This window comes from Agelaius tricolor, unplaced genomic scaffold (assembly GCF_023055355.1).
Source record: "Agelaius tricolor isolate 1412-34295 unplaced genomic scaffold, bAgeTri1.0.p SCAF_3, whole genome shotgun sequence".
NCBI lineage: Eukaryota > Metazoa > Chordata > Aves > Passeriformes > Icteridae > Agelaius > Agelaius tricolor.
In genome coordinates, this window is record NW_027269263.1 from 50903041 (window position 1) to 51191398 (window position 288358).

General features: G+C 36.0%; 1 long non-coding RNA gene across 1 annotated transcript; it reads left to right on the forward strand.

Moving 5' to 3' along the window:
- The first annotated feature begins 93989 nt into the window (after nt 1-93989).
- LOC139588445 (uncharacterized) lies at nt 93990-203271 on the forward strand. Its single transcript, XR_011678675.1, has 3 exons — nt 93990-94422; nt 198110-198461; nt 201148-203271. It is a non-coding gene; the product is annotated as an uncharacterized lncRNA (long non-coding RNA).
- The last annotated feature ends 85087 nt before the right edge of the window (nt 203272-288358 follow it).

Consider the following 288358-nt stretch of genomic DNA (forward strand, 5'->3'; position numbering starts at 1 on the left):
TGGTTTTTGAGTTGATAGGAAAACAATGCAAAAGTGACAGACACATAATAGAAGTATTAGAATGAATGTGATGGGAAAATCTATCACTGAAAGTCAAACAAACAAGAGTTTAAATTTCAATAAGTCTATCTATAAATGAGTTATAAATTAAATTTATATTTTTTGTCTTGTATGGATTAATAAACCACGCTCAGCTATTGCCTTTATGTACAAGAATTAAATATATAGAAATAAATAGCAAACATTTAATAAAAAAGACACTAAAAATTTCTATCAGTAAAACTTACAGTATTCTTTAAAGGTTTAACAGTACTTTAGTGATATAGTAATAGTTAACCAAATACAGCTAGAACCACTAAAAGTAATAATATAAAAGAAAATACACACCTTCAATAATTTTAAAGAAATTATCTAACAATATGCTCTGAAGATATTAAGATCATCTGACTTCCTCTTTCTCCTTTTATAAGGCACTTCAATATCTTCAAGGAGATCCCTTTAACTTCCTGAGGCTCAGCCCATCTCTTTAAAACATATTGTCTCACTTCTGCCACTGACTTACTAAGCCAGACTCCACCTCTGTTTTCCTGCCTGACTCATTTTCCTATCTAATGTGATAAATTCTCTGGGGTGGAGATTTTCCTTCACTGGGTATACATATAGCAGTTATGCCACTGCTAAGCAGTGACACAAATAGCAATGAATATATTATCCTAATATTGGTGTCATGGTTTTAGTTTGTGACTGTTGCCCTCAATGCATGTTATATAAGTTTAATATTCCCACTTTTCAGGAAAAAGAGAAAACAAGTTAGAGGCAAGAAAGATTATTGATCTGGCAAACACTACATAAGGAGCTTATAGTAGTGCAGAGAGCTGTATAAAATTGTGTGTTGGCTACTCAAACTGAAATGTCTGAACTACCCCTTCCTTGCCTCTCCAGGGACTAAAACATGAGTACAAAATACCTGAAGCAGGTCCATTAGTTTGACCTAGGAACTAGACAAATTACTTAATAAATAAAGTTGTGAAAAATGATCCATTTTCATTCCTCTTCTGTCCAGGAGTGTAGAGAATCATCTCTTACCCAACAAGAAATCTGTCTCTTAGGTTGTTTGAGTGAACATGAGCACAAAGGAGCCCAGTGGAACAATGACAGCTGGGGAGCACCAAGAAGGTTCTCAGGAGCCTCTGACCTGGATCCTCCCAGGGCTCCCCTGGAAGGATGATCAGCCCCATGGTCCTGGGGGGTGTGGCACAAATGGAGAAGCTTTTCCTGGAGGAAGGCTGAAGGGGAGGTTTTCCCTGAGGGAAGTCTTTTAGACTGGAGATGGGGATAGGGGCTACTGCTACAGGGTTATGGGCCTTATTATGGGATGCTGTGGAAGAGCATTTTGGTCAAGACTTGGCATATTTGGGGAAAAGAGCCAACAGTTAACAAAGGAAGGAATCAAGGTAGTTTGAAGAGGAGCAAGCATGGGAAAACAGGGTAAAAGAAGCCAGCTGAATGCTAGCAGAGGGACTGGTCAGTGTGTTTGCATGGCCATGCCCTATGCCTGATCTTTAAAATCTTCCCTAACTATCCTGGGGAGACTCCATTCATGTCTGTGCATGGAGGTCTAGGTACCAGCCACTGGGTAGGACAGCAAGTCTAGAGAGCCATGCATCTGTGGTTCCATCACCAAGAGGAACTGGAGAGTGTAGTGTGGGTGTGCATGCCTGTGCAGTTTCCAGAAACATCTAGCTGGTCTAGCAAGCCAGCAGGATAAGAGATTTGAGAGTCAAGTTTTGGAGTAGCCAAACGGCTGGGTCAGATCTTGGAGAGTGGGTCTGAAACTGGTACTGGAGGGACCTGGATGTCCAGGCCAACTCCTGTAGAGACCATGAGATCTGAAGTTTGGCTAAGGCCAGAAGTGGGAAGCATCTATGGAGAAGCCTGTTTATATGCATTTGTGCATGAAGTCAGAGTGAAACCCAGGGACTGGGTAGACTGAATGCCACTTGGGCAAGTTACTGGAGAGATGGATTATGTGTCTGTCTGCCAGTGTCTGTGCTTTACCAAAGGTGCTCTGAGTATCAGCAGCTGGACTAGGCTGTGGCCTTGCAGGCTCACATGTCCAGCTGCCAGTGAGGGGGAGACCTGTGACCCAGGGGGAGCTGCTGCAGAGTCTGAGCCTAGCTGCTGGAGGGACCCACACAGAGTATGTGTTTCACTAATTGACCTTCATTCTCATTAGTCAGAGATGGGAACAGGGAAAGGATATTGATGCTGATGTATGAGTGCATTCTCTGTCCATGCTATGGTCTGTGTGACCAGCTGTGTGCATACATATATATATATATATATATATACAAATATATACACAAACTTGGTGTGTATGTGTGCACATGTGTGACTATTGGAGACTCAGGCTCAGCCTCACTGCTGGTTGCACCTGTGAATGTGAAGCTATGGCAGTCTTCTCTCCATTTCCCCACTGGATTAACTCCTATCACTTTTTCCTATAGGTAATTAGCTACTTTTCTTTCAGTATTACTCATTTTCCAAATAACAGTTTTCATACTATTCATAATCAGTGTGAAAATAAAATATTTTAAGTAGAAAAAGAAACAGCCAACCATTCTGCTTTTATATGCCTTTACGATTTTTACTCTAGACATACATAATCTAATTCAGGATAATGATGAAAAGGTCTACAAAGATTATATGCTGAAGTAAAAACTTATTGAAAAAAGCACAGAACATGAGAATTTTTGTCATGCTGTTCTCCCATTTCTAATCATGAATACTACTTCAGACAGCAGTGCTATGTCATTGTGTTTTGATAAAATTGAAATCAAATCTTGGTTTCTCTAGTGGTATGAAAATACTCACCTGCATCTCAATACTAACATTACACTATCACAATCCTGTCAAGATATTTTAAGAAAAATAATTTTTCATCTGAGATTAGCTACATTTTTTAGATCATCCACTCTTACATATGGCTAAATAAAAATGCACCTGCAAAAAACTACTATTTCTAGGATAAAGATAAAAGTGTTCCTAAAAATGCATCAGTCACTAACTCTCACCCTCAAGGGTTCAAAATATATTCTTAGGGTATTTTCTTTTTAAGGAAATTTCCATTACTTTGAATAGCAATTTTGCTTAAGGAATATAGTGAGAATACTTAAAAAACAGTGAGGCTGTCATGCTCAACAATTGTTTTGTCCTGCAGAGCCAAGGGTTAGAGTGTTGGTTGTCTTTTGATGCCAGCAGCTTCTTTTAATCTCTTCTTTAATGTCTTGTTTTCTCTTGTCAAAACCCAAACTATTCCAGAGCCTCTTCTCCTTCTGATCTCATAGGGCGAGTGAAACAAGACAAATGAGTGAGAGGAGGTCAAGTGATCAGCACAGATAAGTAAAACATTTCAAAGCTAGCAGGTCAAGGTAAATGCCTGAATAAAAGAATATCATTAAGTCTTATTAAAGCAAATGTGACTACCTGGGTGCTTAAATACAGATAACTAGGGATGTGTATTATGGTCATTTGCTGAGTTCACAGGATCAAATGATTAATAGTTCTTTCATTAATGCAGTTCTCTTGATATTTGAAATGTTTCCCAAACACTGTCTAATTAGAGAAACTTAATGTCAATTTAATTAGTCAATGATCACACCCTGGGTGATTAATAAGTGTTTTATAAATAATTTTTGTGCCTAACAAAGGCACAAGGACATCAATATGGGGACTAGAAATCAAGATAATACTCATCAGCCTCCTCCTCTGTCTTGCCTTCCTTCTGGCATTGTACTAGGAAGTTACATGGCACCCACTTAGAAATGAAACTCAGCTGCTTATGAGCCTGGAAGAGTCCAATGTAACTATCAGGCCCTTCATGGCAACTTCACCTCTTTTTTCCACCAAGCATTTAACCTACAACAATTATTTATTAACATATGGGACTCAAAGCGTAGCCTGGAGTCACATTGTGTCAGGCATTCCATACATTTGTGCTAAACTACTCTCTGCAATATACAAAATAGGAGAAATAATAATTTCTTTGTCAGCACATATACAGACACTAATGGAGTGATCCCTAGTTCCATTTGGAATGTTATTACCACATTGTAAAATGTTCATAGCAAGAAAAAAAAGATATGTCTGTTAAGTAAAAGAAAAAAAAAACAACCCAAAACACTAATTCAAAAAACTCTGCCCAAACCTCAAAGCAAATAGGCATAAAGAAAAAAATCTCTATATATTATTATCGATATTAATGAGAAACATTGCAAGAATGCAATGGTATCTATTTCAACATGTAGAGTCAAAAAAGAAGAGGAACAAACAATTTTTTAATATCATGAAACTGCACCAATTTGATTTAATCCAGAAAGTACTGACTGCTTGCAAGGACAGAGAACCCAGTGGGGCAACAGATAGTGTACTAGAGGTAATCTCTCCTCACTTTACAAAGGACATTGAGGTGCTGGAGTGTGTCCAGCAAAGGGCAACAAAGCTCATGATAGTCTAGAAACGTGGCTTAAGAGGAGCAGCTAAGGGAGCTGGGATTGTTTGGTCTCAGGGAGGAGCTCATTGCTCTCTACACCTCTCTGAAAGGAGGCTGTGGTGAGGTGGGGACCAGTCTCTTCTACCGGGCCTTCAGTGAGAGGGCCGGAGGAAACGGCTTTAAGCTGAGCCAGGGGAGATTCAGAATGGATAACAGAAAAATGTTTCACTGTTAGGGTGGTCATGGATTGGAACAGGTTGCTTGGGGAGGTGGTGGAGCCACCATCCCTGACAGTGTTCCTCTGGATCTGGCACTGCATGATGGTTTAGTGGTTTAGGGGTTACAGTGGTAGTGCTGGGGGGATGGTTGGTCTGGATGCTTTTAAAGGTCTGTTCTAACCTTGACAATTCTACAATTCTATGATTCTTAGTTTTTGGCCATGTATTCATGAAAATCCCTGTAAAGCAAAATTTTCTGGTAGTTTGTGTAACATGGGTTAAGGTTCAGGTCAGCTTCCCATTTGGACTCCAGGAGAAGCTGTGAAATAGATTTTGAGACATGGCTATATCTTTCAAAGCTCAGTTGACACTGCAAGATGGAGCATGTAAACCTTGAAGGCAAAGTGAACAAAAATGTTGGTAGTTAGGCCATACTTTAAAATTTGCAAGTGTTACCAGGAAGTCTTATACAAGGAGATATTTGTAGAAATTAATCTGCAAACTTACTCTCTCAGAAGGATAAGTGGATGTAGGGTGGCAAAGGTGTGCTGGAAATGGCAAATTGTTCACTATTTTGTGGCCTGCAAAGAGAAGATGTGGAAAAAGCTTCTTTGGTGTCAACTTCATAGAAAAGAAATGGTTCCTAATTGATGAGCATTATGCAGGTTCAGACCCTATATCAGAGGCATAAGATGGTCTTAATGAGAGGTGACATTAAATATTATGTAAGTTATTCTTCATGTCAAAAAAATGTATGGTACTTTAACCATGGTTCAGGCAGTTTTCACGTTCTTTTGCTACATTTCCAGAATACAGCTGTCCAGACTAGTTATATTTATTATCATGGAATGAAACAGCTCAATGTAGATGATCCAGCACAGACCACAGGAAGAAGCACGGCAGCAGCCCTGTGACACTCTGGACCAGCAGCTTGATTTGAGAAATAGTCTGCTATTTCTTCAGTGAGCTCAAGTTTGTGCAGTCGAGTTATCAAAGCAGACCAACAGCTGACCTGAACTGGGATGTCAGCATATACTAACTAAAACTGTGTGGGTTTTTGTTTTCTTTTGGTTTGTTTTGGTTTTGTTGGCTTTTTTTTTTTAATTTAAAAAGTAAGGAGTGGACAGGGTACAGGTGGTCTCATAAGAGTCCTCTAAATAACCAGCTATTGTTAAGAACCTTTGAGTTTATTTTAATTTGTCCAGGCTTGAACTATGAATTGGGAAATCTTGTGCATTCACTGGAAGCAAAATCCTGACTTTCTATGAGTTTCCCTCTAAAGCACTCAGTTAATTGGGTTATTTGTGATGGGTAAAAGCATGTCTTTCTTGGAAACACTTTGTCTTGTTTCCAAATGCATTATGACATTCTGGATTCAATGAAGCTTTCAGTTTATCTGGGGCCCATTAGCACATGTTTTTCATCACCCAGGACCAAAATAGAAAATGGCCTTATTTCTTATTCCTAAGAATTGTTAATGTTAGGTGTGAGAGTCATTAAGTCTCCTGATGTAGAGGAAATAACGACAATGATGTTTTTGTTGGGGGATGGGGAGTGGCAGGAATCATGAGGCTGTACAAAAACTGTAATCTCTTACTGGAATGTGGCTTTGGACTATGCTAGGAATTGCTTACTCATGCTGAACTGCCCCTGGGAGTCATATGAGACTTTTGTTGTGGTCACATGCTTGTAATCACCATGGTGTAGGATGTTTATCAAAATCACTGAGGGAATAAAAGCACTGTGCTTTTTAAAGCAGGGCTTGTGGTATGAAATACGGTTGCTTCATTTTCTGTAGAATAATGAGCTCACAGAATATTTTACCAAGGTTCCTTTGAATATAGTCATCCCCTTCCCTACACAGTCTTATTTGGTACTTTAAAAGGTGCAGTTACAATGTGCTTGTTCTTACTAAAGTGTTAAAAGCACCATTAAATTATAAAAGATAGCTTATATAGTTAGTTTTAATTTTAATCTTATTTGGATGTTAGAAATCAGTACAATAGATTAAAAACTACTCAGATTATGTAAGTATACAATGAAGACTGGGACTATTGCATTAGGAAAATAAAATTCACTCTATATTTTAGATTAATCCATTTATTGTTTTATGAATTTCAGCCAATGGGCAAAAAGCTCACAACAAGATATTTATATGCATCTAAAAGTAAAGAATCCTAGAGATAAATTTCCAGTGACTGCATCTGCTTTCCAGAATACTTGTGGAGGTGAAGACAAACCTTTCTGTGATAGATACAAATTGCCTATATAAATATATTCACAATGACACCTCATGCTAAGTTCAGAGACCTGAATGAAAATCCCACATGCAAATATTCCTGGAGCCCTGTGTTAGATGAAAAAAGGAAAAAAAGGAGATTGGCTCATGTTAGAATTAACACAACAAAAATAGATAGATTCCAGAGCAGCAAAATTTGAACTGTTATTCTGTCACCTCATGTAAAGGGTTTTAAATAGTGGTTTGCATCCTCCAAAATATTTTCTCACATGAATATTTCATTAATTTTACAATTTAGTTCTTAACCCTAAGCAGGCATTTGAAAGAAAGTCCCTTCTGAGGACTGGTGAATAGGCCAGTGTAGGGCTGGCAGGTGTTATCCCAGTTGGATTGTTCCTAATATTCAACACCTTTAATATTTCTATAGGTAATGTCCTAATTAGAGATATACTCTGCAACAAAAATAGTATTATGAGATGACTCCACCAAATATCAATGTAGAAGCTTTTCTCATGTGAATAACTCTTCTGATAAATGCTCACAGAGGTCTCTGCAATATTTCTGCAACACAGAAGAAGAAGTGAGTGCTTTCAGAACCTTACATAAATCGAAAGATAAGAAGAAAAGAATATATTAACAAACTAGAGCCCCTCTGTTACAGGGCCTGTAACTAGGGAATCACAGGCCATCTTTCTGGCTTGAACTATCTGCAACTATTAATTAGCAGACATGTTCCTTTAGCAAAAATTAACAAGCAAGAGATTTAAAGCAGTCATTTGTATAAGTATAGAAAAGGACATGTAGGATAAGAAAATTTAAATAGATCTCATCCTACTTTTGCTTACCTCCTTTTAATCTTTAGAAAAGAGAGATTTTAAAGCATAATTTTAAACCTGGCTCAGGATAAATCTTAGTATTAAAATATATACAACAACTTCATAGTTTTTAATCACATATTACTCACTGAACAGAAATGTACTCTCTAGTAAAGGAATGATGATTAATCTAAAACCATACCTTTTTTATTGATTAAAGATTACTCTCAGTGTTAGAATCATAGGATAAGTTAGCACTGCAACATGATAAATTTAGAGATTGCCAAATACAAGTGAGTGTACTTCTAGTGCCATCTCTGATAGCCATACCTGTCTGAGGGCTATCAAATAAACCTATAATTAAAAACCACCTGTTCCTGATTGAGCTGAATTTTTTTGTTAAAGAATAAAAATATGGAATGAGTGAAGTGCTTTGATCTAAGAAACAAGTTTCTGCCCAAAATATACTTTATTTTTTATGAACTGATTTTGAACAGCTGTTTAAAACAGTCTGAGTTCTTTTCCATCTAAACTCATGTGTATCTGGATTAAGTACTCTTTGGTGCAGGACATGTGATTAATATGATAAAAGAAAGTTGTCAGTGGGTATCCTGATTGGATGCTAGAAATTTCAAACCATAGCATGTCCCTGGCATAAGATCAAGTGTCACATATTGGATGCTCATCACATGTGAAATACCAGGATGCCAACTGCTTCTCATTTAGCCAAGCAACTCTTTGGCCTTCTCCCAGCAGCTGGCTGGTACCCATTCAAAATTCACATGTTGGTGGGACTGTGATCCCAGCAATCTTTTATTCCTCAATTTTGCTTCATTTTTTGCTCATGGCTTTTCCTCTCTCTCTTCTTGTTTCACTGATGATTGCTAGTTTTCTTCCTTTTTGTCATTTGTGCATGTGTTTGTGCCTTCTACTCCTCTGTACTCCATAATCTGTGCCTTTTCCCCTTTTTCTTTCCTTTTCTTTTTTTTCTCTCTTTTCTTCCTTTTTTTTTCTTCCATGTGACTTTCCCTTCTCTGCAATTTTGTCTAAAATTTTGGTGTGTCATTCCTTCAATTTTGCCTTCCTTTGTAAATCAATTCAAGCAAAGCACACAAATGTATTACATTATCATATATTGTCAATATGTGTACAATACACATTTCATCTGGATAGAGGGCCGTGATGTACTGTGATTTAAAACCAACTACATTAAACATTCTTCGTTTTGGTGGTTTAATCTTTCTTGCCTTCAGTGTTTTTATTTTCTGGTAAGAGTGAACTGCCAAATTGCAGAGTACAACCACAGAGGAGTTCTCCCTATTCTCTAGGGTTACGTGATAATTTTCTTAAATTCCATCTTAAAGAAAAGCCTTATAATATGTTTTTAGTCATCACAGCATTGATGATTTTAAGATCATTTCACATAAGATGAGTTTCCTGCCTTCAATAGCCTTAGGAGGCTATTGTTGTAATATTAAATTGTTGTAATATCCTTATTTTACATTTTCACACACCATGTTTAACAATGTTTTGAGATATCCATCACATTACTCACAGCAGTTACTTTTAGACCATGATAAGTTTTCTCAGTAAGCTTTCTGTGCATCATTCAATAAATGTTGACCTCTTGAAGCTATGTGATTAATGAGTGAAACAGTGTTATATTAGGAATCAAGTTGAACCCTGAGCTGCTGTATCTCATAATTTTGTGCCTGAAGTTGAACAATTCATTTGGTTGTTACTAAAATATTATTCATGTGAGCTCTATAGAACTGATCTTGTGAGCACTTGATTTTCTTAGAGTTATTATTGCCTATTCCTACAGTCATAAGAAACCATAATTAGACAGTCTAGAAATATCATCCTTAAGTTCTCAACAGTAATCAAACAATCTGGAAGCCTGAGAAGCAGCAAGCTGCAAGTAAGATTATGTTCACTTCTGATAAAGGATGAGATCTCAGAGAATGTTTTTATAGATGCACATTTCCAGAATTCTCCTGAATTTTCATATTTTCATAAAGCACAATCTAGGTGAAGGAGTCTGGGTCAACAGGTCATCCTTGCAATCATATACAACACTTTTTATTATTTTTTGCAAAGTCTGTCATCTATTTCTATGAGTGCCCTCTTGCACTGTAGTTTAACATGATGTAATTTATATCCTTCATCCTCAGTGTATGAAGTGGCAGGATGTTTTACCAGCTGATACACTCTGAACAGCTAAGTACACTGCACTCTGCCTATATATTGTATTCTGAGGAGAAATAGCAAACTGGATGTTCAGAGTCCATTTCACTTCCTAAAGCCTGAATACATATGGAAATGTCTCAGTTAATGAGTTTTTAAAATCGTAACATTAATAGTCTTTAAACTGAAATCTTTGAGAAAGAGGGATAAAAATTACAACTGATTAAATTTCCTATATTACAGCTTTCTTTCTTGTGGCACTATCCTTTGGTCAGAAATAGTATGGTAACAAATTAGTGCTAATAAACGACAACAATTACCCCACACCTCTAGAAAACATCTCATCTAGTGTTACCATCAAAGGCTTAAGGAAGGCCAATTGAGATGAGCATTTTGTTCAGAAGTAATATGTAAATCTACTGTTGCCTCCTGCTTTTGCCTCTTACCTGATCATTGGCTTTCCACCATAGTAAATTAATCGGGTATTAAATGTTAAACAAAATTTCTTGTGGTATCTTTTGTCCTACTTCATCAGCAAGTGGAGTATGTGTTCAAAATTGCACTGATAATGTAAAATGCCTTCTAAGCTTTCTTGATATAATCTCAGTGACTGAAGCAAATAACTCCTACTTACATCATGAAAGCTTTAAAAAAAGAGATGGTATCTGGGAAAGAATTGGCTCAACTATTCCTTTCCTGTCTGAAAAGAGAAAGAAAGAAGAGGGAAAAAAAGAAAGTAGCATATGTCATTAAGAATTATCTTAAAATTCTTCATATATGAATGAGCAAAAGCAGTACAAAATCAGTAGTAAATAAAATATGTACATTAGCTATTTGATTTGAACATCTACAAAGCAGAGGGCTGTATTTGAATTAGTCATCCTTGCCTCCCTTTTTAGTCACTCACTGGAGAAAAATAGGAACTTCTAAATTGTAATTTATGCGATTTATTTTTAGGTTTTACATAAGCATGAGGATGAGATATGACAGAAATGCCCTATTTTTACCTTTCAACTATAAATGGAGTTTCTGACAACCACATTTCAGATTATTATGTCTATAATGTAAATGTCTTAGATCATGTGGTATCAGTGCATAATAGTGGAAGAGGTGGACCAGTACATAAATGGCAGCTTCCTTGAAATAGGAGGGTAATTACGGTAATAGGGAGGGGAAAAAAAGTTTCCTGCAGACACAGACACACAAAAGCACTTGAGCAGATGGTGGTGGAAGATCAGCCAGAACTCCATGTACCTACATAGCCAAGCAATTCTGCAGATTAAACCTCCTTCTTTTTCTGAAACCCAAGTATTGAATCAGAGCAGAACCATCATTCTACTAATGAATTAATGGGTTTACTGTTAAAAAACAAAACAATACCAACCGCAAAAATCTATTGTAGAATTTGTCATCATTTCACAGATCAGAGGTTACAAAAAATACTGATTCCTTCAGACTGAGGACTGGAAGTTAAGATGTGGAAACAGGTGAATGCAGTGTCTTGTAAGGAATCACACTAATCAAATTCAAGACTGTAGTACTCCCAGTACACTGAACTTGGAGTTTTCTTAGTTTAAGAATGCTTGCCAGGAAGCAATTACACATCTCATACTGAAATAGTCACAGAAATAAAGAATACAAATGCAACAATTACAGGAATAGGAAAGGAATCAAACAATTTCCTGTTCTAAGTAATGTTTTGGTATTTAATATGGCGGTCCTATGTAGACATCTTTCCTTGTTAGATTCAAAAAACTACTCATAAATTCCAAAACTGCAAGCCACCAAACATTTGCACAATGTACCAACATTTTCTTGCCTTTTTCACAGCAAAATTTTATTTGTAAACCAGCAGACTCCTTTCTGCTGAAGTTAAACCTTTGTCCATCTGTGTGAATAAGTCTTCACTAGAATTTTTAAATCTGTATGTTTTCCTATGAATTATGTTACTCAGGTTAGGTGAGGTTGTTTCCTCAGCACCCATAATTATTTCCTTAAAACAGCAAGAAAATGCCCAAAGCAAGTGTAATGGGGATACATCTAAAGAGAAATATACTGAAAAGTGAGCTGGGTGAAAGAGGAAAGGGTGGTGCAAGACAAAGGAGGGCAAATATTTTTTTAATTCTTAAATGCAAGACAGAATTTTAAGACATTAAAAAGTTATTATACTTCAATTATATCTCTAGTTTGCAGGATAACACCTTGTCTGGTAATGCACCCAAATCCCATTGCTTTGCAGAGCTTTGCTAATGCTGCTCTGTCCTTGCAGATAAGAAAATGTCATCCAATCTGTCCAATCAACTTACCAGAACAGTTTAACATATGAAATCTTTTGTTTAAGTCCATTCTCAGTTTGTTGCTGGCTTTTAGGTAGCATGTTCTTTCATTTACCCAAAAGAGTTGTGGCACTTCCATAAGTAGCGACAAAAATGACAAAGGCGATATCAAAATGTCATTGAAAAAGAAGTACAAAAGTGCTGATTTGGACTATAAATCATGGATGGACTTACACTGAGCTCATCTTCCAGTTATCTAATATCCTATTAAAGCATTTTATTTCAAAATAGAGCACCATATGAGCTAGAGGTAAGATTTGCTCTCTTCCTGTCTTGAAGGTCAGTTATTGCCAACTATTCTTGTCCCAAGCGTCTCCTTTTAAAGAAAGACCCACTATATAAAATACAAGCTCATTCTGTTTTAGCAAAGGATATATAATTTATATTCTCAGTGTACCATAAGCAATTGTTGACTGTGCTATATGGATGAAGAAACATGTGAATAACTCTTATGTGTTGCATAAAAAGGTAGTGCCTAATATATAATGCAATGACAGATCATCTATTTCAGAAAAGAAGCAGACAGAAATTGTACAAAAACTAATAAACTCCCAAAAGCCTTAAGTGTATGCTTTTGGGGCTACACATGACATTTTTAGATAGTATCCCCTGGAAAATATCAGCTTTTATATTTAGGGCCCCAGATTTACATATAAATTCACATCAGAGGAAAGATAAGACTTAAGGATGGTTATAGATCTTTGTCCAGTTACTTCTAGACAGGGATATGTATTTCACCATAAATATTCTAAATTCCTTCAGAATCTCTTTTTTAAAATTTATTTGCTTCCTTTTTTCTCTTATTTAAAGCAAGTCAACTGTTGTATTACTTTTCCTTAAAAAGGTAGCTCTTAATGGTCTGGATCTACTGATCTGTCTTTTCTACACTATTTTCTTGACACTGTTTACAGTAATGGCTTCTGAGGAAGTTTCTGGCGTACAGTATATAATAATAACTTCCTTGGAAACTTAAATGTACTTTCTACTGGCACTAATTGTCTCTGTCAAATGAACTGATGGTTTCTAATTGGAATGCATTCACAGAATATCACTGTGTTTGGCACTAATTGGCACTTCTGCTCAGAAGCTGAGAGGCTAAAACAGAGTGAAGACTGAAATGATCTTTTAATTCCTGGAAGATGTTTTTGTATGTGTCAGAGTTCAAGTGCATGAGCAATGTAAGACAGGGATATAGCTGATAGAGAAAGACCTTAAGACTGTTAGTTTTTCAAGCTTTTTTGCCACAATTATTTTGTAACCTCTTCCCCAAATGCTCAGCTAGAAAACCATTCTATCTGCCCACAAACCCTTAAATGTTACCATTTTCTACTGGAGATAAAGATCTGTCATGGAAAATTAAATTATGTAAAATTTACTTCTACTAAATTGTTGCTCAGATATATATATATGAAAATACACCAAGTGATAGCTGGTTTTAAGGTGTTTGAAAATGACTGTATGACCTGAGGATCATACAGTTAGTGGCCAAAATGCTTTATTCTGGCCAAAAACAAAAAAAAACTTTCAAGGTAAAGTATGACATATATACAGAAGCTAAAATAAAGAAGCCTTTTTGATTTTAAAAATATCTTCTTCCATTCATGGATACCTTATTTTTAATAATTGAGCTGTTATAAGATATTATGAAAGGCATGAACTTGCAAATTAACAATGCAGATTAAATCAATTTGAGTGCTCTGGGTTTTCATCTGACAATTGACATTCATGAGCCTTTTTTTTCAGTAAATCTTCTTGATATATCAGTTCATAAGCTTTTTAAAAGTGTTTGTGGAAACACCCAAACAAATGGTAAAGAATGTGATTATCCTGAAGGATTCAAATATCCCTATTTATGCTGTTGCTCTGTGCATTTCTCATTACATTTTTGTAGTTCAATGGTCTATTAGATCCAGCACTGTACTTCGTTGGCTGGTTATTTTTCAAGGAAGGATAAAAATATTTCCATTACATAGACAATTACTACAGTAATTGTAATTAGCATATAATTATATGTAACAATGTAAAACTATGTGATATTATAGCAGGTGATACAACAGGCATGGAATGTTTAGCCCAAGCAGGAGAAAATGCAGATTCCATATTCAAAATCATAGACACCCAAAAGAAGGCCGTATATCTCCCAGGCAAAGGAGAAGCAGAAGGCAGAAACAAACACCAGAAAGATGGTGTTGAGTTTGTCACCAGTGATGTTAGGTTTTGTAATGGAGACAAAGAAAGAGTCAGGAACAAATTAATCATAAAATATGTTCTACAAGGGAACTGCCAGGCCTATAAAAAAAAGAATAACTCTTCAGAAAGAAAAAATGGCCACATATTATGAAAGGGAAAGGGATTTGATAACAACAATCATTGATAAATTTCATAAGAAGAAAAACTAATCTGATTTGTTATGAAGGTTCAAACTACCTGGTTTTGTTTCTAGTTTACTAGTCTCTGCAATTTTTGTGCTACTTTGTGGCTGCTTTACATTTTTCTTATGTTTTATTTGCATTAACATTTTTTTTTAAAGAAGGTGCCAGTTTAGGTTTCATTGATCTTTTTGTTAATGGTAGGAATAAATTCATATCTTGCTATCAGTTGTGCACACACTGGCAAATTAGCTGACCCAGGTTTATTTGTTATCTGCCCTGATGTAAGAGCAGAAAGTTTAGCTTTACTGTGCAGTAATAGATTGCAGTTCTTTTATTATAGCTCTCCCAAGATATACTCCAGAATGCTGCTTCTCTGTTTCAAAAAAAAAGATTGTTGGAAAAGCCAGATATTAGATCTGTTTTTAGTTGCTGGCTGTAGCAATAATTTCATGATGGGTACCCATACTTGCTAATTGCATCTTTTATGTTGCACTGTCTCCCTTAACATCCTAATTGACAAACAGATAAATAAATAGAGAGGTGGATTGAAAATTGCCTAAATTGCTGGTCCCAAATTGTTGTGATAGAAGGCTTAAAGTCCAGTGGGAAACCCATCAATAATGGCATACCACAGGAGTAATCAGTGGCACTGATTAGCATCTTCATTAATGACTTTGATAATAAGGCAGAAAGCATCCTCAGGAAGTTTGCAGAGGGTACATAATCAGTTTCTCTGGGTCTGCATTGAAGGCACTTGAGATGGTATTTCATGTTTGGACTCAGGTGTTTATTATTTCTTATCAGTGAAAGTCTCACAACTGTGAGTTCAGCAGCTCATTCAGCTCAACTTTTCATTAGCAAGGCACAACATGGCTAACAATCTCTTGTTACAAGGTCTTTTAAGACTAAACTATCCAATTAAGAACTGACACCTAGATTGTTTTCCCTTTTAACTCAATAACTGATCCCACAGACCCTGCAATGTGGACTTTTCTGTCCAATTACAAAACATCACCCAAACCCAAGAAGAAGAAGCATGAAGAAAAAACCCAGGATGACACCCTGTGCCCTCCATCTTGCTTCTATCCACAACATACTGAAAATCCCAAACCTAAATTTCTCACCCAAGTGATACACCTACACTACTCTCTATAATCTATTTCACACTTTTGTGGATTCCAGTCTATCTTGAAGTCTAGGAAACTTTCTCCATGACTGAGGGTCAGAGTCAGTGCTCCCCTGGGGGTCAGGACACCCCAGAACAGACAGAGAAACATTCTGTGTCCTGGGTTTCCACAATACAGAATTGTAAGGAAATATTAGTACACCATAGGGCTGTGCTGCCATTTGAAGGGTACTCAAAAGACCAGAAAAATGGACCAACAGGAGTCCCAGGAAATTCAGTGAAGGGAAATGTCAAGTCCTGCACCTGAGGAGGATCAGCCTCATGAACTGTTCAGTACAGGGGCTGACTGGGTTGACAGGAAAGGGCTGGAGGTTCTGGTGTACAGCAGGTAGAAAGTGAGCCATCACTGTGTCCTTGCAATAAGGAAGGCTAGTGGTACCCTGAGCTGCTTTAGGAGTGTTGCCAGCAGGTCAAAGGATCTTGCCCCTCTATTCAGCATTGGTGAGACTTATTTGGTTTATTGTGTCCATTTCTGGGCTTCCTGGTACAAGAGATATATGAAGACGTAAGCCCCGTAGAGGGACACTGAGAATAGAGTGAGAACAAACTCTAACAAGGATTTGCCTTCTCCTGCAATGAGGTGAGGTGGTGTAGAGTAATCTCTTAGCCATGCCCACAAAGCTCCAGGCTCTGCACCCTCATGAGTGCCATAAAAATTTAACTCTGTCCTGGCAGGTACCAGGACACTTTATTATCACATATCCTCTTTAAAGTGACTTATCTCTCTTGTTAAGCGATGAATAAACATGCATAACTTTAGGTGAAAGAATGATCAAATTCCCTAAATAGGACTATTCATATTTTAAAACAAGCACATATGCTTGACTCAGGGTCCACATGCTTCAGCTATTCCTCCTAAGGTTGTTTTTGGATTGGATCAAGTCATGTTGTCATGAGCCTCATGAGTAATCATATAATCGTGAATCATGCATTCAAAAAAACAGGACAAATCATCGGGTTTTTTTGTTATGCAGATAGATCATCTGACTAGCTCTAGATGTTTCTGAATGAATAATTGATTGTTGCCCACTATCCAGTGCTGTAGTCTGAGGTTTTTTGCCTCTATAGTCCTCTTTTAACTGGGCAATAAAGGCCATTTTACATGATCAGGTTTTATGGATGAAACAATGCCTTTTAAAATAATAAGAAACTAGAAACTCCTTACATTTAAACCACTGGAAAAAATGTGGAAAACAGCAATGACACATGAGGTTTGGTAGATGGGGATATTATAGAAAGATGGCTCTTTTTTTGAGATACCACAGAATTTCTCTTTCACTTTTTATAGTGTCAAAGCTCTGCTTCTCTGGGAAAAACTGTTGCACATAGAATTCTGACTTAAAAATGCCACATATGTCAGCAAAAAAAAAAATCAATACTTCTTTGTGAAGATTTTTCTCTAGCTCTGCATTTGCACGAACCCTCTGTACACTCCTCAAAGACCTGGTAAACCCCAGACTCAGTTTGGCTTATGATCTTTTGAGTGCAGCAGTAGTACATTTTACTTCTACAAACACTTTTTCCTCAAATCTGTTCTCCTTGGGTTTCTTGTCAGTTTTCAGGTCACTGCTTTATGTTTTGAGCTAAAGAGGCATCCTTTGACCCAAGTGTTGTTTTTTACATCCTCAGATGTACCATCCTCAATAGATCAGGTTTTGTTTGTAAACTGCATTACTTTATCTAATATTTTCAGAGTTCACTTAAAATAATATTTTATTTATAGATGCACCTTTATGCTAGATTTTATCTGTCTTCAAAAGCTGTGGTAAACCACTTCACACAAAAGAATAACTAAAAGAGGCCATGCTGTATGCATAGCAGCCTTTTTTTTTCTGTTCAGTGCCATGTGAACAGCTAAACTAGTGTGGAACACTACTGCAAGTGCACTGCAAAACAAGTCAGTGCTTCTGTTATCCTTGGTGCTTCTTTTTTTTCCCTTTGATGTCCCATTTACCTTTGACCAGCAGTGTCTGACAGTTTGGATTTATCAGAGGCACTCAGAGTTGAGCAGCTCTGTGTCACTGTGTCTTCCTGCTATCAAAGGAGCTGGGCGTAGAAGAAAACGGTTTCCAGGGCATTCTGACCATATTCAAGGCTGGCAGAGCACCAGCAGAGATCAAAACTAACAGGTCTTTTATTAAAAATGCTGTATAACTGTGAAAAGCTATCTATTCTTCTTTATGAAGTAGCGACTCTGCTGTTTCTCTATTGTGACACTGCTGCATAAATACTTTAAAATTATACAAAGTAAATATGAAATCATTCCAACAAATCTTTTCTTTTTGTGTGTCTGTATTAATTAATGATTGCTGCTTGCCCTAATTTGTTAAAGAAATAAATCATCTGACCCATTTGCAGGTGTTTCACCTTCAGCCTCAGTAGAAAACACTTGTCTCTCCGCAATAATTTGTGTGTGTCAGCTCCTCCTACCCCCTCCATGACAGAGGCTGTTCTTGTGGTAAATGTCTCTTCGGCGTGACTGGCTGCACTTTGTTAATTTACAGTGAATCAGTTTGTTACTCCTTCAATTGTGTAAGCTCTGAGGCACAGTCAGAGCACAGCAGGCAGTGGGCTATGCAGAAAGGTGGTTCTGAGCACGCAGTGGGAGCACTTAGGCTTAAAATGCTAATTTCTGCGAAATGTGAGCTGCTGACTCAGAGGCTAACAGCATCTAAACAGTTTTATCTTTCACAGCTTTACAATTCTCTCTGACACACACATATTTTTTGAAATAGCAAAATTATTTTTTCAGCAAGTGTGTTGCTTACAAAAATATGCTTATGCTTCACTGCCACTTCTTAAGAGATTAATTTTTTATTACACTGTTAATCAGAATATTAACACATGGAAAATGTATGTGATTCAGTGACTCAGAAGGGTGCTATTGTGGATTATGAAATAATAAATGTGTGGGTGAAAATAGAGAAAAATGAAAAATACAATATTTAACTTTGGTGTATCCACTCTATTGGGGATTGAAAATAATTCATAGGTTATCAAAGCATTTAATATACCTGGATTATTATTTTTCATGCATGGTGCACTTAAATTCAAACAGTACTGTGACAGTCAGCTTAAACCAGATATGTCAAGGGGGAGAGCACCCCTGAGAGTGACTGTCTCCATTTTGTCACTGAAAGGGAAGGAACAGAGCTGGGGCACAGTGTGACCAGTGCTTATGAGGCAGAGGAGCATCATATCATCCAGAGAACTGTGGCAATGTGGAATGATTTGGGTTATAATGGACAGCCAACCTGGCTCATCCTGAAGTTCAAGTCCAGGGCCAGAACAGACCAAGTTACACAGGAAATTGCCCAGATGAATATTAAACCTCTCCAAGAACAGAGATTTAGAGATTTCACAACCTTTCTTATTTGACTGCACTCATAGGGAAACCTTTTTTTTTCTAATAACTAATGGGAATTTCCTGTGTTACAACTTGTGACTCTTGACTTCCATCCCAAGACTGTGCACTTCTCAGAAGACTCTTACTCCATCTTCTCTACAGCATTCCAATAGATGACACCATGCTAACCTTCACTTCTTAAGATTCCCTTTGCCTCCTCCTTTAAGAACAAAACCAGTTTCTCAATATCTTGTTTGTGCTGTATGCTACAGCCCTATCTTGGTTGTCCTGCATTGGACTCACTCTGAGGTTCCCATGTGTTTCTTGTACTGGGGATCACAAAATGGACACAGTACTCCTGGATTCTAGAGTTAAGTAAAAAAACTGGTGTTGGTTTTAACTCAACATATACAGCCAGAGACAGTAGCTACAGTATCATGTTATCAAGCCTGCAGAAAACAAATTTAGTAGACACCAATATTCACTGTCCTTTGTTAACTCTCATATTGTACACTAAAGCCAGTTATCTGACTGTGCTAATAATTCTGTAGACAAAGATGATCACCATTGGATATTATTCTCACCTATAAGATCCCAAATAGTCCTAAAGAATCTTAAAGATGCAGATAATGTGTATTTACACTTACAGTAACTTCATTTAGCTCATCACATCTCAAGTCAGACCATATTTACAAGAGTGGAAACTACGGGAATCAAATCAGATTAGAGCAAATAATGTTTTCTTATCTCAGAACACCTAATGGATGAAAGAGAGGAAACTTAAAAATATCAATCATTAGAGCTGAAAAAGAGTGATTTATGACTGTAAAACCAGAAATTGTGGCATTAAATAGCCAAATATGATTTTATTAATGCAATAGCAGCTAAAACCCCAGTATAATAAAACAATTCCTGAAAAGGATTTGTGCAGGACAGGCAAGTTCAGCTGGAAAAGGGCCAATAGTAGAAACTGCATTTCAACCGAGTCAAGTACAAGTGACTTTGGAAATTGCTAGGAAGTATTTCTGTATGCAGTTACTTGCTTCCATTGATTTTCAAATATTGCATTGTGAGACATTATCTCAACAGGAAGGAAGGAAGGAAGGAACTGTAGTACCATTCAAAAAGGACTAAGGCCTAGGAAACTATGGTCACTGACTGCTAGCAGTATAAAGTTTGTTTGGTGGCAAGAGTCCTTTGTGGTCATTTACAAAAAAAAAAAGGATTTTCTAGGAGCCTTCCACATCTCTTCATAACAGAACCATAGCAACCCCCACGCAAAGTATGTGAATGAACGTGTTGCTGAATGCCTGTTTTGTGGGGAAGGGCTGGCAGTTTTGGAGCTGTGGCCCTGGCAACAATGATGCCTGAGTGTTTTCCTATAAGTACTGGAGTTGTCTCAGACTCTTGGAATGAAGGAGCAGAAAGGACTGTTCTGATAATTTACTTTGACTGCCAGCATATTCCAGGCCACAGAACCTCCCTCAAGCCTTGCCTGCTTTAGACCCTTAAACTGTGCTTAAGCAAAGATGCTGATTTTCAACATTTATGGCACTACTTGTAGTGCAAACATGCAAGTAGTAAGAAATAGCCATCTTGACAATTCCATATCAGTTAGAAAAATCTGTGACCAGGCTATTAAGACATTCCACAGCCTTTTGTTAAAAAGCAACCAAATAGCAAATAAAACAAATAAACAAAACTAAAATAGAGCTAGGTAAATTCTGTAGGAAATAATGGCACATGCCATTTATTAGAAATCCATCCACACTTAGTGAATACTAAAAGGAGTACAGTTGTAAAATATTAATGCTTGCCTTTGACATAGATTAAAGAACTGAACACAATGTTTTGGCTGAGAATCCTTAAACAAGAAAAAAGCCAGAGCTCATTAGTATCTAAAAAGAATTATAAAATTTAAAAATTTTCCTTTTTTATTTTCTCCATTTATCTGGAGCAGTAATTAAACTGCTGAATGGAATTGACTGAAATAGGTGAAAAATCTTTAAATAATTTGTAAAACAAGTAGATATGATTTTGTAAGGTATACCTGTGTGACTCTACACCTGCAGCTAAAGGTGACTGATTAATGATCAACATGGTAATTTCTCACTCTCTGGCTAGTTTGTTGGGGGATTTATAAGACATAAGGGACTAGTTTTATAAATAATGGCAGACTCAATAACTAAGTACTATTTAAAAAAAAACCACAAACAAACAAATAAATGTCTTGGGTGTCTCAAATCTTCATGCAAAAGATTTGGAAGGAATTGTTCCAGGAGACAAAGGACTGCAGTGCAAGCCTGAAAGGAGGAGTTAATTTTCAACCTCAGCTTCTTCTTAAAGTTGAACTAGAGAATGTTTTGCACTAGCAAGATGTGACATTCAGAGGTCAAATGCTTACAGTGACCACCATCTTAATTTATCTGGTCTGTGAAATAATGTTTTGCAAGTTTCAGATGTCAATTCTTGCATTTTTTCAAAGTCAACTCTCTTTAGGGAATAGAAGTTGTAGCATGAATTCTATATGCTTTTTGAGGATTTATCTTTAAGGAAGTATGAAGATAGTCTTTTCTAGATCATCTTTGATTTTGGGGGCACCTCTAAGCAGTTCTCCCCTTCATTACATGACTATGGTTATGATTTTCTTCCAATTTTTGACAATACAAGGATGAGTTTTTTTCACTTGGATTAGGACAAACACAAATTCTGTAAATCAGTTTATTTTCTCCACCACCTTGTTCTGATGCCACAGTCTCCTCTGTCTATGCTTCATTTGTGGTGACATGCTGTTTTTCTTATTTTTTCCTCTATATTATTGGATCCTAAGGTACTATAAATTTAATTAAAAATTTAAAAAATTTAAAAAAGCAATAAAAATATTACTGAGATGTTGCACCTAAAATTTGAGGGTTTGGTAAATACAGAGAGCTCTTTTGCCTTTACTGCCTATGGCTTTCATGTTCATCAGCTGCAGAGAGCCATTTATTGCCTTGTAAACTTGCAGGCAATTACCTTTCTGCTCTTATACTGTCACATAAAATGGTTCTTCTTTATTCTTTCTCTCTGTGTCTCTTCTCAGTGTCATTATCACTTGACAGAAACGTCTCTCACTCTTGGGATGCCTATATTTCCAGTGTTCCTATAGAGAATAACTTCTTTAAGAAAGAAATTAGAATTACAAGCAGAAAACAAAATCAGAATTACTGGACAAAGAGAAGCATTAGCTATTTCCGAGTTTTATTAGTGGGACAATAAAAATAATGTTTATTTTAAAGTTGTTAAGTTAGCCTCATAAAATTAATCACAGTGACATCCATTCCCTGCATATAATCAGTCAAGCTCTCATGTAGCAAATGTAGGTTATTTTTAATAAAACTAAAGAGTATCCACACAGGAAAATAGATTAAATATGTAGATTACGTGCTGAGATCAAGTAGGACAAATCTGTTGGCATCTAGTGATTTAGCTCCACAAAAAATCCTGGTATTACTCTTTCTGAGCCTGTCTTGACAGGTCTTTTTGGGTTGCAATGACATGAAAAAGGGGACAATTCAGTCCACTTAAGAGTACTATAACGTATAGTCAGTGGGCATTTTTTTCAAATTTCTCCTTTGGAGTACACTTAAGGGTTTATAAAAGAACAAAGTAGTGACAAATGTGTTCTCTTGTCACTTGCTTGGAAAATTAAGCTCTGTTCAGTGTTGTGAACAGAACAGAAAGAACACAGTGTGAGCAAGAACACCAAGACCTGAAAATCTCACTTTGATCTCTTTCTTAAGAACTAACCAGGAGCACTGTGACATTCTGTAAGGAGGCTAGATATTTCAAAAGTTGCAGTTGTATATGATGATGGCTTTTACAAACAATGGGCAAATAGTCTCATTTAAAGTTCACAGCACTTTTTTCCTCTGATACTATGCAGTGTGAATCCTCTTTTCTTTGCCAAAATGCTACTGGGGCCTCATAAACCAGGTCTACTGATAAGATCCTTTTATTTCTCCTTTTTTTCAAACCACATAATTACATGAATTAAGCTCTGTATATATCTCTAGCTATCTACAGGTTGTGGGTCAGGCCCTCTTTAACCCCAAATTTTATTTCTATTATCTAATCCCTTCATGCTGTCCTGTTCGATGCTGGACATTCTACAGTCTTCAGGAAAGAGAATGAAAAAGATCATGAAAAAACACTGGAAGCTCTCATGTATGAGAGCTGGTAGGCAATACATATTTTGACAATATCAGGAATGGGGCATGGTAAATAAAATAGGCACATAAGCAGGTCTGTCTGCAAAGAGAAACAAAGGCAGTAGACTGTAAATTATTCCAGCTGAATGATAGAATACAGTATATTTCTAAATGCTTGAGCCCAGAAAAGGAAAGAAAATGTGAACTGGAGTAATTTTTAAGAACCCTTAATTTGTGGTCTTTCTTAGAGTCTTGGGAAATATTTTGAAGTGGTTTTTTTCCTTCAGTCATTTTTTCTCCATATCTATTTTAAATGTCCTTTTTGATCTTTCAATTGTTCTTCATATGAAATTTGTGTTGCAGATTATTTTCATACTCAGTTTCTGCATAAATGTTTTGTAAGTTATGTTTTTTAAGAATTTGCACTTAAACCAAAGATAAAAGTGAGCTATACTGACAAAGAAATTACATCAAACAAAGCAAGCTGGCCTAATCTTAGGAAAAAATCTGTCTTTATGGGCAGATTTAATTTGAATTATTGAAGTAGAATTGTTAGATATTAAAAAGACTCAAAGTGAAAGAGTCATACTCATTATCCTTTAACTGGAGTCTCCAGATGTTACTATATTTTCAAATGACTTAAAGGTCTAGTTCCAATCTTTTATTGCTCACTTGGATTTACCCACCCTGAAAGAAATTACTTTTCAGATTAGCTTGAACTTTATTATGCATTTTATCATATTTTTTCCAAATGTGTAACACAAAGTGAATGCCTAGGATTGTTTAGTGGAAGGGTTTTAGATAGACTTCATTGAAAATTCCTATATAACTAAAGTCCATTAAACATTTTGCTTTATGTAGGATATGAAATACTGTATAGAACTTCACTACAGCGTGTAGAATTCCATGAATAATTAGATAAATCTTTACCAAAAGTATTGTCTGCTGTGTTCCTTGAGTCTTAGCCCTTACAATCTGTCAATGCAGAATGGAAGTCTGAAAGACAGTTCTGATCGCAGGAGAATTCACACTGCTTATGTAGACAACTTGATATGAACCAAGTAGATGGGTAGTCCATGCCATCTTCCAAAATTCTCTCTGAGTAGAGTGTGACAAAATTATCATGCCATCCAGGGACAATCAAGATGAGTGCATCTGGAGTAATGCCACACTAAGCAGATATTCTAAGAATACTGCCAGTGGGCTATTCATAATTTGAAAAGACATCAGGTTTAGTATTTTAAAGAAATAATTACCATGGCTTCCAGGCAACTGATGCTGATCTTTGGGCTGCCATACACAATCAAACTGGTGGTGACTCCATCACTTCCTCACTGTGCCCTTAGCAGTGAATTCCACAACAATGTTCCACACCTTAAGTGTAATTGTGACAGAACCTCTGAAAATTACCTCTTTAGGTGTTTTCTATAGTACACATAAAAAATGTAATATTCAGTAGCTTTAATTATGATCTATTTCTATTTTTAAAATATCTGTATTGCGAATAGCACACATTGCTCAAAGAAGAGTTAAAATAATTGAAAAGCAAAAATTGTAGAGTTTATATCAAGGTTCTGCAGACAGAATTATTAAAAAATATTCAAAACAATCACATCTCCTCACTCACAAACATCTTCTGGTACTTTGGCTACCCAAGAAACCCTAATAGATTAATTTTTTTTTAATGATATCTCAAATTTTAATTATTTGTGGTTTTGTGTCTGTAAAATTGGGTTATTAAATTGCATTGTTCATAACATGATTCTTAAAAAATATTTTGTTCTCTGCAAAAGTCCTGAATGTGCCTGCCAAACTAATGAACAGAGTTTCCTAAAGGAACATATTATTTCTGCAGCCTGTGTTCTGTGTTTGAAGCCAAAAGATTTTCAGAAGTTGAAGGTTTGCTTTTGTCTAATAAAGCATTAAATAATTTTGATACCAGAAAAACATCTCTCCTCTTCATCTCCTGCCATGATACTACAGCTTCTATTACTTGTGGGGCTTGTGGTAACAGCATTTGGGAGAAGACATCCTTCCTGAAGTTTTTTGAAGAGGGTAATTGTGTGAGCAGATTACTAACATGTATGACCAAAAAATGAGGCACAAAGCAGTAATTCTGCCTCAACAAGGGGGTTGAACTATGTGATCCCTGTGAAATGCAGATTATTTATTACTTAAACTTCAGTGGTCTATGAAGAAATTACCATTATGTGAATCCATGGCATTTAATGAAGTAACAAAAATATTCAAAACTGTTGCATTCCAAATTGTCAAGACATTTCTTGGCACACTAATATTGGGAATTATTGACTAACAGTAAACTATTTTTCAATCATGAATAGTTGTTTAAAAAGCTGTTAACTCATGCACAAGTAATCTATAAATCTCTTACTCCCAGAATTTTCAGCACTGCTTTCCTGTGCCCATTATATAAATGGGCGTGACTAGTCGTGACTAGTTTTTGGCTGCTTTGCTTATATTTGTAGTGTGTAAAACATTAATTTTGAGTCAGTTGACATTTCTTATTTCAGTTTATCTATAAGTAACTTGTCTTTCCCCAACAGATCCAAAAAACTTCATGGTTGTTCTTAGCAACTGACTAAAATGCATGAGAATTTGTGAAAGAGTGCCAAGGAATGTTAGACACTAATTGTCAGTCTTGAGAAATGGTTCAGCAAAAAGATTAGGTGATATACCTAATCTTTCTTTTATACCTAATTAGGTGATATACCTAAAAGATGGGAAAAGTGTGAATTTTCCACTTAATCCTAATCTTAGAACACTGAAAATGTTCAGATGCATTAGAATGAGCAAACAGACTGTGGAGGCACAATACACACTAACATCTTCTGCAAGATATAATATTTCAGTGCATTGTTAGGAGTACATGGGCAAAGAAATTTAAAAGCAAAATTATTGTTGAAAATATTACCAGCAATTGATAGACATTTTTTTAAAAGACAATAAAAATTTTAAGTATCAAGTAACATGATCTCCTTTCCTATACTAAAAAAAATCTCTTTGTAGTCCTAGAGCGATTTGTGATGTGCAGCCATCTGCACTGTAATGCTGCAAGAAGTATGAAACTTCTCTGAGGTCATAAAGCATTAAATAACTGCTCCTAGTAGTGAAACTGACTTGCAGCACTGATGAGATATGCTTCAAATAGAAAATTTATTTTTGAAAGAAAAGTGGTTTTCCATTTTGAAATTTTCTAGCAAACCAGTAAATAGTATAAAATTCTCAATACCATGTCCTCAAATTTTGAAGACGTATGTTACAGATATGGAGCAGGATATACAACAGATATTTTCACGCCACACACAGCATAATGAGTAGTAAAAATAAATCATGTTCCCACTATTACTGGCATTTGTATAATCATTATCAGCAGAACTAGTAATGAGACCTAAACTGCAAACATGATCCACATGAAAAGATACCATCTAGCTGATCTTATGAATGTATAGGCTTTTAAGACTTAGATAGATAGATTTTAATCAAATCATATGCCTGTTTCAGTGATCTGAGGACTTAGAAACGTCTGTGTTACATCTACAATTGAAAATAAATTGGGGTATTGTATCTGTAATTCTAGACACCATGGTTATAACTCAGTCTTATTCTAATGGTGCTGCTTAAACAGACACATTAGTGGCATGTGGCATACAAGTCACCAGAGATACCACAACTGAAGATTGCTGTGTGCACACATGCTTGGACAAAAATTATCTGAGATAACAAGACAAATGCTGAATTATAAGTCTATTTGCTATTTGAATGTTTCAAATTATTGACATTACTTTTTCTGGGTATTGTATGTAGAAGGGAACAAAGGGTTTTCAAAAGTTTTTTTCAGACACATTAGTTATAACTAATTTTCCACCTTAAGGAGGTTCCAGATAACCTAATACAGTCACTGTGGTTTCCCTGAATTTTCAGTGATCAAAAGATCTTTGATCAAGGCAGGTTGTTCAACTGCAATTTGTAACCCAGAACACTGGTTGGTTCTTTGCAGATTCATGTTTCTTACAAGCATTAGAAAACACATCAAAAATTTTTAACTTAACTATCACTGTCCCCTAAGTCTAAAGACTTCCTATAGAATAGATTGAAGATGCAAGAATGCAAAGATTTTTGGGAGCAATACTTTCAATTTAAAAAAAAAAAAATCAGAAGTTCCTGAGATATCATGATTAAATATTATCAATTTTCTGAGATCTGGAATGTCAGACTTGCCATCCTCAAAGTATCTGAAGAATTCTAAAATGCAAAGTCCAGGGTTTTTAAATTACAGAAACATGTTTTGACAACTATTTCAGAACTTGTTTTTAGCTTCTGTTTTGGTTTTCGTGTTTGGTTTTTCTTGGTTTGAAGTTTTTTTCCATTGATCACAGTCATTTGATGATGCTACAATAGTGGGCTTCTAATGGAAAATAAATGTATTTTCCAAACTGGGAAATACTAATCCAGTGCAAAAAAATGAGGATAATTTAACCCTCTTTCACCATATTTTTTTATTGTCCCAATAAAAATTCTTTTCTATCTGTTCCTCAGCATGGACACTTTTCCTTGATGTGTGACAATCTTCATTGCAATGTAGCAAATGTGCATGAGTCTCTCACATAGTTTTGAAATTTATTGTGGGTAATTTGCTTTATCTTCTAGGTGAGTGCCTGACACCATATTAGTGCTTCAAATTATGAGATGACTGACTATGGTTTTACATTTTAATTAAACAATTTTTTTAATTTCGTAATTATTGTTTATTAAATTATGAAGTGTAACTCTTTTAAACTGTTGGACGAAGGTCTATTGATTCAATTGAGCTGTGTGATTCAAGAGCCTAAGGGGCAGATTCTGGTATATTTTCTCACCATTTCAGCCTATAAGCTAGTTATTTTAATTAGCACTTCTAACAAATATGATCAATCTTCTTATTGGTACAATAAGAAGTCAGATTTTCACATTCAACCTTCAATTATAAAAATTGTGAAAGAATCTTTCCTTTCATAAAGTCATATTGAATCAATAATCTTCATGTGCTTTCCATTATGAAAAAAGTACACAAACAAACAAACAAAACCCCATGAAAAACAGATTAAAGAAACCAAAACCCGAGTTAAGGTTTTGCAAATCATTAAAGCATAAATATGATTCCTGATTCTCATTTCCATAGACATGAAATAACACCCCAATTGTTCAGAAATAGGTATTCTAACTTACACATTTCAAGTGTTGAACCATGCTTTGATGTTTTAATACTGATATACATGATGCAAAAAGAAACAATAAAAATCCTGCTTTTGTGCACCAGTTCTTAAATAAGCAGAGCATGATGAGTATGCTAAATATTTTGTCTGCTCCGACTTGCAGAGAGGGAAGGCATAACCAGACAAGATAAGGTGTTATGGGCTCCATGTTTGTCACAGGAGAAGTAGAATGACAAAAAGAAATGCAAAATTGTAATATTGAGTTAAAGAATATTTTTTTAAAGCAAATGCATTTAATTCTTACATTGCTCGGGCAGTTTCTGAAAACACTAAGAATCAAACAAATTTGATGTTACATAAATATTCAAACTTACCTAGCAGAAAAAGTTCATCCACAAGTAATGAAAATACTGTCCTATGTTCCTCATTCAGTCATTATTTTCTCATATGTATGACATGGGGGGAATTTCTCCTCAGTATGAACAAGCAGCCTGGACTCAAATGAAAAATTTAATCTATGAATTTCACAAGAATAAAATAGATTGAACAAAAAATGTTTTGTGTGTTCAGGTTCAAACACCTAATTAGCCATCTCAAATGACATAAATTTAATATAGGCACAAGCATCTACATTCTTGGATTTTTTCAAGGGCAGGTTGAATAAACCTTTGAGCCACCTGGACTAGTGAAAAGTGTGTGCTCATGTGTTGGGGCACAAGACATGGGCACATGTCTTGTTGGGGCTGGAACAAGATAACCTTTAAGGTCCTTTTCAATGCAGGCACTCTGTGATGGTCCTGTGAATGACTGGCTTTGATTGTCCCACTATTCAAAGCCTTGATAAGTGCCTAGTATTATGTTTGAATGCATCTGTGAATTTCAGTAATAAATAGAAATCATAGTTGCTCTACCTTGAGATACTGTTCCACATTTACCAGTCCTGACATCAATTGCCTTTCCAGGATATGCTTTGAAGACTAGGAAATTCTCCTTTTTCTGTAAAAAATGGAAAGCAGAGAAAGCTGGATTTAATGGGCCTGTGAATGTTGAAAATTGAATGCCAGTACTGAGTTAATAAATTCATACACACACAAACTAAAAAACAGCTGAGACTAAACAACATATACCTAGGAAAAGTCTGGTATACAACATACATCATAACCTAGAAGAGAGAAATAGGGTGGGCAAAATAATTATTATTAGATTCTTAATACTAAAATCCCATGATTGCTTGGTGTGTCCTGCAACTTGTGGAGCTTCTACACAAATGTGACTGTTTAACAGACTAACAAATGGAAAATCTCCAAAAGATAAACATCAGAAGATGAGGAAATAAGAATTTATTCTACTTCTGAAAATCCAGTCTTCTTCTGGCGAAATCATCACAGACTTCTCTGGGAACCATGCCTATGGGACTGGCCAATGGTTGCAGAATGTGGTCAGAGAACAAAACCTGAATGTTATCAGCCAAGGTATTTAGACATTGGCAATCAAGAGCAGCTGCCTAGAAGCAATAGGATAGCCACACTCCTCCAATTCTATTTCATATTCCACACAACATACATTGGTTGTGTTTTCTCTTATTCCTTTGGCAGAAGAGCAAATTATAGCTTTGGAGTGATTCTGGTTTTCTGTTGATCAGCTGTCATATGGAGCTTAGAGGTGGGCCTATCAACCTGTAAGTGCATGGTATTATTTTCCTTCTGTCTGGAAGCAGGAAAAAGAATCTGTAGATAGTGTTTTTGTCAGTGAATATCTGTGGGGCTGAGTGGGGAATTAAAAATTTGTCTGTGATTATGTTGACAGAATATTTCATTTTCAGCTCTCCATCCCTGTTATGCAATGGTTGCTCTTCATAAGAGAGACACAGAGAAAAAGAAGATGTAAATCTAGTTGAAAAAGGTGCATTTTATCTTTTGGAAGACAAAATAGCTTTACAAGAATTCTCAAGAAAACTGCAACATGCATAAGTCACTTTAAATATAAGTGGTAATTAAAGTAAGTAACAAAAAAATATTAATAAAATTATCTTTAAAAGAGAGGAAAAGGAAATTATTTAATCCCTTCTGTTGCCCTGTGATGTCTCAGTGCCCAGCTGCATGAAGTGTGAGGGGCAGGTAAACATTAGCGTAGGAGAAAAATAAGGTCATCCTACACAAGCTTGGAGAAAGGGCAGGTCACCCAGGGCAGCCACCCTGGATGCTGCAGATAGTCTTCTTCAACAATAGGAAAAAGAATGAAGTAGCCAAAAGAACTCTCTAGGGCCAAGTGTGCATTGTAAAGACTAATTACCCAGCAGTGGCAAAACAGATAACGGCTGGAACACCCAAAGAGAATCCTCTTTGTTAAATATAGCCTCAATACTGATGTTTTGTCATATCTGTTCATGACCCCTATCTCAAATCATAGTTTAGGTAAACACCATTCTACTCTTAAACTTTGCTTTGAGATAAGATTACTCCTGGGCAGTCTAACAGATGAAGAGGCATTGTATCGTGGTGGGTGTGCCAGTCATTTAAAGCTGGGTGCAGTGTAAGAACTCCTCACTCTGTGCTGACCATCTTGGTATATTTAGCCAGAATATCTGAAGAACTGGAAGACTTTTGTTGCCTTACATTTGTAAGGCCTCACAATAATTTAGACTTTCTGAAGAAGAAGAAGTCTGTGATCAATTTCTGACATTTTCTGGGATCTTCTAACAGAGATTTTGGAACATCTCCAGATACTAGAGAAAAATATATGAACAGAAAGGAGGTTCAATCAGATCCCAACATGAGTTAATGGAAATCACTAATAAGTCTAACAGTACCTGCTGTCATTTTCTAAAGCTCCATCCAGTGTGAAATCACCTATAATGAAGTACTGACTTAGTTCTTTTCAAATACATAATGTCTTTCTTGCCATATAAAATGGTTTTGCTTTGCATATTTGTTTTTGTGGGTAGAAGAGTTGTGTATTAAAAATATGTGATCTCAAAATCTTTGTGAGGGAAAAGACTGAACCAATAGAGAGCACAAAAGGATAAATTATTTAAGGGATAGAGCAAAATTCAGCAGAGATTTTTATAGAGTTTAGTGCTAATATCAGGAAAAATGTTTCTAGCTGGGGTGAGTGGGTAGGTAATGCAGATATGAACTGCATGTAACCTATACTGAAAGTCTGAACTTTTCAGAAGGGTGACAAAAAAAAATAGATAGGAAAAAAGGCAACCAAGATCCATTTGGTCTGAATCTTTGAGACTGAGAGTCAAGCATAAACGTAAGAAACTAAAACTTCTTAGTAAACATTCCTGTGCATTAATGATGCATTCATTCAAATTATATATGCTTTAAACACATATAAGAATTTAAAATTAAGTTTTTATGTCTAGTTACTACTAGAGGCACATTTATAAACCATTCAATTAATTATTAAAAAAAAACCAAACTGGGAGAATTTATTTCATTAAATTACCTAGCCCTATGTCTTAAATTCTATGGTAGTCTTTCATTTCACAAGATGTTTTCTTGTCCAGTACTATTAAAGAGAAAGTGCTGTACAAAGGCAGAGTTCTGTTTCCAAAGAACAGAACCCTCTTGTGTTAATTTAGATAAGGCAGGCTGTGAGTGAGCACATAGCCATATTACAACAAATGCAAGATCCTAAGATTAGATAGCACATTAAAAAGTTTCCATTGTTTATTCAAAACTGATGTAGTTTACAGGGTGCAAGTGCTAGGCTGTTGCTTGATATGCTGTTAAAAATAGAATTAAGTAAACATAAACCTAGCTAAGAAATGTTCAATCTGGTTGCAAAATACTGGAAGAGAATGATGGAGTGAAAGATTCAGGTTCTGAGAAAAATAAGTTTGGTTTTTTTCCAGTTCTACTGTGACTGACACGTTGTATGGGGTGCAGATTTTGCAGGTTTTTCCTATACTGAAGGGGATGGTCTGTTTGTTGGGGGTCTTTGAGCATAGGCATTTGTGAAAATGAGGCATGTGTTGAAAGCAAAGGTAAACTTCCTGTTATTTTTTGGATAGAGCAAAGAAACAGAAAGAGGAATCGCTTTGAGGGCAGGCCATGTAAACAAAAAGATAAATAATTATGTGGTTTTTACTGTGCAGTCACTTACCCTGTAATTGGACAAATAGGTCTGGGGTAAACTATTTGGGAAGTAAAATTTACATGCTTTGCAGTTACACAGTAGTAGATCCTCCATGGTTTGCTGCAGCAAACCCCCTAAGGACAGTCTTGCTTATAAAATTGACTCAATTTCTATCTCAAGTAGCCAGAAACTGAAAAACAGGAAAACAGATTGAAATTTTCTCACTGTCCATCCTATGAAATGCCAGACTATGCATAAAAAGTGTTGAAGACATACTGACTATTTGGGGTTACAAAAGAGAAATTCTGATTTGTTGGAAGTGACAAGGTTATATACTTTGATTTGAACTATTCCAAACCTCTTAATAATGTTAGAAGCCCACTATTATGTCAAGCAGTGTTTGGGACTCCTTGAGCACCTGGCTTTCGGGCAACAACCAGGATGGGGGAAGGCAATCTGCAGTTCCCAGTCTGTGCAGCCTCAAGGCAGCCTTTCTGGAGTTCAGGCCTTAGATTTGATGAAAGTTAATCAAATCTGAGATGTTTCAGACAAAACATTTGGAGTTTATAAATCAGTGCTTTTCAATGAAGCTACATTTCATAATAATGTATCAGATAAACTGTATTGCCAAGAGCAGTTCTTTCTCTTTGTTCCTTTGCTTCCCTTTTGCTTTTATTCTCCTTGAACTCCCTTTATTTTATTGCTCCTCTTCTAGCCTTCCTTTATTCCTCTGCTTTTAAAATCTGCTTAAAGCATTCTTTTATCTCCCCAATCTCAAAACAGATCTTCTGTGTCATTTTGCCCTCAAACCCTCTATCTCTTCAGTGAGACCAAGCAGTCTCATGGTTGTCAAGCAATCTCTTGTTTTTCTTACACAGAGGGAAAACATTGGTCAATGCCACGAAATAGCTCCATATGACTGTTGATTCTACTGAAATAGCAGCATTTTCCACCCTAAAAATGTCTACATTATTCATTTTGTAATCAAGTTTTTGACTGATGCACCATTTCAAATGAACTTGCCTCAAGAGAAAATAACTTCAAGTTAAAGTCCAAATATGCAGTAAGTATTTAAGGAGAATGTCAAGTTTTGAGAGCACTTCCCTGATAGTAAGAAGCTTAATGGTAGAAGGCCAGCTGGGTAGGAATAGGAGCAGTAATAAATTCAGGTGTTTAGAAACAAAGACTTATCAGAATGATGATTTTTTTCCCCCTCAGCATCAAAGATATCTTCACATAATGTGTAATTGATAAGTGATAATACATGACCTCAAAGATTCATTGTTTCAGAAAGAATTTTGTCACTGAAGTACCTCGGAGATCTGGAACATTTACTAAATAAACTTTTATATTTTATTGCTCTCCATGAATGGAGAAAAATCAAACTGAAATTTGCATCAGGAAACTAGTGCCTTTCTGTGAGAAAGGTTTCCCAAAAACCTTTTTAGATTCTTGGCATGCTTTTTGACTTGAAAAATACTCCATACTCCACACTGTAAAATGTTGACTAACTTTCGGCATCTCCTCTTTTAATTTTAGGACATGATTCTGTTACAGCTGTGGTTAACTAACTGCAGTGAGCCACACTGGTGGTGTGTGATATACAATTACTCCCAGGTACCACATTTTTTACTGACACTTGAAGGATCTGGGGCGTGCAGTCAGCTCTAGCTGAAGTATATTGAAAGTGAGTGAGATAAAAAGAGATTTTGCTAATGGACAATATGCCTTGGCATTGTATGCACAATAACAGAAAGCAATGTATGACTAGTGTGCTCACAGAGCTGAATTAGAAGAGTAGGCAGACTCATTTGCAGTACATTGTGATGTCTTTCTTATGTAGAGCTTTTCATGATAATGTGTATAATAGCTTTCCAATAGCTCAATATACCTGATTGAATATGGTAGGTTGTTCAGGTGAAAACTGGGTACAGTTTCATTTCATGTTTTATTAAATAAATGTCCACTTAACTGTAGTGAAAATGTTTTCAAAATTCTAAATGTTGTCGTCCAGGTCTATAAAAATATCTAGACAGAAGTTTCCATGCTCAGAGAAGAATTCAGGAATTTCCAGCAGTTTTATGAAGATATCAGAAAATTCTAGTTGAGAATACTAACACATGCACCTCTGAAGTAATAGCAAAAATTAGTTGTATGCTGCAGCTTTTAGAAATGCATTGGCCAAGCCATTCAGCTGCTGTCAGAAAAAGTAATTGAAGTTATACCAAATTGCATTGAAAGCCTGTATTTTTATTGGTTTCCCATAATTTATTTTCTGTGTTATTGATTGTTGATATAAATGTGATTTTTTGAGAGTTGTTTTGACATCTCTCAATACATTGTTTAACATAATGTGCTGGCACAGCTTGGCTGGGCAGCCTCCCAACAATACGTCACTCTCAGAAGATGACAGAGAAAATGTTAATAGTATTGGAAGACAGGGTTTTTAAAAAGTACACTTATTGAAAGTAATGTCATTGGAAAATAGTGAGTAGTTGTCAAACAGAGATTAAAAATCCTTTACAACAAGAAAAAAATTTTGAATCTCACAAAATAATGAAGGAAAGAAGTAGCACCTAAAGACAGAGGCTGGGGGAGTTGGAAAGAGAGAGGTCTGTACAGGGGCTATTACTGCAGCCACACTCTTAGAGAAATAAGCTGTAGCATGTACAAGGGGAATGATGAAAATGTTACATATTGTGTTAGCTTGCAGAAGCTTCTCTATTGCCCCGTTTACTTCTATATCTGCATTAAACATAGGAGTATCTTGACAGATACTGTAGGTTAGAATTTCCTAAAAGTACATCTGAAGCCCTAAAGGGGATGTCTGACAGCTTTTGGCATGGATAAAAACAACTGAGATTTTAAGTCCTGATGCATTTTGTGCTGTGAAAGCATGCTTACCATTGGCTGGTAGTGCAGACAGCTACTTAAACCTGTCATGACTGCCTTGATGAATTTACTGAAGTAGTAAAAACCCAGATCTGGCCTTTACTAAGCTCCTGCCATGCAATCAGTCCACCAACTACTGTTATATTGCCAATAAATATAGCCCTTTTGAGGTCCTAAAGAGAAAGGCATATTTCTTTCCAGATATCTGGACTTTATTAACCTAAATTAATACTTTCACAAGAGCCAACATAAGATAAAATCAAACTATTTTACTCTCAGTATTAGTTTTACTCATAATTCAGTTTCATACATATACAACATATATAAAAAGCTAGAAGTACCTAAAATTAATGAAAACGCCCTTTCTTAATCTGAAAATCCACTGTGTCTCTGAAAACTACCCTAATCTGAGCACCTGTTTTCCACTCCTTTACATTTTCAAGAGAAAGCAGTCTTCTGACATGTTTACTCCTTTGATTTGTTTGATTGGTTGATTTTTTTTTTTTTTAACAAAAGCACATTGCACCTGTAAAAGACTTCTCAAGATCAATGAATATTAGAAGTTTATTTTGTATTGTGTGGTAGTTGTGACTGATATAGGACTGATAACAGGCAAAAAATTAGAACAGTGCTGACAAAATCAACATGAAGAATTTCCCGTTCTCTTTTTGAATGTAACATTCTTCCAAAAAAAAAAGGCTTATGATAGGAGTTCTTCTACTTATTAAATCAGCATGTAAATATATTGGATTATATATTGGATTATTCATTGTGCAGGAATTGGGAATTGTTATGGCATTTGTTTCATTGGGTTTTTATTGATAACAAAATTGTGTCCAGATTAAATATATTTCAACAAATAAAGTTGACTATATTGAATACCCTGTTTGTAACTTTGCAAAAAATACAAGGTTACACCTTTTTAAGATGCTTAATGATAATCCAAATGTAAATATACGTACAAATCTAAATAGCTGTATTAGGAGCAATTAACTAATTCTATTTTCATATAAAATACTATATATCAAAATATACACTGTTGCATTATTGTATGTAAAAATGTGGGTAAATACTTTGTGGTGTTTTAAGTTTTTATTTTTTATTAAGATGTATTTCCATAAAATGCAATTTTTTATGCTAATGGTCATTTATACAATAATTATACCTCAGTTAGCAACGGAAGTGTTCAACTACACCAGTGCTATTGTCACGAGGGAAAGATATTGCTCCCTCCATGAAACCAAATAACATACTTCATCCTATCAAATGAAAACATAATGCAGTCTGAATCATTGGTCTGTTTAGAGATCAGAATATTAATTTCTATTCCATCATATTTATTGCAGTAGCAGCAAGAAATATTTATGCAGGCAGCACATACAGTGATTAAAATCTGGGAGAAGATGACCACCATTAATTACAACTGAAGTGTTGTACTCCTGCACCCTAACATTGCACACTTCTGCTCTCCTTTCTTGCTTTATTATTGCCATGTTCACTGCTTTCTTTTATCTCTCAATCAAAGAATGACATTCAAAAGCATGACTGTGCTATAACAGATTGAAAGCCTATCTAGCCTGTACCTTGGCTCCAACAGTACCCAGCAGTAAACACTGTATTTATTTCTGCTTCCAAGAATTTATGCCTCCCCCATATTTGGAGCCAGAGGTGGTTTGTGTTTAGTACCCCCAGTGGATTTTCTCTCTGATTAAGCTATCTAATCACCTTCTGGATCCATGTAAACTTTTCCCATCTATTATTTCCCCAAACAAGGAATTTCACAACTGAATTCTTTCTCAGAAAAAAAAAAAAATAAAAAAAAAAATCTCTTTTTTTGGCCCTGACATAATTTTTTCCCTTGATGTCTCCTGTATGAAATACAAGGCAAGTAGTATGCTTTGTGACCTCTAGACTGTTCCTTATCACATGAGAACAAAACAAACTTCAATGAAACAAATGTGAACACAAGACAGAAGGAACTTTCTACAGCCCTCTGATGGGAAAATAACAACCAGGTGTCTTCCATCACTTGGGTTATTGACAAAACACAATTTACCAAAAAGCTAGTATTTAATACTCACTACAGCTAAATGTTTACTAAATTAACATGTTCTGCTTTTTTTTTTTTTGCCTAAAAATTTTCATATTTTGCACTTCATTTTGATAGAGCAATACCTGCTATTCAGACAGGTATATTTTTTTCTTTGAAAAGAAAAAAATCACAGAATATCTATGAAAATAAGCAAGAATGCTCAAAGTTTTCCTAATTTAGGAACAAGTAAATATCATTTGAAAATATGCAGATGAACTGATTTATTTGTCATTCATTATTTCTTATTCCAAACATTTTAGTGAGTCAGAAAACAACAGGACAAAGAACAGCTGAGGTTCTCAGCTAAGTAATAGGAATAACAAAAGCCTAAAAGCAAAAAATAAAAAATTTAATAAACAAAAACTTTCACCATGAAACAAAGCAGAGGGCATGAATGAATGCTCAAAGATCTGACTTATTATTCAGATCAATCAAATTACTTTGTGAACAAAAAAATCACATAATAAATTACTATCTGATTGAAGGGCTTTTCTGTTTGTTTTTCTGTTGTGTTTTGTTTGTTTGTTATAGCTTTTAGTTTGTTTCCTTTTCAAAATTAACTGTTGAGCTTTTCTCTTTTGCTTATTATTTTCTTTTGATTTGCGTTTGCTTAAAAATGTTCTTGACACTTATAATTTCTTCTAACACATCTAAACGGCATTTTTTTCTTCAAGGGCCTGTGTATGTTATTGTACTTCTGAACCACCAAAGTATTTTTCCTTTCTGGCAAATAGATAGGAGGTTTGGTGGGTTTTTTTACCTAAATGTAAAGCCCTATTTTTTAGAAAATACAGAAGAACGTAACTTACAAGTTGAACATGGGAAATCACCTGTCATAACTTCATCACCACTAGACCCCAGGGAATCAATGTCTTTAAGTCAATAACAGTGTTCTAATTAAAAGCATAAAGCACCATCATGAGAGTGTGTGGGGGAACCTTTATAAAGAAGCCTCAAGTTCACTGGTGTGATCCTGATATGGCTAATTGCACTGTGACTTGCCTTTATGTGCTTATGTAAATAGCCCTGGCTTCTGCAGAGAGCTCCCAGGCTGCCTCTGCCAGGAGAGATCCCTTTCCCCAAGGGCTTTCTCTTTGTGAAACACCAGCTGCTCTGAGCTTGGCATTGTTGGTCCTTATCTCCGGTGGCAAAGAGGGGGAAAAATTAATGAGGAAAAACTGCCTGATTTTATCTTTTTTGTTTTAATAGAACCTTGTTCCTTGTGCCCCTCTTTCTCTAAACTGAAGATTTAGGGGCCTACAGCACACCTTATTTATCTATTATTAGTACACATAAAGATAAGGTTCTAGCTCTGAGTATTTCTGCAGTGTGTAGTGCTCTATTCACAGGCACTCTGCAAATGTGTTCAAACATTGCTATTTGCACTTTTACTTCTTCTGAAATCCCAGCACTTAATCCAATTGCTTTCTGTTTTCTGCTACTTAAAATGCAAAGGAAAAACTGATAAAGAGAAAACATTTACATGCAGGAACTTCCTCCACTTCAGAAGCACGCAAGCAAATGTTAAGATGGCATGAAATGTACACTTGTGAAATGTTAAGTTTACTGTTAATAAGCTTGTGAAGAAAATGTAATTACATCTGATGATGCCCTGGTTATTGTGAAATAATTAAAAAAAAAAAACCCAACCCTCAACTTGATCCTATGCAAAAATACAGCTCTTTTTTACCATCTCTGTATTAGCCAGTTATAGGGGTGGGGGGGAAATGCTGCAAAGAAAGGGATTAAGTATATATTTATTTTCTTCAAAATCTTATTCATTATATTTCTGCTATAGTGTTCTTCATGCACTTCAGGTGCAAATAGGCAAAACCATGTTGTGCAGCTGGCAATGTGGAATTCCTCTTTTTAGAGCTTTCAGTTGTGTTACAGCAAGATCTGGGTTATTTAATTCATAGTATGAAAGAGAACTAGCTCAAATGATCAAGCCTATGATTTTTAAAAGTTAATGGATATAATGCTATTTTATTAAATCTAATGATGGAAATAAGAATTTTTAATAAGAAAGCACGATTACGCATTAAAGCTCTGCTGTTCTTGATCTTGTAAGAATAGCAATACCAGTACTTTGCAGAAATAATAAATAAGAAAGTGACATGTGAAAAATTGTTTCTTTTTCTACTATATCTTTTTTATTTTTTTTCTGTCCAGATGTCTTCTGCATTCTGTGTTATGCACAGGGATTTACATGATCACATTCTGTAGAACTCTTTATTGAAGCAGGGAAGAATCTGGCTGTTCACATGTCATTATTTTCACAATTTTCCCTGGTCTCTGTAAACCTTCTTTAGAACTAACCTCTAAAAAGTCATTTTGCTAGGAAAAGAGAAAGCGTAGCAAAATTAATTCCTGGTGAAAAGAGCCAAGTATTTGCATGAGGTAAACTGGTAACACTTCATCAAAATGGCATTATACACCATTTCAGTGGTTGAACTAGAAATAGTGGTTCCACAATATCAACCTGCACATATTTGCTACAGAAATATTTGCATTTGCTACTCTAATTATTCAGTGACAGGTTTTAAATAGTTTGTCAAAAAGGGGACTGTGTATGCAGTTTGTTCTTAATTTGACTGAGAAGCCTTGGAAAGATTTGTGAAGATAATGGTATGCATGATCCAAATGGTAACAATGATTGCACTATGCTTTTTCTTTTTCAGTGATTTTGTCTTCAGCTTTGCTGTATTTATAACTGGGATCTACAACCTTTGACATTGAGATGTACATGTCACCTTCTTTTGCTATGACCAAGCAGAGAACTGCAACAAGAAGTCTCAGTGTAACCCTGACATTGTACTTCTAACTAAAATATTTCCTTTTGCAGTTCAGCTGGACTTTTTCAACTTTCCACAATGTTCATGCTTAAGTAATAAAATGAAATATATAAACCAGCACTTTTTTTTCCTCTATAAGGAACAGTTTCCCTAGTAAGGTATTTTTTTCAGGAGTATTACATGTAAAAAACAATAAATCAGAATAAAACCTTTGATTTGCTATTGCTTTGTTTAATAGATAAATAACTCTGTAATAGCCTCTCCAAAAGAACTGCAAAACCTGTAAGCACTTTTATTTCTTTCTTTAGCAATTCAGTAGCAGATGACCAGAAAAACACATTGGTTAATTGTGCCTTATCCTGTAGTTGGAAAAAGAAAATATGATATTTTTAATGGTTTTCAAAAGAGGGTGTATTTATTTCTTCAAACACTTGAGCATTCTTAGTGACACTTTCTTAAAATATATCACAGAACTGGAGACAAATAAAAACAAATATTATGTCAGTCTTATTTGCTTTTAGGTTTTCACTCTTTAAAATTAGTGTTTTCTACCTTTCCTTCACAACCCCAAGATTTACTTTATAAATAAATACTCCAGTGCTTAAATAATATACACTGACCCTTTGATCAATGCCAGCTAATAAAGGATTTAAACTTTTCAGAATTGCTGGCATCTATTTTATTCAGAAAAGGCATAAGCACACAAAGACTATTTTTCTACCAGTTCAAGTAGAGAATGGAATATGGTAATGGTGGGGTTTTTTGGTGATTGTACACTGACTTCAAGGAAACTCTAGAAGATTAAATGGTTATAAAGTCTGCCAGGAAAAATCACTGTCCAGGTTTTTGGTGGATTTTTTTTTTAATAATTATACTTAAGGGTATGTTTCTGCAAATTGGTAGTCTTCATTGTGTAACAATAGCAGGTAATAAAGTTTTTTTGTATATGTAGTGAAAAATTGCACATTGCACCACATGAAACCATGTTTTAATGTGTGATACAAACTTTTAACCATCAGTCATTAAAAATCAAAATGCTTGCTCTCCAGAAAAAGAATTACTAATTTAATAGTAATTAATTTTGAAAGCCTGGGAATGTCTTCTGGAAAGAATTTTCTTTACTTAAAAGTTCCTTCTACTTCATACAATAAATTGAGCCGAGGTAACCACTGTTACTGATATCAGTTCTTTTGTTATAGATATGTAGGGATAATGCACTCAGTCCTTTGTGCAGTCAAAACTGGAACTACTTGTTTTCCTTGTATGTTTTTAAGGGCATATCAGGTGATAGTATTGAAGGGGAAATGAGCAGGAAGGAGGCTGCAGCCCTACATTAGGGCTAAAATTAGCTCTCTCTTGAGTGATAGCATAGGATAGAACTCAATATTTGTTGTCCCATACAGTTTTTTCACAAAAAAAATCTTACTGAATGTACCCACCAGGCATACCTATGATTTTAGCTTAAAAGCTTTTTTTACTTTCCAAAAACCACATTTTCACAGTACCCACTTACAAATCTACTGAGTTGCACCATGAGTGTAGCATCTGAGTTGCCAACACTGAAGTATTTCTCTTCCCAAATCTGTGAAACACGAGGTCTAAATGCACAAAAATACTTTAATTTTTCAAAGCAAAAGCCAAACCCTTTGGGAGATTTAGAACCCAAATTCAGAGATTATGACCCTCAAAAACATAATTCTTGGCCTTCTATGATGGAATAATTACACCAGTGAACAAGAGAAAAGCTATGAATATCATCTATCTGGGCTTCTGTAAGATCTTTCTCACAGCCCCCTGCAACATCCTTTTCTGTAAATTGCAGAGAAATGTGTTTGAATGTGGGTAGTTTGGAGGATAAGGAAATGGTTGGACAGTTTTGTCCAAAGGGTAGTGGCGGGCAAGAATTGTTAGTAACATTCCTGTTTATGGTACTCATATATTCACCTCAGACGGTGCTTCTCATTTATATTTGCCACTGGCCAAATATCAATATAGCTCCCTGTGCAGCAAGCTGGCTTTCTGGATCTGGTATGTAAGCATCTGTCTCTCCCTGTGGGACCAGCTGTATGGATTCCACCATGTGTCAGGATTCTTGTAAATTATGGATTGCAACAATATATCTAGAACCCATTTGTAGATATAGCCCTAAGTCACTTGTTCAAAGTCATGTCAAATTTGTGAGCAAGAAATCTGGTCCATATTGCAATACTCAAAATACTCTATTCATGAAGACTCCATCCTCTTGTCCTCTTACTAAACTTCTTCCCCAAACAAGCAGTAAAATGAAACAAAATTATACAATGCTCTCGGGCACATGGTTTGATTCTTGGGATGTCCTGCACAGGGCCAGGAGTTGGATTCAGTGATCCTGATAGGTCCCTTCCATCCCAGCATATTTTATGGTTCTAGAATAAAATCCTTAGGCTATTTTTCTCACAACTTTAAAAAAGAAGGGGGTTTTGCTGAGGATGCATGGATTGTTGAATTATCAAATAAAAAAATCCAGGCAACTGAAATATCACAAAAGCAAATATTTGGGCTGTTGATTTGCATCCATTTTTATTGGTTTTCTTTAAGTATTTTTATTCCTGTCAGGAAAATTATTTTACTAACTGTAATTCAAAGAATCATTGCAGTGTGGAGGCACTACAACAGAGATGCTGGACAAGTCCAGTGCTGTTCAATGCTCATTTCAGCTTTTTGGCAAAATATCAGCTATATTAATATTAATGAAGGTCTTGCCTACTGATTTACTTGAGGGTTTTGCCTTGCAAACCGTGGCTGTTTATGTGAAGAACTCCAAGACATATTTCCATTGATTTTTCTCAGAACAGGTGAGAATCACAGGAGTGATTCACAGGAGTGAATCTTGCCTACATCTGTAACTTCCCAAGGAGGGACTTAGTCCACTTTGCATAGATCAATGATACAGCCTTGATACCTTCAGGCTCCTCTTCTCTTCAGGCCAAACAGACCAAGTGACCTCAGGCACCCCTTGCATGGCTTCCACTCAAGGCTCTTTACTATATCTGCAGCCCTCTGGACAATCACTAACATATCTTATGTTGTGATCCAAGACTGCATTGACTTTGGTGCAGAGTAGAGTGGGACAGACACCTCCTTTGACAAGCTGGCAATTCTGTGCTTAATCCAGCATGGTGAAAAACACAGTCTTTTCTCTCACAATTTTTTAAGTGTCTTGTTTGCAAAAGCCTATGTGCAATATTTGTTTTGATTTCTTCCATCAGGCAGACTTATGAATATCCATACAAACATATTCATATGAAAATCTCAACTACTGTTTTAAATTTCCTTCAGGTTGTCCTGCTGTGGTTTGTTGTAGTTGACTGTTTGTTTTTCTCTTTTTATTGTCTTTGAATCCAAGAAAAAATATGCTACAGTGAACATAGAGTTTCCTTATCTCTCACATTTCTTAAACAGCACTATGAGGGCAACTTGCTAATTTTTTTCTTCATAAATGAATGATTAAATAAGGGTGAAAATTTAAAACAATGCAAAATGAAAGCCCTGTGACAACTCCAGAGCACCCAAAGTTGGCACATCATTATTCAGGCCATTGTTAAACACTGCATCTGTACCAGTGTGCTGTAGCTTGCCAATCTGAGAAAAAGCAGTGGTAATACTGAAAAACATCAAGGGCTCATTGTCTTAGTCCCCTTATTTCCTCACGTTCCTTTAATAACTGAACTGTTCAAAGATCACAGGCCACTGCAAAACAAACACACATTAGCAGAAAGGGACATAACCTATGCCAATATAACTCCAATTCAAACAATTTAATATCTGTCCCTGGGAGTTCAATTGTAATGCTCAGTCACAGAAAGAAGAGCATCACAGTTAACTCAGAGCCATATGAAAACAGGTGGATTGATTGGTCCTGCTGTCCTGTCTGTGTTAGCAATCATGCTTCTCTGGCCCCACTTCCCATGCATGTGAAATATAAATAGATTAGAGGGACACTTTATAGAGAAAATCTGGGGCTTTCAGTAAATACAGCTAGGGTGAACGGACCACTTCTGCATTTCCTCTGGTAAGGTATTAGGTTTGGTATGTGTCAATTGAGAATATAGCTGCAATTATCACTTCAGAACATTGGTTGAAAGAGAATAACTTTTGTGTGCTGTAATATGAGGGTATCAGTTGTACAGAAATAGCTAAATAGTTAACACTAGTGAAATATAACATTGCACATTAAAGAGAACATAAAGTCGTATATGACAAATAAATTACTTCCCCCAGGAAGTATATTCGATTTTTTTTCTGTGAACTGAAGTGTTACAGATGGTAAAAGTGCAAAAAAGAAGGGGTTTGGATTGATAAGACCATATCTTAAGCGTTAACTGAAGTATTTATATTGGACTTCACTATGGAAATGGCACTTTCTAAAATTGAACTTAACTTTATTGTCCTAAGGGTATCTTTTAAAGTTTGAAGTCTTAAATGTAGAGCAATTTGTTAAATGAAGTATACAATGTTACTATGACTACGTAGTATTCATTCAAAAGTTTCAAGAAACTCAGATATGATAGTATGGACTTAATGTATGAAGCATTACTTAATGTTGTCTCAGTGTAAAAAAGGACAGAAGAAACAAGATACTTTGAATTATTTTTTTTTAAATTTCCTTTTAGAAGAATATAGAAAACTGCAGACTTTGATCTCCATAATGTGACAATTAACAAGACAAGAAAAAATGTTAGGAGGCTCAGGTGAAGCATATATTAGGGAAGAGTGAGCTTACCTTTTTTAGAAATAATAGTGATTGCTATTACACAAGTAGTTTATTCATTCTCTTTAATTCAGTATAAAAGAGACATACAGCACGTGTCATTTTTGGATACAATGGGGTATTCTGCTCAGGTTTTGGTTGCTACTCCCAGGCTTTTCACAAATCCTGTCTCATGACTGCTAGCTCTATACACTTGCCTGGGATCCCCCTGCCTGTCTAGGGGATCTCTAATGGCCTTGGCTGCATTTATATGAGTGCATCCAGCCTTTACTGCTCAGGAGAAATTCAAGTAAAATGAGACAGACATTCAATATAAGGTGGAGAAGGCAGAGCAGGACAATCCATTCCCTTAAAAACATTTTTTTGACTTATTGACACAATACACCACCCACCTAATTTTTAAACTGAGCAATATGGTGCAATTTAAGAGATATTTTTGAGAATGGATTAATGTCATTGTACCTCCCTGTACCTCCAGAATTGGTATGGTGACACAAAGTGAAGCAAGGATGATTTAGAAGAAAAGGAGCATGAAACCTTAGTCACAAATCCTGTGCATGTTATTTGATCTACAGGATGGCTAAGAAAATAAGTCTATGAACATTATTTTTGAAGATATGGAGGCTGATAATCAAATAGTTGATTGCAAATCATCCTCTCTTGAAACCTGTATTCATTCTATCTTTAAAAATAGGGATATTAAAAGTATTGTTTACACCATATTTTAGAAACAAAATTCAAACCATATATTCATGTGACAAAAAAGAGGAGGATATTTATGGAATCATAGCCCTTTAAATATTACACTATGTCACATCTCAGAAGTGTAAGGCACACCATTAAATCATTTCACAACAGCAGTGCTCCAATGAGCTTTCAGACAGATTTCCATATCTTAACACAACTCTATTTCCTTTATCTAAATTGGTGAACTGAACTAGCTGCTCCTAAATAACATTAAAATCCAGCTATTTTTCTCAGAGAAACATTTAGGAGTTACTAATTGTTCTTTCTAGAAATAGTCAGGCTTTGAGCATATATACATGCCCATGTGTTAGTGACAACCATTAATTATACTTGTCCTTTTTACTTGGTCAGAAAAGAGAAAATTAACCCCAAGGGTGACCAAGGACTTTATTCTCCAGTTGTATATGTCACATATTCATTTTCAACTCTGCAAGGTTAAAGGGGTTTCTGATAGTGTTTTAAACTAATTTTGCATTATATTATATTGCTTTATATGAATATAAAAGAGAGACAGCCCTTAGCACCTTCCTTAGCATCCTTGTGGTTTTCCTCTGCTGTTCTTTTTTTTTTTTTTTTTTTTGTTATGTGTGGAACTTAAGAGGAGCTTGTGAAGCTTTTACTTTTTTCTTATCATGGCAAATCTGATGGAATGAAAACACCCTATGCAAAGTAATGAAAAAATTTGGGGGATAATTTCTTCAGGTGTGGACTGTGTGACCTCAGGAACCTGACAGATATGGCTGCAGAATTATTAACAGTCACTCAGGCCTCCAGGTGGAATTAAGGAGGCAGGAATGGCCATGCATTTCAATCTGTGCAGTTAACCTACTTAGATTAGAATCTATTATTTATGGTGATTATCAGCCACTGCAGCTCTTGTAAATGGCAGTAGGTCAGTGCTTTGATAATAATTAAGGTATTCATTATAGGATAAAAGCGGAGGTCAGCCTCACTTCTGTCTTTTGAAACAGAATTGAACATAAGGAATTACAAGACTGAAGAAATTATTGCCAGAAAGAACCAACATAATATTTTTTTTTCATCTTCTTTATTCTGAAGCTGTGTTTTCAGAGCTTTCTATATTCATGGTAGCAGTAAAACTAAAAGGTCCCTAATGCCTTCTTTTAAGGAGTTCATTAGAAAGCTGTTAGTGAAGTTTTGTGTATTTTTATTACTACTGCACTCTGGAATGAGACACAGAATACCTACAGGAGTCTGAAAAATGGGAGGAAATCATTCATGCAAAGCATATAAACTTTGCACTGTTTTCTGTCTTTTTTTATTGCACTGCATGATAAAACCCCTTGTTTTTTGAGCATATACACTACTTTATTCTTTAATAATGCAACTTAAATGTCATAGATACCTTACAAAGCTTATGTTTATAAAATTTATTAGACAGTGATATGGTAAATGACTCTTAGGGGATTTGGATATTGCTGAACATTGGAAAAACCATAGGTAGGACTAGCAGATTTTCTGCTATTTACCTACTGAACTAAATCAACCTGAAGAAATACCATATTTAGCAATTAAAAAGAAGAGGGGAAAATGTTTGCTTTTTACTGCATAAAATGTCTGTTAGGAGTCATAAGTCTTTTTAATGTTGTTTAAAAACCATCAAATTTTAATGGAATTAATTTTAGCCAGTGACAGTGTCCATTTTTCATAAGATCTAGACATCAAAAGATACTCCTGCATATACATCAGAGAAGTATAAAGACCTGCCAGTCCAGTAAAAGTACATGCTGTCTATAAATATTAATGTTAAGAAGGAATAAGAAAAGTAAGAATAACTTGTATCATGTACATCTGTTTAATTCTTTCTTTATTCTTGGATATAAGAATTGTACTGGTTTGCGAGCCAAATTTTTTAATTTGGACAAAATTGTGAGTATGAGAGTCACAGGTCAGTTTATCCCATTTGTAAAAATGTATTTAGCTCTCTCCCCACCTGAGCACCAACATCCTTCTCAGATTTCTAGTGGTATGGAACTCTGGAAAATAAGAGCTAACTACTTGGTTTTCTTCACAAACCCAGAGGAATGAACTGAAGATTGAGTGGAGAATAATGGAGAATGGACAAAATCTCCACAGAATTACCTTGCACATATCTCTGGGAAGATGAAACTCATTTTGATCAAGTTCCTCTGCCAGAATAAAATTATTAACATTTTGAAAAACTGGTCCTTTCATGAGATGTAAAATGGCCTCCTCCATCTGTGTTTTGTTTCAATGTCCTCTAAAGATTGGAAGTAAGCCTTTTGTTGCTATCTGGGCACACATATTCCATGTAAAGACAAGAACTTACTGATTGTATAGCCACCCATTAAAAAAAATTCAGGAAATATCTTCAAAAAGAATCCAAATATATCTTATTTTTATTTGTTTTTCAAAATTTCAATAATTATTTTGGATAAAATTCTTGCCTGCCTTTCCTAAGAAAACTCAACATATTTTGTACCAGATGGCTTTAGGACTGCACTGCAATTTAAAGGAAGGGAAAAGGAAAAGAGATAAACTGTTAGATTTTTTAATTTGAAAATGTAGATAGAAAACATATAGGGAAGATGAAAATAGCTTCCCCAAAATGTTTGAATAAGCATTAAAATCTTTTTGTACAGACCAGAGTTTCCAATACATTTGTAATATTTTTCAAGTTGATGTGGTTGTGTTTTCCAGTAATGCTATGCAACTTCCAAATGAATTCTTTTACAGATTCTGATTTGCCATTAACAGAAAATGCTGATTCACTCTCCATGAAGTATCAGATTCTGAAAATTACTAAAATAAATAGGTTGGCATGGTGAATGAAGATAGACAAGCATTAACGATATCCTTAAATTTAAATGCTGTTCCCAGGAATTTTCGTGTAGTCTTAAGTCACCTTTCATTTTAAATGGAGTTGTTATAATTATTTTTCCAAAGAAATAGTATTGGAGAAAGGCAAGCTCAAAAAGCAGCTCATCACTAGCCCTCCTAATTATCATAGGATGGTTTCCTTATACTTTCTCATTACAGATCTTAAAAGTATTCTTATTTAAGTAATTAATCAGACAAAATTTGATTTCAATCTTCCACTTGTTCATAGTTAGATTAAAAAATTGGTTATTTGGTACTAAAATTATTTTATAAGGCATCTAATACCTTATATGTAATAAACAGAAAGGATGGGAATGGTCTACTGTTTTTCTTTCCCAAAACTTTCTATTGCATTACATTCTTTTCATTTTACTTCCCAAGCCTTCTCTTTGCCAGTCTGTAGAGTCAACAATCTCCCAGCTTCTCCATGTAGCTCGGATCTTCCAGTCCCTTAATCATCTTCACAGCCCTTCTGAACTTGTTCCAGTCTGTCCATGTCTCTCTTGTACGTGTGAGTCCATCACTGGACACAGTGTCTCAGACATGTCTCACAAGCACTGAGTCAAGGAGAAGAATCATCTCCCCTGACGTTAGCAATGCTCTGCCTGGCAGAGCTCAGGAGCATGGGGGACTCTTTTGTAATTGTCTTTGACCTATTTGATCTCTTTCCCTAATGTCTTCAGTTTCACCCAGGCACCTTCCCATTCTGTTGCTTCTCTTCCCTGTATCCCTTTTTTCTTCTGTTACCTTTCTACTTCAGCACTTCTCTTGCTTTTGTATTTCTACAGAACCCCCAGTGCAAAGAAAAATGGACAAAGTATATTCTTCTGTTGATTTTGGCTCAAGCACTGTATTTAGGAACCACAGACTGTTAGTCAGTTTTCTCTTCCCCCTGCTCTGCCTGGTCTGGAACCTGGAAAGAGGCCCACGTGGAGCTGTATGTGACCCAACTCAGTGCCTACAGAAGAGGAGTTCTATGCCAAGCTTGGTCTCCCTCGTATCCAAGTTTAAGGACATTGGAGTCATTACACTTTTACATTTTTGCCAAAATGAATCAGCCAATTAGTCACATTTTGTTTAGAGTGAAATTCAAATTAGTCTTCACTGAAGTCACCAGAATAATGTTGTGCTGCAACTGCCAGTATGCAGTGTTCATGAGTCATGTTACAAATGTTATGAAATAAGCTAAAAATTACACTATTTAAAATAGTACATGTAGAGATTTATTTAGTTTTGTTTTTTTTTGTTTGCTCCACGACTCCTAAACCTTCATTTTCATGTTTTCTTAAATTTATCTCTGAGGACTAAACCCAGACTATTTTTACTTTAAAATTATAGACTCTGTTATATTCAAGTAGCTGCAGTGTCCAGTTTTTCAAAGGGCATCTGATTATCATGAGGTTTGGTAATTTTGCCACAAGAATTTATTCCTATGAGTACTCTGACAGTCTAAAAGCAAAGCATAAAACCAGTACTTATTAAATCTCTAGTAGCCCATTTTCTTCTTCTGTATTGTTTTACTGAACATGTATTTTGCTGTCCTTAACTTTGGCCATGTTACTATAAGAGTAGAATACTGGCATGCATTTTTATGTCAAACCCAAAACAGACCCAGCATGAAATATAAGGAATGAAAATCAATTATTTTTGTTAACCATCCAGGCTAGCAGCAGTGAAACACTAGAAATGTTCAGAAATGCCAGTTGCTTCATTTGATCCTCCTTCTGACAGGAACTCCATGTGAAAATATGAATCTTTACTGGATATGACTAATTTTGTAAAATAAGTGATTTATTGGTTTCCTGACTACATCAAAGTTCCACAAAGTAATTTGCTACCTAAAGGTTATCTTCTTCATTGGGAAGTAGATGCCCAAACATTTTTTAATTGTGGTTCTGCATTTTCTTTCACTATGTTTGTTCCTTCACTGGTGAAGTAAAAACCATTACTTACTTTGACAATTTCTAATAAAAATCTGCTGAAAATATGTTGAAATCTTCATAGTCCTGTCTTGTAACTAGTAAGAATGACCCTAATGGTTTCAAGGTATTTAACCTTGGATGCCTGGAAAACATTAAGATTTAATGCATGAAATCATTATTCTGTTTAGTTTTTTAACCAATACAGTCTCTGATCATGTTATCCTGATTCCTAAGATTTACATTGAGCACAGAAAAGGGAAAAAGGTGAATAAAGCAACACTCCTACACAAATGAAATAGAAGGAGAAGGATCTTTTGTCACTTAGCAAATTGAGCACTGAAGTGTGGTCACTGGGTCAAAGTCAGCTCTTGAGAAAAATCAATACCATTTACTTCCCAGGGTTTTCTCTTCTTTATCAGTCCCTAGTCTCCAATGGCAGCCAAAATCCAAGTCTATGCTGGCTCTTCACTATGAGGAATACCCAGATACAAAAGAAAATGTTGACATTTCTTCTGTTTAACCTGACAAATCATCATTCAAACTGTGTAGCCAAATAATGAAAATCAGAGAATGACAAGTGAAAGCTCTAGACAGTGTATGATCTCACCTATACAATTAGAGGGAAAACAGTCTCCTGTCCCTTTTTCACTCTAAAGCAGATTTTCTAAGAGACTATCTTGTAGCAGCTTTATTTGAACTTTGGTGTTTGTAATGACTTATATTGTCTTGCCAATCAAGAACTACTGGGAAAAACCTAAATCAGCAAATTCGGGAAAACGTGAAGTTCAAGATGAAATAAAAAATATTCAATGTCCTCATTTGAAAGTGTTCTGAGGAATATATATACCCTTAGATTCTCCTTGTAGTAAATTATATCTTATTCATGCAAGGTTTTCAAAATTATTCTAACGATACCTGGAGCTAGACAATGTGAATGGCTACGTTGCTATGCAGAAAGATAAAGGAAATACCTTCTAAGTAGGTTGCTTGAATAATGAAGCTATGCACACATACTAAAGAGGACTCTAATATATATATTTATTGTCTCAACCCACCCCACACTGATGAGGAAACAGAAAGAGAAGGGGAGAAGATCAACAGAACCAACAAACCTGTCTATAACACATTAGTCATTGACTCTGAGATGGTACTTGAGAACTGATAATTTAAAGATGCTTGAAGCACCCAGAGCATATGACAAGACATGGCATGAGCCAGATTCTTTTTCCTGACCAAAACTGATTTGTCATTTGGTCTGTGAGAATAATAGCAATAATATACTCACAACAGAATGTATTTTTGACTCAGTCAGGTTCTATGTCCTTTCTTTCCCAAAGCTATACTACTGTAGCTACCATATTAGAATTCCATAATTATTAAATTTCTTCAGGATTAGTTTAAGAATCTAAGTTACCAGAAAAAATATAATACATAACTAGTCATAACTAAAGGACATGTTACTCTACATGGTTTTTAATTTTCAAAGTCTCCAGCCTAACTGCAGGCTGCTGTGATGTCACAGAACATCTCTATTGCCCACTGGATGTAGCTTGTGCACTTCCATAAAAACAGGGCAATTCTTCAATATCCTATGTGGGTAGAGAATGCAACAATACGTACAATATGCTTATAAAAAAATATGAGAAATCTAAAAAAGACAGTATGTTTTCAAAGCTTACTAATTGATTAAGTAGGATCTTCACAGACATTATAAAATGTAAAACCAGGAAAGAAATCTATGTACTTGTGCTTGGAATTGCAACTGCTTTTATTTTTTTATTACTACTTTGGTGACACATTAAAAGAATTTGGTTCTATTTCTTTCTTTTACATTCACAACTGTCTTTATTCACAGAATGTAAAGCAAGAATACTGGAGGTGTAGTGCTTGTTTGAACACACCAAAAGCTGTGTTCAAACTGATTGCCTGTATTGTTAACTATGCAGATCACTTTTGTTTGGGAAACTGAAGAGGCTGAGTGAGGACCAGGGTTGTGCAGACACATTCCAGGCAGTGTCACTAAGAGAGTAATTTCTTCTTGGACTCATCTACAGCAAGGAATAAGCCTCAGAGCTGCTGGTGGAAAAGCAAAAGCAGAGTCTTCAGTCTTGGAATTTCATTTCTATTAGAAGGAAAAATATAAAAAAAAAAAAAAAAAAAGAAAGAGAAAAGAAAAAAGAATATAAAGAAATTTCAAACTGATGCTAAGTAATTCTAATATAAATGCAATTGATGTGAATTGCAAAGAAGACCTCACAAACTTGTGATTATAATTTCGGGAAGGAAGTGAGAAAGGCATGACATTAATGCCTATTTTTTTAGTTATTTGATTTACAGTACTGAATACTGGGATAAAAGGCCAAAATGTACGTCAGAAAAGTATCATGCAGTGAGAATGAATGAAGGAGAAGCAAGAATACTTCTGCTTTGGAAAGGGCATAAAGAAATAATATATTTTTGTGTAAAATGATGAAATTTAACAGTAGGAATCTGGTTAAATTGGTGCAGGTTTTCCACATACACAGACAAGTTACAGGAGGGGAGTCTTCTCTGGATTTAAAACGCTCTGTTGATAAAAGAATAAATTCTTGAATATGGAAGTCCCTTACTTGATATGCTAACAGTATCATTATAGTTAAATGTTGGCTAAAAATCAACTACAGCAACAATTGAAAGGAAACTTAATCAAAAAATTTTGTCCAAGAGTAAAACCATAAATCAGAAGGTCAAGAATAGATGCAAAGAGTTTAGTTGACACGTGAAAGAATAGATTTATCTCTTGCTGAGCATCTGCAAGTGCTTGTATCTTTATACAATGGCTATTTTGATCATATAAGCAGTTTTTGCTCTCAGAGACTCTCTCTTCAGCTGCTAAGATGAAAATGTCATTTTCAAAATGTGGCAGATCTTACTTATGTCTGTGCAAAGGCAGTTTCATTTTGATTTTCTTATTTAAAAAAATTAAATAAAAAAGAAAATTTTGCTAAAATCCCTTCAGGATTTCATTAAATTTTCACCAATCCCTCCAGATGTTTCTGCTATGTCATCTTAGGTTACAAGACAAGACTTATTTTCTCATCAATAGGAATCATTTGAGTAAGATATTCATTTAATTAATTTTAAGTGTCTCTGGTGTAGAAATACGTGAGGAATTATACACTTTAGTTCTCTTCAATAGTCAGAGAAAATTACATAAATGCTGTCAATGGAATCTTTTCCACAAAGGATTTTTTAAAATATTGGAATAAATGCCACAATTAAGCACAAAGTTATTTCTGTCCAACCTCTAGAAAGAGACTTGAGGTCTACTTTTTCAGTTTTAGAAAACAGTTGCCATTTAAAGTCTCATAATGTATTTTTATTAATAATGCTTGAAACTATCCCAAGTAATTGAAAAACTAATTAAAATACTAATTTTTATGTTCTCATAATATCTGCTTTTATTGTGATATATACTTTCTTCTTCAACTAATTAAGTTTTACCTTAGTTTGCTCAAGAGATTTTTAAAATAATCATATCCAGGTTTCATTCACAGCTTTCTGTAGTATGTTTTATATGTGCCAGCATTATCTAAGGATAATACAAAAGTAAGAAGGAAGTCATGTTTTGTATTTCTGTTTTTGCAACAAGACTGCACTACAACAAATTAGATGTGTGGGAACTGAGACCAATAGAAGAACGGTTTATGATACTACCTGGGAAGAACTCTTTGTCAAACAAGGAAAAGTCTGAAAGAAGGAGCTATATGAAGGGAAGTGGAAGAGTAATAATTATAGAAATTATATTCCAGAAAGCAGAGGGCTGAGTGACAAGAGCAAGGTCAAAGGTGGTAAATGATATTTGTGAAGAGACTTGGAGACAGACCAGAAGAATTTGGATGTGAATTGCACCTGAATCAACAGGCAGGAGGCAATTTGAGTATCATAAGTGTTCTACGACAAAAGATTCAATTTACACTCAGAAAAGTATGTATCTCAATTCATATGTAGTTTTAGGTTGCTTTTTTTGAGGTCGTGTAAAGTGTTATTGTCAGACAGATGGTTTCATATTTTCATGAAAGACATTATTTCAGGACTACTCTGAGGGTAACACATTGCTCCTCATTAAAAGAGACATATCACCATAATGAGAAACATGCTTTTCTTATAAGGCCTCTGTGGGAAGTTATGGCAAGCATTTGCTAATGCTCAATAAAACCAGGGATTGTAAAAGGAAATTCTTAAGATAGACATGTACCTTGTAGCTCAGCAAATGTGGAGTTGCTACTGCTGTTGCTTGTAACAGGTCACAGACTGTGTGCTAAGCTAACAGAACAAGCATCAAGTCCCGTCAGGCTTTGTCAGGACTTCTTTTGGCCTGTCTAGAAATTTGTTTCAGCTTGAAAAAGCATTATCTAGTACCCAGAGAACTGCTGTATGTGTTGTTTTGGCTTTTCCTTTGCTTTGCACAATGGTGCAGTGTAACACTTTTTGTTATATATATGTAGACTTCTAACTAATAGAAGCTAATATCAAGTGACCTTTCTGTGTAGAATGAACTGTCTTTGACCCCAGAATAAAATGCAGCTGTGGGTGAGTTGAAAGGGGAGAGCAGGCACAGGGTGATGTCAAAGGCTTTGAGGCACAGGCACAGATTGATACTGCAGGCCCATGATTGTAAACACTTCACCAGTGGTCAATTCCAGGTCATCAAAAGAATAAACCCACATATATACCTTTAGAGATAACAAAGACAATAAAGTACAAATATACAATATATTTAAAGCATATCTTTGAAAGTAAAGTTGCATATAAAACTAATTTGCAGACCAAAAAAAAAGAAAAAGGGGTAGAACAAGTCAATTGACAGAAGAAACTGACTCCATACAGATTGTAAAGAGAAAGAAACAACCAACAACAACAACAACAACCAGCAATCGTACTGCTCCAAGCAAAGATACAGACAGAAACCTGCAGTTTTTCCCCTGCAGGAAGCCATTGGCCTCACAAGAGTGTAGCATTTGAGACACACATAGAGACTGGAAAGTGTGTGTGTGTGCATCATTTTAATGATATACAATTGGAACCATCTTATCATCATCATAGCTGGTCTGATAACCATGTTTTATTAGACAGTTAATACTTGGAGTATGTGATTGGCTTTGTACATATATGGTGCTCTTATTTTGGCCATAACACTTTTGAATACCACAAATTGATAGGAATAGAATCAGTTCTTTCTGTAAACTGGATACAACAAACTGGTAGCATATATTAATTGTAATTCTTGCCAATAGTTCAACTTTGTAAAACTGTAAGTGCCATACAACAAAGCCCACAGTTATGTATTTGCTAAAAGAATCTAATCTTTTCTGGTTTTATGTAAACCTCAAATTTTGATTTGTTTTATAACCGTGAATCATTTACTTAATCATTATCTTAAAGCATTGGATCTGTCCAGGGAAAGCTAAATACAGTCATATATTTTCTATTTAATTTGTTTTTACCAATAAAACTTGGAATATTTCTACAGTAGTTAGAAAAATTTCACTCCTATGACACTCACCAAGGAAAACTTTACACTGGATGAACAAATTAGTTTAATGGCAAGAGATGGACAAGGCTTTTTGCACTTTCTATGCTCTCGTATTACACTGTCCATTTGCAAAAGGTGTGTGATGGAGTATGATATGGAGGTTTATAAATTAAGAAGTGCCAGAGAAAAGGTAGTTTGGAAGTGATTATTTGTTATTTCTTACAATACAGAATCTTGGGACTCTTTTCAAATTTCATGTTTCACTGTCAAATTGTACTACTCATTTGAACACTGAATGAAAAATAAAACAATTTACATCAGTTCTAAAAGTAATTTGATTAATTAATTGGGAAAAATATCTGTCAAGATCTGTCAAATTCTAAAATATCATTTTTGACTCATTAATACACTTGTAATACACAACAACTGCAGAAGTACATTTTCAAAAAAGAGTGAGAAAACCATTGTATATTTGTTCCATTCTTCTTGAGCTTGGCCTGAGATATGGTGATATCAGACGTAGCTATTTAAAAAACTGCTCTTCCATTTAACTTTCCCTATAGCATATTGTAAGACAAAGTTTTCTTTGAAAATATCAAGGGTTGTTCTTAGATTCCTCAATACATTGTGTCTTCCACACATAGATTTGAAATAGCTTTGTTATTCATAATTTATTTATCATTCTAATTATTGCACACCATTACTAGTAAAATCTATTATTGTAAAGGACCATCAACAAAATAATCTCAGAAATTATTACTTTATTTAATTTTTTTTGGTGGGTCTGAGATTTGCATTATTGATTTTAAATTTTAATTATTTTCAGTAAAAAAAAAAAATCCATTAATCATTACAGTTGTGTTGCCTGTGTTCTCTAGTTTTTGAACATGCTCACTGATTATAAATTTTGAGAGATTGGAAGAGGTCTGACAAATGTTAAGTTTTTAAAAATTTGATAATGTTAGGTAGCTCTGTTACTAACTCCAATGAAGAAGTGCTTTGAGAACTTACTCTTTATTAGACACAAGAATTTACAAGGCAGCCAGAGGTACTCAATTTTTTTAATGCTGGAAAAGCTTTGATCAGAGTTTCTGGCTTATTTAACAGACAATACAGCCAACCAGCTAAAAAGCCAGACTTTTTCACCTTCCACTATTTTCCTTGCTTCAGATGAGTGTCTCAACCCTTTATTGGCTCTCTAACCTTTATTGTCTCTCTACTACTTCCTGCTCTCCAGTCATTCAGGATACTGATTCAAATTTTCATGGGAATTTTGGTGAGATTTTTTGCCCTCCCTTTAAAAACTTCAGCATTTCAAGACTTGTAAAGATCCCTTTTCAGTAATTGAAGAAGAAAGAAAAGGAATAATTATCAAGATCAATATTTTCATCTTCTTTTCTCTAAAGAAAAGCAAAACAACATACTGTAGCAGCAATCTACATAGTTTTGTTGGTATGTTGGTATTTTGTTGTTATCCCAAATATTTTATAATGCTGTGGGGATTTTTAGTCATCATTTTGCAAAGATGTTTTCTTTATTCTGTTTTTAATTAAATGGTTTTACCAGTGTAGGGCAAGCATAACTCACACCAACCCAGAAGTTCATTCAAATTGTTCATTCACCTGCTTATATTGGATTGTTTTTTGAACAGTAGTCTAGGAGAAACATTTCATACTTGCATGCTATATTTTTGTTTATTTTTGAAAGAAAATATTTTTCTTCCCAGGTTAGGCAGTGGAACATCTGATGAGGCAAAATATTGTTGTTTAGACCTTGAACAGTCAGTTCCTCTAAAGTGATGGGAAAGTCTCAGAACAATCTGTGTGACTTCCAGGGCTGTGAGTCCCTTGAGCCTAAACATCTTCCTCCAACTTGGGATGGAAATCTTTCAATTTAATTAGTTATCCTATGGCTATTTCTCTATAAACTCTCCTCTGCTAAATCCCTCCTGACATCTACAAAAAAAAACCTCACTGCCTTGGAATGAACCAAAACTGATTCCCTGTGACTGATCTCACCAATAAGCTTGTTGTTAACAAAGGCCTTTAGATCTGACAGCGGGTCTGTGCCATGGGGCCTGAGGGTAAGTGCCGTTCCCAGGTCAGGGTCCTCTGCAGTCTGCAGATGCTTCAGCTAGCACTGTCTGTTTAATTAATTTCAGTCTGCTTCACCTATTTAAGCTTTTCACTTGCCTGCTGTTTCCCCTATCAATAAATATAAGTAACAGATTATTAAAAGATAAATTCTGTATAGAACAGGATGAATCATTTATGCTAACATGATTATCCCTTTCCATCATTAAACTTGAAGTTTTGTATGCAGCATATAAAACAAATTATTTGAGTGTATTGTATTCCTGATATAGTTGAGGTGTTCATATATAAGCAATACATATGTTTGTAAAAATATGTTACGGTATCTCCTTCTTTATACACATGGCCATGAAAATATATTAGGATATACCCATTTATATAGACACAGCTCCTATGACTAGATGGTTAAATTTTTTCCTAAATTCATTTAAGCATGATACAAAATTCAGCTTATCAGAATTTGTTAAAATCTATTTGTAGTAGAACTATTTCCTGTGTCAGGTAGACCTGCAATTCTGTTTTGTTAAAATGCTACATAAGCAGGTATGCCTATTAATTTTAGTGTTGTTGTATTGGTGGAGCTATACTGACCTACTGTGCCAGCAAAGCATTTGAGTGCAAATCCCAATCTTACACAAAGTGTGTTTTTTTAGGATACTTGAGCTACCATTTCCAAATCCATAGTAGTATTAGAATTTTAGCCTTCAGCATCAATATTCCTGCCTATATAACAGTCCTATAAGTAAAGCCATGGTTTTATAAGATGGGATGAACAGGAATATGGCAGTCTGTCACCACTGGAAATAAAGATCTTGAGCCAAACAACTCTCTGTCGTGGGGTGAACTTATCTGTCATCTGGGAAAAGAGTCTGGTCTTAGTTGACTCAAAGAGCTGATTTAACTCAGAAACTGGTTCATTTTCTGCCTGGTCAGTTTAACAGCCCAGGGAGACTGGGAAGTGTGCTACAGATGGCACAAGGGAGGAAGGGAATCTGTAGGATCACAAGAAGAGGCAGAGGACGAGAGGCCAAGGCAAAGAGGGACACGAGAGTAGAACTGTCCTTTCTCAATGTAGTGGATGATGAGACCAACACAGCTGAATATAGAAGGACAACTCAGGTATTTTGAATGATCATAGTGGATACAGGAGATACAGAAGGGTATTGAAGAGTGACAGTGACCAGAAGACCTGAGGACCATAATTAAGTGAAGCAATATTGGCTGATTTTGAATAAGCCCTTTTTGTATTACCTCTTGTTCGACTTCAAAAATGCAAACACATTAATAGTAGTTATGATAGCCCATTAGCCTTTTTGAGAGAATAATGCTGCTTCCTTTGTTGTGGAACTTATAGTCACTAAATTCTCATCAACAGTCTTCTGAATATAATGAAACAGTGTAGAAAATAACAGGAAAAGTGATGGTGCTACTAAAATACCAAAGCATGGGAAGTTATAAAATTACTTTTCATTACTTCCTTACAGTGTTGCAAGATGTGGGGAAAATATGCAGCTTTCTGTGAATATCTACTTTCTTAGTGTTAAAATTGTGATGTTCATTGAGTATGAGGTAGGACACAGCTCTTGAAAATGACACCCAAGGCTAAAGACAGGAAGAAATTCTGAGTAAATGGGTCTGTGACTAAGGGAGTCTGACAGCTTTTTTTTTTTCTACTCAAGGCGTAAAAACTTTCCAGACAGGGACATGTTTTCTAACTCTGAGTTTACTAGAATAAGATTTTTAGTGAAAAAAAAAAATCAAGTTAAAACATTTCTCTAGTAACTGCGATAAATTTGGTCATATAAGTGAAGATAAACCACATATGAGTAACCTCATGTCCCTCCTTTGTCTCTTTTGTCATCTATTTCAACATTAACTTCTTTCAGTTTTTACCTGCAAAAAGGAGAAAATTGACCTTAACATCCAGAATAAAAAGCCATTGTTTCTAAATGTTGATAACACCTTTTAGTTAGAAATTGTGCTACATCAAGAGTGTGACACGTCTTAGGAATCTCAGTAAACAAAAAAGTATAGCTTTAAAATAAGTGCTGAAACTTAGCTCTAAACCAGTTTTCCTCAAATGATAGGCAGTTCAAATTATCAATTTTAATTTTCATTTCATAACTTTTATTTAATAGCATTTTGGCAGAAAAAGAATATTAACTTTCTTGTTAATACTAACCAATATTTCCAGCATGCATGGATCTTCCTGTTCTCATAACTTTTCACTGTTTCTAAGCCCAAAGCAGGTGACAAGCACTGCAGAAATAGCTACTCATAGAAAGCAAGCTGCTCTCCAGCAGTCTTACTTTTTTCAGCTGTTGGCTATATAAGCACCATTTTACTCTAATTTGTCAGAGCAACAGAAGAATCCCAATTATCCAAGTGATTGAAAGAATGTGCAATAGACTGCATTGTTATTTGCATATTCTAAGTAAACCTACTGTCATATCTCTACAAAAAGTTCTTTCAAATTAATAAAACGTCATAGTATGACAGGTACATTCATCTACATTTGATGGGTAGTGATGAGATGACAAGCAGCAGTGAAATAGTTAAAAACGTTTTCATTTAAATTAATCTTCAAAGTTAAGTCCTCCAATTAAGATGAGTGGAAGATGTCTAGAAATATTTTAGTGCTATTTTTTCAATCTTTACTAATTGCCATAAAGACAAAAGTACAGGCATTTACATTATTAAGGCTTTCTTTTCACCTAAATGTAATTAAAATGAATAACCAAGCTTTGAATCTTGGAATACAGCATGAGGAAAAGTTAAGGACACCTTTTTTTCCAGTAATAGCTTCCTGCGGTCCAGTAAAATATTTTGCCATGAAAATGTTCCAAGCTCTCCACCACTTATGTGTGACTCTTGTAAGTCTTATATTTGAATAAACACCCACAACATTTCAACTAGGGAAAAATAAGCACATAGTACAAGAGATAAAGAATGTTGTTCCAGTTCCTCCATATGGGGCCTCTGCAGTGCAGTCTGTATGTGACTCTCACAAGATGTCTCAGAAATTCACACAGCTGGTGCGGAATTTGGCAGCTTGCTAGCTGCGTGGTACATATTTCTGGGAGTGTCTGGCATTTCTCACTGCCTCCTGAACTGATACAGGAGGCTGCATGAGGTCCTGACTTTCAAAGCCTGTTGTGCCCTGACACTGGCTGGCATGGGAGGCAGCCGTTCCGCAGGAGCGCTGGGGAGGTTCCTCAGCTGTGTCCAGCTTGCACATTTGGAAGCTAAACCTTTGCTTACAGCAGAAGTTAAGAAGCTGGTAGTTTGTATTTGGTCTGGTTTTGCTTTTTCTGAGGTGCATGTTAGACTGGTAGGGAGCCAAAAGAATGAAATATAATTTGAATTCTGAATTCTGTATTCATGAGCACTCTAAAGGCAAGCCCTTACTGAATGCAGAGACAGAGAACCAGCATGCACTTCTCTGCTCTCACCAGAGACAGATTTAGCTCACTCTGGAGAGGAATCTAGATCCAAATTAACATTTACACAGTCATATGACTCTAACAAGTGTTATTAATAATGTGGCAGTACAGACAAATTGCAAGAGCTTTAGCTTTCCTACAGATCTGAGTTGCTCCAGAGGCCTGAATGAAATACAGTTCAAGAGAGAAATGATGCAAATTTGTATAGCTATGCCTGGATGAAAGTGTGAGATGAAGGCCACATAGACGCACTAAAAAGAGAAGCAGCAGTAATTGCACCTACAGCAAGGAATATTTTCTTTAATAAATGTCTATGCAAAGTAAGGAAAAAAACTCTGAAAACAAAAGACTTGTATCTGAAATACAGTCTCAAAATGAACACCTGTCATTAAGCCTATTCAGTAAAAGATTCACTTTGTATCTTAGGAATATCTGCATTTTATCTCGCTTTGGCCACCCAAGTGGGATTTGCTGTATGGTAGCCATCAAAGTTGTTTAAACCATCAATGGAGAAAGATAGCCCCCTTAACCTGGGCAGGGTCTCCTCAGAGGAGATAAAGCCTCCTTTGGAGGTATTATCATTCTCCATGTACAGAAAAGAGCCTGACTGGCCATCTTACATCACAAGCTGAGCACCTAGGTAGCTGGATCTGGCTGAGCTGAATCCCATACTCAGCTCATGCAGTTCCACTCCCTCAGTCTTCTACATGGTTAAGGAGAAGCTACAGCTGTGGATTTATTTATCTATTCAGCATTGGTGGGATCTTGACTAAATATGATTTTCCAGCAGGTTTATTGACTAAAGATGAGTCAAGTGGGAGGAGATTTTAATTTTTACTGTTATTCTACCAAAGAAAATCTGCTGTCTTCTCTTTCCACAACACCAAACTTGGAGGTGTATATCTGATTCACATCAACTTTCTGAATGACTCAGGACTCCTCCTAAAATCACAAGACATTCCTTATGCAGAACCCTTTTCTAAAAATAATGTTGCACTTTTCTCTTTTCCTCCTCCGCTATCAGTAGTGAAAGATCTTTTTATCTTAATCCTTCTTTGTCTGCACTTTATTTAAGAGGTAGTCTGTAAAGCTTTCAGCGTTTCTCCATGCTGAAACTGGAACAAATTTTTCATGTTGGCTGTACTCATTGTTCTCTTTCTCCTACTAAGTAAAAGTACTGGCTCACAAAAGTAAACTGTTGTATTGTCATCTAGCGTTTTCATCTATTTCTCTCTTTCTCTTATTAAAACAAGGCTTTATTTATGCTATATTTTATTGTGTTCTCTGTATGACTCTTCAGAGTTATACAAGGCTTAGAGGATTACAAATTTTATTGTATTTTTGTTTATTTATTTCTATATTTTTTATCTGCTGCTCCATTTAGCAGCTGCACCATTTAGCATTTAGGTCCAGTTAGCATGCTCAAGTTTAAAACAGAATATTATATTTACTTAAATTGCTATTAGAGGATCTTTTAGACATCATTTTCAAATTGTTCTGTCAGGTTCTGTCAATGACTTAGATATCTTCATTGCAGAAACAGTATTTCCTCATCATAATTTTTCTGTTAGATTTTCTTCCATTGTATTTGGAAATTTTTTCTCTGCCAACAATTATTAGTTTTAGCAAAAGACTTTGCTCTTTCCTGCAACTTGACATTACAACAACTTGTTTTCCCACTATTCTATTTTTCTCTTTAATTTTGTGTGTTGAAGATTAAAAAAATAGAGTTAGTATTTTATTCTTTTCCTTTAAGAATGTAATGCCAGAGTGAAGTGGTATGATAATTTATTGCCTTTTTCTTCATCCTTTTAAACCTGTTAAGAGAAGGAGCTATGTCCAGTGGTTAAGCAGCAGCAATTACAGGTGAGAAATTGGCAATTCAGTGCCTCCCTCTGGCATGGAGTTTCCAAGTAGACACAAGCAGGCTGCATCAGCATTACAGGAATGATGGACTAATAGAGTCATACATGAAAGGTAGATACAGAACCAAAAATAGGCCAATTTTATTCAAGTGGAGAAACCCATTGCATTTATATTTGCATATAACATCATAAAAAGTGTCTGTCCATGACTCAGCAAGATAAAATGGCATGGAGTTATTTGAAAAAATTTCATTTGCTCTTTCTTTGAAATTTACATGTTCCCTAAGAGACACTTTTTTCACAAGGAATATATGAAATAAAGAGATAGGCATATTTTTTACACTGCTAGTTGCTATTCATGGAAGTGGACTTTTTCATCTGCTTCCCTTAATTCCTGGAGAATAAAAAAAGATTTACTCCTGTTATCAGTCTGAAGTGGTTGCCACCATGTAAAGTTAATTTCATAAGTGCTTCTATTGAGGACATTTTCTGCTCTTAACCAGAAAAAAATGAAAGCATTTTAGTATAAGTGCATTATCTTATTTCATTCTTCTTCTCCTTGTTCTTCTCACAGAGATTAAGACTATGAGGTTCATAGAGATAGTTCATATCATCTGTCTCCTATACGTGCCCATCAACCCCTGATTCCTCCCAGCAGCATTATTGACTGAAGCACACCTTGCTTCATTTAGGCCATGCCTCATTCTAAGTCACCTCTTTGTGCCTCATCATAATACAAATTCCTGGACAGACAAGTTCTTAAACTCTCAATTTTTTCAGCCATTCACCCAATTTTGCGACATTCTTTTAAAATGTGGATGCTATATCTCTGCCTTGTGCCATATATTTATCACACTGACAAAGGAAGTTCTGCAGAAAGGATTCATTGCACTTAATTCAGATATCCACTCCACGGACACCTACAACTGAGGTTATCAGGATCCCTTTTCAGACAAGTCAAAGAAACAGGCACTTTCAAGGCATGCAGCTTTTAGCCTGTTTTAAATGCCTATGTTAGACAAGATGAATCATACTTCACTAACAGGCTGCAGAACTTTTTCTGACTTTGGATGTTTTCTACTCATTACCACTCAGTTTATGCACTGCAAGTGTATTACCTTTTTTATCCACTACTACTAATGAGGGCTCTTATTGAGTTTCTTAACTAATGTGTCTCCTAAATTCTTACATCATGCATTTCTGATTTTTTTTTTCCATTTCTATAGTAATTGCTAAGTTGCTTGTACCAAAATGCATTCAGTTATATTTTTTTGTGCGACAATGGAGGCTGGAAAGCTTAAACTTGTCTTTGGCCAGGTCAAAGCAGCAGGAAAATTATTTTAGTAGAGAACTGCTGCTTTTCTCCCATGAAGTACCTAGTTTCTCACAAACAAGTTGAGCCATCTTGTTTAGATTTTGTTTGTTTATTCTTTTTTTAATAAAACAATCTTTGCATAGAACAACCTAAAATACATACCAGATAAATTTTGGAAACTTCAGAACTAAGAAATCACTAGAATGACTGAGACATAAGTATAAATTAAACAAACTTCTATTGTCTCTTCCAACCCTATAAATTTGCAATTTTATTCATTGAAATATTTTTTTATAACTCAAGCTTTTTAGATTTTCAGCAGAAAAATTTTAGAGGCATTCTTGAAGAATGCAGAGCATTGATGAAGAGCAATGGGGTTGCACTGATGAAGAGCAATGGGGTTGCTGAATGCTTGCACACCTTCAAGAATATGCTGGACAAGCCCATGAAAGCAAAATAAGTCATGTTGTTTACAATGATTCTGTCTTATGTAATCAAGAGATTATTGAACCACTAATAACCAGAAACAGGAAAATTAGTCAGAAAAATGCTACTATGTATTGTGCCTGCTCTGATATTTTTTCTAGGCCTCTACATACAGGCACAATCAAGTGTTGAGTTTGATGAAACTTGCAGTCTTCAGAAAACCAACATAAAACTTGAGAATTCTATACACAATATGCTTTAAAACGGAATACAGAATTTCATAACATGATTGTGACATTGCATTTTTAATGAATGGTTTTAAGAAATTGGGAAATATTAGGTAGAAAATCTACCATAAGTAGCTTGATATCTTTATTGTGTCTTATTGTGACTGAGGTGATTTTCTAAATGTTTATGGTAAGGATTGTGTTGTAATCTGCAGCTGTAGTTCCATAAGTCCATTACACTGATAAATGCATTAGTTAAAGTAATGTGCAACAGAAATAAATCAATAGAAAAATCAAAGATATAGTAGAAAGCTCTGCAGAAACATTTGATATAGAATTTAAATGACTGCTGAAGCTGTTAACATTCAAATTGGAAAAGGATAGAAAGCCAATGTCTATTTATGAAATAGGACAACAATGAACTTTAACGTTGTATATACATATATTGAAATCCCCTACATAGATAAACTATTTTGAATGTGTTTGTTATAACTCCAAGTATTTTGTGAAAAGAATGATATATGGAAAAAAAAAGGTACAATGTTTGGTACTGAGACCCTGTGTTGCATCTGCATGCATAATATGACAGTAAAAATGTCCATAGTAGATGACGAGGGTGGGTGAATCAGTCTATGGAAATGGAGCAGCACACTTGTATATAAATGCAGATTCAGGACAAAAATAGTTTAAGGACAAGAACAGATAATTAATGTAGCATTCTTCTCCTGTGTGAATCTCTTATGGGTCATGATTATTTTGCTAAAACTGTGTAATCAGGAGCTCTGACTGTGTAATCTGACATCTACAAATTCTAAAATTGCTGCCCAAAGACTGTTTGATGTGCCATAATCAGTAAGTGTTGTCTTTCTGTTCCAAGCATTATGAAAGGAAACCATTGCTTCATCCTCTACTATAAGCTCTTCATACCTGCTACTTTGCTGTCTAATGGATATTTTTTACAGTTACTTATATGTGGAAACTCTAAATATTCTAGATATAATTAATCAGCTTGAGAATGTCTTTGTTCAGAGAGAAAGCCTTATTATTATTGCAAATCTTATTAAAATATACACAAATAAATATATCACTATGATTATAAGTATAAAAGAGGTTAAAGGCATATGTGGTATGTGGAAATCAGATAATTGTCTTTCACTAACATTCAGTGAGAACTGCATGCTTAACTCTGGTTCATGTCACTGCACCAAGCTGATATTAAGGGTAGTCATGAGGAAAAACTTTCTGATGATACAGACAGTGAAACACTGCAAAAGACTGCAGGAATGCTGGAGCAGACTGTTGGCCTTCATTGTTGGAAGTTGCACAAACATCTGTCTCCACTGACCTGGGATGATCCTGAATTGAGACATAAGGATAAAATAAACAAACTTCCATTGTGTCTTCCAACCCTATAAATCTGCAATTTTATTCCTTGAAATATTTTTTTATAACTCAAGCTTTTTAGGTTGAGAGTTGAAGAAGAAACTTATATTGACGTAAAGATAACATGTGGCAAAACTTATAAACAAAAATATTATACAGAACAAGGTATAGAAGAAAAGAATACTAATACTGAAATTTGTATAAATAGTTCGGTATGTCAATGACCAGTAGAATTATTTTAGAATTTGATAAAATAGTAGAGTATTACTTAGCTTATGGCTATATCACCTTATACCAAATATGGGGCAATACTTCTTCAGATATTCAATTCTCCCAAATGAATGAAAGAGTGTTTAAGTTAAATGAATCCAAATGAATCATCAGAAAGTGTTTTAACTGAAATTGAACACATTGAGAGAAATACTTGTAATACAACTATACTGTAAAAGTAAAAATCTGTATATAGACTTTCTTTTGTTGTGAATAAAAACTCCAGTGAATTAAAATGACATTATTGTACTGAATTTAATGGTGTTTTTTGTTACAGGTTTCTACTGAGAATATTGAATATTCTGTTGAATATTTCCTGCTGTATTATCTTTGGTGAAAGCTGTGATAATCAAAGATATTTGTATCACATCTTCCTTCACTAGAGAAGATGGATGGTTACCAAAACATTTTTGCAGCTATCTTTCATTTCTGAAATATGTAAGAGCAGCCATATTTATATGAGTTCCAATTTAATAACCTGGACAACAGCAACAATAGTAATTGTTTTATTACACTGTTACTGTCATGGCAGCTATATGACCATCACCACACTGGGTGCCATGTAAACTTCATATTAACCACGTGGGATCTGGGAAACTGAATTTGATTCCCTTATGATCATCACATTAATGAAGCAAGAAATTTGATGAAAACAGATGAGCACATCAGTGATGGAATCAGAATTGGCTTGAACATTCAGAAATATAACACCACACACCATTTTTGCTGTCTGTTATGATGGAGTCAAATTTATGAACTAAATGTCCTCAACTATCCTATGGGATAGTCCATAGACTATGGAAATGATATTTGTGTGTATCAAAAGACAGGAAAGGTGGTGAGCATTGGGAAGTGTGGAACCTGACATGACATAAATGATACGGAATAAGGGATGGGTACTATCCTGGTTTAATCTGGGACGTCGTTTTCTTCACAGTAGCTGGCAAAGTGCTGTGTTTTGAATTCAGTATGATAATAATGTTGATAACAGATGGATGTTTTGTCTGTTGCTGAGTAGTGGTGACTCTAAGTCAACAGGGCCTATCAGTGCTTCATGTTCTGTCAGTGAGCAGGCACACAAGAGCCTGGGAGAGAGCATGGACAGGAAAGCTGACCCAAACTAGCCAAAGGAATATTCCACACCACAGGCTACCATGCCCAGGGTATAAACTGGGTGTGGAGTTTGCTGTGAGGGACTGATCATTGCTGGGGGGAATGGGATGGGGATCAGTCAGCAGATGATGAGCAAATGTATCGTGCATCACTTGTTTCTTGGGTTTTATTACTCTCTCCCTTTCCTTTTCTATTAATATTAGTAGTTGTATTTTTATATTTTTTTTTTCAATTATTAAACTCTTCATACCTTAACCCAAGCTTTTAAACTTCTTTTCCTTATTCTTCTCCCCAGTCCACCAGGGATAGGGTTGGAAGAGTGAGTAAGTGGCTGAGTGATACTTAGTTGCTGGCTGGGGTTAAACCATGACACCTGGATGACTCATAATTGATGTCCTTTTAAATTTAAAAAGGATTAGTAAAGAGAGATTCAACAAAGCAGATGCATCAAAAAGGCAAAAAAACCCTACAAAAGTAAACGACCAATGTAAAAAGTCCATCTGTGTGATTCATGGTATGAAAATCATTATAAAACACTTTATGACAGTGTTTCAATGATTCCCACTTCAAAAAACATTTTCAAAAATGCTGCAGAATGTTTACTAAGGTTGAAAAGGTTTTTTTGCATCTCCTTAGATCTGTCTTGACTTGTAAAATATGAATACATGAAAATTGATAGAGTATATCTTTTTAGGGGTAATAATGGAATCCACTAGTAGTAAATTTCTGTGACATATTCTTTCAAAATAAAGGACACACATCCATCATAAGCAGGCAAGAAATAAAGAAATTAGAAAGAGAAAAGAAAGAAGGGAAGAAAATAGGGGGAAAGAAAGAAAACAGATGAGAAAAAAATAAAAACTTTTAAAATTACATACATTTGTGAAGTACACACCAGAATCTGTGACCACTAGTTTCTGAAAAATACTTCAGAATTTTACTTTTTTTACAAAATATTTTTCAGAATAATTCAGAATTCAGATGCCCTTCACTTCAGGACATGTCTCTTTGAGAATCACATAGTTAATTTAGAACAAAGTATTGTGATTTTTGTGTGCAGAACTGTTCTGACTCTTGCATTCTCTTGATCCTGCTTCTGAGGTGAAAATGGCTTCGCAGGAATTGTGACCAGAACACCTTCAGACTGCCTGAAGCCTTGCTAGCATCATCATCTAAAACAATAGTTTCTTCTGGTTCAAAACTGGAATTTCTCTGAAGCACTTTGTTAAAAATTATTTTGAATTTGAAGGGTGACTGACCAAGCTACCTTGCCAGGGAGATATTAGACTCATAATATCTACATTATTAATTTTATATTAGAATAAGATACATAAAATATTAAACAGAAAGTATTTTACTTCTGTGTGTGTGTGTGTGTGTGTGTGTGTATTTACAAATGCATTTATAGACATTACACTAAAAGATTTAATATATGGTCATTAAATATAAAAAACAACTTTGAAATTTAGCTAAGATAACTAAATACCACTGACTAACTCAATCCCCTGGTTGCTTCAGGCAATTTTACTCAAACTATGTGCCAAATTGAAAGCATTATCTGACTTACAGTTTAAAATATAATAGTTTAAAAAGTCACTAATAGACTAAGAAAAAAACCTGACATAAACAAGGTTTTGAAAATTTGAAATTATGCGACAATTTAAATACCTTTCAACACTTAGAAACTCTTGGAACTTTGCTTTCAATACCTTGAAAAAATTCAGCAATGATAAAAGTTTCTATTGTTTTTATTCCTTTAATACTGAAACTGCAATTACATTTCATATTAAATTTCATCAACCACATTAAAAAAAAATATATTGGAGTATAGTAGTGATAGGATATATGTTTTGTAGAGTTTCATTATTTCAGCATTTACTGTTACTTTGAAACAAATTTGGAATTGCAAAGCGTCTGTTCTTTGCAGAATTCTAAATTTGACTCTATTTCCTCTATTCCTAAAGGCCATCTCAGTAAAGACTATTTTAAATCTTTTAATTCCCAGAGTTTCTTGATAGATCATAGACTATTTTGTTTTTAAGCCATTTATACATTCCAAACACCTTTCCAAGCACTTCTCCAACACCTTTGTGAGAAGTGCTCCTGTTGGTGACTCCTTGCAGTTGTCTAGACCCCTGAGGGACAGACACATCTCCAGTAATTATATGTGATTTTAAAAAAGTGACTGACTTTTTGATTTCCTGTATTCTTTTCTTTTATGCAATGTAAATAACATAAGTCACGTAAAGCATGTATAACAACTGAAAAAGAGCAATTCAGAGGTAATGTGACAATTTCTTAATTAATTATCTTAATTAATTATCTGCAACAGACTAATTAGAAGGTCCTGATAAGAGGTATTGTTTTTCCCATCTATTCTGAGTAGTGTTAATAGTCTAGCTAGAAACACCAGGTAATTCTTGTATTAGTGTGTCCAGCAACAGCAGAATTAGTGTCCTGAGCTCTGCAAGTCTATCAAGCTGCAGACATCTCCAGAAGAATCAAAACCAATATAAATCACTTCTGAAACTTTTAAGAAAGCCAAGGACGAGATGCTCTGATGACTCTTTTAAAGCTTGGAACTGAGAAATTCTTGGCTCAAAATGTTCAAAATGCTGACTTTTAGCCAAGTCCTGCACCGTAAGTTTACTTTCTGGCATGCTATAATCAACTCAGAAAAAGTACAAGGTGAACATAAAGAAAAGGTTGAGGTAAAACAAGGGCAGGAAAAATAAACAGTTAGGACAGAGAAAAAAAATCTGTAGAGTTCAAGATGTGGTGGACATTTTATTCTTAGATGAAGAGACCTCATGTTAGAAAAGCCTTTATCAAATTTACAGATTGCACTTTGTGAAATACCTGATTTTTATGGTTTGCAGCTGTGTGAATAGCCATAGTCTCCAGGACTTGAATTAACATGATGTTGATATGCAGTGCTATATTTCAATATGTTTCAATTGCTTCATACCACAGTGTCAGTGGACATCAGAAGTGCTAATGTGCTTCGTCTAAAAACAAGCACATAAGAGATACCCGATCCCTGACAAGGCAGAAAAGCTCAAGCAACAAAGTCTGGAACAGAGCTGGGACAGTAAGTTAATTTTGATTAAAGTAGGTGAATGGAAAGTATCCTATATTCTGAATGAAATGGACCTATTAGTAAAAGTTTGAAATTTAATGATAATTGTACTACTCAAAGAAATAGGAACAAAATTGTGTCAGATTGCAAAAATGTGGAGTGTATGACTTAAATATCTTAAAATATGATCCAAACATAATTTAATTAACAATGACTCCCTTGCTTGAAATTACAACAGGAGTGGAATCCTAGCAGCTAGTGTTTGAATTAAATTTGAATTAAAATTTGATGTGTTGTCATTATTGTTATTGATATGGTTATTATTATTATTTTCATTTATTTATTTTGAGTAAAGCATGATTAGACAGCAAAAACCTCAAACCCTAGTATTATTTTATTGGTTTTTAGAAGACCTATCTGATGTATCTTGTGTTAAAAATTCATCACAATATGAATATAACTCTCAGTTATAGTGCTATCAAATTTTTATTTTGGGAATACACATAAAGGATGCATGTACTTCATGAATATTTTTCCATTTTATGTAAATGGAAAGCCATGTTCCAAACACTAGTAACATGGTTTATTCTTTGGTTATAAGGATTCCTAAGGATTGGTCTGTGAACTTGATTTCAGAAATATGTATGGTCTTAGAGTTAAGAGTATTATCAGTTAAATTTTAAGTCTTCCATCATATCTTACAAGCAAGAACTTTAAGGCATTTGGATAGCCACATCCAGAGGGTGGTTATGGGAACAAACTCATCTTAGGTCCTCTTTTTAGCAGGGCCTATTGTAAGGAGAAGGGGTAATGGCTTTACACAGAGAGAGGGTATATTAAGATAAGATATAAAGATTAAATTTTTATTATAAGAGTGGTGAAACATTGGAGCTGGTTGCCTAGGATGTTGTTTCCATCCCTGGAAACATTCAAGGTCATGTCAAATGGGGCACTGAGCAACCTGGTCTAGTTGAATACATCTCTGCTCACTGCACAGGGGCACACTGGACTTGGTGGTCCTTAAAAATTCCTTCCAACCCAAGCTAGCCTATGATTTTATGATTCAATGTTTCTATGACTAACACATAAAATATTAAAAATATATGGCAAGATATAGAGATGTGACCATGATTTCATTGTTCTTATTATTCAGTGAGTTTCCATTTGACACAGTTGGTGTTGATAAAGGATAGCATAGCACCAATACTCTCAAAGTGGAAATATAGTCTTCTTTAAAACTGGCTTTAATTAAAATACCTAGTTTGAATAAAAACCTGGCCTAAGTATGGATGCTTATAAAAGACAGGATGATTATTGGCATGACTCATTCAGTCTTGCATCTACATATAAGCTCACATGAGTTCTCAGCTTTCACAGAGTGCCTGATGTACACACAAATGCAGAGATGGCTAAAATCAGAGAAGGAGGAGCCACTCCTGCTGTCTGGAGGAAGCTGCATTTCAGCAGGTGTTTATAAAAGAAATGGTACTACATTCTTCACTCATCATTGCAAAAGCATTGTCAAACATAACTTTTTATGCAATTATGTTTGACAATGCAGATGCAATTAAATTCAAATTTAGTGTTATACCTCTTCCAGGCAATATGAGAAGAGAGAAGTAACCGAGCTTCTTTGATACATCACAGTTCACACTTCTTGCCTCCTTGCAAGTCAAGAAGACTTGGGTTGTATGTTTTTTTTCCAGTATTTGCCTAATGTTAATGTGTAACTTCACTGTGATGACTGTGAGGCCATTATGCCTCAAAGACTAGTGAAAGTAAAGAAAATTAATATCTGTTCCCAAGTCTTGAGCTGGATGCTGAAATGAGCCAAATCTGTACAAGGAAATAAGAAAAAACATTTAATATGCATAAGAATGAACAAATATACAAGTTCAGCATTGGATGACTGTCTTGTACAATGTTTGCCTTATCCCAGGATTTTTCAGTCTGTATGTCATGTTAGGACATGATAGGAAGATACACCTAATAAGTACAGATTGTGTCAGTGAAAAAACTTTTAAATGGCCTAGATTTAAATTATTATTTATGCATCCATCTATTTCATGTCTAACTTAATAAGTATTGGTTTTGGGTACTGAAATCAAAGACTTTTGGGAAGATATTAATGTCTTTTTTCTGAAATATACAAACTGGTACAACTGATATCTAGACTTTAGCTTTCTTATCAGCAGGTACTGAAGAGATTTTCATTGTTATTTATCTCTTCCATTATGTACAAATTTCTCACTGAAATCAAAATAAGTACTTACTACACATGTCAGAAAGAGTGACAAAATTTAGCCCCATGTTTGTAAATATAGGTGATTTTTTAGAGGCAGGACTTAAATTTACCATTTTAATGAGTCATTTGACAATATAGGGCTCGGTAAAGCAATTAACAACATATGAAGCATAGAAAAAATGCACACAATTAGGAAGACAAACAATAGAATAAAGACTATCTCCTCTGGAGAAAAGTAAGCTGCAATTTCCCCGCTACCTGAGTTTGGTTCATTACTGAAGGGAGTACTGAAGATCTCCCTAATGAAGGAAAATCATCAGACCATAAGGAAAATATATAATACTACACCTGCTCCATTAAGGATGGCAGCTATAATTCTTTTAAACATAAAGGTTAGCTTGAACTAAATAACTTACTTTCACTCTATCTAGAAAACATAATCCTACCCCTTCTTAAAAGCCTGGTTGAAATTTAGCAGACCAAGCACACTTTAGCTTGATAATGCTTTAGAAAGACCAAATCCAAATCAAGAAATAGAAATCAAAATCACAGGATGAACACAATACCATAAGACTCCGTTTGCTGTAATTTATTCCACGACAAACTGGAGTCCAATCCACATTGTTCTGTAGAGAGTTCCTACTTCAATAAAATTTAGATCAGATCCTTCTGACATAACAGTCTTGCAACCACAATATATTTAGGTGTGCACCTCTACTTATCATGTCCTCATATTATACCAATTCTGTATTTTATAATTTAGTAAAATAATTTTTTATAGTATGCATCCCAGACCTATGCTCAATGGACTGTCTTTAAGATTTGTAGGTTCAGTGATGGATTCTGGTGCTCTCTCTCTTTTTAAGCATTTCCTGTGAGAGGCAACACCTCTGATAGTACAGTATACTAATAGACCACCAAGTATTGACTAAATTCATATTTCTGACCAATTAATTTAGTATCAAAATGTTACTCTTCTGCTAACTTTCTGGGCCACCTTATACCATGAACTGGGTTGTTGGTGTTAGCAAGATTGTATACACAATATAGAAAAATATATTTTTGTAGTTGTGACCTGATCCTATAAGATTTTTTTTTAATAAGAAAGTTCTGATTGAATTAGGTATGAATACTTCCTTGAATTACTGTGCAGGACAAATTCATACCAACACTAGAATTGTCTTCCATAAAAATGAAATTTTAAACTTCTTGAACTATGAATATGCTGTAGAAATAGAATGACACATTTTTATCACTTTTAAAATATTTTCTTCATTATTAAATGCTTATAGAAGATGATTGTTTTATTTTTCTTGTTCTTTTTAATTTTTTCCCCCTAAAGAACAGATTCATCATGGAAATTAATCTAAAATGTTGAATTTTATTCTTTTTAATTAAAGGACATAAACAATTGCCTCTTTCGTCTTTGCAGTTCTTTGAACTGCCTTTGAATCAAGATCAGAGACTACAATAAAAGAACTTCCTACTGTACAGTTTTATATCATTCCATGTGAGATACTTAACATGTTGAAAAACTTAATATTATTCAATATTTGTTGCACTAAAAAGAGACAAATGTAGAAGTTTGCTGTCACTTCTTTTCATGTACTTTGATGGAGGAAAAATAAATTTTCAGGAACAGACATAATTTACAAAAATAATGTTTTGAAGAAGAGAAAACATTATTATTTTATTATTTCTTCTCATTGTTCAAAGAAAATAATATGTGCATAGCAAAAAAATTTGAATAGGGAAAATGTGTATCTGAAGGAAAATTGTAGTCCTGTTACTGTAAGCTCAGTGCGGGACCCTTTTCCTCTTCCAGATACTCATTTTACTTGTCAGCAGCTTAAATATTTTGAGCTCTTGAAGCTGTTCATGCCTTGCATATTTCTTCCTTGTGGTTTTAATTTGCAGGGATCTGGGCTGCTGATGCAACTGCAGGCGAGCCCGGGCTGGCGCGGGCGGGAGATGAAAGTGGCGGCCTTGCCTCCCGTGGGGCGCGCGCCGTGACCTACTTGAGGGCCGCCAGACAGAGCACGGGCACCGCGCGCGCCCATCCGCCGTCAAACCATTAAACCCAGCAGCTTAGGGCTGATTGAGGACCCTCTGGTCTGTGAGTGGTGTCTGACTTTTTTGATCTGCTAACTGATCATAGGTGGATGAAAGGGGATCGCTGAGACAATTAACCATGAATTCGACAGGTTCGCTGCCACAAAGGAGAACGGTTAGTGTTTCGCCTTGGAGGGTGCTGAAAAAGCAGCATTCAATGATTGTCATGACAAAGACAAAAAAGAAAAGCAGAGGATGAAAACATGGTCAGTTAATATCCACGCAAAAAATTTCTGCCCGAAGTGTCACATCCTCCTGATTAAATTCTTGGGTCTACCCTTGGTAATGTTGTGTTTCAACAGCGTCAGATATTCTACGACAAATAAATGCACAGCTAAAAACAGCTGGGAAAAACATTGTGCAGAGAAAATCCCTAGTGGTGCCTGAGAAAGTCATCATTTTTCAATAAACTACTGATATCATCCTCAACAAAGTTAGCATTTTTAAAAAAAGGATTCCAAACAGACCAGGTTAATAATTAAGGTAATTTCTTCTTTGTTGCCCTCCGTGTGATCTGAGAATTATGCTTGGCAGAAGTTGAATAAAGCCACTGAGGCAGGGCACCCATGGTAACATTTTCAAAGATTCTTAGCTGAATTTTTTTTACAATGGAATTACAAAATAATTATTATTTATTAAACAATTGTTATTATTATTATTATTATTATTATTATTATTATTATTATTTAATTTTTTATTATTATTTTATTATTCATCTTATGTTATTGGTAATTTCGAATAGCATCAAGAGTACATAATTGCATCCCAACAGCCACTGAGACAGACAAATTACATATTCCACATGAAAAAGGTGTATTGCTCTTGTCCTTTTTTTTTTTTGTCAGTGACCATGGACTTTTTCTTTTTTGAAATGGAAAGCTGGTACATGAAGCCAGCAGACCATAGAAATCTATCCTACTGAATGCTTAAGTACTAAAATGTGCCTTACTAGAACCTCTTTATATGAGAATCAGTAGGTTTGGAAGAATAGATGGCTGCTGCTACCGGTGGTGGGCAGTAATTTATTGGCAATTCATGAGAAAGTTGTAAAATACTCCGTTTCATGCACTTTTTTCTTATTTATAGCTAAAGTAGCTGTAAAAAATGCTATTCTCTGGTTTTAAGAATTGAGAATGCATGGCATGACATTAGAAGTAAAAATGCATCAGCTAACAAAACCCCTCATCTTTTTCATAAAAAACAGAAAATGCCTCCCTCTCCTTCATTGAAAAAATCCATTCCTTAGAGATATAATTACGTGTAGCATTGGGGGCCACATCTCAGCTGATATTCTACAATTGCTGGCATATTTGCCTGAGTTCTCTGACACAACTAAATGTCTGCTATTTTGACTCATTTTAGGAGGAGTGATTCTCAGACAAGGTAGAAAGAGATGGATAGCTGGCAACTGAACCTGCTCACAAACAGAGGCAGGTCCACCAGGGGTCATCTGGCTTGGCAGAAATGCAGCTTAGTGATCAGAGGAGCCCATCACTCCGGTGCAGTTGGCCCTAGAATGTCCAATCTCACACTGGGTTGCTTCTTATTGTGAGTCTGGGTTCTTTTAGTCTCTCCAACATGCCATGGACTCTAGACCTCCATGATGCAATGTTGTGCCTTTGGGCACAGTAAGTTCTCAGAATAAAAAACGAACTGAAGTAGGGTGCCTTTTATTTTCTGAATCTCTGTTTTTATAGTAATTTTGCTTCCTAGGACATGCCGCAGACATAGCCTGAGCACATCTGGAAACTCCTACTCCCATGCTAAATGAGGCAGGGACAGCCTAACAGCTGATCTAGAATCTTTGTCTTGGACAGGACTCATCTTTTCCATATTAGATCCCTAGAACTTAGACTTTTAGTCTAACTCCTATATCTCTAAAAAATTAAGCTTTTATACAAATTCCTACTGCCAGCAGAGAGAGAGACTTTCAAAAAGAAGGTATTACTGTCTAAGACACCACTTATTTGCAAACTTTTCTCCACTGTCAAAAAGAAAAAAAAAAAGGAAAAAAACCCCGACTGAAACCAAACTACAACCCACCAATCCTACAAGAAAAACAAATAATGTCTTGCTTCTTCTCAGAATTCTTGCCAAGGAACTCAAAATACTTTTAGGAGTATAAAAGACTTTGTGATGAGTTTGGGCATTGTTATTTTAAGAATCCCCTTAAAATTTTAAAATCTTGATATAACATACATATTTTGTAAGAACATGGTGTGACTCTTGGGGACAGTGCTGTGCTGGGCCAGGAATTGGACTTGATGATCCTTGTGAATCCCTTCCAACTCAGCACATTCTGTGATTCTATGATTCTTTTTACTAAAGAGATGATTGTACTGAGATAAAAGACTTTGAAATGTTGTCAATTTTACCAAAAGTATCTTACAGCATGTCATTGTAATTTCTTAGTGGTCTTTTTGGTATTTAACAAAAAAGGGGACCTTTTTTTCATTGTTTAATAATGCATAATTCTTTTTCTGTTATTTATCTAATGTAATAGATGCTACAAAAAATTTCAGTAGCATTCATTACAGAGAAAGCCTTGGGTGCTTTTTTATTCTATGCTTATTTTGGGAAATGAATACCTATTTATTAGAGTTATTTAGACAGTTAGGCTGTTAACATGTAAATTTTCTACAAGAATGTTCTCTTGGTGATGCATGTACAATAACAGAAAGAAAAAAAATCCTATAAAATGAGATTAAGTGAAAGTAATGAAAATCACTCCATTGTTCTTACATACTGATCTCTTTAAGTTTTTTTCACTTCTTGCAAACATCTCTTGGACTACTCTTTTTACTTCTGGGACTCTTTTCAAGTCCCAATGTTAAGTCCAAGGAAAATAAGTAAAGAAGTCTGTTTAGTTTTCATCATACTTGGCAAGTGAAAATTCTGGAGAACTGAAGGTCTGAAACAGAATAACAGCTGTATCACTCAGTTTTCTCTTTTCCTTAGAATACAATTTATATTTCATGGACATAAACAAAAAACCTAAAAAAAATTAAACGCAGTAGCTTTTTTCTTTGATTTCAGTTTTTTTAATATTTTAAAGAAATGGCCTCATAAAATTGTTTAGTTTGGAAAAGGTTTTTCAGACCATTGAGTCCAACTGTAAACTCAGCTCTGCCAAGTCCACCACTAAACCATGTCCTTAAGTGCCACATCTACACATCTATAAAATACCTCCAGGGATGCTGACCACGTACCTGGGCAGCCTGTTCCAATGCTTGACCACCATTTCTGTGAAAAAAAATTTCCTTATATCCAATCTAAACCTTCCTTGGCACAACTTGAAGTAGTTTTCTCTTGTAGATGAGATATTAGTCAATATTTCCACGAGACATAAATAATTCTCAAAAAAAAAAAAAAAAAAGAAAAAGAAAAAAAAAGAAAAAAAAAGAAAAAAAAAGAGAAGAGTAACACAATAAGATCATAGACCAATAAAACTATGGCACTAACTATAGAACCTCAAAGTCTTTAAACAAGTGGTAGCCCTGGTAGCCCTGCACCAACTTAACTACAGTGTTTCATGGAACTGCTAAGGAATACAATGTTAATAACAGAAATAGATTTTGTTGCTGTTTGTATAACGAGAATAATTCTAAATGGGAGATACAGATTAATTTTGCTGTGCTGGTCACTGTGAAGATTAATTTTCAAAATATTTATATTTCTTGCATTTTGACTAAATCAAAACATGATTTCTGGATAAGCTGAGAGGAAGAGTAATTAAACAATCTAAATATGTTTTGAATGAACAAAATAATTGTGTTGTAATTGCTGTTAAGTGTGTGTTACTAAATTGTTTAGACTGCATCTCATTTTGTATGAAGTATTCAAACACCATGAACACAACAAGAAAAACTAAACAGCCCTCAAGTGTATATATCACATGTGCAAGTCCTTAGAGTAAGAGGTATTTTATCTTTTATTGTCATGCAGCAGAGTCCTAATTGCTTTATGTCTTGACTGTGCCAACCACTCTGCCTCTCATCTGATTTTCTTCATGTTATTATGACGGAATGTGAACCAAGACTTCCTTGTTTTACTGCTTTTAAGTACTAGTCTCAGACACTAATATCTGCTTCTGTTGTTCGAGCCTTTAATTTAGTCTACTGTACAGGAAGTGGCCTATTTAATGTCCTCTCCTTTTTAGTTGACTAAACCTAGCTTGAAATTTCTAAAAGAAAACAGCTGCCCTTTGGTAAAACACAGAAATCACTGGATTTCACATTCCCCTATCCTTCCTGGGACTGAGGACAAGGATGGGTTGCTAAACCAGAAGCAGGCATTTGTTGTGCTAGCAGGTGTCACAACCTTTTGGCCACACAAGATCCACATGTCATCTTTGTCTAAGACTTGGTTTCATTCATGAAAGACAAAATCTTGGCACAACTGACTACACAAGTTGAAATACTCAAAGTTTCTGGGGGGAAAAAATTAAAATCTAAGTGAAAGGTCATAAAATGTAGTCCAGATTTTGATTCTCGAATAGTCTTCTCCCTGGCTTGCTCAGACTACATGGTATAATTTTCAGAAAAAAATTATTCTTGTCTTCCTTATGAGCCAGGGTGCATAACAGAAAACTGCAGCAGTGTTAAAGTGAGCTGAGAGGCCCAGAATCTCTAATGCTTGTGGAGAGCATCCAGCAGTAACAACAGACCTCTCCCATATTATTTCTAAACTTTGCTATTGGGAATGACAGCTGCAGTCAGATCAGGTATTCTTAGACATTTTGTTGCTTGTTTTACTCACTGTTATCACCACTCTCCAATGTAATTATCAGAATAATGAGAAGTTCTTGACATGGGGATTGAGATGAAGGTGAAAGTTCCCTTTGGGCTACAGTAACATGAGCCAATGTAGAAAGTGTTTTTGAGAGAGCATGTTATGGGGAGGAAAAAGCTTCCAATGATGCCCCCTCACCTGTGGTTTGTACCTTCATTGGGTGGCACATAACCAAAATAGTCTTTCTTTGAGTTGAGCTGTGCATTCATTATGATTTCTTTTAAAGACCGGACTCATCATATTGCACCAAAATTTATAAATTTAGTTTATTAAAATAGTTCTAATTCTGTATCCAGAATATCCTTCTGAGGCCTTTTCAGAATGTGTCTGTGTTTCTGTCAAACAAGGTTTCCTGAAATAAAAGGAAATATATTTTTTACGAAATATGTCGGCCTCTTGCCTACTCATTCTCAGCAACAAAGCATGTCACTGTTTGTGTCCTGGCTATCTGAGACCTTCTCTCTCCCAGCAAGTGTTGCTAGCCTGAGCTTAGTCAGTATTTTAGTGCCTGGGCACAATATCTGAGAGCACTTGCAAAGTGCTTCTCTTTAACAGAATTGTGTATCTACTCTATTTTCATCTTTAACCACATTTTGACAAATGGGAATAATATCCTCATACACAGGATGACTTCCTTTTTATTTCTAACCTAATATCAGTGTCAGATTTCATACAACCAGAATCCAAGGAAGCAAGTTCTCTCTACTTATATCTATAATTCTCAGTCAGCTGCTGATAATTCAGTAAGGATATTCAGAGCAGTTTCTAATGCAAATTCAGAGGTATATGTTGAATGTTCATATCTGAGTGTATTTTAATATTGGATTGGATGTTAACACTTGCCTCCCTGCTTTACCTATTTATTGATAGTGTGGTCTGATGGGCTGTGGGCAGGGAGGACACCATATCTCACCATTGCACAGCTTTCTCTAGCACTTCTGACACTGCCCTGAAGAGTTGAAGAGATGCTGAGATGTAATGGAAAGGCAGGAGTTCCCTGCACTTCTTTTTAGCATGTGGGCGCAATGAGATACTGGTGAGGCCAATTGCCTTGGACCCCAGAGTAATCTCAGTCTCTGGATGAATAAATGCCAGATTTTTTCTGTGACTGTCTTTTCCCCTTAACAACTTCTTTTCCCCTTAACAATTCTCTAAGAAACATTTAGTTCTAGTCTTTTTCTCGATTAACAGAAAAAATGGAAGCTAACCTTCTCAGCAGAGGCTGGTGAAAATGCATGACTCTTTTTTAAACCTTAACAGGTTTAAGAGTTTTTGTTTTGTTTTGGTTTGGTTTTTTTTTGTTAATGTTAAAATTAGATCATCAATGAAACTGCAACAGATGGGTATTTAGAGGAACACCTGTAATAAAATAATTTTGGGGAACAGAAGTTATAAATGTCAACTGTATCAGGAGATACATAAATTTTAGAGAATATCTCCAGGTCCTTCCTAACTGTTTGGCTACTGAGGTTTTGCATGCTTTTTTCACCAACAGAGTAACTTTTCTCAAGGTAGGTTTTCCTTGGTATAGGTCTTTGTGCATAACCAGAGTGCATTGAATACTACCAAAATGTTGTGCTGGATTGCTACCAAGTATATTTTTCCAATGGTGACATTTTTTTACTGGACTTTTGGACCTTTCTATGTTGAATTATTAATACAGATGAATATCTATCCACTATTCATAGCACATCTATCTTGTCTGGATGTTTTGGACAGTTTAGAAATGTTGATAACTGGAAGCAATTTCTCACCGAAGACAAAGCAGAGTACTTAATAATTAAATATTTCAAAAGAATAACAGAAATATATGGGGAGCATTCATAATTCTGAAGTTCAGACACCTTATTCTGTTACTTGAACTAGCCAAATGGCTGCATCTAGTGCAGGAAAAAAAAAACAAAACTGGGACAAAACAAAGACTCAAGGCACATTATGCTGGGTGATAGAGATGATATTTCTTTTAATGCCTCTGTAGATGTCTGGGGCTCTCCAGAGTGTGAGATGTAGATGTTTGGGTCTGTCACTCTCAACAGAGATTTCATAGAATCATAGAATGGTTTTGGTTGGAAAGGACCTTAAAGTTCCAACCCTGCTGCCATGGGGGATTGTTTCTGGGTGGTGAGAAAACTTACCAAGGAAGATATTTCAGTAAATAAGCAGATTTATGCGGGGAGGTTTCACCATTCACTATGGATATGCAATCTTGTATGCAAACTAGGCAAGGTTTTGACAAGTAAAACAGCAGGAAGTTCTGGCTTAATTTTTGGGTCTGTTTACTTTTTTTCTTACTTTAAAAGAATGAAAGTGAAATCAGAATGTCTCACAATTTTATCTCTGAGATACACTTTTTTAAAAATCAAGTTAATTTGTCCCTTGTGGCTTCATTGTAACTGTGGACTGGAAAGGCAGTGTGGATAATCAGATAAATGAAAATGAAAACTGTTTTTGTGTAAGTTCTTTTCCTTTCTAGCTGGGAAAGTTCAATAGACAAATTTAGTATATGCAGAGCATACATAAAAAATATTTACAAGGATTTTAGGGGTAGCCACATATTTTTATGTTTATGTAAAACAGAAATAAGTTCTTATAAAAGCTCAAGTCAACAGTCAAAAATTTAAAAGTGGAATTGTGAATAAGCATAATTATAAAACAGTTAAAACCAGGGACATTTTCTCATCTCGCCTCCAAAGCAGAGTTTAAGTGTTCACTGAACATTTTATGAAAATATCAAAATGTAGCATTGACATTCTATCCTAAAGGAATAATTTAATTAACTGCATTTACAATCAACAGTTTGGAGGCATTGAAACAGTTACTAAGATATCCCTCAGTTCAGCATGATAGTGTGTAAACTATGTAGGCAGCCTTAAAGGAACTGAAGTTCACATTAAGGTTTTTATGCTATTACTCAGAGCTATTATGGAAAGTATCCTTCCTCCATATGTAAATAACCTGCATTGCATCCAGTGGTTCTCAAGGCTGGGCAAGGAATCCATCTCTGCTAGCACAATAGCCAAAACACAATTGTCTCTCTTCAGGGTGGGCAGAAAGTTGGGAGCAGCAGCTGGAGCATTAGAGGAACTGACAAGTTATGTTTTTATGACCTGCTTGAAACAATCTGTTTCGACATTTCAGGAATTACCACAGCTTCTGGGAAAAGCCAAACATGTAGTCTGATCCCAACAAGCCAGTGGTCTGTGTTGAAGTTTAATTAAGCCACCTACTGAGAAAGCTACCGTAGGGGAAGCTCTTCTCTGAGCATCGGATTTGCAAACCAGTGGAGAGCATCCAGGGAAGACAGCAGTTTCAACACCCAATATATTTGCCCTAGTTCCTATGAATTACATGCCCTACTTCTTATGAATTATGCATACTGAAAGCTCAGTAAGGAATAATCTTCACAAATTTAGTCATTACAATGCTGAACTAGTAAGTTTATCAATCCATAAATAAAGTATATATTTTACCCACCCTACTAGTTTAGTTTTGTAATTGAGCAGTATAGCTAGGCCTTAATTAGTTTACAGATTGTCATTACCATGATCTATTTACTTTTTAAGCTTCTTCTGGTTTAGTTTTAATCCATCACTATCAGTGAATTTTCAGAAAGCTTCATGATGTGATGCAGTATGTCACTTGTGTCCTTAAATAGCATGATATAAGAATGAAAACAGGCACCATGCCAGAGAACAAAGATCATTAGATGGAATTAAAGAATTTGCATGTAATAGGTGTTAGTTTATATTACATTAAAAAATGAGCTCTTAAGTATAGCTTATTTTAAAACAATTCAGTTACATTTTTACAGAATTGTTCTTTAAATTTTTGGTACAATACATTGTGAAGAGGTTATGAATGATTTTTAAATAAACACTGTGATGATGTCAGTGGGACAGTTCCTGCAAGTAAAAATTCCCAAGGCTGGGGCCAGATTTAAAAAGTTTATGTGAGGTTTTTTAAGTGTAAGTACAGCTTGGTACTCATCAGAGCTTGCTAAGATTAGTTTGTAGACCATAAAAGGAAGTGATACATGACTACACTCCTCTTTCTTCTTGCCTCTTTGTCCTCTCACTTGCTGCTGTTTTTAGAATCAGTCCCATGTTCTACCTGGTGCAAGAAAAGTGTTTTGTAATTTTGAATGAAAATCCACATTGTAGTTTTGAGGCACTTCTTTAAAAATATCTTTCCCAACATATTTCTGCTTTATTGCTTCATCTTTATTGCTTTGTCCTATCTACCACTTCAAAAGGTGCCTGTTTGTTACAGATGGTGCCTTATTTTAGCTTGCAAGGAATTATTTTATTCAGGAAAGCATGATAACTTGTGGATATTTGGATTATTGTCAAATGTCAGCATTTTTTGTTTGTTTGTAGCAATCAACCATTTTCTAAAAGTGGGGAAAATAGGGGATTTCTATATCTATCTCAGGTTTAATCTTATCCTAACAAAAATCCTGAGGATGTTAGAGGGTGCTATTTTCCTATATGGGCTACATAAATACTTAAAATTCATCTTTCACTGGTGTTTGCATCTCACTCTGGGAAAGCCCTGTTTGTCAGGAAGGTTGGAATTTTTAAAATCTTAAATCTCATAGAAGTTATGAAATAGATAATGCTTTCCATAGATGAATTATGTTGCTTGCCAGTCAAAGGTAGTGATACATTCCTCTATGAAAATTTTGTAATTCAGTAATTTAGTAACTTGTGCAGAATACATGAAGAGGGGCAATGAGGTTCCTCAATTTACTGGGAAAACACTCACAGGATTTTTTGAAGTATGAAGAAATTCAATGGCCTGGGAGATGTTTTCTGTAACAGTTTCACTTCTTTGAAGATTGCAATGATATTTCTCTGTTTTTCAGTTTAAAAAATTAGAGTCAATCTCCACTAAAATCCCAGGAAAAAAAAATACACTGGCTTCCTTGAAAACTAGAATGACAATCTCCTTGTTTATCTACTACTGAAATGTTTCAATATTCTTTAATTCTTTCAAATCGTAACTTCAAGGAAAATTTATTTAAACCATTTCCTGCTACCCACCCATGGCAACATTAAAAAAAATGCAGCAAATACAGCAGAATTGAAAAACTTTAAAATTACTCTTGATTTGAAAATATGGTATAGAAACTCTTGTTCTTCATAGTAAAATTTTAAACACATTTACTAAAGAAAAGACATGAAATAACTGCATAAATGATACGCACCTACATGCAATAGTTAGACTGTAAAATTGCATGATTTTTCTTGCTGTAATTTAGAGATGTTAGCAGATAATTAAGATGAGATATCAGCTTTACAACTGTAAGTAACAATCACTTTTATCATTGAAGGGCTTTTTACATTCAAAATTCAATGGCTTCATTAAAAAAAGGATATACAAGATGTTCACACTGTACACATATGTATATGTGATGAAATAGTTAAATAAATAACTAGAGCTAATAAGATTAAGATCCTGAAGAATGGACTATACAGGCAAAAGATCCCCAGATTAGTTTGGTCAGACACACACAGGTTCTTAAAAGAAGCTGCCTATAAGCTTAGAAGCTTGAGCAACTGACAGCCAGAACAGGAAAAACAACATAAGACATGAGCTAGCTGGGCTGTAAGACACATTGAAACAGCCAGTAAATGGATCTTTGCAGAGCTGAACCTTTAGCATCTGCAGGTTCTATCAGATGTGCCAGCTGCGTAGGACATGAGTACGAGCCTGGCTGCAGGGATCAGAGCAGGATGCAGGGAGCAGCTTTCACACAGTTGATGTTCAGGGGTCATATGTTCTTCCTGGTTTTCAGTGTTTTGTGGATTTTATCCAGAAAAATGAAACCTAGGTGAGGGGTGACTATAGCAGCTCCTCCATAGAGCACAAGGTTCAGGCTGGCAATGCCTCAGAGTCCTAGGAGGAAGAGTTTATCTATATATTATATCTATATATTATCTATATATTATCTGAATAATAGGAAGTGAATCAGTGACCCAATTTTACTTGTTTTGATTTCGTGTATGGGTCCCTCTTTACAGGGTTGCTAGAACAAGATGAGTTTCAGTCACCTGACTAAGATCATCTGTTTGAGAACATTGATTGGATTAGTTACTTACTTCAAGGTTTCTTACACATGACCCTGGTACACTTTAAGAAATACTCTTTATCCAGTTACAGATTTTACAACAGCAATACTTATTACAAGGAATAGTGTCTTCAAAATTACAAATTTATGCTGAAGGTGCTATAAATGTAATTTATGATCATGTTTAAAATTAAAATAGCTACTTACACTTCAGTTGAATTAGAGGAGAAAGCATGCTTGGGCCTTTTGGTTTTGTTTTTGCCATGTACATGATTAGGGTAGAATCTTAAGTAAGTTGGATTAGTGCCCTTGAGTAGTCTGCAAATAAGATATCTATAAATAACCTTAAGTCTTAGTTTAGTTTTTATTTTAACATGTTCCAGGATTGTGAGAACAGTACCAGAGTGAGAGTATGAGGTGACCCTGAGGTAAACTTTTATATGATGCAAGAAAAATGACCTGGGGCTGTTTCTCATGAAACTAACTTCATTTCAAGGCCATTCCATAGTTTTTCTCAGAAAGAGGAGAATAGATTATATCATTTTTATTCCAGTTGCCCAGTAGCTTATTCTTGGAGAACATTCTGTCTTAATTTAGAAAATGGAAATAAAGATAAATTCACATACCAAAGAACAGAAGGTATAATAACAACAGAAAGGTATATCAGATTATTCATTTGTCAAAACATCAAAAAGAGCTTCAGCTGAAAGTACAGAACAGTGGGAAGGTTAAGGTTCATGCACTATTGGAACTGTTTTGGGATGACAGCATGAATATTTGTTTGCTTGTTCAATGAGTAATGACCTTCAAAATGCTACAGGAATGAATACATGCAAATGTTGAGAGAAAGTCTCTCCTCAGGAGACTGTGAGTCTTACAAATGGTTTTTGCTGATTGTCTGAGTTTCAGTGGAGAAAGGAAAAAGAGAAGTGTCACCAGATCCTTTGACTTTCTTGCTTTAATTGAAATATTTTTTTTTTTAATCAGAATTTGATACTTTAAAAATATTTGCTTCATGCAGGAAGAATTGCTTTGATAACCTGTTAATATGATTTTGGATTCCAGACCTCTTTTGCCACCCCAAAAAAGAACAAGAAGAGGGAAACCCCACAAAAATCTAACTATGCAAGTTAGCTACAGCACTTCAGCTGTAGTTCAGACAAACACACAAATTAATTTATCAGTAGTAAAGGTGGCAAGAATGCAGCCCTCTGTAGGCTGTATTTTTCAAAAAGTCTATATGAGTAGTAACAAATATATACCTAAAAGTGACAATTCAGCCTTATCTCATAGGGCATTTTTCTGGGCACTCTTTCCTCTGAGTTAGTTTCTGCTACGAAAAATTCTAGAGCGATTTACCAAAATCAGAAAAAATGCTCTATTAATTTGAGAATACAGGGATGCAAGTATTCACTTGATCACAGCATTCTTTAAATGCAAGGTGTGAATGGGAGAACTAACTACAATTAAATCATGGAAGGACTGACATAAGATTTAGCCAAAAAGAAATTTCACTTTATGATAAAAATGTTTTGAGCTTTATTTTTTGTTTCTGTTGTCCTTTAATTTTAAAATTGTAATTGAAGCAGAGAACCTGTTTTACAAATTATAGTGTGTGATTCCTAGAAATGGCATATTTCTGTTCATTTAGAGATCACAAGAAGATAATAGAACTGCTTTAGTGATGCTAGACTTTAATGTATACTTCCTTCCTGGCCCTGCTAATAAGTTTTGCCTCTTACCCTTCTTTGGGTACTTAAGTTCAGTGACAGCGGTTTGTTGTAGTGGTTGTTGTTGTTGTTGTTGTTACAGTTACTCAAGGCTATTTCAAGTCTCATGTTGCAAGCAGTTTCACAAAGCTTCAAGGTCTGAATAAAGAGGTCACTTAAATTCAGGGTCAGTATTTGTTCATTTGTACACTCCTGAGTCACTAAATGGTGAGCTCATAGTTATTTAAAAAGGAAAAAAAAAATTCTGTTACCTGTCTCTGGCTTAGTGAGTTAGCAAACAGGATTGAGTAAAAATAGGAGAGTTAATCATCTGTAGTACAGACAGCAAAGCTGTTTCTGACTGGGAATAGGTCACTTGTGCTCTATCACATCTCAGTCACTGTTGGATGTGCCCATGTTAGAGCAGCAATGGAGTTATTGCCCCACAGGTAAAGTCAAACAGGCTCACAGAACCCTCCACTCTACCATCCCCACCCAATCACAAACTGCTTCCCTCTTGGAGCAACAGATCACATGCAAAACTGGTGTGTGTGTGTGTGTGTGTGTGTGTGTGTGTGTGTGTCCAAAATCAAAATATAGCAAATCAGGAATGCTGTTTAAATGAAACATCTGTAAAGTACAAACAGACTTTCATGGACTAAGACAGTCGCTTTGTTGCCTCCCTACCTGCAAGAAAGGTGAAGAGAGAGAAAGATGAAGTAATGACAACATTTGTGGATTCTTTTCATTTGAAAGAAAATTATCAGAGTCATAAATGACTGCAAAGTAGAAAAGATGCCCAGTGTTTTAGATGCTGTGGGCTATCTTCTTGAACTAGTTTCTTTGCAGATATTCACTTAGTGCCTGATTCTGCCTCACTTGGAGCACACTAAGCAGCATTTTAGGGAAAATGCTGCACTCAGGATGGACATTGTCAATTTATTTTGAGATGAACACTTCACTGTGGACACAGCCTGTGCTAAAGGCTCAGTGCAACTAATGAGACTCAGGGACATGAAGTATTTTTCTCTCTCCAGAAAATGGGGCACCTCTATTGTATGAGAGACAGCTGCCTTTCAACTCTGCAGCAGCACGTTGCACAGATTTGTGTACATAGGTAAATGCAGGCAGGGGCTGGCTGCTCCTCCCTCAGCATACAGGAAGTGCACCTTATTATTAGGATGATGGATAAATTAACTGCCCAATTAACTCTCTTCCACCATCATCTTCCATGGAGTACTCAGTGTTTTCTTCTATCTCCCATAACAATCAAAAATTGTGAGTCTTTGCCTTGTAGTTTTAGAATATGACCACAAATACTGTTCAGATCCTTCCAGAACTAAAGTCCCAGGTACATTTGAAATAAAAGATGATTGTCAGCTTTGTCATAACCTTTTGGGATGACTGCCTTTCAGATCTTCAAGAAGTCAATAAACTGAAGTTGAATGAATAGCTTGTCAGTGTAGAAATAATCTGTATCAAGAAAGTATAGTAGAATAATGATCTAAAAAAATATTAGTTTTAATTCATGCATGAAAGTGACCTGATGGCTCCTAAAAGATGAGCTATGATTAGACTAATTCTCTTCCAAGTAGATTAAAAATGAGACCTTATAAATATCTAGGTAATAAATTCATGCTAAAATTATTGACCTGATTAATTGCTTAAATGGGATAGATTATTCCAATTAAGTCTTCAAATATGTTACAGGAAAAAATAATATCACACCTCATAAAAACAATATTCTTTTATTGAGTTTTTTAACATTCAAGAGTTCATGAAAACACAGTAATTATATTTTTTATTTTCAAATAATTTATGCAGATAAAAGGCTACACCTTGTTTCATTTATATGATCATGTGTAAAACTAACAAACAGTGAGATTGAGGAATTTCCTAATCAAGATCTGAGACTGATTCTTCTTGCTATTAAAGGAAAAATCACATATTTTCAGCTTCTCCACTTTTTTATAATTTATGTTTACTCTTCAAGAAATTCAATTTTTTTAAGCTAAAAGACGGTTGTTGATATGAGATCACTCTTCAAGGAAAGAGTAACTTCACACTTTTGGCAGCTAGTGTTACTCTCTGTGCACACCCTATGAAGACCAATTGCTAAAAATTCTTTAATTAGGTATGATATGATAGGTGCTCACTCCCTGGTTCTTTCTCATGACAAGGTCAATACTGAAGGATAAATTTCATTTATTTTATTAATTATATACTGAGAACATAATAAACACAAACTGAACTGTACTTACAATATCATCTGGGAAAATATTATTATCATTGTATTGGTAAAAATGTTATGATAGATTGATCAAATTATTGAAGGAAATTCCCTGGAAAACAACTTACAAGAAAACTCATGTTATTTCAAAGACAGTCAATTGACTAAACATATATATACTTCCTTTCTATAATTTACAAAATCCTTCTGCTGAAATGACTGGAATTCTGAAAAATGAGGAAAGGCTGAGAGAACTGGGTTTGTTCATTCTTGTGAAGAGAAGGCTTAGGGAAGATTTTATCACCATGTTCCAGTATTTAAAGTGTATCTACAAAGAAGATGGAGGCTCCCTTTTTAGAAGGAGTCACACAGCAAAGGCCAGGCCTGAAGGAATATAAATTATTCCTGGGGAGATTTCATTTAGGCACAAAAGGAAAATTTTTCACAATAAGAGCAGTCAGCAATTTGATCAATCTCTCCAGAGAAGTGGTAGATTCCCCAACACAGAACAAGGCACTTGACCATCTTCTTTAGACCACACTTTTGCCAAGAATGGTTGGACCAGATGATACTTGAGATTTCTTCCAACCTGCTTTTCTTTGATTCTGATTGAAAGTCAGTGTGGAAAAAAAAAATGTTTGTAGACCTTAGTTACAATACAAATATTGACATGCTGGTGTCTTTTGGCCATTCTACCATCTTGGTTACTAGTCTATCTGCAAATTGGTCATGCTAATAATGTTCTTGTTCTTGCAGTTTGTATGCCTGGTTTTTTTTTAAATTGGTAGAAATCCAGCGTTGCCAGATAATTATGAAAGAGGTCTGAATATCACAGAAGACTGTTTCTTTTTTTTTCCCTGATACAGCCCCTTAATAAAGTTTCTGATTGCATTTCTTGCATTCAAAGTAGGTAATGCTTCTTTCCTAAGGCTAGATAATGCTTTCATCATGATGGGTTTATGAGTAAGATGCTGTTCAACATAATGATATCACTGTCTACCTTATGTGTGCTGTTCATTTGCAATTCTTAAACTGTACAGACAATCCGTCTTAATCTGTTGTAAGTCTAACTTAAAAGAGTTAGAAGTCATGCAAAATCAAGAGTAAAAAAGAACTGTCATGATCCTGTTGTTAACAACTTTACACCAGTAAATGGAGTAAGTCCTTACATGAGTGGGTCTATTTTGAATATAAAAAAGTTGTTCTCAGTGTTGGAAAAGGTAACTGCTCTTTTGCTCCTATTTTCCTCTCAAGATTTTTATTCAAATAAATTGTAAAAAAAATTTTAAAAATCAAATAGATTTTTATTCACATAATTGCCAGAATCATAAAAGAAAGAAACAGAATATCAGACATGTAACTATCTAGAGCAGTCAAGGCAGTCATTTTTGTGACTTATTCAAGCCATTGATGGTGTACCACAATGCCTGTTGCTACTGAACAGGAAACAAAACCAATTGTGTACAATATGTACATTAATATGTACAGTGTGAAGAGAAAACAGATGGCAGGGATGCATAAAACTTTAATGTCCTCCAATCTGTTTACTTATTTTAATCAGCTATTATAATCATCACCCACTGTGTGCTTTGTTTATGTGGGGATGTGCTGGTGTGATCAAGCAGAAGAAAATCCAGAGAAATATGCCAGATCCCAAATCTGGTAATTATAATCAGAAAGCTACTGTGTGCTACAAAGGATTAGGACAGACCAGAAGACACCATGAAGAGTTAGCATTCACTCAGGACTGCATTCACTCACAACACAACTGAGGTGAAATCTGCCAGCACAGATTTAGCAGGTGACACATATGGAGAGATGCTCCATTAGCGCTGGCCTGTATGGCTCACATTTCTACACCCCTTGAAATGCTAACTCAAGCTTCTTTTCTAGATGCAGCATGTTTTTATCTCAGTTCTTATTCCCTTCATAAAGTACTTAGATGTTTCTAGCAAAAACTGCAAGATGTAATCTTCAGTATGGTTTCTATGGTTAAAAAGTGACTTGGATGGAGAAAGTGGGTTTTTGGGGGTTGTTTTTGATGTACTCAAAATCAAATAGGCAATTCATAATTCAGTTGAAAGCATCTCTCTTCTAGTGATGAAGGTGAAAGAAAATGCTAAAAATCATGGCCTTCTGAGATTTAAAATATTCATTTTTGTACAAACTTTTAAAAGCCCAGTATGGACTTTAGAAGAGAATTTGACAAATGTCTTACTCTGGACATGGTCACAATGAATAGGGTAGAGGAATCTTCAAGAAGATGATAGGACATAACAAGTGTATGTGATATTGTAAATAGCACATTTATTTTAAATTTGCGTGCTCTGCTCTGATTGTCAGTTGTTTCCTGATGACATAAGGATTTTGTTTGTCTCAGGCTTGCTGTAGAAGATGTTGTCCAAAAAACCAAAATTTTACTGGTTGTAGGAAAGACAAGTGCTGGTCTCCAAAAAATAACCTTTTCATGACAGATGCCATTTTGTATTCAGTTAAAAAAAAAAGAGGAGGAAAAATGATGGGGATGAGTTGCTAATATTTTTAAATGCAGCACAGAATTTGGTTTTTATACTAAACATAATTTAGAAACTGATTATATGATATTTAATAATATAAATGTTTAGCAAAAAATTTCTCTGAAAGGAAGGAAGTGGCGTAAAGGAAAAAAAACTTGGTGTTAATCAAGTTGTTCAGGGCCCCACAAATTCACTTCCTTGTCCAAAGTCAATAGAAGAAGCTCCTTCTTCCTCTTCAGTAAGTGGAAGGAAATGTACCTGCTAGGGACTTTGACCCAGATTTTGTCATTCTTGAGTTAGGGAAATCCTAGCCTGTAATTAAGAGTGAAGTAGCTAATAAATTATGAAGGAAATAATCTTGCTATAGAAACAACCACCTGAGAGGTGACTGCTGATCTGCAATCCACTGTGCTGTGGGCTGCAAAATTATCTGATGGGAATGAGGAAATGCATCCGGGGAAGGACCAATGACAAAACTAATCTTCGAAAGTCATTCTGGGAGGGATATTCCAATTTTCCTCCTACAGGATTCTTTCAGGAACATTGTCTGTGTCATTATTTCCTCCTCTCTAAAGTAGGTAAAATAGCAATTACCTTTGAGAAGCAATTCTAGTTAGTAATAATGTTGACAATAGGTTCAAGATGGCTGTCTAGTACAGGTATTTATTTAAGAAATTAATATTAATCCTTGAACTCTAACAAAGGACTAAAAGTCTGTGGAATAACAAACAAGCCAGTGACTGTGGCTGGATCCATTCTCTTGATGTGCAGTTGTCCAAGCTGAGACACAGTTCTTCACAGCAGAAACTCCCAGCAGCAAAACAGGAGTGAATAGAAGACTGAATTAATTTCCTCTGTCAGCCTATATGCATTTTCTAGAATGTGTTCGCTCATCTAAAAGGCATCAAAGAGTTCCTCTTCCCTAAAATTGTAGGGTTTAGAAATGGAATGATGACAAAGGTTCACTAGGCCGTTTCTGTTATCTAATGGTCCTGTACCTGCTTTTATTTGACTATGTTTTGTTTTTTTTTTTAATTGGATAAAGGATAGTATTTTATCTTTTTTGTTTTACTTTTATACCAGATTCCATGGAGGGAAGAGATTAGCACCTCCAGTATATGAAGGCGTCTTATCCTCAGATGACAAAGGCTGAAGATCCAGGTAGAAATGCCTGTTGGAAAGCAGAAGAGTTTTAAAACATCATTTCAAGAAGTGGATTGATACTACCAATCAGATACAAGTCCTGTAAATAAGCTATTTCACTTTTCTGTAATTGCCAGGTATCTGCATGTTCTTTTATGTTTCAATTATAGCTCATTGCATTAACACCTACATTTATAGCAAATTATATTTGAAAGGCTTCTTGTTTATTATTACATTTAAAGTTCATTGTGGATTCAGCAGTGTGTACCCAAGTGGCAAGTCAGCTGAGGTAACTCTTGTGCCTCCTATCTTAGCAAATGTAGTTGAAGAATGACCCAGAGAAGTTGAAAGCCAAACACAAACCTGAGCACTTAGCTCAGCTCATGCATGCCATGAGATGCACACAAACAGATGGGCAGAACCTTCTCAGATGAACTTCAGCAAATATGATGGAGTAGCAGAAATACCAAACCTGCCCAGTGTCAGCTGAATGATGGCAGGTTTGATACAGTCCCCTAGAAATCATGCATAAGGCGTACAATACCCTCAGTCAAACAGAAAGAAGAAAATCCTAATATTTGGGTTATACCATTTGACCTTTCCTGACACTAAACAAGCCAAAAAAGCCTTGGGAAGTGACTGAAGAACATCAGTTTGTTTACATGAAGATTCCTTGATTAAAAAAAAAAAAATTCTATCCTTGCTTGACTTCTTACTTAAGTATCAGGCTGCATGTCTTTGCTTCTGTCAAGTTTATATGCTCAGAAATTTTTGAAAGGTTGAATCACAAAGCTTTTTAATCACATACACTTAAATAAAAAGCTAACGCTGACCTGCCATGACAATCAGGCACAGTTTAAAATCAACTCACAGGAAGACAAAGTTATGTTTAGTTTGGAGAGTTTTTACATCTACTTTATATAAACTAACGAAGCTGTTAAGAGCAAATGGAAATGACATGAGAGAAAGAGGTTATACCAGGCAAAGCAGATTTCTTGGTTTTCCTTTCTATTTTAGTCAAAACAAATGCATTTAACCATTTAAATACAAGTCTGTTGACATAGATGTAATTGTATTAATCTCAGTTGCACAGAAGGTTTGAATTATGACAGAAAGAAGTATCTTCTGTTTGCTTTCATTGTATTCTATTAGTTTGACCTGGATGTCTGCCTTTGTGCTAACCATATGACAAAAATAAGATATTTAAAATTTTTAATGCTATATCTTGGCATACAACTTCAGAAATAGAAATGTTAGAACTATAAGCTGATATAAGTCTCACATAGAATACAACATTATTATATTGCAAAGAGGAAAAATCTAAGATGCAAAACAATGACGTGGAAAGACCTATAAAGGACTCAAGAGCTTGTTTTATAATGACAACCAGTACCATGTGTCATGGTCTGCTTGGAAAAAAAAAGGCTTTTGAAACTGAAGCAAATAGTTTTTTATACACTCATTTAATAAGAAATCTAATCAGCACTGACCCACAAATGAAGTACATAATGCATAACCTGAAGTGTAAGAAACAAGTGCATAAAACAATATGCTTTTACAGTATTCAGCAGGTATATGGTGGATTTACACAGAGCTGCAGCAGACACTCTTTGATTCATTCAGCTCTGTGATGTCAATTTTATGGTAGAGATGGAAGAGAGATAACAAATAAACTTATCCCCACATTCCAGCCTTCATTTTCTATTTTTCACTGAATTGAAGTTCAAACGCTACAAAGTATAGAACAAGCAAGGTGAAGTGAGCTCAGCTTTTGTGGAAAATGAGACAGGAGGAAAAGACAGGGACTGGAACTTCACCAGATGGGTATTTCTTTGTATTTAATACCCTATTCATCTATCAACTTTTGTTTACACACAATACACAAATATATAGAAACTCATTATCAACACATTAAAACCCCAGGGCTACATTGCTTTATTAAAACTGCAAAATCATGCATCTGAAGGCAAGGAAATGCTGGAAGAGGGTTACCTGGGAAATATCCATTCAGCACATTTTTGTTAAGGTTTCTGATTTGTACAAATTGTGATGTAATTTTAATTAAATGATTTTTTTTTTTCAGGGGACCTCTGTTTCATTCACAGTACAGAGTGGATGATGCTTGCTTAATGAGCAGCTGCTCAATACTGGTTTTGTTTCATTGTTCAGCATGTGTGGTCCCATTTGTTATTTACTAGACACTAACAATCCAGATCCCTACTGAGGACTATTAATTTCCTCACAGACTTTTCTTTTCTGATTTCACTATCATGTAGGAATACAGCACATAAGCCTTCTCAGCACCCTGTGATACCCAGGATGATGTCATTGCCATCAGAGATGGAGATTTGATATGTAAAGGGATTCAAGTCCAGAATTTCTATTGCATGGCCAGCTTAACACAAGAGTGGATTCTTTATTCATAGGCTAAAGCTTTGTATGTTAGCTCTATCTATTCAAATACATGTCACCCCAACTTTTACTATAACTGAGGACACCAAATGGTTAATCTAAGTTTGGATTAAGTGACTTGAAAATCATCGAACATCTTTTTGATTATGATATTTCTCTGAGACAGTATTCAGCTCCCATAAATATGAGACAGCTTTCTTTTCCTAACAATCCCTAACAATCTGCCCTTTGCCTAGCAGCTGTAGGACCTTCATGGTGTCCAGCTTCCATTGCCTCTGTGGTGTGTGATGATTGAAATACTGAGCTGTGTCCTGGACAGTTAACATAATGTATATTCGCAATGGGGAAGGTAAATTCAGATTGCATCAGTGATCTTAGTTCTGATGTGTTGACATCTGTCTACTCAGTTTTATAATCCTTGTAATATTCCTTTACCACACCTTTCACATATGGCTAAAAAGAAAGAAATCTTAAAGCACAATCCTCCTGACTCCTTATCACTGTTGTTTCTATGTGTTTCAGTAAATCAGTGCTGCTTTAGGATAACAGATAACAACAATTGTCCTTTTTCTACTCTCTCTTTTAGTTCCCAGTTTAAACCACCTTGCCTGGCTATCAGAGTGAGACAGAGTAAGCAACAACCCATAGTGGAGCTTGGTACTGGGTATTATCAGAGAACTATCAAGATTAGTGCTTCTATCCTGTTTGTTTACTGCACTTCCTTGCTCCACTGCTGTGCTATGCTCACAGCTGGGAGGTCTCTGCTGGGCCTGGAAGGTTGGTCAGAAAGCTGTGCCCATTCATGCTATGCAGCTGCTCATAGCTACCAGTCCCTCATGCTACCTGCCAGGGTCCCTGGGCATTTCCCAGCAGATATCACAATTCCAGAATCCTCTTAACTTGCAAGATGTTTTATCCTGTCAGGTTCCTCACTTTTCCTTTTTTAGACCCTCTTTTATTTTCCGTGGCTGCTTCTCAGAAATCCTCCTTTTTGGCATTCAAAACCTTCTCTCAGGAGTTCATTTTTCCCTCTTAAATACTGTATGCACTGAAGCACAGTATGTGGTCTTCTCTCCAACTGGTGAATGCATCTTATATCTTTAATCAATATCAGAATTCAGGAGGTATTTCTCTTGTTTAGTCTAGGTGTTACCAAAATTTATGACCAGCTGGTAGTAGTGGCATCCAGGAGGTAGCAGATTTATACTTTAGATTTCAGAAATTTGGTCAGGCATTCATCTCCATACAGTCATGTACTCAATTTTGTGCCACCTGTTGGTATTCAAAATTTAAGGTACTAACAAGCTCCTTGTTTTCAGGCTTCATGCTCAAACAAGCTTACTTTCTGTTTCTCATTCTCCAAAGCCAAAGGACAACTATGAGAAAAAGACAAACCTGTCTAGAAAGTCTGAGGTCAGACCATGGGGAAGGTCAGCCCTAAAATGAATTATCCCGATTACATTTATATTTGAAACAAGTACATTCTGAAAACTGTGAGAAACATGCCCATTACTCAGCAATGCTAAATTTAGAGACATGATTTTCCTAAAACCTAAAAGTTTCTTCAAGGCACTTATGGACCACAGTTTTTCGCATGATTTTAATTTACCTTTTGTAAGTGATGTCAAGTCACATTTCCAAAATAAAACACATTTCTTTCATTTGCTGTGGCCCTTATTCTTCCTCTTTACAGCAATGACCATTTGTTAGTTTGGGGGTTGTTGGATTAACCCTCCCACCACCCACTGACCAATATAAATATTTTCCTCCACTTCATTTCCTTAAGCACCTAAATCAAACTGTGTGGTGATGAGAATGATAATGAAAATTAAATTTCCCTTTGGTATATGTCTTCAGCTCCAATTTAAATTTCAAGATGTCAGACACAAACTTCATGCTGAAAAAATATGAATATCATCTATGCAGCAGTCTAGCATGTTCCCATTATTATTTTAATGCATAGGGTATAGATTGTATGTGCTATTCTAGGGATGGAACATTTTGCCTGAAGAAGTGGAACTCAGTCACAGATTTTAAGAGTTTTCTAGGAGAAATAAGACTTGGCTAAGTCATTGTTTCAGTTCAGTTCAGTTCTGTCACTCGATAATAGTGTAAAATATTTCTTTTCTAAATTACACCATGGCACCATTTTTGGAATGAGAGCGGCCCAGCATGCATACTATTGAGCCTATATACAATTAACAGAATGCCTTTTGTACTGCATTCTTCAGTAATTCTAAATAGCTTATTTGAATGTCCAGCCACTATCTGGCTGCAGAATACCCTACTAGAAGTAAAATATACTAAAAGTATATTACTTTTCTGGAGTTGGGAGAGATGTTTGTACCATGGACTGTGATATTTTCTTGTTCAATTGCATGCTGAGAGTTTTTGTAGTCGTGGTCAAGCACTATTTTATATCACTACAGAGTCTCTATACCCACCACAGTTTAAACACAAATTTGGACCTGATTACAAGGATTACATATTGATCACTAGCATGGCAATATTGAATTCTGATATGATAACATATCAGTGGTTTGACCCACAAAAGCCTCTTGCTCACTCCTCTTCTGCAGCTGGACCTCTGAGACAAAATCTAACTAAGGGATTCTTGAGTTGAAATAAGAACTGGGAGAGAGATTGCCTACTAAATACCCTCAAGGGGAGAAGAGGCTCATCTCAGAAACAGAAAAAAATTTTTGTTAACAAAATCAGAGCAGGGTAATGAGAAGCAAAATAAGACCCTAAGTATATCAGGGAGCAGTACCATGTGTTGAGCATGAACTGTACACTAATAACAGTCCAAAAGCTTACAACACAATTTTAGATTAATTATTTCTAGGCCTGTTTCCATAAAAAGATTGAAAGTGCTTTGCTTTTGTGGAATCCAAGTCTGAATTAACCATTTTGTGACTCCTCTCCCAGTTCTTAGTCCAGTTGCTGCTGAACTGTTTTTGTATATGCCTTCTTTCTTTTCCCAAGGGTACATCCTTTGCTACAAAAGAATCGTTGGTAGGTTGTTTTGGGGGGTCTTTTGCTTTATTTTGAACCTGGTAGTTCACTTTCAATTACTGAAATCCAAAATCACATATTCAGAACCCTGACTCCTTACACATAATATACCAAGAAGGATTTTATTTTTAGGGGAAATAAAGACAATAATACCTGCAGATAGAGGTGTGTCTTTTGTCCCACAATCCACTGACTGTGGGACATAGATAAGTGTAAATATCATATAAAGTTGTTACAGAGACCAACAGCAAAGACTATAATAAGAGGTCAAAGATACAATGACATTGCCCTAAAAGACTTCATGGTTCAAGAACTTTCTAAGACATACATCTGTATGCTTAATAGCCCTTGACAGATTTTGTTTTCTTGACTATGTACTGGATAAAATTGTTCTTGTTCATGGAAGGATTTAAAATTTAGTCTCAAAATAGTGTTTTAGCAGGAAGGCTTAGGGTACTTAGTTTTTCTTTGAAGGTCTGTTTATGTATTTTGCAATAGTTTTCCATTGGACAAAGCAAAGTAGAAGTCCAGGGGGATTTGAATGCTTTTCACTTAGGTGAAAACTCAGATACAATCATCCTCTCTTCAGTGCTCTTCTTCTGGTCTCCAGAATGAGTAATAATTTTCTTCACGTAGCTTGAGAGAAGGAATAGGAAATGCTTTCTCTAGGTCTAACAGTGCTACATTATGGTGCAATTATGAGATTCTTGGTTTGAACCTGTCAGCCTACAGTCTGCAAATCTGTCTTTAACAGTGTGAATTAGTTTTTAGATGAGTATGCATATGTACATATATACACATATATGCATATGTAAAACATACTCTAATCTCAGATATCTATCAATTTGAATAAGATCAAGCAGCGTTACTAAATCTAAATTATTTTTCTAGGGATATTTCCCAGGTCAAATCCAGGCCAGTTTCTCACTTTTTCATAGTATGTCTCAGTTTTGTAGTCAGTCATTTGACAGTATACAGGTTAGATCCAAGCTGACAGTCCTGGCAGTTGGGAAGAAAGATAGAACCAGTAACAACAAACTGAGTGATTTCAACTATTGCTATTAAGTGTTTCTTAAATCATTGTAAAAATTTATCAAGGTAAAGTGGAGAGCACTCAGTTCCTGCAAAATAAAATCAGTATTGATAATATTGTAATACCCTGTTGACATTCTAATATTTGCTGTCATACATTGAAATAAAGTGTGTTTAAATTGATGGTATAATTTTCTCTACTTCAAAAAAAGAGTAGGTCTTCTGATATACTGAAGATGTTGTTGCAAGCCCTTGAGCCTTTTGTTGCCTTCAAACCCAGTTACAAAGAAAATAAACTTTCTAGGAAGTGGAAGCATTGGTAAAGTGTTAATCTATTTTAAGCCTCAGGCTATTTGAAAAATCACAGATGTACCACGTGTCTGCAGAGCTAAGAATGAAACCAGAACAGTACTGAGAATCCCATTTTGTGCACTGCCATCAAAAACAGTAGAAAACACAAAAGTGCATATTAGCTATAAAGCACAATGTTGTCTTGTTTCCTCGCTTTCAGCCCAATACTTTCATAAATGAAACATGCTTCATGTAGCAGGAAATTGTTCATCTTTTTATGACTAATAAATATAAGAAAAACCATGCTAATTAGAATTTGCAAGTGTAAATTTGACAAATACATATGCATAGGAACATATGTGCATACACATGGGAAGAAATGCCCATGTGAAATATTACTGTAAGAACTCTTGCAATGTTAAAGGTTCCTGTTAATGTCAGTGTGATGCTGGTGGTCAAACATAGGAACAGATTGCTGGAGAGGCTGTGAAGTTTTCTATGCAGATATCCAGATCCTGCCTGGACAAGACCATGAAGTGAGCTAGTAGGTTTTGAGTGGGGAGTAGGAGTAGATTATCTCCAGGGGTAAATTGCAGCCTAAATATTCTATGAGGCTACTGTTCATTAAATTTATCACTGAAACGAGGTTGCTAATATTTTTAAAGATAAGTTTGAAAATACATTTTCCTGAATCTTTTCTTACAGAAATGATAAAAATGTCTGCCTTTCATGTTTCATGTTTTCAGTCAAATGTCAAACCATAATACTGCTAGCTGGAAGTGAAAATACAGTGCCTGATGTTTTCCTTATTTTCACGTTCCATTTTCTTTACAGCGTGATAATTTTCCTTTCCTGAGAGCCACATGGCAACTGTGTCTCTTTGGAAATGAACCTCTTTGATAAGACTGGCTGTAAGGAAAGATAAAATAAGACAGTCCTAAGGAGATACTGGTAACTAATAATGCAGAAATTAAGTATTGTGGAGGGTTTCTTTCCTCATTCCCCTAAGAAAATGTTGATTTCAGCTGAAAACAATATTTTTAAGTAATACAAAATTCAGCTTCTTAAGTAATGCAAACCAAAACCCTCAAAGAATTCAAAATATTTTTCTATGTTATTAGAGTTTTTTGGTCATATTATTGTCACCCGGTGTTCTTGAATGTATTCTCTTACATTACATCAAAAAGGAGAATATATTGGAGCATGCATTTTTTTCAAAAAATTATAATATCACTAGCCCCACAGCTCTATAAATGTAATTTTCTCCGTTCTTTTCCAGATCTCTTTCTGTCAGGGGAGAATTTTTCCTTTGGCTGATAATTAACAGTAAAATCTTTCATGTCTTTCTTCTTGGGTAGCAATGAGATGCAACTCCACAGTTACCTTCCAAGAGCAAACTAGCAGTCCTGTCATTTAATATTTTTCCCCTAGCTGAGACATTTTCAATGGCTTTAATACATTTCTGATATTGATCTTAAAGAAATGCTGCCTTGATCTCTTATCTCTTGGGACAGTATTAAATGAACTTATTTTTGAAGGTGGAATGAATGAAGACGTCATCTAAAAACCCCACCTAATTTTGTATCACCCTTAATGTATCACTTCAACCCATTTAGTCACTGTGATAATTTTTTTGTCATGAAAAATTATGACATAGTTAATAAAAGTTTTACTTGAGTAGTTCTGTAGTAGTGGTAGTATGTAGTGATAACTAAGTCCAATGTGTATTCAAACTTTCAAAATCAAATCAACATGTTGTGTCGCACTAAATCAGGAAATTACATTCAAAACACATCTTTGGTTCTTGGCCAAAGGTGGTGATTTGTGGGGAATCAGTACTTTCAAACTATTTCAGTGATTTTGGACTATACATACCTGAATTTCTGAATTAAAAAATTGCATATCTTGAAAGGAAAAATTATAGAGTCAGATAATTTTCTTGAAATAGCATTACTTAGGGAAAAAAAGCAGTAATTATCAGGGAGTAGACCTATGTATGAAGCATCAGACACAGAGTAAATCATCATATTTTTTACCATGTCTGAAACCTGATTATTACTTTTTAACAAAGCCTAAATGTAGCAAACTGGAGATCGACAAGCTCAGCTCAGATTAATGGTGTGCTGAAACTTGTCAAATTATGCATTATGTCTTGTCATGACACAGGAAGGGCAGTGAGTGCAGAACCACAAAAAAAGAACAGCTTCATGGCTCTTTTTTTTTATTTTTAGACCCTAAGACATGTTGCTATCAGAAGATGTGCCTGGGTATTTAATGTCAGACTAGACATACATAAATTCCATCTCACTCTTGCCCAGCTGTCTAGGCTCTTCTGTGACAGCAGCAAATCTCCCTGTATTAAAGACATTTTGAAGCATATTCATTGAGTTCAATGATTTTAAGGTGGCAAATTGAAGAAATTTTATGTAAAAACTAATAAAAATCAACAATGAAAGAAATTAGTATTTCATTGACCATTACAGATATGTGGTTTGCTTTGCCCTAAATTGTTAACTGAAGAGTATAGCAGATGTCAAAAATGGGCTACTAAAATAAATAAATGCCCACACTAAGTTTTTTCAGAGATTAAAAATACTCAAAAATTCTGTAAAGACGTATTGCGTAGTCTGTCTTCAGACTGCTCTTAGGCAAAGCTAAGAAAAAACCCTTTTGTGAGAGTTACTGTGTTTCTATCACCAAACCCAGCTGCTAATTTATATCATGTTGTTTTCACCAAGGAACAAGTACATGAACATAAAATATTTAATTTCATTCTCTAAAAGAAACGTGTAAAAAAGGTAAAAAAAACTACAAATCAATATCATACTTATCTTATTCTCTGAAAAGACCTTTGTTACTGCCTGGAAATCAATTACATCTGAAACAAAATGGGTATCTTTGATTCTGTTTTTATATTCTACACAATTTTGTATTTTTTGTAAGTTGGAGGAACTTCAAAAGTTTGAGAGATTTAGGTCAGTTGAATACTTAAATAGGAATGTTGTCCCTGATTTTAATCAAAATGTTTTGATCTATAAAACTAGGTTGAACTATTGCAAAAATGCTTATGGGGGAATTTATGATGCTTCTATTTCTGTTTAGCTGGAAAAGTTGCAATAACAGGCGCAGAAAGCAAGTGCAGAATTTTGGCTTGATGGAAGAGAGGAGATGGAAAACTGTCATGCCTGTAAATAGTTTAATTTCTTATTCTGTGTGTCTTTCCCATTAAAATTGCTTTTGTCTATATTTATAAGGTCTTAAACTAAAGCTACACATTCTCTAAAACAGTTGAAACAGATAAAACAGTTACCCTGTCATAGAAATCTCTGTGTATCCCTTACAACTCTGTAGAGGACACACAATGGACCACGCCCAGGAAATGATGGTACTAATTGTCATGATGGATACCAAACAAATACTAACTTTTATCACAATTGTGTAAGAGAATTTCCTGCAAAAACAGAAGAGATAGAAAGTCTTATTCTTATTTGGCTCTAGTATAACATTATTATTTTCTCCCATCTTGTGAAAAAGGCTAAATATCCAGGAGGTAAGAAGATTCCTAATGAAATGTGTCATTTTCTCTGCTGCAAAAATCCTAGTCCTAGAAAACAATTTAAATGAGATTATTTATCAGAGGGGCCTCTGATTACAAGGGAAAAGTAGAGCAGCTGTCTGTTATGGAAAAACTATGCTTTTTGCAAATCATGTTTTCATGTGATCACATGGATCAGAAGGTGCTTGATCTGGCAAAAGTGTTTTAAGTGACGATTGCAGTGATTTTCCAGAAATAATGGTAACAATGTTATCTCCATTATATAGCCCTATTCACTTCAATCTATTTCAGTTAAACATACTCAGCACTACTGAAATGCGATTACCTGTGAGGGGGAAATCTCAGCCATTCAAAATGTAACACAATGGTGGAAACTCAGAATGTTTCAGCTGAAGGACTTTTCAGAGTTCTGGGAAAAAAAATTCAAGAAGAAGACAGTATTAAAATAGACCAAATCAGACTCTGGGTTTAGAGACTGTACTGAAAGAACTACCCATAACAAGTGCTTTCCCCTCAGGCTAACAGATTAGGAAGGACGTGTCCTGAGTCATTTGTTTAACTTTTGTAATCTGTGACTCCTGATATTTTGAACTCTAAACAATGCCATGAAAAATCACAAATGGTTTGGCAAAGTAGTGCATTATAAGCAATTTTCTGCCAGTGAGCCGGCTTTTTTTATAGCTACTCTACATATTTATGCAGTTCTGAATGTAATAGCTGAAATGATCTGTAATCAGCTTGCATATTCAACTCCTGGCTGCTTTTCTCCTGTCACACAGAAACATTATTTCTGTGAATAAAATAAAAGCAAAAGTTATTTTAAAATGAGGGTTTTTAAAATGTGGGACATCTCAGGAAACCATGCAACAAACCATGCAGCACATACCCTTGAATCCCATTTTTTGTCAGTAAGTTCATTACTCTATTGGCAGATAGGTAATTCCATTAAGACAATGAGACAGTGGAGCTTGTCCTGTGAAAGTAATCTTAGGTTTGTTTCAATTGTTAATATGATGTCAGAGTCACAGAATCATAAAGCTAATTTGACTCTGTGATGTAGCTTTAATTGTGTCAGTCTCAGCTCAATTTAAGCTGGCTCCACACCTAAGGGGTGGTTCTTCATATTTCCAGAAATGCTGGAGCTCAAACATAGATACCTGACAAACTTGAAGACAGGATTCAAAAAAATATTTGCCCTTGAAGGGCATTTGCCAGAAACCTGGCAAATAAACAAACCTTTCAAAATGGACAAGCCTCTCCAGTGGGAACTTAGCACAGCGCCGCAGCAAGGGATGGTGCTCTGATTGGAGCCTGGCAGGACCCTGTTGTAGTAATACTTACACTAATTTTGAAAATTGTGTTCTACCTCTCTAGATAACAGAGAGCTGATTGCAATCTACTAAACAGGATTTACAATATTTCTGTCTCAAATCTTCAAGTCCCTTATGCTTTCAGATAAATAGAACGTGCATCTTAGAGGATTATTCTCCATTTCATCCTCCAAGTTCAGTTGTTTTATACTGAAAACAATGAAATGCTTCAGAAGAATACTAAACAATTAGAAATAAATGAGCATTTCAGAATTACAGCAGTTCATATTCTGTTATCTTAAATTAGCACTTTAAACTGCTTGATTTTACCCTACTGATATTGATTAAACTCACCATGTGCTCACATATAAAAATTAAGGGAATTTTTTTTAAAGATCTCATCTAGCTTTAATTACAACCTGCTGTGTATTACACAGAAAATACTGTTCCAAAGTACTGCTTTCAGTTCACATTTGATATATTCAAATTAAATAATGGCTATAATTTTAAATGACTAACAAAGAAACAAAGCTGGATCTGATAGTTTAAATTACTGTATGACCAGGTACTAGAGAATGAGATAATTATTGTCTTGCATGGCATATCCAGTCCTAATTTTGCAAATCATCTTAATTCACATAGACTATAGTGACTTACCTTTGCTAAGTAGAATGAGAAATTAGATTCCTTTTTTCTTTTCCTTTGTATAACTTGTTCTCTTTAAATTAAATCCTTCCAGGAAAGAATTTAAACATGAACTTTAAACCCATTTACTTCAGAGCTTTAGTTTTGAAAGGTGATTAGGTAAAACTACAATCCAGAATTAGGGCCCACTTCAGTCTAATCTTTCACTTAAAAACAGTGAGGAACTTTATTTTTTCTATTGATAGTGCATAACAAAAGTCAATGCAAAGTCCAGCTAGATCTTTTTGGATACCTTAACTAGTAAAGCTAAGTTAGTCTGGTTATTAAATTGTGGTCACAAGAACTGGTTTGAGACCTTTGCCCAGCCCTGCTTTTGCCAATCACATGTGAGAAAGTTTTGTGGTTCACTCTCTCATTAGGCGACTAAAAACTGTGACCTCCCTATATTCTCCCAATGAAAACCAAAACCAAAGCAAAGGAAAAATATTGTCTGAAGTAGATCTTGAAAATCTGCAGAAATTTGAGGAAAGGAATTATTTATTGAAAATATTCAATTGTATCCATTTCCTGTCAGTAAATAACCAATCAAAAAGACCTGGCATTCAGGAGAATAAAAAATAGAAACTCCCTACCCCCTTCAAAAAAACCCCAAGCAAAACAAGCCCCCCAAAAATACCCAAGAACAGGCATATGAACAAAAGAAATCAACCCCAACCACAAAAGAAGAAAAAAAACCCAACAAAACAAACAAACAAACAAAACCAAAACACAAAAAAACCCAAAAACAAACTAAAAAAAAAGAACACAAAAAACCAAGCAAAACTATAGAGACAAATTGAAGCAAATGACTTAATCTATCTGGCATCTCCCTTTAGTGACCAAGTGCCTACTATCTAGGTTTTGGGAAATTAAATTAAACATGTCAAGCGAGCAATACAGGTCTTGGTCAAAATCAATATAGAAAAAAATCTCTATATAAAGTCAATAATGCAGTCTTCTATATGCTGAAAAAGGATAGAGAACTCAGATAAATATCCAAAAGAGGAGATTAAAAGATAAACAGAGATACATAAAGATATAAACAAATAGATTTATCACAGAACCTCATTAATTAGCTACATTAGGGAGCATCTGAACATGCTAAAGTGTGTGAGGTTAAAACTCAAAGTATAATAGGCACACAAAGCAGATTTTTCATTAAAAAGATAGCAGTAATAAAAGAGGGACTTTTAAGCTATGGAAAGTCAAAGATTGGCATGCAAATAAGAAGCCTTACTGCTTTTGCCTACCTAAAACCACTTCAGATATTTGATTCTCAGAAGTAATTAAAAGACAAAAACATCTATAAATGACATGCTGTTCTCAGGATATATTTTAGATAAAATAATAACAAACAAATAAACTGTGTGCCAGCAGCTAGACTGAAAAAAAAGGTAAATCTCCAGGAACTGTGGATATCCCCTTTGAATTTTATAGGATGTGTAAAGTCCCTTGGGGAGACCTTTAATTCTGTTATACTTTGCTACAAAGTCCTGATCTTATGATGATTTTACTTGGCCAATCACCTGTGAATCATAAATAAAAACAGAAAGACACTACTATCCAAATTAGATTCCACATTCTCTGTCTTAAGACACAGTTCAAAGTAAACTCACAAAGGATGAAACACTTTGTAATACTCGCAAGATTGCTTATGGTGTCAGATAAAAAATAAATAATTTTCTGTGCTTTCACTAGATGTAAGCACACTTGTACTAGAATAGTGCAGAAGTTCCTGTTTTAAGTCCTATTCCATACAGAACCCACATTTCCTGCTCCCTTCCAGGTACTAGAATGGCTTATTTGCCTTTATTTACAGCTAAAACCAGCTGCTTAAATCAATAGTGTTGAATCTCTCTTGTTTGAATTGCAGGGAAGCATGTCCATCATCTCTTTTGCTGTTCTCCGTGGCAAGGATCACAGAACATTTTGTACAGGATAGAACCCCCTGAATCCATCACAGAGATCTGACATGGAAGAACAGAGCAGAAAAAAAATTATAAGGTGATGAGGTCATGTTATTTTTATCTAATCTGAATATCTAACAGTTGCTTAAAATAAATACACAAAGCAATCTGCAATTTTAGGAAAGTGTCTGGCTACATAGTAAACAATGCCTGATAGAAAGTGCCAGTTAAATCTGCCTTACTTAAAAAAGTAAGAGAACACTTGGATTTGATAACATATTCAAGAATTAAAATTTCATAAATTCAAGATTTCAGTGAAAAAGAAATACCAAAACACTGATATATTAAATAAACAAACAACATCTGAAGTGCCAGGGAAAAATGCTATTCCTTAGCATGTGTTTTTGTTTGTGGAGGAACCAATCATTTTTAAGTGAAGATTTCATCAAATTATCCTTTTAATTTTAATTTTATCTAATATTCATATAGAGCTTTAATAGATCAGAGGTATCCATGTAAAATCAAAACAGATTAGGAAGAAAAAAGTTCATATGAGAAACAAGGCAATTATTTGTTTAAAATGTTACATATTCTGTCAAAGGAGAAAGATCAATGTGTAAGAGGAATCCACCTTTGAAGAAGTGAAAAAACCTACATTTGAAAAAAGCAGCACATCACCTAGACTGTGTTAGGAAGAAATGGTGCCATAGATATAAATTACCTCAGATATTTCCTTTTCACCTTTAGATTTGTCCCACTTTAAAAACAAAACAAATTATTTTGGTAGGCTTTACTAAAATCTTTATTTCACTCTCTTTTATTAACATAGGTTAACAGAGAGCTCTCTGAACTAATTTTAACTGAACTAGATTGTGCATTGAACAAGTAAACCATGTGGATCTTAAAGCCATTGGTGAAATCATTAGAAGTCTGGATAAGTTATACAAATATCTAATTGTCCTGTTGAACAGATGCACTTTACTCTTAACCTGAACTTATCTACACTTCTGCTCTGGCCACTGGACATTAAACTTCAGCAGCATGCCACTGGGCAAATGCAAAGGAAACTCAGGTTCACTTGAGACTCTTCAGTTTATGTATCCAAAGATATCATCTGCCATACTACAGTATTCCTTATGCTAGATATACCAAACTACTCCTTATGCTAGCCATATTCATGCATTTAGTACATGTGTCTAACATGTACTTTGTCAGGAAACACATTAAATAAATGGTAGTTCACAGGCTCCTGCGTTTCTGTCATCTTTCACTGCACTGAGGATGAAGTGTCCTGTTGGAAACATCATATTTGTCTAACCTGGATGAGTGCCTAAATGTACTTTTTCTACATCTCATGGCAGTGAACAATGTCAGAAAACCAAATATTTTTCCTTTAAACTATAGGTAGGAGACTTCAGTTCTAATGCCTATGTCACTACTGTTTTTTGCAGAATTCAAATACTGCTTGTGAGAATGAATGGTTCTAGAGAAATGTGCAGGAGGACTGTGTTAATGCTGGCAAAAGATCTTTCAAGATACTCCTTTACTTCACAGGGTTTGATTGTTTTCTAAAAGGAATCTGTTTCAGAATATTGTGGGACTCGTACCTTCAGGAAATTGAATTCTTCTAAAATCTCCTCATTCTTCAGAGAAAGAAATATCATCTTTTGGTTCCAGGTTGTTGGGTTTTTTATTATGTGGAAATCATTACATGCAAAACTGCTCTTAATAAAACAAAATATTTAAGAAATCAAATTCCGTTTCAAAACTATTTATTAAAATATTCCAGTGTAGACAATGATACTTATAATAGAGAAATCAGACAAAATCATAGAAATACTTTGCCTTAAGTGGGACAATTTTCTTCCTATGTCTGTTTTACATTCTCAACCATCCTTCATTGTAGAATCTTACATTAAATGAAATGAAGATATTTCAAGAACTTTCCCTTTCTAGGCACCTTATTTTCTTTTTCTTTTGCTGGAAGTTGGATCTGAAGCAGTCATGCTTCCATGAACTCACCTCTAATAGTGATTTACTTATTTGCATTGCACTGCATAACAAGTAATTTAAAGATGAGAAGTGTTTGAAGAAACTAACTAACCTCTCTCCGACAAGAAACGGCTTTCTGGCTGAGAAACTAGTAGCTGATCATATAAGACCTTTTTTTGTACTTTTAAAAAATGATCAGATCAGCAACAATAGGACAGGAATTCTTCACTTTAATGTGAGTATTGCCCAGCTTTTAACAGTCAAAATTATCAATTATCCCTAAAGGCAAAGAAAAAAGCTTGAAGTGATTTTTTTTGTTGCTGTACTTCAAGGATATAGAACAGCAATCTCAGCTCAGGAGGAGGGATGCTCACAAAGCCTGTATGTGGCGTCCTTGTTCCTCTGAACTGGTTAGTGAACAAGAATAGCTCTGGCTGAAAATTGATTAATTCATGTCTCAGTCCAATCTTTTCAGTTGAAGATTAGTGAGCCTGAGGTCCATATTCAGGCTATTCAGGTGAACACTGACATCCCCTGCTTTTTGGCTTTGTGAGTTCCCCTCTGGCTAAACCTGAGGCTCTTAGATTCTTTTATGGCACTCAAATATTTTCATTAAGAATCATGGGGGCTGTAGAAGCCATGTGAGCCTCAAATCCTCATTGTAAATCAAATGATAGTAGGACACACCAGGTGTTGCAAAATGGTAAGTGAATGCCTGCTAGTCAGGGAAGACAATAATGCGAGGTTGCTTGAGGTGTTGCCCTGTCATGTTAGCATGACAAACCAGCTGTACAATGTTTCTGCTTGAACTCCATGAAGGTATGATGCTACATTTTTCACACAACAGTCACTATGCAGCACTTTGTGGCCATTGCACTGTGCCCACACACTTGAATAAATCTTAATCTTTCACATCCTTTCACTGTAAGTGCTCTTGTTCTGATAATTCATATGGAGATACTGGGGGTGGAAAATACCTTTCAGAAACTATACATGATGGGCAGTCTTTTGTATATTTGGATTTCACAGCATTTAGATGCAATATTCAGTTGATTTTGTATAGACAGATGTAGAATTAATCATTAATTGATCCCTTTATAAAAGAGATATGGTTTAGCAGGTTTCTTTTGAGAATCTTCTCAGCAAGATGCTAAACGTCCAACAGTTAGCACTGAAATATGACAATTCTGCAATTTTGTCACAAAGAGAGACCCTTTGACTTCACCAGAAATAAAACGATAGATTAAATTTTCTGTGTGTAATTTTCAGTCTTTTAATCAGAAAGTACATCATATCTCTCTTCGTCCTTTGATACTCAACATTTGTAAACTTATTTGTAACTTTGAAGCGTGTTTTGAACTGATACCATGACAGCTGTTTCTAGAAATGGAAAACATTTCTGGTGAAAAAAACCCATTTAGAACCAAGTGCATACAGTAGAATATTGAATCAAGGAGTGTGCTTTCAGCTTCTAAGTTTCTCTACTTGTGAACTTTATCCAGCAACTTGATAGACTTTGAGTTGTAGTCACTGTGTGATGAAGTTATGATTCCAGAATACCTTCATAAAATTAATGCTAAGTAATTAGCCAAAACCTAGCTAGGTCTTTGGCCAGGGACAGTAAAGAAGAGTGATTATGTTAAATGAGTAATTTCCGGCAGCCGTAGACTTAGATCAGTACAGCGTGTCTGTACTGATCAACGATGAGGCAGAAAAGAAAGCCACATCAACCATTATGTGTTAGTCGTACTTTACCAGGGATTATATATCTTGTGTAATGTTGCACTTCTCAGCCTAATATCAAGTCAAAGTGTAATTTCACATTGCTTGTTGGAATACTAGATTTTTTTTTTCTCTTCCTTTTTCAACATTTAGAGAGAAATATCAAGAGGATCTAATTGTTATGGTGGTGCAACTGATTTTGAACTGTCTTTCCATATAAAGTCATAGCCAGAGCAGTGTTACCTAACCTTTAGTAAGAGCCATTCTCAAGGGTTCTCTAGATCTCCAGAGAGTATTTTCAAGGAAAACTTACCTAAATCAACACTTTAATTTAAGAGATAGGATCAATAAATTAGAAATAAATGAAGGATATGATTTTTGAAGAGGCAGCCTTGGTCCAAATCCTATGAAGTGTTGCAGTGCCTGGATCAAGTTTCTTAGAATATATTCTTGAAATTGGATGTTTTAATTAGTCAGGAAAACTGCATTAATACACAACTTTTATAATCTTATCAACATGAGTGATATTCTCCCTATAAATATGAATGCAGTGTGGTTAAAAAATTTTTGAGTCACAAAGTAGATATTAAACCACATGTGGAAGATAAATCATTGGTAGCTACCATTTTCCACTGTATTTGTGATAAAATATTCTAAGCTGGCCTCAGAGGAAGAAAACAGAAAAGCTTTGGCAAAAGTACAGTTACTAAGCAGACATCTACACTGATGATTTCCCTGAAAAAGGCCAGTGCCAGAAACTAGCAAAAGGTTATTCCAGTTTGTAGCCAGCTTTGGTATGAGAGTCCTTTGGTCTGGTACTAATCACAGCAACACAATAAACCCAGTGCTCTGAAGATACCACACAAAGTGCAATCAAAATTACAGGGAATCTAGAGACATTCAAATTCAGTTTGTTTCTGTGCAGTGTAAGAGTCAGCTTACAGCTGATTATGAGCAGATCAAAATATTCTCAGAGGAAGAATAAGAGCAAGGATCCCAAATCTTCATTGAGAAAGGGTTTTTTTCCTTGAAATAAAAGCATTTGTCAGTATCAACCAGCTGATCAGAAGGAAAAGGAGATTTTTTTTGTCTCACACTTCTTTTTACCCTATGAGAAAAGAAGACTGAGGCAACTGTAAGGCACCAAATCAACTAAAATGATCTGCAGATCACTCTTAAAAAGTAAAGTCCCTCAGGAATGTAAACTGAAGGGTCTCACATCACATCTTCTCTTAAGAAAACAGCATGTCTAAAAATGAGAATTCACTAGAGGAATAAAACATATATCTTGATTGGGTTCCTGATTTGCCTGTCTGGAAACTGTATGGATGTGTGTTACATAATGCTTTGTGATTTTAGCATGCATAAACAAAGGAATTAATACTTTCCTGTTTCAAAGTTACTTCTCTCATAATTTGTTTTCTGATATTTCAGATAATTAAAGAGCTAGTCAGAACAATTTCAAATAGTTAAAAATGTTTCTGATTTGGTTTCCAGGTGACACACAACAACATTTTATATCACATTTGTTATATCTTGAATCTACAATATAATTTCCTAGTATCTTTCATATTAATAACTTAACTTACAAAGAAATTAAATTTAGTCTGTATGAAATTTTCCATCAGAGATTTTTACAGATAGTTCCCTCCACTATGTGCAATAATGTCCTTAAGAGGTACTTGGAGCCAAGCTCATGCCCCAAAAATGTGCTAAATAAGGATAGCACAGAAGAAGAACCTTCTCCTTTCCTATTCCTAGCACGAGGGTACTGAAGCAATGGTGTGTTAACATGATACTGTATATTACTGAAATAATCTATATTTCTGCCATAATTTTAAAAAATAAAGGAATACATGTTTGGGTGTTATTTTTCCTGGTTGTTACTATTTATGGCCATATCCTTCATGGCAAGATTTCATAATAACTTTTAAAATTTGGCGTGATAGTTGGAATAAATTATTTAGGTCAAATCATAGTCAGTGCAGTTTGCAGACTCAGAAACTGGTCCAACAGTTGATTGTTCAAAAATCATCTTCTGCAGAGAATCACAGCCATTGTATCAACAATCAAAGAGACTAAGACTCTTTTAGAGAGAAATTTTCTCCCTAAGGAAAACCAAATGTAAATATTATGAAAAGGGGAAACTTTAAAGCTACTGGTTCTACTGTTTCCCACAGTGAACAAAAACTCCTATGGGCTGGGCACAGAAAAAACCAAAAGAATGAGTTACTGAGTCAAAATGGTTTGAGACAGTGTCTGTTGTGAAAAATTAGGCAAATTCAGTTCCTGTGTAAATGAATAATGTGATGAGGGAAAAAAAGTAGGCGTGTTCTTACATTTTAAAGAATTACATAGAAATTGGAGACTACATAGTCTTTGGAGTTTGCTGAAGTTGTCAGTATGTGTTCCAACCATCTTGCAGATTTTAGAAGAGATACAGTCAGTGTAGAATTCTTGACAGAATATAAAAAATACTCTCAGATTAGTAACAGTAATCATAATAAAATACTGACACAAGTTTTTCCAGAGAAGCCAAGAAATTATATGAATATGAAAAGGTGTCATATATTTCCTTGACTCTGGTCGAATCTGATCACAGCAACTAAAGAAATAAAATAGTAAAGATTTGAGGGTGTGGGCTGTTAGAGCTGCCTAAGCCACAGGCAGGATTCCTGGAATAATTGCAATTGAATCCACTCACAGCTCTTCACCTTCTCATGGGAAGCTCTCACCTTTATAAAAGAGATTTATTGAACATGTGGCAAGAGCTGAATTTTGTATTTTGAAGCCTAGTACAATGAACTGGTAGTTGGTTTGATTTTCCTTGTTATGCTAGGCTAATTACCTGCTATGTGAGCAGAAGCTTTTCCCTTGCAAGAGAGGCAGAGCTGGCACTAGGTGGCAGGAACTTCTACTGCTCTTCCAGTTCACTTGCTCCACTACCCCAAAGCCAGCTGGGTTGGCTTCACAGGTCACTGTGCAACAACAGTGGTTCTCCCCACACCTGTCCTCTGATTCAAAAGGAGATGAGTTTCACTGGCTAATAAGTTCATAAAAGCAGATGATCCCAAACCTGTGTATCAGCATGCAAATGTTCAGACATGAAAACTGGTTTGGTTTTTTTCTTGTGATAGAAGAGAGATTATCCACAAAAGTTTTGATGAAGTTTAGCTATTTAATCAACTTTGCTTCCCTTTGAGGTCAAACAAATTATTCTTTCATCTTGATATAGTTCACCAGTCCTTATACTGATTTCTTTCTTACTAAGATCTAGAAAATTTTTCTTAATCAATAATTGCCAAATAAACTGCAACCCCAAGGAGAGAAAGTTTATTGGCTGCTTCTTCAAAGCCAAAAATGTTGTACATGATTTTTAAAATTAAACAAGCTGTTCAGTAACAGACAGATTTTCCATCCTTCTGTCTATTGACCTACTGATTTAATGAGTAATCAATCAATTGATCTATCTTTAAACATATGGAGTAATACCTTGTCTATCCATGGATCTATAAGTCTGTTTCTGTCTTGTTCTACCAAAATGAAGTAATTTCTTCCTAAATATGTTTTACATTAACATTGTTCTTTTCTTGATTTTATTTAAAGTAGTTCTGTGCCGTTTCATCAGTTATGCAGTAATTTGTTATGATGGAGTCATAAGGGCAAAAATCAGAAAAAAATAAAGAATGTGGTACAACTGCAACACAAATTGAAAAGACATTCCTGTTCTGTGATATATTTCCAAACTGGCAGTTTATCAGAAACTTTCTCTAAAAAAAGAACCTCTCAGTTAGCAAGCCTGGAATAAACTCTTACTCAAAACCAAAAGGTCTGACCCAGCTGTTGGCATTATTCATATGAAATATTTCACTGGCATAATTAAAAAATACTTTAATGTTTTGTTTCAAGTATTGTTGAATGCAAATACTGCAGGCCAAGCTCCTTCTTTCAAAATAAATGAGCAGTTGCAGAACAATAAAAACAGTTGAGGCATTTATGCTAAGACATGAAAAGCGAGATGCCAAGGCGGGTTTCTAAACCACATTCCAAGCATTTTAAATGCCTTTTGATTGTTACCACAAATCCACCGATTGTTGTGAAAAGGGTATGTGTCATCAAGCCACAGGCAAGGCCTTGGATACATCTGGCTCAATGTTTGCAGCATTGATGGTAAAACACCACTCAGTCACAGTTATGCAGCAACTATTCCCAGTCCCTCATCACCATCCTTTTGTAGGAGCATGTCTGACTCTCTGCTAATGACACAAATTAATTCAAAAGATCAGGATGAATTCATGCATACTTCTCTACATAAGACACATTTATGATTTTAAAGCTACACCACACAGTGAAACTGCATTCTTTCATCAGTCAGTACTTGCTGTTATATCTTAAGGCTCCAAATTCCCCTAAAACTTTTCTGTCATGGAGGCATGCTGTCTGACCACATGGTAAGATGCTCCTTTATGCCACTCTAAGTACCAGAATAAGAGCACAAGTAGTTTAAACTGAAATGCTTCCTGAATACATTTCTGTCACTCTCCAAACCAATAGTAGTGACAATAGCAGAGTTTCAGGGGAAGAACTCACAGGTAGGATTTCTTTAATCCATTTTTCCCAAATACATTTTCTTCTGCACCTCAAAATTTCTTTGTAAAATTTAGGGTTTTGATCAGGCAGAACTCTGGCCAGAAGAAAATTCTCAGCAAATAAATTCTGCACACACACATTGATTTAGCAACTATCTTGCATTTGTCCTTCAGTGTACAAAAGCAAAGGACTTGATATTTCCTCTGTTCAACAGCCTCATTTCAGTTGATCTAGAAAGCCTATCAGTGTATGTGTTTAAAACACATATCACTAGTCCTGCGCATTGTGGGTTCAAGACTACTGTATCAAGACTAGTACAGCCAAAATTCTGTTCAGATTTTCCTGGATCAAAATATACAGCAAATCCAAGAAATCATGCTTAATTGTTCTATATGTGTTAAAGAAGAAAAGCCGTTGGATTTGTTCAACTTTGTGAGAGTCTCATGGACCCACTTCTCAAAATTGTGCAGGTCTTCCTGGATGGCAGCCCTCCCTTCTGTTGTGTCATGTGCACTGCTCAGCTCTGTGTCACCTGCAAACTTTCTGAGGGGGCACTTGATCTCACTGTCTGTCCTTGATAAAGATATTAAAGAGCACTTGTTCCAAAAAAAGTTCTGAGTAACACCACTCTTCACTGATCTCCCACTGGACAGACCACCATTGACAAAAACTCTCTGGTGTCCCTCCAGCCAATTCCTTATCCACCACATCCATGTCCACCCTTCAAATCCATGTCTCAGTGTGGAGAGAAGGAAGTTGTATGGGATCATCAAAGGCCTTGCAGAAGTCCAGGTAGATGACATCGTGCAGGCTTCCCCTGTCAACCATTTCAGCCACTTTATCATAGCAGACCACCTCATTGTCCAGAAGAGCATTTGCAGACAAAGATGGCATTTAATGCTTTAGAGATAAAATAAATATCATAACATGCTTTGTTTTCCAATGTGGGTTCAAAAATGGGGAAACTGAACATCAACTGTAGGCATTCACCTGTAGATGACAATATTTCTGTGCTGAAGATATTGCCTTTATCCTGCAGAAAGACTCTCTCAACATTACATCAAAGAGATGAAATTAGACCTCAGGCAGTTGATTCCCTTTCCTCTCTACAGACAACACTTGGCTTTAGGAAGTAATAGATGAAAATCTTTAATTTAAAGTAGTATTGGATGGACTTCAAATGATCTAGTGAGCCTTGATAGTTATTTGTTCCTCTTTGATGTGATGTCGGAATAATTTCCTGCTTCTGCTGTGATCGAAAGTATTGAGACATTTTCCAGAGTAGTTTCATAACTTGTCACTTCTGATGTTCCTTATTACAAGGAAGAAGAGTCTTTGAGAATCAGGGGAACTCCCTGATAAAATGTTCCAGGAATTTTCTGAGCTTCCTGGAAGTTCAAAATTTGGCTCAGTCAGTGTTAGCAAGGTCTTGAGTCACATCTTAATTTTTTTCTTACATGTCAGATCTTGCTTTTTTTTACTCACATGTAATGAAAGAGCAAGGACTAGGGGAAACAAAACCTCCAAAAAACCAGCTGTCCCATCATCGTCTTAGAAGTTCAGCTTTAGTCTTTCAGTGGCCTCACCTGACAAGACAGAACAAGGGTGTGCTATCCACAATAGGGAAAAGGAGATGGAAGGATATGGGAGAGAATTTTTTTTCCTATCAGTTTAACCCTATGCCTATGTTGTTCAGGGGAATTATTTTCCTTTTAAAATATCTGTTTAGTGAAAAATATAGTTATTCTACAGAATGTACCAGTGTGCACTCTGAATGGCAATGGAGTTTTCATTATCTGTATAACACCTGATACCATTCTAAGCTCTATGCACTTCAGCGAGCCTGGAAACATAATGTTATGACCATAAATCATGCTTGTGCTTTCAAAACACTGCTTTTATATTAGTATTATTTCTATTGTCATTTATTGAATTCTCATATATTTAGGTTAACAAATGCTGTCCGATGCATCCATTAAGGTTAGGACAATGTCTAGAATTATATGGACCATATTCATATAATTGTTCTCAAATCCTTTGCAGGAAGTTTGCAAACTGGAACTACTATTGAATGCTTCAATGCATCCATACAGGTAATAAACAAGCCAAGGAAAATGCAATGAGAACTGGAATCTGATTTCTCACCCAGGCAGTGTAAATGCTATCTATATGACAGCCACAGATTGAAGCAAGTAAAATTTACTCTAGAGAAAACATAAAGAATGTAGGGAACACACAAACTTTTAAAAACTGCAGGTCAGGTGAATAAAGATATCAAGATATATGACTGGGGCTGCATAATACAAAGGAAAATATAAAACAGGCCAAATATTTTTTTCTGAATTAATATGTTATTGACTTAATCTGAATTTTAGAACTCCTACTTTTTTTCTCATTGAAGAGTTCATGCACAACGAGTTTGTGTCACTGGAAAGGAGAGTAAAGTTAAAGAAAGAAATGAAAACTGGATCTTAGAATAGAATGGGCTGGAAATGACAGAGGAGTCAAACACTAAATGTCTGTATCCAGTAATGGAAGCCAAGAGGACAGTTTCTGCTGAAACTTCTATATCTATTAAATACTCTTACTCATATTGTAGCAGTCAAATTCAAAAATGCAGTTATTTCAGACATACAAAGGATGAAAGTCACCATCAATATTTGGTCACCAAACAGATGTTTTGTTCGATATAAAGTGCTTTAGGATGTCTGGCTTTTTCTTCCTAACCTGCAGTATTAGACTGCCATTTCAAAACATAGCCAAGTATAATAATGGTATTTCAAGAGATTGTAAACTAAGATTAAGAAACACCAAAATTATATTTTTCTGGTCAATTTGAATTAATTTCCTTTGTGTATATGCAGGTGTTGACAGTCTTTAATGATATCATAGTCATTATTTTTCAACCTCATTCAGTGCTCAAGATGGCTGTGGAGGTGATTCAGGGTTGAAGATTGCACTGCCAAGGGATCTGCAACCTTGTTCACTGAAGAAGATGCTTTGTTCATTGTTTACTAAATAAAGATAAATATGAGTTGAACATCTGTGACAGTATTGAATTAAATTAGGAGACTTCTGGGGAATCCAAGCCTCCCAGAAATCTGATGCTGTACAAGCCTGTAACAGACTATAGCTAATTTGATACTTTCCATTTTTCCAGTGTCCACCATAATATCCTTGTCACAGATTCTTAGAAATACTGAGCATTAGCACCTCCCCCCTGAGTTACACCAAGCTGTATGTTGACATTTTAGAGTGCTTAACAGTGCTAATTTATCTGGAAAAACAAGCCCAGGACTTTTCAGTATGGGACTCTACATTAGTAAAATTATTTGACCCTTATTTAAACTTGTGATATGCAAACCAATGAATTTATGCACTGCAAATAAAATCATTCTCCTTTTGTTGAAACATTTCCAAGATTAATCCTCCAAATTGTGAAATATTCATATATGATAATAATAAATATTATTGAAAACTCACAAGAAAATTAATATTCTGCCTTTTTAAAATGTTTGAATAATGTGAAAGAAGTAGGATATTTGGCCACCCAGTGAACAATAAAAGAAATTGTGAAATAGTTTCTCATTTAGGAAAAAAACAATATATCCTTGCACATATAGAGGAAGAGTCCCCACGAGGAGAAAATTTTTATGATCACTTAATTGAGCTTTAATGTACCAGAAAATGCATTAAGACTTCAATCTTAGCTGTTCATTTTTCTTGACATGTGAATGCTTCCCTTTCAATAGCATTTTCCCTTTTTAGCCTTTGCACACATAATTTTGTATTTTGGTCAAAGAAATTTTCCCAGAACCACTTTTATGTGTAAATTCTGTGCTTGTTAAATGTTTTTTTCTGTTCCCAGTGTCAAAACTTTTGTTGACATAAATAGCTACATCAAGATGACTTGTCAATATGTTTTCCTGCTTGCTCACTCCCAGATTATTGTAATCTACTGTTTGAACATCCAAATCTCTCACATTGCATAAGACTGCAAAGTCTTTAGAGAATTAGGGCTTTTTGGTTTACACAAGCTGGGGGTAGTAAAGCAGAAAGAAAGAGATATGTAAGAAAGAAAAGGAGTATTAATTATTTTGCCATGGAAATTTCTCTGCACAGACAAAAAGTTTGTATGCTCAGTTACTCTTTTGATGCAGCCTGAAGGTAATACAGTTTATTGAAATCACATGGACTTAGTAATCCAAAAGTTAATATGGTTCAACATGTCTGATGTCTTGCAGAGCCTTCCCAGTAAAGTACTTGGTGACCTTGTCTGGAGAGACCCTTTTGAAAATATGTAGGTCACAAAGCCATGAACAGCCATTGTATGCAGCCTCTTCAGCAACACAACATGGTGCAAGCATAAAAGATAATCAAAAAATTAAAGTCAGCACTTTGACATAATTAGTGAGCTGAAATAGCTGGAATGCAAAGGGCATTTAAACCTTCCTGCAAAAGGTCAGGGCCAGACTGAGAACTGGGTCATGAAATATGTAGCTAAGGCAGCTACAGATCTCTTAGACAGATCATTCACTCTTTCTAAGCCCTTTAAGAGATATTTACAAGCTTAGCACAGGACAATATGATCTGGTAGGGTTCCTACAGGTGAGGGAAATTCATCAAGCAAACTGCTTCACTTATTTTCAACAGTGATGAATTTTCATGAAAAAAAAGCTGGTTTTGAACCACAGGCCTAGCAGTTGAAACCTCTCTTCATGTGTGTCAGCCTTACTCCTAGCAGTGTAGGGTATCAGCACAGCAGAATAGCAAGTAGCCATTTCTCAGGTGGCTGCAGGGTCAGGAGCCAGCACTGTGTGCATTTGTAAGTCTAATGACCACTAAAGAGCAGAGTGCTTTGCATGTTGCGTCAAATTTACCTCTGCAATTTACAGTGAGCTAATCAGATAACAATTTTAAAATTCAAACAGAGAAGGAAATGTTTTCAGCAGATAACACTTTTTTATAGCTATTTTCATGGCAAAACAATACGAACTCTGGAATTCTTCCAGTTCAGAGGAATGTGAATGACTTCTGAAGATATCTCCAGCAATTATGATGGCTATCATAAAAGCATTAGAGTCATTGTGATAAGTTATATGTTCAGAAAAGTGACTACACCAGCAATTAAAATCCACTCATGACAAAGCAAACCAAAGACTGAACTGTGTCATCCACTGGAAATGAAGAAAGCTTTGACAAGTAGAATCCCATTTAAATTTTAGCCTCTTTGCTTCTGTCTAATGGTGGTTGCATGATTTAAGACAGTGCTAACTGCAGTTAGCAGTTTATACTCAACACAGACTCTTCAAACAACTCATCCTATTGCAGCCTGACAATTGCACCACAAACCCCTCCCTAGTGTTATGCATATTTCTCTTCCAAAAACCCCCCTCTATTCCAGCCTAGACTGTAAGTACTATCTGAATAGTACATAGCATAATGTTTGTGGTGAGCTCTATTTGTAGTTGCACATTGTAGGTGCAACTACAGTATGGAATAGAATAAAGTATATTTTTACCCCAATATTGCCAAAACCTGCAGATTTTCAAATCAAAACTTTATGCTCAGAGGGAATGCAAAGCCATTAATTTAAGAAGCCAGGTTTGAATTCTTCAGTTTGCATCACATATAAAAGCTGATGCAAGGCATGCGTGTGAAAAGTCATGAGTAGTAATAATTAGTTACATAACTTATGAAGCAAGACATGATGTTTTGTTTTCACAGCTTTCAAAAGAATTCTGTTCAACATTATCTCAGAGCTATTTGAAAGGTACTGATGTCAGCCTGAGCTATCTCTATACCATTAAAGCACCCTCTCATAGCAAGGGAGTTGCCAAAGGGCACTTGAGGCCATTAAAGGAAGCAAGTTTGGCTTTTGCATTCCAGACAGTTTTCCAGAACTCTTAGGAGCCTAGTGAGGTTACTTTGACAATACCACTCAAATATTTCATAGCTCTCACTATCCAAACTGCACTGGCCTAGGATTTTTCAGGATATTGCTAAAGAGAAATCACACACAGAGAAGTATTGTGGCATTAGTCATCACCAGTTATGTGCTGTGTGAAGCTATGAGTGCGTTTAAAAGCAAAATTAAGATTATAATTCCTTACACTAGGAATACTTCAGAAGGGGAATTTTGAATGGCTTTTCTCCCCTAAGAATTCATATTATACACTGTAAACCAGCTGTACCCACGTAGACCTTTTTTTCAGTTGTTTACAGAGTGTCTTAGATCATGTTCTGCACTTCTTTCCTGCTCATAGTACTTCTGGCACACATCAGAAACAAATTGAAATTGTAAAGGGACCTACTTCTGGAAGGAATCCCTGTCTACATTCTTGACACTGTTCAGACTGCTTCCACAGAAATTATGCAGCTGCACAGGTATGTAGCAGAGAGAGATGCCCTAGCAGGAAAGGCCAAATTTTACATTTATTGCTAACAGTGAATGAATAAATATTTCTTGCAAAGAACATGAGTATGTGTGCCAGGAGAAATTTTCTCACTCCCTGTTTATAGTTCCAAGGAAGTGTTTTGTTTAAATAAGACAACATGTGATCATACTTTCATGTTCCAAAAAAGGTTATCAGATCTTGAAGTAAAAATGAGTCTTGTGAAAGGCCTAGGTTAAAATATTTCCTACATGTCTCTCAGGTGTACAGGTGTGAGGTAAAATCAAGGCAAACTCTTCAATGTTAAATGACTCTTGCATTTAAAAGAAAGAGAAAGCGGGACATCCCTTCCTCAGAACTCCTCCAGAAAGCAGAGGGAGGAACACAAATTTTTTAATTTTATTTTCCAAAACTTTTTGATCAGGGCTTTAATTTTTGGAAATTTCAGCCTAAGCTCTATACATTTTACTTTGGAAAAGCATTCCCCCACCTTTTTGCTCTGCAGGTTGCTCCCTTCCCTCACTGCTTGTCTTGCTTTCTTTATCATCCTTACTTTTCAAGGGCCAACTTTAGAACACTTTTCCCTTGTCCAGGGTCTGTTGCAATGTCTCCAGCTCCCTCTTTCCCGGGAAACTAAGCTGGCAAAGCCCAGGGAGGGACAAGCTTGGATATGCAAGCAGGAACAAGTACCTACCAACAGAAGGTGGGGAAAGACGGGGAGAGAAATCATTTGGGAGTGCCTTAGGAAGATATCATTGCCCAATAATGAGCCTTATGCCAATTATCTTTGTAATTATGTGCTTGAGGTCAGCCCAAGTTGGTTAAGTATGTTAATAAAACTTCTGCCGTATTTTAAAAAATAGTATTTGCATCTGTAATGGGGGACATTTTGGATCATGGAAAGAGTTGAATTGGTAGTTGGTTACAACGGTAAGTTAAGTGTGATTTAGCTTTTTGCAAAATTTAGCCTGAATTTAGACTTGCCTCATGGAGGCAAAACATCAGTGTTTAAGTGCTAATGTTTGGTATTCATGACAGCAAGTGTGGCACCATATATTTTCTTGTCAATATTTAAATTTGCTAGTTCTTGCACTTTTTAGCTGGGTAAATTGTGCACTTGCATAAGCAAAATGACTTAAGTTGACTGAAGTAAATAATCAATAGGTTCCAAGGTAGTATATTTTAAGGATCATGTATCACCTTTTACTGATCATTACCAGTGCAGTTATTTTCTGAAATAGCCTGAAATCAATGACATATACCAATGTCAAGAATTTCTTAATCTGCTCCTAGAACACTGGTAGATACCTTTTTTAAGTGATGAAAAAGTTTTGAATTATTTTATTATTAACCAAACAGACATAGTCTAATTGAGGTTAGATGAGTACCTTATTTCAAAATACAGACTAGAATTTACACGTATTATATATGTTGCTTTAAGCATTATCATTGTCAACACAGCACATTCAAGTCTAAGAGACTAAGAGACTTTTATATAATGTTCCTTGCAGAGACTTTGAATTTTAGGTTATATCAGCAGCCCAGTATCAAATTTCACTAGTATGCAATTATATTTACATAATAAACAATCCATTAATATACATTGGACAGTGACAATAATCTGTTCTTATCCTTGTTGAGTTATTTGTGGTTAATGAGACCTAAATTAATGAACAAATACAGCTCTCACCAGCATAGTTCCGAGTAATCCCATTGAGAATAAATTTGCATGATGACAGGCACTGATGTGAAACTGTAGAAAATAAGGAGGAAAATTCATTCAGCAGAAAACATTTGCATACAACTGTACTAGGAAAACACAGGGATTTTTTTTCTTATGACAGAAGAGGTTTCTCATAAGGACAAATAAACAATATTAGCAAAATGAAACACATTTTCTGGAAAATTTACAATCTTGTCCAGCTTGACATCAGTAAATTAATGGTATAAATAGTAGACTACATGTGGCAACCTTGCAGCATGTAGTCTGCTACTTGATACTCATCTAACACATTTTATTCTGGTCAATTAATTTACAATTTTGCTGACAAGTCAATAAAATGATCAGACCTGTTTCTAAATTATCAAACAGGATTCTTCATCATGGATTTTCTGAGCACTTCTGTATTTGTCTCTCCAGTTGTTGATCAGCCAAATGGAAAGTAAGGATTTCTCTCACCTACTGAAAAGCTCTCTATGAATAATCTATTTAAAAGAAAAAGTTATCCAGCCCCCATGCCATGACTATATGTAAGGAAAGATTCAGAGGGGCTCTGCACTTTTACATACAGCTCATTACTTAGAAAAGGATTTAGGAGAGAGTGAGGAAAAGTGAGATTATGTGCAATTCAGAGGTTTTGTGCCTCCTGTTCCCAAAGAGCCACTACTTCATATAGTGACATAAATTGTCCCTCTGATATGTGATTATCCTGTGCACCATAGTAATGCTGAGCCAGTTTGGTCTCAGTAAATCTTGAACTTCTTGATAATATGCTTCAATGAGAGGAGTAGAATGCTGCAATTATATGATCATTACTGGATATTATTATTGCAACAATTATATCTGCTAAAGAAGACAATATGCTAAAAATTTATACAGTCATGATATTGCTGATGGAAAGAAGTGTCTAAGCATTCTAGAACCCATGATTTCTTATGTTTATGAGATAGTAAATGCCTAGCTGCTGACTTTTTTCCTTGAGGGCAGAACATAATGTATGTGTGTGTCTGCATAGTTTAAAAATTGCTATTAATTTTGACTGCCCATTCCCTGCTAAGCAGCTATGTTTTCCTTACTCCAGGCTCAGAGGAGCTCCTTAAAATCTCAGAAAAGGATGTTCAGACACAAATTTTTATGTAACAATGATGTTTGAGACTGCAGGCAAGATGGAGTTTGTTTCCCTTTTCTAAATGTAGTCTCTGAGGTGTAATCTGAGATGCTCAAAGGTTTGTGATTCATTCATGTGTTGTTAATAATTTTGATAAAGGACCTACAAGTGGCTCATGATCTTCTGCAGTGGCAGCTATAGGCCAGAGAAGGTACCCTAGAGAATCTCAGAACTAGACAACCCTCTCTTTGGTCTAATGATATCTAAACTCATATTCAGTCAGCGAGTTCAGTTGATACAGTGGCATCCATAGAGCCATTAGAAGTACTTTTCAGCAAAAACAAATTTAGTGAACTGGTGTTTAAAGTAACTTAACTAGGTTTCAATAGCTGTATCAATTTCATAAATTTCTATTCCTATAAAGAAAGTCTAGACTATAATGACACTGTAAAGTCTATAAAGTAGATATAAATATTTAAGTATCTTGATCTGTAAGCTGAACCCTGCATGACAATCTCCAGAAGGGTTTGAATCCCTTGTGCCTCTCATGTCTTATCTGGAAGTAAACTTGCTGGATCTCCAGGGACAGCTTCAAGAGTCATTGGCTGCCTCGGCATGTGAATGAATCACACCCTGGACGTCTTAAGTTAGGTGAAGTTCCTCTCTTCCTGATAATCTAAAATTTATCAGAATTATTTACTTGGGATTTATTCTTATATGTTGGAATTAATGAGGAGTCAGATGGATTTTAATACATTTTCTACAATAAAATCAAGTAGTAACCAAAAAAAGTTACTACCACAAAAAAAAGTAGGAAAAAGAGAGATTAAAACTTCCACAATATTAAAAAAACCCCTACTTATACTATAATTCTAATTTTGAAAGCATCTTTTAGTGGCTGGTTTTCCAAATAGAAGTAAGTGACATAATTGAGATTTGAATAAATCAATGATAGGTGCTTAGCACCTAGGTTTATGTTCTAACTAAAGGCATTGTAAAGAGGCTGTTGTTCCTTGTCACATCCCTCAAAATATTTATTTTGATGTAAATTACAGAAGGAGAAAAGGAATGCAGTTTCTATCTTAAAGAAAAGCCTTGTGGCTCTGGGATATGCTAGGGATATATTTGATTTTTCTGAAATTAATAAATTATGTCTATGTTGATTATGAATATCCAATTATTCTAAAACCACTTGAAAGCACTGTAATACTCAGATAATTTCTTATTAGTTAAAAAGTATTTCACAAACAAGACTTTGCTCCAGTCCCCAGCCAGCCCCAGCAATGACAAGAACAGTGATGAACTGCTGACCTGCAACAGAAAAACCAAAACCAGAATACAGGTCTCTGCATCAAGCTCCACACAATATGGCATAGAGATGTAGCCTCAATTCTTTCTTTAGTGAGATATAAGCCTAAATTTAGGCACTTAGTTGCTTAAATCTCTTCAAGTGCTCTGCAGATAGGGCACTCCTGCAGAGATTTTAAGAAAGGTCTTCAGTGTGTGTATAAGGACACCCAGGCACGATAACCCCAATATACGTCCCAGCTGTACTTCCAGTAGTCCACTTAAAATGCTTTATTTATTACTATTTGAAGTAAATTTTGCCCTATGGATTGCTGCAAAGAGATGAAGAACAAGTATGAATTTCCCTCCTCTGTGGCCCTTGCAGTTTTAGATGAGAAAGGTCTAAGAGTTATTGTTCTAATGACCCAAGACAGAAAGATGGGAGGAAATTTTTTGAATAACTTTATTCCATTAAACGCACAGATGAAGATTTTGAAGCTTTTGCTGTGAACACAGGCAATTGAGGACATCATGATCCACACTGAAACAGAATAAAGTGATACTAGAAAAGTCAGAGGCATTTTATAACTCAGTCTTCTGATGAAAGTGCATGTAACATATGCATGTTTAGAGACTTATATTTCCAATGACATCTGTTCTGTTTAGCACTCCTGTCTCTATGCATGGACCACAGATGGCCTGGCACAAAACTACGGATGACCTGCCCACAGATAATTTATTTTTGATATATTATTATGATATATAGGGAAGGTACACACATTTCTGGAAAACATCAATTGCCAGAAAAAAGGAGTGTTTACATGTCTCAGCTAGCTCTCTCCCTGTCAATCTGCAACAAAGAGGAAGACTAGCGTGATTGGTAGATGTGGCAAAAGAAAGGGCAGCCAAACTCTTGGACTAGAACTTGTAAGAACAGGACACCTGGCTTTGACACAGGCAGGCTTCCTGGTAGATTTTGACCCTGATGTCCATTAAACTTTAAGACTGTATCAGCAGCATGTTGTAACATGTCTTGCACAGCAAAGTTGCAAGGAACAACATCATGAGATTATTGAAGTCTGAAGAGACATATGGAAAACAGTCTTGTCCCTTTTTTCCCTGCTAAACACATTAACAAGCTGGGATTTATACATTGTGTGTGCAGCAGCCAACCCTTGTGCTACCCAACATAAGGCTCAAATCATTAGTATAATTTCAGTGTTCATATGCTTTTGTGATAACTGATGAAGGAAATACTTCTATAAAGAAAATGCATAATCCTTTAGCACTAGAGGAATTTAAAACTGTTTCTGTACTAGTAAATCTTGTGGACCAGAGGTCTGTTTTCTGGTCCTTTATTCTGATGAAAAAGTGTAGTTCATGGTGATAATGTCTTACCTTACCTTAAAAATTGTTGTGAATGGTCCTTGTCTGTGCAAAATCTACTGCTGCTCCTATACATTATTGCAAATTAGCATGAAACACTAATAAGCAGGGTTCCTAGCAACTTAGTGCCCTGGTCCTTAAGCTAACTTCAAATTTGGTGGGCTGTAAAGAAAAAAAAAAAAAAAAGATTGAGCTTAAAAAAAACACTACTTGCATCACAAGAAAGGAAAATGTGAAATAACCATATATTCAGAAATTCCTCCAAGAGCATTTTGACACACATTCTTCCCCCTGAGATGTCAAATCTCACATTCCCAGTGGATGTCTTGGTTTTGCCCATTAGAGAGAAGAGTAATCTTGAAAATGCCAGGTATCTCAAGGGAAGTGCTCTTGATCAGAATAACTGGTAATAGCTAATTCATGGCAGGACCTGGTTTATGGGCAGAGCTTTTAAGCAGTCTTTTTATACATCATATTGATTCCTCCATTTACAAACAAATTACTGCAATTTGCTTTTACCTGTAAAATTATGCATGTAAAATGTTTTCCTTTATCAAAATACATTTGGGAGCTGAGGGGAAGAAACCAAACATAGTTTTATTTATTTTTTCTTAAACAAGAGAAATCTCATAGAAGTTATTTTAATTTAATTCACCCATTGTTTGCAAAATTTTTTGACAAGTGGAGTCTTGTGACTAATTGCATTTATTGACCACAGTTTTTAATTAACAAGGGAGTTAAAGAGAATTTTTGAGTGCTCTTCCTTCAGAAAGATAATTTTTTCTTCCTGTCCTCTTTATCTTTGTCTCTCCCTCTGGATGTGAATACATACCACATCATTGCTGGTTGTATGCCAAGCACAGATGCTTGGGGCTGTGGCTGCCTGATTCTTTGTTCCAGCATGACTTCCTGGCTCTGTGCAGTTAGTGGGATGCACTAACTCTTGGGCACACCTATTTGCATTGAGTATTTGCATTACTCAGCATTTTCCAAGCCATTTCACTGGAAACAGTAAATATTAAACCGTGCTCTTGGAATTTGTCCAATGAATTTCAAATTAAATACCTTGAGTGTTGTTAATAGTATTGTTGTAACATATAGAACACAGAATGTACAGTATATCATATTTTGAAATCCATTACTGTGTTTTTGAGGATAACATATATTTATATATGTGTGTGTATGTATTTTCAACAAGCTGAAAGTAATATTCAGTGTTTTTTAACAGGGTGTGGTAGGTTATGAATTTCCAAGGTGATTGCCTTTTATTTTTACCCCTTTCCTATAAAAAATTCACAACATTTTTTTCTCAATATTTTCATGATATTCACATTTCAGACATTTCAGTCAACTCCAGTTTGAGTTAAATACTCATAAACAAAATTTTTATGTAGCCATGGACCTGGATACCAAAAACACACTTAGCAGTTGAAAAAAATCATAGAACGGACACAGTTTAGCAACTTCCTGGAAGACAGACTGAGCATATTGCAATGTGAAACCTGACACAGGTTGTGTTACCAGGTGCTTCCATGAACAAGATAAAGTGTTACTCCACCAGTAATTAAACCTCAAGGAAACTTCTCCACTTGCCATAAAAGACCCATCAGGCTGTGTTTTGCACACAAATGTGTTAACAACCTTTTCAAAACTACTTTGGGTACTTAGTACATTGATGTGGAAGACAGTGTGTCAGTGGACCTCAAATATCTGAAAACTTTGTCTTAAAAGCCAAAGATGTATTCCTGACAATTATAAATCTGTTCTAAAATTTGTAGAGTATCACTTTTCTTCCAGAAAAGAGCATTACTATTTGTATCTGATGATATTCATCCTATGTTCCTGCTGAAATCATTATAGTTTAGGGGACTAAACAAATATTTCTTCAAAACATCTCACTATATAATAGTGAGGCATATATACTCTGCATAAACTCATTCTCTTTCCTTAATAGTCATGATATACAGCTCCAAGGGTAAATCATGGCTCCTGCCATATTTTAGCATTTTGCTTCAGTTTTGTAGAATCCAACTTTTTTTTGGTTTTTTAAGGAACAAAAAGTAACACTTTACTTTTGCTAACATAATTAGCATTCGATTTTGGTTCTCTTTTTCTCTTTGTGCTGCCAGCAAGACAAAGCAACACAGACCTTGGAGTTCAACATTTTCTTTGCCTATTGTATTATAAGCAAGACTGGATTTGTCCCTAGAACTTCTAATCAATTATCTGTTTTGATAAACATTTTTAATCTAGCGTTTCTTTCAAAACTGTCCTTGCAGAGGACTGCTTATCCTTTATGATATTAGGTAGGAGAGGAGATTTCATGATTTATTATCAGTTTAGTCCATTTTCCATCCTTTAACCCTGGGGCGGAAGGCCGGTGGAACCTTTGAATTTACTCCAGATAAAGTCAGGAGTATTGCATTAATACATGTAGCTTTACAAAATTTGGCCTCTGCCAGAGTGCAGTTTCTTCATAAAAAATACCTTGTTCTGGTTCTCTCTCTGGCTATTCTGATGTGGATGAAATCATTCCCAATTCCTGTTTTTGCATGAGTGAATGCTTATGCATAGGCATAATCCATGTTCTATTACCTCATCACAATGCCATCTGACCATCTCACATTCACTAATGAACTCTATCAACACAATAGTTCTGTTTCCAAAGATGAGACATTGACACACAATGAAAGATTAGTCCAAGGCCATGTTGGGAATGTGTCTGCATTGCATACTGCAGGACGGAATGAAGGCACTCAGGGTAGTTCTACCATTCTCAGCAGCCTAAATGTTCAGCATCATTTGCTTCTGGCCCTATCTGTATTGTTTTAGATACAGAGGTACTTTGTCTATCTTTAGGCTTTTCTGCAAATTTATGGAGTTATTCAGAAATAGCTGCTGCAGAGAAGCTACTCCTTAATAAACCTTTCTGGACTAAATTCTGGAACACAAGAAGCTAATTTACCTCAAAACCTGCTAAAATTAGCTTTTTAATCCAGTTTATTTTGCAAGTGCATTTTAACTTTATTAATGAATTTATTCATTTCATTTAATTCTTGAAAAGAATGCATAAAGGCCGGCAAGAAAATAAGTAAATTTATGCAAAGGGAGAAAACATCTGAAAATTATCAAAGGTCTGAAGTCTCACTTCCTTTTAAATTATATTTACAGCACATGATGTATATCTCACTAGTGCATGAAATAATGATGATGTAGGGTCTGAACACTGGTAAATGCTAAGAGTGTGAGGCTATACATAGCTCTGCTTATACCAGAATTTCAAATTTCTGGGTAGAAATAATAACATGTTGATGGAAGCTTCAGGACACACAGAATCAAAGTCTTGAGAAAGGTTGAAAACTAGCTTTACACTACAGGAAAATTTATGGAACAAATGTGAATACTCATTGGATATTGAGGTGATCAGATGTTTCCTTTCTGCCTTTTGATAACCTGGACAAGGATACTCAGTCTTTTCAGAATTTTACCACTTTCTATATGTTTCAGAAGTTTCTTCCAAATCTGATTAAAAACAGATCCATTCAATCACAGATATTTTTCAGAATGCAATAGCTGGAATTCTATTGAAGAAGAGACAGCATTGCTCTATGAATTTGATTCTGTGTGTTACCTGACACTTACAGATGCCCTTTGACTCATCAATTTGAACACAAATTTCAAAACCAGGAAGTAATTTCTGAAGTTAAAATTCACAATTTTCAGAATTTAAAATTTTGTAATTTACTGTTATGCTCTAAAAAAGATATTTCTAAATAGCTGAAGTGTTGTACCTCAGATGGAAGTAGTGAGTTGGAATAAGTTACCTTCCTTCCCCTGTAATTCACTTGCCTTTTTTTTTATTTTCTATCATTTTCCCTTGTTTTTAATTTACTTCTCCCAATCAACAGTCTTCATAATTTCAAATTCTCATGAAAATTCAGATGGGAGAGTTGCTCAGAACTTCTGAAAATTCAGAGGTTTGGTACCTTGTGTTGAGACAAAAACTCGTATAAATTTTGGTCTTCTCTCTCTTTGCCTCTCTTCTAAGTCATGTGTGAAACATGTATGCCTAGATCTTCATCAGGAGCAGTGCCATATAGGAAATATAGAGAAAGGAAGTAGGAAGACGTGGCACACTCAGTGCAGGCCATTGTGTGATCTTTGGATAGTCTAAAATACTTAGTATTTTTTAAAATGTTTTGAGAGAAAAGGACCTTGTTCTCTGCTGTTATTTTCATGAAGATGCCATGTGCATGCTTGTTTGCATATAATTGGTGTGTAGTGAAAATAACACAGCTGCTGTAAATAGCACAGCTCCACTGACTTCAGGATATACAACTGCGGATCATTCCATGATATCTGCAGTCTACATCTACATCTCTACAGTTGTGAGTTTGAAATCAGGACAAGAATTGTAAAGAACTGATGTTCTTTACAATTTTTGCATGAAAGTATTGATAACATTTTTCCCTCTCCACACTGAACCCTGATGCTAAATAAACTCATTAAGGTGACTAAAGGAGAAAAACAAAACAGCGTCACCTTGTAATCAAGCTGTTTATCTTCTATCTGCTTCAGTGGAAAGAAATGTGTACATTAGTTGTGTATGAATTTATGCATATTATATAAATATACACACATTAAAAACAGCATCTCCTTTCCTCATTACCACTTATATGTTTTGGCAGGCGCTACAAAACAAACAGGTGGTCTGTTATGAACTGATAGTGTTGTCAAAATCTGAAGAGCTGAGGGAATTCAGACTGAATTTGTATTCAGCTAAACTTAGCATAAATGTTATTGGCACTTATTGCAATGAAACCTGTCAGAGGTGGAAAGATTTGTCACTGAGTCTGGCCAAGTGCAGGAGGTAAGTGAACAGAAATGTTTCTAACCCATTTGTATTTCAGGTTCTTCCCAGTGGAAAGCCACCCTTGTTCTTCCATGTTTGTTTGTAAGGCATTCATAGGTTATGAAATGTAACAGAACATGGCCAGTTATATCACAACAAAGTACGGACATCTGATGGAAAACCACAACCACCAGTTACCACATGTTGGGTCTGGATGCTCTCTCTAGTTCTGTATCCTCCTAAAATTGAATCCCAGATGCTTCAAGGAAAGATGTGTTCCCTGAACGTGTTTACTAGAATGGTTCTGTGCGTAGGGAGAAAATTCATTCCTGATTCCACTAGTTTAAGCTGATTCCTCTAGTTTAAGCTCAACACATCTAGATAAATAGTATCTGTAAAAGTCCCACTTTAACCACCATTTTTCTGTTTCGCCTTATGATGTGTTTAATTTTTTTTTTTCTGAATAAGTGCTGGGGGGAAAATACTAGTTTTCATGGTAACTAATCGCAGATTTCATGTGTTAATTATATTGTGAGTAAAAGAATTACTCCTTTTATAATACTTCTTAAAAGCACACACCTTCTTGAGACATCAAGTGCAGTGCAGAGTGCCAACTCCCAACATCACAGGCAGCAGTGTATCACAGACAGTCTGTGCACAGCCTTGTTCATGCCAGTGAAAATGAGGGGATAGAATGGAGTCACTACCTGGAAAAGATTGATTTACATCTTAGCAGGAGAAATTATATATCTCAACCAATAGCCTGGGGAGAACAAAAAACCTGAGATTTTAGACTGATTTCATATACCCCCTTTCTTTAGTAGTGGGCAGGCCTCAGGATTGAAGCTGAGACCTATATTTAATTTTCCTAGAAATCACTATTAAAACACTCTTGATAGCTGACCTTAAAGGAAATCTTGAACCTATTCCTTCATGTGTCATACTAGCACAGATTCATCCACAAAGAGTACATTTTTTTACCCTTTCCATAAATTAACATGTTCTTATTCACAGAATATCAGGATCATGGTGGGAGCCTGACTTTCCTTTCTATACACTGAAGAGTTTTGTCAAGAATTAGGAGCTGCATATTTTAACTTTGGACTGCATACTGACATTTTTCAACATATGTTTATGTCTAGCATATCCAGTGTCAGTCTGCAAAACAACATGATGAGTGCTAAATTGCCAAGAAATCCTCTTTTAACTACATATGTATACATGCAACTCTCATATTCATATGAGTGAAGAACTCCACTCAAGCCAGCCCTTTAGGAAACCAAGACCTGCATCTTAGATAATTCATTGTTTCAGTTAAAATTTCATTTAGCCATACACCACCAAACAAGGTGTTTCAATCTTCATGCACATGATCATTTATTCACAGGGACAGGCCTTGCAACTAATTTCCTGACAGGTTTCACAACAATAAAAATAAAATAAATCTTCTTAAATACAGTCATAAATACTGTTACATAGATGGTTTCACACTTAATCTTATCAGGTTACTAGAATACTGATTTATTAGTAGATTGGAAAAGTACATTACAAGTTTCAAAAAAAATATTTGCAGATACTGCACTATTAAACATTTCATTTCACTATATCTGTTATACTTTTTTATCATCTTTCTTTTTATTCTTTCCTTAAAATGGTCAGAAGAAAAATCAAAATACAACACAGTTGATGTCTCAATTTTAAATGAAATGAAAAGTGCAGATCTGGTAAAACCTGTAGTACAAAATGTTGGAAAAAATACTGTATTTTGTTTACAGAAAGCTTATGTTTGGAGATGTTTGAAAGTGGCAACCTTTCAAGGAAGAAAAACAAACAAACTAAAAAACCTCCATAGCTTACATAAAGTACTTTCAGGTTACATTTGTTGCTTTCTGGTTTGGCAAACCTTTCTTGTAGGTAATGATAGAAGTGAATCTGGTGACTAATGTTTTTTAGTTTAGCCAGCCAAGAGCTTTCCCAGACTTTGGTCCTGTCCATCTCCTCCTGTAAGACACATAAAAGATGGGGGAGAAATAAAAGAGAAGAGAAAGAGGTCAAATGATGAGGGTTCTAGTTTGTAGGGGATTGGCAGTCTATCCTTTCAGGAGTTAAAGCACAAATACTGTAGCTGCTCAAGTGCCTTTGACCTTTCACTGATAACTGTGTGAGCAAAGAAGTGCTCCACCATAACAGCAGGCGATGGCCTGGCCCAAGAGTCCTTGCAGAGGTGCTCTGCTCTTTGTAACACAGCTCAGAAACACACTGCTACGCCTGTTCCTCTGAAACCTGCTGCAGACAGAACAGTCAGTGTTCACAAATACACTGGCTGGTTTATGAAATGCTCTATGCAACTGTAAACAGTAATTTTGTTCTAACTTGGGGAATGTGTGCAAGGTAGCAATCTCTGGCACAACCCTGTGCAATGAAATCTGAGGAATCATGAAAAGGAAAAGTAGTTCTCCATGTAGAAATGTATATATAGTTCCAAGGCATGATCATCAACAAGGGCATTCTTGGGCCTCAGCTGAACTACAGAGTATCACGTCCTGTTTTTATCAAAAGGGAAACATATATTCCTGGGGGTCAAAGGCCCATTTGTTAACCAAATGCCAGTTACATAGAAACACTTAGGGAAAAGAAATTCACATGAACTGGAAAGAAACTGGAAAATATTCATCAGTGTATTGAATCCCAGTGAATTAACCAGCTAGAAAACGGATTCTGGATGGCATGGTTTTTCTCAAAGTTTACCTAAAACTCAGTATGAGTCTCCAAACCCAGCTGTCTAATCACTGAGGTATTGGGGTTACCTGGCTTAGTTTATACTTGGGGTCAGGGGTGTACACTCAAAATGAGCCTCTTAATCACCTGCACCATATTTTTGCTTACATTGTGAAAGCCTCCTAATGAACTCAATATGGATTCTTTCAGATGAAGTTAAATTGTACGTACAGCCTCACATTGCTGCCACTAATGGGCATTTAGCAGCCAGGGCCAGGCAACAGACAAGCCAAAGTAAACCCCTGAAACATGTTTAACATAGTTATGATGGCTTCAGCTACAGCTTTTCCCCATACAGATCCACTGCACTGCATGACATAGGCTCAGTGAACTTCTCCTTTGTCTGAACAAGTGTGATGACAAAGGACTGCCTTTCATTTCTAATTCAATGAAAAAAAATTACAAAAAATTACAATTACATGAATATTAAGTGGAGAGAAGCATTTCCATGCCCATCAAGCTTAGGGACAACTTTGTAGCTGGAGGATTAAGACACTCACTTCACCGTAGGTTAAGTGTAAGCAGCTGTGTTAGTGTCCTGAATTTTATGGTTCCCACTTTTAAGTAACCAATTGACCACAGACATAACAACAACAGCTACTTGAGTCAGCATTAGGAATGCCACAAAATGCTATGTACCCAAAACCTGGTATTTTAGCTACAGTTAGGACTTAATAACAACAACTGAACAAGGTGCACTTGTCAGTTGCAAGCAAGTCCAGATGGCACTCACAAAGTTTTCTTCTAAGAGGATGAGACAGATCTTGGGACTTCATTTAAAGTACTCAAAGAAATGTGCTGGCATGACTTGTGCTACCTTGTGTTTGCCAGAGGCTGAGTGTACATGTAAACAGTGACTATAAGTCAGCTGATACTCGTTACCTTGTTTACTTGCTTGTATGTCTGTATGTTTGCAGAGGTATTCAAATTAGACAACTGTGGTTGCAATGTTTTGCTGCCCAGTATCAGTGGTTGCTTTGTTGCAGGAGTCGTTAGTAAAAAGGGACAGTTGACACAGGAATCATAAAAGCTAAAGACTAACACAAGCCCTCGCATTTGATACTGGATAAATATACAGCAACTAACTGCATTTTAAGTGTGTGGAGCAGTAAGTCTGATTTGAACTCAAAGCCATTGTCCCATAAGCATTCAGAGTTGGAGAAGGTAAATTTGATGTACAGCAGTCCATTAAATAATCACCCAAAACCCCTTTCCACAGAGAGAGGGTAATTTAAAACCAAGGTATTTTTTCTCCGCTTCAATTAAGAAGTTGAAGTAGGAAAATCAGGTGAAAGACAAAATGGGTTCATCTTGTTTCCTCTTGTCTGCCTCCTGAGAAGCAAAGCATGTACTTGATAGAAAATATGGAGGTTCACATTCAATGAGGTAGAACTAGAATGGAAAATTGGGTAAAAAATCCTTTTCTGGCTTGAAAATGCTCTCTAAGCTGGAATCCTCTAACTTGCTGAAAGCATTGTGCTGATGACATCTCATCTGGATTTGGAGAATCTGAGCTGCTACCTTGAACATTCTCCTTTCCTAAGGCAGCCACATGGCATGGAAACACCCTGGAAACCAGGTATATCCTTAGCAGCAGCTACAAGTGGGACACTGATAAAAGTGAAAATGACCCAATTCTCAGAGCTTGAGTTCACTTCCATTCATCTGTGTTACTCATAAAAGTCACTGTATTTGTATACTAAAAAAAGCAGAAGTGGCAAGAGTGATCATAAAATTCCATCTTAATCTTCATAAATATTATTGGCTGCACCACTGAACATTTCTGATTCCCTGTCTTCCTAGACAGTGGTTAGGTTGACTTCCATGAGCATGCAGATTTTCTGTTCTTCATCAACAAAGACCTAAACAACAGCTAGGAAATTGCAGCTTCTCTTCCTGCTGTTCAGAATTATTCTAGAACATGTACAGGCACTCCACAGAGCATTGCTGTCCTGTTAGGTCACCTATTCTGACTAAGATGATTTAGGGATGATTGCAGACAGACATAGGAAAGTTGATTTAGAGGTCAGACTGTGCTGTCAGCAAGAGAGGCCAGAACTGAAATTTGAAGAGCTGAATGTATATTCAGGAATGCCAGACTTCTCTGCCTTTATTATTTTGTAGACTTGTTGAAATTTATCATATAGGGACCAGAAGGTAAGCATCATATAAAATGATTGCATTATCTTCCTTTATGTGTGATGTATTTTTGCTCATTTTTGTATGATGAATTTAAGAATCACCCAAACCCTGACTTTTCTTCTTTGTTTTCATTTGTTGTGCGCTGGTTTTGAAGACAGATACTCAGAATCAACATCAGTTATATATAGATACACACAGACACAAAAGGAAAAGAAAAAAGAAAAGGGAGAAAAGAACTGGGCAGTGGAGTCTGGAATGTCTTCAACCAAGTTATAAACTTACATTGTTAAGACGAGCCAAACCACAGTCACTGCTGATTTAAAGCAGTACTTGTACTTAGTGATCATCTTCATGAAGCAGAATGCATGGAAAACAAACATCAAGGTTTATAAACAGAAAGTAAATAAATGGTGCCCAGTGTTGGTCAGCACCAACTCATTTATAGACTGCTCCACTCAAACCATCTGCCATTTAAACACAAAAGCACAGAAGAACTTTGAAACTTCAACTTTTATTACAGAGTATGAAAATATCCCAGACAAGCTGAAACTGAACCCCTTGTCTCTGTGTGTATGTGTGCATACACATGTGCTTTCTTGTTGACATGTATTATTATAGAGATGAGCTTCCTACAGACGTTGGCCTCCTCTTTTACACTGGCTATTTTGAGACCTAGAATAAACCAAGCAACATTTGCAGACATCAGTAGTCTGATCCTTACACAGAAGATCATCATGAAGCTCTAGTCATCTAAAGAGCACTTGAATATTGCCGGGTGCATATGAATGTGCCTGACCTTAGCAGTCCACTCTTGCTCTTGTAGATTTTCTTCAGTTCTGAAAGAAATTCCCCAAAGAATTGTCTACAAAACAATGAAAAAAGCAATCACATTGGGAGACTATGACCCTGGTAAGCTCCTTATTGGGAGCTGTCATTGAGTAGAGCTAATATTTCTCACTGATTCTACATATTTTCCTATGTGAAACAGAACAGGGTGCAATTTATTATCAACCCAGTCAAAAATGTATAATATTTCATAGCTCTTATATTCAATTGAACAATATAAGGAAAAAAAAAGTGTACAAGTATTAAAGATACAGTCAGGAAATGTAAATTCCAAACGTATTTGAATTTATTTGACCCTCCTGCAGCAGGCCTTCAATTAGAAATGATAACAAAAATGTCCCTTGACTTCAGAATAGAGTTAGCCAAACTTCCATACCTAGCAGATTTGATCAAACTATGAATTCTGGAAGATTTTTTAAAATACATTTTTAAAATTACCCTTATGATTTTAAGTTAATAATTTGTGAATAACTAAAATGTGTTTTATTCCTCATATAATACTTGTATCCAGTTCAAACATTTAGAAGCAAGAGCTGTTATGTCAATAATAATATGACATTAGGGTGATAAAATGGTGTTCTAGAGAGGATTCTTTTTAGAAAAAAAAAAGAAATCTTATCACTTAGCTGGTGGTCCTCAGCATTTAATGGTGCAGGTTGTTCTGAATTTTCTGTTTGCAGATAAGCTGCTGCTTAGTTCCCTGCAAAGAATGAGCTGGGGAACCCAATGGAATTCACTGGAGTTTTCTTCCTGCCCATGAACCCAAATATCTACAGAAAACTGAGGCATGTAGAAGGATGGGACATACCCATATCTCAGTCCTGGAAGATACTCTGACTTCACAGGTGCTGTCACAGAGCCCTGGGCTTCTGGATGAGCTGCAAGGTCAAGCTGGGTTTAGGAAGGGCCAGTCTTGCAAGCAATGGATGTTTGGGGAGTTGACATTTCCTTTTTATGATGGCACTTCAGTCTGTAACAGAAAGCCAAGTGCTACTGTCCCACAGAACCTGAGCCACAGAATAATTCCACTGATGTGGAGCTTGTGCCCAAATTAAGAACATCTGCTAGATTCACCTGAAAAAAGTAGTCATTGTGAATTTGTGTTACTCTCTCCACTGATGAGTTAGGATTTGATAACATTAAACAAAAACCACACAGAATTCTGCCCTAATTTTGCCTCCAGTGAGGCCCAGTCTTTGTCTGGCAGTTAGAAAACCACAGGAATATTTGACTGCATATTTGTGATACTTGCAGCCTATTAGGGAGATATTGAAGGTTGCTGACTTGCTGGAACAGGTGAGATCCACCCTGCATATAAGAGATATAACAGCAGCCATAGGGAGAGGAAGGAAGAGAAACTCAGTATCTGGAACAGATACTGTGGGAAAAAGCCTGTTGAGGCAATTTTCAGTACAGTCACGCTGTTATGAATTATTCTTCCTCCTGGTAAAAACAAATTCCAAACACCATGAGTTATCTTACTACAATGAGTGTCACAGTGGAAATTCACCCTATTCTTTTAATATGAACATATCCAGCTGGGAGTGGAGGAAGAAATATAAGCCTAAAAGAGAAGAAAGTGCTGTGTTTGTAGTATTTCTACCATAGACTTAAACTGGAAAATACTGCATATTTCTTAGAAAATGTTGTTTGCATGAGGTCTTTAGCATAATTTCCATAATTCTGAATTCTGATTCATTTGAATATTATCCCAAATCAGGTTTGCAAACCTAGTCAAATATCTCTATAACTATAAATCTGATCGGAGTGCTACACATAGCCCTTAAATATTCATTGCTACAATTCAGTAATTGTGTTACATGAAAGAAAGAAATGGATAGTGGCCAAAATAGTGAGTGGTTATATTCCTACCCAGTAATTAGAAGCAGCATAATAAAATGTGGATTTTTCTGCAAAACCTGACACCAGCTCAGAACTGAAATTTGTTCCAGAAGTGGAATACTGAAAACATTCTCCTTCAAATCAGATTTTCCTTCTTCCCTAGAAACTTTTCCCCTTGCTCTTGTCCTGTAGTTAATCTCACCACTAAAAATATCTGAAAAAAAATGGATTAACATCTTTCCTCTTGTGATACTGAAGCATTGTTCTGGAGGAACAATATGAAGTCTTAATAAACAATCATTCTTATTGAGATCATTGCCTGGAGTTGGTCAGAAGTCATGGAAAGAGGAATTCAAGTTACTGGACTGTGAAATAGCTTGGTGAAAGGAATGTATGCATTTAGAGCCTGGCTCAATAAATACCTCCTAGGGTGGGAAACAAAATCAAATGAAGATCTATTAATTTGTACCATGGCTGAAGACAGCATCATCCCAAAACTTAAATTACTTCTGGCAAGCCATCAGCACAAGAATCCAATCTATGGAGAAACTGCTAGATAGTCTGGGGACTTCCAAAAGGCATTTGGCCCCCCAAAATGCATACATTATACATCTGGTGTAATGGGAGCATTGAATTACAGATAATCCAAACCAAACCATACTGAAAATCTGACAACTTTTTCACAGATTTTTAGGTGAAGTTTCAGATAAAACCCAGAGCCGTATCTTAGATTTTATTGCTGTACAAATATACAATGCAGTACCTAGGTGTGGTCTATTCTTAAACCCATTATGGTTATTTTACTGTACCGTAAATAGCAACAGACACAATGTTTACAAATGAGACTTTGTTCCCATATCCCTGTCTGTGCCTTGCCAGCTTCCTGGAGGGAAAGTCAGTGATGCAGAACTTTATTCACTAGAAACTTTATGTGCTTATTTGCAAACGAAACCTTTGCATGTGATCTGAAGGCGATGATTTGCCTACAGTATGTTGTCATCCCAACTGTGTTTGTTAACACCAGACTGAACAAATCGGAGGGAGTACAAATGTCAAAAGCTCAATTGAAGATTGAAAACCTGGGTGTGTCTAAAGCATTCACTATTGTTTATCAACAAAGTCACATATTATATAGCATGACATCCTTTGTGCCTATACAGCAAATGAAGATGGAAAGTAAAAAGTAGTAACTTTTATGCACAGTGGGCTTACAATCATTGTAGAGCTAATTACTGCTTTATTTTCCTCTGTAGTAAGAGAAGCTTTTGAAAGAGCTTTTCTGATTTATTTGAATGCATGTTTTCTACTACTTAAAATTTATATGGTGGGCTCACTCCTTTTTAAGGATTTAAGATTTTCTTCTCTTTCATCCTGTGAAAAACTGGCAGTATCACATTTCCTGAAGTGTCTTATGGATAAAAACATTAGTTTGCTAAGCCACTTTACATGCCTGCTTCTTTGATTTAATTCCTATAAATGTTGTACTTCCCTCAAAGTCCGTGTTTAATCCAGATCATGCATTTTACAACTGCTGTTTTTCAGCAATCAAGTGCTCTTGCCATTCTATACTAACATGAACTCTCCTACCAAACATTTCAGAATATCCTTTCTTGCAAACAAACAGCAGTGGAGATGGACTGTCAAAACCAGAGCTCACTTTTTCATGAGAAAAGCCAGATAAAGGACACTGATCCCACTTTGGCATGGAGATCTTGTGGCAGAACTCTTATCAACCTTCCTCCTCTTGCTGGCATGTGCAAACCTCTGGTGATCAAGGCCACATTATACCATTATCTTCACAGTACTTTAATGATCCTGGCAACTGTGTAACTGAGAGCCACTTGTTGCCCTGAAAACTTCTGTCAGTCAAAACTTCTGTCTGTTCTAATTCAGGGTCAGTAGACTGGATCAAGGCACTGGTGACACACATGGATTGCATGTAGGACACTTGACTATGGTTAACTACCTAACAAGGGCTCCAGATTTCTTAGTTGAAGGGCCTCATCATCTTGCCAACAAAAGACATTGACTACAGCTGGATTTCAGACAGGATCCGTGAAGTTCCATGCTTGGAAAAAGTTTAACCCACAGATGGATATATAGCTATGCCAAGAGCTATATGGAAATATAGCTATGCCCAAAAACATCTTCCCTGTTGCTCAGCTGTTGTAAGAGAATTCGTGCAGCACACCACTGCACTGACACAATCATGTTGCTGCTGGGACCCTCTGCAGAGAGCTGTATTGTGTCATAAAGATGGGGCAGCTACTTTAAAGCAGCTCAAGTATCTCTCATGAGCTTATTCCTTCTGAGGCATACAGGTTCCCAGGCTGCAGACACAGTGGGTGAGCCATGCCACAGTGGCATTTCTGAAGTAAGCAGATAAAGTAATTTAGAACTCTATGGTTAAAGAAAACTCCTGAAAATTATTTTTGAAATCTGAAATGTGTCAGAAGCTTCTGCTTATATATCTGCACATAGATATACTGTGATTTTGGAAAAACCCTGTGTCTGTTACCATATTAAGGCCAAAAGTGACAGTGATAAACAAAATATCAGGACCCTACATATTCTGCAGACTTTGAATTTTCTTCCCTTAACAGTCTTTTGTTGAAGCATCATACTGCAGTATAGAAAACAGTATCTAACCAGTAAAAGACATTGTACCAGAGAGAATAGGAAGGATGAACTTAAGAGAAGCATATCTCCCCAACCCTCCTGATCTGTAACATCCCATATATCAGATCCAACCTAACTAATCCTAACTAGAGGAATGAATTTGATAGATGGGTTCCACAAGAAATGTTTCAGTTTGAGGTATTGTATTACTTAAACTCACAGATTACATTGCTCTAATGGAGAATTGGAGAGAGAGCATTGACTTCCTTCTTTGTTTATACAGTAAGGCAAAGGTTTTAACTTTATCTTTAGACACAGTTGAGTAGCAAAGGATAATTTTAGAAGCCTTCAGGAAATAAAAAAAAGGATAAATACAATGAGGTAGACATCTGGAAAAGCAGGTGACTGTATCTTAGGAATAGATTCTCCTCCTGCAGAGAGCCAAAAGAAAAGGGACTCCAAAAGTGTCACCCCACCACCCCTCCAGGAATTACAAAGAATTACAGGACAGCCATCTTGAACATGAGAGCTTGTTTCACCGTTCTGTCCTTGCAACTTTTAGATTATTATACTCATATAGACCTGAATCTACATCTTTAGTATTCTCTTCAACTTATTTCTACTAATATGATTTTATATTATTCCTGTTTCTTGCTCCTTGTTTCCAGGTCACCCTTTCTCTCCCACCTTCAGTAAATTTCCTACTGGCAGAATGATTTTTAGGCCTTGCAGCCTGGAAGAAGTTTCTGAAGGCTTGAAAAGATCCTCCTGCAATTATTCTAGTCAATGAAACTATAGAGACACACATGTGGAGAAGTGCTAGATCTGCTTTTATCCTCTTAGCCAAGAAGTTATTTCGTTTAGGTCAGTGTCGCAGTGAGGGAAACTTGGACACTCAATATGAGTGTTTAGCAAACTTCATTTATTGAAGAGAGCATCAGACTTTTATGCACAACAAGTAATAAGCTCATACATATTCTGCAAGCTAAGCAATCTATTGGCTATACTACAATATCAGCTCTTCCTCATACCTTAGGGGTTACATCTTTCTTTTCTCATGTCTCTCTCACTACTTGTTACTGTACCACAGCCATGCTCAAGGACACAGTATTTTGCAGGTGCAGGGACCCAGATTAGCTGCATCCTCCCAATTTTTGGTCCAGAACGTGGCCCCTGTCACGTAGCCATTCCTCCACAGGTCAGTCAGATCCTTTAGCAAATTATTACTACACTACATGTCCAAATAAAAGTAAATTTCATCTGAAAGGTCCTTTTTTCAGGACCAACTTTTATCTAGAATTCCTATTCTAAAGCAATTATAATTTAAAGCCTTGAAATGAATGTACTGTTCTTATGAAGCTATTATTCTTAGCATTTTCAGAATGAAAAACATCTGCTATAAGCTCCACTTCTGTACTTGCCTACATTTCAGATTCAGATCAAATCAAAGGCAAGTCTAAGAATGACCTGAAAAACATCTACATGTGGTTTTTGTTTGGATGAAATATGTAAGAAATCCTCCTGAAGCCTACGTTTGCTTCCACTGCTAGAGCCCCTGAGTGAAAAAACATAAGGGAGACAAATGATTGCATAGTTTTTATTTTTTCAGTTTATATATCTACTTACATTAAAGCTAGAGATATATTTAAGTACTGCTATAAGCATTTGACAGGATAAAGCTGTAGTATGAAGAAAAAACTCCTGCATTAATAGAGATCTAGCAAAGCAAGTAAGCCACTGATATCTTGTCAGCATTGGGCTACTGCAGCTGTCCAAACAAAAGCATGACAGCCTCCAGAGCATGCAGGGATTGTATCCAGAGAACATCAGTTTTGTCATTATTATTTTTTCTTACTTGAAATATAGTACACATGAAAGGAAAGTGAAGTGGTGAGCAGTAGCAAATGCTGAGTTTAAGCTACTAAACCAGGAATGTCTCCATGTTCCTTTGGGTAGGTTGTTGATCAGACTCCTTTTCCACACAAAGAAAGGCATTGGCCATATGATATATTGTGTGCTTATTCCTGTGCAAGAGGGCTTCATACAGTAGATACTGGAAATTACAATCTACTCTAATAGTTCCTTCTTTTCAATCATTAAATCTCTAATTTACTTACCTGATGAAAATTGGCACAACCTAACTGAGACTTCTGTTTCTTTGCTCTTTTTAACTTTTTTTCATACCATTGGGTTTCCATGCTGATTTACTTTTAGTAATATGCTCTGTGAATAATAGTGATATGATCAGGTTGTTGTGGATGGAATATTTTTGTCTGAGAACTCTGATGATACCAAATGTCACACAGGTTTGTCTTTTGATCTGCTACAACACAAACAGTGCCAAAAGGACTGCACCTGCACAAGCAGAAAGGGAGAGATACATCCTGAACTCTTATTAAATTGACTGAAGTTGATTACAGACTTATGATTTTAATATTGGTGAGGAAAGGATTAAAAAGACCTAATTTTTTGTGGCGCAAATTGAACAACAAAATTTAAGTCTAATGAAGAATAACTAACCGTCTTCATATTTTCAATAGCCCATTTTCTTTTAACTCTGGATTTGGCAGTTTTAGCTCACAGAGGTGACAGACATCAAGAGTGTAAACACAACCTTCTATTTGATTAAATGTTTATTATCTTATGTTTACTCTTGATGTATCAAAGCTAATCCACTTAGAAAGGTGCATTTGTAACAAAATACCACCACAAGCCAAAGTCTGGGTTACACAAAAAAAATGTTGGGGAGAGAATATGTTACAGAAGAACATTTTTGGAGAGAGATCAGTTTTGCTGAAGTTGATATCAAACACAACTGATGAAAAAATAAATAAAAATAAAATACTGTTGATGTATGAACTGTAATATTACTAACATATTATAAAAAAAATCTTTTAGATAAAAAATCCATACTTAGGTGACTGCTTTGGTCAGAGAAATTATCCATCTGGAACTCAGTCTCTTTTCTACCTTCCTCTAGTGCATCATTTATCAACATGGAAATCCCTCTCACTTATTATTCTAATTTCTACCTTAATAAGACCATCTTCAGTTGTAACCCTGACATTTGAAGCAGTGGATAAAGAAAATTAAAGAATGAAAAGAATCACAGGAGGAGGAAAGTTTACTGCATGTGCTACTAAACCTAGAGAAACTAACGTAAGATGTCCTTGCAACAATGCAGAAGCATTTTGAAAATAGCTGTCCAAATACTTCTCACTCTTTGACCTGGTTTAATTACGTTGTAAATGAGTACTGAATAAAAAGTTTTGGTACTAAGTTTTGAAAGGCATTAATGAAAACCTATCTGCTCCCTTCCAATTGAAGCTCCATTTCCTGCCAGATAAACCATGAAGTGGTAACAGCTTGGGACAACATTTTTGATATGAGAGCTCTCCTAGGAACAAGGCTTTGAGAGAGAGTGAGAACCAGAGACACCCAAAAAAGAGTACACAATGGAATTGATATAATAAAGGACATATTTTGTTAGAAGATTTAAAAAAATATTTAAAAATAGTTAATATATTACACAAATAAAGCTGATTGATTGCATTTGCAGTGTAGTTAAGCAATTTGAAGAGCGCCAGATCAGTATTCTTGTTCTATAATGGCCATGATAACTCATCATATTTGCTTTCCTACTTGTAATCATATTTTATTTTCTTTACCAGAATTCTACAAGTAATTGCTGGTGGCATATAGACTAAGTCACAGATGTTAGAACAAAAGATAAAACAAGTACACTAAATGTATATTTCACATTTACACCCAACGAAGGTTGTCAGCTGTTTCTTCCTTGCAGCTGCTTAAAGGTCTTACTGTCCTCTCCCACTGCAACAACTATCCGTTGCACAGATTTAGAATTGTGGAAAATGAATTTCTTTAGTTGCCAATTAATAACAGAGGTGGATAGTGTGAAAACAAAGACACTAAACTACCTTTCTTCCACCATTCCCCTTTTGCTCAAGATCAACTTCAGTTCTTCATTTCCCAACTCCTCTACCTCCTCCCCCCTAAGTGGTGCAGGAAAGGTAGAGAATAGTGATTTATGGTCACAGAATCATAGGATCATAGCATGGTTTGGGTTCAAAGGGACCTTAAAGATCATCTAGGTCCAACATCTCTGCCATGGGCAGGGACACCTTCTACAAGATGAGGTTTCTCAAAGCCCTATCCAACCTGGCCTTGGATACTTCCAGAGATGGGTCATCCACAACTTCTCTGGGCAACCTGTTCCAATGCCTCACTACTATCATAGTGGAGAATTTCTTCCTAACAACTAATATAAAGCTACCCCCTTTCAGCTTAAAACCATTACACCATGTAATCCATAATAGTTGTTATGACTTGTTATGGTCAATCTATAACATTTAGTCTCTGCTGCTCCTTTCTTCTCACATGAGTCCTCTCCATGGACTGCAGTTCCTGCAGGGAATATCCTCCTGCTTAGATATGAGCTCCTCCACGGGCTGCTGGGGAATCTCACCTATTGCACATGGAGCATCTCTTCTCTCTCTTACTTTTCTGAGCTTGGTGCTCCCAGGCATGTTTCTCACATATTTTCTCCCCTCACTCTTCTCTGCTGTGCAGAGGCTTGAACTTGTGGCCTGGATGGGGCAGTCCCAGCCTCTCATCATAGAGGCAACTCCTGCCTGAGGACTGGGAGAATAAAGTCTGTAGATGTTGTTCAATGTTTTATATATGTTATATGTATGTTTTATATAAATATATCATATGATTTACTTTGTCCCTTAATGGTCAACTGAATAGATACTCTGGGAAAAAAAATGGAACTGAGTTCTTTGTGGCTGGTACAATTATGAATGGTGCCACATTTTAAATGGCAACAGGCACACACTATAAGAAATAAGAATAACAGAGGAATGGAAAGAAATAATGAAAAGCTGTGTATCCTTCAGACCATTATGTCCATAAGGAGAGTCATAACTTGTGTTTTTATCAACTCATCCAGAACAGAGAAACAGAGAATCAATCATTAAGGTAGGAAAAGGCCTCCAAAGTCATTGAGTCTGAACTCTGACCAAACACCCACCACCATATCAACCAAACCACATGTATACAGAACAGAGCAGGTTTTGATATGATTCACATATTTTATTAGACTACTTGAATTCTTCATTTTCGTTCATAGACTAGATTCAAAGACATGGTTGTCTAGACTGCATAAAAGACCACAAACCATGTAAGCAAACAGCAAACTACTGCCTCATTCCTGCCTGAGGCATTCCCATTCTCCAGATGCCCTGACCAACAGATGCCCTTCTGGGTGTTTGAGAAAGTACTCAGAGCTAACTTTTACCACCCATAAAACCTCCACAGGGCTGAAATGGCAGATGATAGGCAAAAGAAGGCAAACTATGTGCCATATTGTATCTATCTCAGCCCAGTCTACAAATCAAGTAGAAGCAAACTGAGATCTGGACTAAAAGGCAAATCTTCTTCCCTTGAGAGTAAATGTACATCCAGTTATCTGAATGCAAAACTTAAAAAGCAGTGTAAGTGCAGCCAGGAAACCATTTTGAGTCTGGTCTGAATGCTCTAGTAATGGGTAGAGACTGAAGAGATATTTCCCACAAACCACGTTGTTTACATGTCAGATGAACATCTGGCTGATGCTTGATGACCGTGAAGAAGAACTCACTTCAGAGGAGGAAGGCAACTGTGAGAATAATATTTAAGATGCATGGCTGCTTCATTTTTATATTTTCACTGCTTGGTCACATAAATGTAGCTCCAGTGAGGAAGTGGTTGTCATTTAGTCAAAAAAGAGCTGGAGCTACTGCATGACATAGGAAGGATTCAGACATCTGAAAATGCTGAAACAGTTTTATCTTCTTTCTTTCCAAGGCAGCTGAAACAGATATCCCTGAGACAACACTGCGAGAGAGAAAACAAAGCTATTGCAATAATCTGAGCTACACTATTAGACACATAGTCTACCACTGCAATGCTGATTATGCTGATATATGACAGAAGAATCATCAGTACAGGCACAGGACAACTCACCTCTGCTGTGTGCTTAAACCAGGGTCAATTTTAGCAGTAGCCCAAACCTTTTCATTGCTTGTCAAATTTAGTTGTACAAATCTGGTGTTTCTGCTGCTGGTAGAACATAATAGACTGTACTACCTATAACACAGCTTTTGAAATGCTGCTTCATCAGCTTCAAGTGCATTTCTGTTAATTGTGAAACCATTTATTCTTGTTTGGGAACCCATATACATGAGCAACACTAATAAAAAGAAAAGAAGAAAATAATTTCCACAGAAAAATATGCTAGCAAAATTAAAATAATGTATTGAAACAAACCAAAGTTTTTATCAATCAACTATCTTTCTCATTTTTCTTTCAGTTGCACACTGGCTCAAAATTATTTTGCTTTAAACTGCTCACAGCCATCTGCACTTTGTTCTTTTACAGAGGCACTGTCACCTTGGGTTGAGGGGCTCTGCTGTGCCCTGTGGTGAGGTGGTTGGATCTGGCTGGAATCTCTGGCCTCCCCTCCCAGGGCCCACAGCCTCTGCCTGGCACTGACACCCAGCATGATGAGGGGACACCAAAGGGACAGAAGGCAGCTCCTGCCTGGCTCGTGCTCCCCACTGTTTTCTGCAATCATGAGAACAGCTCACTTGAGAAGAGTGGGCATTGCCACATAAACAAGGATGAATTTCTGAAATACAGATACTCCCATAATACAACCTCATGGTTATTACAGTCTCTCCATGAAAGCACTATCTCTTATTTTACACTTTGGGTAAGATTTTAAACATATATGGCTGCATTTTATGACACCCTTCTGTCAAAAGGTGGTAGTATTGATGAGCATCTCACAACAGCTCCAAACATGTGAAAGCACCTTCTCTGATGACAATATATTAATGAGATGATTTAATATGACAGATTGGGAACATCTTATCTGACTGATAAAAGACAGATTACATCTGCTTCAGACTATTTCTACTGAGAATGTTAAGATGAGATTTTATACAAGCCCATATATGAAAAATCATTTACTTGAATGTTCTAATGGAAAGTGAGCATGAGAGATCAATTACCCCTGGTAACAGTCTTTGAAGAATCTGCATCAACCCCTTCTTTCCATTGTTCTAAATAATTGTGTTTTTTCTTAGAAGTTATATACATAACTATCAAGTCACAGTGTATTACAGTAGCATCTCAATATTTAGAGATGTATAAAAAAAATAAAGACTTGAAGAATTTTTGAGAGATTAATATTTTCTTTCCTTCTAAATGCTCACAGAATATTCAATGTTTATTGCAGAAAACAATCAAAATAATTCTTCTTGTTTAACACAAAGCATAATAACCTTCAATAAATAACCTAGATAAAATAATACAGCATTCAAAATATGGGTTGGTATTTGAGTTGAAATTCCAGGACTTTGTTCTTTAAAACTCAGGAAGAAACTTCTCTTGGAGCTGCTGGGTCCTCAGTTTTCTGGCTTCCCTGACCTTTTCAAACTTTGTCTTCCTCCTCCATTTGGGAAAGCATTTAAGCACTTCATTTGTGTTTCATTTTGGATAATTTTTAAACTGTAAAAGTCACCAGATCTAAAACAAATACAAGATAAGAGAGTAGTGAAGTATTCTATGGAAACCTGATCAGCATAATTCTTACACAAAAAGGGGGAAAGTACAGAGAACCTGGACTTTCCCCTCTTTAAATCTTGACACCATCAGTGTTGGAAATCACTGGATGACAATCTCTGCCACATGTATGTCAGCCTCCACCTTGCAAGCAGCATGGCTACAGAACTCAATGATTGTAGCTGAAGACTGCTTTGGAAATTGTCCTTTCACCAACACCCAAGAAGGTTTCCTTAAGCAATGAAAGGGAATAAAGGTTTCAGGAATTATTTTATGTTTATAGCAAAGACACAAAGAGGATATTTTAACTACTTTCTAAAGGAGAGCTAAATTACAGAAACAAGCCCATTAGAGTCACAAATTAGAAAGATAATTTCGTTGCCAGCCTCTTTCTCTTCTATCATTTTCTGTCTCATTTATTCCAATTCTTCTATAAACGGCAGTCTTGAGAAATCTTGAGAAATGCTCAGAGACAGGAATTTTTTCACTTGTCCCCAGAAGAAAGAGTATCCTTCCTGTTTCTTCCTGTGTCATACCACCCCTCCCCATTCCCCTGGAAGACATCTGTCATTTGAACTCAGCTGAAGGTGAGACCAGCTTGTCTATTAGGAGGGAAGGATAAAAATATTGGATATTTTTTTTCACAGAGTTCATGACTGGGTATTTAGTAAAGTTACAAAAACATCACTAGGGAAAAGTGGCGAGTGTGTTGGGGAGAGCAACCTCTGGAAAAAGCACAATTACAGAGTCCAAAATGAGTGGGGAAATATGTATCACAACACTTACGGAAATATGTACCCTAAAGAAATAATAGAAAACTTTGAGGGATGGGATTTCTTTCTACTTATTCTAGACAATGAGAGATTCTGGATTTCTCTCAAACTCAGACTGTTTGGATGTATTGATTGGAAAGCTCAGCCTCCAAACCAAGCACACAGCGTGGTGTTGTTCCTTACACCCCCAGCCTTCCTGTCAGTAATCCTGCAGACTCCCTGCTGGCCATCTCTTTGAGTGACTCATGGCATGCTAACAGCTCTCCACGGCCTTCCAGTCTGGCTTTAGGGTGTCAGCAAGCATTTTGTGCATTCTCTAGGCAAGCTGTGAAACCTGTTTTGAAGAACCAGTCAAAAGAGCATTGAAATACAATTGATTACCACAACTGGCAATCAGTAACAGCACAGGGACCTCAGCAAAGCTTCAGTTCAGACAATGGCAAAACAGTTGTGTCTGCAAGGCTAAGGGTTTAGAAAGCAGCTGTACCCAAAAGCACAGTTCATACATAACTAGGAGAAAAAGGAGGCTTTTCTACCCTTGTACCCCTCTGCAAGCTTCTGCTGCTAACATGAACTCACCTGATCCAAGCTGTGACTGAGTAACAGGCAGGGAGACAGGAACTGGCACCATGTAAGAGCACAAGCTGGCTGAAAGGAAAGAACATGTGGCTGAAAGAGAGGCAGTGAAATGGAAGTGCAGGGGAGGATGAGGATGGAGTGAAAGGATGGAGAGTATGGGAAGTGAATGTCTGCTGACTTTTAATAGTTCAGCACAGGTATAATATGATTCCTACAGTATGTTGCACTGCATCTTAGGTACGTTAATTCCAGAACCTGTGGCAGTTTTAGACCACAGGTATGATCTGAAGCCTAGACATTTATCAATATTCAAAAATATTTCCTTTCTTAATTTATTTTGCACATAAAATCTAAAAGTGAACAGAATCGCTTTTACATTTTTTCACATCTTTCTATAAACATTTTTCTGTCCGTGCCTGCTAAATTTGGGATTTTTTTTGCAGTACACAGTGGTAAATGTAAATTTCATCTGGTGCTTGTTTTCTTGATAGCTACCTCCTCCCTGAGCTATCAGACAGTTTGACTTGGGACACCATCAGAGGCTAAAGCCATCTACCCTCTTGAACTAGAGTTCAATTCTGCCTTACATATGACTTGATATCTGCAAAGAAACCAGATAAATAAATTTTTGGGGCTGGCAAAAAAAACCTGCGTATTGAACATTCCCTGTTTTCCTTCTCCATAGCTCATATCTGCATTGCTTGTTTCTCTTCATCTTCCTTCTAATATCTCCCCTTCTTTACATTTACATGCATTCAACATACTGAAACATTGGCATAAAATAAAATTTGCTTAGTTCCCAGCTTTTTTTTCAACCTATCTTCAACCTACATTAATACAAATATAAACTTGATTTTTCCCTGTTGGGCCTTTGTAATCTTTTGATTTTGTTGTTTGTAGGAGAAGCAACCATTTCTGTGTACAGGAAAGCTAATGAAAGCATGAAATATTCATACTGCATCCCTAATTGTATAATAAAGTGGAACATGTGCTGTTATAGTTGAAAACCTCCAGTCTAATTAGCAGTAGCCTAATAAATGCTTAAGTGAAACATAAAATGTTTAGTGCTACTCAACTAAATCTCTTTCCTCATTCAGTTGTATTTAAAATGACAGTAATAAGATAATTTAAAATAATACAGAACATATGTGCAAATATATATTCTTATTGTAAATATCTAAATATTAACTAAGAAGTTCCTTCAGGGCTTCATAATCAAAAATTGGCTTGTCCCATTATTACTTCTACTATAAATTTGTGGCTTTTTATTTTTCTTTACTTTTTTTTAAGTCTTCCTGTTTAATTTATCATCAGCTAGTATAATTTTATGTATTGGGGAAACATAATATACAGTTGGAAAAGTCTATTTCAACTTTTTATTTACTCTGGAGCCCTGGAAAAATAATCTCAAATTTATCCTTTAAATCTAATGAAACAAAAAATTTTTGAATAAAGAAATCTGAAACAACATGGTCTTCTCCTTTTCTTTTTCAAAAATCTCTGCTAAAAAAATCATTAGCTGGTTTTCAGGAAATATTTCCTCTGTAACAGGTAGGAAGACAAGGAGCAAAGTGACAGTTTCTGTGGAAAAGCCAGCAGTCCAAAACTAAAAAAATGCTTATTCGTTTTCTCAAAGGTTACACATAGTTTCAGATGAAGAAAAACATTTTGCACTATGCAAAGATGCTTCTACATTTTAAATATCATAAATAGAAAGTTTGTTTGACTATCCAAAATACCTTCAAACAAAATAAATAGAATACATTTATTCCCCCATTGACTAACATAACCACTACTGGAGCAACAATTGGATAAAAATGTTCCCCTTGGCCAGGGTTTTCTACAAGTGTCTATTACATTGATATTTTCTCTTTCTCAGAATTTCCTGATATCAACCCCTGAGACACAATTTCAAACAAAATTAATCTAATGTAACAGAGAATAATATTATTTTTTCTCATTGCAATGCTTCAGTGTAAGTGCTTCATGTATATATAAGCTAATTGCCTCCTTTTCTTGTTATTAAAACCAACAATAATGTTGATATTATGACATGATAAAGGTAGTGTTTTATTTTCTGTCAATATGGGGACCATATTTTGCTACATTATAAGGCTTTATGTGCAATTGTAACAAGTTAAATATTAGCACCCTTTGGCAGTGTTGGTGTTCCCCTTATTTATGCAATCAGAGTAAGTTGGATTGACATTTAATATTGTCAATTTACTGACATTTCTTTCTAATTTATTTCCCTTTTTCATGCACTGTGGACAAGTGTACCTCATTGCTGAATTATTTATTCAAAATCAGGAGTTGTTTGACATCGAAACAGTGCACCACTTTATCTAAGTGAACAAAAAACAGATTGATGAGGAAGTACATTTATGTAATGAACATCTAATCTATATCTTTGTGAAATACTTCAGGATTATTTTATCTAAAAATCACACCTGGCATGACACAATTTATTTTTTTTTTTCTTTAAGATGTGGGTTAAATTATGTGTCACTTGCAGATTATACTGAAAAAAAAAATGACTTTTCTCTCTCTCTAGAATATCCTCAAGGTGCTTTCCCTCCTTCCTCTTCATAACACAGAATGTATACACTTATTTGATTTGAAGCTTTATGTACCATAGGTAGCACTGAATTCCACTACAGGATAAAGTACTGAATTCAGTACTCACAAAATCCTCTAGGGGACAATTGCTTTATATTAAGAGAGGTCATGTTTTCCTGAAGTGCCTTTTCAGTTATTTTTAGAATCAATAACAATTTTTAGGTATTTCTACTCTGTTTAGTATTAATTTTTGTACATGTATACAATTTTGATGTCCCATAACAAGTAAAAAAAAATTATTAAAAGAATCTACCACACAATAATCAAGTTGGACCCACTAGGACAGTTCTTCTGACAGCCAAAACTAATATTCCTGTTTCAATTCAAATTAATACCAACTTCAGTGGCAGGTATAATCAGATTAATAGTTCATGAATGAACAATATGACAAAGGGTCTTAGATCTTTAATTGTTTAAAGAATTCCCAGTCCATTTGAAGCTAATGTTCACTGCAGAGTGGCAGGAAGAAGATTACAAAACAGACAGTATTACCATGTATTTACCATGTATTCTAGAGAGAGAGAAAAATCAATGTTTTTTTCAGTATAATCTGCAAGTGACACATAAGGAATTTACTGTATATTTCTCTAAGTCCTATGTGCAGACCAGTCCATGGGTCTGTCAGAAGCCAGGAAAACCTCCCAGGTTAGTATTGTCACCAAACTTGCTGAGGAGGCACTCCAACCTTTCATCCAAGCTATTGATGAATAATTTCATATTCTGCCCAGTGTTGAACTCTGGGGGACACCACCAGTGACAGCCCTGGCAGACCCTGTGCCACTGACTACAGCCCTCTGGGAGCTGCTGCTCAGCCAGTTCTTTAAGCCCCAAATGTTTCGGGGTGTGTCCTGCCTGGCTTCGTCTGGCCTCGCTGCTGCACCAAAGGCTGCAGCTGTGGCGTTTTTCACCCCAGAGACGCCTTTGGCTGGCTAGGTGCTGCAGCTGGGCACTCAGAACAAGTCCAGGCAAAATAGGAACTCAGTTTACCTTTGGTGGAAAAGGTTCAGGCAACGGTGAAGAGAAAAGGAGCGGGTTCTGCCATGTAGCTTAGATCCAGAGTTTGTTGTAGCATGGTAGACCTCTGAATGTGGTATCAGCTCCAGCCAGACAGGCAGAGCCAGACCCACAGCAGAGACACGGCAGAGACCCCGACCGCGTGGTCTCGTGTCCTTTTTAAGCCCCGGGGACAGGGGGAGGGGAGGGACAGGTGAGGGCCAAGCAGGTGTGAGCAGGGGAAGGCTCAGGGGATGTGGACGCTGGGACAAACCAATGAGCCCAGGCCTGGGGGGCATCTGCCAATCACACGAGGCCTTGCTGGAAGGTGCCAGGCAGGAGGGCACAGGGGGAGGGGGAAAGGTTGGCACACCTGAGGGGGATGGGATAGGTGAGACAGGAAATGGCGACACACTGCAACAACTTCTCAATCCATCTCACTGTCCACTCACCCATCCTGACTCTGTGTGTGGGGATGTGGGATTTGCTTTCTTCCAGTCACCTCTCCTAATCGCCACAACTGCTCAAAGACCCCTGGGAGTGACCTTGCTATGGTGTCCACCAGCTCTCCTAGCATTCACGGGTGCATCAGGGCCCATGGACTTGTGGACGCCAAGTTTGCTCAGGTATTCCCTAATCCAAACCTCCATGAACAAGGGAAAATCTTCATTTCAATATTCCTTCACCCTGGCCTCCTGAGTCAGAGATTTCTGAGAGCTGGTTTTGTTACTGTGCAGCCATTCAGAATGACCTCAACAGGTTGGAGAGATAGACTTCTGCTTTTCTTTGTTCTAAAGTTCATCTGTTTTTCTAAAATTTACTTGTTTTTAAGTATCTCCCAGCTTTTTGTCATGAGTAGCATACTCTTACTCTTGAATTGAAGAATTGACATCTACAATCACATGGCACTACACATCTATAAATACATGCAGGTACATATGCCCCAAACCTATTATCACACCACATTGTTTTGGAAAAAGACCTATCTAGAAACTGATTCCTTCAGGAAACTGTCTCCTTTTCATTATTCACTTCAGGAAGATATATGCTTTTCTCATCAATCTAACTGTCTTTGCTTTATCCAAAAGGTTTCAGTGAGATTGCAACTCACACTGTTTCAGTTAACAGTCACTGTTTGGTCCTTCCCTTCACAGTGGTAGCTTTTGCAATTAGTCTAGCAGTGCCTAAAGAAGCACTTAAGTAGAGAATAATCACAGCCAGATCTTCTATCTAGCAATGTTCTACTTATCAGTACAAATTTTGCAGCAAAATGAAACACATATAATTTAAATGATAGTCATAATTTGTTAATCCCAAATAAATCCATTTTTCTAAGAATGAATCAGTAAAATACAGCGAGGCTCTGTATTTTCGTGTGACATTTGCCCAGCCACAATTTTTTTTAAGAAAAATTTCTAAATACCTGATAAACATCTAACATGAGCTTAGCATGTGGTTAATAAATTATAATTTTGAAGATATGACTACAGAATTTGACAAATAACTTAATCATTTGTAGTCACAGACAGCAAGTGAATATAATACATTTTACTGTGGTATTCATAATCATCCATGGCACATACCATATACACCTGTAACACACTTGAATCTTTTGTTAATAATTAATGAATCCTAAATAAATTATGTATACATTTACCTTCAGTGTAAGGTACAACCCTGAGGCTGATGATAACCATGAAGAATCGAGTGTGAATTCTTCAACAAATTCTCCTCTATTAATCCAAATTTTCTATTAAGAAAAGGTTATTTAATTGCAAGTTAGGTAAAACAATTGTAAGCCTTTATTATTACAACAATGTCTCCTTCAGGACTTGAAGATAATGATGATAGTCCCATTTGCAGCCAGCTGCTTCCCTGAGGTTGCTGTGGTAGAAAATGTGCTTCTTTATGCAAGTGAACATTTATGTGCAACAATAGCAGTCTGGAATTGCTATATTGAGCTTAAATAACTCTGAATATCAAAGTTTAGGAATCACAGTTGCATATTTTTCTCATTTATCCAGTAAAAGCATAGGGAATCAGATTGTTATGATTGAAGACTCTTCATTAAAAAAGGCTTTAAAGTTCTTTAACAAAGTTCTATGTTTCTTGTTAAAAAAATAAATTATGTGTACCTTAAAGAGTTTATTTCCTTCCTTCTGTGAGTGGTATCACCTGCCTTGCTGAACTGACTGTCCTGCAGACTCGGTTTCTGATGCCTGATTTTTCAGGTTCACCTGCCACCCCACACAACTGATCCATTTTAAGAAATGAGGCACCTTGGTGTCACCTGCTTCATATTAAACTAGGATTCAGAATCTTGTCTCTTTTCCAACAAATGCCAACTTAGAACTCATTTTTCCCAACATTCTTGTGTACCTAAATTACAAAAACTTTCTCTGGTTCTTTTTACACACCATCCTATATCAGGAAAGAATAATGGTATTCATCCAGAATCACCCTCAAGGCTTTTACCATGGTGATGGAAACCAGCTGTTCGACTCCTAAAGTCTCTGGAGGCAAGCATACTTATTTATTTAAAAGGTATCTAGATTGCAGAAGAGTCAGAAAGGCTGTTATAGCTGATCAAATAAAGCAAAAATGATTTGTTGAATAATTTATTTGGCAAATATGGACAAAATCTGGCCAATACATTGTTCATCAAATAGTGCTTGCACAACTAAATTGAAAAAAAAAACCCTTAACAGCCATATGCCAACATACGTAAAAATCTCTTTCTGGGTTATACTGAAAAGAATTTAAAAGAATTTCTGTGAAGGGACCAAGGGACAGGTTCATATAATTTAGGCATTTCAGTTTATCAGTTCTGTAATAAAATTCTCTCTCAAAACCTTTAGGTAGGGAGAGTCCATAACTATCCTATCTGTCACCACTATACCCCCTAAATCACTAGCAGCCCTCCACATTTTTCCAGAATTAATTTATTTTTATCTGATCTAACCAGTTTTGTATACATTTCACATTTAGGATCCACAGACAAGGTTTCCCATGCTTGTTCATGTTGAGGACCCTGTTCTTAGGACATAATTATGAATTCCTCTAGGGACAGAGTCCAAATATCTTGAGGCAATTTGCTTTTATTCAAAGCTCAAGGGAAAGAAATGTGACCTCACTTACACAAGAACTCATGGTTTAAGGGTACAGGAAAGAGAATTGTTTTTCTTTCTAGAGAATTAAAGCAGTTGTATCCTAGGTCCCAGGAGAGGGTCTTTAACTACTCTTGACTTTGCCAGATTGAGAATGAAACAAATGACAGCAAAACAACACAATCATTAGAATCCCTCCTTAGTCTTAGTTTTTGTCATTATGCATAGCCTGAACAACTACCCTATGAAAGTTCAGACAAGGCCAGGTGATGTGATCTGAGGAAGAAGCAAAAAGCAGTGTGACATGATGTAGAAATGCAAGCAGCAGCCACTTATGCTTACATCTCTCTCTTCTTCTTTCCTTCACCACTGTTATCCTCCCTCAGAAGTAAATCTGTGACTGGTTAAGGTTACTTCTTTGCCAAAACATGTAAAACCAGCCTAGTTTTTCACTGTGGTGAAACTACATAGTTTCAGTGGACAATTCATCTGGAAAGCTTAAAGTTGCAGCTGAAAAACCTGTATGCACAATGTTTGTTAACAGTGTGCTAGATGTCTCAGGTATCTGATGGAGGGAACATTAAAAGCCATGAGTTTTTGTCATCCATTAATAAAATGTTAATCTTGTTTTTACAGTTCATTGCTTCAGGTAGGGATAGCTATTCTCTCCTGCCTGGGACATGAGGGACATTTTGAAAATCACAAGGAAAGACAAACTTAAGTTTCCGTCTGTGGTTCATGTGGCTTTTTCTGGGGAGCACTTTGTAGAACATAATCTTGCCTTGGATTACTTTAGGCGATACATATGGAAGTTTCTGGCAACACTGCACCTTTTTGTGTTCTCTGATTCCTTGATCTTTGGTAAGTAAAAAGTTTTTCTGTAGTTGGGGTACAAAACTATGTAGTTAAGACCAGGAAAACAAGATGAATTCATAAACTGTCTATCTTCTACATCAATCTTATTTTGAAAGAGTGATTGTCTTTTGTTTCAAACAGTATGCCACCAGTTAAATTTCTTCTCTTTTTCCATGGGTTGAGATACAGGTACAACAAATTCACAGGGCTTTTTCAAGACCTATGTAGTGTAAATTGTTGCATGTAAAAAGAATTCAGGTTAATATCTCAGAATATTTAAAGGAATGAGTGACATAGTGAGTTACATTATGTCAGGGCTCTTTTACTACAAGCAGTGTGTGAAAGAGAGGAAGAAGCCCAGGAGCTGCCTACCTTACAGCAAACATCTGTACAGTCATCAGGAGGGAGAGCTTGCCATACTTATAGACACATCTGGTAGCAGACTTTCTTATAAAGGAATATATATCAGGCAATGACAGATCACTTGCTGAAAGTAACCTCCTGAGCAATGTTTGGCTTCTCAACAGCTGTGTTTAGTTGAGGATTCCAGCTGAGATAGCAACATTTGCAGACACTAGAGGCTGAAAGCTGGGATTAAATGATTAATAACCTTCTTTTATTACTCAGCTAGATGATTCATATTAATTGCACTGAAGCAGATTTGCATACAGTCTAGATTTACGTAATGATTTGATATAGGTATATTAAGTATTTACTTTAAGGGAGGATTGCAGGAAGTGTAGGTGTGTATTCTCTCCTTTCTTTACCTCTGCCCATCATATTCCATCCAGCTTTCCACACACATACTGTATTTTTCAGTCCAATTTCCTCTCTTTCTAAGCTAGTATGAATGCTTAGAAAATACTCACTTCCAAAATAAGATCCCAGAGGCTCTAGCATCTGCTGCATTTCTAGTAACCATTCACTTCGATAGCTAATGTGACATAGATCAAGGGAAAGAGAAAGGCAGATAAGGAATAAGGTAAATTTTTAATTTTCAGTAATTAATCCAGTGAATTTGTTTGAATAAAATATTTGCATTTCTTTCATTTTGCTGCAAACTCCTAGAACCATGCGTGACATATTAAAACGTGGAAGGACAGCTACAAAAAGTGAAATGTATATAAACATTTGAAAAGACCCTATAATTCAGTCAAAACATACAAACAAACAAACACAAAACCAAAGAACACTCAAACTAACAAAAACCCACAAAGACACTTTTAAAGAAACACCAGAATAAAAATCCTTGTCCTACTCCACCTTTAGCCAGAGAGCTTTCTACTCTGGACTCAATACTGAAGATAATCCTATTATTTTGAGCACTGGTAAAAGCAGGGTGATTTGGTGGTTTTTTTTTTTTTTGTTTGTTTGTTTGTTTGTTTTTGTTTGGTTGGTTGGTTGGTTTTGGAGGGGTTTTTTTGTTTGGTTGGTTGGTTGGTTTTTGGGGGGGGGTTTGTTGTTGTTTTGGGGTTTTTTTATTTATGTTTAGTGAAAAGAGTCATGTGCTTAATTGCTATTCATAGTTGAGGTTCTTGCTATTTAGAATCAGGTGTTTTGTCTACAGAAGAAATAATTGCATTTCAAATACCTGCTCACACCAGTTAGACTACAAGCACTTCTTCACCTTGCAGTCTTGCATGCTTTTTGATGTGAGACTACTACTCTGATGTACCAAAACTGAGTCCCAGATAAAGGTTCTCCTGTGGTTTTGCTCTGTCTGGTATAATTTTTCCCGTAGGAAAAAAAAAAAGTCTGACTAGCCTTTATCTGTGTCTGCATGGAAAATTGCAGGTAGTTGAAAAACAGTCAATGTGATGAAGGCCATCACAGCATCAACGTACTGCTCGTCCTGAAATAACATACCCTGAGAAGAACCAGAAATACCTGCTTGTGTTGCTGTAGTAAAAGAGCCATGTGATTTCTGGATTGATGTCACACTGCTCAGGTCCTGCTGGCTCAGAGGTTGCATGAAATCTGTCTGCCTGCAATGTCCCATGCAGATGTGCATTTTGATTGACTTTTTCCTTACACTAACTTCGGTGCAATTTCCTCAATCACAGGCTTGTTACCTTTTGTTTCTAATTCCTCTAAAATCTGATTATAGTGCCAGCTCTTCTGCCACACCAGAGAAATCTACTAGTGTTTTATCACTTTTAATTCCAACCTAAATATTATTAAAGAAATGCAGTACATTTTAGTTGTGGCATTCCTCATGTGGCATATGTAGACTCCATATGTATTTTTAAAATGGTTTGTTTTGACTGAAATATGTGTGTTCACACGACTATCACATACCTATAAAGCACAGCTCTTAAGCATGCTAACATCTCACCATCTTTGCTCAGCCACCAGTGCAAACTGTGGAAGTGATTCAGGACATGGGTTTAGAAGCTGCCTCGTTCAGACTCCTCATACCCAGCAAGACAACTTCAAATGGAGTTCTCTTTTTTCAGTAACTGAAGCACTCCCACATTATTCATTCCCTTGGGGTTTAGGTTCTGTTTACAGATTTCCAAAATTCTTTTTTTCTTAACCACTGCCATGTCTCAGCAGACATGTACATGCAATGCATTGAATAAAATGGAAGGTCTCTTTAAGCCATGATATGTCACATTTTGGTTTCAGTCTGTTTCATTTCATGGTCTTGTACCGGAGAGGAAATTTAAAAAAATCTGCATCTATTACTGAATATCTTAACAAGTTATGTGAGTTATCTTTTAATTATGCTAAGTGCTGTCTGTAAGTTTATGCAATGTGATCTAGTTTATAATGATATAAGTACTCTTCTTTTAGATTTAGTCTTCATTAACAAAATCTGTAACAAAAAGAAGCATCAAGATATTTCAAAATAGCAAAATCAAATCAATGACAGTTTAGAGGCTTTACTTGTATTAATATATGTAGTACTTTATTTCAAGTTATTAAATATTTTGGGGACATGAAATTGTTTGAATCCCATAACTTCTCCTGTAAATAGGAGATGAATGTAAAGTCATTAATTTTACAATTCATTTAAACATACAACATAAGCAGCTCTCTGCTAAATCAAACATCCTGATTTAAAAAAAAAAATAGTATCTTATGCTTACTCAGGTATTAATGTTCCAGATTCTGCCAGAGGAGAAAGTTCAAAAAGTCAAGTTGCCATCAAGCACTTCCATACCTTTATCTGTAGCTATAGAGAAGAATGTGACAGGGTTCCAGATTGTGCTACTCCTGTGTACCTTATTCTGAGTCTGACTGACACAAAAGTTGCCTGTTAGAATGTGTGGTCTGGCCTGCCTTTCCTTTCTTTAAAAACCAAAGAATTAGTATTAGAATTGCCTTATTTCCAGGTCTTCCCCTGATGTGGAACTGACCTGTTATTTGCTGTTGCAACATATATACCATCTGTGTTTCCATTTCCTTCCTGACAATTTATGTATGAGTTTGGAATTCCTAATGCATTTCTTACCGCAGACACTGATTTCTACCATTCTAGTTTTAATGTTTGTACAGGAATATTTGCAAGGCAATTTTTTATATTAGGAATTAAAGCATTAACAGATTTAATTGCTGGAGCTACATCTGTAGGTTGGAGTCTTTGTTTCTGGAAAACTGATGTTTTAATAGGTTGGCACTATTGTTATGACTAAGGACTAAGAGCTTAAGCAACACTTAGTAATTTATTAAGTAGATATAATTGGAAACAGCACTAAAGATGAGCAATTATTGTTTAAATTTGTACTAAAATATTTTCAAGTCTTACACTTAGTTCATAGTTTTACAATAACCCACAGTTTCCCATGTGACAGTAGAAGGTTGATCTTCTGAAGTTTGCATGTTTGGTTTTTACCAGTAGACAATGTAAATGTAAACCATTGCTTTTCACAGGACTTGTACATCTTTCAATCTGAATTAAGAGCTAACTACTTAGACTAGAGTCAATAAAATAGTTACATCCATCACTTTTCTGAACTCTGCATTTCCAGGTTATCAAACATTAAAAGGAAGGATTATTTTAGATCAGAGATGCTTAGTTAAGAGAACAAACTCCTTTCATGAGCACTACAAACAAGTCCAACAGGTTTGGTTTTTTCCCAAATGGCTAATAAGGAGCAGAATATGCACAGGACAGATTAAGGACGGTAGTTGTCCTCATGGCAGAAAGGATCAGTAGGAAGAGTCCTTAAAAACAGAAGATTATTTAGGAAAAATAATTTCAAGCACATCATAGGATGGTGGGAGTTTTGTGTGTTTGTATGTGTAAGAAAAGATACATTTTTTAGAGGAAAGACAAATCTAAAAGGCAAAACAAGAAAAAAACAGTTTTTCTTTATGAAGGCCAAGTAACATCAGGAAGCTTTCCTGAATTGTTCTCTGTGATTTGGGTTTTACAGAGATGGTTGGTCTGTACAGTGAGCTTAAGTGAGTGCATAAAGAAGTGACATTTGCAAAGACCTTTTCAAATATTCCCTGCTGACAAAGTGGAATATTGGTACAGCAAAGGAATGTTGCAAAGAGAAGGAATAAGCAAAGGAACACGACTAAAGTAAAGGAGTCTTTTTGCATAATTTTAGCACACCAATGGACATTGTAATATTTCTTGAGGGAGAGAGGTTCATTCAGGACAATTGAGTTCCTTAGATGTACTTAGTGGCATACTTATGCAATCAGTTCCTTCACTGGTAAAGCCCTTCCCTGCTCTCTCTCACACCAGGACAGTCTTGCATAGAATAACTGTCCTGGGTTCAGCTGGGATAGAGCTCGTTTTCTTCTTAGTAACAGTACAGATCTGTGTTTTGGATGCAGTATGAGGATAATGTTGATAACACATGGATGTTTTGGCAGTTGCTGAGTAGTGCTGACAATGAGTCAAGGAGATTCAGTGTGCCTGACTGCCCTGCTAGTGAGGAGTTTCACTGGAAGATGGGAGGGAGCATGGCTGGGACAGGTGACCTGACCTGGCCAGGGGGATTTCCTCACCACAGAACACCATGCTCAGTATATAAACTGCAGGAGCAATCATATTGTACACCACTCCTTTCTCTCAGGTTTTATTCCCCTCTCTCTCTTTTTCATTGTAATTATTACTATTACTAGTATTGTCAGTATTATTATCATCATTAGCATATATTTTTAATTTAATTTTAAAACTTTTATAATCTCAAGTTGAAAATTTACTTTTTTTTTTTACCCCCTTTTTTTCTCTTTTTGACTGACGAGGACAGTAAGGAGAGAGTGAGTGGCTGCATGGTGTTTAGTTGCTGACTATGGTTAAACCATGACAACTTTTTCACACAGTTTGACATAGTAAAACTTGTATTGGTATGGGTGTTTATGGGTCAAAATCATTAAATTGCTCTTGACTTTAAAACACCCGTCAAAAAAAGTGCCAAAATCTAGTTAAAATCAACCCATCTCATCCTGGTCAGTATAGAGCTATGCAGAGTTTTCCTGGTAATGTAGAATGATTTCTTAAAATAACCTTGCCAAGGAAGGAAACACTTTCTATAAATAATTCTTAAGAGAGAAGTTACACAAGACAGCTAAGCCAATCATTATGAAAAGGTCCTGCTCCTCTTCTCTTTTTACTTCATTTCCTGGTTGGGGTTTTTTTTTCTTTTTTTGCTTAACAATTTGACTCAACACAGCACTACACACTTTAATTCCAGGGTGTAAGAAGAGGGATTTTTTTTTTTTTTACTGTTTTCATGACAAATCCCCTCATCATTAAGCTCCAGAGACCATATAAGCAAAGAATAGTGGACTGCTGGAAGGAGAAGTGAAGATAGCTGCTCTACATTTCCTATAGCTGCACCCTAATTGTGTCTGTGGGTATCACGAATGTCTACTGGCAGTGCTATGTGGACCTGACACCTTGTATGTAACAAACCCTGGAACCCACTTCACTGAAAAATCAATTATAAGCATCTCTAGTGCCCACCACATCACATGTCCTCTAGAACATCTGAATATCAGCAATGTCATCCTCCTGTATTCTCCCTTTTAGTGAGAAAAAAAGATCTGATCCCCTATTTGTACCATTTACTTTGATGAAAATGATGAAAATATGTCCTTCATTATGTGATCTCATCCTGTTAGTCACAGGCATCTTTCCAACCCCTCCTTAAGGATGCACCACTTAAACAATTACCCATACTAGGGAATGGAGAGAGATGGCAACATTGCAGGTACTAATAAGCCAGAAAAGTGCAGTCCCCAGTGGAGAAAATGGTAACGTGGAGCAGGGTGAAGAATTCTGGCATATATTTTCAAAACTTTTCCACACATTTTCTTTGCAATTACAGTAAATATCACTTTGAAATTAATTTGTGCAAAACAGTTTTGCTTTTTTTTTCCCTGTAGGCTGATAGAACCACCTAGAACTTAATCTGACTCTCATGCAAAACCATGATTAACTTTAATTGGTGATGGAAATTGATTCTAGATTTTGTCTTAATGCTGACACATCCAATTGCTTTTAGAAGAGACAGACTTTATAGACCTCCAATATTGAGTCTATGTTTACAGATGATGAGAAATAAGGATATAAGAGAATATTATAAGAGGGTTAAAAGTTAAAACTGGCAAGGACCTATGGGTGGCCACAGACATTGAAGAAGATGGAAGAGAGGAAAGAAAATGTACTCCAAGGGTGTGGTTTCATCACTGGATTAAGGAGCTATAAAACTGGGCTGCTGCTACAAATAATGTTCCTCCTCCCTTCCTGAGATCCTGCACTTGTTAGATCAGCTCTCTGACTCAGGTGAAAAACAAGGGATTAATTTATCTGCAGTCAGCTCTCTGCCACTTTGACTCACTGAGAAGCCTCACAAACCCAGTACTGATGCAAGGGATGATTGTGCAAACTACCCTAAGGGAATATGATGGAGTTTCAGAAGATCAGAAACTCTTGACATTATTGTCAAGATTAATGCAAACAAATAGTGTGTTCCTCCTCTCAGGAAGTGACTGGTTTGTTTCCCCGAGGTTTATAGTCTCATCTAATTAACTGTAGTGATTTTAATTTCTTCTCTCCATTTTGAAAAATCTACATTGTGATTTGTTTTAATGGCTATTTCATAAACCATATTTATTATTTCAAAGGATTTTGTTATGCTTTCCCACCTGCTGCTCATAGTTTAGCAATTCTGAATAACTGGCAGAAGACACTTGATGAAAAATATGAGATATTTATTCACAGCTTCACCTTTCTTTATTAAACCCTGGAATCTGTGGTGTACCAGAATTTGTCTCAGTTGGCAAGTGTCATTCACAGTGGCAGGCCACAGAACAATTTTGCCAGCCTAGAGGAATCATGCATAGGGGAAAGGTGCCATACATGATCCTGTGCTGCTGACCTTCACAGACCCAGTCTAACACCTTTGAAAACCATTGAAACTTCCCAGTGTATCAATTCCCATGAACTGAAAAAACACAAAAATTCCTTAATGGTCAATTTAAATTAAAAATAGTCTATAATTATATTAATTAGCAATTTTGACCAGGCTTCTGGCAGCTTTAATTAACTATGGATGCCAATAGGTCCAATGAGCTATTAGGGATGTCAATGACTTGCCCAGTTAAAGAATGCTTTATGTTTGCCTATTTTTCCTCTTTCAGCTTGACCACCCTTTTCACTCTGTCCAGCACAAAAAAATTTGTGGTGAAAAGACTTTGATAAAAGCATTTAATATCAGCTAAGTTATCTTAATAATAACTTACTTATGTAAGTAGGGGAAATGGAATAAATCAGTCCTAAAGCCACAGGGTAATGACAGAGGACTGAATAAATTTCCCAGGTAACTAGGAGCCGCAGAAGATGGTGTCTCAAAACCCTGATCACAGCAATTGAGCAAATGCATGAAGCAGAGGATGTCAAGGTACTATCTTGAAAACTCTTTATGGATTAAGAAATCCTTAATATAATTAACTTTACAAATTCAGGTATTGCTCTATGTAATATGCTAATAGACTTGTAAATTGGCTTCTTACAAAAACTTTGCTTTTCTCTTACATGTCTTTATTCAAGAAACTCTTCAGCTTTCTTCTGTCTATCTGAGACTATGAAGAGATTTTAAGTATGGCTAAATATTTAGGGTTGACATAAGAGTTTCACTGCTGTTGTGACTTGAAAAACCAAAAGGATCAGACCTCCAGAGCTGCACCCATGAGTCCATTCTGTTGCTAATTTGTCTGAAATTTTCTCGTCTCTGAATATTTTGATCTGGCAGTGTCTGAAATCCTGAAGCACTCAGATCAGTAAGGACACTCCAAGTCCTATGTGCTTATATAGGTACAGTCTCTTCTGGCATTTCCAACTTCCGTTATTTTGGTCATAGCATACGGTAGAAACTCAAACCAATCTTAAAAGCACTTAAAAGCACTTCCTTGGCCACTATGCCCACAGACTTTCTACTGCTTTTTTGTTTTCCCATCTAAGTGAATTTTTTCTCTCAGTCACAAATAATTTGTTACCTGGAAAGAGTACAGGGACTTCATTTTTTAATATGAAAATGAGTTTACAAAGTAGATTTTGTTTCTCATTATAGAAACAAACAGTTCTTTAACACAGTCTAACTAGAGAAGTTGTTATCTCATAGTTATGTAGTTGCGACAAATTCAAAAAAGAACAAGAAGCTTCAGTACAGCTTAAGAATAGCTCCAGTCCAGCTCTGTTCATAGCATACAGTGATGCCAAAAAACTGGCATCTCAAGGCAGTATTATCCTTCCAAGTACATAGCCGCAGAGCAACATTATGCAAATAATAAAAGAAAAATAAGTTTGTTTTAATTAGTACAACATGGGCTCAAATACCATTAATGAGCTAAATTTAATTTACTAATTCAAACTTCCAGCATGACAGGAACTTATTTCAAATTCTGCAGTGAATTCTCAAATACCTACTACTAGGCCAGAGAGAAAAAGAAAAGCTTGTCTCTGTTTCCAGTGCAGCCATTTCAGGATAAGATTGGTGGACACTGTGAGTGTTTTGTCCTCTTGGTTCACCCTTTCCATCCTGACTCTGTGAATGCTAAGGGTTTGCCTTGCCTCAACGTGTATCTATCCAAATGGAAGTAAGTGAAGCATTCTAAGTAAAACATACAGGTAAGAGACACCCCCTGAATGGCCACACAATGGAACATCATGCCGTGATATTTGAGGCAATTCCAGATGACCCATCATGGCTTTTGGCACAGGCTAGGTCCAAAAGCAGTAGAGACTTAAAAATTTGAAGCTGCAGCTGAGCTAAATAATAGGGACTTTAATTTGTTTCAGCCTAGACATCCTCATCCAACCATAAATCCTTCAAAAGAAAAGAAAAAGAAATGAGATTTGTCCAGCTTCATAAGCTAAACCTATAAGAGGAATAAATCATCTGGAGTACACAAAAATAAATAGAGCCTAGTTTGCTACTGATTTGTGTCTTACACTTGTCAAAGATCTGATTGGAGATGTTCTCCTGTGTGTGGACAGAACCTGAGTCTCTCTCCCACCCTCATATTCTGCCATATGTAACAAATGGAGAACTCACCCTTTTCCTCTGTAGGAAAAAATCTACAGACTGTCTTTCCTTTTCTCAGCTGTCTATTTTGTTAAATATTTGGAAGCATGAAGTTGTCTTCAAGATTCCTACTACTTTGTAAAATTTATTTACGTCAGTTATCATTCAAAAGGATTTATTTTTGTTTGAATTTTGGAGGCTTTTTCATAGTGAGGAGGAGAGAGAGACAAATATTTCTTTAAGGATATATTTGCATAAGCTGCATCTTTTTAGTACTTAGGACATAGTTTTGTTTTTTAAAAAAATGAGCCTGTGCTCTGAAAGTTCATGATAGCTTTAAGATAATGAGCATGACATCAGTACCTACAAGTAACTGTGTAGTCAGCAATTCACATCTAAACATTAAGGCATATCTGAAATGCCTAATTATTATGATAATAAGTTCAAATGTATAAGTATAGGCAAATAAGCATTAGTAGACATGATTGTATATCTCATGCTGAGCTGTTCAAAGATTATCAACCTGTAACATCAGAGAAAAAAATGCTACAGACTAGTATTCACACCAGAAACAAAAAAAACAGAAATTTATTGCCAGTCAGGAAAGTAATCAGAACTGAAGCAAGCAAAAAATGTGATAAACCTTGAGTTAAATTCACTTCTAATTTAATGTAGCTGACATTTTGATAATACAACACAAACTAAATCCTTTGATAACTCTTAGAAGTTCTACTTTTTGGTATGAAATACATCAAGAATAAAAAATGTCTGTGACATTCAGTCATCTTAATGAAGCAGATAATTCAGGTCCATCCTTTTTTTTATTATTACCTTTGGTTGCACCCCAAGATAAAAAGCAGAAAAAGGATTCAGAGAAAAACTTCAGTCAGGAATCTGGGCTTAGTATCCTCTGACAGTATCCTGAAAGGTACCTGACATTTTTTAAGCAAACCAAGCACTACCATGAAATTTTCAAAGGCTGTGTTTAATTTTTTAAGTATCTAGAAACCCTGATCTTAGATTTATGAACGTTTTCAAGGACTCTCCAGAGTCCCATGGAACCTCAGGTTGGCATTGATGAATTCTGAGACACAACTTAAATAGGTTTATTTGTCTTGCAGTTCTTTTAGAACTTCACCCCACTGAAAAAAATGGAAACTCACCAACTTTGTTTTCTGCTTACATTTATTAATGCACACTGATGGGTTTTGTTTACACTACGATAGAATTTCTTCTGCTACAGTAGAATTATTCTTCAGATATTTATAAAATTTTTAAACACTGCAGGCAAGGCAGACATAATAATGAGAAAATAATATCATTTTCTGTTAGGTTAAAAATAGATGATGAAATTATTCACATGGAACAAAATAGAAATTATTTGCATCATTTGGCAAACTAAAAAACTAAAATTTTACTGCAAAATAATTTATTTCACCTGAATCTGACAATTAAATCCTACTTGTATATTCTCTTTATTAAGTTAATATATCTTAATTATAAGACCAAACCCTGCCCCAAGAAACCCATTGGTATAAACATATAATGAATTCTGAAAATTAAGTGCTTAGTTTAAAAGATATGGAAATTAAATTACTAGTCTCCTATGGAAACATAGGCTCTCACTTTCTTAAACTAACTGCTCAGGAGCCTTCCACAAAGATTAAAAGGTAGATTAAAAAGATAAAGGTGACAGAGAACTTTGAATGTTTAGAGAAAAACAGAGATTTCATGGATCTTCCTGGCAGACTGGTCTGGAGAGGTTTTGCAGATAGAACAGCCTGAACTTACCAGTGAAACTTAAAGACACTTGTAAGATATACAGGGCTGACACCATCTAGCAAAGGTCCTTACCATCAGGCATTTCAGCTAGAACCTACTATCAGTTACTGCAGTTTTTACTTTCCTTTTAGCCACTCTTTGATGTGTTTATGGGTGATAAGGGAGAGAGGCTAATGGGATAGATAGATAGATAGATAGATAGATAGATAGATAGATAGATAGAGAGATAGATATAGATTTATTATTTCTTATACTATATAAAACCACAAAGAAAAAAAATGCTGCAAAATATAAGCATCAAGACCAATAACTGAATGTCTTTAAGCAAAGAAGTGTTCCCAAGTCAGAGAAGTAAAATTGTGGCCAAAGATCTGCCTCATTTTCTCCTTGTCACCTCTGTAGTCTTAGGCATGTGAGTGATCACTAAACAAAATTAGTTATTTAAATTTTTTGTTGATAAACTGTTTAAGGAGCTCACTGAAGATGGTGAGCTTAAATTATAGCAAGAGGACAAAACAGAATCATACATTCTATTAACAAAAACCCAGGACCACAGCAACTTGACATGAGCAAGCACTCTGAAAACAACTGCAAAACAAATGGCAACCACCAGAATTATCAAGTCACTTATCTGTGATTCCTGAAAACAATTAGGGAATTCCATACCCACAAAAGGCAATTTAGCACTTTCATATGAAATCAGTTTATGTGACTGGTTACATATGATACTTTTGCTTCATTCTACAGTAAAACTTGTTACAAACATTCTTACTTTCTTACTATATGCATTGAATGGAACTAAGGAAGCATTTCAATTATTAATAATGATGAGTAATAAGCTACAGCTTATTTTCCCAGGTCATTTACCTCTTTTATGTGGTGATGAAGAAGTTGTTTAATTTTGTCACTGTCATTACCAAGAGAACAACAACAGAAGCACAGTAAGAAACTCGTCTGTATAATCAATCTGATGTTTGGGTTGGCACATTTGACTCAAGTGTATAACCTTGAAATAAAACTAAAGCTGTATTATACAGGCTTTGAATAACTCAGTCAGATTTAAAACCACATATCATAAAGTAGTTTTAAAAGCAACAAATTTATTTAAGAAATGTTTTAATGGCTAGTAAAAGTAAGCAAGTTCAGAAAAGCTCTTTAGGTAGCTAGCTCTATTATAAGAATTTAAAGCCAGTCTCTATGGAGTCTGATGAGATTAATCCCAGAGTAAAAAGAGAGTTGGGTGAGGCTACTGTGTGACCTTTCTCAGTTATTTATCAATGGTATTGGAGATCTGCAGAGATCCCAGTCAACTGGAAGCTAGTAGATGGTTTTTGTACTTCAAAAAGGGCAAGAGAAGATTCTAGTAATTATAGGCCTGCCTGTCTTACTTTGGTGTCCAGTAAAATTACAGAGACAATTGTTCTGTGAGGTATTGAAAAACTCATGAAAGACAATGCAGTCATCTGTCAAAGCTGACATGGGTATGTGGAGGGAAAGTCATGCCTTACTAAGTGAGTATCCTATTATGAGTATCCTAAAGTTACCTTCCTCCAGGATGGAGGCAAGATAGCGGATGTGTTGCTGAATGTTGGGTTTTTTTCATTTTAACAAAGCTTTTGACACTGTCTCTCACAGTATCCTCTAAGACAAAATGTCCAGCACACAGATAGACATATATATACTGCAATGAGTGAACAATTGGATGAAGGGTTGGGCTAATAGAGTTTGTAGCAAATGGAATAATATCTGGCTAGTACCCAGATATTATTGGGATTCCACAGGACTCAATTTTAGGGGCCCTTTTATTCTCTTCAATGTTTTTATCAGTGACCAGAACAAAGGAGTTGAATGCACAGTAAGTTTGCAAACAGTACAAAATTTGTATAAGCTGTTGATTACCTTCAGGAGATATCTTGATGGATTAGAGCCTTGGGCAGGCACCAACCATATGAAGTTTAACAAGGACACCTGCCAGATTCTGCACCGGGAACATTGTGATCCTGGCTATATGCATAGAATGGGGGGACAAGGGCAGGAGTACAGAAAGGAATAGGGGGGGTTTGGTTGACAGAAAACTCAGTACGAGCCAAAAATGTACCCTGGCAGACAAATAGTCCAATCATATCCTGGAGTGCATGAAGTGCAGTGCAGCTAAGCAGTGGAAAGGAGTGATTGTCCCACAATACAGCATTGGTGCAGTCTCAACTCATGTCCTGATTGCAGTTTTGAGCCCCACAATATAAGAAGGATATAGAAATAGTGGAATATGTTCAGAGGAAAGCAACAAAGATCATTAAAGGACTAGAGGACAAGACTCAGGAGGAGTGGCTGAGGATATTTAGTTTGTTCACCTTAGAAAAGAAGAGACTGAGATGTGACCTCATTGCTGTCTGCAACTTCAGACAGAAGGTGAGTAGAAACGAAGCGCCGATCTTTCATCCCTGGTGTCTATTGAGGCATGTGAGGGAGTGGCTTAAAAAAACTGTATCAGGGGGATACATTTATTCACATTGGATTTTAGGAATATGCAATTTCCTGAGTAGGTGGATCAATCATTAGCACAGTCTGCCCAAGTAAGAGTCCATGGCCCAAAGCTGGTGTTTGGTGTTCAAGATATGTGAGTACAATATTCTTTGATATATGTTCTTACCTCTAGGTTTTTTGTGTGGGATCAGGATTTGGACCTGATCTTCTTGTGTCCCTTCCAAATCAGAATAATCTATGATTCTGTTATTCTCATGAGAGTCCACACACTTCAGGAATTGGTCCCTAACAATTTTTAGTTGTCTGCTTTTTCTCAGCAGATTTTGTGTTCATGGATGCTGTGGATGTGTTAAAGACTATATAGATTTTCTGATTCCTCTAGAGAAGGAAATCTTACTGTAAATATGTCACCCTCATAAAAGAAGGATTGAGACAGAGGATGAAACACAAAATACCAAGATCTTGATCTGGAAAGCAATTACATTTTCTTTCTAATAGGCAGAGAGAGAAGAAAGAACAACCTCATCGCCTGATGAAAGCAGCATCAAAAATATGGAAATAGGAAAGAGATTAATCTAGTTTTCCACTCTTTCTGACAGGTAATGTGGGGGTTTTTTTAATTGATCAGTTTTATTTACAAGATTATTAGTTACTTACAAGGATTAAACTCTCCCAACCTGATGAACAAGCATTTAATGGGATAAATAAGTTCATTAATGCATTACTGGCCCCATCCGAGGAAATTATATTGGTTATGCTCTATTATAGAATCAACTTCTTTTTTTAGTCAGTGATGGCACAAATCTTGAAAATCCTTGCTAAGTTGCAGGTAACAGACACTCAAATAAAACAAGATCCACCTAGTCCAAGTCTTCACCAGTATAGTGCATTAAATACTTCAGCAACCTGTCCAGTCAAAATTTAAATGTTAGAGAGAGATATAACATCCCCAAATTCTCTCTCAAGGGTCAGTTTCGCATTCTGATAGGTGTCAGGGACTTGAAACATACAGTTTATAGTGCAGGAGTTCTGATGTGTACTCAACCCAATATTGTAACTTTCCAGAAATTTGTTTGCAGTTTTTACTTAAGTTCAAGACCATTTTTCAATGCTTCTTTATAGAAATATAAATAATCTTAATCTTAAATAATCTGTCTGTTGTCATGGGTTTTAAATACTTTAAATATGAATAGACTCTTTCCATGCCTTAACTATTATTTAAATATGCTAAATATATTATCTAGCTTTTCCCCCATGTGTCATTCCCTCTATTTTTTTTAATAAATTGTGACTTTTTTGCCATTTTCTTCAGATTTGTCAATGTCCCTCACTAGTAGAGAGCCAGAACTAATTGTAACGGTTTGGGAGTATGTTCTAAGTTACATCTCAAAACATTATTAACTTTTTGATTTAGGTGTAATTATTTTTGTCAGGAACGGATGGCACAATGGTTTAAATGCTATCCTGGGCATCAAATATTTGGACTTTTTTCTCTGAAAAAAACAAATATCCTCTGTAATTTTAGGCAAATCCTTCAGGGCCAAAAGACAATGAGGTCCTTAAGGCAGAACTTTACTGGACTTCATTAAAAAAAAAAAGAGGGAAGTCATCAAGTAAATTTTTCCATCTATCAAGTTTATTTCAAACTATATTTTATTCCAATACTTAGGTGATTAAGACATTTTTTTTGGAATCAAAGACATTTTACATATTGTATTACCTGTATTCAAACCCAAAATCCTGCTTTGTTCTCTTTTCCCTCTGCCCTTTTTTTTTTTTGGCTGGTAAGTTTGAATTCCCTCCTGCAGTTGTGGCAAAGATTAATTTTTAGTACTGGTTAAAGCACTCAGCTAGGAAGTACTGTCTACACAGAGGTGACTGAAGTTCAGTTTCTTTGGCAGTGAAAGTGTTCCCACCATTAAATTAGTGGGGACCAGAAGAGGGACAGGGTAGGAAGCAGAGCTGGTGCCTTGCATTAATTCATTGTATTAATTTGCGGTCAATCAGTAACTACCAGGAAAGTCCTCTATTGGCTCTAGTTACTAATCTTCCTGGATCCATAGGTTGCCCATCTATAAGATAAAAAATAATAGTATATTCAAATAATTGTCTTAAAAGCATTTTCCTTGCAGAGCTAAAATATGGTTGAATGTTCTTGAGATTTTGAGATACCACTGTACTATGGAATGAGGGATAATTAAGACCCTTCAAGAAATGGTAGGAAACCTAAAACTCTCTTTCAAAGCAGAGTTAATTAACTTTCCACTTTTAATTACTTTTCACAGTTTTATGGGTTTTCAAAATTATTCCTTCATGTTACTCTCTCATTTTATGTAAACACACAATCTATACATGTGTACAGATGCAAACTCACTTATTTTCCTCTGTGCTGAAACACAATTTCCTGAACTGTTTTTTTTCTTTCTAGCTTATGTTTCCATGGGATCCCATCCCATTATTTTAATATATATATCTGAAACAGATTAACAGATACTCATTTGTGAGTTTCATTAACATGACATTAATCCCCTTTTCCAGTTCATTAACAAAGATGTTAACTACTACAATACTTAACATTGATTCCTTTCCACACTATTATTTGTTTCTTCCCATTCAATACAATGCCATTTACTACGAACATTCAGTAACAGACCTTCAAACAAAGTAATACAGGTAAAACAGATAATACATTTTGGTTAAAACTAGATGCTCTGGTCCCTTCTCCTGAAAATTTGAGAACAAGTGGAAATGTCTGATAGAACTCAAATTACTGCATTTGCAGTTTTGACTAAATGATCTCAGAGTAATTTGAAAGAGCAAAATGTGAATGTTCAGTAGCTAGAGTTTCAGAAGAATGTCAATCTGCTCCTGAAAAGATGCAGGGAAATATTCTTTATTAAAAAGACAGTCCACTTCTAAATGCAATCTCACATCCGTACTGTGTCATGCTGTACCATCAGTATCTTTTTTTTCATAAAACTGTCTAGACATCTGCTAATGCTCATTGCTTTGATGACAAATTATTCCATATGTGTTCTGATCCAAAGAAATTGTACTGCCTGAAACTGGCATTTCTTCAGCTTTCTATGCTTCAGATATTGTGTGTGCTCTTATTTTGAACCTAAATACCCCACTCCTTGCTTCTAATCTATGAACTGTTTGAAATTCAAAACAACACATGTGCTCTAACTTGTCAGTTTTAATGCTTTGATACCATTCCCCCCTACATTTTTCCTCTTGCACCTACCTGTTTAAGCCATAGGACATAGCACATAGAGTTATCTCTCTGACAGCCCTTCCCTTCTGTCTACATTGCTTTTCTCTCTTGCCCTCCTTCATTCCTGGTTTATTCCCTGCCTTCTCAGCTCTCTTTCTTTTACTTCTGGCCTCTGTGTACTGGGCCTCTCCCCATCATTTTTTGGTTTACTCTCTCCTTTGAAATGGGAGGACAGGAGGCTGGTAAGGTGTGTGTTTCAGAGCAGAGCAGCTGCGAGGCTGCAAATCCTCCTCTCACCTGCTGAGCACCAGATGGTGCCTCAGGAGGAGCTGCTTGGACGGCACAGCAAGAGGACCTGATGATCCTCTTGCCACTTGCACTTGATTTGCCCAGATGCCTTGATGGCTGGGAATGAGCAGCTGGGCCCAAGAGGGAAAAGGATCCAGGAGGGGCAGCCCTCAGTTTGAGTGGGGACACTGGGGCAGTCTGGAAAGAGCGGCGTGTTTCCTGGTTACACCACTGCCCCATCCACAGCTTTTTCTGTCAGCTGCATTTGCAAGCAGGGCAGGAGTAGATAAACCCCTGCTCTCCTCTTCACTGCCCCTCAGCAAGCCAAACAAACTTGCCTGCTGGGTTTGGTTATAAGTCAACCATTTTACAGAGGGATCTGTGTTTGTATATGCAGTGACAGCAAAGATGTAAAGTGAGCCACTGTTCTAAAAAGGCTTCCATGAAAACCTCTCAGCATTGTTTGATGCCCTGGAGAGGTTTCTGGTGCTAACATGACTACAGCTCTCTGAGTAATGCTTTCCTTAACAATATTGCCAAGTGTTAATTAAAAAAGAAATGAGAGATAGTTCTTTGACCTGATTGTAGTCCTGCATTAGAATTGAGTTTGCCAAGTGATTTTGAATTTTAAAGGGAAAAAAAAAGCATATAAATCCTCTTGTGTTTCAAAAGGACATTGAAATTTTATATATTATGTATCATGGCCCAAAAATATCCTGAAAATACAAAAAGGAAGAAAAGGACAGGTATAACCCCTATGCCAATTAATACTTTTCACTGGATATTAATTTGTGGGCATTAACCCCTTTTAATTGACCTTTGGACATATGATTAGGCAGACAGCGAGCTCTGCTGACCAGCACATATATAATTAGCAAATAGCAAGGTGAGGTAGAACTGGTTTAATCTCATTTCATCCCTGAGACTTTATCACCATTTGGCCTAGTTCCCTTTATCCAGAGATAACAGCTTTATTTGGCAGTGAATTAAAGAACCAAGTAGCTTTGCATTGTAATATAGGTCAAACAAAACCAGCACATTCGGTGTTGGGTTGTTTGACAAGCAAAATGCCTGGAGATTGTTGAGGGTGGGAATAAAACAGTTGCAAAGGACTGTAGAAGATTTTTACTCTTTAAATAGTGCAAAAAAAGGTCAAAGATTTTAGTTTGAGCCATTCAGCAGGTCCAGCGGCAGTTCGTTGTGCCATTGGGCTAGAAATCAGAATTTAATTCCAAGTCAGCTGGCAAGGACTTGGAGCAATGTGAAGATTTGGCCAGCATCTGGGAGATTTCCCCTCATGATAATTTTAAATAAAGTCTCCTATTTGACTCAGGAGTAAAAATCTGCATGAGAAGGAAAGTGAGCCTTTCAACTCTTTCAGTTTCCACATGAGTAGTAGCACTGGTAAACTTGTATGAAGAAAGAAAAAGATTATATCTGAGATCATGTCCCCCTATTCAGTTGATCTTTTCAATAAAAACAACCTGTTTTCTCACCTACAAAATAATCTAAGCATTAGGTTATTAGATCCTTACTGGTCATCCTGATTTGGCTCTCAGCATATCCAGTAAAGAGCCCAGAACTGTTTGAATAACTTCTGTGATTTTCAAGATTTGTAAAGTCACCTCTACCCGTGGGGTATAATGGTATTAACTCATTTGATGCCACACTAGGTTATTTCGGCATCTGCTCAATCACATGAAACTAAAAATATTCCAGTGATTCATAAAGCACTTAGCAGGTTTTCTTAGAATTTTTTGCTGTATCATTTCTTTAAAAGTGGATGGTTGCAGGTATTATTCATGAGCAGCAGATAAGGTACAGTGCTACGATTCCCACTCATACAAGCTACTTTTTCAGCTTCTATTGCACCACTGACTGTCTGTACTCGGTAATCTGTCCCAGACAAGTGTGTTGCAAGTTTTGTTCAGGTTTACTAAATATGACACTGTTTACAAACTGATCTGCAGAAGTGTGCCAAAAAATTAAGTAAAGAGGAAGTGTAAGTAAAGTAGATTTGGAGGACTTTTCCTTTTAATTTGATTATTAACATAAATAAAATTACACTTTTTGGTATGGGGATAGACAAAGGGAAATAGTAGTATATCTTTGATCTGTTGCTGGGACAATCTCATTTTTTGGGAGTTATACCAATGACCATTTAAAAGAACTATCTCTTATCCAATGGGAAATCATTCTGTGCCTCCCCTCAGAAGACTTACTAGAAAGAAATCTTGATAAGCAAAGGGTTGATCGTTTACCCAGAGCTTTGCTAGGGAGATTGGATCTAGGACACATGGCTCTTTGGAGTTTAGTTCTTTACTGACTGTCATCCATAAAACTACTTTGTGTCCTTGGCTGGAGGGCATGCAATGGACCCTCCACAGTCTTGAGTGTCATCTGAAACTCAATACTTCCTGTGTGCATATGGACACTAACCATAAACATTGGGTTAAATTACAAGTACAAGCCATATTGGTGATTCTGGATTCATGTGGGAAAACACTTTCCACATATCCACATGCTCTGAAGAAAGTAGTATTGGCTCCCTACATTTTATTTGGACAGCTAAATACTCATAGTTCTGCTGTGTCTGCACAAGCACAATTTATTATATGGATGGAGATTTAGTGGGGCAGGAGGTGGTCTCCAGCTCCATTGAAGAAGCTGTGAATGGAGTAGACAATGTTCTCCAATTATGCCACGTGTTGTATGGAGGCAGCTCATGGTTGCATTGAAACTCCTTCAGATTAATTTAACAGAAAAAAAAAAAAAAGGGGGGAGGACTTAAAGCTGCCTTCATGCATCTATGCATGTTTTTAATAGAGAACTAGGCTACAAAAACTGACAGAACAGGAGCAACAGAAACAAATTTAGGATGGAACTTTAATTTGCAATCAGAGTATTGAGGCTAAAAAATCAGAAAAAAATAGCTGTGAAATGTATCCTAGTTAGACAGGAGTAGTAATGCAATTTTTGGAATTCAAGGAAGCTTAGTTATTTTGATTTATTTTCCTATTTCAAGAAATGATGATATCTAATTCTGCCATGTCTGATATCTTAGTGACCTCTGATGTTGTAGTGTAACTTTTGGTCCTAAAGATATTAATCAAAAAATTTTTGAATATAGAAAGATATTTTAAATTATTCTGTCAGGGATCTAAATGTTCAATAATGCCAATAAAGATCATATTCTTTCAGATTTTACTTCTACTACTGTTTCTGAGAACTGGGGAGCAAATGAGCGTGTATAAGGAGCTTAGTGTCTGTTAGCTTCTAGGAAGATATTAATGATTTTGTTACTAGATTTCAGAATTATGTTCCCCAATCAGAATAAGCAGATAGATTTAGGTGGATAGTTTTGATACCACACACATAATCCAAGGGATTTACGGAGCTTCTTACATTACCCTGTGTAAATGCAATACAAATACCACTCATCAAGCAGCACAAGTTTAGAAAGATGACACATGCACATGGTAGTAATAGATCTTAATGTGCTTCTTTTTCCACAAAGTAGCACATTTCTCGTTTATATGAAAATGTCATGTAGACAAACTTTAGATTTTGAAATCATCAATGATGAAAGAGAATCAAAGAAAACTACAAAGACCTGCCTTAAAGTGCTAAGAAATGCGTCTCATAATCTGAATTCCTATGTACTTTCTCTTGGAGTCTATCAGATAATGAATGGAACTTCTACAACAACGTGAACAAAAGTAAAATTTGAAATATGGCTTTAGGAAGAAATGTCAACATAATAAGATTAATTACATAAAAATATCATCAGCATGAAAAGAAAGACCTGACCCTTCCAAACATATCTCCAATTTTTAAGTTAAAACCATTTTGGACAACTTTTATCTCTCCCTTTTGCTAACATTCAGGTACACGACATTTCCGTAAATGATTCCAAGAAAGTTATATTGGTCCTACAGATTTTAGTCATAGAACAAAATATATTTTGTGACATGAGAACTCCCTAAATTCAAGATTCACATTCCAGACTAAGACATATAGAGCTAATCCATACACATCATGGCTCACTTAAGATGCCTTACAGTTTCACACTGCACTTCCAATTTCTACTCCTCTAAGTCTTGTAAGAACCAGATCATGCTAATTCTTGAAATCTTCCAGCCTCTAAAATGAGCAAGTTCTTAAGACTGCTCGTATGGGAAAAGTTGAGTACTTCTGTTTTTCCTTTGTATATATGGAACTGGTGAGTGTGCAGATTTTATCCCCCTGTTTTGCACAGCATGAGAGCAAGACAGGGACATCTACCATCCTGAATCCAGGGTTTGGTCCTCTAAGTCTGGGTGCAGATGTGGAGCTTCACACTCCAGTGCACGGAGTGGTGCCCACTCTGCAGGGCCACAGCCCCCATCCAGTGACACACTGCGGTGTCCATGGTCTGCCTCCTGCCTCAGCTCCTTACTCCCAAAACTTAAGCTCTGAACTGTCCCAGAATAGGGTTAGGTCTCATTAGTGCAATTTAGATCTACTTTTTTTTTTCCACAGGAAGTTATGCATACAGATTTATTTCCTACGATTCACCCTCAAAAGACCATAAGTTTCTACACAATTATGCAGATGACTGAATAAAAAGCTTACTTTTATTAAGGAATAAATGTCATTTTACTTCAGTCAGGACATGAGAGGGAAAAAGTAAAGTGATATGACATAAAAGGACTTCAGCCATTGAATGAGAAATTCTGAAATTATGCTGAAAGAAAGAAGTGAAAAATAGGCCTTGTAATGAAATCCATATTTTACTGGATAAGCTAAGGGTCATAAGCCTAGATTTTTAGAAATTTTGAGTGCTTTCTTTTTGGTGCTCAGCTACCTAATCTTAAATTGGGCTCTGGAAAATGTTTATTTTTTTAAAAAAATTGTATACAAAAGAATATTTACAATATTACTTTAGTTCTGTAATACCCCAAATTGTCCCTAAACACCAGGGCTTCACAGATAGCCAAACTGTGCCCACATTACTCATATATTTTGTCTGCAGGATGTCATTATGGGATTTCTAGATTTCTACACATTTTTCTGCAGATAGCTTAATTTAAATCTTGTTCAGGAATTCAAAATAGAACTGAAAATAAAAGTTTGGTTTATTTTGCCTTCTAAGCAACCTCAGAAAAAGCATCAGGAAACAAAGAGAAACTGAGAGTTTTGAATTCAGAGTCCCAGAGGAAGGAAAATTATTTTAAGTTTATAGGCATGTCAAATCTAGGGCATACTATCATTGCTGAGTGACTGTCCTCCACACATTCATTTAGCTCAAAATTGTGAGTAATACTGTTGTTCATGCTATTCATTTGTCTATCCAGAAAAAAATAATAAAAAAAAAGAAAAAAAAAAATTAATAAGGTTAAAGAATAATATGGTGCATAAAAAAGGCACTCATCTTTGCAGAATAGAATGTAATTGTTGACCTCAGTAGCCAATATCGCTCATTTTTTCCAGGTAAACCTTTACTATTTGCCATCCCTTTGATTATAAAGTTCACTGATTCCAACACCACTCTTGGTTGTGCTTCACTCTGCAATATGTCACATCATTTGAGGATGTTCAGCACAGATAATTAGCAGGTGACCTTTAAAGTTATCTCTAAAACTCTTCTAATTTATTTTAACAGAAAAAATGTAATAGTGCATGTGTAAACCATCCATGCATCAAACCCAGTCATCTAAAGTAAATTCCAGTTCACCTTTAAGTATCAAAAGGTTTAAGCCTATTTACAGCTTGGATTTACTAATATTTAGAGAAAAAATATAGTTTAGCAAATCCTGTCTGAAGTTTAAAATCACACAATTCAATGTTTGCCTTTTAAATGTCATATTGAAGGAAGCTTCTCTGGTGGATGAGAGCACAGTATGATAGTTAAACCTATTTTCTTAAGAATCCTTGAGAATCAAGATAGAAAAGTGGTGCAGCAGATCCATTCTCATGTTTAAAGCACATATTTTTGTAAATGAATGTTTTCTTTCCCTTCAACCACAACTTTTGACACGAGTAAATGTCCTGAAAAATTATTTATTTGGATTGCACTGCACATAGTCTCTTCATTATTTAAGATCCACAACATTATGAGGAAAATAAATTTTCTTTGAATATCTGTTTTTCAGTAAGTGCTTGATTTTATATATTTTTCACTTCAGCAAATTGTACTAATATAATGTATAAAAGTAATGTAATAACTAGTAATTTCTGTTAAAAATAAAAATTTAAAAAACCTTTGCATTAACTGTTTCTTCCTCTTTTCCTTTCATACATATTGTAATAGCCATCATACAAACATAAATACTCAAAGACATGAACACATTAACTTGTTCTTATAAACCCTAAATATCTCAAGAAACAGTTACATTTGTTATGCTTATAATATAGATATAGATATATGTTGTTGTTGTTGTTGTTGTTGTTATTATTATTATTATTATTATTATTATTATTATTATTAAGGACCCCAAGTGAAAGGTTTAGGCTAAAAGACAATTTTTCATGTCAGACAGTTTATGTACTTTAAAACTTGGGAAGATACAGGACATAGTAAATCAGCACAATGGTTGCTAATGAATGTTTGCTCCTTTTTTTTCAGAAAGGTAGGTCCTGTGCCAGAGTAGAACAAAGAAAATTAAATTGTCCTTGGCTCTTGGCCCTTCTAATACCACCTGGATCTTATATCTTCTGCTTTTTTTGCACTTACCTTGATCTCAGATAAGAAGATGAAGCAGTTCTGTATAGCTGTGATGCAAAAAAAGTAAAGAACTGCTCTAATCTGTTTTGACTGCTACTGAAGACTTTATACTTGTGTTGTTTGGCCAAAAGCTGCAAGATCCTACATTACTGGAAGGGCATCTCCCAGTTTGAAGGGTTTTGATTCCTTCAAACTTCTTCATTCTAAAAGACAGATTAGAAAGACATGATTGAAATATTATCTGTGTGTGATGTTAAGTACTTGACTCAAAAACACTGGAAGTCCTGAGAGTTTGTGGAAAATATGAGCATATACTCATTTATGAGAACAGCTATAACTGTCTGAGATTTCTTGCAAAATGTAGATAACTAACTCTTTTTAGATGATGATGATGATGATGATGATGATGATGATGATGATGATGATGATGATGACGATTCTCTGTGATATCTTGGCCTCTGTGATATATACAATAGATAGAACCACCTATCACTCTTGTTTTTTATCAAGATATCATCCTGCCTTATTGATCTGTTTGATAGGGGACATCCAGGAAAAAATATTTCCTGGCCCTACTGACAACTGATAATGCACCTGTTGAATGTGCAGTATAGCTACACACTAGCAAGGTTTCTGCTTGGTTGTCCTCAACAGCTGTGCTTGCTTTAAACACTGAGCTTTAGCAAATACTTAAGAAAAAATGTGTGTTGTACATACCTACCACTCTGCTGTCTTAGCTGGGTGGCTTGATGTAATATAAGCTTGTGCAAAATAAGAAAAATTATTTCAACACAGCACTCTAAGATTTGGGTAAAGTATATTCAAATGCTTCATACTTAGAGCAGTCCTCCTACTATGCCAGTGATGTCACCTTTAATTTCCTTCAGAGAACTGACATTTCTGGTTCACAAAGTGCCAAAGACATTCTCAGACCTAAACAAGTTCTAAAATACATGAGACCAATATAAGCAGTAAGAATAATGCCTGTAAAAACAAATGAGAAGGATTTTAATGAAAACCTCTGCATACATTTCAGCATCTGAGAGCCTTCCTAGGAATTAAATTTACAAAACAAATTCTCTTTACTCAGTTTTCAAAACAGTTAATTATCAACTAGGAGACCAACGTCTCACCACATGCAAAATGCTAGGAAACTTAGAAAACAACATTAATGTTTTAGATTAAATTTCATAGCTCATTATAATGTGGCTATATTCTGTGGAAGTAACAATTTGCAGTGCTCTTTTTCAGCTATATAAATATCAGCTGCGTTTTGCAGTTTTAGTCTTTTGCTCTTTAACAAAAAGAACAATTTTTATCACAGCAATTCAGAAATATATTTGTATTTTACTCCATGCTGTATCTTTTCAACTTAAGACCTCGAGAACAGTAGTGCCAACTCAAACCTGAAGGATTGTTTAGTATAGGGTCTTGTATCTATAAGTATGTCTAATAAGAGATACTGAAGAAAAACATACAAAACAGCACAAGTACACAGAATGAGTCTATTCCTTCTATACTCCATGGCTTAAGAACTTCTTAACTGGTGATTGCCTGCAGACCATCATCTTTAGCTGACACCAGTGGACCTCTTACCATGCATTTGTTTAATTTTTTTTCTGAATCCTCCTGTATTTTTCACCTTATCACCTTATTTTTCAATAATAAGGCAAGAAAATTCATAATTTCATTATTAATTGGATGGAAAGAATAATTTTAATTGTATTAAAATTTTCAGCATCGTGGTATTTTTGATGCACTTAATACTGAACAAGAAATGGTGAATACTTGTTTTCTATTCATTCTTTCATTTTATAGTCTCAGTCATCTTTTTACTAAGTAGAAAAGCTCCAGTTTGACTTCCATTCACAGGAAAGCTTCTCAACATCTCATTTCAAAAAGAGGTTGTTATTTTTAGTTAAGCAAAATTGCTTGTCAAAATAATTTCAGCCTGACTTCCTAAGAGCTTGCATTTAACTTGTTTCTTCTTCATTCATTACTTTTTAGGTACTGCCACAATTTACAATTTCTAAACAGTATTCTTCTTTTTGGCATCATCTGTTAGAGTGCCAATAAACTCCACCAATCTTTGTGTTCGTTTCTTTACATTTGGGTAGAAATGGTGTTTTGTTTGGTTTTTTTTTTGTCAGTGAGGGATATGCATGAACACTGAACAACTGATGTGCTAATTGTAAGCAGCCTAAGTTTCAGCTGCTACTTAGAATGGCTTTGTAATTAGCATTCTCATTTTAATCTCATTGCCTTACTTGAAGGTAGACAATGCAGTGTGCATTTTTATGTCTCCTTTCATCCAACCGAGATGATGAATTTTACACTTTACACTCACTATGAGAAAATGGTTCTTTAACAGCTACATATAGAACTGCACTGCTTAAAAGAAAATCAAGGATTACTACTGTTCTAACATATTTTTAAGTATTTTCTCCTAGTAACTGATTTTTTTTTTTTTAACACAGTCTGTGCACTATGCCTCTTCATTATATTAATCTTATTTACTTGGGTAGATGACCAACCTAAAGAACCAAGTTTACAACTACTATTCCTTTACAGCTGCACTAATTCCCCTTGATATTTTGAAGTCATAACTGCTTTATTAATCAAATTGCTGACCTCTTAAATCTCTGAACACTTCCTATTTGGGCATGGAAGTTTAATTGATCTTAACTGGATAGTACAATTTGACGGTATAAACTTATTTACTTTAATGAAGTAGTCCTTTTTTTAGTATATATTGTTCGCTAGAACGATATAAAAAAAAGATGTCTGTTCATGTCAACTGACCTACAAGGTACATGGAACTTACTCTGTCAGAGCAATCCCAGCCTGTATCACAGCATGCACAACTCTCTGAAAGGTCAGCTTTCTGATGTATCTCCAGCCAAAGCTGCCTTCTGGCACTTAAGGAGCCTGGAAAGAGTAGGTCTAATGTCGTGCTTTTCCACTCAATGAAATTCCCGTGGGAGGTGGTTCAAAGGCCAAGCAGAAATAGCTCTTTAACCATGATGTCTGGGAGAAGACACACATACTGTTGTGCCTCTAAAACACCTACCATGACACACTGAGCATCTGTGGGGTATAACAAGGGTTTTGACTCTTTGCTCCTGTCTTTATTTAATAAATTGCAAAATAATATAATTAGGCAATGAAAGGATCAAGCGTATGTGTTTGATATTTCACACAGTTTTTTTGGAATACCTTTACATGCAGGTGGTGCAAGATGTTCTCTCAGTGCATATGGAAAAGTAAGCCTCATTCTGTCTTACAATCTATATTAAAAATTTACAAAATGTACAAGAGTATTCTGTGTTCAAAGGTTGCTTTATGGGAGAAAGAAAGAGTAATTGTCTGGTCATCAGGAGAAACAGAAATTAAATGTATAATTCATTTCTTCCTTTGCAATTTTTTGGACACATGCTGTAGTTTCTAGTGTTCTTATTGTAGCCAATAACATGTTGCAGAAAAATGTTTTAAGAAAATTAAGGCAAAGAAATCTGCTTTTTGAGTGTTCTTCCTGTTATTATTATTATTATTATTATTATTATTATTATTATTATTATTATTATTAGGATTACATATTTTACGTCTCTTATGAGTTTCTGCAATAGTCCTGGACAGGCTGAAGCATATGAGTCATAGTGCACGCTTGATTTTCTAACTAATTTTTAAAATGGTTTTTATAGTTTCTGTTCCTAATTGACCACATTTTGTTCATACTTTTGACAAGCAGCAGCTGCCCAGTGTTGCAAAGGCCTCATTTCAAAGCAGAGGCATGAGGGCTGAGCACTGGAATGCTGGTGTGGCTGCTTGGTGCTTCAGCCAGAATTCTAACTATTTACTGACAGCTGAGGTGACTAGGAGTCCACCCCACATAAAAGGGGTCTTCTCATATTTCTTAGAGAAAACAATTTAGCATGAATGTGCACATGTTTTTAATGGTTCTCTTCTGAAAAAGAGAGAACTTACATTGGGTCAGACAGTGTACAGATTGCATAAATGTACTATTTAAGTGTAGGGCTCAGAATGGCTTTTGAGAAACACAGGCAAGCATGTTCCAGGCCCTTAGGAGCTTACATGTCAGGCCCTTAGCAGACCTGACAAAACCAGTGGGAGATGAAAACAATAGATGGAGAAATGAAAAAACAGACAAATGAAGCTTTCAAGATCAAAGGTAAATTAGATAGTTTATCATATGGGTCCTTCCAAAATATTTCTTCACTCTGCTGAGTAAACCAGTCCAAGCCAGTGGCATTTCCTCCTGTTGCCAAAACCCTTGGAACTACTTTCACAAACATGTCTGGTTTTCAGTCTCTAACATGCACAAAGATATTCATCCCATACATGTCTTTCCCTGCTCCCCACCTCACTTTGGACTTCATGTCCCATGAAGATAAATTCTCTGTGCCTCCCAAGTTATACCAAGGGCTGTGTTCCATTAGCTAAAAAAAGAATGTCACTCTGAAGAGCATTCATACCTGATCCCAGTGAATTTGATTGTTCAAAGCCACATCAGATGGAACTTTGAGCCACCTGGTCTAGCTGAAGGTATCAAAGCTCATGGCAGGAGAGTTGGACTAGATGATCTTTAAAGTCTCTTTCAATCCAAGCAATTCTATTATTAAAAATATGTCAAAACAGTCTATTACCTTTATTGCAGATTAATGGGGTTATGTCACTTAATTGCCATGATGAAGGTTCAGGAAGGACAAACCTTCAAAGCTCTAATTTTCTATTAGAATTAATAATACTTTTAATCATAATTTAAACTGAGCTGGACCATTTTAATGGTAAAATTGTATAGATTATTGGTAAACCTTTAAAATGTGTAGGCATGGTTTAGGTGCAGAGAATACAGAATACTGTTTTCATAATAAATAGTGAATATTTTATGGAAAATGATAAAACTATATCTAATATTAACCCTAGTGATGTGACTTCAAACATTAGTGACCACTCAGAATGTTTACAATATCATCAAAGCCCTATTAAGAACTTTACAATAAAAATGCAGTGCTCCTAAACTCCATAAAGCATTGGGAAGTCAAGGACACTTCGCCAGTAATTCATCCACAGCTTTAAGAACAGGCTTCAAGATGCTCTAGAATTCAGCTACTGATTTCTATGAAAGGTGATTAAATAACAGCAACATCCAAAAACTCTTCTTCATCTTACTGTCATTTTTGGTGCTACACAAATTATTTCTATTTTTTTTAAATTTAGACCTCAATAAGCCTTCTGTAGACATCCCTCATATAAAATTGCATTAAACACAGCTGTCTCTGGTGTGCTTTCTGGGAAATACTGCAATGGAGAAAATGGCTATTGGTTTTGTGATGACAAATTATTGATCACACATGCCTTATGAATCACTTGACACTATGGATTTTTGTTGAGACCTTTAAAGGAACAGCCTCAAGCCCTTTGTGTCCTGTACATACTGACAACACTCTCACATCCAAATTTATGTGCATGCCACTAATGACCACAAAGAGAAAACAAAAACTTAAAAAGACCATTTTGAAGCAAGTGGTTTAAATAAAGGAAATTAGAACATAATTTTAAAATGCTTAAAAATATGCAAATGTGTAACTAGCCATTCAAAAAGAGAGAATTCGATGAGTGTCCAGAATTTGCATGGTAGTTCTAAACAGATAGCTTAAGACTTCAGACAAGTGAAAAAGAAACCAGTGGTACTAATATATCTCTTTCTTATTTCATCAGAAATCCTCTAATTTTCAAAATCTTTTTCTTGGATATGAATCGAAATAGCTTGCAGCTGTATTGGCACTAAAGAATTGGGCAGGTAGGCTGTTAAGACCTCTCTCCTAAGGCTCAGGTCAGAAAAAACACAGAACTGATTCTAATTAATGCTCTTGACCTCCTGTAAATCCTTGACTGCCAAGCAGCACAGAAAGAAAGTCACTGGCTGCCCCTCAGGTTCCACTACACCTGAGGTTCTCAAAGTAAGGACACTGATATTCTGACTACAGTCTGTGCAGGTTTATGAGAGGGACTTCCTTCACATTCTCCTCCATCTTCTCATTCAAACTACAGCTCTTAAAATTTAGCTGATAAGTCATGCTATAGAACAATACCATGTGCTGAACTGTCATATTGTATAAATTATGAGCTTGAGCCTTCTTTTTTTAGCCACATATTCAATTGTTTATAACCTTGCCCAATTTTAACTGCTTATGTTGAACATTTCAGTAATGGGAAATTTTACCAAAACTATTCCAGTTATTTCTCACACCATTCAAGAAAGAAAATGTTATCAGTTTCTTCTAAGCAGTAAAGAAATGAGGCTCAGGAGAGGCAGCTGTGAAATTCATGTAAAAGGAAGACAACGTAAGATCTTTTTTTTGTTGTTACCCTATTGATTGATTGAGAAAAACCTATCAATGCCTCTTTATTTGCAGAGAAAGAAGCCATAACCTCACACGTGGGAGACACTCACTTTACACTTTTGGCATCTCTTCAAGAGATACTAAAAAGTACTCAACTTTGCATCTCTTGAAAGTCTCACTTCATACAACATCAGTAGCTTCCTTCCACTAACTCTCAGAGCATTCTACCTGCATGAAGGGCTAAAATGAATATGGAGAAGACTGACAGCAACCAATATATAGAAAACTGTTGGTGCTTCTCCTGAGATTTCATTTCATCTCTCCCTTTGGTGTTTTGCCCTCCTGATGTAGCGAATCACTGTAAAAAGTGTTAGACTCAAATTAAGAAAGACCAGATATGATCAAAAGAAAAGGAAGGATGTTCAGCTACAGGTAGGGTGTTGGAGACTGATGGAGAAAGGGTAATGCAGTAAAATCATTTCTGCAGAAAGCTGAGTGGTGGGAATAGAACAAGAAAAAGGTGTGGAAGTTTCAGAAGAAGATATCAGAAGGGAAATGGGGCCATGTGCAGAAGATGAAGTCAGAGCCAAAACAAAAAAAAAAGTCAGGAGCAGAGGGGACTGGAAACCCCAGGGAATAAGGAGATTACATTCTATAGCATCTGTAGGAGTTTGATATCCTCCTCCAGCAGGTCACCTAGCTAACAGAGCAGGGAGGGGGTACAGAGCAAAGACCTGGAATTATGCTGGAAAATAATTTGTGGAACTGGAGGGCAACAAAATTAAAATCTTCAAGAATTTTATATGGTTATATGAACATATTTGTTATGATTGGAGCTTCAAAAAACATATTTTCTGCAAGATTTTTGGCCTAATTTAGTCTTCTGGGGTTTTGCATTTATTTAGCATGGTATGTTCATGTTATTTTTTGGGAAAGCAAGTATTATGGCTTTTTTTTTTCTTTCTACTATGTCCATTCCCTCCTTTGAGCAGCTCCTTGTACTAACTGCTTATAACAAGATTTCAGATGGTTCAAATTGGCTAAGAGTCTTCAACATGGGTATGTTTAAACCTTTATGTAAACCCTAGACTGTTTATAAAGTTTCTTAGAGACTTGGACACAATTGTTGAAATTTGCTGAATATTGAGAGTTATTTTATGGTGAAATTTCACTCTCTCATGATGTTTATTAAGTTAGTGACAGGCTTCAAAAGAAATTACATGATATCACATGTACAAGATGACAAGCCTTAAGTAGAAATAGTTGTGTAGGAGGTTCTCTTTTAAATGTGAATATACTAGTCCTAGCCCACCAAAACTACAGAGTTCTGGATAATTTTTTGTTATGTTATGCAACATTCTTTCAAACTATAGACATTTGAGAACCAGTTTTCATACACAACTCTTAAGAAAATACTCATAATCTCATCCTGCAAAGAGAAACTCAGCAAAAATTATTTAAAATCCATATGCTATTTAAGGAAATTTACCTGGAGACATTCTTCTACTTTTTACTGAAAATAGGCCATACAAAGGTGATGTTAAAGTGCACATATCTCTCACATACTGGAAGCTTTAAGAGGGCCCAAAGCTATTTATAATTTCCAACTTTGGAGCCCTATTTTAGTGCTACTTCCTTTAACTTTTGGTCTGATTCCCAGGACTTTCAGAAAGTGAATAGACTATCTGTGTGTAAGAGATTTTAGATAAGGCTGCAACTGCCTTCATTCTTTGCATTTTTTGGTCTGCATTTCCTGCTAATGTGATTTGAATAAGCCAATTACATTGAAATTTGGTCCGTGGTCATGCAAATAAGCTCATGATGTGGATCTCTCCTGTGGATTTCAGTGGTGAGTGCAACTGGTGTACATTTGGTTGTATAAGGGGTCTGCACAGGATACAGGGGTCATGTTTTGTGCTCTTTTCTAAGGTTCCATTTGCACTACATTGGAGGAAGATTTCAGGAAAATAGGACTTTCAAATAAATAAAGAAAGCCTTAAAAATACTGGATTGCTAAAAGTATAGGCTGAATTTTACTTTCTAGGTGCAGGCTGCAATTATGAAGGTTAAGCATGCATTTAATAAATGAGATCTATAAAAAATGGCTGGGAAATTGTCACTGACAGCGTGATGAAAATATTGCCAAATGCCCATTGTGTACAGTAAAACACTGATCAAAAGCACTGCTGTAAGAGTTATATTATTTAACTCTAACATCTCTTTATCACTAACATCATGTGCACAATTTAGCTAGATTCACACCAACCAAGAACTCCAGACAAAAATTACTTATTTTTCAAAGTCATGGAACTTCCTGATACTCTTTAAGTGCTAGTGACCTTGAGACAGAATAATTTTTCAGCAAGCACTTCTTCACAGACTGGCACTGACAGCAGTTTTACTTTCTGTGTGTTGTTACACTTTCTTCACAGCTCTAAAGTGATTCCAGATGAAGCCAAACAGTTGGGAATTTTTCAGTAAATTATATTCCAGGCAAAGAACAACAATCTCTGTTCTCACTGAAGGAGGCATTCCTGAGACACCACAGTAGTGCTCTATGTGCAAATGCTGAATTCCACAATTAGTCTGTAAACAATAGAGATGTGGGCTAAATGGAGAGATTTGCCAAATTTGCTGAGGTAAGGGTTGCTAGAAACAAACAGGAGTAAATATAAATGCTCTGGTATGTGAACACTTACAACAACAATTAACCACTCCCTCCCAAGTTTAGCAGGTTGAGTTCCCACATTATAATGCTCTTAGTTTTGGGAGAAAGCCAGGTATCAAATTCTGTTCTAGAGAGGGAAGAAGGAGACCAAACCACTTAGTGTCTGAGATACTGCATTAAGAATTGTACAATGTCATTTTATATAAAGATACACAGCCAAATGCTGCACAACACAAAATTGATCTCATCTTCCTTTCCTTTCAAAGGCAAAGCATAGAACTGCAACTACCTACATAGATATGCAGGGTGTTGAAATTTTGAAGTTTGAGAGTAAAATCATGGACACATTGGAAGAAAATATGAATTTTATTAAAAAAAACCATTTTGAGGAGAGTACAGATATTCATTATACTAGAAAACTTTAGAAATAGCATATATACCAGGAAAACATATTTTTTTAAAAGTACAGTTATTTGACATTCAGTTATTTTAACTTATCTAAATGGCTGTAATAATGCACCCAAAATAAGATGACTATAATGACCTTTATGATGTCATGACAAAACCAGTTCTTCTCCCATACCCTATAAGATTGAAAAACTAGAGGAAAAAAATTCAACAAACTTTTGCAATACTCAATTTTAATCCCTTAGAAATATGAACATCACTTTCCTTTATTTCTAAATGAAAACATATTCTAAGCCTCCAACCTTAATTTGAATTCTTTTCAAATTTCCTTTTGTTATGAAGTACCCTAGAAAATGTATGGTTACAAAACAAGCCTGTTTTACATGGGAGGCTTTCTGACACCATAGTGACAGCAATAACACAAACCTCAGAGTTAGTAGGTGATTGTTTATTTTCTCTCTCAGTTTCCTATTTGTGTTCCTTGTGGGAAATTTATGTCATTAAAAGCAGAGCAAGGCATAAGAGGCATAGAACACTAGTGGGATTTTTTATTGCATATCCATTCCAAAAAACATTAAAATTATTTTTACCTCAATAATTTTTTTGCCTAAATAGCTATTTTACTTTTTTTTTTAATCCAGTGTCTATTCTTTTTCTAGGATTGCTTATGTTAAATCTCTTACACACATGTTTTGTGATAGCAAAAAATCAGCTTTCCAAGAGATCTAAACCCAGTGTCTGAGCTGTTACACACAAAGCCTGAAGCTCCTGGTGAGAGCTCACAGCACTTATACACAAATATGTGCCAGGAGTCCATCCAGCAAAATATCTGTCCATCCAAATAACTGTGACAAGCAACACCAGCCTTTGAATCAGGACTCTGCTTTCTGTTAAGTTTATTTTTATGTGGTAGGAAAATGATCTCTAGATCTTAGGCAAAAAAAAAAGACACTACTGTACTCAGACCTCACAAGGAGATCAAGACCCAAGAAGATGACATTTGATCTTGCACGTACTTTTCTCCAACTTCCCATGGCCTTCTGCTGCAGGAAGTGCTCGTATTCAAATCAGCAGGACTTCACACATGCTTAAAGACAGGCATGTGCACAATGGCTTTCTGAGCTTGAGGCCATCCTTTAAATTTTTATTAAATAAGAGAAGCTTGTAATCTGATGTTAAACAGTGGCCCAGACCTCAAGGACTTCTCAGCTTTTACTCAGTCAGTGACTGTTTCAGTGACGACCTCAGGGTTTGGCAAGCCTGATATTTTCAAAAAAACTTCCTGTAAGTATGTCAAAGCTGATATGTCCTCTGGTTCCACTAAGATGATGGCCCTGAAGGCAAGAGCAGTAAATCAGTTGCAGATTAGAGCCAGGTTCACTTATTTGACATACAAAAGCTGTTCCTAATATAAATGGCTGGGAAAAATGCATACAGTATGACAGAACTAAATAAAGTTCTTCCTCAGTAACAATAGCTGCAACATAAATTTATCATTAATGTAAGGTGGGCAATACTCCCACTGTGTTCCAATTCAACTTTAAATACTCATAACCCACAAAATTACTAAACAGCATACCCTTCCCTTCCCTTCCCTTCCCTTCCCTTATTTTTAAATGGTGATAAGAAAACTTTCTCCAACAAGCTACTTGTTACTCATGTTTATGACTAAAAATATGCTTAATTAAATTCAATGTCAAGAATAACTAATGTTCTTTAGCACTTTGTAGACCAGAAAATATAATTCTATCAAGATATGAAATACACAATTATTTGTGTATGTATTGGGAAAGATAGCTTGTACTCCCATCCCCTTTTTTCCTCTCTTCTGCTATTAGTTTCAAAATCAATTTAAAGTCCTTTCTGCATCTGAATAAATTGTACCAGAACTGTCATTTGAATAATGCATAGCTTCCTACTGAAACAAAAAATATTTATTTAAATCATGAAACAAACAAACAAACAAACAAAAAAAAAAAACCAAAAAAAAAAAAAAAACCAACAACAAAAAAAAAAGTATTTTAAGTGGCTGGAGGCTGTCCTGTAAATTTCTGGAACTAATTTCTTACTCTTATATATTTCCAGATCTTTGGCCAATACTTTTCATGTCTAGCACCACACAGACATCTCAGCCTTCCCATGCCCCTACTTCCTAGAGTCTTGCCACAATGGGAACACCTGCTCTGATCAGACAGGTTCTGTTTTGCATTCATTCTCCAGTCCACTTCTACATCAGCCAGATAGTACTTCACAACACTACTTAAACTCACGTGCATTCTGTGTACCTGTCTCCCTCACTGAAACAAATAACAAAGGTACATAACAACATACCTCACTTGAATGTGGTAATTCCAAAACCTTAGGTGGGCCAGGTGTGGAAAGGAGAAGAGGAAAAAAAGATACAAGTACTTCATCTGTTCAGGTTAAATCTCTGCGTTCTGAGATGAATGTTTCCTCTTACTCATGTGCAGGAAACTCCAGCACTTGAAACTCCACAGCTTAGAGAAATCCCACAGTTTGTAGTTTCAAATCATGAATTTAGAAAAGAAATCTCAGATTCTTGTGCTAGAAAAAAGCCTGACTGAACAAAATAAAGACCTCCCTACATATCATACATGACTAGGTCCAAGCCCTTGGATGCCCTTTTTCCCTCCCATTTCCTCCTGCTCCCCATGGGGATACAGGGATGCCTGGGACCTCTCCCCTCTGTGCCTGGTCTGGCAGGATTACATAGCAAATGCAGGAGGATATAAAAGCACCACAAACCTGTGCCTTCTCTGAAAATTTGAATAGACCCTATGAGGCTTATTTCCCCATGAGTGAATTGCAATCAGATCTCAGTTTCATAGTTCAAATAACAGCTTATATAACAGGCATGCAGTCTGAGGTGGTGGACTGAGGTTTTACAGTTTAAGGGGACATGTAATATGTTATCAAGAGATTAGCACAGAAATCCCCCCACCCTTTTTTTGCAATAAGGTCTCAAACTATCAAAACCTTTCCATTGTTACAACTTCAAGTAACACAATCACTTCACATTTCTTAACTAATGAACTGCACCCCTCTCCTTCCTTTTCTCTCCCCCCTCTCAGAAACGCAATGACATCAGGAGATTATGCTTAGTTAAAACAAGTCAGGGAGATACAAACATTCCTGAAAATATATTAATTCCTTCCTGCTCAACAGATTAGTAGCATTTGATTTGACATGACTATAAGTTTACACACTTCAAAGAATTTTTAAAGTAATACCTTCTAAAAAAGGAATGAATAAAAAAATGTTCTTGCACATTCCACATGACTAAATGATGGATGGTTTTTTCAGTATTCACAATCTATTTTCATGCCTTGGTGCTAACAGTCGTGAACAAAAATCAGCTCCAGTATTGTAACATTAATGGGGAACAGTCTGGCCTCCACCCAACCCTGAAGATAATTATGCTAAAACAATAGTGATGAGCATCCAGCTAACTAGCTATAACAAGGAAAGACTGCTGCTGCCATTCATCAAAAGGGCCATTGGGATAATGAGGAGAGATGGCTACTGACATATTTCAGCAGGGGAGGCCATCCTGCTGGGACTTTCTTTCATAATGCCAAATTCTATCCATTTAAAAAGCAAACAACATGCTCTCTTTGGTTTGTTGGGTGATCTTGGGAGCAGAGACAGAAGTCATACAGACTGACCAAGTTGGAATAAAGAGCTGGAAGAAACACTGAAAGAGAAAAAAAATGCTGTAGTGTACATATAGTTGTAATCTTCAGTCTCCTGAAAGGAATAATTCTGATTATGAGCAACATGACTGCTATCAGTCAGGAAGAGCAAATCACTTGCTTTCTGTTAGAACCTACTAATCTGATTATTGATTTACAATTCTGGAGATAGTTAAAGAATGTGCATCTCAAGGAATCTGAATATCTTGACTGGACAGACAGTAAAACAGATATTCAGAAGAAGTATTTTGCTTTAACTGAATAAAATAGCAGATAAACTATAGTTTCCAAACATATTTAAACCATATTATATTTAAACTATTATGCGAATAAAACAGAAGGAATGTTAACCAATATGTCTGGTCTGGTTTTGTAAGTAGTGTCTGATATGACAGCCACTTCATCTCAGGAGAGGTCACAGATGATTTTCTAAAATAACAACAAGAAGATAAAATAGTGATGGACTTTTCAAGTAAAAATTAGTACAAGTGTGTTGTGCTGTCTTATGTTTCCTGTCTGAAGACCATTTTTCCCATTTAAAACTGGTATTTGCTGTGATAGTAAAGAAATGTATATTAATTTATCTGTGAAAAATATGCTTTAAAAAAAGTGGTTTTCATCCAAAAAAGGAAGCAAAGGAAATATATGTCCTATTTTTCAGTGACTTGCATGAACAGAGGTGCTTTCCAGAATAACAAGCAAGGACCACATTCAAAATTTCTCCAGTGCCATCCATTTTCAGCTGCTGAAGACAGTGAAAATCTCAGCACAGCTTCAGCCCCTCTGTTTCTAGGATGTCAGGATCCTCTCTTTCACTGGCTCCTCACACAAAGGTGGATATACTTACTTCCTTAAAAAGGTCACTTAGAAATCCATGACTATATGGAAAAGAAGATATTAAGATAATAGAAAGACACTTGGAGAAGAAGGAGGGATTCAGTGGGATGTTTCTAAAAGAAAATATGAGCCTAGTGAACCTAATCTCCATGGGTTTCTTCTACAGTCTTCAGAAGGTAAGAACCTCCTCCACTGAAGCTTTTCAGAGTGGGATTTTGGCAACTTTTTCTGGAAGGATCTATCTTTCTCCACAGGCTCTATGAGACTTATGGAACTTGGCTTCAGTAGGCTAAAATTCATCTCTTGTCATACTCTGTACAATGAACCCACTCAAAAATGACTGTGTTAAGGAAGCATCTATTCTCTTCCATTTCAAAAGAATTAATTTCAGAGAAGGATTTTGGGATGCTAGAACTTATAGCTGAAAATTAGAAATCCTTCTGAGGGAAAAATTGTTCTTTGGATTGTGCTGGACCACAGTGTCAAAAAGGGTTTGTATTCCTTCCCTAGAATTCAAATAAGCACATATTTTTCCGGTACTGATGAAGTGAGTCATAGAATCATAGAATACCCTGAGTTGGAAGGGACCCAGAGGGATCATCAAAATTCAGCTCCTGACCCTGCACACGACCATCCCAAGAATGACACCTTTTAAGCCACTACACCGTCAAGAAATAGAGTATGACACGTAAACCTGTGAACATATAACAAGGAATTAATAATTCTAAAATCTAAAAAACTTTTCATACATGCAACTGTGTTCAGTTGCATTAATTGGATTCTGTCACAGACCTGTGCGTTTCTACTGAACTTTCTCTGTTCATGCTGAAGCCATTGCAAGAGGCTGATCATAATGGACTTGGTTTCTTCAAGGTTTTGGAAGTCAGGAGAGAGCACCAAGTTTGCTGAGTATCATTAGACAGCAGATTAATAATGTTATACCTTGGATAAAAACTGTTTATTGAAACCAGGCACAAACAGACTTCTTTTGGCACAGCATGGGCTTTGCTATGTACATTTCTAAGTTGATGAACTCTGCAAAAGACAAGCTGTTAAAATTGTTTACATTGTGTACTCCTTGTACTGATCTATGACTTAGTGCTATGTGAAAAATGAAGAAATAGAGAAGGAAAGATTATTTGCCTTTCTTTGTGCAATACATGATCATGACTAATTTGATACTAGAACTGGAATCAAAGGAGCTTACTAAAAGTTTCCATATCTAATTCTTTCCCACGTTCAGTCTTACCTTGATCTCTGAAATGCATTCATTCTCTCCTTAGGGCATGAATACTTGCTATTTACATGTCTGTATTTCTGTAGGAGAGGCAAATGAGGGCAAAAACTCTCAACAACAAAGTTCCACAGTGAAGATAGATAATTTCATATTTCTAGCCATACTGAACTCTGGGAAAATAAAATTCACTGCAGCTATGTGTAAGTGGTCACAGAAGTACATATTGTCTCAAAACCCAGGCATGCAGCATAATTTTGCTATAATAAAGCTAACTGTCCCTAACTTTTGGAGTCAGTAACAATAACTTTTCTACTGCAATCATGGTCTTTTGGACTTTATAATATTAAACAGAAAACTAACAAACGCCTCACATTTCTCTTTGCACTAATGACAAAAGAACAGGGTGGTGCCATTTTGGCAGCACTGCTGGATTGCACTGATCTCTGTCATTTTTGGCAAATAATGAATCAACTTGGCCCCTCTGAAAATCTCATGTGAGGTTAGAGATATGCTATTAGTGTAGAGCTAAAAAATACTGCTGTGGTGTTTACAGAAAGCCCTCACTCAGATTATTCTATTTGAAGTCAATTAGAAAACTCCTCTGATCTTACTGGCATGGGTTCTCACAGCAAATACTAGACAGTTGTTATCACTAGCACTGAATAATGCAGCTATCCTGGGAGAATGCAAAGGCTTGTTTTAGGAGCTATTCACTATCTCAGCTGATGCTCATTGCATATATGTCTGTTTTGCAGAGTCAGATCAAAATCATTGCCTCTAACCATTATGCAGACAGGCAAAGGTTGTCAAGGACCTGCCAGTTTTCACAGTACAGTTCACATATCTGCTGGGCACTGTGGTTCCACACAGTGTTATTCATTTCTAGTACACCTTCTGAAACATTAACAGTGCCCAGCACACCACTGCTTTGAAGAAAGCACCAGCTGAAGAGCAGAAAGAGAATGTAGATTTTGTTTTTATTCATTTTTATTTTGCTTTTTCCATTTGCTTTCATTGCTCCCACAACCTCATTTATGAACTGTCTTCTGTCCACTTTGGTGATATTGAAAAACACCTAACTGTAAAACTTTCACTTATACTAGTCTTCCAAACCAAAACCAGGTTGCATAACATATCTGCATCTCTCTCTCTCTGTATAAACACAGTAACATATAATATGCAAAGTCACCACATCTGGCACATGCTTGAGAGACAGAAGAGGACAATATTAAGATCTTCCATACCAGGGTGCAGGGAAAATGTATGTACAAGGGAAATCTGAAAGTATTCTGTGGTAGAGGTGTTATGCTTTGTTTTGCCTTTTCTGTGTATTTTGTTCAATGCATTTTCATGCTTCTTCTATTCAAAGCATTTCTCACCAAATGCTAAAGCCCACCTTACCCACTCAAGGGAATATCTCCAGCTACAAATCTTCAACAAGAGATGCACACCTGATGCCACTTCCATTACTTCTGCCAGTATCATGTAACATGAGATCAGATTTGCATTCATTTTCTCATTTTCTTTAGCAATATTATAAGTTACAGCATGTTCCTTGTATATTGGCTATATTGCTTTGGTCTTCAAATCAGCAGCTCTGTTGAGTATGGCCTTTCTTTCTACAGTTTTGTCTTCTCTTCCTGAACTCAAACGAGACTTCTCAGTGGGCAGCATCATCCATGTTGTGGCATCCTGCTCTCAAGGCATTTTGCAAAACATGAAGATCAAACTCAAAGGGATCCGAGGCAGAGAAGAAAAGGATTTTCAGGTTTTGTAAACTAGATATCGGGCTCTTACTACTGCCAAGTTTTATTCACATGTATTCTGATTTTATGAAGTGAAAAACTAGTTGATTTCAGTCTTAATTCAGTGTTTCCCTTTATAATTCTAAGATTTATATTCATAATGTCTTCTTTATCTGACTTTTTAAGAACACTCAGTTATGTTTCTTATATGAAACCCCCTCTTTCCTAAATTGCTGTGCTCTGAGAGATCAAATAGTGTACCATGATGTACAGTTCTTTCTACATACCACCAGACATCTCTGAGAAATTACACTGAGACATCAACCTGGCATTTGAACATTAAAACAGAAGCAATAAAGTTAGTAACAAGTCCTGTTAGCTATAGAGCAAAACTTTTTCACTAATTTTTATGAGCCAAAAAAACTGTATAATTCAATTTGTGTCTCAAGTACACATGCACCACAAGCAGGCATCTAGCATACAATTTATTACTTCAGATAAAGCATTAGTAAAATAGAATTTTATCTGCTGTTATGTCAAAGTCTCAACATCTAATGAGACTGCTGATAGATAAAGAGCTTGCTTTATTGGTTCATCCTTGAATATACTGAGTGACTTTTGTTAATTTCAGAAAATGTTGTGCACCTGCTTTCCAAAATTATCCCTCTGCCTTGGTTTCCTCTATCACTGATGATTTATGGGAATATAGACCAGCAGTATAATTTGCATCATGAAGCAAGAATGGACTTTTGATTCAAAAATTCAAATGGAATTTTAAACTGATCTAACATGGCACGCAAATTCATGAAGTGTTCCACATTTTTTGACTGTGCCCATGGCAGTGGGATGGGAAGTAGATAGAACCTTTAAGACAATTTCTAGTTCAGGCCATTCTGTGATTCTATTCTGTGATTTTCCTATATAGCAAACATTTTAAAATTTTGATTTAAATTTTAGAAGTCTTTCTGGAAACAAGGAAGATCTTTCCACTTTTAGACTGTATGATCTGCTTTCTGAAGTATCATGTTCAGACAGACATTTGTCCATCTGGCTCTGGAGAGCTGAATGAGCAATGAGATATTTATAATGACTTATTTTGCTGGAAAATTAATTCAACAGAAAAGCAAACTTTTTATCTTGCAGTGGACTATTTCAACTGCTGACTAAAAATTTAAAACACTGATGTTTTTAAGACTAATGAGGGGTTTGCTTTTTCATGTATTCATGCATCTGATTGCTGTTAAACTCACTATGTAATTAACTTTAAATAGTAATGAATAAAAAGTAAATATTTAATTTATACTTCCATTCAACAGCAAAAATGAAATAGATCTATGGGTAAAACATACTGAACATATCTTCAACAGTTTATAGCAACACAGTAAAACTTATCCTCCTACCTGGAGAATATCACTTTCTTGATAAATAAAAATATGTTAAACTTCACAAGACAATCCTATGAATTTGTAAGACAATCTGTTCAATGTTCCTCATCAGACTATGTATAACAGATAAATCCTCTATGTTCCAAACCAGAATAGAAAATACTCCACTTATCTATTTTTACTCTCACTTCTTTTTGTTCCTTTTGAAAAATGAATATATGCTTCGATTTTTAGTCAATAGGAAAGTATTTCATCACCTATCATTCCTTTTGCATGTTTCTTATATTTCAGAATGCAGTTGAGGATTTTTTAAAAAAAGAAAAAGAGTAAAATTGTGCGTAAAAGTATTTTTTTTTTTAAAGTAAAATCATGACTGAGTGAAATCATGACTGAGTCTAAAATGTAAGTTATGGGGAACTTTACTCATAGAATTAACTTTGGAGCTTTGTTATGGAGATTTAAATGCCTCTACTGCTAATTTCTTCACTAATTGTTCTAGAATAAAGAAGTAGAAAGGAAAAAAAGGTGTTTGTTTTACAATTCTTAACTCTTTATAATTCTTTGCTTGCTGACAAGCTAGAAAGCAGCTTTTGCAATGGGTAATTTCAAAGCTTTTATCAAGTCAAAATGGCATAGCTAGCAGAGTTTTGCTCCTGTTTGTCCCCGTGCACTGATGCTCCCAGGTGTGCAGAGAGCAAATGGATCCACCTATGAAGCTCAAAAAGGTGCATTGGACTCCTGTGCTGGTTTTGAAAGACTTGTTCTTTCACTAATTGGACAAGGACTTACATCAGACAAGATGTGCATGTCTATTTGGAGACAGTCGACAGTCCAGCACTCTCTAGACTGAACACACTATCAAAAAATATATTTGCCTTTTCATTGGAAATCACATTAAGTAACTCAAATATCCTGCTCTGATTTGATCTTTTTGGGTTTGGTTGTTGTTTTTTTTTTGTTTGTTTGTTTGTTTGTTTTCTTTCTCTTTATTCATTTCAGTAAAAACAGAGGCTACTGTAAAAACAGTGAAAACTTCATCTCAGAAGCCAAGGCATCATTTCAACCAGGGAACACACAGGGTCCCTCACACCCCACTGAGATGTCTGACTGCTCCTTATTTCTGCTGATTTGTATCCAACAGAGCATATAACCAACTTAACCAGTTGATTCCTCTGCTGAGACTGCTTTCCTGAATTGCAAGGAAAAAAAAAAAACAGAGAAGAAAGAAGTAAGAAAAAATATTACGCATAAAGAAAAAAAATTAGATATGCATTCGAAAGAATATAAAAAGCCAAATTTAAAAATAGCTTATAGAATGGCATCCTTTCTAATTGCTTAACCATTTCTCATCTCCTTTAAATTGATGTGGATTTGATTGAGGAATTTAAAAAATCCTAATTTAACTCCACCAGAAATAAATGAAAGCAACAAGAAAATTAACTGCAGTTTGTTCTATATTTGATGTAAATCTTTCAAATTCCCATCATGTTCCTTAGGACAGCATTTATTATTTAATTGCACATAAAGAATGGCACGAGGTACACAATAGTAATGGGGAAAATGGGTACAAAACAAGTGACTCGATCTTCAAACTGTTCTTCTAAAGCAGAGAATATTGATTATATATTATTATAGCTATTATGTGATGATTATTATTACATTTATTAGAATATAAAAGTACTATTAAACTGTTACAAAACTGACACTAATTGCTAATTCTGTGTCTGTGATCTGTCAAGATTTGAGTTGTTTCAGGATGCATATGCAGGCACTTTTTGCCAGTCCTACCTACAAACTCCATGTTAGGGGTGTCCGTGGGACAAATTTCCCAGACTCATCTGTGGGAAAGATGGTAGGGCTGCTGCTGGCAAATTCTCTTCAGTTTAGCAGAACAGAGTATGGTATGTAGGAAATCAATTCCCCTTCATTCCCTAGCCAAAGGGGGTTTTAAATTTCCATCCTACATGAATCATGAGATTGATGTTTTGCTTAACAAAGCCACTTTACTTCAGTGACATTTGAAAACTGAGGTATTGTGTACACCCAAGGATAGTAATAACAACTTAATATTATCTTTTATGAGTCTTCACACACAATAGTTCAAAAAGTACTTTTCCAAAGATGTTACTTTCATATTGCTGGACTGAGGACTATGGATATGCCCAGGATGTTTTTCTAGCCAATATCAGGACCAAAAGTAACATTCATGCTGACCTGCTGCACTGAGATTGGACAGACAGCCCTTGGAGAACCATCCCCTCTGGGCCATGTGGTGTGCACAAGTTGTTGGATAACTAGTAATCAAAAGGTTTTAATGAGAGTAGTGAGATTGAAAATTTTGTTTTGTGTTAGACTTCTGAATGTCAACAATTGTTTTCAAACTCTGAATGTATTTCATTATAGTAATGTTTAATGTTTTCTTTTTTTAATGAAAATTTTAAAGTGTACTGTTTTTGTTGTGCAATGTTTTGCTTTTTAATAGAAACTTAGACATTCCTTAAAAGAAAAAATCAAAATATTTTGTTTCAAGAAGGCTGAAATGAAAATAGATTTAGACCAGTGATTGTCTATGTTTATTTTTCAATAGAGATGCATGAAAAAGATAATCCCTTATTAACCTTCAATTTATAGTGCTGAAGTTTTGCTACTGCAAACACATGCAGGAATCCTATTGTAGACAATAATAAAGATTTGCAAAGCCAGCCGAGGAATGTAGGTCTACAAATTTAATGGAAGATCTACAAGTTTGATGGAAGTCATGCAGAAAAATACTCAAAACAGCTCTGGGCATTTCAAAAAATGCGTGTATATTTAAAAGCCAGAATTTGCCTCATTGAGTCTAACTAAGGAATGGGCAAGAGACCCTGGATACTGAATGAGACTGATAAGGCAAATAGAGCAGTCAAGAACAACAGAAAAATAGGAAAGCTACTTCAGATCTTATTTCAAAATAAATCTACAAAGATTTGATTTTTCAGATCTTAATCAATGATCTGAAGAACTTAAAGATTTATAATCACTCTTGAAAGTCAGAAAAGGAAAACAAAAATTCTCGTCCTCGACCTCCAACAACTACACTTGTAATGACCTTTTAAGAACTAATAGCAAAGTCAAAAAACATGAGAAGCTCATGAGAAAAAAAAAATATAATCAAAACATCAAAGAGAGTGTCACTTCTATTTCCTTCTGGAAAAAATTGAGTTGGATCTTCTCTGACCTCCTTTGTCTGTTTGGATATTTTTTTGCTGAATTATCTGAAGGTCTTTTGTAGCGTCAGAGACCCTGAAGAGCTGTTAGCCAGAGATGCTGCAGATGTGGCTGGATATTCACTGCTACAAACACAGCTCTCATCAAATTGCATCACACCACCCTGGATTCCCAGTCCCCAGCAGTGCATGAAAAGCACAAAATATTAGAAAAAAGAAAGCTAACCACAGTATAATAGACAAATTTTTAGCATGTCTGCACTCATGCCCTTAATTTTGTCCTTAGTAAATTTTAGAAAGTCATTATGTACAATGTGGCCAAGTGGTTTTTACTGTCTAAATTATGGCCAAAAGAGGTGAAATTTGATTCATTATTAGAAAGGCAGAATCACAATGTTGCTGGTTGTTCATAAATCCATTAAGCTCCTATACAGAATCCTGCTCTGAAAAATGCATTTCCCAAGTGTGACAGTCTGCTTGTTTGTACTCTCCCAAGTGTCTCTGCCAGGTATATTACTGGGTCAATACATTGAGAAACAGGAAAAGATTTTTTAATAGTTCCTATCTACGCAAAAGTCCAATATGTCTTAAAGCACCTCATGAAACAACTGCTAAACAAATGATCTCTGAAATGTCAGTGTAGTGTTTGCATAGCAGGTCACTGCATTTTAGTAGAATTCTCACAGCTCTGACGTGCATGCGGTCAGAGAAAGAAGTTCCCATAAGAGATTATCACAGGAAAAAGACTCATTCATGTATGCAATTGTTTGTTATCAATATACAACATGTACTCTAATTTATTTTGACTTGTTGGATTTGATTCACTGCTTTTGCATGTTTGCTTTAAACTGGATAATCAAATCTGGCTGTGTATGAGCTGAACTTTTTGCCTCTATGAAAGTGTGCATTGACCATTCAGTGGCACTTCTCCAAAGGGAAGTACACACCTTTCTCACCAATGTGACCCTTCCACTTTTCTTTTCCTTTCTGAGAGCAACAACTGAAAATTTCTTCAGAAGGCTCAGCAAGTCATCACCCTTCTCTAGTCAGACTAGAGAAAAAGATATTTATTAGGACATTTGCCTCTTTGCCTAGACAAACATAGTGTATGCAATCATGTTCAGGGTGCCTATCTCCCTACCTATGCAGATGATAAAGTTAGTGATACAGTTTGGAGGGTAAAGGTCTGAAGGCAAATGACTTTATTTCAACTATGAAGATAAATGGCTAGGGGAGGCTAAATGGATCAGAACCGCCAATAGGCATGTTTGAGGGAAAGGCTCAGGTGCAAGAATTGAATTAAATACAGCAAAATCTTCATAAATGTCCTAATTGAAGTGTCTGTCCCAGCTGTTAAAGTTGGTGGTCTAAAAAACAGACTTTTGTAGGAAACCACATTCCATTGCTGCCATTCCTCACAGGATCACTGTGAACTATTGGTTTGGTAACAATTGTAGAAGTAGAGTCTTATTTGTGGATTGGAAAATTATACCCTGGAAGGATGCTCAACTTATTAGTTACAGCAGAGAGACAAACTTCTCCTTTTGGCATCCTGATGCAGGGAAAATGGTGCAGAGGACACTGCCTGGTCTCTAAAAATATTGTGACTGTTGCAAAATATGGCCTCTTGAATATGCTATTTATTTTCTAAAGCTTTTTCAGGAGGCATTGAGGAAGAATCCTACCTGCATTCTTTCTGGAGCTCTGGCTGAAGGATAGCAAGCCTGAGCATAGTCTCTATTATGGCAAGCTTAGTCATTAGGATGGAGTCAGCAGCAAAACCCTCTAAGCAGGTTCTGTAATCACCTTGCAGGATCTGTATGGAAGTGGCTAAACCTGCTGCATGGGGGCAGAGACTTCCTCCCTGCCTCTGTGGGTCACCTTTGTCTCGGCTTTACCTTGCCAGGGTGTGAAGTGCACAGACAACACAAATCACCAGCTGCAGGCCAGATGTCACTCAGGCAGACCTTGATGTGAAAGTGTCACAGGACACAGCACATGCCTGGGAGGAATTAAACCTGCAGGGGCAGCACGGTGAGTTAACTGGAGCCATGCAGAGAGACCATCATGGTGGCTGTGATACCAATTCACACTCATTTTAAAGACACCTTGTCTCACTTTCCCTTCTCTGTAAGACAGGGATACTGGTAAAGGCTTCTGTATTCCTCACAGAACTATTGTTAGAAATGGATCATTTCTGATAACACAGTGCACAGAAGAATTAACATTGTAAAAGAACTGGGCATAATTTTAAATGTATTTTTTGTGTTATGATCTACATACATCCACAGAGCACCATTAGTGAGCATGTACATCCACTTGCCAACAAACCAGTTCTAGCAAACACGTACCACTGTACCCTGGATGATACAGTGCTCAGAAACCCCACAGAGATAGCAGTTGAATAAATTCTATCAGAAGATGCTGTTGTGTTCCAAGGCATCATCAACTTCCTCTGCAAAGCTGGAAAAACATAGGAAATGTAGAATTCCATTATTTTGTGTTACTACATTTTCACTGAAAAAAAGACTATTTCAATTCCCATTCCTGTGATAAATGCATATGCAACAAATAAATGCTTTGTTTTATTATCCTTTATGATCCTTGATTATTTATTGCAACCAACCTTAAGAATTTTTTTTGCTGTATTTTAATTTTTTTTTCACTTTTTTGGATAATCCAGAAAGGTGTCTGATTTTTTTCCTGTTAGACAGTGGTTGTTATGAAAGTAGGTGGGTGGACTGGGGGTAATTAATAGTTTATACTCATCAATAGTTATTCTTATTTTTTCCAGAATTTTGCCAAATTCTCTGTTGTTTCCATTTTACATATGAACTAAAATATTTTTGAGGACCAAAAGTAGGAGGATAAGTAAATAATGTGTATCCTAAGTATCCTGCAGAATTGTAAGCAGATGAAAAAAAAAAAAAAACAAAACAATTAAGCCACGCTTCAGATATTGCTCACAATTTCATTGACTCACATTTAAAATCTGAGACTTTCAAAAGTGATTTCCTTTGCCATGAAAGAAATCGACTGCTGTTGTTTTTTGCCTTTGATAGGTTTTTGAGGGAACGTCCCGGTGCGTACGATTACCATGGCGCAGCTTTGAACACCCTTGTGCCTCTCGGTCCCAGCCCAGGGACGCTGTCCCGTGTGCCCCTGCCAGGGCTCCCGTGGCTGCCCACGCCACCCCTTGCACAACAGCAACACCCATTCTCAGTTTCATGCTTTTCATTAGACAGCACGGTCCTGTCAGGTGGCAGTGTGTTTTGGCTCCTGCATACACAGCTGTTTTTACTACTCAGGGTGTTTGAATGCTTACTCCACCCATTTGTTTAATGAGACCTGTAATCAGCTTCAATTCCAATAGGTCATTAACACCTCACCCACAGCAATATGAAGCCGAAATTGGACAGGTTTGTTATGCCTGTTACAGCATGCAGTGGTGATACTTTCTGCAGGTTTTAAAATGTCTTTATTATAATTCATGCTAGTAATAACTATGAGCCATTCTCCTTCCTACAGCAGCAACAAAAAGTAATAACTCTTCTTGTCTTTTTCCTGTGTGATTATGCTTTGAAGTCTATATCTTTTTCCTAACTTTTGAATTTAATTTATAAATATATCAAGCAAATAAAAGCACTATCATGAATGAGTCTCAATATTTTGGTCCTTATAAGAGAAAAATGCAAAAGATTAATAAATATATAGGAACTACATCTGGCTTAGTGTGGTTTACTAAGGCCCACTTTGTAACTGGTGGAATGAAAGGTATCATATCTATTCTTGTAATCATCTGACAGTACCTTAATTTCCATGACAAAATACTGGACTGGATGTAACCTGTGTGGCCTTTCTCTTGTTCTTAAAGGACAGGAAATAGTTGTTACTTAACATCTGAATTCCGCCTGCTAAATGCACCTTACTATAGGATGTAACACCAGGGAGCTGGCATTTCCAGAGTAGAGAGTGGGTATGTGAATGACACACTCATGTCTCTTGTTTTCTTTTTCCTTTCTGGGAATAAAGATGAGGCTATTAGTGTGGTATCTGCTTATGCCTGAGACAAAATGGGAGGAATGTAAGAGAAGCAAAAGAGCAGAATGTGGAGAAGGAGAAGATATATATCCCAAAAAGTGATCTGTGCAGTAAACTGGGAAATCACTGTTTCTTTACATTGGAAAGTTTTAATATAGTTTAATTAATTTCAGCATATCTAAGCATTTTGCTGTGAACTGCTGCTGTTACATGCTATACAGACAGAGTCTGTAAATAAGGGTGAGTATTAGCAAGTGCTTTGAATTTAACAATGGGCAGAGAAAGAGCACTGCACACTCCAAGCCCAGCCCCATGCCCAGGACATCTCCCTCTCCTTTATGCTGCACCTCTGTATTTTACTGGCAGATTATACAATACCTGTATATAGCTATACTCAGAAAGTGACTAAGATCTATAATTGAGGGATCTATAAGAATGGCTTCTCTTTCCGTGGTTTTTCATCCTGACCTCACATCTGTTCACTTGCCTGATCTGGAATTAGAACTAACTGGGAGAGCTGGAGCCCACCAGGAAAAAGTGAGCTGATTTCCAGCAGCTGAACATGTGGCTCTTTCCTTCTAAGAAAAAAAAAAATATAGATTGACATAGATGGCTTTAAAAGTTGGCCAACATAAGGCATTAATGTGCAAAAGTTTGTTGGGTTTTTTGTTGGTATGTAGGATGCAGAACAGGAACATAGATATTCCAATTGGAGTTTGGCAATTGTCAGTATGACAAAATCTAGTATTAATTTTGGTCCTTTTTCCAGATACCTTAGTGAAAAGGCCAAGGACAGAAAGAGAAGATGGAGCTCCACCTCTCACTCCCAAATATTTCCTCTGTGTCACAGCTCAGCTGGTCTGCAGGGAACATACAGAACTCTCTGACTTCTCTGGCTAAACCTGTAACTCACTGAGTGCTCAGTCTCCATTGCTCTCACACTAATTCTTTTCCCAAACTCTAAATTTATTTCATAACAGGGACAAAGAATTATTCCTGGAAGTATAAAGAGAAAAGTAGGTCAAGACACAGACTTACTTTATCTCCCTTTAGCACTTTTGTGTAGCTGTAATTGAACTGTCCTTTTTAAAAGTGTGCCCTGTATTTTTAATTTTTTTTGGTGACAAGTCAGCTTGGAAATTAAATGCATTATGTCCTTCAATTTTTCTGCAGATTTGCAACTGTAATTAATTACTTTATTGCACTTCAGGTTCTTTAGAGCCCATAACAAATGGTGCATCCTTGGAAATATAAGGAGGAGATAAATGGGGTAGAGTTCACTTAATTTCTGCTACATAAATTGTAAAGACATATATAAACTTTAAGGTAATGATATAGGTAATTTTCACTAATGAAACAAGAAATTACCTGCCCAGTGGTACCAGGCAGACTTTTCTATGTTCCTCACATACAAAAGCAAGCAAATAAGTTGATAAAAACTATGGATTTGGAAGAATTATGAGGATATAGGCCTTGGAACTCCTTCACAATATTTTTATCTGCAGATTCTAACAAAATGGCTTATGATTTTGACTGAGCTTTATAGGCATGGTTACCATAGAACTATAATCAGTATAATAAAAAAAGTCAGCAGTGGAGAATCCACATCACCTGCAGCATCCTTAGCTTCCTTCTTGTAGACCTAAGGCTGTCTAATGGAATATTTTTAATTAGAAAAAGAAACCCCAAACTATTTACCAATTTAATTTGTTAATCCCATAATTAAATAAAAAGAGAACATTGTGTTTTTATAGTAATCATGTGAAGTTGGATACAGTTTCTTGTTTCATGACTTTAGCTCTTCCTTCAAGTTCCCAGACGGCACTTCAGAGAGAAAATCCAGGCCTTGAGTTTATACTTCAGCTGCCACAAAAATAAGTGTAGGTTATGTGACTCAAAAAGATGTAATTTTTAAATGATGCAGATACTTTTTGCACTGTTTGAAATGTCCCATTGGCAAGACTAGACTAGTTGAACCATATAGAGTGGCAATGGTCCAAAAATACTAATCAGCAAAGGCAGAAAATTTGCCTAATTTGGGTGCAGATGGCTTGGGTTTACATGATGTTGCCAAGCTATTTTTATCATTGTAGTCTAGGTCTTGGCCAAAAGTTAGGAACAAAATCTAAGCACATATAAACTTTAATGATCTTTTAGATTTGAGCTAAACCCAAGTTTTGTTGACATTTCCACATCTGAGTTCTGAAGCTATCAATTTTATGGTATTTTAAAACCATTGCATAAGTTTGTGTCTGTAAATAGCACTTGGGAAAGTAAGCAAAAGTCCAGTCAGCTCTAAGGATAATCTTAACAGATTTTTTCTTTTTATATTTCCAGTAGGAAAAAAAAAAAAAAAGAAGTGTAACCATATACCATTATTAATAAACAACAAGGTGTGGTCCTAATTTCAGTGGAAGAATGATGGCTTATTTGTAGTGAAGCTCTGTCTCAGTTTAAAACTTAGAAATTACATTGGTGGTTAGTCAGGAGATGCCTTGGTTTATAACAATGGTATAACAATGGTTCAGGATAATCTGTCTATTCACTACTGATTGATTCTGTTCTGTTTTGGTGACTCTTCCGTTGTATCTGTATGAAAAGGCTGAACATTTGAGTATCAGGTTTGACTGTTTCCTGTGATATTACTTTGAGTTCATCTTGATCTGAAAAAGTAAAGGATTGGCCCCAGGGATAATTAGAAACTTAAATTTTCATAGCTCTCTATGACACGGAACCCTGTGAAAAAAGTGTTCAGTGGGTCAGGACCAGTCCTTTGTTTTGAGACAGGGAGTTATCTGAGCAATAGGACATTGACTTTGACAGCTCAGCAGGGCTGGGCAGTAGCTATGCTCTGAGAGAACTCCATGCAGGTTTTAGCAGGTAAGGCTGTTTTGTGAGAGGGGGAAGAAATGCATTACAAAAAATAGTAAATATTTTTAAATGTCCTGCTAAATTCCTGGTGACCAAAAAATTGATGGCAGCTGTACTAGTTGGTCAATGCAGGTCCCTTCCAACTGAAATATTCTATTCTGTTCTATTAAGTAACTAAAACCTGACTGGGATCCACAATGTACACCCATCTTGCTCTGTTAACACATGAGCATATGCATCTTCCATATATGTGAAATTCTGTGAATGGGTGAAGGGCAACTGTTAAGGGGTTTGTGGACATACAATAGGAAATGGTTTTAAAAAGCATGAAATTGAAAGTTGTAAAATTTTACTTCAGATACACAAGTTAGAAGGTCTCATGAGATGGCTATGAATATATAGTATGCATAAATAACAGGTTAAGGTCCAGAACTTGTTCAGATGGGTTTTTATCTCCTTAAAAGCATCTTATTATATGAATAGGTGCTGGAGTCACTAGGGCTATTCTAATCTTTAATGGTTTAATACCATATGAGAATGAAACTACCAGCATGCTTCACAGCACCACTTTCATCTTGTGTTCATTGTCTATATATATATTGTTGTCCAGTACAGATATCAAAGTTTTGCCCTTTTGGCATACCCTTTTTCAAAATTATGAGACACTTCCAGAGGAAAAAGACAACTCACTTTGAATTAAGATAATAGAATATGACTCCCATTATAGGAATAACCTCTTTCATCCTTCTTGTGATCTTGTGATCACAGGGTACAGTGATGATGACAGGGGAGGGAATGCACAGAGATTGCACTCATGTGGGAGAAATGCAGCACTCTGTGTTGAAACACCTTCTCTAAATAGTGCTCCAGTATCTCTGCAGAGAGCACAGCTCATCCAGAATGCAAATCTAACAGACATATCTGTCGGTACAGCCACTTGTCTGAGAAAGGAGCAGAAGTGTTTACTTTTTTTTTTTCTCTACTCTGAGGAGTAATTTATAACAACAATATTCATTCTGTCTAAGCAGTCTCTGGCACCAGAGTATGCATATCAGCAATTGTAATACAGTCATTCACTATTGGCACTTCAGGCCAATAAAGTTTATTTCACTTGGAGTGCTGACATGGCTGTCTGCAAACAAGGCTCTGAGAACTAAGACAGCTGGAATGTCATTAAAGAATATTGACTCTCTCTCTTCTTTTTTATCTGTTTCCCTTTGGTGGAACTTTAGTGCATTTAAGAATGCTAGTTGCCTCCCAAAATATGAAAGCAAAACAGGTTAAATCTATTTTTATATATTCCTTTATGTGTATTGCAAGTAGCATAAATTAGTGAAGATTAAACCATGAAACAGATTTGGGGAAGAGTAAAAAGGTGCCCAGGTGTGCCCAGATGGTTACACCAGAGTTTTCATGAGGGCTTTTTGTGAATTTAAAACTGGCAGCAAAGGGAGGAGCCGATTATTAATAATTTAGCACTTTTGGCAGGATCAATATGACTAATTTGTTATGTCTGCAGAGCTAATTCCTATTCCTTTGTGAACTGAAGCACTGAAAAATTGAAGTAACAATTTAAAAGGAAAAGCACTTAAAGGGATTAAGGAGAACTGATTGATTCTGGTTTAGTCTTTAAAAGAATTAATAACCTAAAATTAGGGCGTTCTTGTACAGTTGTAGTATGTGCAACTTGAAGAACTTGCTAGAAGGGGTTTCTGAAAATCAAGCTTCACAAATGCTGCACATATCAGTTATTTAAAAAGCATCCTTGCAGCAGATACACCCCTCTGGTTTGGTTTTGGGACAGCTCATAGGAGGAGTTCTAAACACTCCCAGAGCTTAATACAGACTACAGGAATGTAGGAAACTGAGTTCTAGGAAAAAAGGAGGGAGTTTGAAAGAAACTGGTCTTTATCTCTCTTTCTTGCCTGAACTATTCAAGTAATTAAACAAACTTCATGCCACAGTAATAGTGTGTGTCCTTCATAGAGGTTTCTGTGTTGGCACAGATGCCATAGAGAGAACCCTGGAGAATAAATGTCACAGATAAAGTTTCATAAGGGCAGAAAGCCACACCCTCTCACTTAGGGAGGGGTGAAGGACCAAATCCATGGCTTGGAACTACCAGATCCTGCTACCAGTGGGGTTCCTATCCATCTGCTCCATCTACTCCATCTGCTCCATCTACTGCCTAAAGCACTCACCTATGCTCGGCTCCGTGTCTTTGGTGAGAACTTTCCCCAGCTGACAACCTGTGCATCAGCAGTCCTCTCTCTGGTGACAGGCATCACAGTCACAGGGCAGGCCTGGTGTCATGCTCCTGCTCATTGATCCCCATTTTCATGAGCTTTGAATTAGCGTTTCATACCTCCAGGTCATTCCCTGTGGGACAGAATGCCTGTCTACCTGCTATTGTTGTGGAGGCATCGTCTGTCTGCTACGTAATAATGGGAAAGCGCCTCTCCACAGCACGGATTAAAAGGAAAGACAGAAATAGAATGTTCTATGAAGAATGAGAACAAAACACACACACACACAAAAAAAAAAAAAGACATGGAACAATTGGATCACACTCAAAAGGAAATTTTTAAGAGAAATTAATGGTGAAATTAACCTCTTGTAATGTTTACAGCTATTAAATACGGAACAGAATATTATATTTGGCTCTGGGAAATAGAAAAGAACTATTACCCAAATGACAGTTTATAGAGTGTCCTAGAGTGGGTTCTGTTTCACACAAAGGAAAAACAAAGCTGAAGAATTCTTGAAAAACCTTTAAAGAATTCCACTAAGTAGTTACACTATACAATGCAGGGGAATTAGCACTTAAAACAGCTTGAAGAAATGCCAGTATGGACTTGCACTACTTGGAGCAAAAAACTGCATTACACTGCCATAATTAAAACACACGTGTAAGATTTAAGTCATCAGGCACTGGTAAAAGACTGTGAAGCACAAAATATTTCAATGTTTCAATGTTAACACCTGAATGCTGGAAGGAAGGGTACACTAGGAACAGTTTCTATTAAAAGTTCAACAAGTTTTTTTGGTTTTTTTCCAGAAGGCTGGTTTCTAGGTGGGAGGGAAGGGGTTTGTTGTTTCTTGTTTTAATAATTGGTCAATTAGTAGAGAAGACTGGACATTTGGGCCCTTTTCTAATGTTTTATCCACTTTATTTGCTTGCAAGTACATCGCTAGCACAAACGTGTATATATACATGTTCTTAAAAGCAGTAAAGCCTGTTAGAGCTCAACACCTCCTGGCTTTGGCTTATGAAGTGCAGAATAAGACTCTGTAGATTGGCACAGCCATGTTATTTTTCATGCAAAAGTAGTAAGTATGTAAGTTATTAAAAATACGGGAATAGCCCCTGCAAAATAAAGCCATTTTCATAGTACATGAAGTAATTTCACTTCTAATTGCTGTGACAGTGGATTTAATAGATTTCCTAAATAAAAGAAAAGAAATTAAAATAGTTATTTATAATAGTGCAAAATTATCTGGTTTTACACAAGGATAACCATGATCCTTGGATTATTAATAAGAACAATACATACATATGCACTTAATTTACTTCTTTGAATACATGTGCTAGATGTAGAAGCATTCTGCTTTTCACATACACCCTGAAATTGTATAAAATTATGTAAACAATAATATGTTCATTGTGCAAGACACTGTGCAAGACAATGGAGAACAATGATTTTGAATTTAGGATAAGGGAAAATGAGAAGCCTTTCTTTGACAGAAGTAAGAGAACAGATATTGGGGAAGAATCCTGTTCAATGTATCTTCTAATGAATAAACAGCAATTATCAGAAATACTAAGAGCAATTTTCAGAAATAATAGATTTTTTTTTTCTTCAACACTACTTTAGAGATTTTCTTATATAGTCACTGAATATTCTTTGTCATTTGTGGTTCATATTGAGCAATTATACATTGTTTGTTCTAAATCTTAAATGATTAAATAAAGAGATTCACAGGAAAAACGTGACAGCCTTCTAGAAAGGGTTAAAATTCTGAGCTAATTTTTTTCAGATTGCTTACCTTCCAGGATCTCCCTTACATTTCAGACAGCTAATTCTGAAGTTGCAAAACCCTTTCACAATGTTTCTACCTTTTATTCTGTACTCCATTGCAAAAGTAAAATGTAATAACTTCAACCTTCACAACATTTGCCCAGAATTTTTCTTGTGTCTGAAGCGCCAAGTAGCAAATTAAGACTATGACTGTCAGGCCAACTAAAAAGGGAAATTCCATGCTGAGTTCTTCTCAACAGTACTCCATTAGCAATTTTTTTCCTAATCAAAGGGCCTCAGCTGACCTAGTACTTCAAGAACCCCACCATGGAGATTTTAAAAGTTTTAGAAAAATTGATTACAGCAAATAAATTTGCCAGCAGAAACACATTGATTACTAACAGAAGCTAACAACATCCCAAAGCCCTTGTGTTCCAAACAGAGAAAACTAAAAGGCTGAAAAAAACCTACTGGTAAAACTGTTTCTGTCTACATCTAGAATAAAATACAATTTTCAGCATGGTGAAAAGGTCATAAAAAGTCTTCTTCAAGACTTTCCAATGGCTGCTGTTCGTCAATAGTAAAAAAACCAAACTGCATGATGTCCCAAATTCCTGGTGAATTCCAGCTTTTGTTTATTTTTCTATTAAATGTATCAGAACAACCTCTAGATTGTAGTGTTTCTAGAAACTTTGTTATGACTGATTTAGTTTACATATATAATTAGGAAAATCAAGAGGAGTCCATAGGGTTTTTTATGCAGTGTATTGAAAATGGGCATAACCAAGTTACAAAAGCTGCTGAAAATTTTATATGTGGATGTACTCAAAAAGGGAGTAAATAATTATTTACCTGCTGTAAATAATTTTTTTTTCCTTGAAAATGCATTATTATTTTCGTTTGCTCCGGAGTTTTCACAGGTTTCTTTGAAAGGAAAATTACTGAACAAAGAGAAACTACAAAGGCTTGAAGATGAGCCACAAAGTGCACATTTTATAAGTGCAAGTTCAGTATGACTTCATTGTATTGTAGTTCTCTTCTGGTAGCTTATTCGTATCCTTTAGATAAGTAGTAACTCCCAAGTCTGTCTATAACTTGAAGACAAAGTGCTTCTGTCATGCCTACACCCCATAATATAGCAGAAGTGGTGCAGGAAGCTGTGAGAGGCTGGAAAGAGGCAGCACAGACAACCCTGTAACCAGGGTTGAAATAAAGCAACCAGGGCCTTGCAGAGCTGCTGTAATCTCTCCCATTAATTATTTCTGGAGGTCCCGTTCCTCTTGGTTGTGGATACACCTCCTGTGACTGAGACACATGAAGAATTTCCTGTGCAGCTCCTAGGACCAGTCAGGTTGCACACTCCTCTCAAAAGAATCTCTGTGTAACCTCATTTTTTTTTAAGTTATGTTTCATTTTACCTCTTAGGAAAGGCCTACAGTAGACTGTTAGCCAATTTTGCTTTGTGCTCTGCTGTGTGAGTAACTATGTTGAGGCATAATGTATTTATCCTGGTAGAAAAAAGAAATTACTAATTACAAGGAAGACTTAATTGCAGTTCTTTTAAATCAATATAAAATATTTAAATTATTTCTATTATCTCTACCTTGCAGAATCCTTTCTCTTCAGTCAATTTTGTTAGCTTTTTCAATTAGTGTAAGAGATCAGATCAATAGATCAGTTTCCATATATAGAATCAGCAAAGCAGGGTCTTCTAAATTACACTGCTGAAGAACAGCCTTTTCAGCTCATTAGACCAATTACAGAAAATTTTATTTGATTCATGGGCTTTATAATTTTTTCTCAGATGACAGAATTTTCCTCTATCAAATTTAGCTTAATAGTAGGTTATTTAGAGATAAGTAAAGAAACAATCTTCAGCTTTCCACCAGAGACTGATAAGCTAATTTGTCTCACTTAGCTCTGAGAGTGCTGAGAATATCTTCACACTTTCTAAGGCTCTGGGTTGTGCCATAAAAGCAAAGTCCCATACTGAGTGAAACCCTAGCACTGAGCCTTAAGGGAGTGCAGAAAACATACTGCAAAAGGGGAAAATGGTTAGTTCCTCTAATCTTCGACCCGTCATGGCTTTGGATCCACTGTCTCCTGATAAGGAAGGAAGCTGATTACTGTATCCAGGAACACTGGCCAGTCTTTGACCATTCATTCCTCATCCTGTAAATCTGGGTAAGAAATGAGAAAATGCTAGTCCTACACATGGTAGTTAATTTTGCTTTTTGCCCATTGTATTTTTATTCTCTTAGTAACTTGCAAATCATTTCATGTCCTACAGCAATCCCACACAGTATGGTATGTAATGCATCCACAAGGAAGGAACATTTTTCACCATAAAATGATTGTTCTCGATAGAAATCTCCATTTGTAAAAATACCCTGCTCAGGAAGGATACATAATTTGTGAAAGAAGGAAGCCTTTTTCAGTAATAGAACCTCGGAAAATGTCTCTAATTATCTTGAAGGCAGATAATTTAATCTAACTAACTGTTGCTGCAGAGCTGTAGAAAAGCAAGTATTTCTGGGTAACTTGACCAGAGGGAAAACAATTAGGCTACATTACTGAACTGTAGTAATATGTTTTCTTGGCAGCAGACCTTCCTCTGTGGTTACCACCACATATAATGTACCCTCTTGAAGGACTAGAGGCTGGAAAAACAAACAATTCAGAAGTGCACTGCACTAAGTCCCACACACTGAATACATGTTTGAGAACTGTATTTCAGTTGTGGATTCATAAGCTTGTTTTACCTCATTTCACATGCACTCAGACCTGCTGGTTCAGACACTCTATTTTATATTAAGAGAGAATTGGGTTAAATTTTCAAAGCTCAGCTAAATCATTACTGAATTCTCCTTATTCATTGGCAAAATGATGGAAAGAAGCACTGAGAAAGTGTGACAAAAAGGCTAGCGAAAAAAACAGGTATTATGGTTGTACAAGACACACACACTTGTATCTTATAAGTACATCTTCTATGCCTAAATGTGCATGAAATGCTGTTAGAACTTTATTAAGACTGAAGCATCTATTGCTCAGAGTTTAGAATAAACACCTTTAAGATTACCTACTCAACTCCAATTCAACCTTTTTGTATATTTACATTAAGACATTAATCATAATTACATGACTATGTGCTCTTATTTTTAAGGGCATTTTATTGCTTAATGCAAATGAAAGAAGATTGTTAGTCATTTGGGAAAAGCTCTAGAACTGTGGTTTGGGTTAACCAAGTGTAGTTATGAGTGCAAAAGACCAATGGCTCAGGTTTTATCTACTTTGAGGAGTCCTTATCCTACATGTTCAGAATACTAATTTTAAAATGAGTACTTCTTATGCTGTTCAATACTAGAGATTAGTACTTGATCATGTCACAAACATTCCTAAATCTGCTTCTACAACACCCCTATTAACCAAGGCCATTTTAACCTCCAATTTGCAAATGCAAGACAGGATGGAGGAAAGGGGATCAAAGGACAGAACATCCACAGTAGTTTAAGGTGCCAGTTTGCAACACTTATTCCATTTTCCCAAGAAGCCGATCTTCATGTTTTTCAAGTTCAGGTTCCAGTAAGTTTAGTTGTAGTTCTGACTGTAGAGAATTTCTCTTAGGTCCTTATGTCTCATGCTGAACATGCAGAACTCAAGGACATGCAATTAGTGATGACCCCAGAAAAGTTTTGGGTTGCATGAGTTGCTCAGCATCACACAGATGGGAAGAATGAGAGAAGAAACGAAATTCTTCAGAACCATATTCAAAGATCTGAATCAGGAAATCCTCACTTTTCTGTTTGATGTTCCATTTTAGTTACAAGCAAACTCTTAGTAATAAGACCTGATTCACTCTGAATATGCCTCATGCACTAAATGCATGAGGATTCTTGGGGAAATGATCGCATCACTAAAGACTGTTTCATAGTGCTTATGTATAAGCAGCCTGAGTTAATATTACCCTTACAATTTTATCTTGGAATTCTGAAACTTCTGAATATCTTAAGTTTTGGGTTTGTTTTCTTTCTTTTATGTAGATATGTACCATGTATCCATGTCCATTTTTGTGTGTGCATGTGTGACTTTGTGACTTCCTTGCAGCTGCAACCTGAAAACAGATGCTCCCTCTCTGGGCATCACAGTGCCTCCCCATGTGTCCTGAGCATGGATTGTGGTCAGGAGCTAAAGGAGTAACTAAAACATAGCAGTTGTAGGTTTTTAGGCTCTGTGCACAAGAAATAAGTGTAAATGTCACCAACAAAAGTGCTTCTACTAGCAGATAGAAGAAGAAATTTGCTAATAGGAGAAATTTGGAATTAAAATCAAGGGTCCATCCTGGACCCTAGCAGGAGCTTCTGTTCACTCCAGCCATGAGTCAGATTTTTGGCCCCCTCCAAGCATCCTATTGCCATTTCACCATCCTGGTTTCTTGTTCCTCCCTGTTTTCCTCTTTACCCTTAGACCCAACATGGCTCATGTGCTGTTTCCTTGAGTCTTTTGAAACTGCTAAAACAAAAACAACAACAAAGTCTTTTCTGTTTTACTGTCCCTACAACCTCCTTTTCACAGACTGGTTTTACAGTCAGTTCCCACAATACTTGATCCCTAACATTCTACCTAAGTTTTCTAAGCAATCCTACTTCCAGCCTGCTGTAACATGTGGCAGTTTTATCCTTTGCCTCAGAAAGCTGTCTAATCATTCTTTCCTTGTCATTCTTTTTCAGCAAACCAGATACCATTTTCTCCTCTGCTTCCTTGATTCATGCTATTTTTTCTTGTCAGACCAACCTATATGTTGTCTCTTCACCAGCTTTTGGATGCAATCGCTCAGTCACCAGACTCCAGTCTCATTCTTCACTGCAAACCTCATGTAGCTTTCTTTCCCTCAGGCATCCAGTCTCATGCCTGATTAGTCTAATTTTCTGTTTTCTGACTTTCGATCTCAATTCTCCTCCTTCCCAATCCTATTGTTGCTTGTACTTATTCATTAATGCAATCTTATTCCTCCCTCACTCTTCTGCCTGGCATTTTCCTTTATACTCCTTGGAGAAGAGCCTGAGAGAGGGCCAGGGGCAGATAAATCAGACTACACAGGATGGGCAGGTTCTCTGTCTGTGGTTGTGGTGGTAGGCTCAGTATTCCTGCTAGGACATTCACACAGGTCTGATCATACACAGGTATTGTGGATAATAAGTCAAAGTAGGTCCTACCAAACACAGATGCAGGAGGTAGGAGTACTGTCCACACATAAATATACTTATGTGGTGAAGAGTCTTGCACAAGGTGAACAGTCTTTTTTTTTTGTAAAAAAAAAAGGTAAAAAAAAGATGTTAAAAAAAGGGAGAAAGAGGACAACAAATTTATGAATAATTGGCTCTTCCTGTGCTGTATGACAGATTATGTAGAAATCCAGATGAGGATGCAAGTAAAATGTAACATGTAAACATCTTGACCTCTATAAAAAAAGGAGGTAAAAAAGCTTGTAGGTCTCAGAAATGCTTAGTGGTGTTATATACATGGTGAGAGCATCCAAGAGTCAGACCTGTGTATCAGAGTGCAAGTGTGTAAGAGCTCTGCCCTGCACTCTGGGCTTAGTCCATGGTCATTCTCTGAATAGAAACTGTGCTGGAGCTCCTGAACAGAAGATCTGTCAGCACCAAGGTTCCTGAGATTATAACAGTGAGTGAAGAGCAAATTGTCAAATGCTAAACAAACAGGTCCAAGGTCAGATAAAAGCAACTATTTATGGCTTTTCTGAGTTTTCCCATTTGACCTGTAAAGTCCAGACAGATTTAAAACCTAGACAAATCTGGGCAGCCTTTCCTGTGGGTGGCAAAAGGAACATCTCTGATAGAAAGACCTTTTCCTGTTCCTTCAAATAACTTTTACTTTGTTTCAAAGGAAACATTTCTCTTATTTAATATGAACAAAGAAACATATTTTCTCAAGCTTCATTTTCAGAAATATCCAAATCAATCTGACTTAAAATATATACAAAAATAATGTAATTTGGCCTAAGAAAGACAATCAGCTTTTGAAATGTCAGCTCAATTATTTAAAACACAACAAAATTATAGGTTGCAGACTGCAACAACTCATAATGGAAATCTTAATAAAAGACAGTGTTACCACTTCCACCTCTAACACTGAAACTAATTTAGTGTGTTATTTTCCTAGAGGGTGTTTTACCTATTTTGCAATTGTTTCTACCTTTGGTTGGTTTTCTAGCTTTTATCACCACTGATGAAAAAAACAATAAACAACAAACAGAAACAACTTACTGTTTACATTCAGATTTCAGTCACAAACAGATCCATAGTTACTGAAAGTTGGGCTATAAAAATATTAAATAGAAACAGTTGCCCATCTGCGTGGCTATAGAAGGGATTACCCTTTACAGAACAGATTGATCTTGGGACTCTCTTTCAGTAAATCAAACCACACAGAAATTCAACAGCAGCAAGAATCTGCAACATCAGCAAATTCATATTTTTTTTCCACATATGAAATTTTGGGGAAGAGAGGAGGTAGAAAATGTTTCAATTTCTTTTTTTCTCTTCTAAAATATTTTAAAATAATTCTAAATGCTTCTGGAATATCTTTCAATAATCTGCTTTTGACGGTCTTGTCTACAAAGGGATGGCACAACTCTAGCCTTTTCATAATTCACCAAAACTTTCCCCCACAGTTCCTCACCCCAGCACAGCTTGTGTTTCAGCAAAAACAGCTGTAAATCTCCCGTAAAACTTTATAAAAGACTGTCTTGCCAGCATGCTGTTTCCATTATCATGCTCCTGTTCAAACCTTGACATGGCCTGGGTTATGGGACCTGGTCAAACTCTAACAGCTGGATGTAAAACAGCAGAGAGTGGAAAATCAAACAGTAGGAAAGATCTGAAGAACTCTGGGAAGATACAGGTGGCAGAGCTCTCACAAGCTGATAACCTTGGAAGGTTCTTTGCTCTCTGTCTGTCTAAAACCTCTTTTATCAGTTTTGCTCAGGGATTAAATACATTGTTTTGGAAAAATTAAGTCAAAATGAGATGGAAAATAAACCAATGACAACTGGAAGATTAGAACACATTTAAATGCTAGACTTTTTGTCTGCCTAATTTAAATACCTGCTTTCCCTCTCAAAATATATGTGTATATATACACATGAACATATATACATATATATATATGCATGTATTATTTTGTTTATGTAAACCCTCATTTGCACACTGATAGAATAGTCAATTATTTCCAGTGAAAATTGTTTAAATTTTTTTTCCTCTCAATTGTACCTATTTGCATGTGATATCAAACCTCACAATATTTAATTTAGTACTCCTCAAAATACTCCTTAAAGGGTGGGAATAGTTCTCCTGTGGCTGGAGAACTAAAGAACAGAGAGCTACAGTCTAAGTGATTACAAGAATGTCTCCAATACAATAGGAACTGAAATAGGATGAACAAACACTTCAAACAGCTCCTGGCTTTTGATATTACAATAAAGACACAATGAAATGTCTCTTTTAACTTAAATATGAGTAGATGTAACTTAAAAATTAATATTCCTGAAGTTAAAATCTTATGATTCAAAGTGATTCCTAAGGCTTCACTTTTGAAATATTTAAGTCATAATAAATAAGTAGACATTTTTGCAAAACCCTCTGAAAAGTATACAAATCTTTTAAAGAATCCTTTTGTTCTTTTGAAGACAGATTTTTCTTCCCAGTTGCATCCCCAGATTCTCAAGTTCCTTCAAAATTTGGCTCCTATTCTCTTAAGTGAAAGTTCATTATTTTAAGACTGCATCTAATTGTTGCTGTGCAAGTCCATACCAATAACACTGTTCAATTCTATTTTATTGATGCTGAGAACATCAGATAAATAAATGAAACCTTGTTATTGCTGGAAAGGGCAAACAGCCATAGCAAAAACAGGAATAAAAAGGAAATGAGGATGATAGGTGTTTAAAAATATCTTCCTACCTGTATGCTTGAAATGTATATTCTTTCCTGCAATGTCCAAAGGTTTCGATTACCTTACATAGGAGGTTGTAGATGCTGTCCATTGTTACCTTTTTAAAAACTCCAGAAGTTTACAGGTCTGCTAAATTCTTGAGAGGTTTTGTACTATTAACAGGTGCCTGTGGGCATTCTTCTGTTCTGTCATAAGGGACTCTGGCCAAATCTGCTGCATCTGAGAACATTTTCAAAATTCTTTTTGTCTGAAAGCTCTTTACCCAGACTTAAAGCTTTTTGCTTTGCTTTGCTTTTTCACCAGAGGGCAAATGAAGTACAGAGAGTTGATGAGAACCACAGCATTCTTAGAGACTGGGACCTAAATGCCTCCAGAGAGGGACCAGCCTGAAAATTAAATAATCTTTTGCTAACAGATGGTCTTTCATGTGATAGATGGAACAAATGGATAAAGGAAGATGGTAAAGTTAAAAAAGAGTCTCACTCTCTTAAATTATTTGTAAGGCATGTAGAACATTTCTCTTTACATTGCTCTCAATTTTTAAAAATACAAAAAAAAGTCACTGTACATTTGTTTTGTTTTCCTTTGACTTGTTTTCTGTCAGAATCCAATTTACCTGCACTTTTAATCTGCTACAAAAGTACATTATTATTTCTATGCATATTTTAGGTACTCTTCTCCCAACATAAGACCTGTACACAGCGTTTATCAAATGCTTTCTATTTACTCTGAATGAGGAAGTTCAGCAGTCCTGTTCTTTCATCCTACATGATCAGACTAGTTAGTCTCAGCCAGCTTCTCAATAAAAGCCCAAAGTGAGGTTATCCATCCGATGTGAAGTTGTGCAGTTATCACTGCTGTCACCTGTCTTGTTCAGTGTGCACATGAGGTTGGGTGGGTAATTAAAATTAAAATCTGTACTGCATTGACACAGATCAATGTTCCTTTCTCAGCAAAACAGCAAACCCAGATGGCACAATGTCTTTGCCTGTACAGTGTCTGGGTGCGATTGAAACTTGGCACTCAGATCAGATAAAAGGGAGATAATTGATGGGGACAGGAAAGGGAGGAGGTGGGCAGTAAAAAGGAATGTCAGGAATTGTGTTTTCTACTATAATCATAACCATAGCTCATCTTTCTCAAATAAATTCGTAGTATAGAACTCCACCATATAACTTATTGTAATTAATTTTTCCACTACTTGGGTGTTTAACACTTCTTCCATCTATGGCCAAAATTACTCTTTATAAAGCATAGTTTTTTGCAAGACAGAAGAAAACCCCAACCAAACAGCAAACAAGCACAGGTTGTTTTCATAAGCACTTCAGCATGCTGATTCAATTCTGTGCATATTTGGGATGTGTCTACACAAGAGACAACACTTTAGTGCAGGTGTTAGGGCAGCAGTTCATTTTAAATATATGGCAAGAGCAATGTCCACACAGCAAGTGCTTGGTTTGGAAACTATGGGAGGTGCTACACCCATGTCCCATCACATAACAAGGGTTGAGGTGATAGATGGACAGCATGCTAGTCACCAGAAAATGTGTGTTCCTCCTTTAACATTGTTCACTATGAATTTCCCTGTGGAAGATTTTACACAGTGTGAGCAATGGAGACATAAGAAATATCCTTATCTCATATGATTTTAAAGAAGCACAATATATTAAAAAATAGTGACCTCATTCCTCGGGCTATTCTGAAGTGGCTAAACCCAGAGAACTTCAGTTATCAAGTCAAGGTTTTGAACCACTAGTCTTTCTTTCCAGCAGCACTTACTCATTCAGACTCAACACTGTTGTAATGCCATCACACTACTTGTATCCTGCTATCCTGGGACTGTCATGAGCAGGCAGACTCCTGTCTGCTCCAGCTGTAATGTTTGTAAATACCCTGAGTGAACCATTAGCCTGTGATACAGCCTGTATTGTCCTCATGCCTATGAATCAATGAACAGTTCTCAGATGTATCTCAACATAAAAGGTCTTCAGGGAAAGGAGTCTGAAGCAAGGACTTCCTGAAAAATTCAGCTGACTTTACAAAAACACTTTCTACCCCACAGATTATGAACCAGCTTTGAACTTCATCAATTCATATTTTGTCATCACTCATCAGACAAAATTTATGCAGTTGATATTTACAGAGAAGAATAACTGCAAAAAATCAAATAAATGTGTTGATCCTCTATCATTCTACTCTAGAAATAGTTGAAAAAAATCAGTGTACATTAACCTAAGATGGAGGAGCAAAATTAAAATATACCAGTAAAAAATACATTCTTTTATACCTACATATACTACACTTTTTTTCTACACCACTTTTCAAGTTAATTATCTCTCTCCTAGACCATTAATAAGCAAAAAAGAATAAACATCTACATCAGCAATATTTTTTCTGCTTTCTATGACTTTTAGCTAAATGTATGTTTATTATGTAGAAGCAGTAGAGCATGTTAATTTCTCTTGAACAAAATGACAATCAGCAAAGAAGAAGAGGAAAACATGGATAATGATGTGCACGTATCTGCTTATTAATGCTCTGCATGGAGGCATGCACAAGCAGCATTTCTGGTAGCCCTGTGTGAAAGTTACTGCGGGTGCACACAAATCAGAGGTGCAAAGCACTTCAAATTTCAATAATTGACTACAAGGTCTACTTCTGCACTCCCTCCTGGGAGTTCATGAGGACATGCATCTGGCACAATGTTAATCATATTTGTTCTGACACACAGCAGTACACTATTTCCCCTGGCAGATTACTTTCTATTACCCAATATAAAAATGGCTTACATCTTCAAAATGCTAATGAGAGATATATCAATTTTTTTAAGAGCTTGGATGGCTTCCAAGTATTTTTAAATGTACTCAACAGATTGTGAAATACATTCAGTATATGGTTATAAATGCAATATGTTAACTTTCTTTGTTGTTGTACGCCTTGTAATGTACACTGGCAGAGATGAAATATGACTGGATGAGCAAGTACCCCTGAAATATTGGTTTATTCTTTTGCTTAATTGTTTGTTTTACTTCAGCCATTTCTTATGCTCTAATTGAACAAAATATAATATCTTTACAGTTACTACATCAGCTTTCATCACAAAGAAGTCTGGTCCATTGCATTTTGAGCTGGAAAATGAAACTATGATTGGATTACAGAAATAAAACTCTAAACCAATTGGAGTGTGGAAATACTTTTTCTTTCTTATTACACTGTGGTGAAAATGTTCTAAATTTATGCCTCTACCTATTCTCTTTTAAACATTTTCCTAATAGCATATCTTCCAATTCAGGGGTAATCTGGTTTTATTGCAAGCTTTATCATAACTGTGACACCAATGGCCTCGACTGAGTATAATGAGACACACTCATGAACAGATTTACCTTCCAAGATGCAGATTTGGGATTAGAGCTGTGATATACCATTCCTTGAACAAAAAACTATGTAGAGACAGATGCAAAAAAAATTGTAGCTGGAGTTTTTGTGTCTACACATTGTAATCTGACTGAAGTTAAATAAATAAAGCAAAGTGAAGCAAAGTGGGGAGGGACAGGAAGGAAGGAAGGAAGGAAGGAAGGAAGGAAGGAAGGAAGGAAGGAAGGAAGGAGCAATGAACACTGTAAAATGATCAAAACATTATGGTTTATACTGTTTTGCAGAGGATCTGCAAGACATTGATTTTGCAACATGGCCAAAAATTTGATGCAGTATTGCTTGTTGTGACATCAATTCTAGCAAGAAGTGGAACACTCTACAGCAAATTCAATCCTAAGAGCTGCAAGATTGTCTTTTCTATGTTTGATGTTATGAACAAAGTAGAACAACATAGTAAAAATAGTTTTTTGTTGGAAAGAGATAATTGCATTATTTCCAAGACAGTGAATGTGTTGAGAAAGTGTCCATCCTCCAGAATAAGCTTTAATTATTATTATTACAATTCCAGGAAGTGGGTTTGGGTTTTTTTCTGTTTGTTTCTTTGTTTTGGGGTTTTTTGGGGTATTTTGGTTGGTTGGCTTGGGTTTTTGTTGTTGTTGTTGTTTGGTGGGGTTGTTGTTGCTGTTGTTGTTTTTAATAATCTCAACAGTAATGACGAAAGTATCATAAACAGTAGAATAAATGCATAAATGGCAGAAGAAACATTACTTTTAGCAGAAGAAGTGAAAAATAACTGCTAAAAACCCACTAAATGCTTAGCCAAGGTAATGTTAGAGCTACATCAAAAAATAATAATTGTATCCACAGAAGTGTACAATAAACGAAAGAATTGGCTCCTGAAATTATCCTGTAGAACATAATAAATAGTTAAATTATTTTCCTATTGTAATCATAGTGGAATAACAGTTTTTATGAGTGGTGTAGACAGAATGAAGACTATATCATATAATTTCTAAGATTGCATGCATTCATTTTGAAAAAGCACCAGTTACAGGCAAAAATATTCTGTTTTATTTCTAAAGGCTCAGCTGTACATCTCAAGACCCTGACATACAAACATCACTACATTTAGGAACAGAGTTGTGTTTTTTGTACCCTAAGCCTTTCCTAGTGGTCTCTCAGGGGCTTCTGCATCAGTAACATCCTCAGAGGACAGAAATTAGTGTCAGCACTTCAGCCACCACAGTTTATAACCCAGCATATAAACTCAAATTTACCTTCAGTATGCCTTCAGCTATAGCTTCTGGCTGCACTCTGGCCCTGCTGTGGTGTGGATGTGTTTTATTGATTCTGATGTGGGAGCAGGAAGGGAGGGCTGGTTAAAGCTTCACTCGTGTTGGTAGGAGTTAGCAAAACTCCCATCAGCACATCAATCTTTCAAATCTGTTGATCGGTGCAGACTGAAATAATAGTTCTCTGAAACAACTATTTCCTAGCTTGGCCAGAGATGCTTCAGCACTTTTATGAAGCCTTATTTTAATAAACAAAACCCTGTGAATATGTTTTTCCAGCGTTAAGCAGGTGAGGAAGGACATCTTCCTAAAGCATGCTGATGCTTTAGGTCTCAGTAGCACAAGATCAGTGACTTGTCATGAAGGAAACTGCAGCTGTCACACTGAGAACAATCTCTTTGCCCTTGTGATATTGATAAAGAAATCACTTTACAGCATAAAGAGAAACCCTATCAACAGCCTATAAATAGATTTTGATAAGCAATAAAGAAAAGTTTGGTAACACAAAACATACAAGATGACTAGAATATGTAAAGCTAAGAACAGGATGGTGGGGACATGTACCAAATGCATGGACTTCTCTTGGAAATGCATGAAATTTCTGCTATGCCCATAGTATAAATTGGTTGGGGATGTTCCAAACACTTTGATAGAAACCTCAGTTTAGATTTGTAGTCCAGAAAACTTGAAGCTGAATCCAGACATTAATGGATTGCTCCATCCCCAGAAAGAGAACAGTGCATGTCCATATTTGAGAAAAACTGATGAAAATACATTGATTTACAGTAGACAAAGACCAAATCTGTTATAAAGATTTTTTTGATGTGCTCACATGAAGAGTAAATAACCACAGAAGTAACCCAAGACTTCAGTTCACTGAGAAGTCCTATGACACACATTTTGCTCTTCTTTCCAATAATATCTAGATTTCACACAAATATTGATAACCAGTCACTGAATAAATTTTAAAATACCATGCAGAACACCAAGTTCTGTGAAATTCTGAAGAAATCTGAGGTGAAATCAAACAAAATGCTCTTCAAGAAGTGCCTCTATTTTACTTCATAAAGTGTGTTCCTGATTCTGATAAGCATCTTTATGCTATTCTAATGTGTGATAACACCAATAAAAATGAGATATAACAATAAAAACTAATTGGGTTTAGTAACAGGATTATAATTTATCCTGTGTATTAATTTTCACTAATATAGAGATGGTGTTTACTGTACAATTAATTTTTTTATCAGTTTTATTCTTTTTTTTTTTCCTAGGCATGTTAGGTCAGATACACAAAGGATTATAAAACACTTATGACAAATATCACTTTGACATTGCATTGTACAGTTGTGGCCATTGAAGGTTGTCATGGTTTGACCCTGGCCATCAACTCAGGATCATGCAGTGATTCATTCACTTCCTTGCTGGTGGGATGGGAAAGAGAGTCAGAAGGGTGAAAATAAGAAAACTCATGGATTGAGATAAAGACATTTTGATAGGTAAAGCAAAAGCCGTAAGTGCAAGAAAAGCAAAACAAGACATTAATTAATTTGCCATGGGCAGGCAGGTGTTCAGGAGGGCCCCACCACATGTAATGTTTACTTGGGAAGATAAACACCATCACTCTGAATATTACTCCCCTTCTTCTTCCCACAGCTCTATATTCTGAGCATGATGCCATTTGGTCTGGAATATTCCTTGGGTCAGCTGGGGTCAGCCATCCTAGCTGTGTTCACCGCCAACTCCTTGTGCCCCTCAACTCCACTTGATGGTAGAGTGGTGTGAGAAACAGAAAAGGCCTTGGCACCCTGCAAGTGCTGCTCAGCAACAATGAAAACATCCCTGTGTTACCAACACTGTTTCCAGCACAAATCCAAATCATAATCCCACACTAGCTACTGTGAAGAACGTTTGCTCTGCTCTACTCAAAACCACCACAGGGCTGTAGCACACTTGGTAGAACTGCCAGGAGAAGAGCAAATATAAACTGTTGGAAAAGTAACAGGTAGCTGTTGACCCTTGCTAAGTTCAACTAATTTGCTGATAACTTGTTCTTAAACTCTGTACCTGGTGAGTATAAACCACTGCCTTATTACAGCTGTGAGATAGACAAATTGCTGCAGAAAACAAACCAAGTCCGATAAGGGAACTCAGTTGAACCCATGGTCAGCTGATTACCTGTGATGGGACCTCTCCTAGTTCATAGAAGTTTTGGCACCTGGATAAAGTACTGAAGCATGAGAAATGGTTATCCTACAAGCTGGGTGGACGTTTTTGCAGTAGATGCATTGTTTAGTGAAAGTCATCTCTGCACTAAATAAATTATTTTAAATAACTTGATTTATATACAAATGTACATTATCAAATACTGTTCATTAAGTAATGTATTTGAAGAGTAGTAACAAACATTAATTGGACAATTAGCTAAGGATAATTTTTGCAGATATTTGAGCAATTTTGGCTCAGGTCATGCAAAAACTGCTCTCTAATGATAGTGCCAATTTTTATGTGGATTCCAACTGAAATTAATAAGGTTGAGATTATATCTCTATTATTGTAGTAAAATAAGGTTGGATGTCTTCTCTTGCACCAATGTAAGTACAAATGAAATGGTCATTTTTAGTACTACCAAACACACTTAGGCTGTGTGACAAAAAAGTCACATGCAAACTACTGTAATCCTGAATTCTGCTACCTCATTCACCTTGGCCAGGTATGATTTTGAAAAAGTAGAGCTGTAATATCACATACATCTTCTATATAATTTATGCATTAATGACAGTGAATTCCATGTGTAGATCCCATATTTTCATCATATTTTTGAGTCATTGTTAGGATATAGGACATCTAGCTGTCAGTAGAAATACATGCTGCTGGAGACAAGCAGTGATATCAAAGCAGTGTCTTTAGTCCTTTCAGTGAGATGCAGGCATCCTAATCTTGTGGGGTTCAGAGCATTCCTTACTGTGTCAGTCATCAAGGCCTCCAAGGAGAAGGATACTGTGGAAGAATGCTTACAACCATGTGGATGAGCATGTGACACAATGGGAAATGAAGCAGTGGAACAAAACATGAGTTATCAGTGCTTCTTGAATGGGCTTTACTCTTGCTTTTGTGCCTGGGGGTCCCTCCTGGACAACACTAAATAAATAAATAGAATGCAAAGTTAAGCAAAAGCTTAAACTATAAGACTGGGCAGAAGTAGCTGTTTATTCACCTGCTTTTTCTTTTGTTGTCCTCATCTTCAGAGACTTGATATTTTGTGGGGGATATATTTGGCCATTGGACAGAGGTGTGGCACACAGTTAACATGACAGCAACTTGAGTGCAGAACACCTAAAGTTGGTAGAGATTCAGGGTGTCAACAGAAAGATCAAAAAAATGGAATATTAATTCAGTGACTTCATCACACTCTACAAAGGATGCTGATATTAATATCTCAGTTTTACAAATTGAGAAAATGAAACAAAAAATTGACCAGTTTGGCCATCATATACTACTATCTGCCATTGTAACATCAGATAAAGATTCAATTTCAAGATTTCTAGCCCATGATTTCATCAATATTTTTCAAAGGAAAATATTGTGGAAATCATATCTTGGAGAGCAAAGCTCAAATCCCATCTTTGCTCCACCCTTTGCTTGAGAGAAATGAAAATTTTGCTTTGCAAAGTGAGTGGTCATTTGAAAAAATTACAGGATATTCTGATTTGCCCAATTTCTTCTATTCAAGTTTCTCCATTCTCCACAGATAATAAAAGTCTTCAGGGAAGTCTTCTACTCACTGCAGTTTCTGTGTCCATAGGAAGAGTTTAAAGAAAGTTCATGTCAGAAGGTTTTTGACACAGTTACCTATAATACATTTCAGGCAGGAACTTCTGGTTCAGTATCCAGTTCAGATCAAACAGACTTTATATTTGAATCCGAATCTCTCATCTGCTAGGTGCATACAAATTTTAATGACCCTGTTTTTTAGAAAGGGTAGTGTCCTTGCATGGTATAGAAACTACTGAAAAGATCAGAGGAGAGTGACTTCAACATGCTTGTTTTAAACAGGAAAGGAAGTTGAGTTTTCCTGCTAAAATCAGAAAATGTCGAATTCCACAGAGTTCAAAAATTATTTCAGAATAAAGGAAAAGTATCTGCATTCTGCAGACCATATAGGAAAAATATCTAAAGTCACTAGAGGTTTGTTCCTTTTGAAAATATCATGAAAACCTCTAGTGACACATAAAGGACAATTTTTTGACAGTACTGACTGCCTACCCAATGCCTACAGATTTTCTAGATTTATCTACATTTGAAAGTAAAAATAGTGACATCTTTTATCATGAACCGCCACAGAAGAAAACAAATTCTGTGAGTATTCACAGAGATTCACTGCTTCATTGTTTTAAAATTATTTATTTCATTCTCATCTATTAAGATAAAGACGTTAAAATCACCACCACACTTAGGTAATACTGGAGAAGGAAGAAAACAAATCTCAAAGTTCTCATCTGACCTGCAGAAGCCTTTGCTGCTGTTCCACAGTGTCTGTGCTAGCGTGACTCACTGGGAGCCATGACTGATCACTCAATTAACATTTCTTGTTCTTGCTGCTGCACTAGACAGTCCCAGATGTTCCATGAATAAAATAATTGTAGTGTCCCTAAGAGTGTCAATTTTTATTTGTCACTTCTCTTTCAGCTGAGAAGAGGAATCTCCTAGAGCTCATCCCAACTCTTTCAAAGCTGGTCGGTCCACCTTTTTGCCTGTGGTTTCTGTCCTGTAGGATACCCATAAATAGAGGAGACAATGTTCAAAGATTTGTTCATTTCAGGGTCATACCAATGAAAGAACAGATTTGTATGCAAGAGACTATTTGCAATTTATATTTTAAGAGTGGTCAAACCCTAAAAAAAGTTGAGTACTTGATTCCACTAGTTACTCGCTCATCCTTTTCAGGATTCAGACCCCTGTACCTGCAGTGTAACTAAATGAATGCACAAACTGCTCTCAAGGGTGTCCTGATCTGAGCTGTAGATTTCATTTCTACTCTCTGTTTTACTCAATATTTCCCTTTAGTAACAGACAAACTTGAAATAAATTCAATGTAATCCCAGCTAAAATATCCTGAAGAAGGCTGGTACTAAGTTCTAAACTGTGTTCTTCCAAATAATTACTTGTACATTTATAAGAATTTTTTTTAGATTTCTATATCTGAATTGCTGCAAATTCTATAGAGACCTGTTATATCATACTATTTAGCCATTCCTGATATGATGCCATAGATTTTATTTGGCATATTATTTTCTCTTTCCAAAGAATGTAAAAGAATCAAAAAAAGGTAATACAGCAATAGCTAGGAAACCACTTTATTGAATAATAAAAAAGGTCTAAGTAGGACAGAACATAGAAATTCAGAATATATGAAATGTAAGTAGTCAGGATGAACATGAGAAGGAAAGAAAATAAAAAAATGTCTGACACCATATTTCAAATAGAAAGCTATTATTTTAACAGAGTTTTAGAAGAAATTTTAATGTAACCATTTATATAAGGAGGACTTGTCACTAGTGGTGTGAAAATTTCCTGACTGGAAAAAAATTAAGTGCCTATATGATAAGCCTGTAAGATAAGCTTTACTGTTGTTGTATTTGAGGAGGGGTGGAAAGTGTTAGGAAAAGCTTTCCACTTACAGGACTGTTTATTCTCAACTTTGGTTCACTAATTTAAATGTCACAGTAGAAGGTTTTTATCTCTACCTGTGTGAAAAGTGCAGGCAGGCATTTCACTTAATCTTCAGCTTGTTTCTGTGCAATGATTAACCTGGGTAAAACTTTAAATAGCTATTGATCATTCCATTACCTAAGCACCTAATGGAGCAGAGGTTAAGTTTATGGAAAAGTAACAAAGTTTTGCCTGGTTTTATCCTCTAGATTCTGTTCTCTGAATATGTAGTCTCAGATCTACAAATGTGTATGAACTTGGGTGTAAATTATGTCTCTGAAGCCAAGGATATTATTTGCTTACTTAACATCAAATATATATTTAAGAGTTGTGATAGATGAAGGTCATATCTAATATAGCACAATCTAGCTTAAATGAAGTTAGTGTTAAACTTTATTAAATTAGTATTTATAATTCCTATGGTTAAGAATTTATAATTCCTATAGAGGAATTTAATTTTCATATGACAATTGAGAAAAATTTTTTAGTGTTTTTTGTAGATTGCTGCTTTTTAACTTCTCTGTTTTGATCAGATATGTGTTTTAATTTTAGAATCAGATGATGTTTGAAGAGCAAAAAGTACACGGGAAACATAAACCCAAAAGTTACATTAGAAAAACTTGCAGGCTTCTTCTGCATCATGAAACTGTGAAGTTCACTGTTATAGTGTGAGTGTTCACAGACATAGTGTGAGGATATTCCTTTTGCTGTAATAGTATTTATTATTCCTAAGTATGCTACTGGGAACTCCTAGTTTCCTTTATATTTAGTGAGTAAGACCAAGTTTTAGAAGCAGACATCTAAGAATATCTGGAAAATATTAGTTTCCTCTCATTTGGTAGAAATCAAGACAGAATGATTTGCTCATGTTTAATCACCTTTATCACCTTTAAAACTAAACAAGATGAGTTCAGTCGAGAACATCCCATCGTCTTTCTACATAGATCATTTATTTAATTACAGGTAACAGTGAAAGGGATAAAGCAGTCCTCAGTGTTTATGACTGCAGAAGACTGTATGTTCTTGCTGGTATTTTTGAGCCAATAAAACTCGGTTCTTATACTAGCTCAAATAACAAATGGGTCACTCCACTGCTGAAGAAGAGACCTAGAACATACTGAGATTTAATGTATGATATGTTTTTCCCTGAGAGTAGAATGGCTAACATGCTAACCTTTTTCAGGGAAAATTGAGAAATGACAATCTAGTTAAATAGGATTTGGTTTTCCACTCTTTTTTATAATCAATGTATTCATAACACTTTCTAAGCTATTATTCTTAATGTTGCTACACTGTAATGATATTTTACACAGAACAAGATTAAGCTGTAGCTATTAAGGTTCTCTTTCTCTCTGAAACTCCTATCCTATAAAACCTGCTTCATACTCATAAAAGAGTAGGGTACTGGCTTTTCTTCCTAATTTTGGCAATGACCTTTTACACTACAGAAATATTATCTACAGCACACAAGCAGTGGTTTAGGGCAGGTTTCAACTGAGTGTCTCTTCTTACAAAATGAGCTTGGGAACATCCTAAAATCCAAACCTTTTATACTTCTATCAACGTATATGGCCACAAACTACCTGTGTTTTATTCAGTGTAAGAATGGAGGAATTAACTTAAAGAGATCCATTTCATGTTCTATCCAAAAACTTTATTAAAGTTTAATAATACAAAAACTGTGTTTCATTGCATGCATCATTACTTCTACCTTCCACCATTCTATCTCTCTCTATTCTTGTCAAGCCAGGACATCACTGGAAGTACAGAGTTTGTAAGACTGATTTTTGCTTGTGATACATTCCTAAAGGGATTACCAATCCTTAATTTAAAAGAAATTTAAAAGTTTTTAACAAGATTTCATTTAAATCAGTATTGAGAATCCAGAAATTAATTCAGATCAGCATTCAGATTATTCACTGTATTGGGAAGATGTGAAGGGGTGTGTTGGAAGGAGAGAAGGAATCCCCACAACAGTATTCTAGAATATGAAATATGTGTATTCCAACCTGCAGGTTATCTGCCATTATTTTTAATCTATATGGATCTTAAATTATAGTTCATCTGTTACTGAAGTTGTTGTTATCAATGGACATTCTATCAGTACTATAGGTTGGATTAATCTGTTCCTCATTGCTTATTGACTTGCAGGTTTTGAAAAATGCTGCAAATAAATTGTAACGGCACTTTCCTAAGTGCAATGTCACCATGCCAGCATCTAAATACAGCAATGTTACTGTTAAAATTGCCACTACTTATACTTTTAGATATGAAGACTTATGTGATAAAATACTGAAAATACATTTCCCCCTTGATTTTAACTAGATAAAATGAAAAATACTAATTGTCTAAATATACTTTTTTACTAAGCATAAATTATGAAAAACAAACAAACATAACTGTTACCTGTTGTTGCTGGGTTTGGGTGTTTGAGTTTTCTTTGGCGTCTCTTTTAGTTTAAGCCACTTATAAATCATATTATGATTATCCTAAAAATCCTAAATATGAGAAAAAAAAATAGAACTCTTCAAAATGGCTCCTCTATACTGAAAACTCAGGTTTGTTTTTCCTGCTTGCTAGCTGCGTATGCCAGTTATATCTTGTCTCTCAGGCAGTAAACTCCATGGAGCAGGAACTCTTGTGCTCTCCTTCGAGGGGCCTACACAATGCAAAACCTACTTGATTTAGCCTCCACGTGCTCCTGCAGTATATATTGTTTATAGTAGTGTTTAGCTATAAGAAATAGGCTATTAAGGTAATTTTTATTTTACACATGGCTTGAGACAACTCAACACAGTATTTAGGTGGCATTTGTTTCTCATTTTAAGAAAGGCATCAATACATAAATTGTTAGGGATTTTTGAAAGGATGAAGCAAAATATATGTGCCAGACAGTCTGATTACAGACCACACGACAGTTATAATGCTGGTACCACCTCAGCAGCCCCAGCTCCAATATTTGCTGTTGTAAGCACCAGCTGAGCTCTAGATCTATAAAGTGATCTGAGCTTGGTCTTTCTTGCACTACACACTTCTTAACTTCTAAAAGTCTTCACCTTTCCTGATACTGGAAAAAAATTTAGATTTTCCCCTTCTTTATGAACTTGCATTTTAACAAGAGAGTTTTGCTTCTTCCATTGTGGAAACTGTCTTTTTACTCAATTCTCATCAATGTAGGAAACCTTTATCAATGAAGCAGGTTTCACGCTTCCGTAAGACAACTCATAGGCCTGAAGTACTGAAATTTTTTGCAGAATGAAGATACTCGTTATGAAATTATAGTTATTTCCTTCATCTCTTTGGACTACAAAAACTCAACTAGTAAGGAACATGAATTCTTTCAGCTATCAAATCTCCAAAGGTTTTCTTATATGAACCATTTCCACATACTTGTTTCACTAGACCTGAATGCACTAAATCTTTTAGCATGTGTCATACATTTACAGTAAATTTGCAAAAGATGTGCTATTATCTGTGCATAGACAGAAAGACACCTTTTAAAGAGAGTAGCAATATTTTGAACCCTGTGGAATCAGTCAAGAATTAATTTCATGTACATGAGTGATGCTACTAACTGATCAACTTATGGGTGTTTATGATCAGATTTCTCTAGAATATTAATTTGCCATAGTGGATCCTAATGGGAAATATAAAAATTACCATAAGCACTCAAAACTTTTTAATTCATACAGAAATTACTTTGAAATTTAAACAAACAGCAAGATTTGCATTTCTGTATCTGTCACACCCACAGAACTAGTAACTATTCTTCAAAGCCATTAGCAGAATACCCAAACCAAGGAAAAAAATTGGTACCACCTTTGACATTGATTGTCTTATTTTTGGAAAGTCAGCACAGGACTGCTCATTCAACTCGGAACAAAGTCTAGGACAGATGTAATATTTGGCTTAGAGAAAACAGCAAACTTATATGGCTCAAACATTTATTAGTGAATATACATGCAAAGATAATGATGCAAGAAGCCACACACAATCTTCATTACTTGTCTGCTAGATGTAAAGAAGCCATATTTTATAATTCTATACTGAACACCTTTCTTTCCTCAAACTAATGTCAAACTGCTTCCTGTTCATGGTAAGTCTCTGAAAGGCAAAGAAAAAGGAGAGGTGGTAGTCTCTATTTACTACAGCAGCATTGAACTGCAAACTGTGGATCACAGAGTCAGAATGATTTGAGTTGGAGACGAACTTAAAGATCACCTTGGTCCAACCTCCCAGTCCTGGACAGGGACACCTTTCACTAGACCAGGTTGCTCAAACCTGAATGGAATGCAGAGCACACAACTTCTCTGGGCAACCTGTTCCAGTGCCTTGCCACCCTCATGGTGAAGAATTTAGTCCTGATATCTAATCTAAACCTCTCTTCTTTTAGCTTGAAGCCATTACCCCTTGTCCTATCACTACCTGCCCTTATAAAAAGTCCTTTTGCACCCTTCTTGATGACTCTAGGTACTGGAAGATTATTATTTCTATCACCAGTCTTTATGGATGCTTGTGGCAACTGAACAGAAGGAAAAGGAAAGCAGGATGTGTTCTCACTCTGTCTCAGTCCTTCCTACAACACCTACCAAATCACCTGACCAGAGCAATGAATTGGATGGAGTGCATTCCTATCAGGTTTGCAGCTGGCAGCAAATTGAGGGGAGCTGCTACTTGAGGTCATGGCTGCCATCCAGAGGGGCCTTCTGGAGGAATGGGCTCAGAGCAGCCTAAGGAATTCAAGGACAAATGCAAATCCTTGTACCTTTTAACCTGTGAAGAGGCCCTTGAAACAGTACAGACAAGGATGGGGGACAGATTTGTAGAACAGCCCCTGGAGATCCTGGCAGACATTGAGCTGGGTGTGAGACAAGAGAGCCTGCTCTGGCAGTGAAGGCAGCCAACAGCATTCCCAGACTTTTGTGACACAGCCTGTCAATTAGGCAAGTGATTATCTCCATGTGCACAGAACTTGCTGGGCTGTCTTGAGCTCCTGCCCAATTTGGCCTTCCAATAAGGAAGACACAAATATACTGGACTGGGTTTGGCGCATATTATTGGCAAGGCAACATTTGCCTTGTCAGGAGAGGCTGAGGGAAGCTGCTTCTTCCTCCTGGAGCAGAGATGACTTCAGGAGGAGAAGGCAGCAGCCCTCAACATCTACAGGGAGGGCACCAAGAAGGTGGAGGGCAAAGGGGCAGGACAAGAGACAGCAGGCACTGTCTGAAATAACAAACATATGGCTAGATATAAGAAAAAAAAGTTTCATGATGAGAACATGTTCATAAAACTTCTATGGTTACTTATTTCCAAGGCCAAATTAACCAAGCCTTGAGTAATCTGTCTGCCCTTTCAGCTCATTCTGCTCTGAGCAGGAGGCTGAACACGACATCTCCTGAGTTTCCTTCAACCTGACCCATCCTATGAGCAGCCTGAACCAACAGGGCTTACATGACTCAGAATGGTATCCACCAAGGAAAGACTTTGTTGTCTTTGGGAGAAATTGGAGTGTATAGTTTTTTTGTTGTTTGTGGGGTTTTGTGTTGTTTTGGGTTTGTTTCGTTGGGTTTTTTTTCTGGTTTTTGGGCAGTTTGTTTGTTTGTTTGTTTGTTTTTGTGGGGTTTTTTTGTTGTTGTTGGGTTCTATTTTGTTTGTTTCTTTGGGTTTTTTTTTTATTTTTGGGTTTTTCGCCCACAACATCTCTTCTCTGTGGAAAACAGAAGTTTTCTGAGATAAGGTGGAATACTGTGTCCCAGAGTTTTGGCCCCAGCACGGGATGACAAATATCCATGCATGTCTCTGAACCCGGCAGATGGAGAGTGCTTCCCAGTCCAAAAGTTCACACACTCATATAGGAAATAGAAAGGTATGGAAAACAATTTGTAAATTTGGCTGATGATCTTGGTGCAGTGTGGCACAGTAGCTGCTATTTGAACAATTTTCATTATTAGAAGAGAGACTTGCAAGCTGCACATACTGGATTTAGGGAGTCCTGTTGCTATATCAAATTGCATACCTATCCACATCATAAACATATTTTTTTTAATTCTGAGCCATAACTGAACTTCCAATGTATTCTCTGAATGTATATTACTTTATTCTTAGTTGTAATAGTACAGAATTTTGAACAATTCCTTACTAGTCATATGATTTTTTCTTTGAAAAAAAAATTTTATTCTCTCCCTATCCCTACTTGTCAACAAAATGCATTACAGTATAAGCATGTTTCTTATTTAAACACTTAGTTTAGCTACTTTTTATAGGGAAAGCTAATCCACTTACCTATGCTAGGCTATTTGTGTGTAATGTGGGCACACAAGCTAAAAGTAAATTTATTTATTAGTTTGATTACATGGGGAATTTAGTATATATCGCTTCTGCACAGGAAATCACTTGGCTTACAGATTTGGCAGGACATATTTTCAATAAACAAAGATGTCAAGTTGTTTATTATGATGATATTGTATCCACGTGAAACATACAAAGCAAATTTCTGGAAAGTTGGAAGTGAAGACTGCTTGGGGTTTTTTGTTTGGTTGGTTTTTTTGCAAGTGCAGCAGCACTGAATCACAAAAAGAAACTGGTTTGCATGTATAGAAAAGGTAATCAGACAGGTGTATCCTCAAATGACATCAGCATTGGGTCGTGCATCATAAATGGGATGATTAAATGATGGCTGTAAGTAAATGAAGCAATATGTAATAGGTTAGCAGAAACATTGTAATGACTGACCTAACAACACTGGTGTAGACATGAAGGTAAGTCAGGATGCATTTAGAGGTGGCATGTGACATGATGCTGTTATTAATAGTAATTTACAAGCTTTATTAGTCTTTTTTTCCAGAAGCTACTTTTGAGCTTTAACAAAAGTTTGAGTCTGATGCAGAAATTTCTGGGCAAATGTATCATCTGTATTACACAAGTGGTCATATTATTTAGTTAGATTGGTCCCTTCTGGCCTGAAAATCTGCAACTTGACAAATGCATTGTAATTAACCTAATGAGTTGCTTTAGGTATACATGGTAGTACAAAGCCAGGCTACGTGTAAGCATGCAGATAGGTGATGACCAGAATGGTGTGTTACCTTCACAGATTTCTCACCCTGGACATCACTCTGTTGTGGCATAACAAATGGCAGTTTATGAGCTGTGAGGCAAATGTTTCTAATCCATTCGAGTTCCTATCATTTGAACCTAAATGTGTGGTGGTCATTCACAACTTCTAATGAAATTGGGAGATGCAGATACTTAGCAGGCATGAAAATCATGCTCATTAAAATCAGTAGGTATCTATTTCCAGAGATAAAATTGAATGATAATCTAATAATTAAATTAAGAATCCTATCCAGTGTAGGTCTGGTTTATGGTACACATAAAATTTAATGGAACATTAAGCAATGGACCTATTTTATTTAGTTCTGCTGGTATCTTATACAAAGAATTTGTGATTTTGGAGGCATTTATGGCCAAGCAAACAGAGTGTAGACAGCATGCAGACTTTATCTGCTTGGTTATTCTTATGGCCTCATGCAGTGGGTTAAAATGACAAACATACTTCATTGCAGTTTATTCACAGGTAAGTTGATATACGTTATCTTATTCTCAGATAGAAATACTTTGTATGGTCTTAATTACTGAAGCAAACTGTACTGAGGGCTAATCAGATGAGAGTAGTCTAGGCCAATGTAATGTTGCTTCCTCAGGCCTTTTAGAAAACATCTGATATCTTGTGAAATATTTAAACAGCTTAATTAAATAAAGCACACATTTAACTGTGTTAAAATTGAAGCATCCTTTCTTTAAGGAGTTTTTTGCAGAGGATGTTGGAATCATCATTATCATTTTATTTTAACATTTGAAATAGACTGTTTGAAACATGAGTTCACATTTTTTCACAGTTTGAACACTGTTAAAAATGTTGTTTGCCCCAGAACTTATCTGAAGTAAACATGACTCAAGAAACAATGAACATATTTAATTATGCTAGTTTACATTGTTTTCACTGTACTGAAACCTATATTATCCTAATGGGTTTTACTGCTTAATTGTAATGTCTGTTATTTATTGCATAGAGTAACACACTTTGTTACTCATTTCACCCTGTTCTTCAGTTTGATCTGTGGATTGAAATTTTCCCTGTTGTAGAACAGGGTTGCATTTTGATGCTTTTCAGACAGCTGATGTAGGGCAGAGAGTAAGAAGGAAAAGGTTCTGACTTTTCCCGAGCATGACATTTAAGTAGTTGCTTGAAGTTAATTCCCATTTTAAGTGGCTTACCCAGAAGTTATTAGCTTAAGTATATGATTCAAGATAAGCTTTTACATGTGTGATGGACCGAGTCAGTGTTTAGAAAGAAGACTTGGAGCTGAATTTGTTGATGCACCACATAGACATTACAATGTATTTTTGTTAAAATACATTTATCAAATGAGATGAGCTGAATTGTAAGTAAAGGGTATTCTATATTCTCATGTCAAATCCAAAAAGATAGAGCCATAAATTAGTTACAGAACAATACAATGTTCCTGAAAGAGACTGAATTTTATAATGTGCTTCTTGAGCTCTCCATTTTGGAAAGAAACTCAATTTCCCATTAAAAAGTAGTTAATTTTTCAGGTAGGAATAGTACCTGGTAGGTACCCAGGTAGGGAGGACAAGTATCATCTGTAAAGGAAATAATTTTAAGCATGATATACAATCTGATCTATAACTATAAAGTCCCTTTGGCATTAACATTTTGGGAACTAAAAAGTAGTTCTGAAAGGCTATGATTAAGTAGTAATGATTAAAGTCTTATTTGTTTCTTAATTAGTAGCCATAATGCAAGACAAGGGTTAGTTCTATCCTTTAGACTCAATTCTCATACTATAACAGATTCATGAGGTGTTGCTCTAATGAAGTCAGATTTATTCTTCATTTACACAAAGAGAGAAGAATTAAGTCCTATGGTGCAGCACAGACCTTTGGTATCTTAAGTTAATTATTTTCTTTTTACTTTGGAATGCTTAAATGTTTTACCACTTCATTCTTCCTCTTCAGCACATAATTCCTAAGCATAAAAGAAATATTCTTCCCTCAGGATTTTATCAGAAAGACTATCATAGCCAGAGACTGAGGAGTTATGCAAGCACAGACAATATGGATGAGCTGATAAACATTTTATACTTTCAAGTAAGATTAAATGGGTACCCCTACCCCATTGTTTCACAGGTTGCTAATATCATGCTACAATCTCGATCAGAAAGGCTTGAGAAGCACTTATTGATTTTTACTGCCGTACTGCAATTACTGCCAGTCTGCTTTTTGTATCCTACAGGATGTTGTGCTAATGATTCCATTGCACACAGCCCATTCATTTCTAATGATTTGAGATTTGAATGTTTTCCACTACATTCTTTCTTTTTTTACATAGTTATAGAATAACACACAACATAAAGCAAATAGAATATATATTTCAAGCCATTATTTTTCTATTTTCACAAACTTGCTAAGTGGAAGCAATCTCTTAATATTTTCTTACCAAGAAAAAAAAATAGGTCAGCACTCACCTCTGCAAATCTGATACAATCTATATTTATTTTAGACTGGATGACTGAAAGTGATTTTTCATGGGGTGCTAATCTTCTGCTACATAATAGTATGTGAAAATGTGCTCCAAACTGTGAACTTGTGTCTCTCTTAACAGATGCCCCACTGAATTCTGTCACATTTAGTATCTCAAGGACACATTGTCAGCTTTTCTCAGGGAAAATAATATCCTGCTCCGTGAGCTGTCCTCTTCATATCTGCAGACCTGCTATTGAAAAGTAGTAGATGAATATAGCAGTGACAATGCTCTATGTCCATTGATCATCATTTATTTCTGCACTAGGAATTTTAAAAATAATGTAAGGCGTCTTTTTTTTTACTCCAGGTGTTAGTGCATCTGCGTTCCAAACCCAAATTGTATGTGTTATTATAACCATAGCAAAATGCTGGTTGATAAGAGATTTCTCTGCATCTGGGTAAATCACTGCACAGAGTCCCCCATAATGTCTCTAAAACTAGAAAAGAAAAATTACAATTCCATAATTCAACTAATTCTTCCTATCATGGACAATATTATGAGTAGATTTATCTGAACTTGGCTGCTTGGCCTGAAGACAGAAGTTAAGATGATGAAAAGAGTAATATTTACCCTGGCTATCAAAATCTAAGTAAGACTACACTTTGTCCTTTTTATACCAAGACTTAACTTTTCACTTCTGCTCCAATTTATGTACACCAAACAAATTGGATTAAGCCAGATGAAAAATTCTCAAGTTTCTGATCACAGTACGTGGGGCATAATTTGTTACAGGATTTGTATAGCACAAATTCCAAAGGTTACTTCAGAGAATTTTGGCCAGCCTTCTGGTCCAGTTAATGTTAGTAGAAGTCTATATTCCCACAAGAATATAGACTATTGGCTAATTTAGGCACCTAAGCCAGAGGCATAACGTTATACAAATGTAAATATTCCCCCATGCCACTTCAGTCACTTGCATGATCCATAAATTCTACTCTGAATATATGGAGACAGAATAGAAATCTGATGTAGTGTTACCTACTGTCATAAAATCACCATTTTATTCATTTATTTCACTGCTTTCTAGTTTTGTCTAGTCTATTCTACTCTATTCTATTCTAATTATGTTTATTTTATATAGTATACGTGCAAAAATAATGAATGCAAATCTTATGTACTTTTGCATATAAATAGTTAGAACCACATATTATACAATTACTTATATTGTTACATATTGCAATATATTCTGCATACACACACCTCTCCCGCTAATATATATTTTGGGTTTGATATTCCAGCCTTTGAGGACACATATGTAGAATTAGATTTCAATTTTCTAATTTCACCCCTCCTTCCACTGAGAAGTTATGTTACAGGAGAATGGAGAGGTAGAAAAACACTGTGACTTCAAAATCAAAAGCATCTTTTTCTGCTTATTATTACCTCATATAACACAGAAAATTTTATTAAAAGAAAATATATACTATATATTCCCTTAAAGGATGTTAAGTCTTTGGTGGATAAAGAAGAGAAGCAGGGTAAAAAAGAAATTATATGTATGAAAAGCATGACTCCTTTTAAACTGCATGTATTAAGACCAGATAAGAAAGTAGAAGGCAGCATCCAATTGAGAAATGAATTAGGGAATGACAAAGTGAAATGACTATATTGCAATAAACAAAGAACAGAGGCAGGAAGTGAATGAGGCATCAATGAAAATAGTGCTAAGGTAAATGGATGCCCCATTACTGAGGATGCTTACAGATGTAATCTCTCAAGATGACATTCTCCAGAGAAATCTTACCTCCAGTAACAACAGCCAGGCAGTTCTTAGCCAAACTGTTTGGATTAGAATCCCCTTCTTTTTCAAGGCCTTAGAGTTTTCCCAGTTTTCCTTGAGTGGTAAAGCAGTTGTGGAAAGCCCATATGATAGACAGACCCCTTTTTATGTCCAGGACACAAGGTATTAGGGATATCTGTATGTTTTGAGGCTGACATACACAGAGGGAAACATATAAAAGTGTAAGGAAGATATTATTGTCAAATTTTCAAGCTGTAGAAGTGTCCCTTATGCCAGTGTAAGAGCAATGGGCTAGGCAAAGAAAATGGAAAAGCCAAATTATTGGTTGGCTAGAGAGACAGCTGTTAAATCTAAAGGAGAGCAAATGAGCAAGAAAGGTACTTAGCATAAAACACAAAGGCTTTGTCTGAAATTTCTGAAGAATGTGTTAGCCTGGATGGTGACTGTGAACAGCCTGCTTTACTGGAGTGGTCTTACATGTACTTTGTAAACAAACATACTCCCCTGAAAAGTGAGTCTTGGCAACACAATAGGTGTTACACCAAGATATTAATTCTTGGCATGTTTGGACCATCAGACAGTAAATGTTGAGAAAATGGATCTAGAGTATTCTTAACTGTAGACTGCCAAGTTGCCCCTCAAAGAACATCTCTTACAAATATGCTTGAAAGAATCAATACAACAAAAAACTTGTTGTCATTATTAATGAAGACTATGTTGCAGTAACATACCTTTTGAAATATTCCTCTTTTGTTTCTTACCTACAGCACAGACTAGAAAGCAAATCCTAATATTCAATTAGTCCGGTGTTTTTATAGGCAGGAATTGAAGGGTTGAAAATGGAAATAAATTAGTTTTAAAGGAAGTAAACTTAAATTCTGAGCAATACTATCTCCAACACAGATTTCATTTCTCCAATTTAAATTCTTCCTCAGGAAAATTACCAGAGAATTTCTTAGTTGTTAAATTAAGAAATGTAATAAAGAGGCAAATGATCCAGTATGCTTTATTAATTTTTTTTAAATATTTATATTTCCAAAATTCTATGGTGCAAGAAGAGAAAAAGCATCATGTCTGGGTTTTAGAAATGACAACCAGTGTTTCCAGACTTTAATTTATATTTTATAGGTCAATGTCAAAGCTAAGCTATTCTGACAACATTCTACTTCAAGGAAATGTGGATATTTTGCTAATGATGTGACGTTCTTCAGCTCCAGACTCACAAACTGATATAACCACAATAATGATCTCTGGAAAGCAGAAAGTTGTTGATACTGGCTTCTTGAAAATTTCATACGCCCTCAGGCTTTGCCTGGAGGTTAAGCCCTCGGGTGAGATACAATCACTAACAATCACTTCCTATTCTTCCAACCTTCCTGGTCAAAGCCATGTTTCAGTGTGGTGTTTATCAATTTATGCATCTGATTGGCAAGAACCAGATCCATATTTTTAATGAGATCCAAAATTTATTCTGAATTATATTAAACTGAATCATGGCAGATGCACTGGTGTTGGCTCCAACATGAACAGTGTGAAAAGGGGGCGAAGGATTCCAGCCTTGAGCCTTCTGGAACAGACCTTCTCAGCTGAGCCCTCTGCATGGTGTCAGCCCCAGCTCAGCAAAAGTCAGGATGAGATCAGAGTAAAGTTGCAGAGCCTGACATTGGAAACCTGCACAGTGGGAAGTACGTTCCACTGCAAAGGAATGTAGGAGCCTGAATTATTTCCTTGGGATGCTGTTGACTCAGAACAGTCTTGCATCAAAGTAGTGAAAATGTGAAGAAAGTTTGGGCTTGAATGAGGATTCAGTCTTCTTCATGTAGCTTTGTGTGGAGCAGCTAAAGCTGTCTGTATTCCCATAAATCATTTCAGATGTGTTCTCTTCCTAAACATGAAACATTTAGCAGCTACTGCCACTATTGATGACCTCCTTAAAATAATGCTAAGCAGCAATATTAGCTTTATCATGTGGCAATACAGGATTAGTTTATTCTAAGACATTATTTTTGCCATATAGGATAAGACCAGGAATTAATATTCTTTTCTTTAGTGTAAGGAAATGTGAAAAATTATTATTTCATAATAAAATTTATCTGTTTTCTAATAGACACACTCTTTTTTGTTTGTTTAAATGATAACTTCCCATCTGCAAGTTATCAGTCTCTGTGCTTTCCTTTTTTATTAATTTCATGGTTTATTTCACTTGACAAATATTTATCTTCTATTAACCACTGCAGGCTGAGTCCTTGACAAAATGAGGCATTTCAACAACAGTCTTGACCCCCTCGTAAAACAAGGTTCCTCTCAGTATGACGCAAATCTTGGCCTCTTCATCAGCACTTGCAAAAGAGTTGACTCATGCACCTGACTCTTCCCATACCTGTTCCTCATAAGATCACAAGTTTCATTCTCCCAAATAAAGGTCAAGGTAAAAGAAAATAAAGCACAAGTCCTAACACTCCAGTGAAAAGACAAACTGCTCTGAGCAGTGTGAAGCCTGAAGCTTCTCTGTTTTCTCTGTACTGATGATGTACTCCATTTTCCTTCCATTTACTTCACAGAATTATAGAATATTCTGAGTTTGGAGGGACTGGACCTATAAGCAGTCCATGCAAGTGAATGGCCATACAGGAATTGAACCCATAATCTTGGAAACCCTATTCTAACCTGCTATGCTAATCTTGAAGGTATTTTTCAGACTTGTTGCTTTGTGAAGGTATTACTAACACTTAAACTGATTTCAAGAATTCTGCCAAAGAGAATACAAGTTTTTGGTGAAAATATTTCTGCCATCAATTCTTGACTTTTTTACAAGTATATGACATACTCTGGGGTGGATTCAGGTTGTCTACATGGGGCCAAGCCTGTGGCCATTTAGTAACCTTTCTCATAAAAAGAAAGATAATGTCAAAAAACTGATATCACTTTACAAGGGCACCTGAGAAATCCACCTACATTCAAGGTAGTTCCTATTTTTTTCCCATTTTTTTTCACTGTTCAGACTAGCAGAATTCCCTCATGTAACCTCAGGTTGATTTCAGTATTTTATTTTCAGGGTGGAGCACTACTATGATTATTTTCGGTAAACTGCTGTACAGTGAGATTGTGAAAGAGAGGGTGAGAGTACTCAGCTGTGTAATTCTGGCACAATGAGCAGTTTCAAGGGATCAAAATCTTTGCTATGATTTAGGGTGAGTCACTTTGGAAATTATCCCATTTTACATAGAAATCTTTCTTTCCCCCTCTGCCTTCATTCATTTCCTAAGCACTGGGTACAGCCCGTTGAAGTTCAGGCTCTTGCCTGTAAGCCACATTGGAGGCAGGTCAAGAGGCAGGGTCCTGCCTGCAACACTTTTCCTTCAAAACAAGAAATATTAATTCCTCCTTATTTCCAGGATATTTGAGGTGGTATAAGTTAATGAACTGACTTCTTAAACATCTGGGACTTTGAAGTCTAAACTTATCCAGGATAACCACAAAATATTCTTACTGTGCACAATGGATACTGTGGTGTGATTTATGCCTTAATAGAAATCTACAAAAACTTAACAAGAAAAATTGTTGGGCAGATATGTTTTCACTTTCTTTTTCTCTCAATAAAACATCACAAGTTCCCACTACTTACAAGTTGGGACAGCTACATATCACTCCATTAAGTTACTCTGGAACAGCAGATATTGTCAACAAATATATGTGACCTGGTTGCCTGCAGTATAATTCAAGGAGAAGATGTTAAATCCTAGGAAGAAATTAACATGTCAAGAAAAAAAATAAAACACAAAACTAAATAGATCAACAATAACAACAACTAAACCAACCAAGCAAACAAAACCCCAGAGAAAAACAAAGGAAGGGTTTATAGATCAACAATTAAGAAAGTCCAGAATATTATAGGCTGGTAGCCTGACCATCATTTTTGAGAACCAGACCACTGCCCTACAAAGAAAATTACTGGGCACATTCTATGGAGAATATTAGAAAAAAATCAAATGGCCATTTGATCTAGCAGCTCTTAAAGGGAAAGAAAAAAACATTGGAACAGTTTGTGCTGTCTCAATATACATGAACTTCAATGCTATTATTTGTGGCATCAATGCAGCAAGGTACCTAAACTGCTGTATAACTAATACTAGGAAAGATTAATATCATGACTTGGATGTCCTCAGCACTGTAAAGTAAAAAAATCTTGATTTCAAGTGTGCTATTAAACAATATTTCTGAATATTCACTTTCCAATTACATTCACTTTCCATCTTGACTCTTTTTGCAAACTAAGTAGCACTTCATCTTATAGGAAGTCTTGTCAAAAGGGGTTTTTACTTATAAGCCACTGTAATTAAGATAAATAAATGTTGGCTTTCCCTAACAGAGAAAATATTCCACTCTATGCCGTCCCTTCCTATTTTCTCTTAGAATCACATGCTAATCAAGAGTGCCTACAGTTCAGCACTTCAACTGATTGCAGTCTCAGTATTTCAAACCAGATCTTCCACCTGCCAGCTTGTTTAGCTGAATGATTTGTTCACATTATTGCACTGCTTGTACTTAACTGTTTTGTGGGGACCTTGCTGTTGATCAACACAAGCTTCATATAAACATCTATCACTGTCATGTTCCAAAGCAATTTAAATAAATGAATGTAGCCATGGGTAGGATTGCATTGTGCACCCAGTCTGGTTATGGAATAATTAATCTTACTCTGAAAGAAAACCAATAAGGATTTAACTTTTGGTAGCAGATGTCCACCTGTACTTCAACTTGAAGTAGAGAAAAAATAGACTAAACTGTCCACCTGTACTTCAACTTGAAGTAGAGAAAAAATAGACTAAACCCATAGTCTCCCACATCAACCACCTACATTTCAAGTAAAATATATATAAACAAGTGTTTTCTAGCTCCTCATGTACAACATTTTCAAAATCATTAAATGGCCTGGGGCTTATATTACATTATTGTAAGTATTACAATTAAATTTTTTTCAAAAGCATTTCTATTTGTACAAGCTATAGTCATTTTAAAGGATTGTTTTTGTGCTATTGAGAGTGCATTTTCTTCAATTGCACTGACAAGTAAAAAGTTTCTTGCAAAAATGTTAAAATTCCATTTTGCAGTGGAGTAGTTTTTCCATATGAAAGTGTGCAAAATCACTTTCTCTTTCACAAGATCCTACAATACAGATCTTGTCTGGATTCTGGAATCTGCAGCAATTTCTAACGTTAGTGATTCTAATCTCCAGGATCCCTTACTTTCTTCTTCATAGAGATATTAAATCTGAATTTGTCTTACAAAGAGTAACTTTTGCTCCTTTCCACATGATTCTCTTGGCTGCAATGCTCTCCAGATGTATTTCTACAAAGAAGAGGAATGATGAACTTTTTTCAGGCAATCCAATAGGAAAGTAACCATGATGAAAAGAACATGAAAATTTAAACAAAATAAAGAAAAAACAATGAAAAATTCTGACTGCTTACTTTACAGGTCTGCCATTCTTTGGCAACCTAAGCTGTTGCTGTAGAGAAGGTGCCGTGATGTCTATTGGACCTGGCCACTGCAGACAGTCTATTTAATTAGCCACTGCAGTGTTTGTATACCTGCTGCTTTCATTCTGTTCCATGTTCCAGATTTCTTAGAGAGATATTTCCCATTATTTAGCACAGTTAGGAGTAGCCATGGTCCTTTGCAGCAATTCAATAAGAGGTTATCATGGAAGGCCAGGCCGCAAAGGCACTCGAGCAAAATATAGGGTATTAAGCCTCTAACTGCAACCTGCACAAGTCAGCATGGAAAACAAAATCCTTTATTCCCAGCAGAAGACTTTGGAGTTTGTTCGGTTTTTTTCCATATAGCTGCAAATTTTACTAGGGAAAAAAAAGTCTGAATTTATAAACTGTCCTAGTGACATTCAGAAAGAGGAAGAGAAAAAAAAGGTGAGGCATTCATAAGGATTTTTCAAAAAGGGAGTTCAGACTGGAAAGGGAGTAATCACAATCTTCTTCATCTCAAGAAGGCTTGATGCAACCAAAAGAGAGAGAAAAAAAATGTTGCACGTTTCCAGAAAAAAAAAAAACAACACAACAAACTAAAAATGCACCACTTGTTTAAAAATAATTGGAATATATTGTGATCTTTCAGCAATTTTCTCTCATGTGACACATTTCATAAACATTGATTTTTTTCTTTGACATTTCACAAGCAGATTGGAGTTCCTTCTTCCTTACCTGTCTCACATGCACACACATATATACATACACATATATACACACACATATACACATACACATACACCTGTAGTGAAATGTAATAAACTACCATTGATTGCCTCATAAATTAGATGTAGTGGGATAAAGCAAAAATAGCATCTGCTAAGGTAGACTTTACCTGTCACTAACAGGGCATTTTCAAAATAAGTACTTGATGAGTATCTCTGAAATAACTACAATCAATTACTACCCAGAAAAAATTAGCAGTGCTGCAATGCTTTACTAAAACAGCCATATGCCTGGTTTTAAATATTTTCGTAGACCTGCAGAGTAAAGCCTTGTGTCCCACTTCATACTCCATTCCCCATCGTGAGTGCTCACTGTACTTCATGGCCTCTCACGTTGCTGACGTTAATCATGCACGTTTGCACATCCAAAAGCCTTTGCTGGGCAGAGCAGTTCACAGGCCAGTTATTTCATTTCATCAGTGTAATCAGTGTTACATAACAAAGCACAGTATAAATGTTAGACAAAGGTTGCCCAAATATACAGAGCTTTAATCCACTGAAATGTTAACCTGATAGAATGCATCAAAAGAAGGCATCCACTGTAGAGAAGGATCAGTGATATTCTACACTGAGTTGATCAATACATAAAGAGCATTAAGTGTGGAGTTGCAAGAAATCTAAATTACTAAATGACCAGGGGGCTTGCAGAGATTCCTGGAAGCTGTCTTTCAGGTCCCCACTGACTGGATCATACGTTGGAAGTATCTGTTCTTCTGTTCACAGTGAAGGGCCCATGATTTTCAGGTGAATTATAATGTTTACAACCTCCTGCTAAGGGTTTGCACATTCTGTACCCAATTTCATTTATTCTGACCCAGGAAATGCTGTGAACTGAGAGAAGAACAATTAAAGCATTAATTGCCAAATCAGTTTAAATTATCGCTTAAAGCTGTTCCAGAGGTCAGGTCCAGCAGTGTGCTCTGGCAGTGGTGGAGGCTTAACAGCACACCAGGCTGTATCAACAGGAGGATAGCCAACAGATGAAGGAAAATGATCATCCCACATTTCCTGGCACTTGCTAGGCTACATCTGAATCCTTGCATCCAGTTTTAGGCCCCCAGGACAACAAGGATGCTGATAAAGTGGAGTGGGTTCAGCATAGGGTGACCAGGATGTGTGGGCTGGTGAGGGGCTCTGCTTGTCCAGCCTGGGGCAGGATTGGTGTCAGTGGGACTGACCAGCACCCATAGACACCGAGGAGATGAAGCAGGGATGAAGCCAGAATCTGCACTGTGGAGGATGAGAGAAGGACATAGACCAAACCTAGAGGGGTTCCAGACAGATATAAGGAGATATTTTCAATTGCAAGGATAACCAAGCATTGAAACAGCTTGTGCAGAAAGGCCAGGAAATCTCCCCCTTAGTCAGAGCTGGCAAGGTCCTGAGCAGCCTGCTCTACTTTCAGTTTCGCCCCTCTGAAGCAAGAGCACTCTAAGGTCCCTTCTAAGCTGAATTAGTCTGTCATTTGGCAGTCCAAATCAGACAGAGAATACAGTGGGTTAAGTAAGAATGACAGTGCATACAGCAAATGATAGGTGGATGGACAGAAACAGGCAGTTTTAAAACAAAACATTATTGCTATGAACAGTGCTTTTATAGTCCTTACCTTATTGTCTTTTTTATTCATTCTGAATGAATGACCACAGAAAATACTTCAGTGCTACTGTTAAGAACTAAAGGTTTGTTATTTTCTTCTTCAAGACAGAGGTCTGGGGACTTGAGGTGAGGGGATTCTTTGTAGTAGGAGGTTAATATTATTCAGAAATATTAATTTGCCAGGATAACTTTCATTTAAAGCTATTAAAGAAATCCAGTGGAGCCACAGTGTAATACTAAATGAATTCATTTGGTTTTGTTTTAAATAGATTAACAAAGACAAGATTAAAACCAGAACAGCTGAGTAAAGATGGAAAACAGGTGGTTACCTGTTATTTTACCTTCCAAGCAAAATCTCTGGTGAAACTACATACAGTCCAAGTTTTAAATTAACTTCTAGTATTACACTCTGTGTTACACTCTGTCCTTCTTCTGCATGCCTGAAAGATGCAATTGTTTTCTGTGGTTTATATTTCCCTGGCATATTTCTCACTAGCTCATTCCTTCTTACTTTTAGTGGGCTTCCTGGTTCATAATTCACAAGTCATCTGCATTTATAGAAGACCACCATTTGAAGCATTATATCCTCTGGTCTTCAAGCTGCTAAATTTCTCCTCTCCTCTACCCCAAAGGTAGACAGGAGGATTCATTAATTTTGTTTCCAAAATTTAGTAACTATGAATATGATGTGCAGGGTGACATGAGGGATTCAGTGACGCTGAATTTATATTAACTTAGAAATGACTGAAAAGTCCAGCTTGTCTAGAAAAGGAGGTAAAAGTCATCAGTTTAGCACATAGGTGGGATCCATGTAAGTGTGGAGTAAACATTATAGGCCTATAAATAATAAACACTTTTAGAACAAGTTTTTTTTTTTATTTTATTTATTTTTTGCCTGCTTGTGGAGTAAACTTTAGCACATAGGTGGGATCCATGCAAATGTGGAGTAAACATAATAGGCTTGTACATAATAAACACTTTTAGAACAAGTTATTTTTTTTTTACTGTGTTAATGTTTCGATCCTAGTTAGATGAAGCTACAATGGTTATTTGGTACCAAATACAAGATCTCTTCTAATTACAATCTGAATCCTGTGGCCAGGTCATGAAGCAACAAACAGCACAAAAGCAGCAACAAGGGTGTATGGGCACGTCAAAATAAAGGTGCAATAAGCATTGCCACCTTAGTGCAATGGCCAAATAACATAAAAATAGACCTGGCAGCACCATTGCATAAATGCCTGCATGGTATAGAAATTTAAGCATGTAACCATGAAACTCCAGTGTATGGTTTCATAATATGCTAACATTCTGCACCTTCAGCCTGATCAGAAACCAGTGGCAACACCTCCCAGCTGCTATTGTTATCTTATTTCAGCAATATTCAAGAAAGCATAGTCAGACCTTGGCTTGGATAAAATAGCCATACCCTGTTTCAGTTTTATTTGAGAAACAGAGTAGTTTGCTCAGGGGAAACTGTTCTCACCTGCTGAGACTGGAATAGAGAAACACTGGCAAACAGAACTGGAGGAGGGAAGTACTTGCACAACACTAGAAGCAGGGGAGGTGGGAACCTCACTGGACTATTTTGGCTTTGAAATTTTGTACTTGTATAAATATGCAGTTTATGGTATAAGCTACAACTCAATTCTGACTAAGCCATCTGGCAAACAAACCAACAATTTTTCCGAATACTAAATTCAAAGAAAACTAAGAGGTCACATATTTGTTAGAATTTTTTCTTACACCTAATGAAACAACAGAAAATTTAATACAAATTAATACAAAATATTTAAATATAAAGGAAATCATACCCACAAGTCATTTTAAAGGGAGAAACGAGTATTTTGGGGATATTACTGAAAAAGTCATGCCAACCTGTAAAAATGTACTGTACTGAAAAACCTGTACTGAAAAAAATGCCAACCTGTATTTCTGCATATCAGGAATGCACAGAATATTCACTTGCAACAGCTAGTGTTGCTTCTCTGATTTGAAACATGTGCAGAAGGGTGAGAATTTTTAAATGTGGCATGTTTTGTTGTTAGGTTTTTTTTTCCTTTTTCCCTGCAGTGAGTTTTACTACTGGGTGAGCTCTTCTGTCAGGATCTCTCAGCTCCATTTAGCAGGTTTCTACATGTTTCAGAACTTGAAAGACTCACCCAACATATCATCAGCGTTCCCATCATCAGTCACGTTGACACTGGCTTAGTCCCAAATCAAACGTGAATGTCTTTTTTCCTTCTCACGTTTTTTTAAAAGTTTCTGTAAAAGAGATTAGTCAATAAAGTAAAAAAAAAAAAAAAAACCAACACAAAAAGACCCAAAAACCAAACAAAAACCAAAAAAACCTCAAAAAACCCCCAAAACAACAAAAGCCCAAAACCCAAAAAACATAAAGCTGCCAAATCTCCATAAATTTAAAACAAAAAAGAAAACAACAAAACAAAACAACACCAAAAGTCAAAACAAAACCAAAACCAATCCACCAATCCACAAAAACCCCACTCACTTCACTTTAAAATAGTATGTAAATACATTATTTCCATCTTAACTCTTTTAAGTGCACAAAGGAATAAATAACTAAAAGAAGCAAGTAGGAGATGCATCAGAAGCAGAACAATGTGGGTTTTTTGGATAACAGTTTAAACCAAATAAAGGCATGTAGTTCAGATCACTGGTACTGATTAAATGTATTGGGGTTACTCACCAATGTCTTCTTACTGGCCTCAATTCAGCAAAGCACTACACATGACTAATTAGGGATATGAGCATGGAAATAGGATTTAAACTTTAGAACAACCATATTGGGGGGTTACAGCATCTTACTAAATAAGGGCTTGGAGCCTTAGCTAGCAACTTTATTCATGTAGTGTTTTACTCTCCTTCTGTGGGAAATGTCATCCCTACAGTCTCATGATTTTTTTTTCTGGCAGAGTTTTTATTTCCTCCTACATGCTGGGGAAGAATTTGAAGGGAGAAGACAGTCAAGATGTATTTGGTTAATTTCTATTTGAAACGTATAGCAATATGCTACATCATTGTTTATACAATTCAGTTATTTCTCATAGAGTTTGGTACAGTGTTGTGAAAGCATGCATTTTTTTGTGAGTGCCTCACTACCAGATTTGAGGGCTATAAATGAGAGGAACAATACTGTACAACCACAGACTTCTGAGAAAAAAATACACTGCATTAAAATGGCATTGTATAGCTGCTTATTGTTTCTAAACAATTTCCAGATGAAATCTGAAAACAGGGAGATGGTTTTCCTAACTGCCAACTCTGCAGACACAATATGGGAGAGTCAAGCAAGAGTTATATAACTAATTAAAACCAAATTAATTTAATCAAAACCGTTAGACACTCATTACTCATGCAGCTGCATCATCTTTTCAGTTTACCTTTACCCTCTCCCCCCAGCTGTATTGGTTACACCCACCTCTTGTTCCTCATCTGAAAACAGACATTTTTTTTTAGGAAAGGAAATGCATCTGTCTGTGTACCAGCACATTACCTGTCTTGATCTAGATCAGGCACGACTGTAATGCAAATAAAAACATCAGTGGAAAAAGACAAATATAAACAAACTACATAGGTAACTTGCTATTTTTGGACATTATTCAAGACAACTAATTTGAATCTTCTCAGCCACTCATTTGGTAAAGAAATATTTTCTTAGAACTTGTGGTCAATCATAGTTTCTCTCCATACAAAAAAAAGAACCTTTTAAGATGACATAAATTTACAACTTGAACAGGTGGATAAAGATATTTTATTCAGCCAAGAAGTCAACTTCTGAAATCAGACACCTTCGAAACTGGGTGAGGCTTTTTTACAGAGCATTGAGAAACTTCATATTGCTTCAGAACTTTGAAGATTAGTTTTATTGCAATGAAAGCCAGAGGGTTTACAAGTGAACATTAAGAACAGACAACATTTATTATAAAGAATAAATTTTGCAGACGCTGTACATAATTTCTACTTTGGGATTATTATTTAATGACATGACGGAAAGAAAGACTTTGCTTTTATTTGTGTGGTGTTCTCTCTCAGAATGGATGCTCAAGGCAAAAATCTCACTTGTAATGCAAGGTGTGCCAAGTAGGGAAAAGAACACAGGCAGCTTCTTCCTTTTCCTCATGCAGCCATTCAGGTTTGGGGAAGGATGGTGCCACATGTACTGAGAGACTTGAGGGTGACCCACAGCACGAAATGAAATTAAAAATGTGGGTCACTGTACTGGTTTGCAGGAAAGGACCACTCTCTCTCCCCCTCCCTCCTTCCCTCTCTAAATTCCTTTGGGCATCTGCCCAAGGCTTTGTCTATGCCACACAACAGAGGGACATGATGGAAACCTCAGGAAGGGAGACTTCAACTGAGAGCACACCAGGACATTCCCAGGTTTGTGGCCCTGGAGACGCTACAGGTGCAATCGTTTATGCTGAATCCAGAGCACTAAAGATTGCCAGAAAAACATTTCAAAAGAAATGGCTAGTACTACCAAAAAGAAATGCCCATGCTAACCCTAGAACAGGAAACAAAGGAACTGGGTAATATGGACCAAGGGTGCCTGGCTTTGTAGTGTACAAACTCGCAAATTGGAAAGAGTCAACATCTGAGAACTGAGAAGGTCAGATCCTAGCTGTGGCTTGGCCACCTCCAGACACAAGTTTGACTTTATGCAGTCTGCTCAGAAGTCTTTGCATGATATTCCCAGAAAGCTTCAGGAAACTTTGGAAAGGATGGAGATATATTTGTCAGTGCAAACTCATTTGCATGTGGCACTTGGGGATATGTTTTATTGGTGAATGGCAATGCTGGTTTAATGGTAGGCCTTGATGAGCTTAGAGATCTTTTCCAACCTTAATGATTCTATGGTCATATAAAGAACATGTTGACCATTGTTCTAAGTACTTAGTACTTATGTCATGAAAATCAAACTTAAAATCTGGATTCATTGCACTTAAAAAAATCATTGTGATCAAAAACGGTTGTGTTTGTTCTGCGAAGAACAAACACAATTATTTGACAGACAGAGCAACCTGAACTTCTGCTGTATTTACTTAACTTTTTCTGCAACACTTTTCTGAGCTTTTGATAGACACAAACATTAACCCTGCTGTGATCACAATTACTCAAATGACTATTTCGTCTGAGATATAACACGATTGCTCCTCTCTGTCAGAAAACCTCCAAATCAGAAAACTCTCTTATCAAGGTCTGAAAATTGTATAAAAATTAATGTTACTTAGTGAAAGCTGAGACTTATCTGTGTAAGAAAAATCTGCATAACAAAGCATTCAATGTCATCAGGGATATTCTGACAAGGTATGGAATTGGTAAACAGGGATGAATAGCAGAACATCCTTACTCACCTCAGTGCCTAAAAGGAATGGGGAAACATAAGGACTGCATTTGCCAACAAATTTTTTAGCCAAAAAGCCAGTGGAAATTCTCAATAGGTTGCTGGAGCAAGACTTCTATAAGGCCAGTCATGCCTCTCATTTGAAAAGGAATCCTGAAAAGAGAAAATAGTTTCCTAGCTATGTTATCCACATTCACCTAAATTTTCATCTTTGTGGAAAATACAGGAAAGATACAAAAAAGATCACAGGGTCTTTCAGAAGTTATGAAAGAAGCTGCTATTACTGAAATATGACCCCAATTGTCATAGTCAAGAAAAAAGAAACTGAAAATCATAACATATCAAAAATGAGGAACTACCTTCTTAATCTGTTTGCAATTTCTTCATAACAAAATGTTATAAGTCTGCTCTTGTAAAAAAAATTTATTAAAAATAGGAAGAGGGAAAAGAACATAAGAGACAACTCATAGTTCTTTTTTTTCATTGGTAAGAGGGGAAATCAATCATTTCACAGAAAGAAAACACTTCATATTAATATGACTATACAAGTGTTCAATTGGTGTGAGCAAAACCACAATCTGGCCCTGTAAATCAAGCTGAGACTGTTTATATTTACCCTATTTGCTTGGAACATTTCTCTTTCAGAGTTCGTAACTCCCTTAGCACTCAAGGCACTCCAGAAAAATGGGCTTGTCTGTAAGAAGTATAGCAAAACTTTTTCTAAAAGTGAGATTTGAGGAATAGCAAATGTCCAAATGAGAAGTTTGAACTTACGAAGCCTTTGCCCAGATTTTATTTGACAATTTCGATGCTAGTGAGTAGTAGCAAAATACCAAAGATAGCAAACTGATGTGGTATTATTCCCTAGGCAGCTCAGAGGGGAGATGAGCCCTTACCAAAATTATTGTCACTGACACCAATGGTGAATCTCTAAATCAAAGACCAAAATATGGCCTTGTGCAAAACATATCGCTCTCTTTCTTAGTTTTCATTTTTGTTGTGGAAGAATTGTAAACATCAAAATGGACCAAGTAAAGACATGGAATGGAAGGTTATTGTTCCTAACAACTAATCTCAGCATAAGAGTGAGAATAACTGGTCAATGATGCTTCTCTGATTTTTGATCTGTCACCATTCATTTGACAGATGCACAACGTTTTATGCTACCCATATGCTTTACTGTATCCACATTGTAATAGTACCGCAATGTTCTCTTTTGGAGGGAATAAAAAGATAAATTTGGGGGAAAAAAATTCCTTGTGCAGGAGCAGTGAGACCAAAGATGGAAATGCCATCAGGGCCTATGACTTCATGGATCTCCTCTCTAAACACATAACCTTCTTATGGAAATAGGAAAAGTGGAACAGGGCAGAAAACTCCCCGCACGCATGGAACTGAACTTCCTGATTTCAGCCATCAACTTAGCTATAGGATCTGCAAGCCAAATAACACCAGTCAAGATTTGACTCATGGAATGATATCCCTCTATGACCATGGAAACATATTTGATACTGTTTGTGATGGGTATGAAGTTAATGAGTTTCTACACCTTTTACCCCACAGTTTCTATTTATTCTATCGTTGCCCTCCTGTGTCATGTGTGTTATACAATAGATAGATAAATAATTGGAAAATTAAGAGTTTGTGCGCAGTATGTTGGATGACATCAAGAAGCAATTTTTAGTGTAACTGAATCATTGTAATTCTATTAATCTCTCTATGTTCTAGGATTTTGAAAATGACAGGTCTGTAAGAACTTCATAGCCACTTTTACACATGTAAATTACAGCTCTTTCTTCAGGTTGTTTTTACCTGGTTTAAATATCACAAATTTTCAAAGTTGCTATCTCTCTCTGCTACTAGTTCTTCCAGAAAACCATAAGTAATTTTACTTTCATTTGTGGGTATGAAAATTAAACATGATAAACTAATTTGAGATCTTTTCTGCACTGTATTTATAAGCCCATATTTATTTTTTTTATTATGTGATGAGAATGTTCATTTAATCCAAATCCCCTTGAAGGCCCCAAGCCAAACTTTTAAGTGTTGATGAGAACATTTCCTGTCTATAGGTAAGGATCTTGTTCTCTAGGCTCTTTTTGCTGCCTGTTCCAAGACCTGACAGCGGTTCTTCTCCTTTCAACATTTCAACATGTGTCTACTTTTTAATTATCATAGAAGAAACAGAAAACCCCAAAATAAATCAGGTTGTATACAATTAAGCCATAGGGAGGAACTCCCATTAAAACTTAATGGGCAGTAGTGGTTTTCCTCAATACTTTAAAAACAATCGTCACCCAGACACCAATATATGGAACATCTAACTTATAAAATCTCTCACTTTTCATCTTCTTAAAAGCTATTACAGAGGCTGTCTTTCCTCATAATACCTAACACTAGTTTTTGACTGATTGTGTTTAATATATGAGGGGTCTTTTTCATATCTAGGACAAGAAAGCTTGTATGTAAATATGATATTCAACAAACTATATGGAATATATAGATATATGGAATTTATTTACATTATGGAAGAATTATGTAATATATACATAAGCCTTTATGCACTGAACTTTTTGTGTACACATAGACACATGTATTGGCCTGAGTCTTTAAAATCAGAGTTGAGCTAGATGCCGTTGGACACCTTCTGTCAGGAATTATGATGGCTAAGCAAGTCTCCTAGGACAAGACAAAGGACAGAAGCTACATAGAACAGAGGGAATATTTGGAAATCAAAATGTGGAAATTTACTTGAAGCACACTTAAAACAAATACATCTGAGAAGCTGCAGTGCTCTGGCTTTGCTTAAATGCAAAATTTTGCAGGTAATAAAGGGACAGAGAAGGATGTGCTTGGTAAGTGCTGCCTCTTCACCCTGGGCTGGTTTGCCAACAGCCCCTGACACCTGTGATCTGATGCTGGGGCCATTACACAAAGGCTTCCTTTGCTCCTGCGCAGTGAACAGACCAGGCTTGCCAACCCTTATTCAGCACCACAGCCGTGACAGCTGCCTTGGCCAACTCTTCTTAGCATGGGCTACTGAGGCACGGGGAGCTGAGCATGCCTGAAGGGAGTGCTTCTAGGACAGCCTCGTGGTTTCTTACTGCCTGTGCCTCTCAAGCTTCCTGCAGTGGTTATTGTAACCAAACCACATGTTTAATGCGAGCCCATCCACCATAACAGCCACTTTTCAAAATTGTTTATACCTCTGGTTTACACAGCATTCTGCATCACTGAGTATCACCATTTAGTCAGGCATTGTGTGGGGAAAAAAAATTTATTTTTATGTTTTGTTCTTGCTCATTTAATCCTGGTTATAAAGGACTAAAATACAGCTCTGAAACTGATGCTGAGTGGGAGGCCAGCAACCTCTCTGAGAAATAGAGGACTGAAGGTGGTTGTCACCACAATTCCAGTGACATTTCCAAAAGTCTGTTTGTGGTCTTACATTTATTTGAATCAATTTCAGACACTCAATTAGAGAATCTGATAGCCTATCCATACTGAAAACACAAACCAGAAAACTTCAGAAAATGTTTACATCAATTTCCTTTCACTCCAATTTCCACTTTGGAAATTTCTTTGCATTCATATAAACATCACGATTTGTCAGAGATTGTACCTGAATGAAATAAACAATTAGGTGAGGACATTTCTGTTGGCATATTTATGCTACCATTATTCAGCTAGGATAGTGATGTTGCTTAGTGCAGTGATTTTTAATGTGCCAAATTTACTTAGCTATGCTGGCATAAATTTAGCATATAGACTAGGCTTTGCTTTTATTTCTTTCTTCTTTTGTTTTGCTTCATTTAGCTCACATTTCCTCTTCATTTACCTAAACTAAACTAAAATAAGCCTTATGTACACTGGAAAAAAAAAAAAGTGTTTCTACTGATTTAATTAACCTGTTTTAAAAACAAATGCTAAATTAAACAAGGATATCTTTTTTTAAAGCACACAGTAAAACATCCAAAAATAATTACAATAGGGATAACTTTGCAAAATTTGCCATGAACACAGTATAGAAGAACCACTAAGCTTTGAAGATATGTTTGGAACTCAATTTTATGGGAAGCTGTTTGTTCTCATTATATGTTAAGCACATGAAAGAAATCTAAAAATTGAAGCAGTGCAGTGAGGCAGGTCTGGAGAGGTGCTGACATTAGACATGAGGAGTGCAGGCCATACAGAGAGTGTGCTGCCACAGAAAGGATCAGGGGGAATAGGATGTGCTGGGGAAGGGCTGAGCCTTGACAAACTCATATTCCTCTTCTTGCATATCTATCAGTGGCAGCTTTTGAACTCGTTTTTGCTGAGTGCAAAGATGTACCCTGTCAGGCCTTAACACTGTACCATTATCTGCTTTAAAGACTCATCTCCACTCCCACTGTTTTCTTCTACAATGCTGGACTTGCTGCTGTAATTGCTGTAACAGCTGTCTGTGTCACAAGTGGTTTCTATAAGTTTGCATAGTATTTATCCAAAGTGAGGCTTTGATACTTCTTGGGGTCATTATTATATCACAAGCAAAGAACATAATCAAATATTTATGTGGATATTCCTTTCCATGTTAAATCATATTTTATTTTATTTTTAATGAGATTTTTGAGCCTCAATGTATAGCTTTAGTAAGATCACTCCAACATCTTTCTGGAGGGTAGCAGCTTTTTGACCTCTTGTGAAAGGCAGCTAGGGACAAAGCAGTGTCTGACCCAGAGAACTCTGACTATGACTGGAGACCAGAGGGATATATGAAGAATTAAGGTTAACTCTAAGTATTGACAGAATTAGATAAAATTTCTATTTCTGTACCTTAAGATTTTTTCCCATAGTACACATTATTTCAGCATCGCAAAACAAACTCTGCAGTATTGTAGAGTGGCAGTCAAAATATAAGGAATGGCAGTCAAATAATAAGGAATTTTTTCTTGGTTTTTGTTCTTCAAGAATTGTTGTTCAGACACCTGTCACAGACTGCTTCTTTCATATCTGTTCCGTAAAAATGCAGGGTTTTTCAAGAGTGTCAGAGATTTAGGAAGTTTCTATAAACATTAGGGATTATATTTGTATAGTAAAATTGCCTAACTCTGTAATTAACAAAACTCATTTAAACCAAATGTGTGTACTTATGCCTTGAAAAATAAAGTACTTTATTTTTTTCTTTACTCTCCAAGCTAGCTGAGATATTTCCTTGAGTTAATGACTTACTTTTGCTGTTACAAAAACTGAATTGTTTGCCCTTCAACGACCTTGAAGTACACAAACAGCTATTAGCTTGCATTAGTCATTAGCAACACACAGGTCTAGGCCTTTTGTGCTGCACTGAAATAGATATATTGGGACATTATTATGTGCTTTGAATTCTACTAATTTATCTAATTCTGTGGAAATTGGAGATTACTTGTCATACCATGTATATTTGGTAACACTTGGCTTCCAAGAATTAACGAAAAAAGAAAAAAGAACAACTCTATTTTTTCTTCAAACATAAGAAATCTCTTCTCTCTGCCCACAATATTAGGCATACATGCAGCATGTAAAATACCTGTACCATTATTTATGACCTTCAGAAATGCTGATACAACAGCATATATTCAGAGTCGAGTACAAAACCACCCCACTTCTATTGGACTCCTTTGACAGAAGAATTATAAACATAATGACTATGTACACACTTGATAAGGACACCATTATGCCATTTATACTAATATATGATTATATCAGCATAAATACTGCTTTCAACATATACAGAGCACAAGACACACCTACAAAAATCCTGCAAATAAGACTTTTGTCAATACACAGCTGCCAGCACTGTAGGATTTTCAGGGTGTACGTGCTTTGCTGTTTCCTGTCCTTCCCTGTCCTTCCCTGTCCTTCCCTGTTCCATGTCATTGATCCAAGAGGTGCTGAGGCACAGAGTGTGTCGTAGGTCAGTACCTCAGTGTTAAACACCTACTTTAAAGAACAGATGGGTCCCAGACTTGTTCTCACACCTGAAAGCAAATACAAGGAAGGGGCTTTCACTTTTCACAGTTTCCTTCCTTCTTCCTTTGAAGTTTTGAAGTACCTTTTTGATAGTCATAGCTCATTTTTCCTCTGCTATGCTTTTGTTGTCAGAAACACGGAACTGTGTGATTAATACTATGCAATTCCTTTTAGAGAAGGAGTTCATATCTTAAATATTTGCAGAATACCAATGTCCATCCTATTGATCTTCAGTATTACAAAAAAGATTAACAAACTAAAGAAAAAATAAAGGAAAATCTGCACATGCTATAGGCATTCAAAGCCAGTTACATATATCTATCTGGTTATCGTGGCCCAAGAGATGAGGAAATGGGCTTATACCATGGGGTACATCTGAATAAAACACCTGCTAGTGCAATTTTTTGTAGTTATTCTTGTGACTATTATTTCACTATGTACTAGTTCTATAATACTTTCACTGACTAACATTATCTTCAAGACTTGCATTGCCTTTCTCAGCTGTAAAGATTTATTACTAAATCTATAGTGGGTGTGCCAATTTTCTTCATTATAATTTATTTTATTTAGCTACATCTAGTAAATATATAACAAATTTATAACATTCTTTATTGGATAGCAAAATAATGAGCAACTAAGTTGAAACTGATGCATTTTGACATGTATCAGCACTTACGAAAGCATTTTTATTGAACTTCAATTAAGTTAATTTAAAAGGTTTAGCAGCTCCTTCTAGTACTGATTATACACCATAATATTTATTGTCATAGCCCTTGTGCTTCTCCACATTCATGTTTAGCATGGTAGGGATAAGCATGCAGGTGACTGACATCTCAGGGGAAGCAAGGTGCTGTGTAGGTTCATGTACTTATGTACACAGAAGTGCTCATAGTGTGAAAAGTATCTCAGGGTTTTACTCAGTCCTTTCTGGATGTAGTCACCGACCTCCTTTGTCTTCCATTAAGCAATCCCTCTTATCCCCTTTCTCCTCACCAGCAGCCTCTTCAGAATGGAAAATCTATGGAAACTTGTTCTCCTTTGCCTGTTCTGATGACCACCCTCAGCAATGATGGGTTTGTGAACATGTAAAGCCATTTATTGATTAGTTTATATATATACTTTCAAGGATAGTAAGAAACTGCTTAAATCCTTTCTAATAGAGCATGCAACCTGTTAAGGTTGCTTCAAATCTTAAATTAGCTTAAGTTAATCAAAACTTGCCTTTGCAGTATCTAGTTTAGAGAACAGCACATGGCTACTGTGAAAGCCTTCAGACATAAATAGGGAAAACTGGCTTGTTGGAACTCCCATAGAATAGATGTAATTAGATGCATTGCTAAACTGATTGGAAGCTATGATATTTATAGATACTATATTTTCTCAGTTCAGTGGCTAAACTCAGAAGGGCATGAGACAGAGCTGTTTAACTACACTTAAGTTTTTATGCTATTCCTCACCATGAATTATTATGATAAAATATATTTTCTAAGGGAATGAAAAATACTCATTCCTTCCTATAAAGGTATCAGGAAAGTATGAGGAGCATCTATAATTTTTTTTTCAATAAGTTTTCAAGGACAAATAAGACATTTGCTGCACTAGGGATGGAAGAATAAATAAATAAATAAGTAAACAAATAAATAAACCCTCAGTAAAAAAGATTTGTTACCAAATCCTGATTCTGAAAGTTGGAGAAAAATACAATAACCCAAGCAAGCACATATTTTTACTTCTGTCTAAGCCTAGGGGTCATACTAAATAGAGTAGCATTTTTAAAAAAATTTTTACAGTACATGGAAAGAAATGTTTCAGTGCGAGGAAACATTTTTACTAATGTCATTCCAGCCAAAAAACTAAAGAAATTGGAAAAATTTTTGAACTCTAGTATCCCTTTTAGGATTACTAAAGGTTTTCTGAGCCAAAAGCTTGTATGTTTTTGAAGAAGTATCTGTTGCTATGAGAAAAGGCTTTATGTCTTCATAAAAGATATGCTTGATGGTAAGTTGGAAACAACTTGGTGACAATCCTTCTGTTATAACTTGCCTATGGAGTTACTTGCCTATGGAGTTACTCCTTAAAATCTAGAAGCTTCAGCAGTCTCAGGAGTTCACTGTAAGATAATATTTTAAGTGTTGTATATTTATGCTTAAACATTGGATTCAATATTTCTTCATTAATATTTACCATGAAGTGATTTTTCTTAATATGTTGTCGGTTTAAGTTAGTTTAAAAAAAAAGAAAAAGGAAAATCAGTCTTTCTGCCAGAAAACTGTGAAAACTAAATTATTCTAATATATTATTGTTTTCACTTAAGATTAAATTCACTTGTGTGTTTTTCTTATCAAAATGGAAGAATTTTGTTTGTTGCTCTAATTCTTCAAAGTATTTTAGTGTTGGAATGTAGTTGTAAAATGTGCCCGGATCGTCCTCCATCTATTTCAATATTTATTTTTGCTCCTACTTTCTTGACACATGCTCCTGAAACATTTGACTGGGAGAACACCTGTGTTGATAGTATTAGGAAGAGGAAGATATTCCACTTCTCATATTTGTACCACAAGGTCTACATTTTCTAGTGAAAAAATAAACTTAGTAGCTGAAAAACTCCAGATAATATTATTTGTCATCTGCTTGCTTCAGTTCAAGTCTCAGTGTCTCATAGTTGTGAGAAGGGAGAAGGGATAGACTGGCAGTCACTGGTCCATGGAAATAGTGACTTTGCACTCACCAAAGAGAGTTGACTCAGCCAAATCCAGTCCAAAGGAATCATCTGCTGTAATAAAGCATATTTTCCTAATATGTTCAGAATTACAAATTCTAGGACTGAATACTTTGTCTCTGTGAATTTCTGGATACAGCCATTTGAAACAATAGGTTTTGGTCCGTTGAAACTCAAAGTTCTTAAAAGGGTGGAATAAGAAAATGTTTGGGGTTTGTTTTCTTATTTTAGTTTTGGTCATTTTAAATGGATAAATGAGTAATTTATTTTTCCTTATTGCTTTTATTTTAAGAACATTTTGAGCATATTTGAAAGCAAATTATTGTTTAAAATTACTGAAATCAAGTGTATGGAATTACCTTCTTTGTTCCTGGAAAAATTGTCTCAAAATGCCCTGTTGGTTTTGATCAAACATCATGTATCCATTTGGGTGACAAAAAAAAAAAAAAAAGGTAGAATAAAAAGATTTTTAAGTTGAACATTAGTCAGGAATACTACCAGAGTCTGTGTGCTTACAAGAAATCCAGACATTTGCTCCAGGTATTCATCTGCTAAGTCAAGATCTTGGGCATTAGGATTGAGAATTGACTGGGTCAAAATACATTCTTCCTCTTCCCTTGATTGGTTCCCAATAGAAGTGTCTTGCATTATTTATTATTAAAATATAGAAAAAATGCAAGGTAACACAGGACTTTTGTTGGTGTAGTTATAGGCCATATTTATTTGGGACTATGAAGTTATAGCAATGCCAGCTTTGATAAATATGAGTTGAAATAGGATGAGGATGTGGATTTTTTCTTCTTAGTCATCCATAGTTACATAAATATCTCTGTGTTTTCGGAAGAAACAACAAACTCACTACACCTCTCTCTCTGGATGCAGAGGAGAAATCTTCAGCATGTGGAAAACATCCCATTAGCATTAGAAAGGATGTTCTCACAGAAAATTCCAACCAGTTCCATATGTTTCCTCATAAGAAAGAGTTATGTTTACAAAACCATTTTTCATGTATTTCTAAAATCAGTGTGTAAGTAATATTTCACTGCAACTAGCACACATGCAGAGCAAAGTTCATAAGCAAACCAACAAGCCTTATACTTCATTAGATCAACAAGTACTGATGAAAAGTTTTCGCAAGGCTTCAGACACAATTCATACTTCAAGCTCAAAAAAAATACCTGCAGGAAGAGGATAACCACAGTATAATCTTGTATAACCACAGTTTTGCTTTATTTTGCTTCTATTATGCTAAGTAGTCTTACATAAAATGTTATTTCTATTTATAAGCTTTTCTGTATTTTATCTTTCAGTGAGACAACTTGTGTTAGCACTTCATAATGAAAATCTACTCTTAATCATTAATTCCGGGAGAAAATAATAATAATTTATAGCATGTATTTCTTCTACAGAATTAAGTACAATTTAAAGAAATTAATCTTAATCATTTTGTTTATGAAATTTTCTTTATGATGACAATTCTTCATTCTTCTTCTCAGAAACAAAGCAAAAAAACCCCAACCAAACAATGAAAAAAACACATTTTAGTGTCTTAGTAAATAAATAGAATATTTGTTTATTTCATTTTCTTATTCCAGGGTCTTTTTGCTAACTGCCTACCAAAAAATCTGTCATTTAAGAAAGAAAAGAATTATAGAGAAATCTATATTTCATTATATTCACAATTTTCACTTTCATTTTTGTCCTTTTTTACATAGATACCATTTTATCATTTTCTAAACATAACAAAACTTTGTATGTGTATTACATTTTATGTTACAGAACTTGGTACAATGTTAATTTGAAGTATGACTTGTGTCAAAGTTGTGTACAAACATTTTCATGGGAAATTTTTCTCTGTTTCATTCCATTTTATTAAAGCTGGTATATAACAGTATGTTGGCAGCTGCAGTTATGATTAGAACTATAGTGAGGTTCTTGCTTATGTGATTATATTAGCAGCAATGACAAAAATAACTGACTTTATATTGGTAATTGTCACCCTGGCCCATATTGGACTTCATATTTGGAATAATTTTTTTTTTACTATTTATTTAATATTTAACTCTGGTTAAGAGCAGCCCTCCTCTTCTACCCTGGGTATTTACATAGGTTTATGGAATGTGGCTAGGGTGCTCAGTGCCTTACAACGTTGAATCCAAATATTCTGCAGCAGTCACAGCTCCCTGAGGTTCAAAGAGCCAGGCTCATTTCTAATATGCAATGTACATGACGAGTAACAGAAAATTATGGACAAAATAGGGGTAGCATTTTTGAGAGTGTGGACAGAGCCAAAGGGCTGCAGGCTGTTGGTATCCTCTTCAAGCAAAGAACAGTCAGCTAAACTCTAAACACAACCAGACTCACATCCTAACCTGGACTATGGGATTCAGATCTCAAAATATACAAAAAATTTTGTAGTTGTCTTGTGGAAGTCCTTCAAGCAAGGCCCAAACTAAATCCAGTTCCCAAATATCACAGTGGGAAATAAAACTAAAACAACACTCTCTCTATGTGTCCTACAGGATTTGTGTCCAAAAGCCTGATGATCTCTTGTGATTGGACACTTCCTTTGCAGTGTAAGGGAGTCTGTCTCTCTAGAAATTGTCCACAGGGAAAACAGCTTCCATCTCTGACAATTACTATCACTTCACTGAAATAAATGTGGTTATGCTGTTCTGCAGCAGTCAAGGGTTTGGCTATTTATACCTGATATAAAATAGTGCATATATGTATGTAGCTCTCTTAGGGCCTTATGAAATGCATTCTTTTGTATTTTGCATCCACAGGGACAAAGAAAATTTGTTAATTGCTTCTATTTTAATCAGGCTGTCTCACTGAGGGATACAAAGAGATGGGTTTCCTGCTACAGGAGAAAGCTGAGCAGTAACAGTGACGCTGATGTCAAAGCCAGGTGGATGTAGTGACTGCGGTGCTGAACAGCTGTAAGTGTTTGCCACAAGCCCAGCAACCCTCTAGACTGAATGACTAAATGTGGGTTAACAGGAATTGGGATAAACAGGAATAATGGAATGATTGCAGAATTTCTGCTCCCTGCTTTGTAAATAAGTGTCTTAGTTTCCCTTCTGTCTGCCACAAGAGGCAAGTGACTTTGTTGTCACAAGTCTATTTCCATAGTGACAGGGTACTTGTACAGCTCCCTCAATAATGTTCAGAGAATTTAAATTATTGACAAACAAATTCCCTAATGCCTTTTGTAATAGCTTCTGAGACAGTTTTTTTTTTTTTATGTGATGGAGGTAAACAATTAAAAGTAGTTCTCTGATATCACAATATCTCCATGGTTTTGGAAAGTAACAGCAGTTTCTTCAGAGTTCCCAATTTTCCTATGCAGGGCATGTATTGAATTCAGTAATTCTTTTACTGGCCAGGACTGAAGCACCTTAATCCTCTGCAATACTTAAAAAGTGCTGTTGGTTTGAGTTTTGTTGGTTCTTTTGTTTGAGTTGGGGTTTTTGGTGGGTTTTTTGGTTGGTTTATTTTTGTGTTTGTTTTTTTCTCAATGCACCTTCAGTTCTCTTTCTAGATACTTAAATGGTTATTGTATTCTTTACATTTTACAGTTCTGTGATCTGAGTGCTTATTCAATGTGATCAAGGTGATCATCATATTAGGTAATGATTTTCATTGATTGATCTAGGTAGGGAAGAGCAAAGAATTCAGCAGGCTTTTCTATTTAGCATTACTCAGTGAAGCATAAATACAGTCTTCTCACACAATACAGCAAGAGTTAAGGGCTATGCAGCAGCTCTTCCTTCTCCCTCTGAGTGTGACAGATGTCATAAACTGTCACCCAAATCTTATCAAGCACAATATATATGGTGTTAATATGTCTTTGACTATTTATCTTTAGATAGAACTTGTACTTGGTTTTATATTTTTTTGTTTCATTTTGTTTTTTGATGATAAAAAAGTGAAAACCTCTAGAGATTTAAATATATCAATATTTCCACTATAAATAGAAAATCCATTAAATTTACTTTCAGGCTGTGGAGTTCATTTTCTACTGTGAAACTTCACTGGTTTTGGAAAATGTTTCTAATGTTAAAAAAGATAGAGCAGCTTGTGACTTCAAATAAAATTGTTTAAATAGTAAGATGATTTTCATCATGAAGACATTGTATTTTTGCCATCATCACAATTAGTATCTTGCCACTTTGTACAATAAATTGGAGAAAGAACAGGATGAGCTAGCCCTGTTCAAGTTCCAAAAGCATACAGAAACAGAAAATGTAGATCAACTTATTATCATTTTATATACGTAGCTGTCATGTTAAGTCACCCCACTGCAAAGTAGTAAATAAACAAAGCATATTATGTCAGAACTTGAAAGCTATAATAGATTACTCTTGATACTCTAGACCCCTAAGGCAATGTTACAATCTGCAGTTTCTAGCACAGATATCTACTCTGCAATAAAGTGGTAATAGAAAAAGCTCACAAAGTCTTTTGCTCTTTGGCTTCTTGGAATTTGGCAGGCTGTTCATCCACCTGACACAATTAATCCCAACAACTAGACAATGAAACAACAGCAACATGTGAACTTTTTCTGAGAACCGCTTTATCATATGTTGCATAAAAATATTTGAGGGCTGGGGAATGGTAGGACTGAAAGTTCAGTTCATGATTGTTTACAATACAGCAAACTTTAGTCTAAACGGAGACTGTGAATAGCTTTGCCATCTGTTGTGTAAAAAAACAGAAAGAAAGAAAGAAAGAAGAGAAAAATGAGTTCCATTTGCTTCAAACAGCTATGGGGTGGTCAAGCTAGAATACTTGGCACAGGAGATGTTTAGAATTGAAAAGGAGTTTACATCTGGTCCCTGCTCACAGCTTATTTAACTCATCTGTAGCTGCCTTTGTTATCCCAAGCTCTGAAATCTGTTTCTGCCGTTCCTCTTTGGGCTTGCTGCAGCTCGTCCTGGCTACCACGAGCAGGGATGTGAAGCTGCCCTGCACTGTCCGTGGCTGTGGCAGGCAGTCCAGGCCAGGAGCTTCTGCAAGTACAGGCTCCCCTGCAGACACAGGCTGCCAGGGCTCAGCCAGCTGCTGAGGCAGACATCCCTGCTCCCAGGAAAAACAGTGGCACGGAGCAGGACCCCTGCATGCTAAGTAGGAACCAAGTTCTTAAGTCAAAGTCTCTTTTTCAACTCATAAGGCTACATTGTCATTTTACGCTGTGGAAGGTGTTTGGATTTTCAACAGAAGCAATTTTGGGCACCAGTGACCTAGAAGAAGGTGATCTGTAGTTGCCACTGCCATCAGAAGTCCTTAACTTGGCGGCGTGAACCCAACTGACGCCACAGCTGGAGAGGTTTCAGTGGTGGCAGAACCCTGCACACAGAGTCACAGTTTGGCCTTAGGAGCATTGATAGCACATCATTTGCTTCTGTACTGGAAGAAATCCCAGGACTGGAAGACATAAGTAGAACCAAGGTAGATATTTTAGGCTGTTGAAAAGCTTCCTGTGGACTCCCATCTAAAACCAACAGTTTGAAAATCTCCTTGCAAAAGGTCTGAATATTTTCACAGATTTTCAGATGTACATGTGTTAGTGAGTCATATCCTACACTTGAGGAAAGCCAATGCTGCTTGTCTTCCATTGTACTTCATTATTATTACACTATCAGGAGAATATGGTGAGCATTCAATATCATATAAATTTACTTGAATACATAATACACAAACCTTGCAAAGTTAGCTATCTTTAAATTTATCTGGCTTTCAGCTAATTTTGAAGTGTAAAAAAAATCTAAATTCAATCAGGCAAAATGTGTTGGAGATACTTTCTGAAAACTTTTTTATGTAAATCACCAGACTATTCTAAACAAGCCTTTTCCCCAGGTGAGAGATACAATAAAGACAAGTCTTCATTTATCAAATAATTCAAGCATAATGTAATAAATCTACAACTTAAAGTTTAAACTTTTCATCATATTTGACAGACCTAAGAAAACAGGATACTTATAAAAAATAGCAAATTATTTTTACTTTGACCAAATATTGCATTTTTGCCATATAAAAGTTTCCAGAGATTAAGTTTAATATCTTCCTACCAAGAACCTTTTCTGTCCCTCCTCCCCTCCTTTTTTTGTTCACTTCCCGGCCTACTTGGCTATGGTCTAGACTGAAAATGAAATCAAATTATACATGAAGATATAGGTCAACATTTCTAGCTCATTCTTTTTAAGGAAGGATTCTTATGTTTAATTCAGATAAGGTTTGTCAAAGTTTCTCCACATCTCAGCTGAAATAAATAAACTGTCAAATTTATCAAGGGTAGACCAAAACTAGCAATCCTGGGCAACAAATACTGAAGAGGTTGAGGGTGGTGTGTTTGTACTGCTATTCCTGGGAAGTCAGATCATGCTATTGTAGTTTCTTCCCCCAACATCTCTGGCAGGGTACATCCATACCTGCTGTGTGGATAATAAATGTGAGAACCCAATAAATGTGGTGCAATTCATGCCTGTCTAAAAACCCCCACTTTGCTGTAATTCTCTTGCAACTGTTGAACATTGAATGGAGCTGCAGCTACTTTCATCATGCCTTAGTTTAAAATATTTTGATCTTGAGGATGGACCATTCCAGTGTCACACATTCATGGGACCATTTAGTTTGGAAAAGACCTTTAAGATCATTGAGTCCAACTGCAAACCTAACAGTGCCAAGGAGGAACTAAACAGAAACCCTGCAAGAGATTGCCAGTGCAAAGAGCAAAGTACAATAGGATTGCTGCAGATGTCCAGGCTCTGGAGTAAGTCTATGAGCTAAGAAAATAGAGGGACTGCCTCCTTTGACTTTTGTCCCTCTAAGGCAAAACCAGAATTTAGTCCCAGACAGGGCCTTCAAGTAAAATTCAACTCTCATCTATGGCAAGGAATCTGAAGGCAATGAGAGAAACACCTTTACATGCAAACTTGACCCATAAATTAAACTAGGCTTGTCTTTTTATATTATTAGTAAAATATATTATTCTGCAATTACTGATTAGCAACACTCTTATCAAATATTCGATGTTGCTAGAACCTGGAATAAAAATATGTCTGAAACCCAGTTGGGACAGGGATTTTCTTATTGCACTCTTTTGCTGCATAAGGTCTCTGACCATGTAAGGTGTCCCACAAACTTTTAGAGATGATCTGTTTAAAACATTTTATTCTTTTCTTATAAAATTTCTAGATTATATAAGAAAAGAATAATAATCTCACCCTTTTCTACCCCTTTTTGACAGTTTGAGTAGGACTTGAGGGATGTCTTAGCTTCAAATGGAAAATATTTGCTGAAAAATCTGTTGAATAATTAGGAGATACATAGCATTTTACTTATCAGCTGGTGTAAAAAGTCATTAAGCCTTTACTATTATTCCGGATATCTGGTGTTAAGTGTAAACTGAAAAATTGCCCTAACTTAAAAAAAATAGTTAAATGTGGCTTGATTTTAAAACTTGCTGTTGTTTTGAAGTTGTTATATATGCCTCTACTAAAAAGAGAAAAATTTAAATACCTGGAACTTTCTTCCTATTTTCATGTGTCTTGTTCAGGAAGACAAATTCCTCAAATCATTGTGTACCCTATGTAGCATCTATTGCATGTAATCACTACCTGCAACAATGCTTTGGCTGGAGCACAAAAAGTTCTTACCCTTGGGATGAGGGGTCAGCCCTTTACACACAGATTGTGAGTAGATTTGCCAACCCTGAACCTCACCCAAGATCTCCAACATATGTTTTACATTTCCTAGTCAGATTGAGGATTGTGTTGTTGGTGCCTTATATTTTGCTTTCCAATTGGAACAGACAGTCGCAGGATAAGAGAAGAGATGCCTTGGAATATTATTAACCTCTATCTGTCACTGCCTAGCAAGTGATTGTCCTTAAAACACTTTTTTGAAAACTCTTTTTCAACTTTCATCTAATTATAGAATTCATACATGTAAGAAGGTGTTCCTATTGCTTTTACAGGGATTTTTTTTCTATTGCCTGGTATTTATTTGATCTTGAAATTTATTTTTACATCCAAAACCTTTTTTTTTTCTACGTAACCACCTAATTTTTGAATTGTTATTCTGTAATCACATGTGCTTATGCAGCTCAACCAGCTCTATTTTTTTATGCTTACTAAGAAAAATCAAACATAATGCTTTTCAGATGACATTTTGCTTCAGAGCTTTTTGGGGAATTTGAAGTCAATGCATTTCTGGTAACAGTTCTATCATTGGATGAATTTATGAAATAATTCAGGCTGTGGTCCCAGTGAGAGAAAATGATGCTATCCTATGATATGAAATCAGTGCTTCTGCAGAAGCATATTATGTTTTGCAGAATCATGAAAAAACTGCATGAAGGTCACCTAGTCCATGTGCTTGATTTGATCTGCTTTTACCTATGGCAGTCCTGGAAGATGTTTGTCTAACCTTTTTGTAAAGGTATCCATTGTCATCCACAGTAAGTGGTTCTTTATTTCTCCAGTGGAAGTGTATGTCCATTTTTATGCATGAGCACACACAAAGGTGTGTTGGGTGAAACTTTGAGCCTCTGTATGCCTCATATGTCATAGCTAATTTTTAGAAAATTTTTTCTATGAAAGCAACTCTTTAAAAACCAAAATTCTGACAAATGGTCATTTTATCTGTGTGACAAAAGCAGTGGTCAATAGCTGTATGTTCATGGAAGAATTAATAAAGCAAAATAGAAAAAGAAAATAATTCTCCAAAAGGAAATAATAATAGAAAGCGAGACTGGCATAAAATGCTCTCTTTTTTTTTCCATTAGTTTATTAATGATGTCTGTGTTGACCAGATATATTGGGACAGATTCTCATTTAGGTCTACATATAAAGAGAAAAAATTGCTTGATATATTATTATGTTTCACAGATCTCATTTTGAAATATTTTTCATTGAAATTCAACATATTCATTTATAAAGATGAGCAGTATACATATTAGTAGTGAGTACTGTGTTCTTTAGATTATCTCTTTAGAAACAATTTCATGTCATGGATGACTGATAGAGAAATACCAGGCAAACTAAGCAGAGGAAGAGCACCAATAAAAGCAATTATTCCTGTCAAAGCAAGTGGGATTGTTTCCAGTTATTCATAGTTTAGATTCAATCAGTGCATGTCTAATTTAAAGTCAGACCTTTCCATCCTGTGTTGTGCTTCTGGACTTTGATTCCCTTTATCAGTTGTGATCATGACAGTGTAAAGACATTGAAGATCATGCCTTACTTAAAACAGACATTTAGTTCTGATTTGTGTTTTCTTGCTACTCTGCAAAAGTGACCACTCACAGAAGTCTCTCGAGGGAAATGAAATACAGTTATAGCCTGCATGCTAGTCTCACATTAAGCCAAGAGACTTAAATAAAAAAAAAATTAATGGAAGACAAGTACAACAAGCCTAATGGGTTATATAAAATTTATCTACAACCCTATCTAGAAAAACCCTACTCTTTATTTCTGTGTATCACAAATCCAGTTGATTGAAACCTACAGCAAGTTCCTGTTAATTTGGAAAAGTATTTAACCAGAATATAATTGTGGGTAATGCAAAGCTGGGTGGCTGTGGCTGGCCTGAAATTTGTTGTCAGCAGGAAGAAGATTAATTTCATTTGCTGTCTTTGTCATGTCTCACTGGCTTCCTGTCTTTTTAGCTTGTTACCCCCAGTGGGCTGCTGCTGTCACTCTCAATTCACTTTCTACTCAGTTATTTGTTATCTGATGGATCTGTCTACACATTTTCCCTATACGACATTTTTCCCATCCTGAAATGGAACTGTTATCACAAAGTCTACACTATGAGAGAAAACTTACACCGAACTTAAAATATTAAAAAAAGAAATAAAGAATTACATTTGTACGATTCTACAACAATGCTCCTGTCCAAGTACTCTGGCTGCCTGAGGAAAATTGCCTTTTTCCCTGTATTTTTTTCCATGTAAATGAAAGAAGCAGTGATAAAGTATGAAAGCATGTATTTATAGGCTCCAGACCTTACGTCTCAGTCCCTGCATCTGTGAGGAGGCCCAAGAATAACAGGAGTGCTCCACAGTGTTCAGAATAATATGGTACATAGACGAGGAATTGTTAAGAGTATGTTTGGAGTATTTTAGTTCATTTGCAAAGTGTTCTGGAATCAGAGAACATGGAGTGTTCTGCCAGCAGTGCTGAGTTTTAACAGGATTGCCCTGTAAGGGGACATCTGTATTTCAAAATGTTTATCATATGTGTATGAACCTGTGCCTGTGGACATGCTGTTTCTACTACATTATCTCTGCTTGCCCTGATGTAACAGATCTCTCTTTAATGCAGCTCTGCAGATGCTTAGGGACAATATGGGAGGACCAGGGTCAGACTGCCTTGCTCCTTCCCCAGGGGACCAAAGGAAAATCTATTCTACCATTTTATACCCTCTGGCTGCATATAGGGTATGTTTAAGTACTTTGCTAAATTGTCCTTAACAGCTGGGCTAAATGAATGCTGTACCATGCCAAGTGAGTGACAAAAGGCTATCCTCAGTGGCTATTCTTACAACAAGGGTCTTAACCCTATAGTTTCTCCTAAGGCTAAGAAAATTTTACAACGGAGAATGACCTTTTAATGTGCTTAGAAATCATACAGGTTTTGTTATAAAAGTAACTTCCCAAAAGTACACAGGAACAAAGATTGTGTAATCAGAGATGTCATACCCTGCTTTGGTGTAGGACAGAGGCTGTTCACCAAGGCCAGTTTTGGTGAAAGATTCCAGCATTATAGGCTACTTTTATTGCCAGAAGAGACAGACATCCTAAACAGGCAACCCTGAGAAATCTTGAAATTGCTTCCAGGAGATGTCTTCCTCTTACTGTTGACAACAGCATCAGTCTGTTAATTCTTTCCAGTTTTATGTACCACCGATGCTGATCAGCTATGTGACATTGATTTCAGGTGCGTTTGTGATTATATTTATTTCAGATTGTCAGAAGATGAGAAACAGTCGTATGATCAATTGTAACAGTGAGAGAATATGAGAAATGGGTAGGGGTATAATCATGTTTTCCCATGACCTTCCAATTTTCAAGTAATTTGTGTCTCAGGGAAATACAAAATGACCAACACTTTAAACTTCTTTTAAATCAGCCCTGAAAAGCACTGTAGTGTGAGCCCATTTTCTGATCTGCCAGCCTTCCTTCTAACCGTATAAAGTTCTCATTTGGGGATGTGCCCACAGATATATCCTGGCAGGACTAAAAGAAAAAACTTTGATTATCATAGAATCATATCATAGAACAGTTGGAAGGGACCTTCGACATAGTTCCAAACTCCCTTCCATGGCTAGGGACATCTTCCACTAGAGCTTGTTGCTCAAAATCTCATCAAGGCTGTCCAGTGTCCCACTGGATGGCATCCCTTCCCTCCTTTGCACAAGTCTAGGTAGATGACGTAAATTGCTTTTCTCTTTTCCACCAACACTGTAACCATATTGAAGAAGGCCAACCAAATTTGTCAGGCACAATTTGCCCTTGATGAAGCCATGCTGCCTGTCACAAATCACATCCTTCTTTCCATGAGCCTGAGCATAATTTCCAGGGCGATCTACTCTATAGCTTGCCAGGCAGAGACATGAAACTCACTGGCCTGAAGTTCCCTAGGTCTTCCTGTTTTGTTAGTTTTTATTTGCTTTTTGGTTTTTTTAAATGGGGTTTATGTTTCCCCTTTTCTAGAAAGGAACATCTATACTGGATTGTCACAACTTCTCAAATACAATGGATGGTGGTTTAACCACTTAATCTGGCAGTTCCCTTAGGACCCACTGATGCATCTTATCAGGTCCCATGCATTATGATGGATGCAAACCCAGTGAATCATTTGCTTTGCAGGAAGAAATAAAGAACATATATAATCCAAGTGAAGAGTTCAGATCATGCTTCGGCTGTTGCATGGGAGGCTCAGTCTCCAAACTTAGTCATTACCTACAGTAAGCAGAGTGCTATGTCAGGAACATTTCTAAAGAGAAAGTTACTTATCACTGCTAAAATGCAAAGGAAAGTTCTCTCCCCACTCCTGGAGTGAGAGGAATGGGAATGAGGAAAGCCCTTGCACTAATTCTGGAATGTGAGCTTGCAATACACAGCCATTTACAGACAGCTGTGGCAAAAACCCCCTAGCACTACTCTCATAAATTTTTGCTGTTGCCCAAGTGAGCTGGAAATTTTCTGCCTGAAAGCTGAGTTTTACTGTTCTGTAAAAACAAACAAATGAACCTCTGGTACCTCTTCAAATAAAAGACAGATGTTTTCTATTACATCAAAGTGGTAGCTTTACTACCGTGAAAAAATGCTAGCTTACTTTTTCAAAAATATTAGATACATTTATCAAAGAGAAACAGATGCTACAACTAATTTGCTTTGTAGGTGAGGTATGGTCCATGCAGTGCCTTTTTCAACAAGCATCATGTACATAAGTACATTCACAAAGTATCTTGGACGGTGACGGTAGCTAACAACACCAAACAAATGGAAAAAGAGATCACTTTTCAGGCAAAAAGAATATAGAAGGAGCTATAAAAACCAAAGCATGAGTTTTTAAACTAAAGCAGGGAAACTAAAAGTAGAGAAAGAGCATAGTTTGAAATTATTTGACAAATCTGTAATAAATTGTGAAATTGGGTGTGCCCTTTCCTTTCTATTGCTTAATTCAAAAGAGTCGATGTTGATAATATTACAGAATATTGCCCTGTGACCAGAACTAACAGTTATGAGCTTTAATGCACTATTCAGTTTCACTTTTGTAATCTCTGTAATGACTTTAGGTGCCATTCATGCTGTTAACCCACACACAGACCAACCACAATGTTTTTTCAAATTATGGTTGACAGACTGTCTTTGTTTTGCAAAGTTTGGGCAACCAAGCAAACATGTATTTTTCTACAACTGTCTATTAATTTGTTTGCCACTTTCAGTTGCCATCAACAACATCATTGTTCAGCAGAGTAGATGAGGATAGGGTGGTAGCTATTTCCTGAAGCTGTATTTTCATCACACTTGATGCAAACATGTACAGGAATCTCTGATCCTATACAGATGAAGGCTTCATGTTGGACAATCACCTAATTCTACTTTAGGTCACTCCATAATAGTTTTGGTTTTTTGGGGTTTTTTTCCCTGCTGTATTTACTACAGGCAAGAAGAAATGAAATAAAGTATTGTTGTAGAAAAGTTTTTGTTAAATCTGTGCTGTTTGACATATGACAAAAATGTATCTTGTAGTAACAGTTATTTTTAAAATAACTGTTAGGGAATAGAAAGGAAAATTCTACAATATCCACAATGACATCTAAAGAGTGAATTTAATTTATTACACATACATTTCCCATATGAAAATCAGGCTCTTTCATAGCAGCCAAGTTCTGAGAAGGACTTATGAAAGGACTGATCTCAGCTGAATAGCTAGAGTTATTTTCATACAAGGAGTCACACAAGCACAATATATTTATATATTTGTGTTTATAAATCATTTTGGGCAGGCTTCATTACCTTCCAACTGGAGAACCAAATTACTAGCAATAAAACATTACACTAGACTAAAATATTATATTATATGGGTGGCAAACACACCTTTATTACAAAATGGCATTTTAGAATACTTTAAAGTATTTGCATTTTTATTGTGACTGCTTGTTGAAGCCTTTCATCTATAAAACCAATTTCCTCAGACACCATCTGACCTTTTTCTAGAAGTTTCATCACATACTACAAAACCTATTGAATTTTTTTTTATTTTAATTCTTGAACTGCAAAATTTTGTGGCTTACAAATCTGATATTGCTTGGAAATTCCAAGGCTAGATGTGAATATAAAATCCCAATGAAAACCTGGAAATATTTTCTTTCCCAGAATGGGAACCTGCACTGGCAGAGTAAAGAAACAAAACATGAATTTTCTGTCTTGCACCTTAGGAAGGTATATCACTAACATGTGGTTTGGGGGTGTTACTATTTGAGGAAGTAAGGGGAAGACATTTTTTACCAACACAGTTAAAAATATATATGTCTAATTAGGAATTTGGGAATTTATTTACAACCACATAAAAGAGTAATAAAGAGCATGAATGTAGTAAATAATGCGTAGAATAACAAGAAAAGTATATCTAGCACAATACCAAGATTTATCTTATTTAAATTGTTAACATAAAATTGTATAAAGGTGATACTACTATCCTGTCTTTTCTCAAATCAGAGACATCTTAATTTATTGTTAAAAACCACATTCTAGGTTGTTTGGGTTTGTTTGGTTGGTTGGATTTTCTTCTTATTAAGAAGTATAGGCAATAATTTGCTAATAAAAATGTAAATTGAAAAGTCCAGTGTAAGAGAATTCACAGATAACAAAATAATATTTTCTGAATCTCTTCTTTTTCCATTTTCATGTCATGAGTGCAATGGCAATGGAAACTAGGAAAACATTTGTCATCATGATGTTGTTTGGCCCTGGGCAAGCCAGTCAACATCTCCACTTCTGTATGCTCAACAGTGGAACAGAGATAATAAAGCTGTATATATACTGTAAATCCCTGAGAGCTGGATTACAGCATCCCGCAGAAATACTTTTAGAAGGGATTAAAAAGCTTTGCAACGTGGCCCCGACTCCTCTCAAGTATTGCAAGAAGAGCTGTGCCTCAGAGTTGGCTGTAACACCTGCGTTAAAAATCTGCAGTGCCTGGTAGTAAGGTTTACCAATTGTGAATGGTATCAAGGAAAAAAGCCAAGACCTTTCCACTCATCTATAAAAAGAGTAGCTACATATCTGAATTAAGGTCATACAGTTGACCATGGTTCCCCCTTTGTTCACTTTCTGTAGCTGTCCTCACATGAGAACCCCGGCATCAAGTGGATGTGCCGTAACCTTGGGATCCTTTACCTGGTGCTTTCCCCCAGAATTCCTTTACCTCATTTCATCCTTCCTCAACTCACCTCTCCTTTTTCTTTGCGACTTTTGGGACTGGTAGAAAGAGCAGTGCAGAGCCATCATGCCAAGGATAAGGCTCATCTTCTTATATGTGTTTTAGAATATGCTGATTTCCTTTATGAATTTTGCATGAAGAACTTAATGTAAATGGAAAATACAATTACCTTCTCTCACAAAGTGTTGTGAGTATTAAATAGTTAATGACCACTAGGCTTTGTTAAGTATCATTTTGCAATTTTGATTTCTCAATTCTAAAGTGTTATTCTAGTAGGTATTGCATCTAATTATCTGTCACCCCTGTCTGGAGCAAAGGTCATATATTTTAGCTGGACTACTATTGCAGAATCTCCTTTGTCTCACAGCAAGGGTGTTACCTAATTTGGGATGGAACAATTAAACACTAAATGTTCTTTTCAGATCCCTTTGCAGATTTCAAGATTTGACGCCAAGCTTCATTTTTGTATGGGATTCTTTTAAAAATAAATCATTTGAACTTCTAATGAAATTCTGGAATTTATGTGACCAATAACTGGTAATATTATGTGACAAGTACTAGTAGTAATACCAGACTGGTATTACTACCACCATGACATCTGTACACTTTTTTTTTCTGTAGGAACTTAAGCTTTCTTTTTAGGAGCAGCAAACTGTTTAATAGAGCAGGTGTGTTGATTAAAGATGCTTAAGAGCAGGAGCAGGAAAGAAAATGCTTGCATTATGTCAAGGAGCACAATATCCTTTGCAAATTTTATCTTCTTTAATTGGGTTAATACTTCCTTCGTGCATTAGACCTTGCTTGGATATTTTTCACCACTAAAAGTTTTGTTATTAAAAGCAAAGATTGGCACTACTTGCATAATATAAATTAAGACCAAATTCAATCTTGGGAATATCTTAAAAAGAACAAGTGTCCATTTCTCAGAATTACAAAAATGGAGAATCTGCTTACAAACCTATAAATTTCAAATTAAAAATCTGGATTCCTTGCATCTTAGTGTATTATAAGAATTAGATTACTAAATTACATGCTGAGGAATGTATTTAACAAGTTACTTAAGAAAAAAGTAGAGGAAAACAGAATGAATATGAGAAGAAACAGTATCCTAATAATCAACATCCTGTAATCTAATTGTAAAATAATCTGACCTAAGAAAACTGGAATAAGATGTACAAAAGCTTTTTGTTAATCTATAATTAGTTAAAAATTATTTCTTGCTTAGTCTATACTCTGAATATTCTGTTCTCTCTTAATTTATGAAACAGAAGGTTTTTTTCAAAAGGGTATTTCTGAATTTAAAATCATATGGTGTATGAATCACATGTACTCAATCTTTAATTTCAGATTTTTTCATGGGCACTATTGGCCTCAAGACTCCATGTGAGGGTGCTGAGCTGTGAGGTTTGGATGGAAGGGTCCCTCTGGATGAACAGAGCAACCTTGGCCCTTTGTTGCTCCAGAGTGGTGTAGAGATACTCTCACACATTCCATGTGTAGATTGTTTTGGGCCCTCTCCTTTAAACACATCACTGCACCTGGATCTTGGATTGTAGTCTGATCTGCAATTAATAAAAAGTACAATTGAAAGATAGGAATGCTGCATCTCACTTCCATTTGTTCTCCAGATTTTCAGAAATCCCAGACAGATGTTTTCATTTAATATAAGAAAGACATGCAAAAAGTAAAAATAAGTGTATTTTCAAGAATAATGTAGAACACTGTGTTGATTGAATATTTTGAGCTTCCTTTCATACACTGTTCAGTTGCTATTTCACCAGTAATTTATTTTTAAATAGTCATCACACAGAACTCTTCAAATCAAGTCAACAACACTACCCATAGTGATTATACTACTATAGTATATATAGTAGTATACTATACTATATATGTGTAGTATACTATACTACACATAGTATTAATGACTAATATGTGGTATTTACACAGTGCTTGTCCTCCTCAAAGCATTTTATAAATATTGATTCATGGTGTACTGAAGAACAGGAAAATTTTGGGTGAACTATATTAATGTATAATCTTTGAATTAATTAAGCTTTATAGTGTCAATCTTGCTTTTGGCACAATTCTGAGTATTTTTGTTGGAATTTTCCTAGGACAATCTTCACCCACTTTATTTGCCCATCTTCCTGGAAGGTACTAGTTTAAATCTGAAATGTTAATGTCTGGAGTAGCATAATATCAGATTTATTCTATGTTTTTTGTTTTTATCTCTTAGATACAGATCTGCTTTGCAGGTTTTGGACACACAACTGAAAGCAAAAACACACAAATTCATCTTGGGCAGTTTAAAAATTGTCCTTCACACGGCTGATTAGCAACAGCAATGGTGATGGGGCCTCAGCCTGTGCAGCTCTCCAGGGACAACAACAGCTCCAAACTGGGAACACGAGTAAGGGCTGAGGGCAGGTGGGAAGAAGCATGTGTGCAAAGAGTTCACAAGGAAAATTTCCAGGTTACAAATACTGCAGAAGAGCCAGGAAAATCACAGAGCCATAAGGATGAACTGTGTTTCTCAATTATCACCTGGAAACACAGTGGAATAAAAGATTACCAGAAATCTTTTACCACCTGCTGTAGCCATTCTCAAGCTATTCTTGAGACAGAGAATGGCTGTAGAGAGGTCCCAGGAAAAACTCTTTGGTGTGAATAACAGCCAAGGACACTGTTCTTTCAGGAGCTCCCAGAAATTCCCAGGAGAATAAACCAAGTAGGCTAATTTTTAGGTTTTGGGGTGGGTTTCTTCTGTGTCTGATCTTTATCCATCTTAACCCTGATAAAATGTCTAAAGCCCCTGCTCTGAGGCAGGCTGAATACTCCTATGGCTGACTTAAATTTCCTTTCTTTTATTAGATTTTTGGAAGATAGATTGATTAGATGGGAAAATGCTCTCATCTATTTCCTATCCACTCACAGATCCTCTCTTTTCTTTGACATTCCCTTCTGTCATTGAACATGTGTCACTTTAAGTGTAGACAGTGATCTGAGGAAACATTGCTTTACTGCAATCCCCACTTGCATGTGCTAAGATAGACAATCTTATTTCTACCTCTTTGTACCTCTTTTACCTATGTGTAAAGAGCCTTTATCTCCCTTTTTTTTTTAATTTCATGTCCCCTAGTTTTATAGACTAAATGAATTCAATTGATTGATAACTTTAGAATAGCTACCACTAATGGTCCAAGAAGAGGTGTTTTTTCTTTTCGTAGAAGAGCTGCACAGCATCTCAAATGTTTTGTAACTATTTCTCAAAATCTAGATAAATTACTCTTATAAATAGAAGGTGTTATCCTGGCCTTATTGTTCTGAAAAAAAAATCCAGTATTTTAATGCAGAATTTTAACTTAAGTAGTGTACCTCTGGCTTTCTATATAGTGGATTGATATTGCAGTGCACCATCTAAAATATTTTGCTATTCTCAGTGATGAAAATGAAACAGTCACCTGGCAATTGAAAGGCCAGGCTTCAAAAATAAGATACCAGGTAGGAGGCAATAGTAGCTTTATCAACATATGTAGGCAGAATACAGGTTCCCTTAGGAATAAACATAGATCATATCTTTTCTTTGGCATTCCCTTTTGTCATAGAGAGTGTCCTTATAAAGATACACAGCAACATAAGGAAATTTAATTTCTGCCTGACCATTTCAGGATTCAATTCATTACTGCAGGTTTGTTGAAAAAAATCATTAGTCTACGTTTTTTTAACACTATATTAAACAGTTGGGTTTTTTTCCTAAATTTTACAAGCACTTGCTTTAATACATAATATAAAACAGTCAGTTTGTAAGGAAATACTAGTTTTCAATGTCATACTATGTCTTTTTCCTTCAGATGGTGAATTGCCTGTTTAATGCTTCTGCAGAATCTGGTATACATTAATTTTTCCAGTTCTGCCCTTCTGCCCTTCATGATCACAAAATCATGAGATTTTTTAACTCGTGCTTCAGAAAGTTAAAAAAAACCAGGCATAGTCTTTTTCTGAAATCTTCCCATCACAGCTGAACACCAAACAAGTGACAGGCAGCCATTAGAGCAGCACTCTTTTCCTGACTCTTTGAGTGAACCTGCTGGAAATTTCACAATGGCATTCAGTTGCCAAATAAAAGCATGGACATTCTTTTTCTTTGTGGTTGTTACAAGGTTTAGTAATCATTGCAAAAGATTTATACCTATACTTATCCTGAAACAATCTGTTGCTCCACTCCAAACATGCAATACATATGCTGTTTCTTATACTAATATTCTTTATCTCCTGCTAATCAATCTAACCAAATCAACAAATCAACTAATCTAACTAATCAATCTAACCAAATAGATTGAAGATTTTTTTTTCTTTGCGTCAGTTGAGTTTCTTTCTTCCCAGTCTTCCACATAACTGAGACAACAGGTAACTATAAGCAACCTCCAAACATCTTTTAACTAACAAAATTTTTATATACCTGCCAGCTACTGTTAGTTCCAACAAAGGCAATTATTCTTTTCTAGAACAGAAAAAAAAAATGGAAAAATATTCATTATAGTGCAGTGTAGTTCAAAAGTCGAAATGAATTTTCAAAGTTTTGTGCTTAACATTTAATTGAAGTTTAGTGGACAGTTTGGTGGTCTGATCTGAGTACTTGTTCTAGCATGATGAGTCTTCATCATGCATATGTGTTTAGGAGATACTAGGCAAATAATTATGTAAAGGCTTTGTGCTCTTTCTTCATTGCTACTTCTTGGCATTAGTCCCATTCCTGTGGCAAGATCCTACACTTAATCCTCTCATCAATGGACCTACAACACTTTAGACATAAGATAGTTTCTTTTCCATCACACCTTTGATGGTACGAAAATGTCAGAAGTCCATCTGTGGAATGAAAAAAAGAAGATAGTAGTGAGAAGGGAAAGAACTTTATGCAGATTTTTCTGAAATTTAAATAAAGCACCTACAGAGAGTAAGGTTTTCCTATTGG